Raw genomic sequence first — 204716 nt, 5'->3', positions numbered from 1 at the left:
TGACTCGACGGATTTAACGTGCATCAGTCACCATTTACTACACCAGGAGTCTTCGGCCGGCGCAGATCGAACCCACGAACTCTTAGTGCTCCAGTGCCCTACCAACCAGGCTATTCCAACCTCATAGTTAGACTTTGTAAAAGTTAAGCATTACATAATTATTGAGTAGCAATAAACTGTAACTCAATATTAACTATGCATTATTTAAATTATTATTAAATGCTGAACGAAGTGTTTAAAAATAGTTAGGTTTTTCTTTTCTCATTTAGTTAGTCTAAAAACTAGACATTGCAAGGTAGTTTTGTGTTAAACAACTAAGACAATGGCATTTAATCAAGCTGTAATTTCTGGAGTTTTCTTTTTTAAGATATATTTAAAAGAAATATCTGCTTTTACAAATGACTCAAAACTGTTATGAGATTTAAGGATAAGGTTATATGGGGTCTGTCTAGGTTTCTTTTAGAGGTACCTATTTTGTGAAAATTTAGACATAATTTGTGAAAATTAAAAGTTACATCAAAAAATCAACACAAAAATATGGTAAAATAAGAAATTATTTTCAAAAATTGTCATTACAAATAAAAATCATCTATGACTAGTAAATTTCTATATATTTTTGTCCATGTATTAAAAAATAATTTCGCCATTGTTAAATTTCGGGCTTAAAATTGTTTCCAAATTTAAAAATCCATTGTTCATAGCTAAATTTCAACTTGCATTTAACAGTACTAGAAATAAGTTATTTTCATTATGAGAAAATTTTCGACTAGGTCATACAGAAAAAAGTTTCACAGAGAAGAAAACTTTTCATACAAAAATAAAGATCTGTTAGAATAAATTTACAATAATGAAGATAATATTCAAATGTTTAGAATAATGTTTGAATTTTGTCTTCCTTTAAAGTTTATAGAGAGAGAATCTCATAGCTTCATTTTAAAAAACTCTAGAATTTATAGTTTCTTTATGGGGATACAAAAACAAAATTTTGAGAGGTGGAGAATCTTTGAACTTACTTATTTTAAAGTATTTTGTTAAACTACCGTTTTTTCAAAAGTTGGTTTTGTGAAGGTACCGCTAAACGGTAGTAAATTTACCCTGAACAGACTACTGGTTATTCTTTGAGTTTGTGCAATTCATTTTCTATATACTCGTGTATTTTAAAACTTATTTAAATAATCTTAAAATTTCAGGATTTCAATTGGTCTGTTAAGCAAATATTTTAAATTAAATGTGAGTGAAAATTATAGTTAGATATTAATTTATTTAGTTTTTAAAATTTTTTGAGTGCAATAAGCGTTTTTGATGTTTAATCTATGACAATTCTAATGCTCATTCATACTAGTTATTAAAGATTAAATTTTTTGTTATAAAATTGAATGCAACGTGTTCATTATTTTATTTTATAATATGTTTAATTGTTTAGATTAATAAGTGGCCATTATTTTAAACTTTATTTTAAATCAGTTTTACTTGTAAAACCAATTTGTACTCGTTATGAACATTGGTTAATATGTTAAGCATATGTATAGTTTGTCTATGATATGAACTCTGCCCACCACAAAGTCTGTGGCCGTCTGCTGCTATGGAACCAAGAATAGCGCATTTCAGGGAGGGTAGCTTCTCTTCATTATAGGGCGAAGAAAAGGATTCCCTTTCTTTCGTCGACTCGAGCCAAAACCTGTTCTAAGCAACGACCCCACTTGAAATAGTTATACTTCGTTACCCCATGTAGATGGCAGCACTTTTTTTAAATTTTTACTCATTTAATGTTTTTCTCTTTGATTTTTTCAGGATTTTCAAAAAAGGGTCAGCACTTGACTTATTTCTAAAGTTTTCTTAATGATTTGGCTATTTATATTTTTTTATATGTGGGAGTCTCTTTATTAGATCTTAGTCTGTGTGCTTTTAAATCATAGGATGTGAACTTTTAAATTGGGACTGTTTGTCATTAATTTTTCTTTGCATTTACATTTCAATTTTTTTAATTGTTTTTACTTATTTGATTTTCCATTAAGAGACCGCAGTCAGTTTTTGATTTCACCACTGACAACTGAAAGGCTCCTGTGTGTTGGCTGGCAGTGTGTCCCCTGATGAAGTACTGTCCTGCTAACACACATATCTTAAAATTTTTGTTGTTTTCTGCTAGAATTGTATTTCTGACTTTATAAATTAAAATAAAACAAATTTGGATTCAGCTGCTTTAAGCGCTTTTCGATTTTAATTTATTATTTTAAATATTACTTACTTATTTTGTCTTTTTCTGAATTTGTCAATTAGTTTTATTCTTTGATTAGACCTCATTACCATAGTCACCCCCACAAGCCCAGACAAATGGTTAGGGGAATTCTTACTTTAGACAAACTATATAAAGCAATGTTTTTGCGGTTAATATAAGATGGTGGCTTTTAAATGTCTAAGTGTTTAATGTTTTGGTGTGACGCATGATAGAGTCGCACTATCTTATTTAATTTATGAGCTGAGGCATTCATTGATGTCTTGTGGCCAAAATGAGGCAGTGAGTGATTCATTCAATAATGATAATTTTTTTTAATAAAATTTTCTAAAAATTTTAAATTTTTTGTTTATTTTTATTTAACATATATTTTTGGAATAATTTCTAACATGGATAGATGGTTGGATAGTTGAATAAAGACCTATGTGGTTTAAACCAAACAGATTTTTTTTAAAACTATTTTATATAGTTAAATTTTATATTATTCATATAAATTCATTCAGTTTAATTGTAACAAAATAATTTAAGTAATATAAAATAAAGTTGTCCATAAACTATTGAAAACATAACCTAATTTTTTTATATAAAATATTAATAAATATCACTTATTTTAATTTTTTAAGAAATTCATAATTTTTTTCTTCTTGTTTTCACTTATTTGAGAATGACATTAAATAGTTCTAAAATTAATGTTATTATTTAAACTAGATTGCTATTTTAAACTGTTTAGATATCTGATATGTCTTTTTGAAAAAGGGTTTATTCCCCTTGGATTGAAAATTTAAGAAATTGGAATTGGATTATTTAAATTTAGCTTATATTGATTGAGTTGATATTTATTTAACCAATTTTTTAATTACAGGCTTTAAAAAATTTCACAACAAAAGATGTTGGGACTTTTTGGAAATCTTTAGTCAACAACAAAGCTGTCCCTTATTGATTTTTTTTTTTTTAATGATTGAAATTTTTAATTCTTTTCCTCTCAAGTAAAATACGTAACAAACATCTCATATTTTAACATTTATAACTCAGTTTGCATATTCAGGTTGCTCAGTTAATTAATCTTAAGATTTATTTTTTGAAATCTATTAACATTTGTTCGTTAACCTTATTTATTTCTATAGTTTGGAAATTTTTAATTATTTTCATAAATAAACTGAAGTCAGTCTTGAAAGAAAAATCAGTAAATAAAGTTAAATTTATATCTCTTTTCAATTTGTTTTTAATATTAAAATTTATGTATTTCCTTAAAAATGTAACAAATTTTTGCTGTTAAAGAAAAAAAATATGTTAATTTTAATGTAAACATTGAAAATTTTTAAAATTTCTGTGAAATGATCAAGTAATGATGTAGCTCATTAATGAAAGAATGAGATGGAACTTCAACACTTACTTGCTTAAACAAAATTTGTAATATTAGTGTATCTAAAGCGTTTTTTAATGCTGGCCCAAGTTAAATTGAGATTATTATTTAAAAAAAAAAAAATATGGAGATAGGACAAAAAATAAATAATGATGAAGTGAAAAAATAAATAGAGATATGTATAACTTAGAAAAAAATTTTTGTTTATTATTCAGTGGTTGATGTGAAAAGATGTACAAGGTTAGCTGTAATTTTTATCTTGTTTGCTGTAAAAAATAAATTAATACAATGAATATAAAAAAATCTTGATAATTAATTTAATATATAAGTCCTTATTATAGAAAGGTACATTCTGAAGTCGGTGAACTATAAATGTCTGAAAATTCTAGTAAATAATTCTAGATTGTGTTCATTTATCAAAAAAATATGTTCAGTCTTGAAATATTTTTAGAGTGGGCACCTATGGTGACCACTTATTCCTCAAACCTAGTGTGTCGACGACCAATAGCGATTGGTCACCGACTCGCGTGGAATTAACTTTTTATATCTTTTCATTTAATACTCAATTTTTGTAAGCGTTTTTTTGCTTGGATTAAGCTATATATATATATATATTTAAAAATCCTTAAATTCGAAGAATAACAAAATGTTCATGATTTTAGGTTAGAAGGGCCACTTAGACCTACTACAAAGATTTCAAGTCGTGCTTTGTCCAAATTTGAACCTCATTCAACGAGTCATCCTGTTGAGTCTGTGGAAAAAGAGCCATCTATCTCAAGTAATTCCTTCTTATTGTTGATGTTTTCTTCTGAGCTTTTTCAACCCAATTCTTTGGTTCCATCTTTATTTGATTCATTTCTTTTTAAAATAGAAAATTTAGGCATATTGAATCTTTAAAAGTTTTTCTTCTGTTCTTAAAAACTTTGTAAGTGGTTAAATATGATTTAATTTCAATTAATTACATATTATTGTATAATACAGTCAAACCTCGTTATAGTGAACCTTCAAGGAACCGAAATTTCAGTTCACTATAACTGGGAGTTCATTCTATCCATACTGCAAACAATTTTAATTAATTTTTCCAAACTGCTCCCTTTTATTACACGTTATTTAAATAAATGACCAATGAAAAGAAGTACAAAAATGATTAAAAGACAATATGTAGTAACAAAAAATGTGTTCACTTTTATTTTTTATTACTCATCGTCTTGCGTGCAAAAAATTTAGGGATGAAAAACTGAGATAAAAGAAGCAAATAAGAAAAAATGCTTCTGGCTACATTTCACTCAATAAGAGGTCTTAAAAATTGGTATATGTATTTTATGTTGGAATTTCAAAATTACCGAAAAATGAAGGAAAAAATCACTCAAGGACAGAAAAAAGTTCAGAATATCCAATTTCCTTTCATCTTTTGGTTCACTATATCCACAAAAAATGATATATGTGTATGGCAAGGCACGTGAGCGAGCATTTCGTTCACAATGTCCGGGACTTCAGCAGAGTTTAACTGTATTTTATTAATTTAGGGTGATGTATTTTTTTTAGTGGGACTTAGTTGTTAAAAAGTTTATCTTTTATTTTATTGATTAATAAGTTCCTCCTTTATTTTTCATTTTCCAGCAGCATTGTTTCTTATTTTAGGATAATTTACTTATTTATTTTTAATGAAATATTATATTTTTTTCATTTATTTATTTATTTTTAATGAAATATTATATTTTTTTCATTTATTTATGTATTTTGTTTAATTCAAAGCATTACTTTTTGGTTATTTATACTATTTGATTTAACTTAATAAATATGGAATAACTTTAGCTAGCTATGGAGCTAGCAGTTGTGTTCTTTTTAAATAAGTGTCACTTGAATAAGTTTAACATTTTTTTTATGTTTTATTTCACTCTTAAAAAAATACTTTCTACCAACCCAATAATAATAACATGGTGCATTTTTAAAAAATGCTTAAAGGTGCTTTTTTTCTTTTTTTAAAAGCCCTTAAAGGTGCTATTTTCATTGAGTGTTTTTTAAAAAGTGTGTAATTTTCCATTTTCAAAAATTAGATTTTTTTCTCTGCCATGTTGATTTTTGACACATAGTATGCAAAAGCGTGCTTTACACATTGTTCTATTCAGCATTTCCACAATTCATCCAACCACAGGATACTTCGGAGCATCGTTGGTCTATAGAGTATGAAAGCGCCAATCTTTTTGAATGTTTAGTGAAATACTTGTGAGTTTGCATACGCGTCCACTGAGCTGTGATAAGTGAGATTCTTGCACTCTCATTTGCAAATCATGATTTAAATCAAATTATTTTTTTTTTAAAATCATTGATTTAAATCAACAGATTTTTTTTTTATATATATTGATTTGAAAAGTTAAAAAACAGTATTTAAAATTATTGATACTTTTATTATTTTCTTTTCTTAGTTTTAAAATTGATTTTAAATGAAGTGTTGCATTAATTAATTTTAGTTAACGAAATTACTTTCATTCTTGGTGTGTGATAAATTCCAACACATTAGAAATTACATTTTTAAAAATCTTTTAATGCTTGAAATTGAAAGTGCAGATTAAAGAAAACATTCAGGGCTGTCTTAATATAAACTTGCATAGCTGTAGAAAGTAATTAATAAACATGAATTTTTTTCACAAAAAAAAATACAAATAATGCTAATTTAAATTCTACCTTTTGATTGAAAAAGCGTGGAGTTAAAATCTTCATTATATTTTATTGGTGGAAAATGTATATTTCGAAAGCTTGAGGTTATATTAAAAAAAAATTGCCCTAATTTGCCAAAAATAGAATAAAAATGCTGATAGATTCAGATATTTTTTCTGATACAGTGTCATTCTTCCCCTTTAAACCCTATTTAAAGCAGTAGGGTTATTAACTGGTAACAGTGTGCATGTTTACAGTGTACATCTTTGACATTATCAGAAAGAAATTTTCTGAGGAAAAAAAATTCCAATTTTTAGCTTAACTTACCTATTTTGATTTGGAATTAAGAATGAATATTTTGCTATAAAAATTTATAGATTAAATATTTGTTTATTTTTTGATGAATGACTACATTATAAACACAGACTGTTACATTTATTTTGTCATTTTAAAAATCAAGAGAAAGAAAATCACAATTTTAAATTAAAATTATGGTTTGCTGATTGAAACTTTGGTTTAATAGTTGAAGTATTCTTTAAATTCTCTATTTCATCTGGTCTTCAAATTTCAATCATGCATTTGTTTCGAAATAGTTGCTATGCATACAAAGCTATGTATTATAATGAAAAATTGTTTGAGGTAGTTAAATCTTCTAAAATATTGTTATAATATAGTTTAATATTAATTTCATATTGATTAAACATTTATAAAGTTTTTCTAATTATAAATCAAAGTTCTTACAGTGTATTTGAATGAAAATCAAAAAAATCCGATTTAAACCAGAAAAAAAAAAGGAAAGCAAGCTAAAGATTAATAACTTCAAAAGAAAAAAAGCTATCCATTAATAAGTAAGAAAATAATACAAACTAACAAAAAAAACATGCTAACATTTAGTAATTAGCTACAAAAAAAAGAAGGAAACAAGGAATCACAAAAAAAAATTAACAATTAATGCAAAAAAAAATTTTATAACTATAAAAAACGAGCTAACTTTAAATAACTAGTAAAAAACAACAAATTAACAATTAATGCAAAAAAAATTTATAACGATAAAAAAGGAGTTAACAATAACTAACCAGTAAAAAACAACAAATTAACAGTTAATAACTAATAAAAAAATAAAATAAAAAAAAAGAACAATTAAGCGATGCGAGTGAAAGAAAGCAAAAAAGGACTGCACAAGAGATAGGCAAGCAGAATGGAACTAGCTGACTGACCAGTGTAAAAACTTAGTCAACGTGCCAATTCCTTGGCCTTGAAAACTAATCCAGCGCCAAACTAAAACACCTTCTTCTTTGTACATTCTCTTTACTGAGAAGATATTTATAAGTTAAATACATTTAAACATGAAAAACTTCGAATGTATGTTTCACGATAAACTTTTCTTATTATACAACATTTATTTATATTTGAACGCGCATTTAAACTGCAATTAATTCCAAAATAGAGAAGAACTACTTTTCAAAGACGGAGTATTACATATCCTACCCTTCCCTGCAGTGCCAACTTAAGGTGGAATGAACTATAGTAAGATTAAGTAACCCGAACATGTCTATAGAAGAACTGCAAGATAAGATATACGATAAAGATGCTCAATAGTCCCAACTATTGGTAACCCAGAACAACTGGAAACCAATTAGAGAGCATAATGAACCAGTACTCATGAATCATGTGATACCAAGAGTAACTAAGGCAACATACTTAGGTCTACTCATTAACAACAGACGGACTTGGTCGGATCATGTGAAAAACGTCAAAAGCCAATTCTGCAACTTTAGAACTGCAATCAATAATGTACAGCGAAAAGCTGAGTTTAAAACTGAGGAAGTTACTTTTCACCTCCATGATTAGACCAATCCATGACCTATGCCTCACCAGCATGGTGTAACGTTTCAGAAAGTGAGCTTGGGAAACTCACAAGAAGGCAGAACAAGATTTTAAGAGAGATAACTGGCGCTCACTAGTATCAGAGAAAGGTAGACATAACACACGGACCTAGAGATTGACAGTTTTGATCACCACTTTAACAAACTGAATCGAAACTTTTTTAAGAAAGCGTTAGACTTCAGAGCCGCAAATTTCGACTCAATTTTTTAGTTCGAAAACTTAGCTGACGTTGCCTCCCTTAAGACAGTAGCTCACTTTTTCACAAGTGATTTAACACTGACCATCTGAGTATAAATCAATGGCACGAATATAGTGAATAATTATTTTGTGGCAATATCTCAAAATGGCCTTAATAAATATATATATATTAAACCATATATCATATATATATTACGAAAAATACAAAAAGAAAGACACTGACGTGTAATTGTAGGAAAGCGTTGACACAAATCAACTTGATTTGCAACAAACTTGACTATGCTTTAGTAAAAGTGAACTGTGAGAATGTTGAGAGAGAAAGTGAATTGTACCTGAGATGTACAATTAAATTTTTGACAAACTTCTCGCAAGAAGTATACTTTGTTTATTCTTTTTATCTACTTATTGTGAAAATGTATCACTTTATGATATCACTTGAGCAATGTGCTCAGTATTAATTCTCTTCTTTCACTTTTAGGATACAAGGACCTCAAGGATCCACCTTCACAAGATGAAGGGCTAAAGGGTCACTCCTGCCTCAAGCATCCCGACCAACAGAATTTTCAAATCTTGGGTAATTTTTACTTAATTCACTAATGTTATAATTGTGCGAAAAATAATTTATTGTTAAATAATCTTAGTTTTTTATTTCTCAGATAATTCCACCTGTCTAGTCCTAACCCTCTAAGACTAGACAGCTTTTCCTAAAAAAATTAAAAAAAAACACATTTTTTTTTAAGGAAAAAAGAATGTTATAACCTTTTTTATTCTGAGCAGTTAGAAACAAAGTATAAGATAATATCTAAATAACTTCTAAAGTTACAGCAAAAATTCTGAAACCCATTCATGAAAGCAATAAATATCAAACCAGTTTTCTAAATAGGAATCGTCTGCAAACTCACTTATATTTTTTTCAAAAGTATTTAAAGTTATGTCTTTAAATCGGGTTTTCACAATTCGAGATTTTTAATTTTGTGCACAAGGTTCAAAAACTTTGTACAGTAGAGAACCAATTAACCGGGATGCTTGGGACCATCGCTATCCCGGATGTCTGAATTTCCCGGTTTTCTGGATCGGCCAAAAGTGCCGTTAATCGATGTTATATCAAACCGAAATTACAAGGAAAAAGTTAAGCATATTTAAAAATAGGGAAAAAAAGAAAACATCTCCTAAATTAAAAAAAATTGTTGAAAAATAACATTTAAAAGGATAAAAACATTTGCAAATTTAGACAAGAAAAACAAGTTTAAAAAATACAAAATTTGCATATTTATTTTTTGATAATAATTAAAATCCCCAAATTAACTAATATAAAACAAAACCAATAATTAAAAAGTGCAATATATTTCATACCTAATTATACTGTGGGAGAGGATGAAAAGAAAGCTTATTAATCTAAATAAAAACAACACTTGAAAATTATGGAATGGAAACGATATTTAAAAAAGGCACTAACATAAGTATTAAAACCACCAAGAGACAGGATATTATAAAATAAACGGAATTTAAAAAAAAAAACTTAATGATAAAATTTATGAATAAAAAGAAATAATTTATTGAGTGAGACATTTATCCTAAAAGAAAAAAAAATGCAGTGGAATCAGAAAAAACAGAATCAAAATTTTAAAAAAAAGAGAAAAAAAAACTGTCTTCTTTATAAAATAATCACCTGCTTTTATTAACAAATAATTATATGCTCAAATTAATAAACAATCTTCTCCTTTTATTTTATTTTTTTATTTAAAGACTATTTTTAAGGAAAGCAGATGTGATTGCACATCAAGAAAAACTTGCTGAAACAATCCAAAATTTTGATCTTATAAGCGATAATGTAGTTTTGGCACCTGCATGAAAATAAAGAATATGAACATAATTAATCAGTAAAATTATGTTTGGTAGGCAGAACCATTGGATGTTTTTGAGATTCACTTAAGTCACTGTTTTGAAGTCTGACACCATCTTTAAGAATTTCATTTTGATCTAGAAAGGGACACAGATCTAAAAGTTTACTATTGTTAGGTATTGGTAAGCCTTTTTCCAAACACTGAATTTCAGTCACAAATGAAGTACGTTGAACGTATCTCACAACACACAATAAAGTTTGGGAAAGTTCACTTGTTGTCAATGTTCCACGGGTAAGATGCAATGGATTCAAAGAATTATGCAAGAATCTCTTGCACCAAGCCTCAATTCTTAAGATTTTCATGTAAGAAGAGCATTGATTAATGACACTTAGAGGCTCAAATGTGTTAATTAGGGCCCAAATTTCACTAATTACTGGTGGTTTTAATTCTCGAAGAAACAGTTCATCAGACTCTACAGATATATTATCTGTGCAATCATCTACTGACGATTGCCGTAGAAATAGGGGGCCACTCCACCACAAGTCACATGTTTTAAGTTTCAATGGATCGATACCTCCGGAAACAAGGTCGGCAGGGTTCTGTTTTGAAGCAACATGAAGTCTTTATGTCTCTACACTCTTTTCTCATCCACGCCAGAACGATGGTACTATCTGTCCAGTAACAAGTTTTAGAAACCTCTAGCTGCAGGGCACTTAATACTTTCCTCATTAGTTTCACTAATAGAACTGCTGCGCTGAACTCTAGTCTAGGTATTGAGACACACTTCAGAAGAGCTACTCTGGATTTACTGATAAGTAGCTTTGTTTCTGAGTCACTAAGAGGTTGATAGATTTAGAATAGATTATTGCACCATACGCCATTTCTAAGGCAACGGAAAATCCATGTAATTCTACGATGAGAAATTGTTCACTGAGAAACCATCTTGGGACACTGATTGAGTTCACTGCACTCAAGGAATTAAGAAAACTGTGCCATTCGGAGTTTTCTTTAACTGGAAGAGCATTACACCAATCATATTTTAATAACCACAGTTTTTGTAAAAACACTTTAGCTCTAGTTATGATTGGTCCCAACAAACCAAGAGGATCAAAAATTTGTGCGATTTGAGAAAGCACCGTTCGTTTAGTAAAAACCTCACTTTGGTCAATAATTACGTTAAATCCAAAACTGTCTTGTTGTGGTTTCCAAAGTACACCTAATGTTTTAGTTTCATTAGTAAATGAGTAACTCGATTCATTAGTTTCCTCACAGAGAAGGAATTTGTTATTAGCTGACCATTTATGAAGCTCCATTCCTCCCTTTTCTAACAACGATATAAGCTGTTGTTGAATGTCTCCTTGATTTAAACTCTCTGCACCGGAGACTATATCATCCATATATCCATATATAACATCATGTAACAGCACAGTTGATGCTAATGGAAAGTCTCTTCCTTCATCTCTGGCTAACTGCTGCACTGTCTTAGTTGCCAAAAAGGGAGCACTTCTTGTGCCATAGATAACAGTACACAGTTTATACACTTTCACTGGATCATTAATCTCTGTCTTAAATAAAATTCTCAATAAATCTCTTTGGCTATGATCCACAAGTATCATGCGATAAATCTTTTTGATGTCAGCAACAAAGGCAAATTGATGTTTTCTAAACCTAAGCATGATGCACAATAAGTCATCCTGAATTATACCTCTGTTGTACTGTAAACAATTTAATGATTTTCCAGTAGAAGTTAATGCACTTGCGTTAAACACAACTCCCAAAGGGGTACTTTTGGATTCATGTCTAAACACGCAATGATGAGGAATATAATACTGCACATCTGGTTCTTCAAACTCTTGTACTTCCTCCATATGACCCATATTTAAATACTCTAGCATAAATGCTTTGCAAAGTTCTCAAAATTGAGGTTCTCTAGCAAAGCGATTCCATAACGAATTCAAACACTTTACAGCTTTTTTCTTAGATTCACCCAGACACGACGGATCTTCTCTAAAGGGCATTCTCTAAAGGGCACTCTCAGTTCTTGAATAATTTTCAAGAAAATGCTCTTCACAAATTTCAGCTTCTCTCTCTACATTTTCTAGTTCCCAAGAAGTTTTTAATGTTTTTTCTAACTCAAAATTATCTGTAACGAGCCCATAATATATTTTATTTTCGTTTTTGGCCGGAAGACTCCTACTGACAATATACCCGAAAACACTATTTTGCAATCTTAAATTTATATCTTGAAGGAAAATTTGACCCCATTTTAAGATTTAATAAAAGTGTTCTGCTCCTTACAACAAATCAATAGGACTCGGAATAAAGAATTTTTCATCTGCTAGTTTAATATTATTTAGCGATAGAACATTTACATTAAGAGGATTAGCTGGAGTAAGTTCAGTAATTTTAGGAATTACAAAAAAATTTAAGTTTAAATCAAAACTCTTATCTCTATTTAAAATAGTAGGATTAACTTTCGATTTTATGCTCAGAGACATATTATTTATTCCCGATACAGTTATATTTGTACTTGACCTATTTAAATTATGAGAATCTGCTAACCTTTTACTCATAAAATTAGATTTCGCTCCCACGTCGTCTAATAATCCTGAGACTTCAAAACACTTATTTGATTCATCTTTAATCAAACAAACAAAAGTGCTGACTGTTATTAATTCCTTACCCATAGTAGTAGAAGAAAATATATTTTCTCCACCCTCACACACGACTGGCATCTGGAAAACTGGTGCCGAAGAATTGAATGTTCCTATTTTCATTACTCATTTGATTCGAAACTATTTCTTTATTTATTTTTTGCTCTCGCGGAAGAGAAATATGATGCTTTTTTTTGCAAATGCTACAAGAGATTTTGTTTTTACACTCACTCACTTTATGATTATTTAAACAGTTAAAGCATAAATATTTCGATTTAACGAACTCTATCACTTACGGACATATTTTTATAAATAGTACATTTATACAAAGGATGAATTTCATCACATAAAATACATTTAGTATTTTTTACATCCGTTAGAAACACTTTTGACATAGTTTTCGAATTATTTTTATAACTCATTTTAGCATTCTCAACTACGGGTTTCCCCCTAGAAGTATAGAATAAATCAATCTCCCTAGCTAATTCTACAGGTTTAAAACAAGAACTTGCTTGTCTTACATTTATTAAGCACGTAACCTCTCTATCAAGTGTTTGATTAATTTTATCAGATACTATTAATTGCTTCAAAGTTTCGAAGTCAGTTACATTTTTTAACTTTAAATAATATTCCTAACTCGTTATAAAACTAGACGCGAATTGCACGTACTTTTCACTAGTCATTTTTTGCGCTTTCCTAAAATTCTCTAAACAGATTTGGGGGGATGACTCGAATTCTCTCAAAACTATAGTTTTAAATTTAGAATCTCCTAATTCGTCATCCTTAATGTATGTAATTACATTTGTGGCTTTTTCCCCAAGCAGATTTAGGAGAATCTCGGCTTTACATTTCTCAGGTACACTTTTTGAAATAAAAGCTCTTTCTAATGACGAAAAGAAATATCCCCATCCTTCTGGTCTATTAGGAATTTTAAGAGTTATAGTCCTCACACTTTTAATGAGAGAGTCTAAAGATTCTACACTTTCGTTTTTCACACTATCAACAGGTAGTTCACTTCTAGATTCGATTCGCAATTTATCGAGCTCATGTTCCGATTTCTCTCTTTCAGTTTTTAATTTTTCAATTTCAATTAATCGGATTTCATCTCTTTTTCTTTCTTCAATTATGTTATTTGCTAACTCTTCAACTAACTCAATGTTATTTTTATACAACTCTGAATTGCTGTAATTAGATCAACAATAGTTTTCAGATTAGAAATGTCTACATTAAGCTCGACAGCAAGCCGAACATAGTCCTCTTTTTTAGCAATTTTAAACATATTGAATTTCACTAACTAAATAATAAATCACGTACCTTTTATTAGGTATATTATCCACTATTTTCACAACTGATAACTCCGATAGACAGACCAACAATGGGTCCGACGACAGCTCAGTTTCACACAAATTCTCGATACAAAAAAAAAGGTTCTCAGAAAATGGACTGTAATTATTAGTCACAATTCACATAACTCAATTCTCCCATCCGAGTTCTTCGGGTTCATTACACACACACTAAATTTTCATAGATGGCGCTTCTGACGTTAACAAGGACCATCAAAACGATTTGGGATTTTTTTATGTTGGACCATCATAAATCAGTCCAAATTCCTACATTGAAGTGATGTTTACTTATGTTGTCCAGCAATGGTAAACCATCAAAAATTTTGACTTGGGGGCATAATCTAAAATCATATTTATTCATTGAGAGGAAGTAGACAAGGGACTTAAATACCTTCATTTTAATTTACATTGAATTGAAAAAATTATTTTACTGTAATATACTACCGTAAATAGTATGTTATCCCGAATTCGAAAGTTCTCATTTCACTGAAATGATGTTAGTTGATCAGAAAAGCATTAATGGAAAAATGCTCCTGATATGTTACTTGCGTTCTGTTTGAAAAAGATTTACCGATGTTCTAGATTGCTTTGTCAAGCTCATCAGCTTTTTGCTTAGAGAAATTTTTGTTTCCTATTTGCTAATAGAAAAAAAAATATGTCCTACCTATGCAGTTATTTTGAGGGTACTGAATGAAAATCTAATAAATAATGGTCTAAAAATGTGTGCCCCGCTAGAGGGCGTATTCATGTGTTTCGATCACGAATAACATATATCAGAATCTTAGAGTTAAAAAATAAATAAAGGGGGATTTGACCGGACGAGAAAAAAAAACGATTTGGTAAACAAAGCTGCTTTAGTATGGAATGCGGCATATTAAGTACGTCAGAATATGTTTATAATTTAAAATTCTTGTGTCGTTATGTCACATAAAAGAATATTGTAATTTGTAAACCTATTGCGAAATGATGAGAAAAGCATTAAGATTGTACAGTTGCTAATTAAGCGTGTCTAAGAATGATTATGTTACTGTAAAAGCTCGAAATCTAGTAAATGTCAGGATTTATCGGTAAAACCTAATATTCGCCAAATTGGCTCATTAAAAGCCCAAAGTCTGCTTTAAAATAATTTTGACTTTTACCAAGGATTCTGATAAAATCGGTTTATCAGAATCCTTAAGATTATCCGGTTAAAGCTCAAAACCAGTTATACCTTAAGATAGGACTTTTCAGTCACAGATATATTGGGTTCTGTTGCGTTATAGGGTACTACTACATCGGGGTGAACGAATTCATGACCACAAACGTAACCAATCCTTCACCCCGATGGGCAGTATTGGGAACAGCAGGAGCAATGGCACTTTAAGTTTTAAAAAAATCAGTGTTAGGTATACCGGACAAACGTATACAGATCTGTGATTCTTAACTTCAAAAAATAATAAATCAATGAGGAAAAAATCAATCGAGAGGAAGGATGAAAACAGGTCTTAGGCAAGGGAAGAGGGCATCAAATATTTACTTAATAATTATTAAAAAAAGAACAATCATCCAAGTGACATAAAATCAAAGTACTCCTCAATTTAAAAGTTAGGGAAAGTCAATTTAAAAGTTAGGGAGAGGAAGGATGAAAACAGGTCTTAGGCAAGGGAAGAGGGCATCAAATATTTACTTAATAATTATTAAAAAAAGAACAATCATCCAAGTGACATAAAATCAAAGTACTCCTCAATTTAAAAGTTAGGGAAAGTCAATTTAAAAGTTAGGGAGAGGAAGGATGAAAACAGGTCTTAGGCAAGGGAAGAGGGCATCAAATATTTACTTAATAATTATTAAAAAAAGAACAATCATCCAAGTGACATAAAATCAAAGTACTCCTCAATTTAAAAGTTAGGGAAAGTCATGCAAAATAAATCTGTAAAAATTTTCGTTTTAGGGGACTATGGATGGGTGGCCTAATGTAAACAATGGATGGTGTTTTCTACTCTAGGGAACGCTGCAAGCTCGGGACTGCCTAAATTTCCGGGTTACTGTTTCAGTTGTATTTTAAAGGCATTTGGCATCATTGTGTTTTGAGATTCTTGCAAACAATGTATTTGATTACTTATGTTTACAATGCTAACAATACTTGTGTTTACAATACTAAAAGTGTTAACACCAACGTAAGATGATACACAGCTTGCAACAAGAACAAACAGTAATAAACTTATGGAAAGAGGCCAAATCGAGACTGCCAAAAAAGCGAGTTATTCAAAATCTAGCAACCTTGTCACCTTTTTTAACAACATATCTCTAAATAACTAAAGCAAATTTTCACTTCAAACTCACCAGAATTACATAATAACACTAATATCTTAGGAAATACGGCAGATTTGAGCTCAGAAATTATCTAATTTATTTCTTTTATTGAAAACGAAATTATCCGTTTGAAAACATCGCCAACAGAATAACATGTAGTAAGCAGCTGCAAACTTTATAACCGGAACTAGAGTAGGTGCCGAGCTCGAGATTGTTTACATTCCTATTGAAAATACCATCCATAACAAGCGTCCTTATAGCGGAAGAAATTTAGAAAATTACCGGTGTATCCCTCCGCTTATGTTATGACTACGAGGCGACGTGTGAACAAGCCTAATATTCTATGCAGTTTTGTTATTGTAATTTGGGTTCAAATCTAAACATAATTGTACCATTCATAAGAGATTTCAGAAATGTATTGATTCTCAGTAGTCGTAAGGCCAAAAAAAATTTAGGAAAGTTAATATCTCATTGTGAATAATTCTTAAGGTTTGCCATGTTTTGTGTTTTATCCCTTATTTGGCTACATTTGAATAAAATGTCGCCAAAAATATCTTTTTAAGTTAGCCTAATTAGAAAATATTCTAATAATTATAATATTAATATGATAATGCTGTAGTTTAAAGGCTGAGAGAAAGAACTCGGTACATGTGAAATACTGCAAAAGATATGATGCAATAATATGATGGCGCGTTTTTTCAATCTGCGGCGTAAAAATATATCGGAAGCAGTAACCCGGAAGATTTGCGAGAGCAATTTAACCACTAGCGGCACCACCCTTAGCTTTACACGATCTCCCATCCATAGGAAATGTTAAAAATTCTAATTGGTCTATTAAATAGGTCAAGGGATAAAAGTCTTTCTTACGAGTTAGCAAAAGGAAAAAATGATAAAATGCTAATCAATGCATGACTTGAAGCCAAAAATAAATTAAAGTGTGAGAAAGAGCGTTTTGTATAGAATACTAAATTAAGAAAAAGATTTAGGTAAAAGAATTACTAAGATCAGTTGAAGCTTTTTATGTTTATATATATATATATAATATACAGGGTGTCTCAGTTAAGGGTAAGGGGGGTAGGGGGCATCCTGACGACTCGAAATCATATAGCAATGTGGGGTCGGAAATGCTTTCGTGAAGCGGTGACGTTCACAGAAGCACCATAAAGAAAAGAGACCGTAAGTGAAAAATCGCTATAATAATACATTGAAAAAATTATATGGCCTCCTTGGTCACCCGACCTATCATGTCTTGTTTCGTGGAGTCATATGAAAACACTGGTTTATGACACCCCTGTTGATAATGCTGGTTGCCAGAATCGCAGTAGCTGCCTACGAAATATGCCTGGAGTATTGCAGAATGTTCGAATGTCCATGCGCTGGAGATGTGAGGTGTACATTGTAGCAGGTGGTAGAAACTTCGAACACTTATTTTGGCCCATGTACCATATAATTTTTTCAATATATTATATCTTTATATTATTATTATATATTATTATAGCGATTTTTCACTTACGGTCTATTTTCTTTATGGTGCTTCTGTGTACGTCACCGCTTCACGAAAGCATTTGCGACCCCACATTGCTATATGATTTCGAGTCGTCAGGATGCCCCCTACCCCTCTTAGAAGTTCTGAAACGCTTAACTGAGACACCCTGTATATATATATATATATATTTATATATATATATATATATTTATTTATATATATATATATATATATATATTATATATATATATATATATATATATATATATATATATATATATATATATATATGTGTGTGTGTGTGTGTGTAAAAATATATATTGATAGATACAGGGGCTAACCTAAGGACTTCAAATTATTAGCCAGTAAATGAATATCTTCAGTATTAGCCAAATTTTAAAATTCTTAGTCAAAGGCTAATCTTAACACTGTTTTATGATTGATTTTTCCCCATAGTAAACTTGAAGTCAAAATACAAATTTACTATAAATTGAAATATATTATAAAATGCAAATTCAAATCAAGAGTTGTTTTGCCGTTGGGGAGGACAAGTAAATGAGCAATGAATGGGCGAGAGAATAATATGTAAATTATCTTAATTGTAAAATATCAAATATAACTGCATTGAATATATGTATAAATGGAAATTTAACACATCCCGGTTTCGTTCACCAAATAAATCTCCTTAGTAGTTTGAGTCTAACTAATGCTAGATTTAAACTAGAGCAAATATAAAAATTTCTTTTAATTTTTCATTTAATTTATTTGTTAAATGCCCAGATCTGTTGCTATGACGTCATTAGTTATTTTCACCCTCTGCCCCCCACTATCCGTATTCTCTGCAGAAACGAGAAAACAGAGCGAGTGAAGATAGACAGCGTCTAAAACTTGTCTTAGTTCTGCAGAGAAGGATTGCTGTATTTGAGGTAGTACACATTTGCTGTTACACCGACACGTTTTTTAGAAAATCTTAAAATTTCCCCTACATAGTGTTTAGGGGAATCGGGGACACTCGAGGTATACAAACTGAGTTTATGCACCTTCAGTAAATCTTTTGTTTGAAAGTTCTTAAGGGGTGTAATTAAACTTTTCTCGTGTTGTTCTAGGCATCTCCACTCTGACGATGGATCTTCAGTTTTTTTTCTCTCCAAGAATACAGAAAAACACAGGCACTCAGTGATCAGTTTGAAAAATTGAAGTAGACTACTAAAAGTGAGAAGAAATTTTACAGAATGGTGAAGAAAGGTTGTTTACGAATCCCGTTGAGGAAAACTTGATACATCTCGTATGTTTGACACTATGGAAATATGAATACATGCTAAAATATGAAGAAAATAGTTATTATACTATGATTATATATTGTATACTATGATGATATATTGTGCATGCAAAACCAGTTGATGTAAGTAAAATGTATTTTGTGTGGGTGTCATCTTTCACAACGAGAACAGGAATTCTTAGCTAGATAGGGAAATAATTGACATATAGCTCTGAGCAGACGGGTCCGCTTAGGAGAAAGACTCCTAAAGCCAGAATTAACTTATACATATATGTTAAATAAAAGAAGTAGACGAGAGATAGATATATTTTAACTAATACGATTTGCGATAAGTCACAGTAGTTAATTATCATCAAAAATTAACTTCCATACTTATGTTGAAGAACTTAACTTTCATACGCCAGTTTCGCTGGCCGTACGACATAAAGATTGACGCCATAGGTTACAAGAGGGTAAGTTAGGTCTTTTTGTAGCGCAAGGACTCAATTAATAGTAGGCTCGAGCATATAATAGCAGATTAACTGTAAGTGGGTACGAGTTTAACACTAGAAAGTAGTATAAAGTTAACAGTTGCTAAATCGAGCAGTTTAAATAATGTTATAATATAATGACGTTGAATATATTCGCATTTAATAGGCTCGAATAATGATCAAGTAATATTGGATAATATTATTTACTAACAAAATGATAGTAGCATCGGCTACCGCTATATAGGTAATCTATTTAATGTAAGTAACAAAATAAGTATTTCAAATAACTAGTGGGCTGTGCCCCCTGCTCGCTAACGCTCGCCAACCCCCGAAAATTGCTACGCTATCTCATATGGTTTGCTTCGCAAACCAAGCTCGCTTCGCTCGCTACTAACTTGGGTACATTGCAAATGCACAATATTCTAAGAATTCAAAACAATCATTCAAATCCATATAACAACTTTTTAAAAAAAAAAAAATTACATCTTTTTAGTAAATACTAAGTCATTAAAATAAATTTGAATTCAAATAAATGGCATGTAATTCGTTAAACCTATTAGAAATGTGCTATAGTATAAAATCTTAAGATAAAATTTCTAAAACTGATATCTCTTTAAAAAGGTTAAAATTTTGACTATAATTAAGTCTATTAAAAATTTAAATAAGTGAATTGCAATGGAAAAACCCTGCATAAACAAAACATTGAATTTCGGAAGAAATGTCGTTTGGTGAGAATGCTCTCTCTTGTCAAAAAATACAAAATAAACTGACCTCAAATCAAACTCCAAGGACTTCGAATCAAATAATTAAGGAAACTACTATCACGTTTAATATAAAAGGAAGATTTATTAACTAAACAATAAAATTACAGCATCGCAGTTCCAAAAAACAAATCTCACACTCACTCAAAAAAAACAATTTACATTCTAATTAGTCACCATAGCAACCACAAAACTCTTCTCGTTACCATCTATAAACTGATATATAATAAATAAATTATTTAACAGAAAATACGATGCGCATAAGCACATAATATTTTACTCTCTGGTTATTTCCGTTTTTAGAAGCGCTATATGTTGAGCCACCAAATCTAGATTTGGCATGTGACATTTTTAGCGCCAATTATTGGTTGATTTTCTAGCGTTGCCATTCGGAGAGTTGTAATGAGGCTTTTTTTTTTATCGCCGTGTAAGAGAAATATATATATATAGATAGTGCGAACTTTGATATTAGGCATGAATAGAAGGCATTAGAAAACTGATCACATGATAACAAGAACGAATAATGTTCGATCGTTCACATGTGAGCGGGTTAGAGTACTGATAAATCGTTTATTGGTAGAGTTTAACAAATGAGATTGGTTAAAAAGTTGTTAAATTAATAGTTGGCACAAACAACGATGAAATTACAGAGTGTTCGGTTAATAATCAAATAATGGATGAGTGCAAATCAAATAATAGGATGTATGATAGAGAATGAGTGAAGCGAAAGATAAGTTAAAAACGTGCCAATTGTCAATAAAATCAAGTAACGTTCAATTAGTAGTTAGATCTGATATGATCATGTGATAGAGGGTTCGATTATTGATCATATGAAACCGGGTACGAGTAACGTTAAATACTTCAAGGATAGCAGTTTAAAAAAAAGTGTTCAAAATATAGTAGGTTCAAATGTTGTCCAAATGATAACGTTCGAATGCCGATAATTAATTTAGATTTTAAAAAATATTACAGCCGGTCGCATTATTGATTAAATGACAGAGGGTCAAGCTCTAATTTAATTATAAAAGGTACAAATACCATAAAATGAGTAGGGCGTTCTAGTATTGCGTTAAAATAAGTGACTAGAAACGTGTTCAAATTATAAGGTAATCGAGTAATATTCAAATAAGCGTGAGTACGATTATTGATCACATAGTAGCAACTTGGAATATTCTTATTGACTAGTGGGCCCCAGTTTCACAAAAGAGAGTATTATATAGATATATGTACTAACAGAGAGATCGAGTAGTTTACTAAAGATGATAAGCTCGTTTACAAATCGTATAATAATAGGACCGTGTACTGTTGAACTGGTAGCGAAATCGAACACCGATACATATACTGCATTAATTCGAATAATGAAGAAATAATTTTGACCACTATTGCATCAACTTTAATTTAATAAAATATCTCATCGAATTCACTATATTTAAATGAGTTCTTGTACTCACTTTCTCTCTCTTAATCACTACCATTGGATCAATAATAGGACCTACTATTTATTTTCGTTTCTGGTATCCAGAATAATTTGTACAGAAATCTACAATCAATTAAACAGTGCTCTATTTACCTTTATTTTAATCGTTAACCGAACCCGCTACTATTTGATTATCATTATGAGAGCTCACTATCATTTAAACATCACTGGATTTCACAATTAATTGAACACTTTCTAAACTCAATTAAGTACAGTAAAACCTGTTTTTTTGTGCGGTGGATAGGGACCGCATAAAAGAAATCGTACAAAAAAATATTCGAAAATTTTATAAATTCTTACATATAATAACTTTGTACGATATACGACCTAAAACCTTTTTTATGCGGTGGATAGGGGCTGCATAAAAAAAGTCGAACTCAGAATACATCAATGATTCATGAAATAGATGTGACAATGTTTTCAATTAAATTAAATTAGACCTAAAGAAATTGTAAAAATATTTAATACTTCATTGTACATGGAGAAGTTTTCAAATTATACATTAAATAGTTTGCTGCTACTCGATGTAGTTCAAAACGCGCATCTTGGAATGAATTGGTTGAAAGTCGCTTGAAGATAGGATTTCAATTGATTTGTTTTTTGGTACCCAGGGACTACAATAGGGGATAAGGACAGTTTTCTTTCCCCTCCGGAAGTCTGAAAAGCAGCTGGCCATTTGTAAACCGGTTTGTTGCTCAAAAAGTGGCGCTGATTACTTCTCAGGGATCAGAAAAAGTGCATTCCATACATTCTTTCCATGCGTTAGCGTTGAATAGTCGCTGGATACTAAATATTTTCTGTATTAATTGATTTTTTTTTTTTGAATTGTGAATTAAAATTCACAATTTTAAAATGCCAAGAGTGTGTTTTTCTACAGGATGCAATACCGGGTATGTGAAACAACGAAGAGAAGCAATAAAAGATGGGAAGAAGGTACCCAGCCTTTTTCAAGCATCAAAGGTATGTGCATGTGCTATTTAAATATGTATATAAGTTATGATTATACGTTATATATTGATATAGTACATACGTCATGAATTGATGATCATTAATCATTATGTAGTTTCGATTTCAAAACTGTTTATATTAGTTGTATCGCATTTGGAGATGAAACGAAGCTATTGTTTAAAATTTTGCAATGATTGTTTTGTGATAAATTTCTTTGAAAAATAAAATATATATATTGACGTTAAATACAATACGATATATATATAATATAATTTAAAATTGCAATATAACAAATATATTACGTATGATGATAAACTGATCAGAGATTCAAAATTAAAATAACGAAGAAGTGATTAATTAAGGAAAATACATACTATGCACATAAAATAAATATTATTTAAATTAAAACATTTGTATGTAAATGAATATTTTTGTATGTATAATAGCTTAAATTAATTAAAATTCAGTAATTATATTTAATTTACTATTAATTGTACTAACTTATATAATAAAACTTAATAACTTCACAGAATGATAGAAGTTAATAGCTCATTTAATATAATTTATTTCATTGCTAGGGCTTTCATTCTTTCTGTACAATATCAGATTTATCACTTGAATTGGTTAAGTATGAATTTGCTTTCTTTATATTGCCTTTTCTTAAGGGATAATATCAGGTAATGGCTGTTATGATTTTATCCTTGTAAACTTCTTTCGTTAAAATATTTATATTCTCTGGTTCTATGTTCTGCTGAGTGTTGAAAAATTTTTATTAACTTTTTTGTAAACATGTGTTGTTGAAAAATGTTGTTTTCATAAAAATTTTGTGATTACATCACAATTGAAATTGTTCTGACTGCATGAAACATTCTGTCCATTACCATTTAATATTTATTATACAATAATTTATGAAACTGTTTAAATTTTAATACCACTTTTCTAGAACAGTAAATCTTGTTAAATGTAATTTCATTTCATATTTTTTATATGTATTTTAAATTAACCTAATCCATTCATATTCAAAACACAGCATTTTTACCTCATTTATGTATTAATTTATTTAATGTAATTTTGATATTTGACAAATTTATTTGTTAAATATCAAAATTATAAATCTGTTCATTTGTTAATTCAATTGTTAAATTAATTAATTTGATTTTGACAAGTTTAAATTTATTACACCTTTTGACTTCAATCTTCTGTTAATTCAAGTTTCTTCATATTTGTTAAAATGAATTCACATTATATATTAAGTTAACCCTCTCTTAAAAATAAATACTTATTTTATGTATTTCAGTATTTTTTTTTTGTATTTTGAATCAGATAATAATCATAATAATAAATCAATCAATAGTGATTATAACCTTTAATATTAAAAATATTGTTCTAATTATCATGCCGTAATTGACAAATTGACGTAATTATTTCTATTATCTTTTCACTACTACTTGGAATATTCATCCACAGAACATTTAAAAGTTGACAGGTCTGATAATGTCTATGTTACTGAACCTGTGCAAGTATTTTATTTAACCTTGATAAATATATGTTTTACAATGTATATTATTTTTATGTGTATTCGTGTGTGTGTGATAATATTAATTTCTTTATGTGCAGAATGAAATGAATGTGATGTGCGTGCATTTAAATCTGACTGATGCCTGGAAATTTTTCTTTAAGTTTAAGATTTCTTTTTGATTTTTAAAATCTCTCTTGTTACATTGAGTTTTAGTGTCATCTTCAAGACTCTTTTTTTTTACTTTTAAAAGCTGTTATTAATTCATTGTTTCTGTGTTGCATGCACATTAATATCTGACTGTATTTAAAATATTTCCTAAGATTATTGTTTTTAGTATTTTCCTTTGTGATGCATGTTTTATTAATACCAGGCTGGTGCTAAGATTTTCATTGAAATTGCATGCATTGTTCTTTGTTACTTAATAGCTGTTTGTGTGTTGCATGTAATTTTAACATCTGGCTGATTCTGGAAACTATTTACACAGATTTATTCCTACATTTTTTTTTCTTTTATTTGTTTATTTATTTATTTTATTTGCCTTTTAAGAATTATTTTTATGATATTTTCTTTTTCAATATATGCTTTTATTAATGTTTGAAATTTTTCGTCAAGTTTCTATTATGCATAAATGTATTAATAATTAATTTTGTGTTGCATGTAATTTTAGCATCTGGCTGGAGCCTGGAAACTTTTTACAAAGATTTATATGTAATTTTTATATTTTATTATTCAATATATGCTTTTATTAATATTTGAAATTTTTCATCAAGATTTTATTTTGCATAAATTTAATAATAAGTAATTTTGTGTTGCATTTAATTTTAGCATCTGGCTTGAGCCTGGAAACTTTTTACTGATATCTACACGTACAGTTATTTTAAGTTATATATTTATTTCTTTTTTAAAAAAATTATAATATTTTCTTTTTTGATGCATGTGTGGGGAGAGGAGTTAACATGTCTTATATACTAGTGAATTGTAGTTGTAATTTTGTAGTGGTAGATACGCTACAGTACTCCCCCACCAGAATTATATCTGTGATAGAATTCGATGAATGGATGCCACTAGTTGATTCATTGCTGTTTTTGTGCGAAGCCGGGAGAGCTGTATTAAGATCACCGTATTTTTTTGAGTGGTGAATGTGAGAGGTGTATTAACTTCACGGTTGTAGTCGCTCCTGTGTTGCCTTTTTAGCAGTCGAGTGTATGTAGGCCGACGTTGTGTGCTCGAGACTGAGTAGCAACAGTGCGAGGAGGTGGATAATGTTGCAGTCACAAGTAGCAAGTCAACTATTCAATGTGGACCATCCAACGAAGTAGGCGTTACTGCCGATGTAGGCGTATCCAGATCAAAGTGGGCGTTTTTGCCAAGGTAGGCGTGTTCACATCACGTCCGAAGGTCACCAATGTGGGGGGAGGAGATATAGACCATGTCAACCGTCATCTATGAAAAGGTACCCCGACATAGAGTCGAGTTAACATGTCTTATATACTAGTGAATTGTAGTTGTAATTTTGTAGTGGTAGATACGCTACACATGCTTTTATTAATGTCTAGAACTTTAAAATTTTTCGTCTGGATTTTTTTTACATATAAATGTATTAATAATTAATTTTATGTTGCATGTGATTTTTGCATCAAGCTGAAGCTCGAAAAGTTACAGGTTTACATGCAGTTTTGTTATTTATTTTTAAGTATTTTGTAATATTTTTGTTGTCAATGCATGCTTGTATTAATGTCTGGAACTTTGATATTATTAATTAGTATGGTTGTTATTTGCTATAATTTCTAGAGTGTGATGAGAATTACTTTCCTCCTTTCCTGTTTGATGTTTCACTTTGGTATGTATTTAATAATATTTATAGTTTATTCTAAAATGAATTCTTTAGATATAATAAATTTAAATATTTCTTTAAAATATTTTTTTTTAAACTACTAGATTTTTTTAGTAATTTTGTCCCATATTTTATTATATTTTTACATAGTATTTTTTTCATGTAAATTTAATCTTTTTTTTTATTATTTATTTTTTAGTTTCTACTTAAGAATTATTTTTAAAATCTCAGTACGTTTAAGCTATATTTTCAGATTTTTAACAGATTCAAACGTAAACTAAATGTTGAACTATATTAGGGTTTAAGTGAAATGGCAAAGATCCAATACAGTTCAAACGTTTGGTTAGATTACTTCTTGGCCAAATGACGGACAGTGAAGCAAGAGTTATTGCCTAGTGTAATTGTGAATCCGAATATATTATATTCTAGCTGAATGAGAGTTCTTATTGAAAAGGTTGGTACAGAAGATTAGAAATTTTTGATACTTCCTGATCTTAAATATAGGTATGTATTCAATAATCATATAATATTTAATATAATTATTTAATTTTAGTTACTTTTTAGTAGAAAAATTATTTTATATCATTAATTTTGGATTTTTAACCCTGTATGCAGGGCCATGTAACCTTTTGGTATTATTCAAACTCATGTGATTAAGTCAAACAAATAGACAGAATTGAGTCAAATATTTATCATATGCAATTTTTTCTGCACTATTTCTGAGCTTATATGTTTTATTTCTCTATTGTAACAAACTAAGTAATGTTTTGTTGAAAGCTTAAATTTGCAATTGTTTGTTTTTTTCAATATTAATTTAATAGGATGTTTGTGGGTTTAAATATTTTTAATATTTTTCTTAACTTATAAGAACTGCTTGAAATTAGCCAATATAGTTTTCAATAGTCATACTATATTTTATGAAATTTTAAAAGATATAGTTATAGAAGTCAAATTTTTATAATTCTTTTTTTCAATTGAAATAGTTATTTAATTTAACACTGTATCAAGGAGACATGGAACAATTTTTTTTGTAGGTCACATAAATTAAAAATTATTTAATTATGAACTTAATTTGAAGGATATAAAGGTAGAAAAAAACATATAAAAGCTTTAACATTTAGCATTGATTCAATGCATTTATTTAAACTTCGATATTAAAATTTTTCTTAATTTTAAAACTTACCTACTTATTTTAATGTTAATTTTATTACATGTTTGGAAGTTTAAATTTTATTTTCAATTAGCTCTTTATTTTCTGAAGTTTTGAGAACTAAATGTTGAATTGCATTAGGGTTTCAGTATAATTGCTTAAAAACCCAATATAATTTAAACATTTGGTTGGATTATTTCTTTGGCAATTTGATAAATTTGAATTATTGATTAGCAAGACATCATAGCTCAATCTTTCGGCTGAGTTAGTTTTTATTGACAAAGCATGATGGAGGAATATTGAAATTCTCATGTCTCAAATAATTCTTAAGCATGAGTATGTATACATTATTATTATTTATAGTATGTGTAGAGTTTGAAATTTTATTAGTTGCACTAATACTTTATTACAATAAATATAAGTTTTCCTTTTATTGTAAGGTATGATACCTTGTTAAAAATGATTTTAATAGCTTTTTAAATGGATTTTATTATCAATTAAGCATTTATTTTTCTTGATATTAGGTCAAAATAAAGTTTTATCTTCAATTATTGAAACGAAAATAAAAGTTTAACTCTAATTTAGTTGTAATAAAAATAAATAGTTACAGTAAAGGAATTTACTAATAGTACCATTAAAACTGAAATAATAAAGCAGTGCAATTAATTCCAAATATGAGAATTGTGTAAATTTCATGCAAGAAAATAGCTTTTAATTATAGCTTTTTAATTTTCTTATAAATAAAATCAATAGGTATAATTACAAAAATGCCAACTCAAAATAATTTTTTTTAAAACTATTGTAGACTTATTTATTTTTCATACAAATGATTATTTAATCTAAAAACTTTTTATGTATCCCTTGATTTATGAATGTAATGATTTGACTTTACAATATTGGGACGTTTTTTTATTTTTGAACGAAAAGAATCGCAATTTATTTTCTTTGAAATCTACAAACAAGTAAAAAAAATTCAACAAAAAATACTATTATGATATTTGGTATTTTTATTCGAATGTTACTGTAGAAAATGTAAAAATACGAAATATTTAATAAAATAATATTTCACACAGTCGCTTCTTATAAATAAATATCTTTTTTAGCATTGCTATCGTTGAAGACTCAATTTTTAAATTTTATTTACATTATATCGTTATGTTTCAAACATGAGCTCTTTGATAATTCTTTAAAAATAATTGAGAGCAAAATGTTATATAAATGGTCACTAGATGGCGCGAACATAGAGCACGGACTACAATGTTCAAGTTCAACGTGACGCCCTGCAGGTGAAGTGATTCATCTTCCTCCTTTATATCTATGTTGGTACCATAAAGTCAGTGATCAGTTCTTGTGACGACGGTCGACTGGTCAATTGCTTGTAAACGTCACGATAGTGAGACACAGGATCTCAGCCCGTTTTGGAATTTTAAGCGTCTTTCCCCATTGGTATCTATTTTAACAAAATGCGTTTCCAAATTCTTTGAAATCTGGATCTCTGCATATATTTTATCTGCTGTAATAGATTCCGGTTCTTCCTGTCCATTTAAGGGAGTACTGATGATTAAAAAATTAAATAAGATTCAAAATAACTACATATAAATAGAAACAAAAGTAATTAATTTAATTACCTTTAATCTCACTATAAAATAAATCCTTAATCACATGGATCATGTATAATACGAAGCGTTCTATAATATTTGAGATACCCGCAGACGAGAATTTACAAAATGGAAATAACGGTTTACTTTTAAAATACTAAGTATTTTAACACAGCAGGCGATTTTTTACTGATTTACTTCAACTTGTTTAGCACGGAATAAATTTTAAGCACAAGAGAAAATGGAGTGGACAATAATAGATGAACTAATGGAAGTAAATAAACAGAACATCGCGAAGTCCAGATACATCGTTGTCAGGGAGACCATGTAATCAGAGTTTGTCCACAACATGTATATACACATTAATAGGAAACATTAAACTGGTGCTAACGCCGCTAAGATTCATAGACCGCACAAAAAACAGGTTTCACTGTACTCGAACCACTTATCATTAAATGAATAATCAAACCCTCTGATTTCCTATCAATCATTATATAATTAACTATAATCTGAATTTATCGGTACTCGAACCCACTGTCATTAAATCCATAATGAAGCCCTCCTTTTGCTACTATCATTTGGTCAATATACGAATAAACTATTGTTCAGAATTCAAGCCCATTAGATGTTTTATCGCTGCCGTTTTTCGATATTTGAGCGAGAAACGGCGCTAGAATGAAATGGGTTAGAATTATGATCCAATCATCGTGAGATCAATTATTTGTCAAATAACAAGAGGTTTCGTGGTCGATAAGGACATTGGGGGTTCAATAATTGATTAAATGACCGGGGATTTCAGAATTGATAAAAAAAATTCGGTTCAAATGAGTAAAGAAAAAATGGTGCGTTCCGAGGGGGTATAGAGAACAGAGTGAAACAGCAAATTTCAATGCAATTTCTTATTTGAAAATACAACTGAAGACAAGTATATCAGACCAATCTATTGCAGTGATATTCTCGACATCATTAGCACATACATAACCTCATTTTCATCATATCTGCTTAGCTGCTAAGGTTCATACTTTTACAATATAATCTTATCACCCTACTGCATATAATTACACAGTCAGTACCTCAATGATCCACATGAATACTCCTTCACTTCATCGAAGCACCACACAGATCAAGCTCAATAGAAAAAGGGCCGCAAGCGGTCTAGGTGTCCAGACATTTTATACAAATAGATTTGGATACCGATCAAATAACAGCGAGTTTGAAAAATAGTGGTTCGAGTGCGGAAAGATATAGGGTGCATATAATAATTAAACAGTATGGGAAAATACTGATCAATTGATAGTGGGGTCGACAACCAATAAAAATGGCGACTTAATTAATCAAATGACATTGGGTTCCAGCGTTAAAAGAAGGTCCACGATGTGAACAAAGACAGTATGTTCAATATTGTACAAAAGATCGTTAAAATGGTAATAGAAGCAGGTTCCAATTAAAAAATTGTGCATTCGATTATTGATCAAATGATAATGGATTAGAGAGTCAATTTAAGGAAAGTCTGTTCGAGAACTGATGAAAAGAGAATGTGTTCGAAGACCATTTAAAAGTTAATGGATTGAGTACCGGTCCAATAATAGCGAGTTCTATAACCCATTAAAAGTTATTAGACCGAATATCTATCAAATGATAATGTGTTCGAGTCTTAATAAAAAATGAGTGGATCTAAGAATTGAATAAATGACAGCATGCATATATGCATCCGAACCAAGAATCTCTTTATCGAATCTCGGACCCATCCCATAAATGTTTAATTGTACTCCAGCCAGTTTACAAGTGTGATCAGCTTTCGAAACTTAAATCATTAGATTAAAATTCGAACCCACTATCATTTTATAAGATTTTAGCCAGCTCAATATTGTTCAAACCTACATACTCTTATCTGTATTCAAATCGACCCTATGTATCGATTCGCTACATAGTTGTTCGAACCCGCTGTCTTTTCAACAGGAATCGAACCCACTATCTTTTACTCCTCGAACTTACTGTAATTTGATCCGCAATCGAGCTTACCATCTTGCGAATTGTGCTCGATCTCACTAAAAAAAGCGTTTATTTTAGAAAAGTGTGCTAATAATTAACTCAAACCCACGAATTATTAATGAGTATTCTAACTTGCTATCATATGAATATTATTCGATCCTACTTCGAGTGTTGATTAATTGACTAGTGAGCAACAGCGGCTCGATATTTGATCATGAAATAGGACGTTCGAGAACTGACACGAAGAAAATTTGTTAGAGTAAGGATCAAATCTTAGTGAGATCATTTGCTGATCAAGTTAGGGAGGTTCCAGAATCAAAAAGAGAAATGTGTGTTCAATAATTGATCAATGATAATGGGTTCCAGCATTGACAAAGCAGAGTCGGCTGTATTAAAGGTGCATTTTAGTATGAATTTTTTTTAAAAAAAGAGTGGGTTATAGGGTTGCCACAGGAAAGAATGAACAAAATAGTTGTTTTTAGTAGCCTAAAGCATGAAAATAGTTGCCTAAATATGAACGAAATTTATTCAATCATATTAGTAAAATATCATTAAATGACTTAGATGTCATAAAACATTCCATTTTGTCAGGTTGGTTTCAAATATGATAATTTTTCTATAAGGGTTAGTGTTCCAGCAATAAATTTTTATATAAGAAATTTTGTATATTTAAAGAAAATTAATTACTAGAATTCCATCAAAATATACTTTATTAAAAATAGAAAAACATATTTTTTCTAAATAATTTTCCCTTTTATAAATAATTGATTTAGCAAATATATATACATGTGTGGAAAGTGATTATTCAAATTCAGAAATCACACATTCTACTCCAACTATTGCGTTAAAAATTTGGTTTTTAAAAATCCTGCAGAATTTCGTAGCAATAACCGTTGAAAAGTCGATCGAGATACTAAATATACTTATAATGGAATCTGTGCAAATTGAGCACATCAAAAAGTGATAACTGAAGTTTGCAATTCAAAATTTTTAACATATTTTATCTTTTTAAGAAAAAAAAATCTTGTGTTCAGGGTTATCAACCTAATTAATGCTAAAAAAACATCACTAGAAGTACAGAAAAGTCTCCTAATAGTCTATTTTTCCTGAAAATAGTGACTTAATTAACTTTTCCTGGCAAAAAAAGTTGCCTTAGGTTGAAAATAGTTGCATATAGTCGAATTATAGTCACCTGTGGCAACCCTGCGGTTAGAGAACAGATTGATAGGTAATCGATTTGAGTACCGATCAAATGATAGCGTGTTCGAAAAATAGCGGTTACAGGTATTGATAAAAATATATAGGTTTTGAGAGGGGATATAATAAAGTGTGTTGGTTCGAGAGCCAATAAAAATACAGCGGGTTCAAATAATGATTAAATGACCGTAGATGAAAATACTGATCAAATGATAGCATCTAAAATATAATGATTCAAACGAGTTTAAATAAGAATGGGTCTTAGTATTAGCCGAAAATAGAATGGGACTAATTGATGGTTCAAGTAATGATGAAATAATGCTTTGTTTTCGATCATTGAAATGATAGTTGGTTTGAGAATCAAAATAAATAAATGTGGAGGCACAAGCTTTCATTATTATTTATTTCGAAACCTGCATAAAATGTAGTAAACCAAACCTGATATAACTATTTATCAGTACCATAATCCTGGAAGGTTTATTATTATTAAATAGAAGAGAGCGAGAAAGCCATTAGCTTGCCAAAGAAGATGACGCTTCACCAACGATGAAATTAACAAGAGAAATAATATTTTCTTTCGCAAGGCAAAATTTAAAAAAAAAAGATTTTTTTAATGTTCCCTGTGATCAACAGAAATTCGAGAGATTTCTCGGTTACATTTCAGAGGATAGGAAATGAAATTGAATAAAACTAAACTAAAAGTAGCGGAGTTGTACATGAGAGTACAAGAATCCTTCCCACCGCATCCAGCTCAGTATACGCAACTATATCATCAAACATGAAAAAATGATTGGCGCTTTCATTCCCTACGGACTGACGGAAGGCCGAAAAGGATTGTGGTTGAATGAATTTAATTTTATAACCGTCGTTGAACAACCGACCCAATTGTTGGGTTTACGACTAATAATGTTCAAAACTCCATAGCCTTGTAATTTTGAACCCAATCCAAAACAAGGGAGCTCCTGGATCAAGTACTAGGAAGAAATCTGCATTCAAGGACTTTTTTGATAGACCAAACCCGCACTTGCGCTACATGGTGAGGAAAACCACGAAAATCTCCCTCGGTTAGCTCGACTGCAAGGGGACTCTAACCCATGATCCGTCTACCACTGTGGATATTTCACATCAGCACTGCGGTCGGTGCGAGCCAGATGCGGAATACATATCGACCAGCCACAGATGGGATTCGAACCCGGTTCACCTTATTGGAAGGCGAACGCTCTATCCGGTGAATCCCCACGGCTCTGGCTGAATGAATTGTGAAAAAGTTGAATAGAACAATGTTAAAATCACGCTTTTGCATCATTTGTGACAAAAATCGACAAGGTAAGGAAAAAATATCCTCAGTGGTAGACGGATCATAGGTCAGAGTCCCCTTGCTGTTAGGCTGACCGTGGGAAGTTTTCCTCACCATGTAGCTCAAATGCCGGTTAGTTCCATCAAAAAGTCCTCCACGAAGACATATTTCTCCCGATACATACTTCATCGGGATTTCATATTTCTCCCGATATTGAGCATCTAGGAGTTCCCCTGTCCTTTGGATTGGGTTTAAACATACAAGGTCACGGTGTTGAACATTAGTAGCCGTAAAACCTACATTGGGTCGACTGTTAAACGACGGTATGTTTTTTATCGTTAATAGATGCATTTCATTGCGATGGATCAGGGATAGAGTGTTCGGCTTCCAATGAGATGAACCAAGTTCTAGTCCCAGCGATGGCTGGTCGAGACGAATCCGGCTTACATCGACCACAGTGCTGACCAGAAATATCCTCAGTGGTAGACGGATCATGGATTAGAGTCACTTTGTCGTCAGGCTGACCGTGGGAAGTTTTCGAGGTTTCCCTCTCCATGTTACATAAATGCGTGTTAGTTTCATCAAAAAATCCTCAACAAAGGCAAATTTCTCCCGATAATTAATCGAAGAGTTCCTTTGTCTTCTGGATTGAGTTCAAAATGACAAGGCTACGGAGTTGAACATTAGTCGTAAACCCAAATAATTGGGTCGGCTGTTCAACAACGGTTATAAAAAAATATGAATTGCCTATTCGAATGCGATTTTATTTACAGTTTGTTTCCTTCTTTTTTTTGTTTATTATAGTAGTTTTACAATTAAGTAAATAGAATCTAAGCTCTCTAATGTTAATTATAAAGCAAAGTTTAACTTCATATTTTCAATGTAAAAATTAGATCTAAACTTTTACACATATTAATCTATAAAATATTGCATGCGAGATTTTCCATACGTAGAAAAATAAATTATAATTCTCAGGATATTGGAATAAACTGAAAACAAAATAGAAAAAAAAAGTAGATTAAACGTAAAATAGACAACGCAAAGTGAACTAGCACCTATAAAATAAAATTAATCGTCAGAATAATTTGTATTAAATTTCATAGGAGGTCGCGCTTTCAAAATAACATATTCAATTTCATTCATTTTGCAATAGATTTTTCTTATAAAATTTATTTAAGTTTAAAGTTATTTTTGTTTCAGATATTACTAATTAAAATCTTTCTTTCATAGTTGTTTTAGCATTTTTTACTATTGTTTCTAAAATCTGTTTGAAGTAATTGATATAATAACGTCTTCATCTGAAGGTATTTGTGGCATTAGAGCTATTTTTTTGCAAAAAAAAGGTCTCTTTCTTTATAACACAAATTAAACTTATGATTAAAATAACATTTATGATACACGCACAAATGTTTTCGAATTGTATGTGATTGCTGGTATGAAATCTTGAATTTATTATTATGAAATATAGAATTATATGAAATCTTTTCTTAAAGTACTTCATTCCTTTTCTTCTTCTTTTGTCAATAGAAGAGAAAAAGACTAATTTTTATGCACGAAAGTAACAATTATGGTATTTAAAAGAAAAACGATTATTTAATAAAATTTTTCTCATCAAAGCGTAAAAGAATATATACATTGAAAAAAATTACACATTTCTTCTTTTTCTCACTTTGCGAGTCGTCATGGCATACGAAAACTAATAAAATAAAATAAAAAAACATGGAATCTATGACAACAACTAAAAAAAGATTTTTGATAAAACCGCGTGTATTTATGACAAAATCGGAAGCGTCAAAAAGGGGTTCATTAACTGTACGTTTCGAGATTCTCGTTTGTGATAAATATTTTTAGAATATCGAGATTTAAAAAAAAAATAAGGGAAAATCAGTAATGATAACCGTCGAAAAATGAATTGAAATAAACATAGAAGTATTGCGTCAAATAGTGAACCAGATCGGAATTTTAAAAAATAAACCGATCTTTGATCGGTTTATTCAAAGCGTGGATTTATCTCAAATTGAGTGCGTCAAAAAGTGATTACTAGTTATTATCTAGATTACTCAGTAGTTCATTATTTTCTAGCAAAGTTAATTTTTAGGAATTTTTTTCCCCCCAGTTCTCGAAGTTTATCCAAAGTTGCGTTTTTCTCTAACAAATCTGCATAAAAAAAGTCGTTATTGCGCTTTAATGAGAACCTTGGAAGAAACACAAAAGGGCGGAACAATAGGAACATCAACTTAGGAAAATAAAGCAAAAGACAGAAGAACTTGCAAGTAAAATATGTTTTGCAACTAAAAACCATTTTTTTCGTTTTAGAGAAAAAATAACGTTCTTTCTTTACAACTAATCACAGCGTATTATTAAAACCTATAATTTTAAGCATTTATTTTCAAAATATCCATTCTTCCACTAAGTATGCCCGGTGGCTGAGTGGTTGCGCCTCATGCTCCCGTGCCACAGGTCCTGGGTTCGATTCTCGGGCAGGGCAAGGTTCACTCAGTTTTTCATCCCTTCAGTGGGTAGATAAATGAGTACCCAGGGCCGTAACTACGCCGGGGCCCCGACGGTCAAGGGGGCCCCATATGAAGAGACTACATCATGTTTTTTTTCAAAATACAGTACTCTAATTATATATATGCAGGAAAGAAATAGTGTTAAGATAGAGTTGCTGAAAATTTTCTTTTTTGTAATTACGTACCTACTATAACATAAAGGAAAGGGTAAAAAACGGTATAACAGCTTTTCGCGAATTATTTCCCTTTCTCATAAGGACAAACACGCTTTGCAGAGAAGGGGAAAGGTCACAGCTGCATGTAGTTGATTGTTAATACTTTCTGTACATTGCACTCCTGGTTTACATTGTTTCCTCTACTATCTAGCGTCAGACCCAGTGGCGTGCCAACCAGGGGTTAGTTAGAGGGTCCCTCTAAAATTCTCACAAAAATAAAGTAAAATCGGTAATTTTTAAAAAAAAAAGTTCAATTTTGAAGCTATTTTTGAAATAAGAAAACTCTATATTCCACTAACATTTATGTGCTTTGCCTCTCTCTGATATTTAGTTATTCGCCAAGACGAAGTCCATTAAAATAGTTAATTTTAGAGAAGAAAAAAAAAAGCTATTCTTTCTCAGCTTTGAAGTTATACATCAAGTAGGAAACTTTATTTTGTTATGAGCGATTAATGTGTTTTTTGACTTTTGGAAAAGTAAAGTGAAAGTGGAAAAAATATTTTAATTCCAATTTTCACTCTATGTTCTTCAGAAATAGTAATGAGGGGGCGAACATAGTGTTTCGCCCCTTTTGAAATTTCAAAGTGCTAAAAGATAATAGAAATTGGTAACTAAAAAAAATTTCATCTTTGAATCTAAGAATATACTTCGCCCCTTCTGAAATTCAGACATTCGCAGGAATAAAGTCAAGTAAAATTTATATTTAACTCTTATTTTCGACTTTAAAGCTATTTTCCAAATCAAAAACTTTATTTTCCTCTGAAATTTAATTGAGATGGAAGATAATGTGCGCCACCCCTTCTGAAAATTTGACATTCGCTACAATAAAGTAAAGTAGAACTGAGAATTTTAGAAAAAGAAACTACTTTTTTTCCAATTTACTACCTATTTTGCAAATTGAAGAAGAAATTGGTATTTTATGATTAGCATTATATTTAGAGGAAAAGGAGGCTACTGTGGGCATGGGGGACAGGAGTAGACAGCATGAATATTTTCCCCCTAGTCATATTTCCTCAGTGAGATGTCGTAAATTGGTAACATTTACGTACAGTGAACCAAAAAAGTACCACCCTGAATAACTTTTGATTTAATGATCGGATCTTCACGTTCTAGGACTCCATCTTAATAAGTCGAGGGTGTGACATCAAATATGCAAATTAATTAGTGCATGATATTTTATTTTAAGTTCGCAATCAGACGCAAAAACATACTTTTGTTCAACAGATTCGATTTTCTAACCCCCCGTAATATAGGAGGTAGCTGTAATCTGGGGAATATGGTCCCAATAGTTGGGTCGGGTGAGCTATCCAAAGTTTGGACCCCCAAATGTTAATTTTATTTTTTTGTATTTCACTACAAATCGGGAGCTTTTTAAGGGAAGTGAAAAAATTTTGCACACGATTATAAAATTCTGTTACCTAAAGATAATTCCACGCAAGAAATAACTTTTAGTAAATATTTTTTATTTTATAATAGTCTGATGTTGATCATTTACGTCGCACTAGTGCTGCACAATAGGCTATTGGCGACGGTCTGGGAAACACCCTTGAGGATGATCCGAAGACATGCCATCACAATTTTGATCCTCTGCAGAGGGGATGCCCCCCCCCGCTTCGGTAGCCCGGTGACCTGCACCCGAAGTCGAGCACTTTATCGTAGATCAGTTTAACGAAGACCAATAACGCACACCCTCGGTCCCTACGCAGACTGACCCAAGTGGTCACCCATCTGCACACTGACTGCAGCCAGTGATGCTTGACTTCGGTGATCTGCTGGGAACCGTGTCTTAACGATCCGTCCCCTTTGGGACAATAATATTCTGAAAACTTTTGAATCGTAAGGCATACAGTTTTTTTTTTTTTTGTATCATTTTAAAGTATCTAATTCCACATGGAAAATACAAATTTGAGCGAAATTGGTTGAATAGTGCATTAGTTTATGAGAAATCGAGTTTTATAAGTACGACTTCTTCAAAATTTAATTTCTCAGGATTAATCGGTTTCGCTGAAATTTTGTCATGAACTGAAAGTTTTTGAAAATGTTTGCCCCAGGGCCCCGAGGAGTGAAGTTACGGCTCTGTGAGTACCAAGCATGCTTGGGAACTAAACACCGGGCTTTCCACGTTCGACTGACCACCTAAAGCGGAACATCTGCTCCTGCAACCCAGAGTCCTAGGTCAAGAAAACTGAGATGGGCACAGTAGGCCTTGGCCCTCTATGGGCTGTCGTGCCACTGAGTTCAGTTTTTTTTGCTTCATATTAAGTTATTAAAGAATGTAACAAGTGTAGTTAAAATTTTATTTGTCCTTGAATAACATCAACAGCATTGCCACTAATAAAGACTATGTCATCAACCAGCTTCACATTTAAGTCAACACCCCAAGCAGAACATTGTCGAGTTATAGAAAAAAATAACATTTGAGTGAATCCTAGACATTCATTCTATATACCGTATACTTTCGATAACCTCGTTATGTCAACAAAAAAAATTCTTTCTTAGTATTATCATAGCTGCCTACATGAGTAGGAAAAAATCCAGCAGATTTTACGACACAATATAAATTTCATGGTAATTGTTGCATAAAGTACTAAATATTTTACACTTAGAAAATTTTATAGTCATCAACGTAGTAAAACTGCAAAATTTTCCAGATATGATTTACATTAAATGAACTTGAAATATTATGTTTACTCAGAATTTCAAATAGTAAAGTGCATTTAATTCATTAAAGATAGTTAAAAGATTTTATATTTAATGTAAAAGCTTTGAAATGATTTCTTTAAATGAGATTCGCTTCATTATGTATTAGGAATACTTATTTAAGTATTCAAGCAATAGTCTGTACAAAAATTCAATAGGGATTTTTTTAGGAAACTTTCTCAATTTTATGTATTTTTCTAAAATGTACAAAAAGAAGAACAATTTTAATGAAACTAGTAGAGCAGGAGAAACTGGCAAAATCCAGTAGAGTTGGCAGATACGCATCACATATCCACCTAATGTTAATTTGAATTCTTATGTCGAAGAGTTCATTATAAAACCTTGTTATGTGTTTTTGAAATAAAAAATGAATCACAAGGTAAGTTTATTGTAAGCCCATTATTTTCTATCTAGTGCATAATTATTTTTGTCTTACATTTAAAAATAAAATTGTCATTGTATTAAGACTTTTAGTCAACTATCATAACATCAAAATGTATTAGTAGTTATTCTGATGGTTCGTGATTCTACTTTTTAAAGTCATATTTCAGAATATATTTTTCTACTTTTTAGAACATTTCCTAACTTGTTATCGCGAAAACTCGCTATCTCGAAAATTCTTAAGTGTTCCTTCAACTTTGAGACATCGAGAGTGTACTGTATATAAATGTTAAGCTACTATTTCTTATGAGAAAACATTCTGACTTAAAATTAAAAAAATATTGTAACTGCTTGTGAACAACAACTGCTAACATTTACTAACTCTACAAGGTGTTCACCAGGTCCGAGGAAAAAAAATTCATGACATCAAAACAAATTTTCGTGACTTCTTATTCACAAAAATTTGCTTACATTTTTTATAGAAATGATTCAATATGTGTAAATGCTATTGAAAGTATTTAACATTCATGTTATTATTAAAATATAAAAAACAGTAGACATTTTTCGATGGATCATCAATCGGTTTTATTGAGTGAAATGCTTCTGGTATGCTTTTTTGAAGCATTATACAATATTCAAGTAGACATATGGAATAATACTGTGTTCCCTTAACAAATCAATACCTCTGTGGGTACTGATCTAGGAGTTTCCTTGTCTTCTGGATTGGTTTAAAATTACAAGGCTATGGAGTTGAACATTAGTAGTCGTAAACAGAAACTTGGGTTGGCTGTTAAACGACGGATATAAAATAAAATATGTAAAATAGAGTTATAATGATGACTATAACTCTTAAGAAAATGTTACATTAATTCAAGATTAAGATGAATAATGAAATGATTAAATAATGTGTACATTGAAATAGTGAAGAAGCTTCACCTGATTATAGAAATCGTAGCGGTAGAGAGAGAGTTTGGATACAAATTTTAAATGAGTATTCCTCATAATTTCAAGAACATCTAAACCCTAAAATAACGATTTAAGCATAAAAAATGTTGAAATTTTAAAACAAACCTGTTCTAAATTTTGACTAGAAAGGTGGGCAATGACAGCTTCTAAGCGATACTTATATAAAGCTAAGCTCCTCATTTCACCATAAGTTTTCCAATCGTGAAGGGCAACTGTTGTTAAATTATGAACTATTTTGTCAAGATAATGTTCACATATATATATAATAGATAATGTTTACATATATAAGCTGGAAAACAATACTTACATTTAAAAAAAAAGAATTACATACAACACACTTTTTCAAAAAATATATTTTATAATTAAAATTTATAAATGCATTCCCCTATTGAAGACTTAAATTAAAGCAAACAAGTTCACACATATTCTCACATTATATAAGATATTCCAGTGTTTTAATTCTATTAGTTTTTCTTTCCTAACATAAAAAGAGGCATACAAATAGCTGTAAAAACAATTGTTAGAATTATTTAAGAAAAACAAACTCCAGCCATTCAATCGAAACAGAATCATTTTTAAAAATTGGTGTCACTCGAAAACTGGAAAAAGTGTTGCCATCCATAAATTCCCATTGTGTTGCTTAAAAAAAAGTAAATGAGTGCTGACAAATATGACATCAATTTAAGGACAGCGGTACTAAGTTACAAAAAAAAAAAAGTTTACATTTTTATTAGTTTATTTTTACAATCTTTATAGAATCTTTTAAGAGTATTTAACACTTAAGTTTAAAATATGACAGAGCAGAAGAGAAACATTTTAGGGTTTATTTCAGGAACCACTATTCTTTAAGTTTCCTCAAACTTATAACTTTAAATACTATTTTTCTAAAATACTATCAAAACTTATTAATAAATAGTATTCGGAATGCTATTTTTTTTCTTTCTTCTTATGATTTTATATTTTTGAACTTAAAAAGTATCTACCTAAAGTTCATTTAATACACAAAAATTATGTTAATTTTGACATATTCAAGAAAAATATATTTTTCAGACAGGCACCAAATTATGAAAACAACTAAAAAAATAGACAAACAGTAGAACGAATTTAGTGAATGATAATAAAACTATAAGCCACAAGTGTAAGATTTCTTTCTCTCTTCTTGGAGACTTACATATTTGAAATAAAAGGTGAAGTTATTTTTGTCTTATGTATTACAAATTATACAAACATTTACTGTATAGCAATTTGGAATTCAAAGATTAAAACCTAATCTTCATTCATAAAAACGAAATATATGAACTGATTGAGATACTTACACTTAACACTAACAAAGTGGTTAAACAAGTGAAGTGATGGAAGTCTGAAAAGACAATTAAATTCTTTTCCGCCAAATTTGAATGGATTTCTGTCATCTAATTGCAAATGATAATGGCAGTGTGTAAATGGAGCTCAGTTTCTACATCACTACAAGCAATTGTTAGAAAAATAATATTGATCAAATTAGCTTCAGATACCTCATTATATTAAAATAGAAAAGCTATAGATTTTCATTTCAATGTTTTCACTGCTAACATAGAACACTGACAAAAATGAACCAAATAAGGGTGAAAGTCGCAAAGCGTTTTTATATAAGCATGATATTTGCATATGATCTAGTGAAAAAATCGCTCAGTTAAAATCAACAGTGTGCTGTTTTTAAATATATTTCATGAAATTATCAAATTTCAAAAGTTAATAGAAAGTAAAGAAAGGTAGAGGAAATAATTGTAACTAGTTTTTTGAGTTAATTATATCAAAATTACTAAAGTTATTCTAGAAGAAAAAAAATTCAATTTTTAAAATAAACTCTTATTCTCATATACAGAAGCGATAACGTAAATTTAATTTTTTTAAATAAAAAAAGAGAATGCTTATTTTTTTTCAAAAAATATACAAATTGAATAACTATTCCTTTAATAAAAACTAGAGATATTGTTAAATCGAAGATTTTAAGAGGAGATAGTTGAAACTAAATCTATTCTGTACATAATACAAGATAAGTCAGCTCCTAAGTTTTACTGCACCATACACAAACTAAAAAAAACACCTAAATTATTTTTAATGTAATCATCATATTATCATCTAACATTTATTCCTAATGATTTAAAGGAACAACCTTAAATATGCTAATTAGAGCAGATAATATTTAAAGTAGCTAAATCAGACATAAAAACTTTTTGTCTGTTAAAACTTAATTTCTCTGAATCTCTCTGCATTCTTTTTCCCTCGCAGATTCAAATTCTTAATCTTCAAAGTGGACATCTGTAAAATATGGCCACAGTAATTTAGTCTGAACAGCCATTGAAAGTTAATGTGTTAATTTTAATTTTTGCATATTTCATCATAGGTTTGGAACTATTTAAGCAAATAAAAATTTTTTTTTGAAAAGGTATGAAACTCATTCAATTATTGTAAGATAATATTATACTCATAATTTATTGTAAGATAATTTATTATATGTAATTTAATATTATGTTTTTAACAAAATATTTTAATAATGAGCAAAACATTTTCAATTCTGAGCTACAAAATTTTTTTCATCATTTTAAACTAAGTAATTTTAAAAAAGAAAAATCCAAAGATCAATTAGAGTCAGTAAAAAAGTATGAAATTTCGAAAAAAGTCTTATTTTATATATTTTTTCCTATATTAGTGATTAATCCTGAATTTCGCATTTCATTATTAAAAATTATACAGTTTTAAACAATGTCAAAATTTATATACCTTACAATTCACACATTATACTAAGAAAATGATTCTGTTTTATAATACAGAAAGTTATGAACCTCGTTACGAATTCGTTATTCAAAAGTTAAAAATTTTTTCTTTACATAAGTTTTAAGAGTGACAAAATTTTTCTTTTGATTTGCTTGAATGGTTCTATAAATACAAACAAATAAAATGACAATTAAGGGGACCAAACTTATGCCTACTCTCCTGGTTTAGTTAATTTCTAGATAGCAATTCCCACTATTTTAAGATACAATAATCCAAATCCATTCTGAAAAGATACCTTTATTCAGACAAAAAAAAAAATAGTTTACTGGCTTTAATTAATTGTCATTATTAACATTCACCTTTTCAAACATTAAGATTGCACGTAAATAAGTGAAGTTTGAATCACCAGGTAACAAAGTATTAAATTGTTTTATGCATAATGTACAGGTATATTGGTATTGCAATTAAATACATACGAGTCATTTCTAGTAACAATTATAAACTGAGCAAATTTATTAAAACATAATTTAATGTTTCAAATATCCTTCTAAACTCTGATTAGTCACTATTAATTGTTCATAATAAGAATATTTTTTTGCAATTTCATAGGAAAAAGAATACATTAATGATCCGAAAGTAAAAATATATACATGCAATCAATCATTTGGAAATATTTGTCACAGCACAAGTTGGGAAAATTGTCAGATAAATAACAACAAATAATATATAGCTAAATGTAAATTGTAGAATAGTCCAAACTCACTTTAATAATTTTAATTTTTATCTAATGATTTAGGTACTAGCAATAGGATTATGAAATAATAGCAATAGTCTATATCATCAGTCTTCAAAAGCAATTTTTATATTTGTCATAAATCTTTATATACATATTTGCTTTGCTTTTTATTGCTATGTTTCTGTCTTATCTTTACTCAATCTTTCCCATCACTATATATTTTCATATTAGGAGTCTATTTACGAAAGTATAGATGTAATAACATTTTTCAGTAGTTCAAAATTATTTTAAAATTGTAAAAAGTAAACTTGCTTAAAAAGTATTTGTTTTGCAGTATATTGATTATAATTATAGATGTAACTTCAAAAACATATCTTCAGCCAATTTTGAAGAAATTGTAGCTCTTATAACAAAAAAAAAACATGAAACAGTAATAGTTCTACCTCATATTACGATCAGTGGCATAGTGATAAATAAGTTTTAGGAGAAATCAATTTCATAGAAGCAAGTTCCAACAGTGTCTGCCTAAAAAATAATTTATTTTAAAAAATATAACAGGGTTTACATACGAAAATTTATTTGTTTTCTTAAGATTTCAGTTTAATCATTTTATATTTAAAAATATTAAGCACTAGAGTGAGGAATTCAATGTTCCCCAAAAGCACCTTGGATTAATCTTTCCTATTCATTCGAATGCCCTTTAAAACTTCCTAATATATAAATTGCAATTCTTTCTAAAATAATTGTTGAAAAATATATATTTATTGAAGTTCTTTTTAAAATAATCAATGATGTTCATAAAATAGAACACAAGTGATTTCGTAATTTATAACATATGACACAAATAAAATTAACTTGAGCTAATCTTTATAACATTGTATTTAAGCAATGAAACTTTTTACAAAAATGGTTTTAAATTATTTTTTTTAATAAAATTTTTGAAGGCACGTATTAATGAATTTCCTTAAATCAGTAACCAAATCGAATTTTTAAAAAAATGCGAAATTTACATACACCACATCACTGCCAAATTTAAAGAACTTTCTTATAAGTTTTCAAAAGAAATTTTAAAAACATCTATATTTTAATGAATGAGATATTTACTTTCTCAATCAATCAGTTTTTTTTTTTAACTTTTAGTAAATCTCTTTAAAGAAAATTTTTTATTACCTAATTTTTTATTTTAAATTATCATTTTTAAGCTATTAACTACTCAGACATTATTGCTACTAATTAAAAAATATAGGTAGGATACAGGAAGATGAACTATATGTTTCCTGAAAAAACAAAATAATAACCAATTTTTTTTATTTTTTAAAAGTGATATTAAGACAAGCACATATTATATTTTCTAGCAAGAAAGTGGTTTGGAAAGCAAAGGAAATGAAAAGTGAACAATTAATTCATTAATAAAAATATTTGAATTTTGAACATTCTTCTAGTTTAAAAGAAAAAAAAACTTTCAAATACTAACTTTCTTTATAGTAAGGTAAACTTTCTTCTGAAATGCTAACAGCCGAGCTTCAGGAGTAGATTCATGATGATATGATAATAACGACCAGACACTGTCATGCAATGCTGATACCATATACTGGAAAAAAAAATTTACAAGTGAAAGAAAACTACATCAATATTTATAAGATTTTAAATCTAATATACAAAGCAAGACAGATATAATATAAATTACTAAATAATAAAAAAAATTGCCGTCAGTTTTGTTTGTTTGTTTGTTCTGTTTTGCACTATTTACATTTACATCACATATACCAAACAGATTCTACAACAATGTTACATATTTCAAGTTCAAGCACTCCTTAAACCTAATCTTAGAAGATAATCAAAATGTACCATTTGTCCAGTTATGATCATAAACTACTTACGGGTGTAATTTATGCTCAAAACTTGAGCGGTAACCTTCATTGGTGGAAGTTCATGAAAAGAAAAAACCAGGCGTGGAAATTATTTTTAAGGATTTTACTTACATATTATTGCTTATTGATATATTTTTGGAATTTAAATTATGTCAGCATATTTATAATCATTAATGAAATATCTCGGCACACCACTAAATACAGAATTTAATTGTGCGGAAGGGAGGATGCAACTGTAGTGTACCTACCACTACAAAAATACAATTCCATTTCACTAGTATATAAAACATGTTAATTTGATTCTATGGTGGGGTGACTTTTCATAGACGGAGGTTGACATCTGCGATAACTTCTCCCCCACATTGGTGACCGGGTAGTTGTTCTGTTGTAGTGGTAGATACACTATACAACAAATAGGCGTGAATTGAAATACTTTTCAGGTAAAAATTACTATAAAAATTGTATAATAATCATTGAGGTTTTATTAACTAAGGAAGAAAAGAAAACTAGAAATAAATTGTTACATTTTATTCATTATATTTTGATATAGAATGCTCGACATACTTTTAAAAAAACTGAAGAGATAAGAACAATTAATAAATAAACTTGTAGATCTGTATCCAGATCTGGACAGAACTCTATAGATCTTATTCCCAATCAGAATTTATAGATGAATTTGTCTTACAAAAATTTTAGCTATTATTTCTCTTAACGAATTCATCAGTAAAAGTGGATTGGGCTATGAGCTATGCTAAAATTATTTTTAATACCATAAAATTAAATTTGTTGGGATCAGTTAACTAGTTGCTACTGATTATTTTTTATACACTTTTACACTACTCAGTTTCAAAAAGACACGATATGAGTAGACTTGTGCATTAGCAAAATATAATTTTTCTTTTGGCATGCAGATGATCACTACACAACAGATTCCCGAGCAATGCTTCCAACTTACAAGATGACAACACTGCAGCCTCATCACATTCTAGTTCTATAAATCTTTTCCCTGATAAAAAAAACATTTCAAGATTCCTATAGACTGTAATGGTGACAAAAAGAATAGTGGCATATGAGCACTTAGGATCATTTCAGGAATAGAATAAATAATAAACCTTCTTAAATCCATAAAAAATATTATTTTCAATTTTAATTTATAAGTTTTTTTTTTTTTTTTTTTTTTTTTTTTTTAAAGTTCAAAATGTACAGAAAACATGGAAAAAATTATAGAACAATGAAAAATGGGAAAAAGAAAAATAATAATAATGAAAATAATAAAAATCCAGGAGAAAAAAAATCTGAAAAAAGGGGGAAAATTAATAAAAAGCTGTAAATAATCTTTTCATCAGCTCACGCGATTATATCCACAGAAAGGAGTACTTTCTAATATTGTATCAATATAGCCAAAGAAAATCTATCAATACAATAGTGTGAGAAGCAATTAAAAGAAAAATTTACAAAAAATTACAACAAATGAAATAGAACACATTAAGTAAAAATATCACGCAAAATCAGAAAATAAAATAAAAAACAGAATAAAACATAAAACAAAATCTATAAAGCAAATAGCGAATTCAATTGAACTTACATGAATGGGAATTTTTTCAAGAATGATTTAAAATATTTTTACAACAAGATTGCCAGATTACAAAATATGAAAACAGAAGCTCAAATTGAGGTAAAAGCATAAATAGAGGGGGTTTTTTTATCGTGGATTCTTACTGCAGTACTGAAGTGCGTTTGATTTGTTAGTTATTAAGGATGGGCCCGAAAATAGATATGCACAAGGTAATATTATACTGGATAATTTAAAGAAGTTAACAATTAATAATTTGAGAAAATTAACTTCTATTTAAGAAAAAAATAAAATAGGAAAGAGAAAAAAACATGAATTGCCATTTTTGCAAATAATTTTTGTCGTGGATTTGCCCGAAAAGGATTTGCACATGGTAAAAATTATATAAACTAACAAAGAAGTCTTTTAGTAAATTTATTTACAATAATATACAATTAACTAAATGATTTAACATAGAATTTAATTACTTTAGTTGTTGTCCATTGTTTTTTTAATCAGTTTTGAAAGAGTTTTTCTATTTGTTTTTTGGATAAACAAACATTACTACATATTCATTCAATTCTATTCATTTGATTAAAAATGGTATTTAAATAGATGTTCTAAGAATTCTAAGTAATTAATTTATTTACATTAAAGTTAAAATCATTTCTTTTATCTTACAAATCCACAAAGAAGATATTTTCTTCCTTTATAATACCAAAATCCAAAAAATTGAAATTAATATTATCATCATTATTACAAAGCAAAATTAATTCCTCGGGGTAAATGTTGTTTAATAAAATAGAATTATCTTGAAAATTATAGATAATTAAATCATCAATAAATCTAAAAACAAATTTAATATTAAGAGCATAATTTTTTTACTAATAGTGCAAAAATAAGTTAGATAAGAGAGATGAAAAATTAGATCCTTGTGGTATTCCATCAATTTAAAGAAAAATATCTTTTTTATTGTAAAGATAATTATTAAAAATACGAAAATTAATTAGAATTTCCCAATAAACAAAATCATGACTAAGGATATTTTTAAAATCATAGTAAAAATTCAAAAGTACATCTTTTAGTTTAGAAAGGGGAATGCTATTCAAAAGATCCTGGAAATCAAAAGTCACAATAGAATTAATTTTAATATGTTTAATAAATTCTAAAATCGGTTGATTATTAGCGATAATCCAAGAAAAACCTTCTTTAATAATATTGTTAATAATTTTATTTAAGTAGTTAGAGAAAATGGTGCCAGATTTAGTTAGGTAAGTATTAGTGACATGTGATTGTTCTAAGTTTTATAGGAATTTTATGAAATTTAGGACTGATAATTAAGTAAGGAAATTGTATATAGCTAATTTTAATTTTTAATCTCTTATCTAAAGCCAAAAATTTTTACTATTTTTTAACTCCATATTTAAAAGTGCAATAAAGAATTTTTTACAGAAGATTGGATAGTTATTGTTAGCTTTGTCTATGGGGAAACTATAAAATGTTTTTGTAGTTGCTTTATTTATTGAACAATTTTAGAAAAATTTGTTGAATTGTTACAGTTATTTAAATTATCCTTATTATTAAAACAAAGTTTTTAAAGTAATAATAAACACCCTATTTCCATTCTGTTAACATACTTAAAGGTAATGAGAATCTATTTGATATCTTTCAACAAAAACTATTGAGATCATTAAGAAAGTATTTTAGAAATTTATTAATTGATATTTGGTAAATGGATCTAAATTTTGTGCCTTTTATCATTAAATTCCTAAGTTCTCTATAATATTAAAATTACCAGTAATAATATGTTTATGTTTATCAATAAAATTTTAATTTTTCATCTTCACAATGACATTCATAATCGGATATATAACTTTTCCCAAAATTTTTGATAACATCATTATAATTAATATAGTTCTACCAAGAGATTCATTATATTTAAAGCTTTTAATTATGTGAAATTCTTTTAATGGAAATAAATTTTCAAAAATATTATGAAATTTGATCTTATTGAAAACAGGATTTTGAAAGCTAACAAAATATTATTTATCTAAATTTTTTTTTTATTTGGGGAAATTTTACTCATTTTAGCTTTTACAAGTTCGAAACAAAGTAATGTAAATTAATAAAAGAAAAGTTAATAATAAGATCTTGAAGCTTATATAAATCATTATTCTTAAGGGGGAAAATAAAATCTTCAATTGGTTTAATATTATAATGTTTATTAAAATCTTTTTCCATTTTAGAAATGAAATTTATATTTAATTGGTCACTATTAAGAGAGTTTCTATTACTTTTTGATCCCCGTTTACCTCGATTTGTATGCTTATCTTTTATATAAAAAAGTGAGTTGGTGAATTGGTTTAATAAAGTGAATTGGTTTAATATTATAATGTTTATTAAAATCTTCCATTTAAGAAATGAAATTTATATTTAATTTGTCACTATTAAGAGAGTTTCCATTACTTCTTGATCCCCGTTTACCTCGATTTGTACGCTTATCTTTTATATAAAAAAGTGAATAAGTTGAGGAGTTATTAAAGTTAATCTGTGTATCTTGGAAGGTATCGTTTAGCCCATATGGCAAAATTGTTTTGTATAAAAGTCTGTAGTAATTTTCTTTTTGTAGTCTTAAATCTAAATCTTCTACTATATCTTAAATATTAATTTTGACACTGCTAAAATTATGTTCTCTATAATGATTCAATTCCAGATTATTGATAATTTTATTACTGTTTACTGTTATCAAAACGGTGTTGATTAATTCAAATATTAATAGAGTTATTGGTTTGTCCAACATATTTCATATTATAAAAACCACAGGTTTACATATAAATAAAATTTTTACTTTTACAAAAAGAATTGGAGCTATCATTATTAAGAATGGTATGTTTATGGTCAATATTAGGGCAAGTTTTGCACCTTTTAACACCACACGCTTTATAAGACAGTAAAATTTCAGACATTGAATGTCATACCTGCCAACATTGGAGAAATAAAATAACAGAGATTTTACTAGCGACATATTTTAGGCTACAAATAAAGTTTTGATACATCACACATAATCAAGTAACTCAAAAAGAGAAAGATATAAAATTGGAAATATTAAAAGAAGTTACTGTTAGTTGAAGTAAAAAATGTGTATATAATTAGTAATCTCAAAATAAGTTTTTTTTAAAGCAATATTTATAATTACTTAAAATATAAACACTCGGCATACTGCCTGGCAATAGCACCATATGTTGAGGAATAAGAGAAGTATTTTTGCCATCATCAATTATTTTATCGGCAAAAAGTTACTTTAAAAATTTCTTCAACAAATACGGAGAAATTTGAGAATATACAGGTAAACAGGAGATAGTTATAAAATACAGGATTCCTCATTAAAAAACAGGAGACTTGGCAGGCATGGAATGTAATTCAAAAAATCTTTAGCTTCCAGAGTAGCAAGATGTCTATCCGAATTTCCCCTCTGAATTAGGCTCTTTGTATCGGGTACTACATGAAGAATAATTTAAATAGTGAAAAAAAAATTTTAAACATAAAATATATTTTTAACCAGGCACAAAATTGTTATAACTGTTTAAATACATAAAAATAGGCTCATAGAATAACGCCCTAAACACACACAACGTCTCAAGCACACGAAATTAGAAAAAAGAATTAATAAACAGAAGCAGAAGGAAAATGAAAGTAAGTTGATAGTAGATAACATTAAGAGCTAAGCTGCATTAAATATGATCACTAAAACATAGCATAATAAATAAATACAAAAAAAACTTATTAAAAAATAAAACTTATTGTTTTTCTTAATTTTCTTTGTTCTTTTTTTGTCCTTTTTGTATTTATTTATTATGCTATATTACATAGACATATATACACATGCAGAGCATTAATGAAATAAGAACAAAATCTACATGCCTGTATCAGGTTTGATCATGTGTCAGTGCCATTGTCATACAAATCAGCAACATAAGTAGGGAAAACTGCACAGTGCTAGTATAAGAAACTGTAGTCAGAAGCATCCCCTTTAACCTGAAATAAAATAAGTTAAATTTAGTAGAAATATTTTTAATTAGCAAAAATAAGTTTTAAAAAGCTGACAAAAAATAACTTGAAAAGCATGAGCTACAAAAAATGATTATGACTTCCACTAATACTAATTACTTATAAAAGCGAGAAGAGTTTTAAAACTTATTAATTTTTGCTAATAAAACTTATGCGCTCAAGATACATGGTAGCTAAGCCCTTCAATTAAGTCATTTATAAAATTTAACAAATAATTTTAAACATAATTTACTCTTAAAACATAAGATTTTCACGTAGTTAAACAAAAAGATACTTTTTCTAAATGCATAAAAAAAAACTTGGATAGACATACCGTAATTTTGCAGAGCATACCATGGCATTTATGATTTATAAACATTAAACTTTGGTATGCACTGCGTACTTAATGATGCAGCCTGTACAGTAATTGTTTTTTTTTTAAACTACTTGAGCTAGAAAATTTAATTTTGTTCAATTGATTCTCCAAAATTTCATTATTTTTCTTCATCTCTTTATCTTTTGCAGCAATCTATTTTTATATTTTATGATCAATAATAATTTAAAGAATTAACAATGGAGGTGTAAAACAGTTTGCAAGAATGTATCAATAGTGCAACATACGTTCTACCCTTCACACAAAAAAGTCGTCGGTGAATTCCCCTCTCGTAATCACTCTGCTAATAGTCTCTTATAAAGCTCAACGGAAGTATGATTTCACCTTTTTTCTGCTGCAGGTGTGAAGAAAAAAAGTGAAAGAAAAATATCCAATCAAATGAGTTGGGTGAAATGGTTAAATTTTAAAGGTCAAGTTTTTTTCCCACTTTCAGCTGAAGATCAACTTTATTATTAAAAGAAATAACACATTCACGATCATTTAATGCTTTAATTTTGTGCAATTATTCATCTATTTTTAAAACTATTTTTTTAAAAGTTTTTAACTGTTATCATTTGATAGGTTAAAATTTTAGAAATTTAAAATTAGTAGTAAAAAAAAGGGATGCTTTCATGATTGTTTTATAGTACAATTTAAGTCAAACAAGACTTATTTTACTTTATCGAATCATTTGATTTAATAATATTTAGGTATTTCAAACCAGATTATTACATTAATTGCGATAAAGCGACGTGAGCAGCAATTTATTGTATTTTGATAACTCATTTTAATTATATTTGGGTTCTTAATCACTTGGCTTACATAAAATTAGAGTATTTTAAATTGACATTTATTAACGTAATACATTTGTGATTGGGATCAATTTAAATTGTAAACAATTGTACCTGGTACAATTTTGCATACATTTGAAAAGTTGTGATGAAAATTATCAAATTACATAATTTCCAGTCTTAAGTAAGAATGCATATATTAATTTATTGTAGATTTAGTAATTATTTTAATGATTTTTAAAAGTCTAATAATTTATTTTGCTTATAACTTTTTATTTGAAACAATTGCGTTAATTTAACGATCAATTGTAATACAATTTTGTGTGGCGTATCAGACGGTCTGGCCTTTCTGATGAAAAAACGGTTCCTTTATAGTCAAATTTTACACATATACCAGGTGCAGGGTATATACCAGGGCAGTGTATCTCCGCAAAATACTGGTATTTTTATTTTATAAAATACTAATCATATACCGAATATACATTACAAATCATAAAATATACAAGGGGTGAATAAATAAGTTTTACATTAAATACATGCATATAAAAACATTCCAATCATGTCTAAATGCAATAAGAATTATTATAGTATGCAGCATAAAAAATTTATATTAACTTTTCTTTTAAATCACACAACAAATCAAGTTTTTTTCACCACATTGAAAAAATTGGCCATTTCATCATCTTTAAATAAGCTTAAAATAAATGTATACAAAACAATAAGTAAATTCATTTGTAGCATGATACTAGGCAAACATTAATGAAATTTAAAATAAGTATTAAATAACTTTCTTTATGTTACAATGTTAATTCGGATAGAAAAATATAAATAAAGATGCTAACTACCTAGCAAGATTTAGCTCTATAATTTGTGCAATTTAAATTCTTGTTCAACATACTATTAAAAATATTTTTTGATAAGTTTAATTTCAAGTAAAAGGTTAAATTTATTATTTATTTTAGCAATCAATATTTTAATAAGGAGAAAAAATTATAATACGTTAACCAATGTACCTTTTATGCTAAAATTAAATTTTTAAAAGTCAAAAATATGGTAGCATACAACTACATTTTTAAAAAATAAAATATAGTAGCACACTATTTTTCACTTTAAAACAAATAGCTTTTAAAAACAGACATTCTATTTTCCAAACCAAAATTTGAAAAAAAGTTATTAAATCTCTATAGAATAATAAAGATATAGAATAGCCAATTGAAAAAATATCAACTGCCATTTATTTTGTCTTAAATATAGATACATATTCTGTTTCAACTTTTTTAGAAATAATCTATTTCGTAAATTACATTGCATAGGAACAGTAATCATTAAAATAAATTGTATTGATTTTATTGTATCATTAAATTAAACTTATTTTACCATGAGAATTTTTATGAGAATACTTTTTTTTTCCAATGAGCTGCACAATCAGTCTTGCCGATGAGCAGACCTAGTGCGTTCTCCAGAAGTGGTTTCCACTCTTTCAAGATCACCACAATTGGTGAGATACCGTTTTCCATGTTAATTTGGACGTCTAGTTTCTGCCACACTAGATGGCAGCACCAAGACTCTATTTGGATGCTAAAGTGCAGTAGGAATTTAATTTTGCCGGGAATTTTATGAGAATACTATTCTGAATATTAGTGTACACATTCCCATCATTACAAAATTTTCATTTCAAAATATAAAAAGATTTCTTTTTTATTTCACATATTTTGCCAATATAACTTTTGAATTTATAAAGTAGGAAGACAATTAATCAATATATTAACAATATATAGCATTACTTATCAAAAGTAATGTAATTTTATTAGCCAGAAAGAGTATATATGCAATAATATATTAAAACATACTGATGGTAATGCAACATTTGAACTATGTTCAAAATACTTTTAGAGGAATGGGTGTCACAAGATATATTCTTTTTTTTTCTTCTGTGTGTTAACATTGTGTTCAAAAACTATTAATATCAGAAATGCATGCTCTTTGAAACTTTTGACCATATAAAAACATTTTAATTTTAAAAAAATGCAATTTTCAACTAGACTCTTAGTGCACCAACTACTAATTTTGTGAAAGATATCAGTGTTTTAATTCAAATAATATGTTAATTAAAGTCATTTGTATATTAAAATCCTGTAACTGAAAAATGCAGTTGTTATGGAATTATTCATCATTTTATGTAATTCAAATAAAATAAAACATAATAGCATGCTTTTCTTTTGACTGAAATGTGAAATAATTCTACGATTTGCACTCCTACAGACATAAGCAACCAGTCTTCTTTCTTTTGCACATTTAAACTCACACTTTATAATCAAATAAAAATAATATAAAACTTAGCAAAAGTTTTTTTTAATTCATTCTTATGCAAAGCTCTTTGCAATATTTTTTTCTTCTTTCCAATAGGCATTGTAATATTTAACACTAAACAGGGCATTGTAATATTTAATACTAAATTATTTTTAAAAGTTTTTGAATGAGTTTAAAACAATCAATTCAAAGGGATTGAAAGGGGAAGAGAACTTATTCAGCAAGATGGAACTGGACTTTACAAATGTTTTTTTTAATTATATGAAATAATTCCACTGCATAAAATGCAATCTATCATACATCGGAATAATTTTAACAAAATACATATAATATATAAACAAATATATTTATTGTCAAAAAAATACCCTTGAAAAAATTGTGAAATATTTTTAAATATTATGATCAAATTCAACAAATTACTGAATTTATAAAGGAACTCAAAACATAAATATTCATACAATTTGATACATATTTTAAGGAATTACATACCTGGACCATTAAGAGCAGATAAAACAAATGTATATAGTTGACACTCACTATACTTTTTGAAAGATACTAATCTTTTCTGTAAAAAAAATAAGTACATTAAAAGATATCATAATTTCTAAATCCTAAATAAAAAAGTAACTTTTAATCAGAAAATAAACATTCATGATATTTTAATGTAATTGGTTTAGCAATTTTGTGATTGACAAATATAATTAAAATAGCAAAGATACAGTAGAGTAAAACAATAACATTTTTATCATAAAAGCTAAACTAAACTCAGAAGTGCAACAGCTCAAGGAGAACAAAGACCTACTGTACCCATCCTGGTTTTCTTGACATCTGGGCTCTGGGTTACAGCAGCAGATTTTACAATTGAGTTGTCAACCAAATGTGGAATCCTCAGAGTTTAATCCTCAAGCATGCTTGGCACTCATTTTATCAAGCAACTGAAGCAATGAAAGGCTTAGTTAACCTTACCTGGACTGAAAATAGAACCCAGGACTTTTGACGTGCTACCACTAAGCCATTGGGCATGGGCATCTACTATAAAAGCCACATTATTATAATTTAGTTTTTTTTAAGACTATAATTGAAAGAAAAACCAGAACGACAATTTAAAGCTGAGCTCCTCAAAATGTTGAATTGAGTGAATATAATATAAAATACTATAATACTAAATATTGAAAAGTCATTTTTTTTAGTAGATATAGCCCCAGAAGCAGAAAGTGCCTAAAACTGTGACCTACGCCACAGAACAAACGAAGTCCTGCAGAACAATTTTAATCTTGAATACTTTTGTAACCATTTTTATCAAGAAAGCTTCTAAAGCAAGTCATAAAAGAGTTAAATTCCGAGATTTCAAATTTCATAAAGTTTATTAATTTTTATATTTTCTATTCCCATTTCAGAAGCAATTTGTGAATCGTGGGTATCCACAATTGACAGAATTGTTTCTAAAAGATCAAATGCTTTCGATGGAGATGAAGAAGTTGTTGGAACAACAGACCAGCGAATGTTTGTGTTTGCAAATGGTGCACCATCTGGGCACTTGTCTCTTCGAAAGATTTTTAAGGCAGACCTTATTTTAATGTTCGGACCTTCATATCATAGGCATTTTATTAATAATTCATCATCATCATTAACAAAATTTTTGACTTCAAAAGGGACTGAAAAAGTAACAAATCAAGAATGTTTGCCTTGGTTTAAAAATTGATTCAGTGTATCTGTGTATGATCCCTTATTTTAATAATTGAAAATATAGTATTTTAACGTAAAGTTGACTTTTTTTCGCTGTGAAATGCTTGCAGAACATTTGTATAAATTAATAAATTCTGTTGCAGAACATTTGAAAATATTCTGCTTTTGGAGATATAGCTGCATTGAGAAATACAAATGGCAAAACATTCTGAATTGAAGTACATTTATCAAACTTACTAATAAATGAACAAACTTGATTTAATGATAAAAACTTTAAAATGCTTATTTCATTTTTATCACTATAATTTTGATAAAGTTGATAATTAAAAATTTCAAGCATAAAAAAATCCTAAAAAATTTATATTCATTTTGAAGATCTAATAAATTTAAAAGAATTAAAACAATTTAAACTGATACAGCATTGAAACCCTCTTTTTGAAAATAAACGATTAAATTACGCATTATTAAGAATTAGACTGCATTATTAAGAATTCGAGTACAACAGCTGATGGCGAATTGAAGCCTACCCAGTTTCAGATTGATAGATACCAGCTTGTCTGGGATGTAAAGACGACTGGTATAGTAATGCTGACCACATTGCTGCTATCATGCTATTGGTTACAAAATTGTGAAGTCTTAATCTCCACGACCCCTTTGGCCCATAATGGGCTGTTGTGAAAATGTTTTACTTTGTAGTCATGGAGAGTAAATTAGGTTGCTTCTACATCAGTGTGTTGGAAGTAAAAATATATTCTATTTTTATTATAGGTTATTCAGGTATGAATACTAGCAAATTTAGATTAGTTGACTCAGTTATTTTTGAAAATATATGAATAGATATATTCTACAAACATGTGTCACTTAAAAATAATCTAATTATATTATAATGAAAATTTTAGATAATTATTAGATGAAAATATTATACAAGTTTTGCGTAAATTAATTTAATTTTTACTTGAAACTATCAAGATAATATCACATCATGGTTTTCATTTAGCTATATATAAAATATAAAAACCAAATTTTCAGTAGAGTTAGTTTTTTTTAATTAAGATTTACAAAACTTAAAATAGTTCATACCTTCCCCATGATAATCAAAGTAAGGTGTTCTAAATGTTTTACTCCCCTCCCAATATGAGTAATTGATTCATTAATAACAACTGAATGACAGTGGAATATTTTTTCAATTCCTTATAATTGAAAAAAATATTTGTTTTCATTGGAAATTTTTTTAAAAAAGCAGCTTTAATGGCAATTAATAAACAGAAAATAAAAAATGGATTTCTTAATATTGAGTAGAATTAACAACTTAAAATAGACATATAATTAAAAATCCATATGGAGCTTGCTTGAGTATGCAAATTATACAAATTTATGCCTACATGCTATATATCATACAACTAGATTACACAACAAAAAACAGACTATGTGAACTGATCAGCTCTTTCACAGCAAAACAAAGAACGTGAATATATATAACTATAAATTATTAGATATAATATAAACAAGTGGTTTTGCAGTAATATGGCTTCCTTCAAATTGACTAGAAAAATTTACGGTTTCCAAACTTTTTTTAAAAAAGAAATGTTAAAAACGTTAAATATGCAACACTTATTAATTAATGCTTATGCATACTGCTCTGTTTTTTACAGGACAAATCAAAAAAGAAACTTTGTAATTTTTTCAAAAGCAATTTATAAACCACAGCTGTCATTATTGTCTCTGAAAAGGACAAGACATTTAACCATGTCAGTTGTACTCTATTATAGGTGGTTTTAAAAATTAGAGAAATTAACAATTCCAGGAAAAGTCATAATAATGAATAGCGTCTAAAAATATAAACAATCAATTGAAAAAATCATAGAATATTGAACTGATAGCCAACTTATTAAACATTGGCCCAAAGTTGACACCAGAATTGACTGATATACAAGTTTTATAGATGTAATGTTATAAAATTAGTTTTCTTAAAATACATGCAAAATTTATCTATTTTGTTTCTTTTATCAAATAGGACCATTCTTTGTCCACATTTTATGATTTTTTACTGAATTAAAATGAGCATCACCTATTGCAAATTTCATTTGGTGTGATTAAGATGGAGAGTGAGAGTTTTTAATAATAAGAAGAGTATTAAAATATTAAGTATATAAGTGAAGTAAATATTGCACAGATTTCACACTAGCTTAAAACTTACTTAATAATTAAGATATTTTTGTTTAAAATCAAGACCTTAATAATTTGACTTAGATGATCTTGTCATACTACTGAGTCTTAATGTATTATATTAGTCAGAATCTTGACACTATACAGAATCTGATAAAGTATTAATAAAGTAAATTCACAATGAAAACCAAATTTTCTATAGAAAATATATTTTTTAATTTAGCCATTTGGAATAAAATTCCATAGGACTAAAATTAAACAAAGGTATTGCTAAAATCATATAAAACAAAGGGAAAAAAATAGATTCAGAAATGATGAAAAAACTCTTTACAAACATAATTTGCATAATCAATATCTAAATCATAATATTTAATTACAGTCCCAGGAATAATTAATTAATAGTCATTTCAATAAGAAATAAATTACCAAACAAAACTTTTGGTAAGATCAACTAAAGAACCAGATAATAATGCCATCAGTGAATTGTTAAAAGATTAAAAACTAATCTTCAGTTTTCTGTTAACTATTGGGCTGATTATAACCATCGCTATGATAATGGAAGAAAATCTGAAGAAAATATTATACCCACAGCAAAACCACACACACACATCATCCGTTTAAAAGCAGCTCCAACTTTACTTTTCCTTGAAAGCTTTTCTTTACTGGATATAGATTCCACAGCGAAATTGTCTGGAAAAAATTAGTACATTAATATGGCTTCAATCTTTCAAAGAATTTTGTTTTAAGTTAGCAAAAAAATACAATATAAAAAGAAATTATTACCAGAGAGGAGGTACAATGACAAAAAAATTTCTCATATGCCCATTTTTTGGGACCTCATAAAGCAGGACCAAATGTCCAAAAGCTATATATGCAGGGTTCGCCAAGTGGGCCCACTTTGAAAAAACCCGCCCGGGTTTTATTGGGTGGGCCCACCTTGAAAAAACCCACTTGGAACGATAAGTGGGTTTTTTCAAAAAAAAATTTTTTTTTTTTTTACTAGAACTTATTGTTTCACATTTATTTTTATATAATTTATTGTACAGCATAAATTTGTCAAATAGAGTTGCATGATTTATATGATTAAGTTTTTTAATATTACTAAAGTAAAAGAAACTCAAATATTCATATAATTTTTATAGTGGGTGCTATTGAAAACTTCAAGTGGGTTTTTTCAAAAAAGTAATATTTTAATGATATTAAATCAAATAAAAATTTAAATAATATAGTCTGAAAAGATCAATTTTTCAACTATAGTTGCATGCTTTATATATTAATAAACAGGTAATATAATACATACAGGTAATATAATAATATAATATATTAAAAAAAATTGAAAAGAAACAATTTTTTTCTTTTTTTACCAAGTGATACATTAACAAATTTAAACAGTTTTATTTTCTAGCTTAAGAAAAAAAAAGCTAAAACTTTTTATAGGAGAACTTTTTAAAATTATTTATCTAAAAATGAAATCCTTTTCTAGGGTTAATTATTTGAAAACAAATGGGACAAGTAATTGATACTCTTTATAATTATACGTAGTTTTAATTTCACTTTCTATTAATCTTATTATAGAAACATGTAAGACCATTAAATATTTATTTCAGTTTTTTATTTAACTCAAGTAAGATGAAATTTTTGTTTTTACTGATTATAAATATTTACAGATTATAATTTTATAATGGGTAATATCCATATGTTTAATAAAAATAGTAAATAAATGTGTGTGAAAACAAAAAGATTAATAAACTTGTTCCTTTTATATTACTGCATTTATATTTTATAATTCTTGAGTTAAAAAATTATGAAACGTAATGTACTTAAAAATAAAGAAGATTCAAATATGTATTAGTGATAATGCGCCATTTAAACTTAATATAAAATACATATAACCAGGGTTCCCCAAGTGGGCCCACTTTGAAAAAACCCACTTGGTGGTTTTTTTCACAAATTGTTTTCTTTTTTAAATTTAGTTCAAAAAGAAGTATCTCCTAATACTATCATTGGACATATCGTTGAAGTTAACAAATATTTTAGAAATGTGCATCAAGCACATGGATGGGCAAATGAAAAAAACTGCTTGATGACCAATGATACTAGGTGGAATTCATATTGTGAGCGCGTAAAAACTTTTGCCAATAATTACCATAAATATGAAGAGATTGTTCTTGAACAATTTTATATGTCAAAAAAATTAAATAATGTTGGGCTTTACCAATAAACTATCAATTGGGAAAAACAGATATCAATTGTTTCTGAAGCTTTAAAAAAGCTTCAACCAGAAAACATTTCAATTTCAGAACCTGTTGAAATATGAATTAACTTACTATCGTGTTATGAATTAGAATCCCATAAACATTTTGTTAAAAGATCAGGCTGTTCAGCCACATCATTTATCAGCATATGCATCCTGGATCCCGAAACAAGGGGACAATTTTTAAATGATAAACAAGACCAATTAGCAGAAAGCTGTCTTTCTAAGCATCATCCAGAATTTCTGCCACGTGTTATGGCATCCAAAATTTCCGATCCTGAATACTTTCCAAAATCAATGATGCTTGACACTGTTACTGAACAGTTTTCATCAAAAAATAGTGGAAAATTATGGCAAAAAAATAAATAAATAAGTAAATAAATAAAATTCCTAGCTTCCACAAAATTTCTGTCAATTCTTTTTTCTTTGCACTCAGCACCAGCATTTTCTGTCTCTATCGAAAGACACTTTTCAACTTTCGGTTTGGTGCAGAGTAAACTTCGAAATAGATTAGGAATAGATAAAGCTACAAAACTCGTAAAAGTGTATTGCCATCTAAGAGAGAAATGTAGACACTTTGAATCTGTTGTATGATAATAATAATAAAGGAAAAAATTGACCTTTTTTTTAAGTTAACTCTTAACATCTGCTGACAATTTTTAACTATTTGGAGAAAGTTTATCACAATTAAAAAACAGTTAAAAATTAAAATATTACTTTTAAGATTTTTTAAATATTTTTAAGATTTCATTTGAATACAATTTATTTTGTTTCTTTTAATCATGTTTAAAAATATTGAAATCAAACAAACAAAAATTTATTAAGTGATACATTAAACAACAATAAACAAATTTAAAGTTTTATTATCTGATTTTAAAAAAATGAGCTATAACTTTTTATATATGCTTTTTAATAATTTTAAGATTAATTTGTTTTTTGAAACTATAAAGTTAAAATGCATATATTTATCTAAATATTTGAAAAAAGGGACAAGTAACTGATACTCGTTATAATTATACATAATTTTAATTTCACTTTCTATTAATCGTATTATAAAAACATTGAACACCATTAAATATTTATTCCAGTTTAATTTTATTACAGGTAAAAGTCAGATGAAATTTTAGTGTTTACTTATACAATACTATTTAATAAATAAAAATATTTTCACAGTAAAATTTATGAGCACTAAATGAAAAAACCCAATTTTCCCCGGGTTTTTTCAAATAAAACCCAATTTTCCCCGGGTTTTTTCAATAAAACCCAGGCGGGTTGGGTTTTTTCAAAAATCCCCGGGTTTTTTCAAACCCTGTATATATGAGAAAATATACAGAAATTATTATGTAGTAACATAATTTATAAAAATGCCTTATTAAAGTTGAGTTTATTCAATGAAACTTAAACGCTAACCTTGAAATACTAAGTACCTTCTGAGAAGTTTTTTGAGAGGTTGTTAATGACTGAATCAAATTTTGATACAGCTGATATTGCATATTCAGAAAAATTTTCTTCTTTACACAAGTCAAAAAATTCAACTAACTCATCTCATCAAGATTAAATGAAGCAATTTTATGAGGAATACATTTTCATACATACTACAAAAATTATTATTAATAGTTATTGAATTTATTTGCAAATATCAGAAAACCATTTTAACTAAATTGAAAAGAAAGATTATTACTTATTGAACAAAATATTGTCAACATACTGTTAAAAAAAGAAATTTATAAATGAATTGGTGGACAACATAGATTACCTCCTGTATCAGCTTGTTGAACCACAGGAAATGCAGCACTAAAAGGTACTTCAGTGACAAAATTTGGAGCCATTGCTTGAGGCTGAACTGCTGAAAGATCTGAATTGTTAAAAAAAAAAAAAAAATAGATTAAGATAGATTACAGATTAAAATAGATATTAGTATGTGTATATAGCTAATTTTAAAATACCAGTTTATAAAATGGACAGAATCAACCTTTTCTGATTCGGTCAACCATTAACAAAAGTTCGAGAACAGTTTTGACCCCTGTGGCAGACTTTTTCCGAGCTATCTGCGACAATTCTCTCTAATACTAATACCTTTCTGAAAGATATTTTTAATAGTAGCAAATACATACGAAATTAATTTAAAGTAATAGAAGTTCTTTCTGTTAACAAAAATAAAAAAATATAAAAAAAAATCCTTCATATATAGCATAGAACAGTATATATAGTTTTTTAATTATAAATCTAAGAATTTTTGTTTTAAATTATAAAAGAATACATGTTTAATATTTTTGGCTATATTCTCCTGTTCTACAAAATACTTGCGAAGTTAATCTTTTTAAAATTTTTGCTATTAGGAAATTACTTCTTTATAATATCCATCTGAAATTCTAGCTAAAGCCAGTCATTGCAGAATTTTTTTATTCTCAAAAAAAAGTAGAAAAAAATCACGAGCCACTTTTTTCTCCTCCGATCTGCGATAAAGACATTTTTTTAATACAATTCTGCAGAAAGGAAAAAAAGTTTTCCTTTTCTGCGACTTTTAAGTTATTTTAGTTAAAATCCTAGACATTTCTCGAATTTTTCCAGATTGATAAAATTCTCTGACTTTTTCCTGCTCTTTGGCTGCTCTATATACACAAATGGTAATTTTTGACATAATCACAATAAAGATGAAAGTATTTGAAGAAAAATCTAGGCGGCTTAAAAACAATCGTTGCCAATGCAACGTTTTCTGACGTTGGAGTTTGTTATTTGGGTTTCAAATATTGGATGTAGAGATTATGGTACTGGAAACTACAATCAAGTTTGTTAGTAAGAATGGGCAATAACATATACACCTCTGCTTATACTTGGTAGTCTATACGGAGCAATATTTTTGACAAGAGATAAAATTAAATTATTCAAACTTATTTCAGAGCTTCCAACATAAAAGTGAAAAAATCCAGTAAATTTCAGAACTCAACCGAAATTTTACACAAAAAAAGCACACTATTTCCATACCATAGAATATGACAGAAATGTTAGGAATTCTTTAAAAATTTATAAAACAAAAATAAATACAATACTGAAAAAAAAAAGAAATTAAAATTTGGATTATTTGATAAACTCTGCACTTGCAAACAATTAATTCCTTCAACTGATAAACCAGATATTAAAAAAAATCCATAATTGCAGTGTTAGGTAGGCAGTTTATTTACGTCACACTAGAGCTGCACAATGGGCTATTGGCGACGGCTTGGGAAATACCCCTAATGATGATTCAAAGACATGCCATCGCAATTTCGATCCTCTGCAGAAGGGATGGCTCCCCAGTTTTCATTGCCCGACGACCTGCGGGAGAAATAAAGAACTTAGGGGTAGAACAGTTTATGAAGACTGATACCGTACATACTCGACACAATGGGCTATTGGCGACGGCCTGGGAAACATCCCTAATGATGATTCAAAGACATGTCATTGCAATTTCGATCCTCTACAGAAGGGATGGCTCCCCTATTTTTGTAGTCCAACGACCTGCGCATGAAATAAAGAACTTAGGAGTAGAACAGTTTATGAGTACTGATAACGCACACCCTTGGTCCCTACGCAGGCCAATCAAAGTGGTCACCTGAAAGTAGTCAGTTATTCTAGAATTTAGTGTTCTAATGAGAACCACGTTTTATGATCAATCCACTACGTGGACAAGACAAAACTTAAAGAATGTACAATGGAATCATAATTATAGTCGTTATTTTGCAACACAGATATGTTAAATGTATATGTAGACAAAGTTAGGATATTTGAATAGGAGAAAAAGACTTTGTTCAAATACATTTCAACGGATGAATTAAAAGCACATAAGAAAAATAACATTATACCTTCTTGTGGGTAAGGGACAGCCTGTATGAAACCTCCACCTAAAACTGGTTGATTCAGAGACATCAAATCAGATGAGGGCTTTTCTGAGTTCATTATTTCTTTTGGCTTTGCAGAGGGACTCACATATACAGGAAGTGGTATGAGGCTGGGAACTTTGGGGATAGCATCGGGAGTCTGTTTGGCTAGTTCTTTCAACCTCTGCTCCTGGGGAATAGGTTTTTCAAAATTAATACATTCCAACATCAACGTATGAATCTATTCAATTTCATCATAGTACAGTCAAACCCCGATAGTGAACCTTCAAGGAACCAAAATTTCCGTTCACTATAACCGGGACTTCACTATATCCGTTCCACAATTTTAACTCATGGTTCCTAACTCCCTCCTTTTATAACGCATTATTCAAATAAATGACCCATAAAATGAAATACAAAAATGACTGAAAAATAAAACGTAGTATCAAAAAATGTATTAACTTATATTTTTTTATTACCTTTCGACTTGCGTACAAAATAAATTAGTAATCTTTAGCTGATGAGCAATCTTCAACATCAGATATGGAAACACTTCTCAACTCTCCAATAATTTTTCCTGAATTTATTATAATCCGCTAATTTATTATAATCCGCTTTTTAAACCTGTATCATAAAAGTAGTCTCACCAACTTTCTTAGCAAATTCATAGACTTTGCCTTGAAGCATTTGTCCAGATACTGTAAGCTTGTGGCTTCTTTGAATGCTGAACCAATTCAATAATGGTATTCAATAATAAAGCAAATAAGACAAAATACTTATTGCTACATTCTATGCTATAAATGGTTTTAAAAATCGGTATATGAATTCATTCTTAAGTAGAAATTTCAAAATTATTACAAAAAAATGAAAATAAATCAGACGACAACTTCCTCTCTTTTTTTGGTTCATTATATCCACAAAGAGTAACATTATACATGTGTAGCATGAAATTTAATTCTTTCCCGTCTACATCTTTTACTTAACTTAGATTTAATATTTGTTTATGTATTTTATTGTAACCATGATATATTTTTGTTTTGTGTACCTGGCAACTTCGATTAGTTTGTTCATGTTCCACGCGGCTCCGTGCCTGTCTTTGTGTTAAGTAAGAAATATAAAGTGAGAGAATTGAAATTTTTGTGAAAGTATATAGTCTGTGTCACCAGGACCCGACTTAGCCTAATTGGGGCCCAGGGCAAAAATCTCTTTGGGGGCCCCCCTAGCGCCATATGTGCTTAGCTTTAGATGGTCGGTCAAACGTCCATTACTATGTAAAAAAAACTGAAAATAATAACATTTATATTGACCTTGAATGATAATGTTTATTTTTAAATCAACAAAATTTTAACATGTTTATTACTTACTCAGTTTTAACCAATATTTACAGAGGGATGTAACAGAGGGAGATTTTTAATCCTGTGTTTAGCAAACATGAAAATCTATTTTGTAATTTTTCATATGGAATTTTGCAATTTGTTAAGTTTGTAATTAATGTGTCACATAACTTGTAGTGACAGTTAATAATGTATTCATCGCGTGGCTCAAGGTTAACTTCATGTGCATTTCCATCATCTAACAGTCTACTTCGAGGTGTAATTTTTTTTCTTTTTGCCTCATACATACTGTTTTCTGACAAAATTTGCAACGCTTCATCTTCATATTTGTCAAATTCATTTCGAACTGACTGCACGAAATTTATTAAAGAGTCAAATAATGGCGATACTATCTCTAATTGAGCATTAGAATTTTGCAGAATTTTACTTGCTTGATGTAATCTTTGTAAAATGCTATCCCACACAACTGTATTTAGTGCATTTTCAATCTTAAGTAATTTTTTATAAAGAGCTTCATTTCTAGTGGAAGGAGTTTGGTCTTGGTCGTCTGCCAAATAACTCAAAGATTTTAAAACCGAAGCGTAGTTTTGACGCAATGCCTTAGTAGCATTTGCATCAGCACACCATCGTGTACATGAACAATTTTTTAAGGTCAGTTTTTGCTTACTTCCTTTAAAATTATCAATCACAATCTGCCATCGGTATGTTGAAACAGAAAAAAAGTTATATAATTCTTGCAGTAAAGAAAAAAAATTCACAACTCTAATACAGGATTCTACAGCATTTATTCCAACCAAATTCAAAGAATGAGCAGAACATGGTACGCATTACGCAGTAGAATTAATATTTTTAATTCTTGCTTGAACAACTGAATATTTCCCTGCCATGTTGGAGGCATTATCATAACTTTGGCCCCTGCAATTTTGTATGTCAAGACCTAAATCTTCCAAAACTTGCAATATAACATTGGTTAAACTTTCTGCATTGTGACCAAAAATTTTTATAAATTTTATAAACCTTTTAACAGGTTCATAATCAGGACCAAGATATTGCAAAATTAAAGTTAATTGGTCCATATGGGTAACATCTGGAGTAGAATCCACAATAATTGAAAAATACTTGGCATCTATAACTTCTTTAATAACAACATTCAAGACTTTTTCACCCATTAATTCAACAAATTCATTCACAATTGTTGATGATAAATAATTAACATTGCCAGTTCCTTGATTACCAGCTTTTTCGATATGCTTCGCAAGAAATGGATCAAACTGGGCTATCAATTCAAGGCAACCCAAAAAGTTCCCATTATGAGTTGAACCGAACGTTTCATTTTCCCCAAAAAAAGCCATACCTCTTGATGATAAAAATTTAACTGTTTCAACAATTCTTTGTAATACTGACCGCCAGTAATGTACTTCACTTTGATATTGCTTGATTATTGCAGAATCAATTCTTTTTTCAGTTTTAAGTCTCTGGGTAAACTTTAAAATTGATTCCCTGTGCATAAAAGAATTTTCATGCTCTGTAAGTCGAATGACAACATGCTTCCAATCATTGAAGTCAGATGTTGAAAGGCTAGTTGTTGTATTTCCAAATAATTTGCAAACCCAGCAAAATAATTTCTTTTCTGATAATACCAGCCATTCTCTTGCCAATTTTTCACCATTTTTTTTAATTTAGAAAAAAATTATTTTGGTTAAAAGACGTTTGCCTCCATTGAATATTTTCACAGTGTTTTTTACCAGATCCATATTTTGTGGAGGTGGCTTTCTAAGAAAATGATCGATCATATCATCAGTGATAGTGTGCCATTTAGCCGGATCATCAATCGGCACTTTTCGCTGAATGTCCTTTTCAGGTGATAAAACATTTGCGGTAAAACATTCTTGTTCTTGGTGCACTTCATAATCGGCAGCCGGATCATTGATTGGTACTTCCTGTTTGTTATTTTTGGGCATCTTATCTGCAGAAGCACACTCCTGTTCTTCGCGTTCATGGGGCTTTTTATCACCAACATCTTGCAAATTGGGTAACGGTTGCATTTGTAATGCAGGAGAGATTTCCGATTCTTCTATACGTGCAGGAAAGAATTTTAAGATGCTCCCTTTAGCCTTTTTAGCTTGAAGTTCTCGAGCCTTTTTATGTTTCCTTTCCTGGCTCCCAGACATGTAAGACCACTCCATTTTTTATTGTAGCTTTAATACAGTATAATTAAGAATTTAAGCAAAATAAATTATTCCCTATAAACTATACCATAATAATTAAGCAACTATGTGCATACGTAAGAAATAAACAACCACTTCTAATTTCCAAAACAAACACTATTTTTAAGGAAAAAGCACACCCACCCACAGAACACAAATACTATCATCAAAACCTAATTAAAATATTTTAATAAGCTTGGAGAGATACACATAAAAATGAATTAATTCTGCTTTAAATAGATATAAGAATTAAAAAAATAACAACGTGTATACCTAAAAAATGTCAGCAAAATGTTTAAGGTTCAGCTCTGCTACCCTGAAGTTATTAATCAAAAAACAAAGCAATTTTATCACCTTGTAACAAAAAATATTTAAACTATTCTGACCTATTTATAAATCTGGCATCACAGTCAATCTAATTTATTATGGGCTAAGCAAAAAAATCAAAAATTATGTATAGTATGTATCATAATAAATAAACAATATCTGTAAACAGAAACAGAACTTACTCACCACCTATAAGAATCTAAAGTTTTTTCAAATAAAGAATGACATAGTTTAGCCGAAATTTACCATAAAATTAATAGAAGCTCAACACGAAAATCGACCATTAGTACTTAAAGAAATTAAGAAAATGTAAAATGTGTTTCAAAAAGGCATCAAAATCCGATAGACTTACATTTGAAAGCGCGCTACCCGATTGATTGTAAACAAAGATCGTGAAGTCATGTGATCAGTTAAGATACGGTTGCAGTCATCACTGTGCGGTATCATTCGATATTTGGGAAGGGATCCGGAAGATTTTTATAGTCTTGCAAATGAAATTAATTAATGAGAAGAATATTTCACATTTTTTGAGAAAATACAACTGATAATTTATTGCTTTGATTTCTCAGTGCTGCATATCACATTTTGCGATATGTAAAAATACAGGCTGGAATAGCTGAATTATGTCCTAGGAAGCCATGGATTTACGAAATTTAGATTTTCTGTGCTCATACGATAGATTAATGAAGAAGCTAATTTTACACTGAACTGATATTCGGTTTAAAAAAAAAATATTAATGAAAGTAACGTAAAATAAACTTTCTAGTTGATTTTGGGGCCCCCTGATGTCGGGGCCCGGGGTGACTGCCCCGCATGCCCCTGCCTTTCTCAGGCTCTGTGTGTCACTTAAGACATTTGATACTTGACGGGATTGGCTTACTCGAAATAGAATGGAAAGAATAGTTGCTACCGTAAGCAAATGCCACGTTTCAACAATCGATCAGGATAAGGCTACTAGGCTCTAGATCAGGATAGATTAATAGACACTACGTCACTTGCAGGTATCCCATTTCTTCACAAGTACCAACGGGAAAACAGAGTTATATGTGAGAACCAATCCTTAAATAAAGCTTCCAATGAACTTAAATAAAAATTTAAATCCACGAAGAACAGTTCGAAAGTTGATTTGAAGTTACAAAGAATTATTTAAACTTTTAACTAGATCGAGTACGACAAGGTTTTTTTTTTTTCGTTTAGAAGAATGCATTTTTTTATATTTTTATTAGTTTTCGCCGGGACTTTCAGAAACATTCAATCTGAATATAATTTAACCATTGTTCACATAAGTGATTTCCATTCTCATTGGTTTGAATTTAACGAACACGAAAATATTTGCTCACATCAAGAATCTAAGGAAGGAAATTGTTTTGGTGGATTTGCACGTCTTCTTACAAAGGTAAAAATGTTCCACTTTAATGCCTAGCATATTCCACTTTTAATACATTCTTATATTAATTGTAATCTGGGTAATACAAATTGGAAGATTGTTAATTTTATAACCGTCGTTGAATAGATGACCCAATTTTCGGGTTTATGACTACCAATGTTTATCTCCGCAGCTTTGTAATTTTGAACCATATCTAGAAGATAAGGAAACTCCTTGATCAAGTACTGGGAGAAATTTGAATTTGTGAAGGACTTTTCGATGGAACTTATCCGCACATTTGCGTTACATAGAGGAAACCCACGAAAATCTCACAGAGTTGACCTGACGGCAAAGGGACTCTAACCCATGATCCGTCTACCACTGAGGATATTTTACATCAGCACTGTGGTTGGTGCGAAATTCGCATCGATCAGCTATCGCTGGGATTCAAACCAGGTTGGCCTCATTGGAAGGAGAACGCTCTATCCATGGCTCTGCTAGATAGTTCATCTTATAATGCTCGTTGAACAGCCGCCTCAATTTTGGCCTTACGACTTTTAATGTTCAACTCTGTAGCCTTGTAATTTTGAACCAAATCCAGAAGACAAGGAAACTCCTGGATCAGCAGACTATTCATTTACAAAAATCTTGAATAAAATATATTTGAAAGGCGAAACCTTGGCGAAAGATAACTTTTTCTTAGGGTTAATTGAGCTTACTTGAAAAGCACTGTTAAATAAGATAGTACTGAGGTTAAAGTGCCCCCTGATTTGGCGACAAATTTCAATAGTAAAATGTTTGCTGAAACTGCTTTTTGGTTATCATGATATTCCTTTCTTACTGTTTCAGTTTTTTATCGTTACTGCCACAATTTTTTATCGTTATGTGATTGATTCTTGGCTTATTTTCATATGTATATACATAGGCATGTTTTCAAATCATCAAATATCAGAGGCCTCCCAATTTTACACCTTCACCGGTTCTGATAATAATAAAAAAATTAAACGTAAAAATTAAAACATAAAAAACTTACAATCTGAATAAAAAGCTCGGGTTTAGAGTAGATTTGGGGGCCCCTTGTTTTGATTATAATTCTTCTTCAGTTTTGCAAAACATTAAAAACTAAAGTCGTCAAAAAATTAAGACGTTCGCCAAATATTTATTTTTTTATTTTATATATTTTTTAAGCACAAAAACTACATAAAATGAAAATAATTGGTAATTTGGGAATGTGCCGTCGACCTGTCAGCGCTCGCGAAAATGCGCAACTCCTTTGGCGCCATCATTACCTAAAAGAAACATTCGAAACACATTTCATTTATCAAATAATAACAATAATATAATAATAATAATGAAATAATAATAATAAAAAATGTAAGTGTAAAAATACGTCATAAAAAAGTGTAATAAAAAGAGTGAAAACAAAGTAAAAACTTCTATTTCTTTATAATTACACATTGAATTATTCTTCAATCTAACCATATATATATTATTATAAATCATTTCGGCGGCCAAAAATCCTTGATAGCTTTTAAAGAGCAAACAAACAAGTCAGTATATTTCAACACGCTAAAGAAAACTAACTCGCGTATTTAAGGATTACACAGTAAATAAAATAAAATTCGCGGTTATTGGCGCGGGAACTACCTTTCTGCGATAATATCGGGTTTGGCGAAAATAGTCGACGGAATAATACCAAATAATTAAATTAAATAAAATAAAAATTATAACATTTAAATAAAATAAAATCAATAAATAAAAAAGTTAAGTTTCCTTGCACCGGGCTAATCGAAAAGTGCCGTTGACGGAGCTGAATTTTGCATACAATTGAAATTTGAAGACTGTTTTACACTTTTAAACAATTTTTTTTAAGAGTTTGTTACAGTTAATTATGACTGTCGGGTCGGGCTAAGTATTGCCTTTCAGCGCCCTCTTTGAAACTAGCCCAAAACATTAATAAATAAAAAAAGACATGGAGTTCAGTGAGAATGAAACTCGTTTATGATGCAATATTTTAATATCTGAAACGTTGAAAAGTTTCGTCAACGCTGCTTATCTGATGGGCTCATAAAAGCCAACTAATTATTAACCGATTTAAATCTACTCATCAAATATTCTATTTTTAAAAAATTTTACTAATTTTGAAAATGCTTAAGTTTGTCCGTTCTTTATGGCAATATAGTATACATAGTTTTTTTAAAATTATTTATTTATTATTTACCTCGGCAAAAAATTCACTCTAAGACATGCTGATAAACAAAAAAACTTCGAAATAAATCCATTTAATTTGCAGTTTTTCACTACCACGGAAACCTCATCTTTTGTAATAAGAACGTTTATTTTTATAAAATAAAAAATAAATATTCAAGTAAATTCTTAAAAAAGAAGGTGCCGAAAATTTATAAAAGATATCGTCGCCATAGCACAAACCTGCAATGCTCCGGACGAATGACTAGGAGAGTTCTTTATATAGACAAACTATAAGTTCTCTCAATTATTCCACGGTACGTAAAAATGCGTTCGGTTTTGCCTCTCTCGGTTAATGAGGTTTTTCAATTTTTTTTATCCCCTATATTTATTTTCCATTTCTCGAAGACAACTTTAAGTTTTCTGTATCAAATCTGGTCAAATTTTATGACTATCTTGATAAATGTTTGTGAAGAAAATGAATATCATAAATATTTTTTTAACGGATGTTCTAGGTACGAGAGTTGCGTGAGAAAGAGAAGAACATTTTAGTTTTGTCGTCAGGAGAGTTCTTCTACGGTTCTTCTCATCACACTTTGCACGGATGGAAAATAGCCAGTCTTCTTCTTTCCAAATTAAAACTAGATGCAATGGTAAATATGTTTTACTAATAAGTATTTTAAGTAAGGGACGTTCGTTGTTGTTGTTGATTTACGTCGCACTAGAGCTGCACAATGAGCTATTGGCGACGGTCTGGGAAACATCCCTGAGGATGATCCGAAGACATGCCATCACAATTTTGATCCTCTGCAGAGGGGATGGCACCCCCGCTTCGGTAGCCCAACGACCTGCACGCGAAGTCGAGCACTTTACGGTAGCACAGTATAACGAGGACCCATACCGCACACCCTCGGTCCCTACACAGACTGATCCAAGTGGGTCACCCACCCGCACACTGACCGCAGCCAGTGATGCTTGACTTCGGTGATCTGATGAGAACCGTGTCTTAACGATCAGTCCACTGCGGGACGTAAGGGACGTTCGAAAATAGAAAAAAAACAAGTGAAAGGAAATTTTCAAGAAAGAAATTTATTTTCAGATTCTACATACTTTTCTTTCAATTAGTTGCCAGAGCCGTAATGGCTCAAGGGACAGAGCGTTCGTCTTCCAAGGAGGTAAACCGGGTTCGAATTCCAGCGATGGCTGGTCGAAGTGAATTCCGCACCCAGCTCGCACCATCCACGGTGCTGACGTAAAATATCCTCAGTGGTAGACGAATCATGGGTTAGAGCCCCCTTGACGTCAGGCTATAACCACGGGAGGTTCTCGTATTTTTCCTCTTCGTGTAAAGCAAATATGGGTTAGCTCCATTAAAAAGTCCTGAAGGAAGGCAAGTTTATCCCAATACTTGATCCAGGAGTTCCCTTGTCTTCTGGATTGGGTTCAAAATGACATGGCTACGGAGCTGAATATTAGTAGCCGTAAACCCAAAATGGGATCGGTTGTTCAACGAAGGTTACAAAATATAAAATGAAATAGTTGGCAAGTTTGTTTTTAAACACTTATCATACCTTACCATTAGATTTAGAATACTTTCTTCATACAAACTTGCCGCCTGCTCCGTTAACCAAGACGTCAAATAAAGCTGAGTCACAAATGATGAGTCACAAATGTGCCAGTGAATGCATGCAGGCTGACTAAAAACGCATCACTGATCGTATCTTGAACAGTTTAAAGACACACCGTACAGTTTACCTACATAGTATAAGCTGTTCCTAAGAAATGCTTCTAAGGGTGACGGCATTTTATTTTTGGAGGAGGAATAAATTACTAATATCCCTGTATGTATATAAAAATTCGAACTAAATGGTTATTTCATGTTTTATTTTTTAGAGCTTGTCTAACCACGATTTTGGAAGAGGAATTCTGGAATTATCAGCATTTTTGTACAAGTTGGATTTTCCTGTACTCTGTGCTAATATGCAGGCAACGAAATCGTCCTTTCTTCACAGCCGAATCAATAAGAGCATAGTTTTAAATGTAAATGATGAAAAAATTGGCATTATTGGCTATTTGCACCCGCATGCTATCAAAAAGTCGAGACCAGGTAAAAATGTTATGATAACTTTAAAAAATTTGATTGAACGATTTTATTTTAGAGTAATGATTAAAAAAAAAAAATAAGAAGAAGCTATACAACATTCGAATACGCCACCTTGGGGAGAACACCGTTTCCATTTTCCCGCTCCCAGATAGCAAAGTAAGGTATAGTTTAACTCAGCAAAAACCTTTCAATGTAAACCTAAAAAGGTTTGTTATGCGGTTTAAGTGTAAACCTTCTAACCTTAAAACGAGATCTGTGACTATCTGCTCTATTCTACGCACCCTAATCCAGTGTTTCCCTAAGTGTGGTACGCGTACCCCCAGTGGTACGGGAACAGTTTAGCCGGGGTACGCGTTCTTATGTGAAATATCTTGCAACAAACGAAAATTTTAAAAACAAGGCTAGCGATTTACGATTTCGTATTTTTCTATTGGCTATTTTTTGCAGAATAAATAATTATTGGTGTCAACAGCCAGTTGCGATTTGTAACTTTTGTGCATTTTTTTTAGTAAAATATACATTCTTTTTTCTATTAGTGGTACACAGCGTTACGAAAATTTTAGAAAGGGTACACAAAAGTCGTAAGTTTGGGAAACACTGCCCTAATCCAAAACCTTGGAAAACAAGCTTCTATATAAAAACCTTAAATCGAGGTTGACTTAGGATTTTCAAGCGTAAAAAAAAATCCTTTAACAAAGCTATAGTCTCCAGGTGAAAATCTAGGTTATTATAAGGTTTCTTTTCGCAAAGTCTTGCATGCTCAGCTAAAATCCAAATTGTCTTGAAATTTTATGAACCTATTGATAGTAAGACGTCGGCTAAAACGTCATTATGGACAATACTTTTTTAAAAAATTAATTTTTAATCCTTTTAGGATGAAAGGTTTGAATTTTTTGCTCTAGTGAAAAAAGGTTTCAAATGTGTTCTCAACTTCAATGAAGGCTCAAATGTGTTTCATAATACTTTCTGCAATGTCTAAAATATATTGCGTAATGCTTACTTTAAGCATGATGCTGTTTTGAGTTACACGTAGTTCTCAAGCTTAAAAAATTTCAATATGATTAAAAGCAACATTCTTTCAACAGCTTGCGGAAGCTTAGGTAATGCAATACCAAGACGCCCGTTGGCAGAGTGGTAGCTCTCGTGTCACAGAACCTGGGTTCGATCCTCGGGGCCGGGCAAAGGTTAACTCAGCCTTTCATCTCTTTAGTGGGTCGATAAAATGAATACCGAGCATTCTTGGAGACTAAACACTGGGGGTTGACCATCAGGCCGGAACATCTGCACTCCAGAGGTCAAGAAAACTTATATAGGCACAAGTTGTCCCTTTATGGGTTGTAGCGCCACTGAGTCAATATCAACCTACCCATTGAATTTCAATGAAGATTAAACTTCCAGGAACATCCATTGAAAAACAATATGTAAAAGTACAGCCGGTATAGTTAACTTGAGACCATAAATTTCTCCAGAGGTTTCCTTGGAACTCTATTTTCTATATCGACTTGCCTTCGTAATTTTATTAGGCATTCATTTGAAATTTGTGATACACCCATCAAACATTTATATCATGTACTCTTTCCTGTAGCCGTGAGTGTAGAAATTCTTCCTGAATTACCCATCATTGAAGAGGAAGTAGAAAAACTCCAAAACAAAGGAGTCAACAAGATAATAGCACTTGGACATTCAGGGTATTACACAGACTTAAAAATTGCCAAACAGGTCACGGGAGTGGACATTGTCGTCGGTGGAAATTCGGACATTGTTATGGAAAAACCATCAGGTAACAATACTATATTATACTATACTGTATTATAATAGACTATACTGTAGTATATTATACTATACTAAACTGAACTGTATTTTATTTTTATTTTATATCCGTCGCTGAACAGTCGACAAAATTTTTAGTTTAAAACTACTAATGTTCAAAGCCGTAGCCTTGTAATTTCGAACCCAATCTAGAAGACAAGGAAACTCCTGGATCAGTACCCCCATAGGTATGATTTGTTATGGGAAAATGTTATGAGAAAACGTGCATCAGTCACCATTTACAACTTCGGCCGGCGGGGATAGAACCCACGACCTCTCGGACTTGGGCCCAGTACCCTACCAGTCAAGCTATCCCGGCCGCTATACTGCATTATATATTATATTATGTAATGTTACATTATATTATGACACTCGATGGCTGAGTGGTAGCGCTTCGCGCTCTCGTGCCACAGGTCCTGGGTTCGATCTCGGGCTGTCCAAGATTGACTTCAGCCTTTCATCCCTTTAGTGGGTCGATAAAGTGAGTATCAAGCATGCTTGGGGACTAAGCACAGGTTTAACGCGTTTCGCTGACCACTCAACCGGAACATCTGCTCCTACACCCGAGAGCGCCCAAGGTCAAGAAAACTGAGATGGGCACAAGTAGGCCTTGGAGATCTATGGGCTGTCTCGCCACTGAGTTCAGTAGTTTAGTTTCATTATATTACAAAACACTTATTTCAAAATTTTTGAAAAAACTTAATTTAATTTTCGGATTTTATTAAAAAATATTCTATTTTCAGAGTTACAAAAAGAGTATCCGAGAGTTACTCTGAATGAGGTGAATCAGAAGACATTAGTACTTCATGTACCTCAACACGGTAAATATATTGGAGTCCTGAGAATCACTTTCGATGAAATGGGGAATGTCATAGCAGAAGATGGACAACAAGTTTTGTTAGACAGTCATGTACCACAAGGTAAACAAGCTCTTTACAAATTTGCTTTGTTACCTCATTTGAGCATGACAAAATGTGAGGTGAGAAGCTGCAAACAATACCAGCCTTCATCTATGAAACCCAACGAGTGTCTTATATTGGGTGTACAAATTAGTTCGGTCCGTTTTTAAAAAATGGCTCTGCTGTTATTAATGTTATATAGTGACAGCTGGTTTCGGTGGTTTCAGAGGGATTAAGCATCTGTCAATAATATTCAGTTTACATCACTTTGAGTTTCATACAAAAACCCTGTTTTTTACTTTGTTGAATGTGTCAAATTTTGCGGTAACAAAGCAGCATTTGCGGGAGGTTTTATGTTTCTACTTTAATTGGAAGAAATGTGCAGCTGAAGAGCATCGAATGCTTGTAGAAGTTTATGTTGACAATGCTCCAACTGATAAATCATGTAGGGAATGGTTTCGACGTTTTAAGAATGGTTAATGGTGAATAAAGAAAGGCGAATGATAAATGGTGAATAATGTTGAATACTATAAGCTGCTACAAACTGGTGATTCCATTACGGGTGATTGGTATAGGCTACAATTGAGTCATTTGAGCCGTGCATTACGAGAAAAAAGGGCGGAATACGAGCAAAGACATGACAAAGTTATTCTTCTGCATAATAGCGGTCGGACTGATGTCTCAAAAGTCCTAAAAAACTACTTGGAAACGCTCAAGTGGGATATTTCATCACACCCGCTGTATTCACTGGACATTGCTCCTTCTGATTACTGGTTGTTCCGAAGGATGCAGCATGATTTTGCAGGTCACCAGTTCACTTATTTCGCAGAAATCGAAAATTGGCTCCTAACTTGGATCGCCTCAAAAGACGAGACATTTTTTTGAGATGGAATTCGAAAATTACCTGAGAGGTGGGAAAAATTAGTAGCCAGCAATAGACAATCTGTCAATTAATCTGTTCATTCTTTTCAATTAATCAATTTCAATCAATTAATCTGTTCATTCATTTTGTTCTAAAATAAATGCATTTTTGACCACAAGAAAAGGGACGGAACTAATTTGTACTTCCAATATATTAGTGAATTGGAATTATATTTTTGTAGTGGTGGATACACTACGCAAAACAAAGTCAATTTTTTCCCTTTATACTTTGAATATTAATGTTCTCTAAAACAAAATAATAATGACCCAACAATTATCATTTCAGATGAAGAGACATTGATTTTCTTGAGGAACGCCAGCCAGTTGTTGGATGAACTTGCTGAAGATTATCGGATACCTGACAGAGATGAGGTTTTGGCCACTGTAAAAGTAACTTTGGATGGAAAACCACGCAGTTGCCGAATGAATGAATGCACTTTAGGGAATTTTGTTGCAGATGCCATATTGCATAGGGTCAACAGAAATGATAACATCGACGCTGTTGTCATCAATTCGGGCATGATACGATATTCCATTCAAGCTGGTAAGAATTAATTATTAACTTTAGTGGTCGAAACTGTATAAGGAAATTTTGTTACCTATTCTTCTCAACTATTGATTGATATATTGAAAGTAATTCTCAAAACAAAATAAGATAAACACAACTGAGTTCAGTTCTAAATTGAAACTCACCTCTCCAACTAAGTTTTATGCGGAAATTTAATTACTGTCACCGTGAATGTCAACAATCACATTGTCGCTTTGGTGAATTATATTTGTTACATCCAATTTGATATTAATTTATTCCTTAATATTTTTTTGATATCTGGTGAGGGAAAAGAAACATCAGTGTCCGGCATGCGACTATGTGATTGTCAGCATTCACCGGTGGAAATCAACTACCATCCATCTTGATCATTCACAGTAACATCTATATCAGCATTTGAAACGTCATGGCTTACAACACAAACGGTTTTTTTTTCCTTCTCTTAATTGAAAATAATTGCTAAGAGAGCAAGTGCAAATAAAATTCACTATGTTTTTTTTAATTTTTAAATCAGGTAATGTGACTGCGAAAGATTTAACGCATGCATTGTTTCTGGGCGATCTCCTGGACACTGTCCAAATGAACGGTTCAGAACTGAGAGAAATGATGGAACATTCAGTCGAAGAATACGACATCACAGGAATCACAGCCTCTGGAGCCTTTCTGCAAATATCTGGTAATTATTTGACGTATCTGTGAATAACCGGAATGGGTGGTCAATGTTCGAAATATATACTAGAAGTGCCAATGTCCGGTATACCCTGCATCCATGTTTTTTTTTAAGGTCAAGTGCCTTGACCTTAAGCGGTTCTCCTAATCTATTCTTACCAGATATTAAAATATCGAATAAATATAATAATATTCAACGAATAAATGAATATTAAATAGAATATTTCAGATATTCACCAAAGCGACAACGTGATTGTTGACATTCACCGGTGAAAGTGGACAATCTCTTGAATTTGGTCGTTCAGGTTAACATATCGACACAATTTTTCTCTAGACTCTCTCAGTTTATTTTTGGATAGCTCATTCATTGGGTATTTTTCTATTTTAGTCGAGCTTTGTATGAAGGGTAGTTAGGGAAAAAATTTCAAAAACACATGCGGAAATACCTACATACTATGCAACATTTGATACATTATGGTTATAATTTGATTTATTTACATTTTAATGATACTTCAACTTGAAACAAATAACTCAACGAACTTCAACTATATTAATTTCAATGTTTGGAGTCACAACAGTATTTTACTTTAACATAAACTCGGTAAATGCATTAAAAACTAAAGAAAAGAAGCATACTTGGCCGATCTTTGTTGATCATCTCTCCTCTATGTTATTTCTGAAGCACCATTCGAACTAAAATAAAGCTCTCAATTATTATGCTACCTGCTAAATTAATTAGAATAATTAAAAGAAAAATGCAGAACAGTTGGTTTTTGAACTTTTCTATCAGTTTATTTTAGTTTTTCGTTGTCCACGCGAGAAACAAATTTTCATTCAAAACTTTGTAAACGTCTGCGTTTAAGCATTCGCGCTTATGATTACTCACTCCCTTGACATTTCAGTTTTTTTGTTGCAGACACAAAAAAAAAAATATTAAAAAATTTTCATCCGTTTTTTGATATTTTATATGAATTAACATCAGTGTTTCAGATAACACTCGGACGTTCACCTCCTGCCCGCTGCTCTCGGTACCTCCCATAACTGCTTTCGTAGTTCCTTTAGGATTGCTTCGCTCACTACCTCCCATAACTGCTTTCGTAGTTCCTTTAGGATTGCTTCGCTCACTACCTCCCATAACTGCTTTCGTAGTTCCTTTAGGATTGCTTCGCTCACTGCCTCCCATAACTGCTTTCGTAGTTCCCTTAGGATTGCTTCGCTCACTACCTCCCATAACTGCTTTCGTAGTTCCCTTAGGATTGCTTCGCTCACTACCTCCCATAACTGCTTTCGTAGTTCCTTTAAGATTGCTTCGCGCACTATCAGCCAGAACTACTTTCGTAGTTCCTTAAGGATTGCTTCGCTAGGATTGAAGTGCTTTCGTAGTTCCTTAAGGATTGCTTCGATCGCCGTCTACCAGAACTTCTTTCGCAGTTCCTTTAAGATTGCTTCGAGCACTACCAGCCAGAACTACTTTCGTAGTTCCTTAAGGATTGCTTCGCTAGGATTGAACTGCTCTCGTAGTTCCTTTAGGATTGCTTCGCTCACTATCTCGCTAATTGGAAATACAACATTTTCATACTTTCATAAACTCATAAAACTTTTATTCTAACATAGACTCCAAAAATAAATTAAGAAAAGATATGGCAAGGAAATAAAAAAAAAAAGCTGGTCGATCTTTATTAATTAAACGCACTTTCCAAATTTTTGTTATGAATTTAGGTTGTACTAAACGTATTGCACTAGCGTTTTATAGTACGGTAGTATTTTATTACTTTATCTGATGTTAAATAATATCGTTTTGCTATCTAGCCTTTTCAAAACAAAACTTATTTCAAATTTGAAATCGAATTTGGCAAGGATCAAGTATTTGTATACATACAACAGGAAATTTGTTCCCGAGCGGTATCAAATTTGGCAAAATAGTCGACGTGGCAGGACGAAACACTTCTTTATGGTGATTAAAGACGAAAATTTCGTTTTACACCAATCGTAGGAAAAAGTAAAAGTTTATACTTGTTTCAAAAATCGTTTGAAACTCTTTTACGACTCCTAGCCAAAAATATTCTACAAACTTTCGTCTTTATCTATTTAGACACATTGCATGAAAATATTTCGTTACTGTAAAACCGTTTTAATATGTAAAAGATAAGTTCGGTTTGCGCGTGACTCACAGTTTACAAAACTAAAGAAGAATTCAACAAAAATATTTATTTCGAAAATCAATGCCACTTATCGTGGCGCCCTCTCTAATCAAAGATTGATACTAAAACAAGCTACTAAGAAAAAAATTAAGTTCCATGTTAAATTAAAAATAACAAAATAAAAGTAATTAAATAATTAACAAAATGTTTGTAGTATTTTAACAGTACAACAAAATTGGTCGAACAGTAACTGAGAAATCGAAATAAATATATACGACTTTCTTAAAATCTGATCATTAGATCAAAAGTTATTCCGTTCATTGTACATGAAATAAATAAATAAATACATATATATATACAGTCGAGCCACGCTATATCCGGTTTCTGTGGACAGGTGAAAACTTGGCAATTCGTTTATAGCGAAGTCTAATTTTGTTTCTTCAGCATATTTCCTTTTCTCTTTCATTTTTTCTAACTTCAAATTTGCTGGAGTTGCAATAAAAAATGACGGCATTTCTTTACATCGTGTCAAATCTTACTCTTTTATGCTCTTCGCTTTTAAACTAGGGCTAAAAAATTGTTAAGCAGTACATACCATTTCTATGTTGATGGAAGGCTATAGGAAATACCGAATTCTTTACTAAATAATGATGAGAGGGTAGCTCAATGGCTAGAGAGTAGGACTCCGATTGAAAAGGGTTTCGGAGTTAATCCACCCACCGATTACATGCGATATACGTGCTCATAAAATCTGCGGAATCGAGGCCGGTCGCTGAGTAGTATAGGAGGAAAATTTCCTTCCCTTCAGAGATCTATGTCAAAATTGAGGAAATCGTCGCACAACTTGTGATGGCATGTCTTCGAATCATCCTCAGGAATGTTTCTCAGACCATCGCCAATAGCCCATTGTTCAGCCTTAGGGCGACTTACATAAAGTACCTACCTATTGATGTGAAAATTGGAATATAGTCGTTAGGAGATCACTATAATTCCTTCCATAGAATATAAAAATTAGTTTTTTCTTTTTAACATTCCCTCCATTTAATCTGTTAATAATTTACAAAGGCATTCTCTTTATTCGCAACAATACTGTGGATGATTGAGCTATTGTAAACAATCACAAGTTTCCTATACCCGGGAGAAATTTAAAAAAACTTCCTGTGTATTCCTCCGCTTATGTTACGTGTGAACAGGCTTAATATTCCTGGAAGTTTTATTACTGTGATTTGAGTTTAAATTGACGCGTAATTTTACCATTCGTAAGAGTTTTCCGTAAACATAGATTCTAGCGGGTAATGAGCCTAAAACAAAATTTAAGAAAATTAATATCACAGCATAAAGTGTAAGGTTTGCCCTGTTTTGAGTGTTATACCTTATTTGGTATATTTGTGTGCACTAATTGTTATTTTTTTGGGTAACATCATAGCTAGCTTGCGGAGTCTTCCGAATTCATTTGTTGAAAGAACGCATTATATTGTTGTTCCTTATCCTCCAATAGACCTTCAAAAAGGAGATGAAGAGAAGTGGAGTAGCGTATAAGTCCTCCTTGAAAAGGCCCAAGCAGTCAAGGATATGTTCGGCTGAGGCTTTCACATTTGGAGCAGATTGCATAAGTCTTTCTTCCCTCTAAGTAAGAGAGACTATTCGCGTGTCCACTTGCCAACCTGGAAATAGCTGTTTGAGACGCTCTATCACTTTTATGACAGAGCGTTATATTGTAAACACTACGAGTATAGTAATATTGGATAGAACTTTTTTTCAAGCTTAGGCGAAAAAAAAAATCAATCGGAAGCAGTAACCCGGAAGTCTTACTACGAATTTCAACCTCTAGCGTCATCCATAAGGTCAACCATTCATTGTGATATGCTAAAAAAGATCAATTTTCAAAGAATTTGAGAACCACTGTACTTACCCAAATCAAAAATCTTGATGGTCCCACCAAAATATCTTGATGGTTTATGTTGGCTTCAGTGCGATTTATGATGGTTCAACATCATTTGATGGTTATAATCATCCAACATTTTCCATAATGCTTTCAGGGTTTTTGTTAAGCCAGCCTTCATCTCATGATGCTACTTTAATACTATGATGTTGAATCATCAAGAGATTCTTATGGACCAACAATCCATGATGGTTTAACAAGAATTCTTGTTTGTCAGAATATACCATCAAAACAATTTTATTTTTTTTTGTTGTCCCATCATAAATCAGTCCGAATTACTACATTGTCCATGATCGTTCCCACATTTCATTTCTAAGAAAGTTTGAAGGAAATTTCTGATGGTTTAACATGAACAAACCATCAAAACAAGTTGCTATTCTTATATTGGACCCTCATAAATCAGTCCGAATTCCTACTTTGGGGTGATGGTTAATTATGTTAGTTACCATCAAGATTATGCTGATCCATCAAAATTTTTGACTTGCCGGATCCATGCGGTGCTCTACTACTTCAAACAAACAAAAGGTTGTTTTTGTTTTTCAGGACTTAGAGTGGTTTATGATTTAAATAAACCTCCAAATCACCGTGTAAAGTCTCTGATGATTCGAAGTGACCCATCGTACACCGAAGTTAAGTCAAGCAACCATTACCGTGTAGTAATGCCAAGTTTCTTGAGAAAAGGAAATGATGGTTTCAAAAGTTATTTAAAAGCCGACAATAATACATTCGGTATGTATTTCTCACCCATTCACTTTAAATAATCAGGCATGCTTTTAAGAATAAATTTTTTCTTGCAATTTTATTTCATATGAATTTATATTAAAATCGTAGTTATAATTATAAATACTAGAACAATTTACATTGTTTACATGATTATTCATCCGAGTAAAATAACTTAACGCGAAATATTTGCATCAACTTATACTTTAAGCATTGGAAATGAAATATTTCGAGCTATAAATAAAAATCTGATGATCGTGTAGCAGTTTTCCTTTGTTTTCTGTGTATTTTTATTAGCCGGAAAATCACATGATAGGATCCAGTTTACGCGCATTAATTTTCTTATTGGTTTGGCTGTCATCAGCATAAAATTGATAGAAGTCATAAAGGTATTGTTTTTCCTAGAAATATTTTTGTATTCCTATAATTTAAAGGTTGTACTGTTATTATTACGTTTCTGATTGTTATTTTCTAAATTAAGAGCGTAGGAGGAATGTTTTTATTATTATTATTGTTAGAATAACATAATTCTACATTTTAAGATAAAGTTCGGTGTAAGATCTCATTAACCGTTTTACAATTATTTTTTTTATGTACATTACAATACTATACTAATATGAATTACAGAAACCTTTTTAAGATTATTTTCACCTGGAGACTAGCTTTAATAAAGGATTTTTTCAAGCTTTAAATTTCTAAAACAACCTCGATTTAAGGTTTTTATATGGAAGAATGTTTTTCAAGGTTTTGGATTAGGGTAATGGAGCAGATCTCGTTTTAAGGTTTGAAGGTTTACACGTAAACCGCATAACAAACCTTTTTAGGTTTACATGAAAAAGTTTTTGCTGAGTTAAAATAAACCTTAATTTGCTATCTGGGTTGTAATATTTTATTTTAATTTCAGGAGAGGACGATGTCACTCTTTTGATTCAACACATGAAGGAGTTTGAAATCATAAAACCGAAGATCGATAAAAGAATATCCTTTTACAACCAAGAACCAGATCATCCCACCGATGAGAACGAAGGAACTAGAAAATACCCTCACAATGAATTTAAGCTTTCTACAATTTTTGGAATTATAAGTCCCTTACTGTCTGATTTAGAGAGATCGTTTTTGGAATCGGTCATCATAGAGACGGAAAAAGAAGAAACCATTCCATCGATTGATGCTTTGGAAGCCTACTTAAAGGTTAGGGTAAAACACTTCCTAAAGGTAGAAACCATATCCGTAGGTAGCCACGATGACATAATGACAAATTATAGAGATGGACGCGCTGCAGGAACCAGAGATACGATTTCAGAATCAGTCATTAATGGAACTAATGAAAAGCAAACCTTCTTGACTGATCCAGATCATGCCGATTCCATGTCTAAAAATACTTATGCAACAGCTGAAACATCCAGTATTCGTCCTTCTACGGAAGATGTAAAGGACGCCCAATCCATACACGAGCTACTTTTACACTCTTTAGTCCAGTCAATTATAGAGAAGGTAAAAGAAAAAGTGCAACTCGTGTGAAAATTTGGTGGTTACATTAAAAAAAAATTTTTTTTAAACAAATCTTTAGTAAAAGCCACGACTATCCAGAATTCAGTTGACCAGAAAGTTCAAATAATCGGAATTGTCTAAAATTTACTGATACACTCGAATTTCCATGGTAAAATGACCAATCGCTGCCCTTTAATTTCATTTTATTAACAAACATTTAGTTCAGAAAAAGTGCCACCCACCTGATTTATGTATATACGGTCGGACTTCTATGTAGCGAAGTCGGAACGTTTTAGAGAGAAAAGTGTGTGCGGGGGCAAGGGGAAGGAACAGTGCAGGCCTGACTTTTCATTAACATATTCTGCATTTTGCCTAGAATAATACTCTATGTGGAGAGTGAAGCATTCTAATAGAAAAGAATACAGTGTGAAGAAAGGGGACTCATGGAAGAGCAGTTCTAGAACTGACCTTCAAAAACTACAGAATTATAGAAATTCAGTTCAACTGGTAACGCCTCTGCTTATAGGAACGAAGTTAAGGCCTGAGAAAAGAAGCAACTGATTTTTTTTTTTTTTTTAAACTAGAGTCGATATCAAAAACTATTTCCAAAACTTTTGCAGAATTAAATAAATTTGCATAGATTTTCAATGTGTGATAGGTAACTGTAAATTTATAGAAAGCAGTAAAATTTTTTAAAATTCATGATTTTATTAAAAATTAAACTGATCTGTGATAAACAGCGTTTGAAAAATCCCAACCCACCTAGGTCTTCCATCCTAAACCTGGAGTTTATTGGGTTTTTGATAAAAATACTGTTTTTTCAGAAATACTTTAAATTTTTATTCCTGAGTACTAAATAAGAATACATGTTTTGCTTCTAACAAAAAAACTAAATATTTGGTAACTATTTATAATTTGTTTTGTTGCAATGTAAATTTTTTTTCGAAGTTTTAGATTGTTATGCTATTATTTTTTATTTCTTAAGGATAAGCAGATTGTTACATAAAAATTTAAATCTACACAATTAACTTTTTCTATTAATGTCTATTAGAATAAAATTCAAGCCTAGATTTTAATAATCATTTTATTCAGTTAACATTGCAACTTAATATGTTGTTTTTTCTTACTTAAATTTTTAATTAACTTTTGGTTGCTTTAAAATTTGTTCATATTTTTTGCCAAATTTTTTAGTAATATTATGTAAAATTAATTCTGAATAACAGTTTTGGATGGAAATAATTTTATGTAAGGCTTATCATAAAAGTAAATACAGAACATTTTCTGTTCAAAATGGTTAAGTTACATATGTTTTTCAATAGTTTTTTACAAAACTTTACCTGATAAGGTGATATTACAGGTTTACTTTATAATAAAAGTATACCGCTTTCAGTTTTAAACTGTAAATTTGCGATAAAATAAAATATCAAATCATAGTAGAGAATAATATTAAGAATGATAGAGGATGATAAAGATATGTTACTAGTAAATACCTATAAATGATCAAAAAATAAATAACTTATCAGTTTTTGTTAGTTAAGGAACCTTACCAATTTTCTGGCCATAGGAATGCATTGATACCTTTGAAAAATCGTTCTAGACACTTTCATTCATGTGTTTCACTGAGAACTAATGAAACACATTGAAAATTAAAATTTTTCTGAAACATAATTATATTTTTATTTCATAAAAATATTTATTTAAATGAATTTTTTTTTAAATATTAAATTGAGCCTAATGAACAAAAGTGGAATCATTTAAGGTGCTTGGATGTTAGTATGGCCAGTTTTTACTTGAAATACGACATAATTTAACATGACATAGTTAAGAAAACTACTCTCATGCATAACTCTAATTCAACTTTCTTTGGGCATAACTGAATATTTAGCAATTTCGGCCCACAACTGAATATGTGATGCACGTCTAGTAGTAAAATATTGTTGTAATTATATTTTCATTGTTTCTCTTAAATTTTTTTAGTTACTTTTTTCATTTAATACATGAAAAAAATTGGTATATGTATATTCGATACTGGTGGTATATGTATATTCGATAACAAACAATACTATTAAGGTTCTTAATTTTTCAGAAAAGTCCCTAATTTTTAAAAAAAAGTCCTTAATTTTTGCTTTGTTAAAAAAAGAGTGGGAAGCCTGATGTTTCTGTGGTTGCAACTTCAGAATCAATAAGAAGAAAATCATTAATCAATTCATCATCATTAATTTCGTGGTTCTCTCTTAACTGTACCCATATTTTTTTGAGTTCTTCCAAAGGAATGTCATCTTCTTCCTCCGCACTTTCAAATGTAATATCATAGTTCCATGATTTAGAAATTTCTGCTATGCTTCTTGTGAATTGATTTTTGACATATATTCCTGTATGAAATGCAAATAAAAAAAAGGAAACTGATTTTACCTCTTTCTCTAAAAGGCTCTATATGGCTGCGAAAATCAATTCTAAGTCATTTCCTCCATAAAATGCGTTAACAAGTTGGAAATGTTCGACATATTTTGAGAAATAAGGAAAGTGGATCCCAAACAAAAGTTTGTTAAATAGAAAATTCCCTTCGTTATTTGGAAGTTATTTCATGCAGAAATTTCCAAAAGTGTTCTTGTTTCCTCGAAAAAAATTGAGAAATTCACTAAATGGAAGTCTAACTGTATATATAATTTTTAGGAACAACCATTACAGTTTTTTCTTTATTGTCATTTTTTATACGCGTCTACCTCCCCCCCCCCTCCTTTTTCTGAAAATAAAGTAATATTTGAAATTGTGATTTTTGGTACTCATATATGTCTAGAATTTGTAATCATTTCAGAAACTTTTTCTGTTAAAAAAAAAACAGCTTCAGTCGTAGCAAGTTGGAAGCAATTGAAATGTAGAATAGCTCTTATTGGATTTGGAAGAAAATCCTTTGCTTCTTTGAAAATATCTCTTATTGAAGAGTTCTGACAAGACCCAAGTGGATCAATATTAAATGAAATTCAATATTGTTAATTAATATTGAATTTATTTAATATCTGAATTCATATAACAATATCATAGGAGAAGAGCAGTGTTGAATCAATAGATTTTTCTTGTAATTCATGATAAGTCAACAATTTAAACAAAAAAGAAAATTCAATTGCTCAATATATTTTTTAATAATGTTTTTTTCTTGGAAAAAAATATGCAAAAATTAATTTGAACTTCCATGTGAAGTTCCTTCTTGATAATACCATTACTGCAAAAGTTTTTATTTAAATACCTCATGAAAATTCAATATTATTTAAAATATAAAAAGTTTTACACGCAATAAACATTTTATGATAAAAGGACTCATTTAAGTTTGGTTGGAGTTTTCAATAAACAACTGTGCAAAATTGTTACAAATGTATTGTCATTATTGCTTCTATTTTATCATTGTTTTATTGATTTTTCCTTCAGCTGTTTATTTACATTACACTCTGGAACCTCGATGATATCATGAACAAAATTTGAGTTCTTTAAACATTTGTTATAGCTTAATTCATTTCACCTTTAATTTCATCAAAACAGTTATCGAATTTCAGAGGCATTAAAAATTCTATCTTGAACTCTGATTCTTAAGAGGAGGCTATACCTGAAGAAAAAATTTTCATGGCGAAATCACCTGCCTGCATCTATATTTTAAAATTTCAAAGTTTAGAGAAAAGGGTGTTCAAGTAAACCAAATGTCAATCATAAAATTTCCAATTCTGTAAAAAAATAACAATAAATAAATAAAATTTAAAAAAAATCAAAATGCAAACAAATAATCGCATCTGTTAAATTTGTGTACATTTCAACAATTTGAATTTTTTTCTCCATTAGAAACTTCGTGGTATACTCTAGGTTTATCTGAATTCAAGTTCACCTGAACTCAGTTAACCTAAACCTTGTGTACCTGAAGAGTACACTAGATTTCTTTAAACTATAAAAATTCGTTGAAGGTTTATCTTGAAGAAATTTTCCTACGGTATAGCGTCATCTTATTGAACTATTTCTTGCAGCCTGAATTATCCATTCCTTAAAAGTGTGTATAGATAAGAATGTCCATACTGATAATTACTGAGTTAGCCCTTTAACAGGAAGTTTACATTAACAGCAATATATTAAAATATATTTTGGATTGAACTTGAGTAAAGGAAAAAAAAAATCATATGGTTTATTTGGTCAAATTACTTTGAATTTTAATATGTTTTTTTATGGGAGGGGGGGGGAGGTGATAGGCATACCATTATTCATTAGAGGCTAATAACTTACTGATTTATATTTCGTTTGAAATATAAAATAAATTTTCGTGAAATTTTGGAAAAAATATGGAGGAATCCATAAGGAGATATCAAAAGCAGTGCACATGCCGTGTTCTCTTTTGATATCTTTTAGTAAAATGGCAACTCCCTGTAAATATTCCTTAAAATTAACGTTCGGCTACAAAATTTGTTCCAAGGTTTTTCATCTAAGATGAAGTTATTAACATCTAGCACAGCACAAATTGAAAGTGGTAAAGTAAGTTCACCATGGATATTTAAAAATTGGTGGTGAGTATACTTACCACGGCCTCAGAAAGGGCTAATGGATGTGATGATTGAAAATAATCACAAATATAAAACAGCATCAGTAGACATATCAAAGGAGAAAACAAAAGAATTTCTGAAAAAGAAGTAAAGACTAGTGAACACGGGGCAAGAATATTCTCGGAGAACGAGAATATTCTAAAAATATTAAATTACCACACACTATAAAATATTCTGAGAATATTATCCTGAAGTCAAAATTTGGAAAATTATTGAGAATTTTGTATATATATATAAAAGTTCTCAATTATTTTCCTTGAACTGAACTTGAAGAACCTTGCAACCCACATTGATTTAGCGTACACCAGTCACAATTTTGAACACTTCGGCCAGCATGGATCGAATTCACAACCCTTCAGACATGGGCCCAACGAGTCAGGCCTGCAAAATCAGATATAAAAACAAATTTCCTCTGAATGGATGGTTGGCTGAATGTAAACAATTACCAGCTTCCCAAACCCGGAAGAAATTTTAAAAACTTCTGGTGTATCCCTTTGCCTATGTTATGTTTATGAGGTGATGTGTGAACAGGAAGTTTTGTTATTACGATTTGAGTTTAAATTTACCATTCATAAGAGTTTTCTGTAATTTATAAATTTTAACAGGTCGTGAGCCTGAAACAAATTTAAGAAAATTAATATCAGAGCATAAAGTGTCAGGTTAACCATCTTTTGAGTGTGATTTGACTATTATTTGTGTTATATAGCGCTGTTTGTTATTTTTTGGGTAGCAAGCTTGCGGAGTCTTCATTTTATTTGTTTCGTTAGATCGAAAGAATGCTTTATATTGAAAACACTACAAGTATAGACGGTACATTTTTTCAAGCTTAAGTGCTGATGACACTAGGCAACCAAGTGGAGGCAACTAGTTACGAAACCGGTTTTTGGTTTCTCGTTTGTGATCACACGTTACAACCTTCGCTTGTTCAACCAACTCTGAATAGGACGGCACTGGTATTGGACTATTATAGTATATAGCAGTCCAGTACCAGAACTTATATTTTTCAATAAAGTTTATTGCTAAAAGCTCTTTTAATTATCACAGAAGCGATTATTGACGATGTACTTGAAGTAGGCGTTGAGCTGATAGCTGAGTTTCCGAAAGAAGAACTAGAACAGAAAAAAGGTGATTGAAAAGCAAAATAATTTCTTTCGTTTGCTTTCAAAATTTCATTAGTACTCGGAAATATCTATCAAAATCAGTCAAAATGAGTTTAAAAAGCTTAGCGTTCAAGCTATATAATTTTGAATTTTCAAATATTTAAACATTTGTAATTAGTAATATGATAGTTTTTTTTTCCATTCACTTTTGAAATTCAATAATAATTTGTAACTTTTAATATCTCCACAGAGGAAATTAGTTTATTCGCATAATCTTTGTTATTTATGTCCCAAAAACAAGGATACGTTTGAAAAATCTCAAAAAAAAAAAAAAAAAAAATACATATATCACTAGAATTCCATTTAAAATAGTCATAGTTAGAAGATTAAACGAAGTTTAAATTTAAAAGATAAAAATTCAGGATGCGTCAGAATCAGCACATGTGTATTTTGTTTACTAAACGGTTGCTAGTTAAGGTTGAAAGTATTTGGAAACTACTATATGACACGTTTCAACTAATCTGGTTGCTCCACTAAAGTTGAAAGGTTTTAACTTCAGTTGCTAGTTGAAAGCAACCATCATGACACGTTTCAACTTCACCGAAACCGCTAGTTGCTTTCAACTAGGTTGCCTCGTGTCATATAGCCTTTTAGGCGCAAAAATCAGTTGGAAATCTTACGACGAATTTATACCCTCGGCACCATCTGCAGCTTTACAAGGTGAACTAGCCATAATCATAGTTTTTGATTCACTCAAAACGATCTCGATTTTGGGTAAAAAGAAAAATTAACATTAAGGGGTTCAAACTTTCGACCGCTTTTTTGACCAAACTATAGGGATCATATTTGCCAGATTGCGAGTACCTTCTATATTTTAAGGGTTAAAAATCCAAATCTATCGAAAGAAACTTTTGTTTATTCAAAGCATGTTTATGTGACTCATTTTGTAACATAAAATATCGTCTATTCTAAGTAATTGCATATTTGAGGTGTCCCCCTCGAGGCAATAAGATCCAGTTTTTAATACGTGAAAAACCGATCGCTAGATCAAAAGTTATTTAAAGTGGTTTGTCTTGCGAACAAGGAAAAATTAACAAAGTACATTAACTAAGGAGATTCATTAACAAAGCTAAGTGTAAATTTATGCGCTTTTTTCCCCGCTGCATAAGTTTTTATCTGGTATAATAACTAGACGGAAAAACTTTCCTCTAATTTTGTGAAAGTTTTTTTTTTATGGTTTTGTAAAAAAATAACTAAAACCTGTGGTATGTCTTGACTTATTGTGAAAGGTCGTGATTTTGTAAGAAAATCTAGTCGTAGTTTTCTGGATCTTAAATTACTGTACCGAAGCCAGGTTTTTTGTTTTAGTAAGTAAGTGAAGTAAAACGTGCTTCTTTGAAAAAACTTCCAACGAGTTAAAATCATACAGACATCACAGATTCAGTATTTTCAAAAGTTAAAAAGAAATTCTTTGAAATGCCCTTTTAGCGATTTAAAAAAAAAAAAAAGAGTTATGAATGATTCGTTTTCAGCCTCTTATTTTTGCAAAACTGACCCCTATTCATACAGCAGTTTAAGAATTGCGATTTATGAATCAATAACGATCGATGTTGCCGATCATGAAGAATCATGCATGACGAATGGATGTAGAACAAGACATTAACCCTTTGCTTATGGTACAATAAGTAGACCAGAATGAATTATATTGCCTCAAATTCCATGAGTGATATGGAGCAGTACTTAATTAACTTCACGTTAATTAACATTTTAACTTATGAGGAGAAATTTAGCTCAACTTTAGCAAACCATTTTGCTTATAAACATATATGGCAGTACTTTTACTTTCGTTACTTGTACCGCCGGTACAAGTAAAAAGTGCGTACTTTTACTTGTACTTCGTTACTTTTTAAATTTAGTACTTTTACTTGTACTTTCGTTACTTTTTCAGGGAAAAAGTACAAGTATTTGTAACAGAAATGTCGAATGAAATCGTTACTTTTTTCGAAAACTCGGTAAGCTTTCTAAAAAAAAAAAAAAAAAAAAAAATTTAATTAAGAAAAAATACTTATGCTTTTTTAAATTTATAAAATTAATGCGCAATATATATGCATTCACAGCTGACTTCGTGTTTAAATACTTTCTGCTTCAACTTATACTGCATATTCAATTATTTTTTACTAGCTCAAAGATCACAAAGCTATCTGAAACTCCGTGTTTGCTTTGTTTATGTTTGTGCTTTTGAAACACGTTTCCAAAGAGTAAAACAATTTTAAGTCAATGGTAATTTAAATAAATAAAAATAATAAACTAAAAATTAAAATCAATAGATAAAATTTCTTTTTCGTGCAAATCCATAAAAAGTTTGATATTAAAATTATATTTGATTTTAAAATTATATTATACGATTATATTATAATATTCTTCCGAATTTAAAAATAAATTAATATCCATAACTTTCAAAATTAAAAATAATTAAACAAATAACAACAATTTTGCAAAAACATTAAAGAACAGAAGAATATTATTCAATAAAATTTTAGGTTACTTTGAATTTTCGATTTCCTAGAAATTTACTTTTAAATCGTTACTTTTTTTGTTCAGTACTTTTACTCGTTACTTTTTAAAAGTAACGTTGCCATATATGTTTATAAATGATCAGCTAGGACTGACTTCATAGGTCACATGTGTGGGTATCTGTGATCTTCTTCTTGGATTGCAGTGCCCGCGCCGCTAATAAAATCGGCAAGAACCGAATCGTTACAATATTAATACATCCTTTAATTAAATCAATGCCGCTGCTTTTTAAAATCAAAATTTTTACTACATAATAAATCAAAAGTGCAATATTTCAGCTTTTTTTTGTTCTTATTTATAAAATTTTATTTTTTCGAAGTTTGAAGATTTTTTTAAAAGAAGCGACAGTTACTCACAAACCTGTGAAACAGGTGTTGTTAGCACTTTCCTGTGATATACATAGTGTAAGAGTTAAGGGAAAATGTGGGTGGAGAAACCTATCTCACTCAACAGGGGGTCGAATTCTTATCTTATTTTTTATTGAATGAACCATAGAAGGGAGTTTCTTTTGTTATCTATCTTAACAGAGAACATGAATAGATTTCCAAAAACTTTCTGTGCTCATGTTCCATATTATTTAAGCCGTTTGAGTAAATTATAGTGAGAGCACATATCATTTTTAAGTTCGTTTGGTTTGGTGTTAAATTTTATCAGCATGCCGAAAAGGAAGGATTTGAGTCTTAATAAGACAAATTCGAAGTGTTGCAAAACTATGATAAGCTTCCTAAATGTAGTCAACATGAAGCTTCAATTAAATTAGGGATTTCCCAAACTGCTCTTTTCAACATTCTGAAACAAAGGATAAATATTTCCGAGGAAATAAAAAAGAATGGAAATCTGTCAAGAAAGCGTAAGCGTGAGGGAAAATCGGAGGAAATTGAAATGACTCTGTTAGAATGGTTCAAAAATGCACGTGAACGAAGATTTCCAATTTCCCGTGGAATTTTATTTCACAAAGCACAGGACTTCGCGAACTTATTTGGTGATTCTGATTTTAAAGCTAAACGATGGATGGAAACAAGGGTGGCTAAAACGATGAAAAGATCGCAACAACATTGTCTGTCGTAAATTGCATGGTGAAAAGCAAGATGCAGATTTTAGCTCTGCCGCCGATAGGGTAAACGACGTGTGGCCAACACTCATTAAAAACTATAAACCAGAGCAAATTTTCAACACGGATGAAACAGGATTATTTTTCTGAGCACTTTCTGAACACACACTGCTGTTTAAAAACGAATTGACTGGTGGATGTAAAAAAATTAAGGAAAGACTAACCGTGCTGCTTACATGACAGGAACTGAGGAAAAAAAAAACTGTTAGTGATAGTGAAGAGTTTAAAACCTTGATGTTTTAAAGGAGTAAAACACCTGCCCACCAGTTATGCCAACAGCTATAACGCATGGATGACATCCAGCATCTTCACAAAATTTCTTCTTGAATGGGACAAGGAGCTGAAAAAGGAACAGGTCGTCTTACTTTTAGACAATTGTTCTGCGCACCCTGCTGATGAGGACTTGCGTTTGAAAAACATTAAATTTGTGTCTTTGCTACCCAACACTACAGCTATTATTCAACCCCTTGATCAGGGAATCATAAGATCATTCAAGTTTCATTACAGAAAAATGGTTGTTCGAAAAATCATTTGTGACATAAACTGTGACAACTCTTCGGAACTCTTAACTGCAAACAAACTATCGAAATCCCTTACTATTTTGGAATCAATGCATTTGATTCGTGACTCATGGGACATTGTTTCGACCCAAAAAATATCAGATTGCTTTAAAAAGTGTGGATAAAGCACTGGCGATAGAGCTGAGAACTGTTTCAAAGAAATGCTCAGCAATGAAATGGACGAGAATTTTTCACGTTACGTAGCTATTGACGATAACCTGCAAACATCAGGAGAAAAATCTGATTCTGAAAGAGTTACAGACATCAAAAATTGCCAAGTCACTTCCAATCAAGAAATAGAGGAATCAGAAGATGAAGTAAACTCATCAGTGCCATCTTCAACGGAAGTCAGAAAAGCACTTAATGTATTGCGGCAAGCTTTAGAACAAAGAGGAGGAAATATCGAAAATTACAAAAACTTCTATGAACTCTCAAATGATGTTGAAAAGTTAATTTTAAATACTGCAACTCAAGCAACCATTGATCGGTTTTTTTTTGCAAAATTTTTGTAAATTTAATCTTATGTAGGGTTTTACTTAATTAAAATAATTAAATTAGTTAAAATAAAGCATTAATGTTGTCGTTATTTCAGCTTTTAAAGTGTGTGCATTTAGAATAAATATATCGTAAAAATTTGATCTTTTTTTTTCAAATGTTGAATCGCCTCTTAATAAAATCAGCCGCTAAATAAAATCAAAAGAGCATAAAACGAAAGTGATTTTAATAAACGGCGGGCACTACCTAATTAAAAACAATAATTTAATATGAACATCTCGTGCCATACAGCGGCACACGTCATAGATTCGGCATATCTGGAGTGAAAAAAAAAAGAATGAAATATAAAAACATAGGGCAACAGGGTACCTGTTATATACACAGTTTGTTTTTACCAAAAATAAAGGGTGCACAGAAAATTCATTTTGATTTAAGGATCATGTTATTAACATGTTATGTTTGAAGGAGAGAATTTCAATTTTTTAAGTAATTTTAAGTTACAAAATTATCAGTTGATTTTGTTTTTGACTTTTTTATGATTAGTTAATGAAAAAAAAATTATTCAATACGCTTATTATTAATTTTAGGTAGTTATTTATGATTCGCATAGCTTATTGAACATCGACATATGATTTTCTGGAATAGCAATTATAGAAATAAAATAATAATTGGCTTACAGTATATTTTGAGACATTATGCAACTCCACCAATCTTGACAATTACAATCCTCTGAAAGAAAAAAAAATTACAAAATTTCCACAGCAAAATTAGAAAACTTGCAGTTTTTCATGACTTGAACACAATTTTAATGATAGTTTAATAAGGTTCATATATATTTGCCTGTATTAAGAATTTATATCAAAACAGAGAAAAAAAATTAAAATAAAATTTTTAAACTAATATAGTTCCTTATTTTATGTATAAAATATTCATATTAAAAACCTTTTTCATAATTTATATTAATTTTATAACGAGCTGTAAATATGGATTTGTTTTTCAAAATGTGTATTGTTCTGTTATAAGACATTAAGAAAGAGACAAAACTATTAATCAAAAGTTGAATTATTTATTAAGATAACACTGATTACAAGAAAATAAATGTGGCTCTGAAAAAGAAATAATTGACTGCATAAAAGTACTAAAATAACAAAACTATTGAGTGAATGTCTCATTTACTGGAATAAAAATGACAAACAATATTGCTAAACAATGAAATCTAAAAAAAAAAAAAAAAAAAAAAAAAAAAAAAAAAAAAAAAAAAAACTTCCAGTGGCATTTTAGAATTCTATGGAAAATTCAGGTCTTCCTTAAGTTGTCACCATAACCATGCAACGTAAAATTTAGAACACTATAATTTGGAACAATATTTAAATAAATTAGAATCAAATTAGTACAGTATAAAGATCTTAAACATAAATTTCAACGAAAGGTACCTTTATGAAAACAATATAGATTTATATACATGTGTGTGTATATATATATACACACACACATACCTTAATTTAATTCAGCACTTTACGAAAAGGATCGACTTGGGAAATTCATTTTGGGATTAAACTTGGTATACTAAGTACAAATCCAGTAGATTTTACAAAATAATATAAATTTCATGATAATTGTTGCATAATGTACTAAATTTTTACACATAGTGACTTTTATAGTCATTAAAATAGAAAAACTGCAATATTTTCCAGTTATGATTAAACATACTTGAAATGCTATGTATTATGTTTACTCTTAATTTCGAATCTTAATAGGCATTCAATTCATCAGATAGTTATAATTAATTGAAAAAGAGATTTCTGAATTTAAAAAAAACTTAACATTTTAGAATAAAAAGAAAGTTTTGAACTAATTTCTATAAATGAGGTTCACTTCATTGTGTAATAGTAATACTTATTTAAATCAAGCCTGTATAATCTGTACAAAAATTCTATTTCAATAGGGAATTTTTTAGGAAACTTACTCAATTTTAGGGGATTTTCTTTTAAGTACAAAAACTAGGAGAATTTTAATTGAACCAGGAGAAGCTGGCAAAATCCAATAGAGTTGGCTGCCATGTAAGATGTATATCTTAAGGGTATGAAAGAAATTACTAGCCAGTCAATCACAAGAAAAACACTTTTAAATATTTAACAAAACCACCTCTGTGTAACCTCAAGTTATGACCACTTTTGGGAGGTAAGTCTTAATTTTAGTCTTAGAGTTAAAAATTAAATTAGAAAAAAAAAATAATCATCTCAAACAAATCTCTCATTTTTTAAAGTAAGCCCATTTTTAAGACATAAAATTATACGCAAACTTAAACAAAAACATAATTGTTTAAAATAGGTATCATTCATAATTGGAAAATTTGTATTAACCCATAACTATATCACTAGAAGTCATCTTTATTGATGGCCAATTTTATTCATCGCTTTCATGATGTCTACACAAGTGGCATTTTCGCAACAAGAGAATGACAAAGAATAAAATTAAAATCGCTTGTGAAAAAAAATCATGTACATTCGATAACATTTTGAAGTTAATGGGAATAACCCTAAGAATTACCAACCATCTAAGAATTACCAAATCATTTTACTGTGAAACATAGAGCTCCCTAAAGGTTTCACTGTATAATACTTAAATCTTTACTATGTTAACAGGGCAGTGGCCTACTGATAGCGTAGAAGACACGTGTGGTCCAATTCATGCATAGGATAACTTTAGTTCCCTTTTCCTTATTTTTATATTCAAAAAAATTTTTTTTTTTTTACTAATAGCGTTAATTTAAATATATTTTTATTATACTTTTTATTCATTTAATATTACTCGACACTTTAATTACAGTATATTTTTTTCTTCATTCATTTTTAATAAAAATCTTTTCCGTTAATAAGTTATTTAGCATATTTTTTTAAAAAAAAATTTGTTGTTAATTTGCATTTAAAACTACATTTAACTATTCAATAAAATAATGATTAAAATCATCAACAATAAGAAATCATTGTTTTTAATAGTATTTATAAACACTGATTAAAATAATTAAAAAGGTTATTTCTTCGAAAATGTACCAGTCTCATCCTTTTGATGTTCATTTATTTAAATATTTTACACATGGGTAAAAAAAGATGAATGAAGCTTTTACAGAATATTGCATATTTTATCAAGCAAAATCAAAAAACTACATAATTTATATATATGATTTAGATGAAAAGACCTATTTTTAATAAAATTATAAAATATTATCTTATAATATATTTATTTTTTATTTTACTTTTTAATGATAAGTACAAATATTTGACAGATTATTGTTCATAAAAATAATAAAATAAATTAATAAAAATTTTACTTTTTAACTATGATAAGTACTTAGTAATTTTTTTTCCCATTTCTATTAAATTATTGAAAGATTTATTCATTACTGTAATTTGAATGACAAATAAGATTAAATAATTAAAAAATACAAGATAAAAAAAAATGCTTAAATCACAATAAACAAATCATTTTTAAAAAAAGTGGTCCACTGTGCATATTAAACCCTAAGACTCTCACATTTTTTTTAAAAAATCATTTGATTTAAATCAAGCTGATTTAAATCAACGAACCCTACTAATGCACTTTATTATTTTAAGGAGTAAACATCTAATAGCTTTACTAATCATCCCAAAGTGAATTTCCCAAGACATGCATTCCCTTTGTTATTGACACATCTGCCAACATGGATAGGAAAAAATCCAGTAGATTTTACGAATTTCATGATAATTGATGCGTAATGTACTAAATATTTTACACATAGGGATTTTTATCGTCATCAAAATAGAAAAACTGCAACATGTTCCAGTTATGAATGACATTAAACATACTTGAAATGCTATGTATTATGTTTACTCAAATATTAATTGGCATTTAATTCCTAAAAGATAATTAAAATATTTTTTTTAAAATTAATTTAAAAAGAAAGTTCTGAATAAAAATAAACTAAACATTTTACAACAAAAAAAGAAGGTTTTGAACTGAGTTCTATAAATGAGGTTCACTTTATTATGTATTAGTAATACTTATTTAAATCAAGCAATAACCTGTACAAAAATGCTATTTCAATTGTGATTCTTTTAAGAAACTTACTCAATTTTATGGAATTTTCGAAAATTTACCATAATGAAAATTTTAATTAAACCAGTAAAACAGGAGAAACTGGCAAAATCCAGTAGAGTTGGCAGCTATGCAATGATATGCCTTCATTTTTTAAATATAACTGACATTTAGGCTAGAGTGTGTAGTATGCTAATGCTTGTTGTGCAGCTATAAGATAAAGTTTAAAAATAAATTTATATAAATTTTTTAAATGTTGAAAAACAAAAAATAAAACCATTCAGCTTCAAATTTTTTTTAAACATCAATTTTCTTGAACAGGGCTGCCCCTCAAATCTGCAGAAAAAAAATTTCCAGTACACATTATACAAAATATATTAAGAGGAAACAACAATTACTGTGCTCTTGTGTGAGCTAGATTGGGCTTACTGTATTTATTCATTTGTTTTAATTGCTGGAAAAAAAGAAACAGCTGAACATAAACTTAAATATCCCGTAGATTAAGCTTTGAGTAGTCACCTTTTATTAAAAGACAAAAATAAGGAACAAAATTCCCTGTAGTTTCCCAGTTTAAAAAAAAAAAAAAAAAAAACTCAAATTCTCTGTAATTTTAGGTGGTTTTTTAATTCCCTGTATTTTCCAGGTTTTCCTTGTGAAGTGGCAACCCTGCTTGAACATAACTATTCTTTGCCCTTTAAATTACCCATTAATTTGTTTCCTAATGTGATGTGAATAACTTATGTACAAATGGTAAAAAGTTTAAAGTTTTCCAAAGCACATAAAACTCAGAATTTGAATTCCTTGTATTTCTTGGGAGGTTTTGCACTATCAAGTTGTTGTTTCTTGCGCTTGCTTTTCTGACGTGCAGCGTGCTCAGCCACCATGTCACTCAAGTCTTCTTTTTCCAACTGTGACTGTTGCTCTCTCATAGTCTGCTCATATCTCGCAGCCATAGCAGCGGTATCCATTTCCAATTCACTTGGATCTAAAGCAACTTCAATACCTTGAGGTGGAACAGACGCAGTACCAGATGCTTTCAGTTTACTACCCGGAATCGCAGCGGCTATGTCATAAATATGGGTGGATCCCATCATAGCCGCGCCAACACGCTCCGTCTTCTTCTCTGGTAATATGGTATAAAGAGTAGGCGTTTCACCACCCTCCAATTCAGCTTCTATTTTCCTCTTACGAAGTTCAATCATATCAGGTGTTTCCATTCCAGCTGGAATAGAGCTGAATCCGCTAGGCGTGATAAGCCCTTCAGCTGGAGTGACTAATCCAGTTTCGTCTTCAGCCTTATCTTCCTCGTCCTCTTCTTCCTCCTCCTCTTCGTCTTCTTCTTCTTCTGAAGACTCTGACTCGAGTTCGCCCCATAGAGTGTGATCAATTTCTTCCTCCTGAATGTGAGGCTGGTTGTCTAATATCTGTGTACCAAACACGTCACCGTAAAGAGGCCGGCCAGTCTCATCGACGGGAGGCTTACCCCAACCGCCTGCATGGTAACCGAAGGAGCAACTGTCTGGAATAGGTGCATTGAGTCCAGGAATTTTCAAGTTAGGGTAAGAAGGAGGCGGTCCATAACGCTGCATAGCAATTAACCAGGGTGGTGGGCATTTGTTCGCATTGGGCCCAGTGGGCATTCCTAAGGCAGTCCTCAAATCTTCACTTAAATCGCCAGGTTTTTTCTCTTTCAATCTAGTTTCAAACTCTTTTCCCTCGTAGTACAAGTCACCGTGAATAGTCATTTTGGGTTTTGTCTGCCATTTAAAAAAGGCATCATGAAGCTTTTGATAATCGATGTCAATTTTGCCTAATTTCGGTCGCACTCTTTCCCTCATCTTAGCTTTCATAGTTTTTTGATCTTCTTTTTCCTGCAGGGCTTGTCTCATCTCCATGATGCCAGTTCGCTTAATAAAGTCTGGTAATTCAAATGCAGGTTTTTCGATACCACGCTTTCCCTGTAAATATTTACGTTTGAAGCACCAATGGCGAGGAACTGGCACTGTATTACGAGATGCTTTTAAATGTAGCAAAAGAACAGGGTCCTTAGCTGTGACGTCATGCATCTCGACTAATTCTGGACGATTCACTTTTTGCTTAAGCTCAGCTACAGACATCCGGCTTAACTTTTTAAGTTTTCTCTTAGAAAGCTTTGGCTTTTCCTCTTCAAGCTTGTCATCATCTTTCTCATCATCATCATCTAAGTCCACTGGCTTCTTTCTTATAGCCATAGGATTAAACATTTCTTCTTTTAATGCATTTTTCCCAGCGTCTGTGACCATTTCTTCGTTTTCTTTTTCGCTTTCTGTTAGTTTGAACTTCTCAAATATTTTCATAAACTGATGATACAATGGATCAGAAGTATCTATTACCTCTTGAACATACTCTATATCAACATCAACACCAGAATCTCTCTGCGAATGCTTATCTTGAAATTTTAACATTGGATTTTCTTGACTTTTAACTTGTCTCTTCTTTTTCTTTTTCCTGCGTCGTTTGTTCTTAGAATCCTTCTGCTTTTGAGAAGCATCCTCCTCCTCCACATAATCCTCGTCGTCTACTGATACCAAATTTACCACAGGTGTTTTAGAAACTTGAGTTCTTTCATCGTTTGGAGATAGAACAGTGTCAGGATCGATTCCTAATTCTTGTGCTCTAACAGTTTTGAGAGCGAGCACTTTTTCTAAAGCTTGCGGCAATTTAATTTCAGCAGCATTTTCACTTGTGTCCATTGATTCTGAAATTTCAATGCCTTCTGTTTCAGATTGATTGTCAATGTTACTATGAATCTGATTTTCCAATGACGCCATCATGTTAATGGTAGGTAGAGGAGGTGGAAAAAGGGAAGACGGAACAGAAACATTTGGATGATGAGAATTAGGTGGCATGGATGTTCCAGGGGGTAAAAGAGGAGGAATGTTTGACATTAAAACAGTAGGAGGAGGTGGCAAAATATTCATAGATGGCAGAGAGAATGGCGGCATAGGTGGCATTTGCAAAGTCGACGTAAGATTAACAGTCATGTCATTGTTTGCTGACATCTGCTGTTGCTCAAATTCTTTCTTTCTCCATTCTTCTTCTTCTGCTTTACGTCTCTGCTCCTCTTCTGCTATGCGTTTTTGATTCATTACACGCAATTCTTCTTCTTCTTTTCTCCTTCGTTCTTCCATGAATCTTTTTCTCTCCTCTTCAGCTTTTCTTCTAGTTTCTTCTTCCGCTTTCAATCTAGCTTCTCTTATGGCAGCTTCTTTTGCCCTTTGCTTAGCCTCTTCTTCTGCTTTCAATCTAGCTTCTTCTTCAGCTTTTAGCCTTGCAGCTTCTTTTGCCCTTATTCGAGCATCTTCTTCAGATTTTAGCTTAGCTTCTTCAAGCTCCCTGAGTCTAGCTGCTTCCTGTGCTTGGCATTTAGCTTCTTCTTCAGCCTTTAACTTGGCCTGCATTTTTGCTTTTTGTCGAGCTCTCTCTTCCGCTTTTAGCCTAGCTTCCTCTTCAAGACGAGCCTCCTCTTCTGCTTTAAGGCGAGCATCCTCTGCAGCTCTTTGCCGAGCTTCCTCTGCAGCTCTCTGTCGATCTTCCTCCTCAGCTCTCAGGCGATCTTCCTCCTCAGCTCTCAGGCGATCTTCCTCCTCAGCTCTCAGGCGATCTTCCTCCTCAGCTCTCAGGCGAGCTTCCTCCTCAGCTCTCAGGCGAGCTTCCTCCTCAGCTCTCAGGCGAGCTTCCTCCTCAGCTCTCAGGCGAGCTTCCTCCTCAGCTCTAAGACGAGCTTCCTCCTCAGCTCTCAGGCGATCTTCCTCCTCAGCTCTGAGACGATCTTCCTCCTCAGCTCTGAGACGAGCTTCCTCCTCAGCTCTGAGACGAGCTTCCTCCTCAGCTCTGAGACGAGCTTCTTCCTCAGCTCTGAGACGAGCTTCTTCCTCAGCTCTCAGGCGATCTTCCTCCTCAGCTCTCTGACGAGCTTCCTCATCATCATCAGGCAAACTTTCACTACTTCCTGAAAGTAACAAGAAATTAGAAAACAGAGAAGAAACAAATATTACACATTAAAGATTCATTCAAATGAGGAAACGTTAAAAAAAGTTATATTGAATTATATTTGTTTTGCATAATATTGAATTTGGCATAATATTTGTCAAATATTGAATTAGATTTGTTTGGCAATTAGCAGGGAAAGACAAATGCCAAGGTCCAGGTCACTCAGTCGACTAGAAAAATTCCCCTAGCAACAAACTGTTTCAACACATTATTTCTCTACTCAGCTGAAGGATTTCTTAAGGAAAAAAAAAAATTGTTATCTTCTTCTTTGTAGGAGAATTTTATCGATTTATACAAAGTATTTTAAAGCTAAAACTTAAAGGCAGGGTTTAATGTATATAGCAAATTTAGTGTTTGCAGTAAAGGAAACAACATTAAATTACCTGCCATTGTTGAGTTTACTTCAAGTGTTTGTTTTATTAAATTATAAGATTTATTTCCCTTAAATTGTAATGAACTTGATTTACTCTAATACTTAACTAAACTACTTTACTGCAAAAAGACACAGATACGACCCAAATCATCCAAACATTATGAGAAGCTAGTTTTTTATTTTTTGGTAAATGCAATAAAGTAGCAATAATTTTAGAAGCTGGCTCCAAAGAATTTCCTCTGGATGCCAAAATTTTATAACTTAGCAATTAGTATTCAAGAAAAAATTTAAAAAATAAAATCAAAAAAATTTATCGAGCAATTTCATTATGTTTTTATTCATTTATGTTTATTCTTACATTGATATTTAAATAAACCTGTAAGTAACTTCTACCATTTCTTACTTATACTTTACAGCATTTTTTACTCCACATTTTTCACTTTATAAATGAAACCTTCGATAAGGTTCCGTGGTTGTGTTCTGTTGTTCGAAAAGGTTTTGAACAATACTGGTAAACAGGGCAGCTAGATAATGGGGCAGATGTCAAAAATAATGAAAGATCCAGGAAGAAAAGTGAAACGGATTTTATTCTAAATGGCGTAATTCGAAGCTTTTTCCGAAATTCGCGAATTTAAAAATTGATTTATAGGATGCGTGAATTTCTCGCGGTAATAATTTTGTAATGCGAGAAAAGAAAAAAATATGCGAGATTCTCGGGTTCTCGCGCTGTAGTGAAAACACTGCCAGTAGTCTACTCGAAAATCCAGTAGAGTTGGCAGCTATGTATTTATCTATTATTATTTATTCTAGAATGCTCGAAGTGACATTCTCAACTAGGGGTGCACAACCTGCAATACGCCAACTACTGTAGTGTGGCCCGTGAGACCTTCTAATCACAAAAAAAAAAAATAATAAATAAAAAAATTTTAATCGCACTTTTGAATTATCACATTTTGACTTGATCAATTTTAACAGATCCTATAATAAATGAATGTTTAACGAGCTTTCTTTAAGTCGATTTTATAAATGATTTTTTTAAACAGTTATTTCAGCTTTTCAATGTGTTTTCAAAAATTGTTTCGGTCCAGTTTTATTGAAAATCTTAGTTATTTTTCCTTTGTTTTTTTTCGGCAACGAATATTATTTGGTCGAATGTGGTCATAAATTGTGATTTGGACAAAAACCGAATATTCGGGAGAAAAAAATTGACCGAATACTGTATATTTGGGGATAAATAGCAACACTGAAACAAGAAAAATAATTTCTGGAAAAACGGATTCATTAATCAATGCAAACAAAATAAGGCCTATCAAGAACGCGTTTGAAAATCCTGTGCTACCATGAAAACTAAAGATTACATAAAAAAGCGAAACAGAGAAAATAAAAATCTATCTTAATTTCTTAAAGAAAAATTTAAAGCTGAAAGAAAATTTAAAGCTGAGTTACAAGAAAAATGAATTAAGTCAAATGCCCTTCTCGCTCCCGTGAAAATGACGGGGTGAGATTTCGTCCGCTATTTCTCGCTCCCGTGATATTGTTGGGCTGGAGTGTTCAATAGTAACGTGCCAATAAGAATAAAACTAACTCATTTCTTTTGCCCGGAAAACATTTTATTTCTCATTTTTCACACCTGAATGCAGTACCAGGATATTTTTAAGGTAATTGTAGATAGTTTATTTTAAACTAGTTGCAGCACTAATCAAATACGTAATACAAATACAAAAGCCAAAAAAATGGGCACTTTTATGACCGTTTTCTTGAAAATTAACCAATCGTTAAGGGGTTAAAAAGTGCCCCGTTACAATAAAGAAAAGTTTATTTAGTTTTTTTTTAAAGAAAAAAAAACGTTCTTAATTTTTTAGATGAAAATCTTATGCCGAAAATCTCAATTTAAACTTTTCCCATTGACATACTTTTAGAAGAAGAAAAATTGCTATAAAATAAAGTTTATTAGTAACGCTCATTAAAAAAAAAAATGCTGTAGCATAATAAAAATACCTATAAAAGGAAAAGTAAGTCAGAAGAAAAACGGAAAAAAAAATTGTTCCTGAAACAAAGCTTTAACACTAAAAATCACAGTTGGGTCATTCCACAGAATTTTAACAAATATATGCATTTTTTTTGTTGCAGCACCATTTTTGATTTTTTCATACGTATATGGAAACATAATTACCAAAGAAGTTAAAATCCATTTGCAGAAAAATTCTATCTTCTTAATTTTTTTAATTAGGGGGGCTTGAAAATGGCGACCTTGCTCATTTTTATAAAATTCAGGGGTGTCTTAAATCTTACATATTTTCTAAACTAATAGAGATAAACAAAAAATTCAAAAAGATATTTAATCTGTGTAGTTTTTTAAATTAAATCATGTAAAATTTGTGGTTTTATCTGTACTTTAAAAAAAATTGTGAGCACTGTTAAAAAAAAAATGAAACATTACTCAAAATGCCAGTTTTTGAAAATAAATATCTCATGAAGGGGAAGAGATAACAGTTTGGATTTTTTATATGTGTTATTGCTACATATAACATATTCCTGGAAAAAAAATCAGGCTGTTATTTCCTTTCACTTCTGAATTATAACAATCACAATTTTGAAAATTTTCAAAAATTTACATTTTTGACACCCTGTAACTCAAAAGGGGGAGGTGGTATTCACACTAAATTTGACAAGGTAGGACCTCTACATACAACATCTATAACCTGTAAATTTTATTCTGTTATTCCAATTGGTCTGTGAGATACAGAGATTTGAAATTGAAGAAAAGACAGTCAGCTATGAAGGACTTTGTTAGGTCTAATCTGCCATTGAACAACTATTGAAAAACAAAAAAAAATTTAATTTTTCTTTTTAAAGTTTACATTTTATTTATTTAATGCTTTAATTTTTTTTTTAAAAAAGCTCTGAAATTGTAGCACTCAGTTCTGGCTTAATGTTGTGCACTCGTCCTGTTGGTGTTGATAAATCCAAAGGAGATAAAATCATCAGAATATTTTTTTGTTCAACCCATACACTATCATTCTTTGAAATCTTAAAGCTAGTACCTGATCCAGAAGGATGGAAAAAAATGAATTTTGAAATCTTTTTCAACATTAGATACATCTTTTACTATTCCAAATATCTCTGTTGTATTTTCTTTTGTGATTTTTGTGTCAGTATAGTGTTCAAAAAATGAGATTTCTCGAACTCTTAAAGTATGAACACTTATTGGGATATAACTGTGGTAACCTCGTGTATTTAATATTCTAATGCAGGAGGCAAACCTGTTGGCAAAAAAATTGTCCTGCCTGTTGAACCTTTAATTGTGATACAAAAATATACTGAATTCCAGGAATATTTTCTTCACAAAATTTGAACACATCTTTTGGAGTTATGATTTGATTCTCAGTCAGTTATTCCTTGTAGACTGGCTTTTGAGACAAGTCTTTTTGTGGTGTCTCCAATGCCATCACAAGGCCCTTTGCCATGTGAAGTGGTAAAGAAATGCCACTCGGCATTCAATCCAAAATCATGTTGATGGTGACTGAGATTCACAAAGTTTTTTCGATTTTTGTATAGCCCTGATGCACCATCAGAAAAATACACAACTTTTTCTACATATGGAGCAGAGGCTTTCAATACTTTCTGTTAAAGATAACAATTTACAACGATCTGTCCACTGTTCATAATTTATAGCATGAATAATTTCATTGTCAGTTTCCATTATTTCGCATATGTACTGGCGCAAAAGTGATAGTCCATGACATTGTGGACAACCATGCAGCATGCAAGTTTCATTTTCAACATTGCAAGCAACTTTTGACAGCAAATCCTTATATGTTATTGAAAGTTTAGCAGCACTAATCATTAATTTTACATTTTGATGCTTCATGCATACATGAGCTTCATGTACCATGAGCTCCAGCCAATATGCACCATTTAGGGCGCAATTCAGCAAATTTAGAAAAGGAAATTTTGATACCTGGGAAAGTTTCATAAAATTTAATATGTAACTTCTTTAAGTTACAGAGTATAAGTCTTTTCTGTTCATGTTTCTTTTCTCCATTTGAATTTCTTATTGTTACATAATCTTTCATGCCTGGACACATTCTTGAGACTTCATCAGAATTATATAACTGGTAAACTTCTCCAAGATCAGCATCACTTAATGTCTTACCACTTCCAGGTTTCCTATTTTCGAGATCAGGCAAAATACCATAATTTGAAACAAGTTTCCGAGTTTGGCAAATTAAATATTGACTGACACCAAATTCACCCGAGGTGCGTTCGACAGACCATGCTGTAGGTACCAGACTTAAAATCTTTACCTTTTCAGATACACATGTTACCTTTTGAATTTTTTTCTTTAAGTTTTTCCATCAAATCAAAATGAAAATTTTCTTCATTGTTGCTATCTGTATCTGAATTAATGGCATTGATATCAAAACTAGTTTCAAGTTTTATTTTTACATTATGCTGAATGTTAAGTAATTTTTTCTTTGCAGCACCTGGTCTTTTCTCTTTTCTTAATTTCTGAATTTTCAAAGGTGAGACACCAATGACTTCACAGACCTTGTTTAAGTCACTCATTGCTGAAGATGAAGGTTTATATTATTCTGGATCCTCATCATCATCCAAATTTTCACATGCAAAGAGCTCATTATTCAATGATTGGATTTTCGTATAGCATGCAGAACATAAAGATTTTCCGGGGGTAAATGGCAATTTTCCCAAAAAATTCTTAGATAATTCAACAGTAATTTCACAAAGAGATTTTTTAATATATTTCGTATGTACTGACATAGGATCACAGCAAGTTTGACCAAAAAGATGGTGATATTTGTGCAAATACTTTTTTTCATGGTAAGTGCAAATAGTATGGAATTTTCCAGGAATTCTTAAGCTAAGAATTTCCTTATCAGTTAGGCTTAAGTCATTAATAGTTTTGATTTCTGCAATTGAACTATAAGAACTGTTTTCACAGCTTTCCTTAGTAATTTCACCAATAGAGCATTTCATGTTTTCATTCTATAAAAACTAACAAACAAAAAATGCTATAAAATTATTCCCTTCAAAAGTTACTATTTCAACAATATACCACAAAGTAGAAGTAGAAATAACCAGTCAGGGTTGGGTTTTTGACATGACAAGGGTATAATACTGGTTTAAACTGTCAAAAACTGAAGTTTGCCAAGAAAATATATAAACTTCAAAACTACCAACAGTTGCCATGCATTATATTGAAATTTAATTATACTATAGGTAATCAGCAGGTTTTAAAATATTTTTTAATTAAAATTAAGGTAAAATAACAGATTTAAAATCTCAGAAATTTATATTCAAATGCATGTGCAGAAAAATTTTGCACAAAAATTGTTTAAATATTTTGAAAGAAAAAATTTTTTTTTTTGATATTTAAGAAAATTAAAAGTTTATTACTATGCATTTTTGACATATAAGGAACATATAACTAATATTTATAAGGAACTTACAAGTTATGTTGTATAAATACAAACTTGATACAAATGTATAAAAAAATTTTTTTTAATGTTAAACCGAATATCTTTATTATCCAGTATGTTAATTTGAATTTAAAAGTAGTTATATTAATGAATAATGATAAATATAATTCATATTGTTTATTATATTTATTTATAATTATTACACTTATCATTTTAAAATAATTTTTATCTCTTAATTTTTTTTTTCTCCACTTGTATTAAGAATACAAATAATGTATATCTTGAAAGCAAGAAGTAATTATTCAACAGCTGAATATTTAGATATTCAACAAAACTATATAGTATTCAGCAAAATGAAATTCACAACTATTTGGATAAACTAAATTTTCAGCATAGTAAATGAATAGGCTGAATATACTGTAAATCGACACTAACTACTCTGTGTATTTAACAGAAAGCACTTAAATTTGTATTGTCTTATGTTAACTATGAATTAAAAAAAATTGAAGATTTAAAATTCAGAATTACTGATTTTTCTGAAAAACTAACAACCAATCACTAAAGTAAAACTAAACAGAAGAACATTACAGTTACTGATCCATGAAATATTTAAAAAAATTATTATGGAAATTTTTTAATTCTCCTAATTAAATACATAATTTTAAAAATTAGAACATGCATCACACTACATAATCCAAATGAAAATGATGGAAGTAGAAATTTAATTCAAAATTAAATATCTATCTTTAATTCAAAATTAATAAAAGGTCTTTCTTTAAAAGATGTCAAATGTACAAAACTGCTAATGTTTATCTTTAAAAATGTCTAATTTTTAGTATAATCTATACTATACACTAAATTTGGTTATAAATAAATTTCTTAATAATATCACTGCAGATTTTCAATAACACATGAAAATGAATACATAATATTACAAAAGATGTGAGCTTTCAAAAGTACAAGATTTTGGTTACTATTCAAAATATAAGTGTTTCTTCAAAATTTAAAATTTATTTTTTCTAGAACATATTTAGAAACACTATCCTTTATAAAAAATATATCAATTTTATGTATTAATTAAATTTCACATATAAATATAGGTTTTTGACATTTCTGACAGTGAGGTTTTTGACGTGACAGTTTAAACCATGGTTTAAACCGTCAAAAACTGTCACGTGTCAAAAACCTGCCAACCCTGTAACCAGTTGACTTGCTTATGCTCTAATATAAGTTGTAACACAAACCTAAAGTAAGGGAAAGTGCAACTTGTCTGTTATTGGCTATTTAATAAAATGAAACTTAAACCAAAAGCTGATAGGCTGTTCAGACAGAGAACTAAAACCCAAACTTCTACCTGATTGGTTGTAACACAATTGAAACCAAAACAAAATACTATGTTGCAATAACTTGATAAACAGTATTTATTGTTTATTGAAAGAAAGTAGGGATTGGTTGGGGGAAGGGAGAATATACTAGCTGGGGTATTCTCCCCCACTTCTGCTGCCATAATTCTTTTTTTAAATTGCAGATGGGGTTTTCTCTTTGGGGGGGGGGGGGTATTAAAAAATAAAAAGGAAGCATTAAAATAAAAATAAAGCTGTTTCTTTTGTTTTTTAATACTTGTCTTGGGGTATATTAGGCCTAACAAAGTCCTTCACAGCTGATTGTCATTTCTTCAATTTCAAGACCCTGTATCTCATAGATTGATTGGAATAACATAATAAAACTTGGTTATAGATGTTGTATGTAGAGGTCCTCCCTTGTCAAATTTAATGTGAATACCACCTCCCCCTTTTGAGTTACAGGGTGTCAAAAATGTAAATTTTTGAAAATTTTCAAAATTGTGATTGTTATAATTCAGAAGGGAAAGGAAATAACAGCCTGATTTTTTTTCCAGGAATATGTTATATGTAGCAATAACACATATAAAAAATCCAAACTGTTATCTCTTCATTAGATATTTATTTTGAAAAACTGGCATTTTGAGTAATGTTTCGTTTTTTTTTTTTTTACAGTGCTCACAATTTTTTTAAAGTACAAATAAAACCACAAATTTTACATGATTTAATTTAAAAAACTACACAGATTTAATATCTTTTTGAATTTTTCGTTTATCTCTATTAGTTTAGAAAATATGTAATATTTAAGACACCCCTGAATTTCATAAAAACGAGCAAGGTCGCCATTTTCAAGCCCCCCTAATTAAAAAAAATTAAGAAGATAGAATTTTTCTGCAAATGGATTTTAACTTCTTTGGTACATATGCTTCCACATACAAAGTATGAAAAAATCAAAAATGGTCTGGCAACTCATGCTTGTTGAAATTCTGTGGAATGACCCAGTTTTTCTAAGTTGCTGGTTATTTTAACAGTATAGGGAAAAGTGATTTTAAATTAATAGCATGAGATGTTCTGTTAAAATGCTGCTTTATAATAAAAACAGCAAAAATGAAAAAAAAAAATCCTTCTAAATTCTTAGATTTAAAAGAATCAAAAAATAATTTCATTGTCTTGTGTGATTATGTACATACATATATATACAGTCAGGGTTGGCAAAAAACTAAAAACCCGGTTTTTCGGTTTAAACCAGGTTGATGTTTTAATAATTCACATTTTTATATCTCTGTGTTTAAATTGTTTTCTTACTTTCGTATATTAACTCATGTGATTGTTTAAAAGTGAAGCTTTTTTACATCCAAATACACCACACTAAAATGTCATATTTTAAGATTTTTTTCAATAAATTTCCCACATCTTTTCTTTCATTAAAATAATGGAGAAATGAAAGGTAAAAAAATTTCCCTTGAATCACTCACCAATCACTTGGTTTTATTTTTCGAATAAGAATCAACCATATCTCTCTGACTACCTACATTGCAGCTTCATAATATTTTTTCAAATATGATATTTTAAATGTATTTTTAATTTTGAAAAAAGTTCATGATGTTGATAATCCTATACTGAAATTTCTTAAATAAAATTTTATAAAACGAACTGGAGTTCTACAGAAGAAGACAAAACATCCTAGAAAGGTTGTGGTATTTTTTAGTTATATTTGTTATCTTATGCTGCCTATTCAAATATGTATTGACCATATAGCAATTATTACTATTAATTTTCTATTATCAAAATTTCCAAAGCTAGGATAATTGTCATCAGATAGACCCATGATGACGTTACATTTTTTACATCCTTTCCTTTTATTATTTCATCAAAATATAATCAGATTAAATCTGTTCTTCTACGACCAGAGTTGGAATTTTTTGTTTTTAAATATTAACATTAATCAATTCTACATCTACACAAAACAAAAGTAGGTATGCTGCTGAAATGAGTTGAGTTGTTTGGTTGAAAGTTGAAGTTATTTACAACATCAAACAATTTGAAAAATATAATTATAAATAAATAAATAAAAATGCAATTTTAAATTATTCTTAGGGAAAAAACCAAATGGTTCTTTTGAGGAAAAAACCATTAGGTTTTAACCATGGTTTAAACCATGCCAATCCTGTATACAGTACAGCGCCAAGTATCCAAACTGCTCGGGACCGAACGTGTTTCGGATAATGAAAAGTTCGGATAATTGGAAAGTTGTTTAAAATCTAGTTTAAATGATTATTATTATACTTCCCTTCACCCTTTTTCCAGGCTTAAGACTGGCAGTACTATCTAAAATAGCTCTGGTGTGTTTAAAATTTTTTTTAAAAAATATTTTTTTATATATACAGTCAGACCTCGATATAAGGTCACCCTAAGGGACCTCATAAGCGGGATGACCTTTTAACCGATTCATTAGTAGTTCGTAACTAAGCATGCAAATAGTACACATTATGATTTTTTAAAAATGGTAATACAAACGAAAACGATCGGCCATAAATGAAATATTTAAGTCAATAAATTTTAACAGAATTAGTAAAGAATTAAAGAAAGTTAGATTTAAAAAAAAAATTATTAATTTAAAATAAAGCAGTTTACAAATTGTACATACATACATACGTACATACATGCATTACATCTTACCTTATTTAAAATAATCATTTATGCAGGTCTGTCTCGTTTTTGGTTTCATTTTTCAAGCAATGTTTTCTAGATTTCGTAACTTCTTAAAGGGTTCCTCAGCTCCCTCATGGTTTATAAAAAAATTTCTTAGGGCATTCGTTGCATTGAAGGATTCCGCTTGTGTTACAGCTACAGTCTCAGGATCACTGGCATTGTCCTCACTGTCCACAACTAGTGAAACAATTACAGAAATTATTGCTTCAGAAGTGGTGGCAATTTCCTCATCAATCAAACCATATTTAGCCTCCCCTTCAATGGCATGGCCACGATTTTTCAGGTCTTCCATCAGAACAGATGGAGGAATATCGTCTTCTTCTTCGGTTTCGTCATCCACGATATTCAGAGAACTCACAAAACCAAGATGATGAAAACAATGGGAGCTGGGGAGTGGAAACTCTCCCCGGTTCCAGTTGTGTTCGTTGGCTGCAACATTTTTGTAGAACTCGAGAGGGGTCATTGCCCTGTAAGGAAGTTAAATAGGCTTTTGTTAGAAAAGAGCTTCCCTCGCCTCAGATAAAAATGACCTTATAAGCGATAACGATTTTTAAGACTTGACCATATATCCGATAATCTGTAACAAAGAATTCCTATTCAGTGAGGGACTTTGGAAAAGTGACCTTATATCGAGGTCTCACTGTATTCTTTACTTTTTTTTTTCATTTTGATTTTTTTAATCATATTTCAGCTATTTATAATTTTTTTGTAAATTACTGATTTTACCACATTCTTCTTTATTTTCCACTGCAAAAGAAATCCAGCAAAGACTTTTGTTTCAAAGAAGATGTTCTTTTTTGAGCAGCCATATCCCTTATTCTTTTCAAATAAATCAACTGAACTGGATCAACATCATTTTGACGTTCTAGCCAATTCATTGCAATATCTAATGAATTGCATGCTTCTATATGAGAAGGTCCACTATCTTGAACTTGATCACATACTTCCTCCTTTTCGTCAGTGGAGTTCCGATTTTCATTCAAAATTTCAGCAACAATTTCATCATCATTTAAAATTTGAAATTATTTCAGTGTCTCAACACCAGTCTTTCTTACCAGTCTACTGATTCAGAAACTTCAGTTTCGTTTGTTTTTCTGTTAAGAATTTTATTCCAAGATTTTCTAAGCGTCAATGTTTTCAATAAATACCAGGCATCAGCTATCATCATGCAGCATTCTTTTAAATCAAGAGCTTTCATTGAGTCTCGAAAATCCCCCTCATTTTCTTCTTTCGATAATAAAATCTTCCTTATAAGTTGCTTTCCATAAAGTCGCTTTAAGGTTTCAATGACACTTTGATCCATCGACTGAATCAAAGGTGCCACATTGGGCGGCAGGTAAACAACACGAAAAATTGCATTCTTCCGATCTAAGAGATCAGGATTTGGATGCGACGGAGCATTGACCAAGTAACACTTTTCCTGTAACAGACCCCTGTACAGGAGTAACACTTTTCCTGTTTTTCCCAAATTTTTTAGATGTTTATTCACAATTGGAATGAAAGTCTTATCGTGCCACTCAATAAAAATTTTGGTGTTCATCCACACTTTGTTTTGAGAAGCATAAATGACAGGCAGTGTTTTAACATTTTTGAAGGCTCTTGGATTTTTTGATTTTCTAATCATCATTAAAGGCATTTGATGGTTTCCAGTTGCATATGTTAATTGCGACTCTTTCTTTCTTTATCTTGTCCCCTGAAACATGTTTTTCATCCCCAGGAGCCAAAGTTTTTCGTGGTAGAGATTTCCAAATCAGTCCACTTTCCAATAAATTCTCCTTCAGTTTCAATAATGCTTTCTAATTCTTTTACTACCTTTTCCAAGTTTCTCATGAAAAAATAAAGCCCTTTTGCATAATAGATGGCCAGATATTGGTTGGCCTAATGATCGTTTTTGCAGGAAACACAAATAAGGTGCTTTGTCCAATTCATCGTTGCTTGACTTCTTCATGCATTTTCTATCCAAATGTCCATTGCTTTTGTTAATTACTGAAAATTAATACCTAACTGATTATTAACTTTTTTCAATTCCGATACTGTCAATTTTCCCACGCTACATTTTGACGTTAATTTACGCCCACTTTCTCAATTTTTCAATCTTTTTAAAATTTGCGTTTTATCACATATGGAAAGAACGATTCTCTTACGTTTGAATGACATCTCTCTATATTCTTATGAAAAGCACTTTACTCAGGTAACTCTTATTTTCAACTGAATGTAATCCTCACAACAGAAAACCTGTTGTCCAAAAGTGGATTTTGTAAGTGACGTCATAAAAGCATGGTCATTTTCTAGTTTACATGATGAAACTGTTTTCTGTTAATTTCCTTGAAAAGTAAACAGCTGTGAGAAATCCACCATAAGTGACAACTACCCACTCCCCAATTGTAGAACTTAAGCATTTATCTATTCATAAACTCCTTCTGCATTCCAACCATTGTAGACTGTTATCTTACTGTCCATTGTAGAATATTGCATATACAACCATTGTAGACTGTGACCGCATTCTTGGAAGATAATTTTTAGTTGAAGAGGGCTAAAGGGGTAAGTAAGTTCAACTGTATAACAATACATGCGCGTATCGCTACTATAAGAAAACTGCTAAAAAAAGGATGTAAATTAAATATGGATTATTTATTCTTCTAAATTTAGAAAAATTGTCGATAAAAAAAAGGAATTCGGACATAGTTTGGATAATCGGCGCTCTACAGTATATAGACTGTATGTGTATATATATATATATTTAAAAAAAGCAGATCAATTCCCCAAAATTTGTTTTGTCCTATAGAAGATAAATTTGCAAGCCAAATACAAAAACATGGATTTTAAAATTTAAGAAATTTGTGTAAAAACTATATCTTAAAATAAGCAATACTATAAAGTAGTTAAAATACGATTTTACATTATTCTTTATCATATATATACAAATTTAAAAGCAAAAAACTTAGAAAAATACACTTCTAAAAAATATTTAGCCGAATATTTGGCCGATCATTCAACCAACTGAATTTTTGACAAAAGAGCCAAATACTCTTCACATTCCTAATGAATTATATTACAGTCTTGTTTTTATTTTAGGCTTTTGTTTAAAACTCATAAATTTTCTTCAATTAACATATTTAATTTGAATAAATATTACTTAATTTTGTACTAAAGTTTGTCTACTTTCATTACAGCATTGCAGTTTGTTTGTTTTTTCTTAGTAAAATATTTTTAAAATGAATTTTTGTATTATGTGATATAAAGAAACATTTCTTTTCTCTAATGTTTGATAAATCTATTGTTGATATGATGAAAATGGAAATTTTTTTTTTAAAGTATTAGTTCTTTATTTTCGAATGAATTTCAATAATTGAACGCCTAATTTTCTACAAATATATTATTCTACAAATACTAAATTTATTAATAAAAAAATTAGAACACGAATGTTTAAATAAATATTACTACATTTGCCGTTAACATGTCTAAATACACGTGCGGCCCTTCGTTAGTCAACCTGCTGTGCAAGTGGCCCTTCACTCAAACAGGTTGTGAATCCCTAAATTAAACTAACGACTTTCTTTTTCAACTTTGAATGAGATGTTATTTATCTTGTTCACATGATGTTTCTTAAACCAACATTTAGGGTTGATATAGATTTTATAATTTTCTGGTAGAAATATTGTAATTTGAAAAATAAAAAGCAATTTTCTATACCATTGTGACTACACCAGCGAGACAAATCAAGGGGAAAGAAGTATACTTCCTTTTAAGAAATAATGATATGGGGACTGTTTATTACAGTCTAAAATAAATTAAGTGGTTACAAATAGTGTCACTAATTTAAGCTCCCTGACAATCATAAAAAATAACAACATACAGGGCCGGCAAAAGGGGTGTGCACAGAGCACCAGGTAATGCAAACCCCAAACGAGGCCCAGATTTAATGTTCTGTAAATTTCTTTCTTTCTTTTTTAAAGAATTGTTTGCTTAAAAAAATACATACAGATTATTTTACATTCTTAGGTTAATTTTTTTTTACGGTTAAAGTTCTCTAAGTAAAAGTATTACTAAAGACGGAAGTGAGTGCAGCAGAAAAACCACTTGTTTGACATTGAATAGAATGAGTCTTTCTCGGGGATTTTCTAAAGAGATTTATGGCTCAGGGTGCTACCTAATAAAATAGTTATCTTAGAAAATGAGCTCAAATTTTGTATCCATTGAACCTGGGTGTCAAATGTACTCTTAATATAATGTGAATTCGCCTATACAAATCTGAATATTTATGTAGAAAATACTCCTTATTGTCTCAAAATAGAATTTAAACTTAAGTTTTTTGTCAATTCATGGTGGATTTTATTAATTTTTTTTAAAGAAATTGGGACTATCCATAAACAAGACCAAAAGGTTCATTTTTTAAGATAATTATCAAGATCTTAGTGAATTTTTAGATAACAGGGGTCTGTCCAGACATTTCATAAAAGGTCCTGTTTTTGAAAAATTGTGAAAAAACTATTCATTATTTGTGAATATAAAATAAGCATTAAGCCACATTCTTTCAACCAGGGTTTTGCTTTTGTGAATTTGTGCAAATAGGATCCTGTTATTGCAAAAATTGCTAAGAACCTTTTCAAGTTTTTAAATTGTTAATATATACAAGATTCTGCTCAACAATTGCTGCTACTAAATTAGAGATGCAACATACAAATATTTGGCATTTAGCCTATACTGCTCAATGCAGAATATTCATTTTCGACAAATAATGGAAATCACTCATTAATATTTTCAATTGACATATTTTAAATAACACAACTTACTACTAGTTATGCATCACTTTTAATGCATTATGCATTAAGTAAACTTAAAGAATTCTTAAATTTATAGTATTTTATTTAAAAAAAATTGTCAGAAATTTTTATTTCAATAATATTTTATTAAATAATTTTATGAATAAATACAAATTGATCAATTATTTATTTACAAAAAAATATTATGATTTAATATTGATAAGAATGTGCACACAATGTTTATAAAAGTATAAATATTTTCCCAGAATACTACATTTGGAACTTAGGGAAACTTAGTTTGTCTGGAACCGTCTTTCTCCCCCTCCCTGGGAAGTGTTTATTCAATTAACAAAACAATAATGAAGATAAACAAATTTGTGAAGGGTCTGATTAAAAGATAAATTATTTTGTGAAGGGTCCATTTTTATGAAAAGATATTTTGTGCAGGGTCCGTTAACGGACCTAAATTTCTTCTACACAGACCCCTGGATAATGTCAAAAAACATATATAAATATTTACAATATTTGTCATACTTTTTTTCTTTGAAATATATTTAAAATAATTATTAAAAGAATTTTCTGGGAAACTAAAGTATGACTTTTTTCCCTCTAAAAATATTTGCTAATAAGCAGGCTTGACAACTTCTTTATTCATCTTATTTGTCTTATTATTGTTGTATTTAGCACGGCATGTAAATTTTTATCTAGAGTTTTGGATATAAATCAGGGGTCTGTCCAGGCCAAATTTACCATCATTTAGCGGTACCTTCACAAATTTAACTTTGGGAAAAATGGTAGTTTCACAAAGTACTTTTTCTTAAAATTTCATTTTTGTATCCTGTAAGAAACGATAAATCTATATTTTTTCGTTGATTTTTCAATTTTCAGAAATTATGTCCAAATTTTAACAAAATAGGTACCTGTCAGAAAAACTTAGACCCCTGTCAATATTAATCTGAGTAGAGAAGATATCTAATCTTTCCCAAAAGTTGATTGATAGGAATAATCATGTAATATCTTAATACTAACGTCTGTCCATTCTTTTAATAATATGTTTTATACGACATTTTTAATTTATTTTTAAAATATATTTAATAAACAATTGTTGCTTCATCATGAAAGCTGTTATCATGAACAAGTTTAGATACAGCGAGAGAATAAAGAATGAGGAAAGAAAAGAAACCATTAAATTTATCAGTGAATACATCGGTGAATCAATACAAGTCAGCAAAAAATAACAGTGAACTTGTTTACGGACAAATCACTGAAAGATATTTCAGTGTCAGATGAATGAAAGATTTAATGAGAGAATAAAGTAAGAAAGAAAAAAAAAGAAAGGGTACCAATGAATTTATTAGTGAATGCGAAGGTGAACAAGTCAGCAATAAATAAAAGTGAATTTGTTTTTGGTTGAATCATTGAAAGACATTTTATTGAGTAGTGGGATGAATGAAGGAAAAATATTTATGTTGCTTTACAGCAGTCATCAAATTTTTCATTTTTAACAAAATGACAATTAAATACAAATAACAATGTCTTTTGAAACTGCAACAACTGGTTTGAAAGAATGTATAAAATTTTTAACTGCTTAAGCATAATAATAATAAAAAGATTTATATGTTTATTCTTATATATTTGTGTTGTAAAAGATTATGCTCATTAAAAATATCACCTATAATAAAAATTAATTCAAGAATACTTGAAGCATAACTATCATTTTAATTAAACTAACGGTTTTCTTTATTAACCTTATTGCATTAATCATATCTTGTTCATTCATTCATTTGTTACCTTGTTTAAAATATCAACAAATAGGATTGATATAGATTTTATGATCCTCAGATGGAAATATTGTAATTTAAAATAAAATAAAAAACATTTTTCTACAGCATAATGATTACACCAAGGATAACAAAACAAAACAAAAAATATAAAAGTGAGTAAAGAGCTGATAGCACATTATATTCCAGCAAATTAATCAAACATGCTCTTTAGTTTTTGATGTCTGAACGGGTTTGTCTCTTCTAAAGTCTTTAACTTAAGATTCAATAAATTGAACTTTAGAATGGTCAGATCATTATTATTTAAAATAAAAATTGGGAAGATTTCTGTATCCTCTCCATACTAACTGCCAAGTCTTGGCAACTTCAGGGCAGCGGCCTGCGAGAAACTAAGCAAAACATCACAGAAAGGGACCAACTTGAAGGGTTATAACTCATTTTCACATTTTCCAGTTTAAAATTAATTTGGCGCTTTGGCGATCGTAGTTGGCGCGGCAGATCACGATTCGGAAATATCTCTGAAAAGATTTAACTATTTTCCTAATAAGTGCTCGATTTTTTTTTCTTTTCTTAAAGGTTATATTTTGACAAAACGTTGCACGGATTTTTTTAAGTCAATCGAGTCCTCATCGAGTTGACGGAATTAAGAGATTTCTTAAGTAAGCTGTGTTTTAAACACAAACTAATCAGTAAAGCAAAACATTTCTCCTTTTTAAAAGTACCAATACCAACCAATAGAACCAAAGAACTAATGAATAATTCTTCAGTGGACAAGGTGCCTTAACATCGATGATTGAAGTTTCATTACAAGTTATAAGTTAATTAGTATACGTTATAACACAAACTAATAATTCAAAACGGTAAAAATGTAACTTTTATTTAACTTACTACTGTTGTTTTCTTCATCTAAAAGTGCCGTTCGCAATCGCTTCACTAGCTCAGCTTTAAGACCAGCAGTTGGTAATCCACGCTGGGATAAATGTTCCCGCAAATCTACTACTTTCAATTTATTTAATGAATCTGGGTCTAACTCTGACATTGTAACAGAATATTTGTGTTTAATGTTAGTAATTAAGCAATATTATACAAACAAACATGCCGCAATAAGTTGTTTGGGCAATGGGATACGTATGGTCGAAGAGTGTGATGAGATCTTTTCTTTAGCTTATAGCTTTCTATTTTCATTAACGTAGTGAGGCTTTCAGTAACGTATTGAGGCTTGATAGATAGCATAAAGATGAGGCCTTGTGGCTTTCAAGAATTTGCAGAGGGATTGGACGTCCTAAATTTCCGGGTTAAATTACTGTTTACGTTGTATTTTAAAACCTTTGGCATCATTGTGTTTTGAGATTCTTGCAAACAATGTATTTGATTACGTATTACTTGTATTTACAATGCTAACAATACTTGTGTTTACAATGCTAAAAGTGTTAAGACTAACGTAAGATGATGCACAGCTTGCAACAAGAACAAACAGTAATAAACTTATGGAAAGAGGCCAAATCGAGACTGCCAAAAAAGCGAGTTATTCAAAATCTAGCACCCATGTCACCTTTTTTAACAACATATCTCTAAATAACTAAAGCAAATTTTCACTTCAAACTCACCAGAATTACATAATAACACTAATATCTTAGGAAATACGGCAGATTTGAGCTCAGAAATTATCTAATTTATTTCTTTTATAGAAAACAAAATTGTCCGTTTGAAAATATCGCCTCGCAGAAGTACATGTAGTAGGCAGCTGCAAACTTTCTAACCGGAACTGGTACTGGCATGCAGCTCGAGATTGTTATTGTTTACATTTCTACTGAAAACACCATTCATTATGCATCTAAAGTAATCAGTCTCGCAGTGGACTGATCGTGGAGACAAGGTCCCCAGCAGATCACCGTAGTAAATCATCACTGGCTGCGGTTAGTAAGAGGGAGGGTGAACACTTGGATTAGTCTGCGTTGTGACCGAGGTTGTGTGGTATTGGTCCTCGTTAAACTGTTCTACCGCAAAGTGCTCGACTTCACGTGCAGGTCGTCGGGCTATCGAAGCGGAGGTGAAAGGATCAAGGGACCTTTGCAGAGGATCAAAATTGTGATGGCATGTCTTCAGATTATCCTCAGAGATGTTTTCCAGACCGTCGCAATAGCCCATTGTGCAGCTCTACCCAAGTAGCACAATTCACAAAAACGATATCGTAAAAACTTAGCTTTGAACATTGTACAATATCGTAGCGAAACATTGTACTACATAAAAATGGACCCCTTTTATAACGCATATTCAATATCGCGAAACAATATTGTTCGATATTGTAAAAACGTTGGGGAACGTCGATCGATATCTCTCAGCATTTACTAACACTGTGTTAGCCCTGGTGTTAGCCAAAGGGCTCACTCAGTGTTTTGAAAGCCTCTCAGCGGTTACAAACGCCATCTTGGGTAATTTTATAGATATAGAATTTCAAAATTTGTAATAACTTTTTCATTAGTCATTATCTTGCACTAAAATGGATCAGTTATTCCTTAAATTAATTACCCTGGTCCTTCCTGTTTTATTTTGCTTAGTTTGTATTCTAAACTCTAATACTTTTCCAGCATTGTATGTTTCAAAGTTAAATCAAAAGTATGGATCAAAGTTCAAAAGTTAGCCACTCTTAAAGTTTTGTAATGTTTTTCATGGCGTGTTTTCTCAACTACTAGCTATGAGGTTTTGTTGATTTAAATCAGCTTGATTTAAATCCTGATTTAATACATGAATTAAATCAAATGATTTTTCTTTTAAAAAAATCATTGATTTTGAAAGTTAAAAAACAGTGTTTTAAATTATTGATAGTTTTATTATTTTCTTTTCTTAGTTTTAAATTTTAATTTAAATAAATTGCTGCATTAATTAATTTTAGTTATTGAAATTACTTACTTTCTTGGTGTGTGTTAAATTCCAACACATTTGAAATTACATTTTTAAAAATATTTTTGATTCTTGAGATTGATTGATGACATTAAATATGTACAGATTGGAGTGCACATTTAATGCTGTCTTAATATAGACTTGCATAGCTGTAGAAAATAATTAATAAACAGGAACTTTTTCAAAAAAAAAAATACAAATAATGTTAATTCAAATTCTACCTTTTGATTGAAAAAGCATGGAATTAAAATCTTCATTATATTTTATTAGTGGAAAATGTATATTTCTAAAGTTTGAGGTTATATTAGAAAGAAAGTACCCTAATATGTCAGAAATAGAAGGGAAAAAAAGGGGGCTGGTGAATTCAGATGTTTTTTTCCTGATATAATGTCTTCCCTTTCAAAGTCTATTTGAAGCAGTAGAGTTATTAACTGGTTACTGGTATTTTTTTCTCGTAATATGTTTATAGTATCTTTGACATTATCAGATTTTCTATAAAGAAATTTTGTGAAAGAAAATTCCAATGAGTACATAGATTTTTTAAAAAAAATTTTCAGCTCAACTTATCTATTTTGATATATAATTAAAAATGAATATTTTAATATAAAAATATATAGATTAAATATTTATTTATTTATTAATGAATGACTATATTTATAAACACAATCTGTTGCATTTATTTTGTCATATTAAAAATCAAGAGAAAAAAAATCTCACTTCTTAATTAAAATTATGGTTTGCTAATTGAAACTTTGTTTTAATAGTTAAAGAACAGGGGTCTGTGTCCAAGCCAAATTTATTACCACTTAGCGGTACCTTTACTAAATACTTCACTATATCTGAATCAGCACTGTGGTAAGCGCATATTAGATGTGGAATTTGTATTGACTATCCCGGATCACATCATCAGAAGGTGACCAAATAATTTTTAAAAATTATTCAAAGAAAAACACTTTTTTCCATCTATTATATTACAAAATATAATATTTTCTATACGTTATAAACTTACTCATAAAGGGGCCCCATATAAAAACGCTGTTAGTAGCACTTGCGTTATGCTTATGTCTACTTTAGTTCATGTAATGTTTTCAATATAGCTATTTGTCTTTTAATTTAAAAATATTAAAATTAACCACAGTTCATGTCTTTTTTTTTTCAGCTGCTACCTTCAGACTGTTTAAAGAAACTAGCTGACTAGAAAAAGCTGAAAAATATGGTGAAGCTCTTGCCACCGCCAACGACCGGGGAGGCAGGCAGGCAGGAAGACTAAGTTCACCTCAACTGACACAGTTTTGTTTTAGAAACAATTGATTGTATTAAAGAGTACAATAAATTATAGAAATTAGCATATTATTCTTTATTGTTCAATAAAAATCATATTTCATTTACACATTTGACAACCGTTCAACACTTTAATGGACAAAGGCCATAAGTAAATTAAATCGCAGCTTATTCTACCATGTTTACCCTTTTTTTAAATCAGAAATCTGAGAAAGTGACTCCGGTTATTTTATTAAGACAATATCAGTGTAAATATTGCTTTTTTTTCCTTTTTAATCAGTTTTCTTAAAATCGAACCTAATGCTGTGAAGAGAAGGAATTTTGTTTTCCATACATACTATTTTAGCAAAATACAGATTATATAATACTAAAACGTCACAGCAAAAAAATTATCGTTTTAGATTAAACATATTGTAATTTTTATCTACATAGTAAAATATAGATGCTGTAAAAATTATTGCACAAATCACTTAAAATCTAAAATTATTTCACAGTATAAATGGCTGCTTGTACCCTGAAAAAGAGAAGAAATATCTTAACAAAACTACACTCCTCAAAAGTAAATTTGCCACACCAAGAAATAATGCACGTAGCGACGCTACGTGCATTATTTCTTGGTGTTGCAATTTCACTTTTGAGCAGTGTATTTACTTTCTAGCTTATTTTCTAGAATAGTAGTAAAATATACCTGCCTACCCAAACTTATTAAATATTAATAACTAAGCTGTAGACTTTAAAATTCTATAAGTTTTGGTCATAACAAATAATTTAATTTTAAACAAGCTAGAACGGTTCTGTTATCAGCTTTTTCTAGGTTTTAAACAGGCAGGAATATTTTCAAATACTAATTTTTATTTTCTCAAGTAACGTAATTTTGGCGATTATCGGCATTCCACAGTATTCGTTTTTTGACTATCGTGTTGATAATGTCGGTCGACATTTTACAGTGTTTGCAAATGCTGAGAGATATCGATCAACGTTCCCCAACGTTTTTACAATATCGAACAATATTGTTTCGCGATATTGAATATACGTTATAAAAGGGGTCCATTTTTATATAGTACGATGTTTCGCTACGATATAGTACAATGTTCAAAGCTAAGTTTTTACGATATCGTTTTTGTGAATTGTGCTACTTGGGTAGAGCTGCACAATGGGCTATTGGCGACGGTCTGGAAAACATCTCTGAGGATAATCCGAAGACATGCCATCACAATTTTGATCCTCCGCAAAGGTCCCTTGATCCTTTCATCTCCGCTTCGGTAGCCCGACGACCTGCACGTGAAGACGAGCACTTTACGGTAGAACAGTTTAACGAGGACCAATACCGCACAACCTCGGTCCCAACGCAGACTAATCCAAGTATTCACCCTCCCTCTTACTGACAGCAACCAGTGATGCTTGACTTCGGTGATCTGCTGGGGACCGTGTCTCTACGATCAGTTCACTGAGGGACTGATTACTTTAGATGCATAATTTATCTCCCTCAAATTTTTTACTTTCAAATTTTTTAAATATATTTTTCGATATTTTAACGTCAATAAAGTGTTCTGTATGTAAAAATAACTATTCTTTTTAGGAAATAGCGAATAATAGCTAATAAACGGATAAATTTGGGATAATTTTAATTTTTTTATTTATTTTACTTTATGTTATTTTTTTAACTACTTTTTCAATATTTTTAAATGAATAAAGAGTTCTAGATAAGAAAAGAATTATTTTTCTTTGTTAAAGAGCGAATAATGGCTGATAAAAGGGACTAAAGTCGAATCAGGGTGCACGCACACATCACACCCCGTAACTCCCTATAATATTAACCTATAAATTTCAAAATCGGCACGATATTAGAGGTTAATGTATCAAACAATTGTAGCACAGGGATTTTTTATAGACCAGTTTGTGGGCCCACAGTGGGCCAAAATAAATTTTGTTGACAAACTGGGAGGAAGTGTTTTAAGCTAAATATTTCCGGGGCAGGTATGTGATGCGTGGCGCAGTTGGTAGCGCTGTGGGCAAGTTTTATATGTAATCCCGGAGGTCCTGGGTTCGAAACATTGCGAAGAGTGACTTTTAATTTATTTTATATTATGTTTTTAAATATATTTTTCGACATTTTAACGTGAATCAAGTCTTTCGTATACAGAAATAATTATTTCTGCTTTGGGAAATAGCGAATAATAGCTAAGAACGGAATAAATTTTGAATAATTTTTATTTATTTATTTATTTTATTTTATGTTATTTTTTTAACTTCTTTTTCAATATTTTAAAGTGAACAAAGTGCTCTAGATATGAAAAGAATTATTTTTCTTTGTTAAAGAGCGAATGACGGCTGAAAAAAGGGACTAAAAGAGTATCAGGGGGCACTCACACGTCTCACCCCGTAACTTCCTATAATATTAACCTATAAATTTCAAACTCGGCACGATATTAGAGGTTAATGTAACAAACAATTGTAGCACAGGGATTTTTTATAGACCTGTTATTGAGGCCTCAATGGGCCAAAATAAGTTTTGTTGACTAACTGGAAGGAGGTGTTTTAAGCTAAATATTTTCGGGGTAGATATGTGAAGCTTGGCGCAGTTGGTAGCACAGTGGGCAAATTTTATATGAAGTCCCGGAGGTCCTGGGCTCGAAACCTTGCGGAGTGTGTCTTTTAATTTTTTTAATTTATTTTATATTATGTTTTTAAATATATTTTTCGACATTTTAACGTGAATCAAGTGTTTTGTATACAGAAATAATTATTTTTGCTTTGGGAAATAGCGAATAATAGCTAAGGATTACGGGATTTTCGGGGTAGATATGTGAAGCTTGGCGCAGTTGGTAGCACAGTGGGCAAATTTTATATGAAGTCCCGGAGGTCCTGGGCTCGAAACCTTGCGGAGTGTGTCTTTTAATTTTTTTAATTTATTTTATGTTATGTTTTTAAATATATTTTTCGACATTTTAACGTGAATCAAGTGTTTTGTATACAGAAATAATTATTTTTCCTTTAGGAAATAGCGAATAATAGCTAAGAACGGAATAAATTGAATAATTTTTATTTATTTATTTATTTTATTTTATGTTATTTTTTAACTTCTTTTTCAATATTTTAAAGTGAACAAAGTGCTCTATATATGAAAAGAATTATTTTTCTTTGTTAAAGAGCGAATGATGGCTGAAAAAAGGGACTAAAGTCGTATCAGGGGGCACGCACACATCACATCCCGTAACTCCCTATAATATTAACCTATAAATTTCAAACTCGGCACGACATTAGAGGTTAATGTAACAAAGAATTGTAGCACAGGGATTTTTTATAGACCTGTTAATGAGCCCACAATGGGCCAAAATAAGTTTTGTTGACTAACTGGAAGGAGGTGTTTTAAGCTAAATATTTTCGGGGTAGATATGTGAAGCTTGGCGCAGTTGGTAGCACAGTGGGCAAATTTTATATGAAGTCCCGGAGGTCCTGGGCTCGAAACCTTGCGGAGTGTGTCTTTTAATTTTTTTAATTTATTTTATATTATGTTTTTAAATATATTTTTCGACATTTTAACGTGAATCAAGTGTTTTGTATACAGAAATAATTATTTTTCCTTTAGGAAATAGCGAATAATAGCTAAGAACGGAATAAATTGAATAATTTTTATTTATTTATTTATTTTATTTTATGTTATTTTTGAACTTCTTTTTCAATATTTTAAAGTGAACAAAGTGCTCTATATATGAAAAGAATTATTTTTCTTTGTTAAAGAGCGAATGATGGCTGAAAAAAGGGACTAAAGTCGTATCAGGGGGCACGCACACATCACATCCCGTAACTCCCTATAATATTAACCTATAATTTTCAAACTCGGCACGACATTAGAGGTTAATGTAACAAAGAATTGTAGCACAGGGATTTTTTATAGACCTGTTAGTGAGCCCACAATGGGCCAAAATATGTTTTGTTGACTAACTGGGAAGAGGTGTTTTAAGCTAAATTTTCGCGGGGTAGACATGTGAAGCGTAGCGCAGTTGGTAGCTCTGTGGGCAAGTTTTATATTTAGTCCCGGAGGTCCTGGGTTCTAAACCTTGTGAAGTGAGACTTTTAATTTTTTTAATTTATTTTATATTATGCTTTTAAATATATTTTTCGACATTTTAACGCGAATCACGTGTTTTGTATACAGAAATAATTATTTTTCCTTTGGGAAATAGCGAATAATAGCTAAGAAAGGAATAGATTTTGAATAATTTTTATTTATTTATTTATTTTATTTTATGTTACTTTTTTAACTTCTTTTTCAATATTTTAAAGTGAATAAAGTGTTCTAGATATGAAAAGAATTATTTTTCTTTGTTAAAGAGCGAATAATGGCTGAAAAAAGGGACAAAAGTTGTATCAGGCGGCACGCACACATCACATCCCTTAACTCCCTATAATATTAAAATATAATTTTCAAACTCGGCACGACATTAGAGGTTAATGTAACAAAGAATTGTAGCACAGGGATTTTTTATAGACCTGTTAGTGAGCCCACAATGGGCCAAAATAAGTTTTGTTGACTAACTGGGAGGAGGTGTTTTAAGCTAAATTTTCGCGGGGTAGATATGTGAAGCGTGGCGCAGTTGGTAGCGCTGTGGGGAAGTTTTATATGTAGTCCCGAAAATCCTGGGTTCTAAACCTTGTGAAGTGAGACTTTTAATTTTTTTAATTTATTTTATATTATGCTTTTAAATATATTTTTCGACATTTTAACGCGAATCACGTGTTTTGTATACAGAAATAATTATTTTTCCTTTGGGAAATAGCGAATAATAGCTAAGAAAGGAATAGATTTTGAATAATTTTTATTTATTTATTTATTTTATTTTATGTTACTTTTTTAACTTCTTTTTCAATATTTTAAAGTGAATAAAGTGTTCTAGATATGAAAAGAATTATTTTTCTTTGTTAAAGAGCGAATAATGGCTGAAAAAAAGGGACAAAAGTTGTATCAGGCGGCACGCACACATCACATCCCTTAACTCCCTATAATATTAAAATATAATTTTCAAACTCGGCACGACATTAGAGGTTAATGTAACAAAGAATTGTAGCACAGGGATTTTTTATAGACCTGTTAGTGAGCCCACAATGGGCCAAAATAAGTTTTGTTGACTAACTGGGAGGAGGTGTTTTAAGCTAAATTTTCGCGGGGTAGATATGTGAAGCGTGGCGCAGTTGGTAGCGCTGTGGGGAAGTTTTATATGTAGTCCCGGAGGTCCTGGGTTCGAAACCTTGCGAAGTGAGACTTTTAATTTTTTTAATTTATTTTATATTATGTTTATAAATATATTTTTCGACATTTTAACGTGAGTCATGTGTTTTGTATACAGAAATAATTATTTTTCCTTTGGGAAATAGCGAATAATAGCTAAGAAGGGAATAAATTTTGAATAATTTTTATTTATTTATTTATTTTATTTTATGTTACTTTTTTAAATTCTTTTTCAATATTTTAAAGTGAATAAAGTGTTCTAGATATGAAAAGAATTATTTTTCTTTGTTAAAGAGCGAATGATGGCTGAAAAAAGGAACTAAAGTCGTATCAGGGGGCACGCACACATCACACCCCGTAACTCCCTATAATATTAACCTATAAATTTCAAACTCGGCACGATATTAGAGGTTAATGTAAAAAACAATTGCAGCACAGGGATTTTTTATAGACCTGTTAATGAGCCCACAATGGGCCAAAATCAGATTTGTTGACTAACTGGGAGGCGGTGTTTTAAGCAAAATATTAGCGGGGTAGATATGTGAAGCGTGGCGCAGTTGGTAGCGCTGTGGGCAAGTTGTATATTTAGTCCCGGAGGTCCTGGGTTCGAAACCTTGCTAAGTACGACTTTTAATTTTTTCTAATTTATTTTATATTATGTTTTTAAATATATTTTTCGACATTTCAACATGAATCATGTGTTTTGTATACGGAAATAATTATTTTTCCTTTGGGAAATAGCAAATAATAGCTAAGAACGGAATAAATTTTGAATAATTTTTATTTATTTATTTATTTTATTTTATGTTATTTTTTTTAACTTCTTTTTCAATATTTTAAAGTGAACAAAGTGCTCTAGATATGAAAAGAATTATTTTTCTTTGTTAAAGAGCTAATGATGGCTGAAAAAAGGGACAAAAGTTGTATCAGGCGGCACGCACACATCACACCCCTTAACTCCCTATAATATTAACCTATAATTTTCAAACTCGGCACGATATTAGAGGTTAATGTAACAAACAATTGTAGCACAGGGATTTTTTAAAAACCTGTTAGTGAGCCCACAATGGGCCAAAATAAGTTTTGTTGACTTACTGGGAGGTGGTGTTTTAAGCTAAATATTCGCGAGGCAGATATGTGAAGTTTGGCGCAGTTGGTAGCGCTGTGGGGAAGTTTTATATGTAGTCCCGGAGGTCCTGGGTTCGAAACCTTGCGAAGTGAGACTTTTAATTTTTTTAATTTATTTTATATTATGTTTTTAAATATATTTTATCGACATTTTAACGTGAATCATGTGTTTTGTATACAGAAATAATTATTTTTCCTTTTGGAAATAGCGAACAATAGCTAAGAAAGGAATACATTTTGAATAATTTTTATTTATTTATTTATTTTTTTTTATGTTACTTTTTTAACTTCTTTTTTAAAGTGAATAAAGTGTTCCAGATATGAAAAGAATTATTTTTCTTTGTTAAAGAGCGAATAATGGCTGTAAAAAAGGAAAAAGTCGTATCAGGGGGCACGTAGACATCACACCCCGTAACTCCCCATAATATTTACCTATAATTTTCAAACTCGGTACGATATTAGAGGTTAATGTATCAAACAATTGTAGCACAGGGATTTTTTATAGACCTGTTAGTGAGCCCACAATGGGCCAAAATAAGTTTTGTTGACTTACTGGGAGGTGGTGTTTTAAGCTAAATATTCGCGAGGTAGATATGTGAAGCGTGGCGCAGTTGGTAGCGCTGTGGGGAAGTTTTATATGTAGTCCCGGAGGTCCTGGGTTCGAAACCTTGCGTAGTGTGACTTTTAATTTATTTTATATTATGTTTTTAAATATATTTTATCGACATTTTAAAGTGAATCATGTGTTTTGTATACAGAAATAATTATTTTTCCTTTGGGAAATAGCGAATAATAGCTAAGAAAGGAATAGATTTTGAATAATTTTTATTTATTTATTTATTTTATTTTATGTTACTTTTTTAACTTCTTTTTCAATATTTTAAAGTGAATAAAGTGTTCTAGATATGAAAAGAATTATTTTTCTTTGTTAAAGAGCGAATAATGGCTGAAAAAAGGGACAAAAGTTGTATCAGGCGGCACGCACACATCACATCCCTTAACTCCCTATAATATTAAAATATAATTTTCAAACTCGGCACGACATTAGAGGTTAATGTAACAAAGAATTGTAGCACAGGGATTTTTTATAGACCTGTTAGTGAGCCCACAATGGGCCAAAATAAGTTTTGTTGACTAACTGGGAGGAGGTGTTTTAAGCTAAATTTTCGCGGGGTAGATATGTGAAGCGTGGCGCAGTTGGTAGCGCTGTGGGGAAGTTTTATATGTAGTCCCGGAGGTCCTGGGTTCGAAACCTTGCGAAGTGAGACTTTTAATTTTTTTAATTTATTTTATATTATGTTTATAAGTATATTTTTCGACATTTTAACGTGAGTCATGTGTTTTGTATACAGAAATAATTATTTTTCCTTTGTTAAATAGCGAATAATAGCTAAGAAGGGAATAAATTTTGAATAATTTTTATTTATTTATTTATTTTATTTTATGTTACTTTTTTAAATTCTTTTTCAATATTTTAAAGTGAATAAAGTGTTCTAGATATGAAAAGAATTATTTTTCTTTGTTAAAGAGCGAATAATGGCTGAAAAAAGGGACTAAAGTCGTATCAGGGGGCACGCACACGTCATACCCCGTAACTCCCTATAATATTAACCTATAAATTTCAAACTCGTCACGATATTGGAGGTTAATGTAACAAACAATTGCAGCACAGGGATTTTTTATAGACCTGTTAATGAGCCCACAATGGGCCAAAATCAGATTTGTTGACTAACTGGGAGGTGGTGTTTTAAGCTAAATATTAGCGGGGTAGATATGTGAAGTGTGGCGCAGTTGGTAGCGCTGTGGGGAAGTTTTATATGTAGTCCCGGAGGTCCTGGGTTCTAAACCTTGTGAAGTGAGACTTTTAATTTTTTTAATTTATTTTATATTATGCTTTTAAATATATTTTTCGACATTTTAACGCGAATCACGTGTTTTGTATACAGAAATAATTATTTTTGCTTTGGGAAATAGCGAATAATAGCTAAGAAAGGAATAGATTTTGAATAATTTTTATTTATTTATTTATTTTATTTTATGTTACTTTTTTAACTTCTTTTTCAATATTTTAAAGTGAATAAAGTATTCTAGATATGAAAAGAATTATTTTTCTTTGTTAAAGAGCGAATAATGGCTGAAAAAAGGGACAAAAGTTGTATCAGGCGGCACGCACACATCACATCCCTTAACTCCCTATAATATTAAAATATAATTTTCAAACTCGGCACGACATTAGAGGTTAATGTGACAAAGAATTGTAGCACAGGGATTTTTTATAGACCTGTTAGTGAGCCCACAATGGGCCAAAATATGTTTTGTTGACTAACTGGGAAGAGGTGTTTTAAGCTAAATTTTCGCGGGGTAGACATGTGAAGCGTGGCGCAGTTGGTAGCGCTGTGGGCAAGTTTTATATTTAGTCCCGGAGGTCCTGGGTTCGAAACCTTGCTAGGTGCGACTTTTAATTTTCTCTAATTTATTTTGTATTATGTTTTTAAATATATTTTTCGACATTTTAACGTGAATCATGTGTTTTGTATACAGAAATAATTATTTTTCCTTTGGGAAATAGCGAATAATAGCTAAGAAAGGAATAAATTTTGAATAATTTTTAGTTATTTATTTATTTTATTTTATGTTACTTTTTTAACTTCTTTTTCAATATTTTAAAGTGAATAAAGTGTTCTAGATATGAAAAGAAATATTTTTCTTTGTTAAAGAGCGAATGATGGCTGAAAAAAGGAACTAAAGTCGTATCAGGGGGCACGCACACATCACACCCCGTAACTCCCTATAATATTAACCTATAAATTTCAAACTCGGCACGATATTAGAGGTTAATGTAACAAACAATTGCAGCACAGGGATTTTTTATAGACCTGTTAATGAGCCCACAATGGGCCAAAATCAGATTTGTTGACTAACTGGGAGGCGGTGTTTTAAGCTAAATATTAGCGGGGTAGATATGTGAAGCGTGGCGCAGTTGGTAGCGCTGTGGGGAAGTTTTATATATAGTCCCGGAGGTCCTGGGTTCTAAACCTTGTGAAGTGAGACTTTTAATTTTTTTAATTTATTTTATATTATGCTTTTAAATATATTTTTCGACATTTTAACGCGAATCACGTGTTTTGTATACAGAAATAATTATTTTTCCTTTGGGAAATAGCGAATAATAGCTAAGAAAGGAATAGATTTTAAATAATTTTTATTTATTTATTATTTTATTTTATGTTACTTTTTTAACTTCTTTTTCAATATTTTAAAGTGAACAAAGTGCTCTATATATGAAAAGAATTATTTTTCTTTGTTAAAGAGCGAATGATGGCTGAAAAAAGGGACTAAAGTCGTATCAGGGGGCACGCACACATCACACCCCGTAACTCCCTATAATATTAACCTATAATTTTCAAACTCGGCACGACATTAGAGGTTAATGTAACAAAGAATTGTAGCACAGGGATTTTTTATAGACCTGTTAGTGAGCCCACAATGGGCCAAAATAAGTTTTGTTGACTAACTGGGAGGAGGTGTTTTGAGCTAAATATTCGCGAGGTAGATATGTGAAGCGTGGCGCAGTTGGTAGCGCTGTGGGCAAGTTGTATATTTAGTCCCGGAGGTCCTGGGTTCGAAACCTTGCTAAGTGCGACTTTTAATTTTTTCTAATTTATTTTATATTATGTTTTTAAATATATTTTTCGACATTTCAACATGAATCATGTGTTTTGTATACGGAAATAATTATTTTTCCTTTGGGAAATAGCAAATAATAGCTAAGAACGGAATAAATTTTGAATAATTTTTATTTATTTATTTATTTTATTTTATGTTATTTTTTTTAACTTCTTTTTCAATATTTTAAAGTGAACAAAGTGCTCTAGATATGAAAAGAATTATTTTTCTTTGTTAAAGAGCGAATGATGGCTGAAAAAAGGGACAAAAGTTGTATCAGGCGGCACGCACACATCACACCCCTTAACTCCCTATAATATTAACCTATAATTTTCAAACTCGGCACGATATTAGAGGTTAATGTAACAAACAATTGTAGCACAGGGATTTTTATAGACCTGTTAGTGAGCCCACAATGGGCCAAAATAAGTTTTGTTGACTTACTGGGAGGTGGTGTTTTAAGCTAAATATTCGCGAGGCAGATATGTGAAGTTTGGCGCAGTTGGTAGCGCTGTGGGGAAGTTTTATATGTAGTCCCGGAGGTCCTGGGTTCGAAACCTTGCGAAGTGAGACTTTTAATTTTTTTAATTTATTTTATATTATGTTTTTAAATATATTTTATCGACATTTTAACGTGAATCATGTGTTTTGTATACAGAAATAATTATTTTTCCTTTTGGAAATAGCGAACAATAGCTAAGAAAGGAATACATTTTGAATAATTTTTATTTATTTATTTTTTTTTTTTTATGTTACTTTTTTAACTTCTTTTTTAAAGTGAATAAAGTGTTCCAGATATGAAAAGAATTATTTTTCTTTGTTAAAGAGCGAATAATGGCTGTAAAAAAGGAAAAAGTCGTATCAGGGGGCACGCAGACATCACACCCCGTAACTCCCCATAATATTTACCTATAATTTTCAAACTCGGTACGATATTAGAGGTTAATGTATCAAACAATTGTAGCACAGGGATTTTTTATAGACCTGTTAGTGAGCCCACAATGGGCCAAAATAAGTTTTGTTGACTTACTGGGAGGTGGTGTTTTAAGCTAAATATTCGCGAGGTAGATATGTGAAGTGTGGCGCAGTTGGTAGCGCTGTGGGGAAGTTTTATATGTAGTCCCGGAGGTCCTGGGTTCGAAACCTTGCGTAGTGAGACTTTTAATTTATTTTATATTATGTTTTTAAATATATTTTATCGACATTTTAACGTGAATCATGTGTTTTGTATACAGAAATAATTATTTTTCCTTTGGGAAATAGCGAATAATAGCTAAGAAAGGAATAGATTTTGAATAATTTTTATTTATTTATTTATTTTATTTTATGTTACTTTTTTAACTTCTTTTTCAATATTTTAAAGTGAATAAAGTGTTCTAGATATGAAAAGAATTATTTTTCTTTGTTAAAGAGCGAATAATGGCTGAAAAAAGGGACAAAAGTTGTCTCAGGCGGCACGCACACATCACATCCCTTAACTCCCTATAATATTAAAATATAATTTTCAAACTCGGCACGACATTAGAGGTTAATGTAACAAAGAATTGTAGCACAGGGATTTTTTATAGACCTGTTAGTGAGCCCACAATGGGCCAAAATAAGTTTTGTTGACTAACTGGGAGGAAGTGTTTTAAGCTAAATTTTCGCGGGGTAGATATGTGAAGCGTGGCGCAGTTGGTAGCGCTGTGGGGAAGTTTTATATGTAGTCCCGGAGGTCCTGGGTTCGAAACCTTGCGAAGTGAGACTTTTAATTTTTTTAATTTATTTTATATTATGTTTATAAGTATATTTTTCGACATTTTAACGTGAGTCATGTGTTTTGTATACAGAAATAATTATTTTTCCTTTGGGAAATAGCGAATAATAGCGAAGAAGGGAATAAATTTTGAATAATTTTTATTTATTTATTTATTTTATTTTATGTTACTTTTTTAAATTCTTTTTCAATATTTTAAAGTGAATAAAGTGTTCTAGATATGAAAAGAATTATTTTTCTTTGTTAAAGAGCGAATAATGGCTGAAAAAAGGGACAAAAGTTGTATCAGGCGGCACGCACACATCACATTCCTTAACTCCCTATAATATTAAAATATAATTTTCAAACTCGGCACGACATTAGAGGTTAATGTAACAAAGAATTGTAGCACAGGGATTTTTTATAGACCTGTTAGTGAGCCCACAATGGGCCAAAATATGTTTTGTTGACTAACTGGGAAGAGGTGTTTTAAGCTAAATTTTCGCGGGGTAGACATGTGAAGCGTGGCGCAGTTGGTAGCGCTGTGGGCAAGTTTTATATTTAGTCCCGGAGGTCCTGGGTTCGAAACCTTGCTAGGTGCGACTTTTAATTTTCTCTAATTTATTTTGTATTATGTTTTTAAATATATTTTTCGACATTTTAACGTGAATCATGTGTTTTGTATACAGAAATAATTTTTCCTTTGGGAAATAGCGAATAATAGCTAAGAAAGGAATAAATTTTGAATAATTTTTAGTTATTTATTTATTTTATTTTATGTTACTTTTTTAACTTCTTTTTCAATATTTTAAAGTGAATAAAGTGTTCTAGATATGAAAAGAATTATTTTTCTTTGTTAAAGAGCGAATGATGGCTGAAAAAAGGAACTAAAGTCGTATCAGGGGGCACGCACACATCACACCCCGTAACTCCCTATAATATTAACCTATAAATTTCAAACTCGGCACGATATTAGAGGTTAATGTAACAAACAATTGCAGCACAGGGATTTTTTATAGACCTGTTAATGAGCCCACAATGGGCCAAAATCAGATTTGTTGACTAACTGGGAGGCGGTGTTTTAAGCTAAATATTAGCGGGGTAGATATGTGAAGCGTGGCGCAGTTGGTAGCGCTGTGGGGAAGTTTTATATGTAGTCCCGGAGGTCCTGGGTTCTAAACCTTGTGAAGTGAGACTTTTAATTTTTTTAATTTATTTTATATTATGCTTTTAAATATATTTTTCGACATTTTAACGCGAATCACGTGTTTTGTATACAGAAATAATTATTTTTCCTTTGGGAAATAGCGAATAATAGCTAAGAAAGGAATAGATTTTAAATAATTTTTATTTATTTATTATTTTATTTTATGTTACTTTTTTAACTTCTTTTTCAATATTTTAAAGTGAACAAAGTGCTCTATATATGAAAAGAATTATTTTTCTTTGTTAAAGAGCGAATGATGGCTGAAAAAAGGGACAAAAGTTGTATCAGGCGGCACGCACACATCACACCCCTTAACTCCCTATAATATTAACCTATAATTTTCAAACTCGGCACGATATTAGAGGTTAATGTAACAAACAATTGTAGCACAGGGATTTTTATAGACCTGTTAGTGAGCCCACAATGGGCCAAAATAAGTTTTGTTGACTTACTGGGAGGTGGTGTTTTAAGCTAAATATTCGCGAGGCAGATATGTGAAGTTTGGCGCAGTTGGTAGCGCTGTGGGGAAGTTTTATATGTAGTCCCGGAGGTCCTGGGTTCGAAACCTTGCGAAGTGAGACTTTTAATTTTTTTAATTTATTTTATATTATGTTTTTAAATATATTTTATCGACATTTTAACGTGAATCATGTGTTTTGTATACAGAAATAATTATTTTTCCTTTTGGAAATAGCGAACAATAGCTAAGAAAGGAATACATTTTGAATAATTTTTATTTATTTATTTATTTTTTTTTATGTTACTTTTTTAACTTCTTTTTTAAAGTGAATAAAGTGTTCCAGATATGAAAAGAATTATTTTTCTTTGTTAAAGAGCGAATAATGGCTGTAAAAAAGGAAAAAGTCGTATCAGGGGGCACGCAGACATCACACCCCGTAACTCCCCATAATATTTACCTATAATTTTCAAACTCGGTACGATATTAGAGGTTAATGTATCAAACAATTGTAGCACAGGGATTTTTTATAGACCTGTTAGTGAGCCCACAATGGGCCAAAATAAGTTTTGTTGACTTACTGGGAGGTGGTGTTTTAAGCTAAATATTCGCGAGGTAGATATGTGAAGCGTGGCGCAGTTGGTAGCGCTGTGGGGAAGTTTTATATGTAGTCCCGGAGGTCCTGGGTTCGAAACCTTGCGTAGTGAGACTTTTAATTTTTTTAATTTATTTTATATTATGTTTTTAAATATATTTTATCGACATTTTAACGTGAATCATGTGTTTTGTATACAGAAATAATTATTTTTCCTTTTGGAAATAGCGAACAATAGCTAAGAAAGGAATACATTTTGAATAATTTTTATTTATTTATTTATTTTATTTTATGTTACTTTTTTAACTTCTTTTTCAATATTTTAAAGTGAATAAAGTGTTCTAGATATGAAAAGAATTATTTTTCTTTGTTAAAGAGCGAATAATGGCTGAAAAAAGGGACTAAAGTCGTATCAGGGGGCACATACACATCACACCCCGTACCTCCCTATAATATTAACCTATCAATTTTAAACTCGGCACGATATTAGAGGTTAATGTAACAAACAATTGTAGCACAGGGATTTTTTGTAAACCAGTTTGTGGGCCCTCAACGGGCCAAAATAAGTTTTGTTGACTAACTGGGAGGAGGTGTTTTAAGCTAAATATTCGCGGGGCTGGTATGAGAAGTGTGGCGAAGTTGGTAGCGCTTTGGCAAGTTAGTTACGAAGTCCCTGAGTTCCTGGGTACGAAACCCTGTGATGGTCGAATTTCAAATTTTTTTATATAATTTTTTTTATATATTTTTCGATATTTTAACGTAAATAAAGTGTTTTGTATATAAAAATAACTATTTTTTTTGGGGAAATAGCGAATAATACCTAATAAACGGATAAATTTTGTATAATTTTTATTTATATATTTATTTTATTTTATGTTATTTTTTAAACTTCTTTTTCAATATTTTTAAGTGAATAAAGTGTTCTAGATAGGTTTGGTTCCACTAGACAAGCAAGTTCGTTGCTGGAGGGAGGGGACCTGGGTTCAAATTCCAAGGACGGACGAATTTTCAAAATTTTTTTTGTTGTTTTTTGTTTTAAATCATATATTTTTTTAATGTGTTTTTCGATATTCTGGAATGGCCTGCATGAGGAAATAATTTTTTTTCATTGGGAAATTCGGAAAAAACTAGAAAAACAGTTTATTTGCTCTTTTTCGACTTCTTTTGTAACATTTTGAATATTATAGTATGCATGGGGTATTTTCTGAGTGTGAAAACCAGCAAAGAAAGCATAATGGAATAATAAAAAAAAAAAGAATAAAAAAATAAAATTGCGCGAGTAATGTTCAAATTTCGAGACCCCCTAGCTCCCTTTAATATCAAGGTATAATTTTCAAACTCGGACCCTAAGTAGGGATCTATGGTCCATACATGGCTGCCGAAGAAAATTTTTAAAGGCTAATTAAAAGTTATTTTTCGCATGGAATTATCTTTGATTGATAAAATGAATTTTACATTGTTGTGCAAAAAATTTGTCAGTTAGTTTAAAAATTTTTTTGATTTTTTTAAACTAATTAGAGAAATTAATTAATTTTAAAACAAAATTTTCTTGACCAGTCTTAAATAAAATAATAAAAAATATAGAATAAAAGTTATTCTTCGCATGGAATTATCTTTGATTGATAAAATGAATTTTACATTTGTGTGCAAAAAATTTGTCAGTTTAAAAAAAATTTGAATTATGGCGAAATACCCAGAAAATAAAATTAACATTAAGGGGTCCAATCTTTGAATAGCTGTCCTGACCAAACTATTGACAGAATTTGTACGAGATTGTCGCTACCGCCGTGTATTTTGTCTGAAATCCGAATCTGAAGAAAAAAGAGATTGAGTAAAAATACGTTTTTGCATCTGATTTCGCATCTTAAAATATTGTGTGCACTAATTAATTAGCAAATTTAAATTCACCTCCTCGAACCATTGAGTCCTAGAGCGTGAAAATCCGATTCTTATATCAAAAGTTATTTGGGTTTTTTATTTTGGGCACTGTACATTTATTAATTCAAAATAGTTTCTATTGCTGAACCGTTTCCAGCTTTCTCAGAGATCCTTTAGTATAAGTTACTTTATAACCGTCGTTGAACAGTTAACCCAATTTTGGGTTTACGGCTACTAAAGTTCAACTCCGTAGACTTGTAACTTTGAACCCAAACCAGAAGACAAGGAAAAACCCTAGATGAACTATTGCGAGAAATTTGCCTTCATGGAGGACCTTTTGATGGAACTTACATTGCTTCATTTTTATATTCTATCTACATTACAAAAGTGGCTCATTATCATTCACAGATATTTTTTTAAAAAAATTCTTATATATACATTATAATTTGACAATTTTGATAAAAAAAAATTTTCTCAGTTCAAGCGGATTTTTGATGCAAGATTCAATAGTAAAAAAGCTGAAAAAAAGTGATGAAAAGCAAAAAAAATTAAAATGCAAGATGTATTTAAAAATTTCATCCTTTATTTGGGCACAAAATGTTTTACAAAATTGAAAAAAAAAAATAATCAGTGAATAAACAGAATAGCAACACAATCAGATAAACAAATTGAAAAAGAAATCATATATTCTAATCACATTAGCACCTTTGCAAATAAAAATAGATAGCATCGAAAAAAAAAACAGTTCCAACATAAAATGTGCATGGATTTCAATCGCTCTACCAAGTGGCTTGAATTATTTACTCTTGAATTAAATAATTCATTGAATAATTAATTATAAAAATAACAATTCATGTAATTAATTAATGAAAATTAATACAAATAATAATTGAAATATTTCATATAATAATCCATATAAATTGGTGAGGAAAAATTACTAATTTTTGATACAGTAAATTTATTTGAAATATAAATAAAAAGCAGAACCTTTTCGCTGTATAATTTGTTTGTTTTTTTATTTGTAAAGATAGATTCGAAAATTGTGTATTTTTTAATGACATATTTCAGATCTACTCATGCTTCTAAGTTAAAATATATATAAAAAAAAATTTTCATATAATGTTTTTCCTCTAATAGAAGTAGATCATAAAAAAAGGTGTCAGAAACTTAAAATTGAAAAACAATCATATAAAAGAAAAATTTTGAAAATTAATCTTTGTTAATTAAGACTTATTTTGCAAAAGGCAAATCGTATATATTAATAAAAATATGCAAAATACTAAGGAATCTGAGATCATTAGTTTCGATATATAGTCAAACCCCGCTATAGTGAACACGGTTTATAGTGAACTCCCGAATATAGTGAACAAAATGTTCGCTCCCGTGCCTTGCTACACACATATAATGTTATTTTTTGTAGATATAGTGAAACAAAAAAAGAGAGATAGTTGGATATTATAAACTTTTTTCTGTCTTCGACTGATTTATTTTCTTCATATTTTGAAATTTCTACTTTAAAATAAATACATATACCGATTTTTAAAACTATTTACAGCATGAAATGTAGCGATAAGCATTTTTTTTTGTTTGCTTCATTATTGAATTCGTTCAGCATTCAATGAAGCCGCCATCTTCTAGTACAAAGGCTTCAAGTTAAAGCCGATGAATTCGCTAAGTGATTTTGTGAGACTACTTTTATGTGTTTGAATGGCTGGATAGACAGGTTTAAAAAAAGCGGAATAACATAAATTCAGGAAAAATTATCGGAGAGTCAGGAAGTGTTTCCCTTTTTGATGCTGAGGATTGCTCATCAGCTAGAAATTATTAAAAAAAAATTTGCACGTAAGACGAAGAGTAATAAGAAATAAAAGTTAACACATTTTTGTTACTACGTATTATTTTTCAGTCATTTTTGTATTTCATTTTATTGATCATTTATTTAAATGATGTGTCATAAAAGGGAGGATTTTGGAACCATTAGTTAAAACTGTTTGCGGAACAGATATAGTGAAGTCCTGGTTAGCGAAAAATCCAGATGTTTTCTGGAGCACAATCATCTCTGACTATAGTGCAGGGGTGCCACTCTAAAAAATTTCAAGACTGAACTCATTTTTTGACCAAATAATACTGTCTAGCATTGTTTACCAAACTTTTAGAAATTTATAGCACACTGACACCAAAATTTACCTTTCCTTGTTATTAGCCTATTAAATCAATAATTTGATTATTTTTTCTAATTTTTTATTTTATGTTTTTTTAACAAACAAAACGAAAATAACAGCCAACCTTGCATATTTCTTAACAACCTGAAACCATTCATATCCCTGTTTTTCACTTCACCATTACTTATTTTTTGCTCTAGCACTATAATTTCTTTCTTCTTAAAAAAAAATAATCTTGATTTAACTTTGACCAGCATGACGATAGGTTATGGTGGAGGAAGCAAATTAGAGCAGACTTAGATTCATTAATAGTACAAAATTTAATTATACAAGTAGATAAAGTTCAGGCAATCCTATTTGTCAAGACTTTAAAGAATGAGATTTAGTGAAGCTGACAAAAAGAAGATAAATTAAAGTCCTGACATCAATACCATATCATATGTTATCATTAAGATACAATATTTTTTTATTTCGACAAAAAAAAAATTACAAAATTTCTAATGAAAAAAAAAAGAAAATTTTTTTTAATTGATAGAATTTGATTTTTATTGATTTTTCTCAAGACTGATTTCAGTCCCTGGGACTGAAAAGTGGCACCCATGTATAGTGATACTGAAAAATTAAGGACTTTTAAAAGCCTTGCACCAAAATTAAGTACATTTAAAGACCCTCATTTTAAAAAAAAAATTTAGTTTTTGAGGACCGTGGGAACCCTGTTGAATTTCAACCAATGATAAATGTTGCTTTGATGAAATAGTCAATTGAAAATGAAATATGAGCCTATAAAAATAACAATTAATTTTGAACAGATTTCATTTTGCAACTTGGGTTAGAGACAACACATTATTGAAAAGAAAGCATTGCAATCTGTTTTAAAAAGTTCAATTATTAATAAAAATTGAGATTCAGATTTATTGAAAATGTGAACAACCACCACAACTACAAAAATATAACACATTTATGAAGAAAAACATTTTTTTTAATAGAAATTACAATTTTATAGATTCTGGGCATCTGAGACTACTAACTAAACAAAAAACAGAAGCATTTTAAACAACTAAAACCAACTCATATTTTGATACTAAAGAATATAATTTTGCATGATATAGTTTAACAATATATCATACCTAGCCAAATTATTAGACACACTGTATAGAGTATCACCTGATAATTAAGATTTTACATAGAATCTAATAGTGTGTCTAATAATTTGTCCAGGGGCTGTAGATATAATTCATTTTGTTATTTAAAAAAAATAGTCAAAAATTTCATCGTTATTTGACATTAAAATAAATTTCCCTTCCATCATTTCATACTATGCTCAGTTGTTAATATTTTAAGTTCATCCAAAATATCTGTGTTCTGCATATAAAATCCCACACCTTAAATAATCAGAAAAAACAAACAAATAAGTAATGTAAGAACAAATGGCTTATAGTCTAAGCATTGGGTGACAGAGAATACAGTGAATGAAAACAATCTGCAATTATTACAACTCTCGATTAAAAAAGAAAAAAACATAGACATAAGAGTGTATCATGAAAAACAATTTTTTTTCGATATTCAAAATTTTGAGACCATAAAAAATTTTTGCTGTAGTTACATACTCTCCAAAAATATTTAGGTCTTTTAGAATGAGCCTAAAGTTTAGTTCTTTTTTAAGCTCACAAACATACATTAAAAAATTTTTCCCCTTCAAATCATAATACAAATTTTAGTTTTTAAGTTAACAAATGTACACAGGGGTGATTGTGATCCCAACTGAAAAATCCTCAACATTTCTTGAGTAAAATCATTAATGACACGTTTCAAAAAATTATCGTCTTTTTTTAAATTTAAACCATTGATATTTTCACAACATGAAATTCTAAATAAATTACATGCAGCATAATTTAAATTAATAATTACGCACAAGTTTATTTTTATTTCTAATCACATTTATTATTCTACCAGAAAAAAAAGTTTCAAATGAAAGAGATGTCAAACATAAATTCTAGTTCTAATATTTTTACATATAAATGTGATCAATAATTTCTTGAAACTTCTGGACTTTGGATTTTCGGTAATTCCTGGATCGCGGTCAGCGAAAAATCCAGATTTTTTCTGGAGCACAATCATCTCTGCGTACAGTAACAGTCGGGCATGAGATTAGAAAATACATGAAGAAAAAAAATAAAAAAGCAGGTGAAACTATTTTGCTCAAAATGTAACCATTTAAATTATTTACATATTTATTTAAAGTTTTTTTTTTAACTGCATATGTATCCATTTACCAGGAATTAGCATTTGGTTCCCTCTTTGTCACCTGACTTTATTACGCCACTTTTGGGAGAAGGATGGAAACAATGCCGAGAAAGGTTGCCAATTGGCGATCATATGACGAAAATATCGATATTAAACATTTAAAAAATTTGATAGAGGCAAGTTTTACTTAATATATTTTAAACTTATTATTCTGAGTATTTATGGTAATAATTAGGCTATGTAACAACGTTATGCATAATGATTCTTTTTATATGACCATATACACCTGCTATTGAAGAACTTCTTCCCAGTTTCATTACAAATTCACTATTCCAAATAGAGGGAAGCGGTTAAGAAAAATAAATACTCAATACAGCATTTTCTTTCATTACATTAAAGTTTAGGAAGTTAGGAAATAAGTAAGAAGAGTCCCATGTGAAAATATTATACTTAAACTTTCTGTAATATATACTTAAATATCTGGAATCTGCATAGTAATCTAACCTATAGATGGAAAATACCTATAGTTGAAAATTGAAAATACAGTTAAACCTGAAAAACAATTATTTCTAATTCAGATTCCAGGTGACCTGAATAATAAATTTCATACATAACTTTTCAAAAAAAGTAATTTTCTTTCTAAATATTAAATTTTTTAACTTAAAAACTAAAATTTGTAACATGCTTTTGCTTTGAAAAAAAAATTAAAATTTTAAACTAGGGGTGCACAAGCTTTTTAAGTGAAGGGCCACTTGCACAGCAGGTAGATAAACAAAGGGCCGCACACATATTTAGTCATGTCCGCGGCAAATATGATCATTTTTATAAAAACATTAATGTTCTAAGCATTAAATATTTTTGTCAGAAAACTTAATAACATACTTCAGAAAATTAAATACTTTTAATTATTTGAATTTATTTAAAACTAAAACAACCAATACTTTTTTTTAAAAAAACTTTTTCGATTTTTCTCAATAATTAGTTTATTTACTAATATATATAGGAGAGATATAAATTCTTACAGAATGAAAGTGCTAAAAATATACATATTTTATAGAGTAATATAAATTTGAATGAAATATTTTAACTAAATAAAATTTAAAAAAAAAACTAAATTAAAAGGAAATTTTTTATACATTCAGCTCCTGCGGGCTGCACAACAACAGTTGGCGGACCGCATGTTGTGCGTTCCTATTTTAACCAAGCTTTTTCACCTAAATAAAAAATTAAAAAAACTTTTTCACCTAATAATAAATAAAATTTTAGGCCCATTGTACAAAATCAAGATACTTTTTTCAATAAGGCTAATTTTTTTTTTCAAATAGTGACAACTATTACATTGTCAATGAAAACTTTTTACAGCCTTGAAATTTTTATATGATTACATATGTTTTCCATTTTTGTACACAAATGATGAGCTGATACATATATGATATCTGATGAAAAATATACATATTTCATGCAACAGATGAGAATGTCTGTTCCGTATCACAAAAAGATATTTCATATCTAACAGGAACATCAACAGTACACAAGTGGTTTCCGTTACTTACACCCAAATTAGGATGTAATGTTAGAATTCAATGTATTTTGGACTCAATTTCAGACCAAGGTAAGGAGGATTCAGTTCAAGTTCAGGCCAGGTATAGCCCAGTTTCAGATTATGGACAGGACTGGACTTGATATCTGTGGAAATAAACCAGAACAATTAATTTAAAATCTTATTCAGGGTGTATAGTCAAATCTTTCAACAAAAAATAAGTACTTTTTAAGCAATTAAAAATATTTTTAAGCACTATATACATTAACAAAATGCAAAATAATTTTCAAAGACTTTACATGATCATGATAAAATAACAAGTTTCTGACAAAGAACTCTTTTCTTGATTATATCAGCCATTATAAAATACTGGAGAGATTTTTCAGCTCGATATCAGAGGGTGGAAAATGAAGCTTGAAATTGAGAATATCTTGCAAAATGCAGCAGAGTTGCACACGAGCAAGGTTTGTAATTTTTTTGATTTTTTTTTAAAAGAACAAAAGAAAAAAAAAAAAAAAAAAATCAGATTTTTTTTTCCTTTAATCGGATTTTTTTTGATTTTTATTCAAATATACTGTAAGAACTTGGATTTATAATTAAAAATTTTTTTATAAAAGTTTAATCAATATGAAATTAATATTAAACTATATTATAACAATATTTTAGAAGATTTAACTACCTAAAACAATTTTTGATTATAATACATAGCTTTGAATGCATAGTAACCATTTCAAAACAAATGCATGATTGAAATTTAAAGACTAGATGAAATAGAGAATTTAAAGTTTCAATTAGCAAACCATAATTTTAATTTAAAATTGTGATTTTCTTTCTCTTGATTTTTAAAATGACAAAAGGAATGCAACAGACTGTGTTTATAAATGTAGTCATTCATCAAAAAATAAACAAATATTTAATCTATAAATTTTATAGCAAAATATTCATTCTTAATTTCAAATCAAAATAGATAAGTTAAGCTAAAAAAAAAAATAAAAATAAAAAATATATCTATGTACTCATTGGAATTTTTTTTCCTCAGAAAATTTCTTTCTGATAATGTCAAAGATGTACACTGTAAACATGCACACAGTTACCAGTTAATGACCCTACTGCTTTAAATAGAGTTTAAAGGGAAAGAATGACACTATATCGGAAAAAAATATCAGAATCAATCAGCATTTTTATTCTATTTTTGGCAAATTAGGGCAATTTTTTTTAATATAACCTCAAGCTTTAGAAATATACATTTTCCACCAATAAAATATAATGAAGATTTTAACTCCATGCTTTTTTAATCAAAAGGTAGAATTTAAATTAACATTATTTGTATTTTTTTTTTTGTGAAAAAAATTCATGTTTATTAATTACTTTCTACAGCTATGCAAGTCTATATTAAGACAGCCCTGAATGTTTTCTTTAATCTGTACTTTCAATTTCAAGCATTAAAAGATTTTTAAAAATGGAATTTTTAATGTGTTGGAATTTATTACACACCAAGAATGAAAGTAATTTCGTTAACTAAAATTAATTAATGCAGCACTTCATTTAAAATAAATTTTAAAACTAAGAAATGAAAATAATAAAAGTATCAATAATTTTAAACACTGTTTTTTAACTTTTCAAATCTATATAAAAAAAAATACGTTGATTTAAATCAATGATTTTTAAAAAAAAAAAATCATTTGATTTAAATCATGATTTGCACATGTGAGTGCCAGAATCTCACTTATCCCAGCTCAGTGGACGCGCATGTTAACTCACAAGTATTTCACTAAACATGCAAAAAGATTGGCGCTTTCATACTCTATAGACCAACGATGCGCCGAAGTAGCCTGTGATTGGATGAATTGCGGAAATGCTGAATAGAACAATGTGTAAAGCACGCTTTTGCATACTATGTGTACTCAACATGGTAGAGAAAAAAAATCTAATTTTCGAAAATGGAAAATTACACAATTTTTAAAAACACTCAATGAAAATAGCACCTTTCAGGGCTTTAAAAAAAGAAAAGAAGCACCTTTAAGCACTTTTCAAAAATGCACCATACTTTTATTAATGGGCTATTAGAAAGTATTTTTTTAAGAGTGAAATAAAACATAAAAAAAAATTTTAAACTTATTCAAGTGATACTTATTTAAAAAGAACATAACTGAAGACAAAAAACATATTTTTAACAACAAATATCAAACCATCCTAAAAAGAAACTAACAAACATATATATAATCCATAGCTGGCTAAAGTTATTCCACATTTATTAAGTTAAATCAAATAGTATAAATAACCAAAAAGTAATGCTTTGAATTAAACAAAATAAATAAATAAATGAAAAAAATATAATATTTCATTAAAAATAAATAAATAAATGAAAAAAATATAATATTTCATTAAAAATAAATAAGTAAATTATCTTAAAATAATAAGCAATGCTGTTGGAAAAATAAAAATAAAGGATTAACTTTTTAACAACTAAGTCACACTAAAAAAATACATCACCCTAAATTAATAAAATGCAGTTAAACTTTGCTGAACTCCCGGACATTGTGAACGAAATGCTTGCTCACGTGCCTTGCCATACACATATAATATCATTTTTTGTGGATATAGTGAACCAAAAGATGAAAGGAAATTGGATATTCTGAACTTTTTTCTGTCCTTGAGTGATTTTTTCCTTCATTATTTGGTAATTTTGAAATTCCTACATAAAATACATATACCAATTTTAAAGACCTCTTATTGAGTGAAATGTAGCCAGAAGCATTTCTTCTTATTTGCTTCTTTTATCTCAGTTTCTCATCCCTAAATTTTTTGCACGCAAGACGATGAGTAATAAAAAATAAAAGTGAACACATTTTTTGTTACTACATATTGTTTTTTAATCATTTTTGTATTTCTTTTCATTGGTCATTTATTTAAATAACGTGTAATAAAAGGGAGCAGTTTGGAAAAATTAATTAAAATTGTTTGCAGTACGGATAGAATGAACTCCCAGTTATAGTGAACTGAAATTTCGGACCCTTGAAGGTTCACTATAGCGAGGTTTGACTGTATTATACAATAATATGTAATTAATTGAAATTAAATAATATTTAACCACTTACAAAGTTTTTAACAACAGAAGAAAAACTTTTAAAGATTCAATATGCTTAAATTTTCTATTTTAAAAAGAAATGAATCAAATAAAGATGGAATCAAAGAATTGGGTTGAAAAAGCTCAGAAGAAAACATCAACAATAAGAAGGAATTACTTGAGATAGATGGCTCTTTTTCCACAGACTCAACAGGATGACTTGTTGAATGAGGTTCAAATTTGGACAAAGCACGACTTGAATTTTTTGTAGTAGGTCTAAGTGGTCCTTCTAACCTAAAATCATAAACATTTTGTTATTCTTCGAGCATTTAAGGATTTTTTAAAAAAAATATATATATAGCTTAATCCAAGCAAAAAAACGCTTACAAAAATTGAGTATTAAATGAAAAGATATAAAAAGTTAATTCCACGCGAGTCGGTGACCAATCGCTATTGGTCGTCGACACACTAGGTTTGAGGAATAAGTGGTCACCATGGGTGCCTACTCTAAAAATATTTCAAGACTGAACTTATTTTCTTGATAAATGAACACAATCTAGAATTATTTACTAGAATTTTCAGACATTTATAGTTCACCGACTTCAGAATGTACCTTTCTATAATAAGGACTTATATATTAAATTAATTATCAAGATTTTTTTATATTCATTGTATTAATTTATTTTTTATAGCAAACAAGATAAAAATAACATCTAACCTTGTACATCTTTTCACATCAACCACTGAATAATAAATAAAAAATTTTTTCTAAGTTATACATATCTCTATTTATTTTTTCACTTCATCATTATTTATTTTCTGTCCTATCTCCATAATTTTTTTTTAAATAATAATCTCAATTTAACTTGGGCCAGCATTAAAAAACGCTTTAGATACACTAATAGTACAAATTTTGTTTAAGCAAGTAAGTGTTGAAGTTCCATCTCATTCTTTCATTAATGAGCTACATCATTACTTGATCATTTCACAGTAATTATAAAAATTACCAATGTTTACATTAAAATGTAACTTTTATTTTTCTTTAACAGCAAAAATTTGTTACATTTTTAAGGAAATACATAAATTTTAATATTAAAAACAAATTGAAAAGAGATATTAATTTAATTTTATCTACTGATTTGATTTCCTTTCAAGACTGACTTCAGTTTATTTATGAAAATCATTAAAAATTTCCAAACTAAAGTCATAAATAAGGTTAACGAACAAATATTAATAGATTTCAAAAAATAAATCTTAAGATTAATAAACTGAGCAACCTGAATATGCAAACTGAGTTATAAATGTTAAAATATGAGATGTTTGTTACGCATTTTACTTGAGAGGAAAAGAATTAAAAATTTCAATCATTTAAAAAAAAAATCAATAAGGGACAGTTTTGTTGTTGACTAAAGATTTCCAAAAAGTCCCAACATCTTTTGTTGGGAAATTTTTTAAAGCCTGTAATTAAAAAATTGGTTAAATAAATATCAACTCAATCAACATAAGCTAAATTTAAATAATCCGATTCCAATTTCTTACAAATTAAATTTAAATTTCCAATTTCTTAAATTTTCAACCCAAGTGGAATAAACCCTTTTTCAAAAAGAAATATCAGATATCTAAACAGTTTAAAATAGCAATCCAGTTTAAATAATAACATTAATTTTAGAGCTATTAAATGTCATTCTCAAATAAGTGAAAATAAGAAGAAAAAAATTATGAATTTCTTAAAAAAATTAAAATAAGTGATATTTATTAATATTTTATATAAAAGAATTTATGTTATGTTTTCAATAGTTCATGCACAACTTTATTTTAGATTACTTAAAAGAACATAATCAATATACAAATACCACTAAATAAACAAATCACATATTAAACATAGATACCACTAAAATCATATATTGAATTCACACAATTACAAATAGCATAATAATTTTCATTATCAAATAATGTTAAGTATGATTACCCAAACCAACTCCTGAATAATATGATAAATAGATTTTAAAATTCTCTTTAAAACTAACAAATATTTCTTCTTTTTCTTTTAAGTTAATGTGACAAACTTTAAATTTTTTGTAACTATACTGAATTTAATTTGCTTACATATGAGTTATATAATACCTATTTTTAAACAATTGTATTTGTCATTTTTAATTCTTTTCCAGTTTCCCTCTTTTTCTTTGTTTTATTCAGTTTCTTTCACTGTTCTGGAAGAAATATGTTTAGCGTATCTGATACATTTTAGATTTTCAAATCCATAACTAATTCCAAGAATTTTTCATGACTTAATGAAGTTACAATTTTCTTTGATAAAAGCAACCAGAAATTTAAAAAAGCATTGTAATAACATTAATTGAAATGATGCCTATAACCAAAACTGTTATACTCTGCATCTTCATATTTACAGATTTTAAATTTAAAAAACAGAGTAAAGAAAGAATTGAAGCAATAAAATAGTTGAAAAAAATAAAAATAAAATAATTTTTTTCCCTTTCTCTTGCAGAATTATATTCTAAAGATACTTTTCTTGTTCATCTGAAAGGAAAGAAATATTCCTGATTTTTCTGTTCTCATTTCAGAATAGAAAAATTTGCCACTGACTGGCTTGCTTCAGCTAGAATTTTAAATTTATAAAATAAATAAAAACAAATTTTCTGAAATCACAGAAGTTTAAAAGATAATTCGCTCTAGAAATGATGTTCTTTCATTTTTTGAGAGAAATTTGGAACACCATGAAATTGGGAGAGGGGGAGGAATTCAATTTCAAAAATTAGATTTTTCAGCAAACTAAATCCATGACTTTTTTTGATTTTGATTTTTCCCATGATTTTTTTGAAAAAACAATTAAAATCATGACAAATTTGATTCAATACCGAAATTCATGAATTTTCATGATTTTCCAGGTGAGCAGATACCCTGTATGTTTCTTCTGGGATGAAATGCCAACAATGTTTAGATAGATATTTTTGTTTAAAACTTTTTTATGTTTATTTGAAGTAATACAGATTCCCATTAGAAATTAAGTTCAAAATTGGAAGAAAATATCCTTTTTTTTTATTTTGTTACAATTAAACTGAATGAATTTATATGAATAATATAAAATTTAACTATATAAAATAGTTTAAAAAAAACAAACTGTTTGGTTTAAACCACATAGGTCTTTATTCAACTATCCAACCGTCTATCCATGTTAGAAATTATTCCAAAAATATATGTTAAATAAAAATAAATAAAAAATTAAAAATTTTGAGAAAATTTTATTAAAAAAATTATCATTAATGAATGACTCACTCACTGCCTCATTTTGGCCACAAGACATCAATGAATGCCTCAGCTGATAAATTAAATAAGATAGTGCGACTCTATCATGCGTCACACCAAAATATTAAACACTTAGACATTTAAAAGCCACCATCTTATATTAACCGCAAAAACATTGCTTTATATAGTTTGTCTAAAGTAAGAATTCCCCTAACCGTTTGTCTGGGCTTGTGGATGTGAGTATGGTAATGAGGTCTAATCAAAGAATAAAACTAATTGACAAATTCAGAAAAAGACAAAATAAGTAAGTAATATTTAAAATAATAAATTAAAATCGAAAAGCGCTTAAAGCAGCTGAATCCAAATTTGTTTTATTTTAATTTATAAAGTCAGAAATACAACTCTAGCAGAAAACAACAAAAATTTTAAGATATGTGTGTTAGCAGGACAGTACTTCATCAGGGGACACACTGCCAGCCAACACACAGGAGCCTTTCAGTTGACAGTGGTGAAATCAAAAACTGACTGCGTCCCCAAGGCCTCATAATGGAAAATCAAATAAGTAAAAGCAATTAAAAAAATTGAAATGTAAATGCAAAGAAAAAGTAATGACAAACAGTCCCAATTTAAAAGTTCACAGCGTATGATTTAAAAGTACACAGACTAAGATCTAATAAAGAGACGCCCACATATAAGAAAAATATAAATTGCCAAATCATTAAAACTTTAGAAATAAGTCAGGTGCTGACACTTTTTCAAAATCCTGAAAAAATAAAACAGAAAAACATTCAATGAGTAAAAATTTAAAAAAAGTGCTGCCACCTATATGGGGTAACGAAGTAAAACTGTTTCAAGTGGGGTCGCTGTTTAGAACAGGTTTTGGCTCGAGTCGACGAAAGAAAGGGAATCCTTTTCTTTGCCCTATAATGAAGAGAAGCTACCCTCCCTGAAATGCACTATTCTAGGTTCCATAACAGCAGACGGCCAAAGACTTTGTGGTGGGCAGAGTTCATATCATAGACAAACTATACCTATGCTTAACATATTAACCAATGTTCATACTATAAATTCTAGAGTTTTTTAAAATGAAGCAATGAGATTCTCTCTCTATAAACTTTAAAGGAAGACAAAATTCAAACATTATTCTAAACATTTGAATATTATCTTCAACATTATTGTAAAACTGGTTTTACAAGTAAAACTGATTTAAAATAAAGTTTAAAATAATGGCCACTTATTAATCTAAACAATTAAACATATTATAAAATAAAATAATGAACATGTTGCATTCAATTTTATAACAAAAAATTTAATCTTTAACAACTAGTATGAATGAGCATTAGAATTGTCATAGATTAAACATCAAAAACACTTATTGCACTCAAAAAATTTTAAAAACTAAATAAATTAATATCTAACTATAATTTTCACTCACATTTAATTTAAAATATTTGCTTAACAGACCAATTAAAATCCTGAAATTTTAAGATTATTTAAATAAGTTTTATAATGCATGAGTATATAGAAAATGAATTGCACAAACTCAAAGAATAACCAGTAGTCTGTTCAGGGTAAATTTACTACCGTTTAGCGGTACCTTCACAAAACCAACTTTTGAAAAAACGGTAGTTTAACAAAATACTTTAAAATAAGTAAGTTCAAAGATTCTCCACCTCTTAAAATTTTGTTTTTGTAACCCCATAAAGAAACTATAAATTCCAGAGTTTTTTAAAAATGAAGCAATGAGATTCGCTCTATATAAACTTTAAAGGAAGACAAAATTCAAACATTATTCTAAACATTTGAATATTATCTTCAACATTATTGCAAATTTATTCTAGCAGATCTTTATTTTTGTATGAAACGTTTTCTTCTCTGTGAAACTTTTTTCTGTATGACCTAGTCGAAAATTTTCTCATAATGAAAATAACTTATTTCTAGTACTGTTAAATGCAAGTTGAAATTTAACTATGAACAATGGATTTTTAAATTTGGAAACAATTTTAAGCCCGAAATTTAACAATAGCGAAATTATTTTTTAATACATGGACAAAAATATATAGAAATTTACTAGTCATAGATGATTTTTATTTGTAGTGACAATTTTTGAAAATAATTTCGTATTTTACCATATTTTTGTGATGATTTTTTGATGTAACTTTTAATTTTCACAAATTATGTCAAAATTTTCACAAAATAGGTACCTCTCAAAAAAACCTAGACAGACCCCTAATAACTTTATCCTTAAATCTCATAACAGTTTTGAGTCATTTGTAAAAGCAGATATTTCTTATAAATATACCTTAAAAAAGAAAACTCCAGAAATTACAGCTTGATTAAATGCCATTGTCTTAGTTGTTTAACACAAAACTACCTTGCAATGTCTAGTTTTCAGGCTAACTAAATGAGAAAGGAAAAACCTAACTATTTTTAAACACTTCGATCAGCATTTAATAATAATTTAAATAATGCATAGTTAATTTTGAGTTACAGTTTATTGCTACTCAATAATCATGTAATGCTTAACTTTTACAAAGTCTAACTATGAGGCTGGGATAGCCTGGTTGGTAGGGCACTGGAGCACTAAGAGTTCGTGGGTTCGATCTGCGTCGGCCGAAGACTCCTGGTGTAGTAAATGGTGACTGGTGCACGTTAAATCCGTCGAGTCACAAAGTCCTCCATGTTCCAATAACAAATCATACCTCTGGGAGTACTGATACAGGAGTTTCATTGTATTCTGGATTATTTCAACATTACAAGGCTACGGAATTGAACATTAGCAGTAACCATTAACCCAAAATTGGGTAGATTGTTCAACGACGAATATATATATAAAAAAAGTCTAACTACGAACAAAAATTTTTTTAGATAGTTTTGATGTCTTTAAATATTCTAAATGTACTAAATGTACAAAATGTACTAAATATTTTACACATAAGGAATTTTAGGGATTTTTATAGTAATAAAAATAGAAATTTTTTTTAATATTTTCCAGTTAGGTTTCCAATCTAATAATGATACTGATGACTACCATAGAAATCACACATTTAAACATGGCAGTGAAAAAAGAAAAGAAAATCAGTTCAGAGAAACAAAAAGAGAGAAAAACTAGAGGTTTCATTTCCACATTTGATTATCATGAACACAATGCCACATTTATATTAAAATCACACAAGCAGGGCAGGAGCAATGCTTTGAATGATCTTAAATAAAATTTGACTAGGTAACACTGGACATATTAGAGACATTGAAGATGTAAATATTGTTGACCTTTTTTTAATTGTTCGTACATAGCTATGAAAAGTATTTTACTCTATCTTATCAAATAATAGATATATAATAACATAGTTTATTTTTAAAATAATAGTATTTAAATTATTTAAGAGTGAAATTTTTAAAAAAAATCCTGCTATTATATCTTTATTAAATTTCCTTTTCTTAGAGTCATTAATTTTTAGATATAATTAGTGAGATATGCACAATTCTGAAAATGGCACAAAAATTAAAGAATTTCTCAAAAAATAAGGAGAACTAGTACACACAGAGAACATTTCAAACAATATTTTTCAAATGGTATCCAAATGTAAAAATTTTTTTAAACAAAAATGAGTCATTTATTTAAAATTAAAGAAAACATGTTTCAGGATAAAGGAAAAAAACAAGACATATTTAAGTAATAAAAAAAAGCATTTACTACCTCTTAGCTCTGTGGCTAAAATATTATGGGCTGCTACAAGCAATTCTTTGTGCAAGTGGGCCACTTCTTGCGGACATAGACACAACAATCCTATCATTCTTTTAGCAAACTGTGAGGAATATTCATTCACAGCATTCTACAAAAAAAAATCAAATTAAAGACACAGCTGGGTTAAATTATTATCTTAATTTAAATTAAAATAAATTTGAAATTAATCTAGGATAATATTACTCAGATAAACATAAATACAGTGCATGCTGCCTAGTAAAATCACATCCATTTTTAGAACACTTGATTTTAAAAAGCAGCAAATTTTGAAAACCAAAATGTAGGAAAAAGTCATTTCAAAATTGAATTTTAAACTAAATTCAATTGATTAAAAACTAAATTGATTACTACATTTATGTTTTATTTTTGCAAAACCTACATTTGACATTAACATGAGCAACATTTTTTAACTTGCAGGAGGATTTTAAAATATTATATTTGATAAGCAAAATAAATTAAAGATTCACCATAGTTTGAAAACATATCAGAGTTTCTAAAACATTAAATATCCTTTTCTTTTCAGTAAAGTCTATTTTAAGAAATCAAGAGTTCTTCTTAAATCCATTGAAGTTAGATTCACTTTATTGAATGATTGAGGATCCATGACATTGAATGATAGGCATTTTACAATTTTTCTTAGCACATAAACAGTTTTCTTTTGGACTCCTTTAGACTCCCTTTTGCCCTTCAACTTCAACACAAAATACAATCAACACCAGTAGCTTTGTTCATAGACAACAGACAACAATTCATTATTTATATTTATTCAAAACTTGAGAATATAGAAAATTCTAATCATTCAAACAAAAAAAGCAAAGTTTTTCATTGTTTTAAACAAAAGTCATACAAAATTTTGTCTTTACATAACGATAATAAATTTATTAGAAGATGGTTTTTACATAGTTTGATATTAAAATGCTCCGTTTTAGCTGAAATAATAGTAAAAAGCAGCCAATTTTACAATTCAGTGATTTTATAATTAGAGGTTCCTGTATTAATGATACAGTTAAATCACAGTAGTAAAAAATAAAATAAAATGCTCAGAAATTATTTTCTATTCACAACATAATAAAATGAATTTAATAATCAGAAAAAATTCCGGCAGTCAAAATAGTTCTAAAAAAATTAATTTCCTCCTTCATTGTGAACTAATAAACAAGTAAGCAAGGAAATACGGGAGGAGGGATTAACCAAATATATCATCATATCAAGCCTTTCTTTTACCTGGCTTCAAATATGAATATACCTCATTTTTGTTTTCATTAGCTTAACTTTATAAAAAATATTTATTAAAAAAAAGTAGAGAATGATTCTTAATATATTAGTCATTGACCTACTCACTTGATATATTCTAACTAGGTAAGCCAGAAAAGATAATGTTTTTATCTGTGCATGCATAAACTTCTTTGTTGAAAGATGGATTGCTCCTAAAATAAAACAAAACAAAAAATAAAATTTCTGTATACATTCTGCATTTTGTCTGCTTTTTTTCCCAAAGAACAAATTAAATGTATACAATTTAATGTTTAACTTTGTCCCACAGAATCATTGAACATAAAATTCCTTCACAGAATTCAATTGAATAAGTAAAAAACAATACTGAAGAGTTTTACTGTATAAAACCAATCTGACCTGATCATTTGGTATAAAACATAAAATAAGTAAAAAAGAAAGACATTAAGGTATATCCTGCATGCAAGTAGTTAATTTAAAAAGTTTCTCTCGATATTTTCCGCAATATTTTCACTGTAAACATTATAAACATTATGAAATTAAAATGACAAGTCAGTCAAGGATAAAACAACAATCAAAATCAATAAAATAGACTTTGCATCAAAAATCATGCAAGTTGACAATTTGTAATGTACCAATTTGATGGCCTAGTTTGAGAAGTGGTCAGTATTTTAAGATGCATGAGTAGTGGTAATTATAGTCTTGGTATACCTAGTAGGCTGATCAACTTAATAGGTTACATTGTACTCCAAAGTAAAATATTCCTACAGCCATTTTTCTGCGCCCGTGGAGGTGACTATGGTAACGAGATCTAACTATTTCAAGAAGGGGTGTCGGGTTGTTGTGTGGAACAGGTTTTGGATTGAAAGAAAGGCAATCTTTTTCTTTGCCCAAGAATGAAGAGAAGCTACCCTACCTAAAATGCACTATTCTTGGTTCCATAGCTGTAGATGGCCACCGAATTTGTGGCAGGGGGAGTTCTTACCATAGACAAACTATACCTATGTTTAACGTGTTAACCAATAATCATAACAAATACAAACTGATTTTACAAGTCCTCCACGAAGGAAAATTTCTTCTAATACTCGATCCAGGAGTTTTCTTGCCTTCTGGATTGTGTTCAAAATTACAAGGCTACGGAGTTGAACATTAGTAGTCATAAATCCAAAAATTGGGTCGGCTGTTCAACGACGGTCATAATTTTTTTTTTTTTAAAAACTGGTTTAAAATAATGGCCACTTATTTATCCAAACAGTAAAACATATTATAAAATAAAATAATGAACATGTTGCATTAAATTTTATAACAAAATATTAAATCTTTATCAACTAGTGTGAATAAGAATTAGAATTGTGATAGGATACACTAAACATCAAAAACACTTATTGCACTCAAAACATTTAAAAGCTAAATAAATAAATATCTAACTATACTTTTCCTCACATTTAATTTAAAATATTTGCTCAATACCAATTGAAATCTTGAAATTTTAAGATTATTTTAATAAGTTTTAAAATGCATGAGTAAATAGAAAATGAATTGCATATAAACTCAAAGAATAACTTTATCCTTAAATCTCATAACAGTTTTGAGTCATTTGTAAAAAGCAGCTATTTCTTTTAAATATATCGTAAAAAAGAAAATTACAGAAATTACAGCTTGATTAACTGCCATTGTCTTAGTTGTTTAACACTGTTTCCGCAAAACTACCTTGCAATGTCTGGTTTTAGACTAACTAAAACAGAAAGGATAAAACCAACCATTTTTAAACACTTTGATCAGCATTTAATAATAATTTAAATAATTCATGGTTAATTTTGAGTTACAGTTTATTGCTACTCAATAATTATGTAATGCTTAACTTTTACAAAGTCTTACTATGAGGCTGAGATAGCCTGGTTGGTAGGGCACCGGGCCCATTCCCAAGACTTCGTGGGTTCGATTCCCGGTGGCCGAAGACTCTCTGTGTAGTAGATGGTGATTGATGCATGTTAAATCTGTTGAGTCGAAAAGTCCTCCATGTTCCCATAATAAATCAATACATCTGGAGGTACTGGATTGGAGATTATTATATGTATTATTATTAAGAATATTAATATGTTTCATTAGAGCTTTGTTGTAAATAAATAAAAATATATGATTTAAATTTTAAAAATATCTGACTTAAAAAATATATATACTGTGATTTGTGCCATTTAGTTTTATTCTGAAATGATTTATGTAGCATGCATATTAGACGAAAAACCAACCAATAATACTGATATATTTTTGAAAAAATGCATGCAATTTTTACAAAAATCTTAAAATAATAGAACTTTTAAGAGGCCTCTTTTACATACCATATGAGAAAAGACGAGGTTCTAAAGTGATGCAAAAGTATTCCGGTCTAACAATGCTATTTGAGATAGCACAGGCTGGTGTCGTAGATTGTGTTTTCGCAATGAAACACAATCAATGAGCAGTTTTCTACTTGGCCCAATAATATTATTGATGCTTGTATTTCTAACTTCTGCAATTACTATCAATGGATTCATAGCCTATAAATATTCAAACTGAATTAACTCATGTAAATATGTATAGAAATTTAAACAAAACAGTTTAGAGCCTAACAATGTTATCCAGATAATAAAAGCTAAGAATATATTTGAAATAAAAATTACAAGTTACAATCTAACAATCATCTCACACAGTTTCTCAATGTTCTAAGTTAAAATTTCCCAAATTGTTGTAAAATTTTATTTTTTTATTTCAGTAGTCATCAAAAATAAAAAAAACTGAGAATATATTTCACAATTAAAAATTAATTAATTTTATAACGAAAAAACGTAAATATTTCTATGATTTTTTTCTCCATAAATGCAACAGCTCACTTTTTAATTTCATGCAAATAAACTAAATACAATTCAATTCTATCCCAACTGTGTACCGAAATCAATTTATAATCTTTTATTTTTTCGCCAATCCCATAGAACATCAGTATAAACATTAATAGGCTTACTTTGATTTTTAACGAACTTCCTGGAATTAAATCTCCAGCCAGCTTAATTAAATGTTAACATTAGATATTGTGAGATTAGCACAATCGGCTTGAATTTTGGCTTTGTTCATTTTTAATGGATCTCATTCTGTATTCCAAACCAACAATTAAATATGCACTTCTTAACTGGCATTTAATCAGACAGGTCATAGTGAGTTTATCTCCCATGGCTTATTCTTATTTATATCTTTATTCAAAATATATTATTTTTTCTCAAAATGTTAAATGTAAACTAAGTAACAAGAGCTCTGCATTATTTTATGAAATAAAAGTTTCGTACAGTCATCCTGTTCCTGTTTTTCATCACTTACGATTTATTTTATTTTCAACATATACCATCTGCTATTATTATCGAAGCAACATCCACCTATCCCAACTGGAATTGTAAGGTTTAAGTATACTTTTTCACTAAGTTTGTTTTCTGTTAAAAATTAACAAAATCATCAAAGTAAATTTTTTACTTACATCAACTTCAAAATAATTGCCACATGCAGAATTTGACCAATTAGGTGATCAGCTAGCTAAGCTAAGAATGAGTAGTTTCGAATTCCAAGATTAAAGTCAATTTTTTTCAGTAAATAAGACAAGTTTAAAAGTTATGAATATGTTCCACAACACCTGCATTTCAAGTTTGAATACAGATTTCAATGAAATTCACTTATAATTGGATATTCAAAGGAAACTGAAAAGCAATGACTACAGCAATTATCAGCAGCTTGTAAAGCAATAGTAATTGTTCTGCAATTAAATCAGGTATGAGATAATTACCGCTCACATGCCAGTCTGAAAATATTCTTTTATGACTTGACATAAATAAAAACTTGAAATAATTGAGCTACAAGTTACCAACTAATAATAGCCTCAAACAGTTTCTCAATGTTCTGAAATTAAAATTTCCCATATTCTTGTCAAAGCCTCAAAACATAATAAATACTAAGATTATATTTTCCAATAAAAAATTAAACATAATAAATACTAAGATTACATTTTCAAATCAAAAATTAAACATGAAAGGATTTTCATCAATTAAACCAAGTATGGGCAAATAACCACTCACAAGCCAGCTCTTTCCTGTCTGAAAAAACTTTTTACAACTTGCCACAAATAAAAAATATATTTACATAATATTTACGATAATTATATACATATCAAATTATTGTCTGAGTCCCAAATATATAATGCAAAACATCTAGAAAATTAGAGATTTCTGGAAAATTATCATCCAGAAAATTAGAAAATTATGATTACACCATTTTATCTTCTACGAATAAACATGCATTTTCATCCAGGCACCTTGTAAAGAATTTTATTAAAAATGGAGGCTAAGGGATGAACATTTAGCATTACTTTTTGAAATTTGAGCAATGCAGTTCAAATTTTTTTTTTTTTTTAAAGAACCTTTGAAATCACAATTGCAGTTTAATGCAACATATTGCTATTTTTGCTATAATATTTTTAAGCTTTTTGAAATTTTAAATTACTATCTTCCAATTTTCAAAGAAATTTGCTTAACACTGTATAAAGATAAACTAAACTATATTATGATAAACTAATTTATTTATGTTTTTAATGTTAAAAATTTCCGGTCTTATGAACATTTTAGGGAAAAACAATTATGGTCCCTAAAATTTAAGTTGTAATTTTCTATGCTCAGTTAAGCTGTAAGTTAAAAAATTAAGTTTCTATATTCAGGGTTGTTTGTCTCCTAACAACTCTAATGACAAATTTCTTTCATGTCTCGAAGATTTTCAACTAATTCTTAGACTGATAAAAAAATTATTCTTTTTTTATGAATGATATTTTTACAAATAATATTTATGAGGAAATCATTCACGATAATTTATATATTTGTTCAAAATATTTGATTTTTTACATAATTAAAACAAAAGAAATAAATCTGTTTGTTATTAAAGTTATTGAAAAAGACTATAAAAATAGTTACTTGATCTCTAACACATGTATGTGGTTGCGTCAGCTGTCATACAAGTTCTTGAACAACTTCAATTATAGTTTTGTTTTGATCTGCAACCATGTCTGCATCATCACCAGGATAATGTTTACAGCAAGTAGTGAGCATCGTTAGTAAATTATTTCTAAACAAATAAAAATGTAGGAAAAAATTAATGAAGTAAAATCATTTAGTTTCTTTTTAAATTGTTTGCAAATCAGTAGAGAACTAATAAAAAAAGCATATAACAAGTAGTATTTTTGACATATTGGTTAACTTTTTCAACCTATCAATTACAATGAAAAATAGGAAATATTGATGTGTCATGATATCCATTGAGTAAGGCAGTTGTCATTTTTTTTTTAGCTAATGCTAAGTCTTATATTTTGAAAAGCCTGGGATTGATACTTGACACATTAAACAGTTTATTTGTAACTTAAGAAAGTAAAAGCATTAGATTAAAAAAAATATTCACAATTTCTTTTTTTTTTCACGTTTATTTAACTCAAGGCAAGACATAGATATGATAAAGAGAAATATTTGGCTGTTCTTGTAATCATTGTTTTAGACTGAAAAATTTGAAAAACTAGGTTGAAAGTACAATTTAAAAACATGTAAGCTTGATGTGAGTATGCTGCACAGAAGTCAAAGTAAAAATAACATTATGATCATTCATGCTCAAATTAAAAAGTACTGTAACAATGGTATAAACTATACTAATAAAAAAACTATAGGGGCAAATATATACAAAAACAATATTGATTGGAGGATCAGGATAAATCTAAACAAAGTATTAATAAGGAAACTAATACAGTGAAACCTCTGTTAAGCGGACATTCATGGGACCAAAAAATTTGTCCGTTTACGGGAAGGGTACCCTAATAACGAAATTTAACACCGTAAATTGTTCTTAGAATATTCTCAAAGATGTAGAAATAATTAAATAATATCTACAAGGATACTGTAAATATCTACAAGAATATTTATTTAAACAATAAGAAAGGTAAAAAAGAATATATAAAGAAGTTTGATATAAATACATAATTCTGGATGTAGCTACAGATAAATAAATATAATTTTCCTATTAGCATAGATACTCAAGTTAGACATATGATACCAAATAGGAGCGTACTGTCCTCAGTCCGTTTCAATTATTAGGTTCACATCCCCTTACACCTACTTATCATTTGATAGGGAACATGGTTAATACCTTCTTGGAAAATAAACCTCCCACGATTCACAGAAAAAAAAGTAATGCATACCTGTAAGTCATGAGGACCTATGGAGATGATTATTCACAATTGATCAGCTATCAAGTGTCTGAATAAATGTTTCATTTATATAAACACCTCAAAGCTTATACTTCTGTTCTCTTTTTTTATCCCAGTTGTGTTAAATACAGTCTTCAAATTGATAAGAAAATTAAAGAAATTTTCAATGGGGAAGAAGCATTGAGAGAAGTCATTTCAACTTGAGGGGTCTCATAACCTGTGTGGTCCAGATGAAAAGATCAAAAGATGCCGATGTCAGAATTATTTCAGGAGTGCAGTACCATTTTCTCTCCTTTCTTTACAAAGATAAGGCAAGGTGACAGGAGAAAGATTGATTTTTCGGTTTTGAAATAGCTTAACAATATTTTTAGTTATGGATCAGGCAAAAAGTTTTATTTACATGCTTTAAAAATGGTGAAAAGTTGATTTTTTTAGCTTGCAATTTATTTAGAAAAAGTAGTGTCCGGTTTGTAGAGATAAAAAACAACATTTCAGGACCAAAATGACTGTCCACGTCCGGTTACGGGAGTGTCTGCTTTGCGGAGAATGTACGTAATGGTTTATTCATAGAAGATTCCCGGGGAATTAAAAATATGTCCGTATTGAGAGGCGTCCGTTTTGCAGGAGTGTCCATAACAGGAGGTTTCACTGCATATCAGATATTACTTGATAAACTAAATAACTTTGATATACATTACAAAATTATCTTAAACTCATAAATAAAATTTTTATTTTTATATCTCAAAAAATAAATTTGTCTATTTTACTTAGCAAGATCAACAGCACCACTTGAAACTTCACCAGTTAAATCCATCATTACAAAAAGTAATGCTTTGAGAAAACTATACATAAACCCATATCTTATGACATTTTTCAAACAAGGTCTTTAATGCTATGCATCAGTAAAATACTTTGGAGAAATATTAAGAAAATGACAGTATATTTCTCCCAAAACAACAATTCATATTTAAGTCCTAAACAGCATTAATAAAGGTTAAATTTGTATTTATTAAATTATGGAAGAAAAGTAGCTAAAGAAAGAACTATTAAAAAAAAAAACAGAGATCATAATATCAGGGATGATATTCAAAATTGTGGAAAAAAAACTGAATCTGTTCCATAATGAAAAACTTATCAACTATACTTTATGTATGATTATTCTCTTCAAAAATGTATTTGGAAGAAACAGAGTCCCATTTCAACAAGAAGGAAATTAATCTTTAAAAAAGAAACAGAATTTGGACGAAATAGAGTGGTTGGAGAATGGAAAGTGTCGTAAATTTTTAAAAAAACAATATTCTTAGCTTACAGCTTAAATATTTTTATTCTAAGCATTTAAAAATATGGTCTTTTATTCTTTAAATTTTTTTTAACTGAATTTTCTTTTGGTGATGGGTAGCATTGTAATCAAACATAATCTCTCTGATCTCAACGCTTCCAAAGAGTTTTTGAGAACGAATGCAAGAATACAGAAACTTCTGAACATTTTTTCAAAATAAAACTATTAATTTTTTCTAAATTAAATATTAGTAAACTAAGTATTAGTAAACATTGTTTACCCTTTAAAAAAATATTTCTAGAAGCGTTATTTTTTTAAATTAAATTTTTTAGTTTTGTAAAGGAAAGAAACAAGGAACAACTGCAATAGATAACTTGAATAATACAAATCTACAAACTATGGAAACTAATATGCTCTTGAAAACGGGCAATAAATACAATTTACTTGATGATCTGAAATAAATTTCTAGATTCGATTTCATATTTTGAGTCAGTGAAACAATCATTGTAAATTATTAAACCGTAACCAAAATTAACAATTGAGAATCAAAGGAAGCCATTATTACAGTGATAAACATCTCATATTATTTTTAAGTTTATTTAATTTAGTTCAAATGATCAAAATTTAATTTAATGCAGAATATATGCTTATCAATGAAGATTAGAAACCCTTTGTTGTCAGGTCAACTGTGGAAAGTTTTTGCATTTTTTTCCTTCTGAATTAGTTTTAAAATTATATGGCTAAAAAGTTGAACATTGATAGCCGCTTATCCAAATATGGATAGGCTATTTAATGAAGGTAAGATTAAATAAAACATATAATTGGGTAAAATTATACTGTATTTTTTAATATAACAGGCTTTCCCCATATACAATAGCCTTTAAAAAATTTCTATGTCAAAACTTCCAGCATACTTCATAAGCAAAGCTTTCCAAAGTGGCGATTAGTATTTATTGAAATTGTGTCCCAACTGTGATAAATGGAGAAGTTTAGAAATGGGTTCTTTTCTGAATAACAAATAATTATATGCAAATAAGCATTTTTTAAGGTCAATATACATATTTTTCTGATAACTAGAATTATAATCGAATGCTAGCTTTTAGAGAAAATAAAATATTTTCAAAACCGTTGTTATTAAGAAAGGAACCAGATAATAAACTATTTCCTTTTACAATATAAAAAGTTGGAAATATTTTAATGGAACCATTTCCTACAGCTTTTAATTTTTATTATGAAACTTTATATTATGCAACCAGTTTGTTCACAAATATTTTCCAGAGTTGTTCTAGATAGAAATTCAATTATCATAAATTCAGTACTGATTCCAAAACATTTTACAAAAATGTACTTTTTATATTATTGTCCAATTAAAAGAATTGAGTACAGCAAATATAATATAATTAAAAGAGAAAAAATAAACTATTTTGTTTTCAAATTTATTTTTTATCAATATTCTAATTTAAAATTAAGAATTGCAAATTTAAGCTAGAAGAAAGAAGATTAAGAAAGTTTGTCTAAATTTATTCCTAAACAAGGTCTTTAACAAGGTTTAAGAAATGAAATCTGTGTAACACTATAAATGTAAAAATTTGTCCAGAATTTAAAGATTGATACGCATAAAATTCATTTCTAGAACGAAAAAAAAAGCTTGGTGAGTAGGTGTTTAACATTGAAATTGCTCGTTATGTTTGCACTTTGTTTGCTGTCAATAATATAGATAGAAATTTATTTGCATTTAAAAAAAAAGTGGATGCCTCTTAATAAAATAAAAGTTTCATTCCTTGTGTTTTAATTATAAATATGCGTGACAAGAATGATTTCTAAAATGCATTTGCAGTTATCAGTACTGAACAGATACAAATTCTTTCAGACAATATTTATATAATATATATTAGACAACATATATTATATAGACAATATTAAAATTAGTATTCTTTAAGACAATATTAGACAGTTGAAAATATCCTTCAAGTTTTTTTTTCTACTCTAAATGACTAATACTAATCAATAGATGTTAAAAACAGTGGATACTATTTTTCTTTCTTTTTTCAAGGAGATTCTACATTTTTAAATTTTATTGTGAATATAAGCACTATAAGCAACTATATAAAGTTAACAGAAAGTAAATATATGCTTATGCTTTTTTCTGCAGGACAGGCACCTGCAGTTTTGTAATAATTTCAAATTTTAAAACCAAAACTTCAAGCATCCTCATTAACAAGTCACGGCCCTAAATAAAGCATTTTTTTTTTCAAAATTAAATAAACATCATAGATGACTTTTTACTACTTCATACATATCATACCAGAGCTAATGTTGCTACAAATATTATTCTCATGGAAAAAACTAATTTTCAAAAAAATATTCTTGAAAATTTTTACAATAGACTTAGCACAGTTTTATTAGCAGACTAGCTATAATACCATGAATTATAAACTAGTTTTAATACCATGAAATAATCTGAACTGAAATACACTTTAAGAATAGTTAAGGTGTAAAAATAGTTGAAATTCATAGCTAGAAGAATATAATGTGAAAATAAATGGCTGAAAGTATAAGGCTTTGATATGATGCCAGATCCTCATGGTTATTGACATCATATTTTTATAGACATAAGAAGTGTAAAAAAATAAATTTAACTGCACAAGCAACTCTCATGATTTCATTAAAATGCAACTATTATTCATACAATAAAAATTCTTCACAATTTAGAAGTATTATTGTCTTGCATTACAATAAATTTAATTAGTGGCCTAAAATTTATATTTTAATTAATAAGAAAAAAAGAACTTACATTGTCATTTTCTCAATCAGATCTTATTTTAATGCATTCAACTAAATTCAGAATAAGCTTGCAAAACATTGTTTGAATTGTAGTTACTAAAGATTCGTCATAAACATTTTTTAAGAACACATTTACAGCCTTAGCCAGAACCTTCAACTATAAATATTGTCTCATATGATGCACAAGATCAGTTGAAGTACTATGAGCAAAAGGCCTAAAAATATACAAGATTCTAACATTAAAATAAGTAATACCACAGTCAGTAAAGGCAATTAAAGAGCTGTGAAACATAATACATTTAACAAGAAATTTTAATTTAGAATATATTTTCCAAGTCTCATAATGAAACAAAGAAAAACTCAATTTTCAACCAAAAAAAAATAAATCAAGATATTTTTTGGAACAGTATAATTTTAAAAAATACAAAAGACAAAGTAAAAAGGTTTATTTTGCTCTACTAAAACAAAGTTCAGTAAATGTTACTAAATGTTGGTTGTGAAAAATTCATATAAAGTTAGAGTAGAATCAATTAATGCATAGGCAAAATTACTATGATACTTAGATACTAAATACACTATTTTGCAAAAAGAAAGGGAAAAAAACTTACATTACAATAAAAAAATTGTCATTATATAAACTTTTTCTCTTTCCAAGCAGTTTATTATTATTTTAAACAAAATTAGATAATTCAAAGAGCAACTAAAATCTAGGTGCTACTATTAGCCCACAGACCACACAATAAATATCTTTAATATATGTAGTTGATAGACGGTCTCTGAGCTGAAACTACTAAATTTTGAAATTTTAATAGCATTATCAATTGATATTAAAATAATAAATAAAATAAGAAATTTGAAAAGCAAAATCTTTTTATTCTACAAATCAAATCTTTTAAAGTTCATGCTTGTAGAAAATGGGAGGATCAGAAAATATACAAAAAAAATTGGGAATATTAGATCAAAAAGAGTTAAAAACAAGAACAAATTTTTTTTCATCCCATCAATCTGGAATATTAGGACAACTGTGAACTCTTAAGGTTTTTCAGCACAAGAAACAGATGATGTTTTTGTGTCTCACTGAATTATCTCATTCAGTTTAAAACAATTTGATAGGAAAATAAAAAAGTTTGTTCAAAGAAAATTATTTCAGATAACTTGCAATACAACATTTGAAGCAGAGGCTTAGAAAATTATAAAATTAGATGCCAAGTAAACATAATAGAACACTTAATTAAAAATAACATATTTGACAAATTAGCATTTAGAGAATACTTTGAGAATTGCAATAAAACACAATTCATTAAATATTGGCATGTTAAGTAAAGCAAAAACAGAATAAAAAAGTCACATAATCTTTTTAATTAAACTTTTTTGTAATTTTTTCATGCTGTTATATTGTAGATATTTTTAGCATCTCTGTATATTATGATTTATCCATTTCAAACAGCAGTAAAATAGATAAAAAATAAACTGATTATACCTTAATTTTATCTAAATTTTTAACAAAACACCAATATGTTAAAATTAGAAACTTAGGAACCTACATTAAAATTAATTATCTCCCTCTTGCTATTGAATCTCTAAGTATATTATATAATCTAATAGATTTTGGGTAACAAAGAAAATTGAATTTATTGATTTATATATTACAAGTGGGTAGCCAAATCTTTCAACCAAAAATAAGCATCTTTCAAATACTTTTTAAGCACTCAAGATATATTTTTTAGCACTATATACATTAACAAAATGCAAAATAATTTTCAAACAATTCACATGATCATGATAAAATAACTAGTTTCTGACAAAGAACTATTTTTATGATTATATTAGCCACCATAAAAATATTCGAGATTCTTTTAATTTCAATATAATTTTCTTATTTTACTCTTCCGAATAGTTAGAGAATAGAATGGTGTAAAAAATTAAATTTAATACCACAAAAATCAAAACTATCACCTTAATGACTCATAAGATGCCCATCCAGTTCCAATTAATATATTTTCATCAAAAAGCTCTTCAAGGGATGGCACTAATTCTGAAAATAGAAAACTGTTAACTTTACTTGAAAATAGGGTTAAAATAAATTTTTAAAAAAATTTTGTAATCCCCTCCCCCAACATTTAAAATATAGATACTGCACTTTGTTTTATTAAAACAAAACCTACATTTGACATTAACATGAACTACATTTTTTAACTTAGGAGGGTTTTAAAATACAGTAGAGAACCAATTATCCGGGATGCTCGGGACCATCGCTATCCCGGATATCTGAATTTCCCGGTTTTCTGGATCGACCAAAAAGTGACGTTAATCGATGTTTTATCGAACCCGAAGTACAAGGAAAAAGTGTAATGCATAAAGAAAGAGAAAAAAGAAAGTAACTCCTAACTTTAAAAAGAAAAAAAAAAATGGTAGAAATATAACATTTAAAAGAATAAAAAAAATTGCAAGTTTAGACAAGAAAATCAAGTTTAAAAAATACAAAATTCTCATATTTATTTTCTAAAAATAATTACAATTCCTAAATTAAATAATATAAACAAAACCAATGATTAAATAACGCAATATATTTCATACCTAATTATACGGGGAGAAACGATAAAATAAAAGGAAAACTTATTAATCTAAATAAAAACAGTTGAAAATTATCGAACCGAAACGATAGTTAAAAAAGGCACTAGCATAAATATTAAAACCCGGAACAAGGCAAGATCAACAGAATTCAAAAAAAAAAAAACCTAATGATAAAATTTATGAATAAAAAGAATTAATTTATTGAGTGCGAAATTTATCGCGAAAAGAAAAAAAATCAAACGTAGTGGAATCAGAAAAACAAAACTGTAATCTGCTTCATAAAATAATCATATGTTTAAATTAATAAACAATTCTCCTTTTATTTCATTTTTTTGTTGATAAAAACAAGATTTTTAATTACAGCAGATGTGATTCCACACCAAGAAAAACCTGCAATTGATACCGCACTTCCAAAGAATGAGAATTTATTAAAAAGAAAAAGATTTTATTTCTATTATTCGATGTCAAATAAATATTTTTTTCTTTTTTTTTTCTGTTCACTGATATGCATGCAATGCATTTTCCCCACCCTCCTCGTAAATCAAGAAGAAAACGAAATCAGCATGCCACACCCTTGAGTTTAATTGACGGCCTAAAGAAAAAAATAAAACATTCCTCCCTTCCCTGCCTTCAAGGTCACGGAGGAAATGACGTTTCTCTGGGTAAACGGGGAAAAGGATTTTCCCCTTCCTTACATTTTCCTCTACTCAACTTCAAAGATGAGTCCAATTTCCGCTTTTTTCGTTCTAGTTTAAAATAACGGGAAAATCGAGCAAAATTTTTCCCGGTTTTCTGGTTTCCCGGTTATCTGGATACCGGATAAATGGTTCTCTACTGTATTATACTTGATAAGTGAAATTTCAAATTAAAGATTCACCATAGTTTGAAAGCATGTAAGAGTTTCTAAAACATTAAATATCCTTTTCTTTTTTGAAAAGTTTATTTTAAGAAATCAAGAGTTCTTCTTAAATCCATTGAAGTTAGATTCACTTTATTGAATGATTGAGGATCCATGACATTGAATGATAGGCATTTTAAAATTTTTCTTAGCACATAAACAGTTTTCTTTTTGACTCCTTTAGACTCCCTTTTTCCTAATTTTTTTAACTTTTGCCCTTCAATTTCAACACAAAATGCAATCAACACCAATAACTTTGTTCATAGAGAACAGATAAAAATTTATTATTTATATGTACTCAAAACTTGAGAATATAGAAAATTCTAATCATTCAAACAAGAAAAAGCAACGTTTTTCATTGTTTTAAAGCCTTACAAAATTTTGTCACATTTTTCTGTATTTGAAATTTGTTAGTAGTGTGCTCAACATTGTTATACCACATTATAGTACTTCTAAGCAGCAAAGGGATTTCCTTAAAAATACAGGATAAAAAATATTTATTAAAAAAAATAAAGAATGATTCTTAATATATTAGTCACCCACTCACTTGATATATTCTAACTAGGTAAGCCCGAAAAGATAATACTTTTATCTGTGCAGGCATAAAGTCAACATAAACTTCTTTGTTGAGAGATGGATTGCTCCTAAAATAAAACAAAACAAAAAATAAAATTTTAGTAAACATTCTGCATTTTGTCTGCATATTTCCCAAAGAACAAATTAAATGTATAAAATTTAATGTTTAACTTCGTCCCACAGAGTCACTAAACATAAAATTCCTTCACAGAATACAATTGAATAAGTAAAAAACAATACTGAAGAGTTTTATTGCATAAAACCACTCTGACTTGATCATCTGGTATGAAATATAAAATAAGTAAAAAAGAAAGACATTTAAGGTATATCCTACGTGCAAGTAGTTAATTTAAAAAGTTTCTCTCTATATTTTCTGCTATATTTTGACTGTAAACATTATAAAAATAAAACTAAAATGACAAGGGTGTCAAGGATAAAACAACAATCAAGATCAAAATCAATAAAATAGATTTTACAGCAAAAATCATGCAAGTTGACCATTTGTAATGTACCAATTTGATGGCCTAGTTTGAGAAGTGGTCAGTATATTAAAAGGTGATACAAGAGTGGTGTTAATTATAGTCTTGGTATACCTAGTGGGCTGATCAACTTAATAAGTTTGTTTCAATTAAGAAAGCTTTATTTTTAATAAGTGTAACAAAGTAATAAAATATGTCATACACGATATCATCAATATTCCTTAGACTATTTTTCTAGTTGAATATATGACATCGTTTTAAGATATTTAGAAAAAAACTTACTCACACTTTGCAATATTTTTGTTGCAAAACTTTTCAAAGAAAAAGAAAAGACATTCCAGCTTCAATCAAGGATAAGAATAAAAACTGAGACCAATAAAATAAATCTGATTTCATTTGGATACAACATTTGTTTTAATTAAAAAAAAATTAACAAGCTTTTATTTTTGAAAAAGATTACAAAATGTCAAATTTTTAGTGATATTGACAAATATTTCTCAGGCTAACTATTTTGTAACTAAGTTATGAGCTGGTTGCAAGATATTTAAGAAAAAATTATATTCTAAGTTTAGACGATTTGATCCAAACAGAATAAGAATTAGAATATCCACATTGAGATGCATTTTATCAAAGAGAATACTTTATCGTTGCGAATTAATTGAAACTTTATTGGATGTATGAGTTTTTCTATAAAATTATAAATTATTTTTTCATGACTGTTCTGAAATTAATCAAAATTATATATTTTAGTGATATTTCACATTGTTAAATTTAAATTAGTTTTCATTTAGATACTAGAAAATTTGAATAAAACAATTACTATTATAGCAAATATGAGAATCAATGCTAGATAAATTAAAAGTTATGTAAATACTGACAATGATCATTATCAACTGAAAACTGCCTCCAACTTCTGGAATCTAAAGTGCAACATTTTTAATACTTCTAGAGAGAGATTTCTTAGTTATCTTATATAGATATATTATCATCTAAGAGTAATTTGGCAAACAAAGAGACAATATTAAAACATTTATCACTTCATAGACTATTTCAACGTTGAAGTATAGTCACTAATATTAAACTTTCTATGGTAAAAAAATATTTGAGTAATGTTAAAATTAAGTTACCTCTGTTGAGCTGTGGGTTGTAAAGTATTAGTTGTTATCAATGGCACAAATTCTTCGACATCTTTATGAACACTCATTTTATATAGCTGGTACATCAAGACAACAATTATAGGTAGCTCTGTCAGTGCCTTTAGGGACATAGTAGCTATTGGGATTAAATAAACCTGTAAAAGAAATCAAATATATAAACAATATAAAAAAAAGAAAATCACAAAGTAACAATTTTTAATGCTAGAAAGTATAGAAGAAAGTAATTTTGTAATTTTTAGTATAACATTTTTCTTTAAACACACATAAAACTGGAGAACCATGCTAATAATTTGGTTAAGAGAACTACAAGTTTAACTTTATAGATACAATAAATTGTTATGCCTTCATTATGTATTATAAGCAACAAAGTATGACATTTTTAAAAGGATGGGTGAGTTCAGGGACAGGGAGCTTTTGGAGCTTGCTCAAAGTCCCTTCGGTTTCTGAAAAGTAAACAATAATTTGAAAGTTGAGTTTTTGAATGATCCAGTACATATTTTTCACATGACGTCATTTTTCTTAATCTAATAATTTTTTTAACAATATTTTAAACAATTCTATCAAGTAAAACAGTCAAAATTTTAAAAAAATAATGAAATACAAATCACGATTTTTGGAAAAATAAGAAACATTCATACTGATTGATCTTTCTGTTTAAAATGCATCAATCAAATTTTCAATTTCTAAGTTTCATATGAATTTTAATTTTCTTGAAAAGGATTAAATAAAAAACTGTCTGTGTACCATTGGAAATACTTGCATAAAAAATTAAAGTTTATTTTTAAAATATTTTAATTCAATACAAAATTGTTTGTTAATAAAAAAAATGTAATAACTCTACTCTTTATCTCAAAATTAAAGCAAATAAAAAAAAATCTGTTTTTGAATTATATAGCTAGAATACCTAAGAGCAAGTTCCAAAATTTCCAAGGCAGAGAACTAACCCAATGTAAAAGGACACAGGTAATGCTGTAAGTTAAATAAATATTACACTAATACAGTATCTTTTCAATGACTTAACAAGGTTATTTTTCAATTTTTGTAAGTCTTTCAAATTGAAACATAATAAAAACTTAGCTTGAAAAGTAAATTTCCAAATTCTAAATTTAACTTCTTTTTTTTTTTTTTAGCTTGAATATGTAATTAAAGATAGTTAAGTCAGCTGCATGTTTTAAAAAAAAAATTTATAATATATCATAAATGTAAAAACCACACAATGTATGTTTTTATGCAATCTGTAGTCAAAAGAAATTGTATGTTTTTATGCAATCTGTAGTCAAAAGAAATTGTATGTTTTTATGCAATCTGTAGTCAAAAGAAATTGTATGCAAATCTTTCACGTTTATTTAATTTATTATTTATACTGTGAAAGATTAACAATGCCTGACTTTCTAAAAAAATTTTTAATTTTCATAAAAATTAAAATATTATTGTAATATTGCTATCATTAAAATTAAAATATCTTCAGCTTAATTTAGAAAAAGTTTACTCTTAAAAACTTTGTATTAAAAATGCAACAAAAAAAGCTAAATAAGTATATGTAATTCAAAACTGTGGGATAGGACATTGAACAAAGGATTAAAACTCTTAAATAAAAATTTTAAAAAGTTTAATTTCTAAGGTTTGTACTGTATCTAATTATTCTAAAGTAGTATAATTACAAGTTAGTATAATTACAATCATAGGTAGCTCTGTAAGTTCATGTAATTAAGTTGATAAATCCATAGATTAAATTGATACTAATTAATAATAATTAAAAAATAGATTCTTAAGATCAAAATTAATGTTTTCTTTTTCTTTTCTCTTCCAGCCTCTTTTCTTGTAATTTATTTAAAATTAATGTTTCAAAGTTGGAGTATATTCCCTACTAAATGCTGAATCTTATTTTGCACTGAAAGGGTTTTGTTTTAATTTTAATCATTTTTAATCCTACAAACTCTCTATAAACAAAAGAATTTAACCTGCATTTGTTTTATTAACTAGAATATTTATTTATTTATTTTTAATTTAATTCTATGAACGTTAAAATTTTAATGTTTAAATGGACTTTTGCATTATGCAATGTGATAAAAAAAATATGAATTTTCCCATTTTTTTAAAAATTTATTTCTATTTATCTGCTCTTTTCTCATAAATGGATTCTGATTTTCTGATTGTTTTTTTTAATGGGTAATCAGTTTTTAATTTTAAACATTTAAAAGTATTTAATTTTACACAAATATATTATAAGGTTACCCAATAAAAAGAATTTAGTGCCAAGAGCAATGATGTTTTTAAAACAATTACTATCTATAATTGCTGTTAACATGCCTGTCTAAATTCTTAGGCATGCAACCCTTCATAGGTCAATTTGCTGTGCATGTAGCCCTTCACTTCAAAAGGTAGTGCACCTCTAATATAATAATAGTAAAATTTTTCCTTAACTTTGAAGGCTTATACAGATTGAAAGCATGCATACATGATTTTTTTTTCAAGAGATGTTAAAGTTAATACAACTAAAAATTGATTAAAAGCATGCATACATGAATTCTCATTTCAAGAGATGGTTAAAGTAAATACCACCAAAAATTGACCTGAAGTTCGAATAAATTAAGCAAGAAAAAAGATTCCAAGCACGTTTTAGAATTAAATTATGAAAAAAATGCTCCTCACATTAAATTTTTAAACGAAGTTACTTCATAGCTTTTTTAATTTTACTTGAATATCATTTTTAAATTCAATAGCATCAAAAATAATAATGAAAACAATTATAAAAGGCAATTGAAGTCTTCAAAATTAAAATATGAATGAGCTTTAAGAAGGTTTAGAAAGAAAAACATACCTTTTAATGGGCTCCTAAAACCATACTTAAATTTAAGGCTTTTTTAGGAATAGAAACCCTTTCATACTTGTGAATAAGCTAATTTTTAAATATTACCAAGGCTACAACAAATAGTCTGAATTTTATAATGGTTTAGCCAAATAACTATTTTCATTGCTTACTCAAAAAATACAATAATCTTATTAACATACATTTAAAAAGCATACCTGCCAACCTTCAATCCTTTCAAGGATGACTTTCCCCAGTGGTAGTAAAATGGAATGTAAATTACAATTATCGGCAGAATCATGCGCTATAATTTGAAAATGCTTATGCAGACTACCATAACAGTATTGCATATTATTATAAATGCTCAATTTTTTAAAAAATAGTGGTGGCCAAAAAGATTATAAATTAAGTTTATAAATGCAAGGAATATATAGAAAGCATTCATTTTACTACCACTTTAAATATAGAAATAAAATTTTACGCCAAATGCGTAAAAGTTGGCAGGTATGAAAAAGGCTTTTAAACACAAGACTTGAAATTTTCAAATTATATGAACTAATAATTAATTTAATAACTAATAATAACAGATTCACAGACGCTAAAATTATTTTTACTCACCATCTGAGTAGTTGAATTTGGATCCCTTTTTTAACTTTTCTCAATTTGAATCGGTGGGATGGTAAATGTTTCTTTCAATAACGGTTTCAACGTAGCTGCTGATAAATTTTTTACTTTTGGAGTAGGCCGTGCTTCAAACATAAGATGCAAGTAATTAGGCAGATCTTTGTAAATATTCTTTACATAAAGCAGAAACATCTGTATCTAAAATAAATTGGAAAATTACAAAAGATTAATTATTTTTTCTAATTTAGAATATATTTTCTTCTTTCAATCGGTATGTAACATGATAGTGTAACCAACCGATTTCAGGATGCTATTAAGAATCATATTAATAATAATCATACATTATATTAATGCTCTTCCAAATATTTTGCCTTTTTTAATATAATCATAATTAATATCATGATGTTATATGATATGATAATTATACAATATGGTAAATAAATCATATGATTATTATAATTTCATATGTTATCACAATAAAGGTGGAGCTTGTTTACATATCACAAAACTGTATTCATATTGAATAATGCAGAGTATTAAATATTTATACACCATATTTTTTCTTCTTCAATAAAAAGTTTGTCATAAACCAATTCTGATTAAATAAACACACGACAAAAGAAAGCATCGGCAGTCAATCATTTTCAATTAAAATTTTAAAAGGAAAAAAAAACACATAAATGTTTCATAAAATTTCAACAAATTAAAAAGAATAAAGTTTTTTTTTTAAAAAAAAAATACTACAGAAAATTGTATTGAGTTAAAATATTAACAAGTGATAAAATTTATGATGAAATCTCCTTTATTTTAATACATAGATTTAAATTTGCTGAACCCTATTTTTAAGCAACACAACCATTCATAATTAATATTTCACATGTTTTCTCTTTGCTTTGAAGTCACATGTTGATTATACTATTCTTCATGATTTTTTTTTATTTGTTGTAAGTTGAAGAGGTGTTAGTAATAGCTAAATTTTTTTAAATATATCATTATTTTCACATCACTGCATGCAACCTTTAGCTTTCCCAATCACTTAAGTTTTATTTTAAGATTTGGTATATTGTGGTTTAACAGGCCATGCAGGTGAAGAGTACCAAAAGGAACAATATAAAATAAGTGAATAAAAAAAAGTATTTACACCATGGAAATAAAAAAATTAAAAAAAGAGGTTTTAATAACATTAAAAAGATTTATTAAGAACAAATTACCAATGAATGGAGAAACTTATAAACACTGAATGGAGAGAATTTCTATATTTCTCCATAATTCTTTTTTTAATTTATTTTTCTCTACTTAATAAATCATGAAAATTTTAAAGGTTCCTTTCACATTGGACTTTAAAATAGTCAAAAAAGTTTAAATAATTCAAAGTATTAATAAAATCGTCCTGTTGTGTTGTGGGGGAATCATTGATATTTCACACTCCCTAATATTTTGAGTTATTCACACCAAAATTAAAAAGAGCCCACAATAATTTTTTTTTTCATTATGACTTTCATTTAAATTTAGTGCAAAAATAGCATTTTATAATATTTAAAAAATAAATTTATGATTAAGACTCGTTATAATTCAAAAAATATATGTACCGTAAACCGGGGCGAGTCTACCCATCCAGGGGCGAGTCTACCCATTTTAGTTTTATTTAATTCTCACTACTTTAAATTGCAAATAAAATTTTTTTACCGACTGAGGACTTAGTTCAGACTCTAAGGAAGATGGCGCTGTAGTAGTTTGATCCGTTTTTATTTATTTGGTGTCTTTTTAACCGACCTGTTCAAACGTCTTTTGAGAGATTCGTATTGAAAATCAGCAAACTTTTAGCTGGTGCTCCGTAAGTATATTATTATTATTACTATTTTCACTTTGGTTAAGTGATAAACTTATCTAAGACTAAGATTACATTAATTTTATATGAAAAAAAACAAAAAGAATGTAAGTTTTGCTGTTGTAAACAAAAAGCCAGAATTCGCGGGGCGAGTCTATCCATTCGTAATTAGCTTTAATAAAGCATAATAATATAATTTAGAACTTTGTTTATATTAAAATTAAGTCATTTTAAATGAATTTGAGTATATTATTTTAATTCTGCATTGATAAATTTATCATTAATAATAAAATTTATAGGTTAAATATAAATGTAAATATAAGTTCATTTTACCTAATTTTTCAATTTTTATATTACAAAATTAACTTTTTTTATTTAATGCAAGTTAAATAAATTATTATTTATAAATTATTATTACCTCCCAAAAGAATGGGAAAAGGATTTTTCATGATTCCCAATGTTTGAATTTCGATTTTGTTAATAATCCTTAATTATTATTATTTATTAATTATTTAATTGTAAATTTATATTAATTTAAATTTATTTTTATCAACAATAATCAGAAAAAAATTTTATTTTATAATGTTAATGATTATAAAAACAAAACTTTGATCAAAATGCGATAATCGATCAAATACTCAATTTGTGTTATTTTATGAATAAAAAAATGGAATATATAATTAAGTTATGAATTTTTACTTCATAAATATCCTATATAGTAACTAAAATAACAATTTAATAGTAAAATTTGATTATTTACAATGTTAACATTCATTTTAGTAGAATGGGTAGACTCGCCCCATACGAGAGATTTGTCAGCAGTTCTATAAAAATATACAGTAACAGCGTAACTGTTAATATTTTCTAAAATCGATTTCACAGCTTTAAAGAGGAATAAATAGCAATTCTGAAACACCTATTAAAAGCCTTTTTTCTTTAATATTTACAAAAGTTTGACCACTTGAAAGTTGACAAACTTAAAAAATGGGTAGACTCGCCCCGGTTTACGGTATATTAAAGGATCAGAGCAATTTGGATTGAAAAAACAATACTCATTGATATTCCTCAGAATTTTTCATTTAGTAAAAGCTAAAAAATATGGAATTCTTTTAAGCAATGTCTATTAAAAATCTTGAGAAATTAAAACAAAAAAATTTTAGGAACAATTTGCCAAGAAATTTCTGTACAGAGAATTTAAAATGAGTTCACTCCTTGTGATCATTAACATTTATATTGCAAATTATAGGCCAATAAAATTTATTTATAAATTGAATCATTGCAGAATTATCTTCCTCTCTTTCCTCTATTTTCTCCTTTTTTTACTCCCTCATTTTATCAAGAATTATTCATAGAAGCATTTGTCATTATAATGGAAGTCTATATTAATATCTTTTTAAACTTTTAAGTGCAAAATAACTAATTAATCAAACAAGTGAAAAATCTAAAATCTCTTATAAGATACATTAAATGACATCCACTCAAGTCGATATTCTTTTCCCCATGAAAATGCGAGTTTAAAAATCTATAGAAACACATTCCACTCAATGTAATGCAAAAATTTACAAAAATTGATTATTAATAAAATAGTTTTCAATGAAACTGTACATGTGTGAAATATATTAATACAAAAACAAATTCATTGAAAAAGATAAATCATATAAATAACACATTCTTACTTTAAAGCTGCTTGGTAGCCTGAAGGTCTTATGAAATTCTATGATTATTCTTAAAACTACTAATATGTTTTCCTCATTTTCCACCTAAAATATGAATATTTGAATAAAAATAAAACATCAATAAAATCAGTATAGGAGAAGTCATAAAATTCCAACATTAAACATATAGAGGAATTATATGTTGAGAAAAATATCTGCATAATTTCTCTAAGTTTTTATGAAAGCAACAGAATTCCAAGCTAATAAATAGCAACATTTTATTAGCTAATCTGTTCAGATGTAAACATCAATCTAATGTAGTTAAGTAATTTCTGAAAAAATAAAAAATTTAAAAATTAATCAAGTTATTAAAAATAAAAATTCGGTTTTGAGATGAAGCGCAGTAAGTCAAATTTCATTTTCACTTTAAATTCTGTAACAAAAAGCACCACTCTTTTCCCACAATTTGAAGGGAAAACAAACTCTTAATCTTCTATTTATTATTATAAAATGTAGAGAAGTAAATTAATAATGCTAGAGAAGAAAATTTTTAGTTTTCAAAAAATATTTTCAGCTATTCAAAATTTTGACCAAATAAACTTTACTTTGCACAATTTTTGTGCTAGTATTTCTTGTGGGGAGCTTGTACCCAATATTTCAGTAAAATTTAGCACTTTTTTTAATCACACAGTATGGCTTATAAAAATGAATTCCTAGAAGCTTAAACTTTTCTAGATCCATGCTCTTTATTTTCATGTATTTCAATTATGCTCAACAAATAACAACGCATGCAGAACAAAAATATACTGTAAGTTCTTGTTCTGCCTATATTGTTAGGGAAATTAAATTGATCGATAATTGTTACTATTTGAAATTATACATAACTGCTGGCTGATTTACAAACGACTTATTAATAAAAGAAGTTTTATATATATATATATATATATATATATATATAATTCAGTCACTTATTCACAAGATAGTGGTCACTTACTTCCAATAATTTGAACATTAAAGACAAGGTTGGTTTGCTATGAGGTAGCAAATGATTATTCGTAGGGAGCCAGTGAATTATTTAAAAAATTGTCTCACAAAGTTGTTGAAAAAAACAATATAATTCAGTGGAAATATTAAATATTGTTTAAATTTTTTTATTATTTTTTAAGGAAATATTTTTTAAGGAAATTGTAATAAAAAAGCAATTTAAAATATATAATTAAATAATAATTTTTAAAAAATATTTTCAAAACAACAAGAATCATATTAGTTGAGCAACAAAACATTCATTCTTAACCATTGTGATAACAATATTTGATCTATATTGAGTAAATTTGAATACATATTGAGTATATGATAATTTTCAACAATGATAGTTTTATATTTTGTTTGGTTAACAAAAACTTGACCAAAGTCAATTATTAAATTTGAAAAATATTGTAATACACAGCAAAATATGTATGTTTCATGACAATTTATCATAATATTAAAATTCTAATTAGGTCTAATATGGTATATTTTTAAAAAAATTTTCAATAAAATATTGGACAACAGACAAATTTTCATGCTTAAAATATTACATAACAAGAAGTAGAGTTCTCAAATTTAATTTTGAAATTATATGATGAAAATATGGAATATCCTATTTGCTAGTAAATTTAAAAACATTTAATAAATCTCTAAAAACTTGAATAGACGAAAAACTGCAATACCTTTAAATTTAAAAAAAAGCCTTTATGCATTATTATTAACTAAAACACAAACATTGCCCAAGCTGAAGACATTAAGCAGCCTTTGTAGCAGGCCAAAGAAAAAATCAGGACAGCAATAAAAACAGGACAAAATTGGAACGGCAAAGCATTTTCCGGAACAGTTAATTAAAAAGTATAATTTACTCTACTTAATAGTAACAAAATAAAATTTCACAGCAAAAAAATTACTTGTTCATAGCAAAGTTTTAACAGTTTCCAGAATAATTTTATCAATACAGAACAACAAATAATAGTTCCAAATTAAAACATAGAAAATTTGATGGGACTGTTGCATTAAAAAAAAAATGAACAGCATTAATTCGTCAATATTTTACTCATACCAATATATAGGAAATTCAAATGCGTAATTGAGTTGAAGATTTCTTTAATCTAATTAAAGTAGGGTTTCAATAATCTCAAAACTAAAATGCAATGAATATGTTGCTTAACATTTATGTACAACACTAATTTTAGTGAGCAATCCTCCAACTCATCATTTAAAAGTTTTATGACTGCTTGTTAACTGAAATCACATGAAAGAAAACAATCAAAATTTAGACAAAACTGGGAAATCTTACAAGATTTTCTAATGTATTTGGTGAAAATAATAAGTAAGAATATCACCCTTGAAATCGACATCATAAAAATTTGATGTTGCAAAATTGATTATCAATTTTCCTTTCCATTGAATGACTTAATTCCCAAAGAGGTTGAAACAATGAATCCTCTGGGTAAGGCCTAAATATCTAAGCCTTGTAAATAATCAATAGACAGTCCCTATATTGGAACTATCAAATATTGCGACTTTGACAAGCATTAAAAAAATATATATATATATTGGATCAAAATTTTTCAATTCTTTAAATCTACTTTTTCAAAAATCTGCATTTTTATTCCTGGAAAATCGAATATTCTATACATACATAAAATTCAGGACAAATACAGATAAAATACTTTTTATCGGAAACATCAAGATTATCAGGACAATTACAAACCTTATTTAATCTAATTTTTAAAAACAGCAGTCTTGAGTATAAAAACAAACTGAGATCAAGCGTAAATAGAGAAAACCTGATTGTTCTGCCAAGATATTAAAATGAGTTTGATTTCATACACACATAACGTAACCAACAAACATTTGCAACGAAGGGATTATTTTTTTAAATACTGTTCAAATTTTGGTATCTTAAACCCATATCAATGACTATTAATTGTATTCAATAAGCTTATTAGTTATGTTAACTAATAATTGACAATGTATGGATAAAAAAATGTAAAAGAGTAAAGGAAAAAAATTTAGATTGGCTAAGTTCATAAAAAATAATACAGGATATATATATATATATATATATATATATATATATATATATATATATATATATATATATATATATATATATATATATATATATATATATACATCAAAATATGCAAAAAGATCCATTGGTATGACATAAAAATACATACATGTGTAGTTTTTTCTGCAATGAATTGTGATTCTCCATCTCCTAAATTCAGATGAAAATTTTTATAGCATGATCAAAAAATGAAGGATATTGTGGATTGCTAACAATAGTCTGAAAAAATATAAGGATACATTAATTACAAAATTATAACATAAATAATTTATTTAAATATTATTCTTTTTATTATTGTTAGTCAAACATCTATTCAAATTCTTTTATTTTTATTTGTTATTTAAAAAATATATATATATATATTTATAAACATAGTATGCTTGATTTCAATGGTGTGCCTCTAGTCTTTAACTATCAAATTCAAACTGTGATGTATCAAAATAAATATTTTTTTTCCTTCATTAGAGTAATAAAACTAATAACATGTTTACCATTAATAGTCTATTAATATTAACATAGGAGGGAAGATAAATAGTGATTTTATGTCTCAGCTTGCTGAAACAGTTTTTAAAAAGCTTTTGAGCTAAACATATCACTTGAATGCTTCTTAATTCTTAAAATGTAAATTCTTATTTGCCATTCAAGTAAATTCAACGACCTTGATACAATTGGTGCTAAAACGTTAATTTTTTAATAAATAAGTTTATCAGTATATGGTAAACTAAACTGCCAATTACATTTAATGTAAAAGAAAAAAAAATTGGCAAAAAAGTGAAAAATTAAACCAAAAAATATGAGGCCAATTTCAATAACTAGAAAATGGAGTGGGAGTTAAAAGGTTCCCGTAATTCCATAGTCAAAATTGAATTGAATGCTGGGCTTAACGGCACAATTACTTCAATAGTGGCATATATAACCTGCGAAATTACGAAAAATAAACTGTCATCTCTGAAACTGAAAAAATAAATTTAGAATTCCCGATAAAATGACATTATGAATAATTTTACTATATTAAATTAAAACCTTACTTCAACCTCTCCACTTAATTCTTGCAAAGCTTTCAATTTACTTTCATCCTCTATAAAAGAAAAGAAAAAGAGAAAATTAAAGTTTTGCAATATAAAAATCAATAGGAAAAGTGAATTAATGACAGATAAATAAATAAAAACTAAGCTATAATTGCAGGTTACTACAATAAATACATAAAATATATTTGATCAAGGTTTTGCTTTAAAAAGAAATGTGGAGATGATTAAATTAAAAATGAGAAGTAAGAATATTTAAGTATGGTTTTTGATCAAATGCAGATAAATACAATGATTTATTTATTGGTATATGGTTATGTTTAAAATGAGACAAAAAAATATTGAAGAATGATTTTGTATTTGATGCAGATAAGTAAGATTTACTTATAAGTATATTACTTTGGTTATTTTATTTTTATGAATATCAATGAAAGAGAATTATAAACGTTATCAAAATAAAAAAAAACATGAGCCATAAGTATATAGTTATTCATTAAGTACATCTTCAGTGCTAAATATATCTAGGTAATCTCTATTACTAAATTGCAATGAGAAATTTTTAAGTGAAAATAAATTCTGATTTTTCAATTCTCAATGACTAATTAGGTATTAAACTTACTTGCAACAGGATCTTGGAGCATTGATACATATGAGCTGTAAGCATTCATAACGGCAACAAGATCATTAATGGGTGCTGATTCACTCATTACGGGTATCCCTGCCATGCTTAAGGACTCCAGAAAAAGCTATTCAATGATAAAACTCACCTCCAATTTTAACAATTCTAAAAAATAATAATAATAAATAAATATTTTTAAGAATTTGCATACATTGTAAGGACTGCAATTATTCACAGACAAAATCAGTGACCATGTATTAGAAATTTAAAAAAAAACAGACATTATTCTGTTTTATAAGAACAAGAAATTTTATATTAGAGTTTTCACTTAACACCACTTAAAGCTTCAGTCTTCAGTCTCTAGCCGAGTTATATGGTATAAAATATTATAAATACAGTTAACGCTCAATATAATGACCCCTCTGGTCCAAACAAAAGCGAATGATAAAACATGAGTTTGCTATATCGTGATGATATATATGTAGTGCACATATTTACTTAGATTTTTTACTAGATATCTTTTTAAAGAAGTAGAGTTTCAAGTATTTTGAGATTTATAATCCAAAATCAAGACAATACATAACCACAAACTCATATTATGGAACTATGAATTTAATTTTTGCCCCTTACATGCTCACACTTTCAGATCTGGTCATTTTAAGATAATTTGACAAAAATAGGTATCGTGGTGAGTTTGTTCTTAAAATGCTAAGTACAACATAGGCTAACACTTTAGCGTAGGTACTGATAGAGATAGTACTCATATTCTTAAAATCTTTTTAATAATGGATATTTATTAGGTCTGTAGTACATATTCACACAAACACATAATAACAACTAAGAAAAGCACATGTATACATTTTTAGTGACTTTTTGCTTGTGCCCAGTAAAGCAAGAAGTGTCAGTAGTTATACTCCAACAGCCATGAATTTGGTGACCCTTGATAAGTTTACCCTCACATAAGGTTTATCAATTGTGTAATATTTTCAGATAGATTAACTAAGAAAACAGAATTTTATTTGCAATTATTAGTTAATTTTTATCTAGTACTAATGAGGGGAATATTTCCGTAGCATGATCTGTCATGTCGACTATAATCATTAAAGTTATAAATTTATTTCAAATTTGCAAACTAAAAAAAATAAATAAAACAAGTAGAAGTTTGTCTGAGGATGGCTATGAGTAATATCCTTTAAGTAGGCCCCCTTTTATGATATTTTTTTCAGTTTCTCGGGGACCACTGCCTAAAAACTGCCCAAGTTTGGCATTTATTTAGCTATAGATCAGGATACAGAAATCTTCCCATAATGAGCTACTTGATACAGTAAGGTATAATAAACTTACTGCAATAAGTGATTAAAGTAATAAAAGTTTAATAGGGTTGCAAAAAACCACGGTTAACCAATTTTAAAAAGGGAGGGGGGAAAAGGGTATTAAAAAGATCGGTCATTACAGCAACTTAGGCTCATTGTACTTGTATAATTACGAAGATAAAGTAACTGCTTTTATACCGGCACTGGGTTTATGTTACACAAAATTAATTTCTTAGTAAAATTTTATTTGTATTTAAAAGTGCAATACAAAATTGCTGAGCTTTTAAATAAATAATTCTGAACATGATTATGTTGAAAAATTAAAAAAAACTCTATAGCGATTATTACTATGAGAAATAAAACAAAAGAACTGGCAGAAATCTTAATTGACATTGACTAATTCTGATGCACATACTGGAATATTTCAAACTACCTATTTCATTAAATAATTAAGGGTATGCTTAGTGAAATGTTCATCACAGTCTATTGTTTGTTTGCGAACTGATTTCATAATTATGTAAAGATTCCGGTTGCCTATTTCTGCAAATGTTGCTAACCAGTTCAAATGGAAATGCTAAATTTGTAAAAAGCCATTTGTTACTGCATGCAAAAGTGAATCTCAAAGGCGAGTTCTTCGCTAGTGAATATTCGCTCATAATTTTCACCAATATGAGAAAGAAAGTCTGATTCGGCGAACAACTGGACCACCTACACCAGTGTTTCCCAAAATGTGGTACGCGTACCCCCAGGACTACGGGAACAGTTTAGCTGGGGCACGCGTTCTTATGCGAAATATCTTGCAACAAACGAAAATTTGAAAAAAAAATTATTTAAAAATAAAACTAGCCATGAAAATTTACAATTACGTATCGTTACGAAAAATTTAGAAAGGGTACACAAAAGTCATAAGTTTGGAAAACACTGACCTACCTACACGAACTCCGAGCTTCACGGTTCCACACTGTTCCTCACCCTTTATCTGCAGGAACTCACCGCTTCTTGACTCCTTGTTGGTTCGGATTGCTTTCGGCAGCATTCCTGCAAAAGATTATTCACACTAAATACGAAAAATTCGAATATGTGAATGGTCCAAATTTTAGAGCCATCTGCTGTTGTTGTTGTTAGTTGTTGTTAATTTACGTCGCACTAGAGCTGCACAATGGGCTATTGGCGACGGTCTGGGAAACATCCCGGAGGATGATCCGAAGACATGCCATCACAATTTTGATCCTCTGCGGAGGGAATGGCACCCTCGCTTCGGTAGCCCGACGACCTGCGCGCGAAGTCGAGCACTTTACGGTAGCACAGTTTAACGAGGACCAATACCGCACACCCTCGGTCCCTACGCAGACTGATCCAAGTGGTCACCCACCCGCGCACTGACTGCAGCCAGTGATACTTGACTTCGGTGATCTGCTGGGAACCGTGTCTTAACGATCAGTCCACTGCGGGACTAGAGCCATCTGCGGTGACCAGCTTTGCATCATAGTTCAACGCTTCCTTTGAATTCTCAGCATTAGAATTTTAAATTCAAGTCGAAGGGTTAAAATTTTTTTCAGACATGCTTGCGATGGCGAGTTCATCTGTCTAAAGAAACTCGTCGATTCTACATAGTCGTCCACTACCATGAATCACCTCTTTATGGTTTAATGGAATAAAAGCCGGAAATGGCTATGCTGCGCTAAGTACAAGGGTATAATTTGAAGAAACATGTTATCTAGCATAACTGTTGAACAGTTTAATTACCCTGATGGTTATAAAATATCAAAATCGTTCCTTTTTTATTTTTGTTCCTTTGTCTCATAAGAAGCACATAATCTATATCTATCTTGGTAAAAACGTGTACACGTTATTTAGCATTAATGGGGCAATTGGGATAGTTATAAAAACCTGAACGTAACCTTCTTTTAGCTTTTCTTATTCTCCCAAAAGAACACGTGGTTCAAATTTGAGTATCTATTTCGCATTAGTTATAATTTTAATAACTCATAAAAATAATAATTAATACCAATTACCAACTTGTGTATATTATATTTTTATCTCTGTCTCATAATCACCCCTATAAATACAAAATATCGAATTTAAACTTTTAAAATTTTTCTGTTTACCACAAATTTTAACTTTCTAACTTCCCGCGATGTGAGAAAATTAAGGATGAAAGAGGAAGAGTATTTTATTATATACCGATATTATAACATTCGGTATTACATATCATCCATTATACATCATGTATATGGATTTTCACATCATTATAAAATGTTATTTCGGAAAAGAAAATACAAAATTTGATTGAAATGTATATGCGATGTTTAAATAATACCACGATTGCAATTTGATTTATTCAAAGCATTTGCTTTTTCTGCGCTATGTACAAACACGCTATACATACACATGTACATTATATGTACATTGCGGTAAAAAAGAAAAGAAAAAACGGAACACCAAGAATAACTTCTGATTCAATGATTGAATTTTCACATGGTAAGACTTGATTTTAGTTGTTATACTATACCGTAGTATATATACTATATGCTACTATACGGTATAGTTAAACTATACCGTATAGTAGCAATCTGGAAAATATGCCAGGAGAGCGACCGAAAGCTTGGATTAATGTTAACTTTGCTTTTTGCGTATTTCTCCCTATCAGAAAAACTTTTTTTTTAACGAATCAAAATTTTTTCGCATACAATCGTAAAATTCGCTTTTGCTGAGATAATTCCACGAAAAAAAAAATAATTTTTAATAATTATTGGTTGCTAATTTACGTGTCAGGGTCGTTTTACCGAATCCCTTTGATTCCCCCTTCTTATGGACGTCACCATACCATACCATACCATCAACCATAGACTCCAAACCATAGACTAGATTGGCAGTTCAGTATGAGCCATGATAATCGCCAAGTGAGGGAAGGTTAATGGAAATGAATGGCTCTTTCGTAAAGAATGACCAGTATTCGTTTGTAGTCGTCTGTCGTAGAAGTACTAACAAGGTCAAGCCCCCCTCCCTCCGAAAGGCTGCCTCAAACAAATTAATTCAAAATATTTAAATTAAAACGAATTTTATACTTTACATTTTTTTCTCACATATTTTACAAATGTGTTTCTAAGAATCTAAAATCACTAATATTGATACCATAATGCGCAGATTCATTTTAATGTCAATTTAAATCGCATTTTTTTCTGTCATCGATGTATTTTGTAATGTATGGTACAATTTACCACACATTATAATCTTAAAAATTACTTCTGCAATAAAGAAAAATAATTGTAGCAGTCACCGCCATTTCAAACAATTTCCACGCTTTTGACTCTCATAAAGTAAAAATTATTCAATAATAAAAAATTGAATTTTCATGCACATTTAACAAAGCATTTAAGGAACATTTTGATATGAAAATGTTATTTTTATATGCATCGATTGGGTTTTGAATCATTTAAATGTTTTGAAAATAAAGTTATAAGTACATTTTTTGCATCCACGTATTTTATCTAAGGATATGATGCCCCGCTTTGCGAGAACTTCGAAATGGTTATGCCCGTTAAATTGTAAAATTATAATTTTTTTAAATTGTTACAGAATATAATTTTAGGAACAAAAAAAGGACTATTCTAATCAGGAGACTTTATGTTAATATATATTGCAAATAAATACAAAGAAAGTTTTAAAATTTATCCTTATGATTCCCATTTCGTTTCGAAGATGCTTTCAAAGTGAACATCTATGTTTGGTAAAATGCTAATTTCTCCATTTTAGAGAAAGAGTGAGTTCCATCAGCTTAAAATATAAAATTCAAACAAATATAGTTAAAATTTGGAATGATTTTTCAATTCACAAATTTTAAATTTGAGTCCGAGAAACGAATATTAACTAACTTACATTTTAAAAATAAATGCCACATATGGCTGCTGTTTGCCTATGTTTTCGTTTCTCTTCAGAGCTGAAAGCAGACTTTTCAGCAAAAATTTCCGTTTCGCCCTGTAGAAGCTCATTACATATTGGCATACGCCTGCACCGAATAACCTTTCACACAGTTAATTAATTATTGTTTACCACATATCAATGAGAAACACCTTTTTCTTCTACCATTTAAATTTGCTTTTGCTTTTATAGTTAAGAATTTTAAGTCGCAAAAATAGACGAAAAAAATAATAATAATAATTAACGAGTTAGGAGACCAAATTTCGAAAAGTATGAGTTTTTATTTTATTTCTCAGGATTTATTTGACCGATTTTGCTTAAATTTTGTACTTTGACATTTAAAACTGCATTCTTTCAAATGATGAATAAATTTTATACCTTGCATTTCTAAAGTTTTTCGACTTTCATTAAATAAAATAATAATAAACGTTTACTAAAAGTTATATTTTACATGAAATTAACTTTAGAAAAACGAATTGGAATTGATGTGATTGGAATTTAATGCAAAACTTTTTCAATTCGCTTAAAAAACAATTGGGGATATAATTAACTACGAAAAAACTAAAGTTAACATTAGAAGGTCCAAACTTTCAAACGCGCTCCTGAAAAAACTGTTAAAACAATATTTCCTGATTGAAGCTACTATATTTTAGGGGCCAGAAATCCTAATTTGTCGAAAAAAGGTATGTTTAATCAGAGAAAGTACAAGTACGTCCTTATGCCTAATTTCCTAGCTTAAAATATCGTTTGCACAAATTAATTAGTATATTTGACGTCACCCTCTCGAACCATTAAGAACCAGTCCTAGAACATGAAGATCCGAACTTTAGATCAAAAGTTATTCCAGTGGGTTCATTTAATTTTTGCGCACTGTAGATTTATTTGAAGTATATGTCAATATTGCTGATGAAGTATATGTCAATATTGCGGATCAAAATTGTGATGGCATGTCTTCGGATCATCCTCCGGGATGCTTCCCAGACCGTCGCCAATAGCCCATTGTGCAGCTCTAGTGCGACGTAAATTAACAACAACAGCAAAAACATTAAAGAACATAAGAATATTATTCAATAAAATTTTAGGTTACTTTGAATTTTCGATTTCCCAGAAATGTACTTTTAAATCGTTACTTTTTTTGTTTAGTACTTGTACTTTTTACTCGCTACTTTTTAAAATAAGAACTTTTTACTCGAAACTTTTTTTAAAAATACTTGTACTTTTACTCGTTACTTTTCCGAGAGTTCGTGGGTTCGAACCCAGCCGTTGCAATCTGTTGCCGATGCACGTTAAATCTGTCGAGTTGCAAAAGTCCTCCGTGTTCCCATGACAAATTAATACCTCTGGGGGTACTGGATTGGAGATCGATCCTTCTCTAATTCAGGTCAAAATTACGATCAATGGATGAATGAATGGATGTATGAATGGGTCAGCCCTATAAACGAGTGTGACGTATGGTGTGGCAGAAATCGAATTCTTGGCCATAGATGGCGCCACTGGAAAACAAGAACACTCGCACCCCCTCTGCCTAAACAGGCATATGTCAACAACAACAATCAGAATGGATTACTAATTGGATGGAATTGAACTAGATTTTGTACTTGGGACGGGATGGTTCAGGGGATAGAGCGCTCTCCTCTGCAAATGACGGATCAATTCTTGCGTTGCAAGAATACAAAACAACAAGGCTCAGGGATGAGATTGGCCAAAAGGCAAAAAAAGCTGAATTTTAACGCGGGTAAATCTTATGCGATTTATAGCAAAAATATTAGTAACATATTCTCTGATGTTGTACTGTCTATATATACCAATAATCGTCGATAGAAAAACTGCCACCTTTATAGTAACTAATTCAAGAAAAAAACTCACTTCTTACAAGAATCGCGATAAAGGATTGAATTTTGAAATCACGTGAATATGAAAACTCGATATTGGATTTCAAAAATGTAAAAATACAAATCATGATGCGTAATTTTCAGATCGCGTAAATATGAATCAAGATGCATAATTTTTAAATCACGTGAAGACGAATCCAAAACCTAATTTTTAAATCTAATTTGTAAATACGAAAATCGATGTTTGATGTTGCAACCGCAAAAGAGAATCACGACTTGTGATTTTAAACTAGCGTGAATACGAATAGCTACATAGATTTTAAAAATGCGTAAATACAATTAATACAATTTTAAATCTCGTAAATAAGAATTGCAATGTATGATATTAAAATCGCGTGAATAACAATCACAAAGCTCAACTTTTAAATCAGGTAAATACGAAAATCGATATTTGATATTAAAATGCAGATAAGAAAATACGAGCTATTTAGCGGACGAGTAAAAATGCGGAAAATCTTATTGTCCGTGCTTAAAAAAGCGGAGAAAATCGCTAAAATAAGTAAAAATGCGGAAAGGTTAGCAGCTACGTAGTTTGAATTTTCTGTTTATCTTTGAAAATTGAAAATAAATAATTATTTTATTTCACGGACGGAATTTTCAGAAAAAGCGGAATATTTGTTTAAAAAAAAAACCCGAAAATTTTAGAGAATCGGAGTTTTTGATAAATGGGCTGAAATTCGAGAGACAAAAGCGAAAAAAGCAGAAATCTGCTAAAAAGCGGAAAAATCTCATCCCTGTAGCCCAGTGTTTCCCAAACTTATGAATTTTATGTACCCTTTCTAAATTTTTCGTAACGCTGTGTACCCCTAATAAAAAAAATGAATGTATTTTTTACTATAAAATATGCACAAAAGTTAAAAATCACAACTGGCTGTCGACACCACTAATTATTAACTGTTAACTCTGCAAAAAATAGCCAATAGAAATATATGTAATCGTTAATTTTCATGGCTGGTTTTGTTTAGAAATAAAAATTTTCGAAATTTTCATATGTTGCAAGATATTTCGCATAAGAACGCGTACCCTCACTAAACTGTTTCCGTACCCCTGGGGGTACGCGTACCACACTTTGGGAAACCCTGCTGTAGCCCATTAGGCTACAGCAGGGTTTCTTAACCTGTGGTTCATGGACCCCTTAGGGGTCCATGAGTCATATTTTGGACGGATGCACGTTAAATCAGTCGGGTCATAAAGTCCTCCATGTTCCTACAACAAATCATCTCTCTGGGGGGTACTGATCCAGGAGTTTCCTTGTCTTCTGGATTGGGTTCAAAATGAGAAGGCTACGGAGTTGAACATTAGTAGTCGTGAACTCATAAAATTGGGTTGGCTGTTCAACGACGGATATGAAATAAAAATAATCATTCGATTGAATTTCGTTTAAATGTTTTATTTCGTCAGTTATACATTACTTATATCCTTTTATAAAGAAATGCAGACCCCGGTTTGAAATGGAGCAAAATTTGATGCAAAATGGAATTAAAAATAGTCGCCAAGGATGAGAATGTCGTTTCACCAGAAAAGGGAGAAAGAAAACTAATCAGCAAAAATTTTTTTTTCTTTGTCAAGATAAGATTTTTTCCCCAACCCCTTTTGAAACATAATATTAAAATTTGATGAGTAAACACATCTGCCTGCAAAAGAGGCATATCGTATTACCCTTTTATAAAGAAATGAAGACCCCCGTTTTGAAATGGAACAAAGCTTGATGCTTAAATAAAAATAGTCTCCGAGAGTGCGAAAGTGGTTTCTGAAAGAAAGAAAGGAAACTAAATTAGCAAATAATATTTTTTTCTTTCTCAAAATACTATTTTACCCACGGAATTTAGTAAAACTTCTTAAAATGTGCTTCGGTTGTGCCACAAATAATGCTCTGAATTCGATTTAAAATAATTTTGGCCGTCATGATGTATGAATTCTTTTTTGCAATAAGCTTCTATCACCTCCAGCAATTCATCGTCGTTTTTCTTTCTTTTTAAATGTGATACACTTACCGTTTTTTTATTTAAAGTGTTATAAAAATATAAAAGTTTTACCTTTTTAGTCTACCTAAATAAAGTAGTTTTAAAAAACATTTATTTTATTATTAGTATTTGTTAACAGGAACTGATTTACAGGAGGGTATTCGTTCCCAGCACCCCAACTCGAGCTTGTAAGGGCTTCCAAATTTTTCCTTATAACTAGTGGGCTGCGCCCCCTGCTCGCTAACGCTCGCCAATCCCCGAAAATTGCTACGCAATCTTATATGGTTTGCTTCGCAAACCAAGCTCGCTGATAACTTATGTATATTGCAAATGCACAAAATTCTAAGAATTCAAAGCAATCAGTCAAATCCACATAACAACTTTAAAAAAAAAAAAAAAAATACATCGTTTTAGTAAATACTAAGTCATTAAAATAAATTTGAATTCAAATAAATGACATGTAATTCGTTAAACCTATTAGAAATGTGCTATAGTATAAAATCTTAAGATAAAATTTCTAAAACTGATATCTCCTTAAAAAGTTTAAAATTTTGGCTATAAATAAGTCTATTAAAAATAACTAATTAAAAATAAATATTAAATGTAAGTGAATTGCAATGGAAAAACCTGCATAAACAAATAAATTCGTGATATAAATCAAAAATCGTCAAATAAATTCGTAATATATAAATTCGTGAAAAAAAGCTTTCAACAAAATACTAAAATAGAGATCTATCGACAAAGACTACTCACTTCTGCCTAGCTTATGCTCTCTCTGGTTATTTCAGTTTCCGTTTTTAAAAGCCCTAGATGTTGAGCCATCTCAGCTAAATTTGGCATGTGACATTTTTAGCGGCAATCATTGATCGATTTTCTAGCGCTGCCATTCGGGGAGTTGTAATGAGGCTTTTTTTTGTCGCCGTGTAAGAGAAATATATATATATAGATAACAATTTAAAAAAAAAAATTCTCTTTAAGTTAAATCGGTTTGTGATTATGTTATTTTAAGCATTAAAGTTAACTTTCAAGCAATTTACATTATATAGTCAATTTTATTTTAAAATGTTTAATACATGTAAGAAATATACTTATTAAATAGAAATGAAATTTTTAAAAAATTAAATATATTTCCAATAACGATATGTTGAACAAATTATGAAAAAAACAAGCATTTATAAATTGTTGCGTTAACATGTCATATCGCGCTTTTCAAATCAAATTAAAATAACTAAATTCTTTTATTAAAAAAAAATGCTTTTCAAATTACTATTTTTAACGCTTATAAAAGTTCGTTTCGAAATAAACCATATAATTTAACTTATTTTATTAATTTTCAGCTTATTTATATACACACATTTAAAACTAGATTGGATACAGCACAAGGACTGAAAATTTAACTTTTGGATATAAAACCGAATTTAAGATTAGCTCTAATTAAATTTTTTAACCGAAAGTAGGTTGATTATTTAGGGTTCCGTCGGGAAATTATTGTTAGTTAATTGACACAAAATAATTATTATGAATAACTTTTATTGTAGAATGAAATGTTTTAAAAGATCTGCTTATGTTTAATACTTAATCAATGAAAAAACATAACCTATATTAAAATCTAACGAATCAGAAATAGCCCTAAAATCTTTGACAGATGGCCCTGTCAAAGAGTGAAATGATAAGTGGCAAATCATTGAAATAACTGAACAAAAAAAATCATAAAATATGTTATAAAACTAAATAAAAAGAAGGATTTACAATACCTATAAGTAATAACAATAACATTTGCATATTACAATGAATTTTGATATTAACTTCCATGTATTTTATGCATATTCAAAGTCTTACACTAAGCTTCAATTTAAACTCAATAAAAATGTTATGTTTTGGTTGTAGAAGGAAATTTGTCGATATTATGCTAAAAGAAAACACTTTTAAACATGCAAATTAAAAAATTAGAAAGGCAAAAAGTGTGAATCGAAAGTTTCTAATTGCTTCAAATTTCGCAGATTTCTTTAAGTAAATTAGAAGGACACAAAATCCAAGGAATTGAATTTTGAAGAAATTTTTATCAAAAGTAATTGCAAAACGATAGCTCAATGACTTAATGCAATATGCATTTTGAAAGAAAAAAATCTTTCAATTTGAGGATAAAACTCAACTCAAACGTATGTTTTTTAATGTATATACAATTTCAGAAATTCATCTCTGAAACAGACCCGTCAACAAAATAAATACTGCAGATTCGCAGCGAATAATCATTTCTCATCATCGAATAATCATTTTAAGTTATTTGCGTGATGTTTTATGTTTTGTCACATTATGAACTGTTCAATACGCTCAAAATTTACGCAACAAATTTAATCTTTTGATAGTTAAAATTAGTATACAGTATTGTGGTTAAGGAATCTATATTTTGGTTAAACATTGCACCAACTGATTGAGGCACACACGAGTGCAAAAGAGGCTTATCGCTCCATCTCAATTGAACTACTTTCCTAGGCTTTCGTGGATTTCATTCTTTTAAAGTAAGGTATTTTAGTTTCTCTCAATTAAAAAAGTTGCAATATTTAATACAAACTTGACAATTCCAGGTTACTGCCATATTTCTTAAGTTCCGGTCACCATGACGTCAGAATCTCTTTTTTTTTAAAACAAAGCTTAAAACTGAATATTTAATTCTATAACGGACTTGTTAATTTAACGGATGACGCATTGCTGACATGAAATATTCTTAGTGGTAGACTCATCCTGGGTCCCCTTGCCGTCGGGCTAACCATGGGAGATTCGGTTTTTCTCGCCGAATTCGTAAACTGAATTGGATCGGTTGTTCATCTCCGCTATTAAAATGAAACATTCAACTTACACGATTTAAAAATTGAGGAAATCTAACCTTTAATGAATCTAAAAAAATGAACTTCGCATATTCCGTTAAGTACGAGGTCAAATCTGAACAAAATATCGCTTGTAAAATACTCTGTTTAAAGAAAACATGGAGAGAGCCTTTGTAGAGCACGCCGAATGGATGTTAAGCTCCCGAAAGAATATAAACCAACTCTTTTATAAGGCTATGATAAAAGATATGCAAAGCAGTTCGCAATTAAAATTTTAGATATCTGTCACAAGAATTGGACTAAAACATTTGTCATAAAATTATCCTTTTTAATCATTATTCTTTATTTTTAAAACCCCTAAGTCAATTCAATTTAAAGCTTTTATTTACTATTTTTAAGTTGTCCTTATAAGGCAAATTTTATCATTCTTTTTATTTGTATAAATTATATGCAGTTTAATAATCACAATGTAGTCTTAAGAGATTTTTTAAAACTTCTTACTCCCAGCTTATGTTATGCAATTGAAATCTTATTACTCCCGAGACAATAAGAGAAAGTTTTATTAAAATGTTATTATAGATTAGAAATTAGTAAGAAACTGTTCAAGTAGCGAAATTCCTTAATGAAGCATCAACTTACTAAAACTTGCCCCCGATATTTAAACAATTATGAAGCGCCGTATGTAACTATTGATTAAGTCTACTAAATCATATTTCTAACATAGGTTTATGATTATAACTAAAATATATCTAATTATAACTATATCTATATCTAATAAAATTATATCTAATAGTTTTATATCATAAATCTAGATATATCTAAAACTTTATTTTCATGTTATACTAATTTTCTCTATTTTAGCCATGGCTTTTCAAAAATCCGCGTATGCAATGGTGGTTTTTGTTCACAGGAATTTCGCTACAAAAAGAAATTATTGTGCTCAGAGTATAAGATTAAACTATTTATTTTCTAGCAACTCCAAACACAAATTTAGAATGTGGTAAAAATTTCAACAAAATTATATCAGTAAGATTATATTTGTGATTATTGTAAAACCACTCAAATTAAATATTCCCTTTTGGTCTTTATATTAAAATTTTTTAATTTATATATTTTATTTAAACCGTTTACTAGACACAATCAATTGATGTTAAGCTGAACTGTTTTGGGGATAAAGATTACATTTTATCTTATTTAATTCTAAAACATTGCTAACAATAAAGAACTCCAAAGTTTAAAATACCATCGTTTATAAAGTCTATTTATAACTACAAACTATTAGAAATGATCAAATGAAGGAATGCATAACATACAAAGGAACTCAAGTGTTTACATTTTTTTTTGTCCCCACGAAAACTTTACAGTTACAAGCAATTTAACCAGAAACCAGAGTTTGCTTTTGAAGTCCGAACAATTTTAACTATTAATGACTGAAAAACACCTAGGATGGTACATAGTATTAAAAATTTAATAAATTTAGTAGGAGGTACACTTCCCTAGCCCTCACTAAGTGCAATTTATTGAAACTTTTTACTGCTCTTAAACCAATACTATATTTAATACGATGTTTTATTACTCATGACAAAAAGATACCCAATAGCTATATCTCTATTGAATGTAGAGAAAACTGACGCCGATATATAAAGATTGTTCCATCGAAACGAAAATTAGGTAAAATTACTGTTGCTTTTACTTTTTAAATTTAAACTGAAAGTTTTTGGCAACTACAAGATCTGGTTTGAAATGGTGTAGAAAATAGTTAATTACAAATTTAAAAATAGTTAAACACGATTAAAAACCTAGTTTAGTTTTGCAATTTTAGGGTAATACATTTAAAAGAACTTTGCAAGAAAATTAATAATTGAATTGACTGCCAAAATTATTTTGATAACATTCGGAGCAGTTCTAAATTGACAATAGTATTGAAACCAGGAAGTCTTTAAGCAAAGACTAAAATTACTGGGAAACAAAAATTTGATGAACATAACCTTTTCTGAATGAAAGGATGGTGACGTCACAATCGTCATCTTCAGGGGACTTGACAGGAGATTGCGGGCTCCGACACAGGAGATTGCGGCCTCTGACACAAGAGATCGCGGGCTCTGACACAAGAGATCGCTGGCTCTGACACAGGAGATTATTGAAATACTTGCTGAGACTCGAAATAAAAAAAAAGACATTAGAAAGAAATAGCCTATGTTAAATGCAATACATTATTTCAGTTAATTGAATAAAATTATCACGCGCACCTTTTGGAAACATCCCTCTTCATGATGATCACTTTTCGATAACCTCACGATCATGCCTTTTAATAAGAGCAGGGTTAGTTTCAACAATTACAGTAAGGGGAAGTTATATCCCATACTAGGGAACATCTGCCAGTTGTACTTACGCTTCTTCAGGCAATCATGTGTAACGCCGCTATATGTCAAATAAATCCTTTTTTTGTTCCATACACTACTTTAAGCTTTATATTCATTTCTGCGCCATTATTCTTTTACCATCGTTTAAGTACAAAATAATGTACATCATATTGAAATTTCATGTCAATCGGATGATTTCTTGTAGAGTTATGACAAAAAACGCACTTGTTGCTTAAGTTTTGCACACCAGTGGATTTTAAAATAATGAGATATCATGCTTTAAGTGGTGAAAAATTTGAATTATCTGGATTGAGATAAACGAAACTCTTAAAATCATTAGTCTATCCACTATTATCACATTGCATAAAAACTGCTATAACTTTGTAAATTAGAATACTAACAAAAGTTTAGTATTTAGAAAACTAGGAGTTACAGAGATTCTAAATTTATAAATAACGCATTTTCGAAAATTTTGCCCAATATTACGTTTTTTGCACTAGTCAGACACTGAGATAAAAGTAGAAAAATTTAAATTAAAGTAAAACTGAAACATAATGCAATAAAATAACATACTTCGGTTTATTCAAATACATTGTTTAAAAATTTATTAAAACAATTGAGGACAAAAAATTGAGGCACTTCATCTCTTAAGGTAGAGGCTAAGGAAAACTCATAGGGCGGTATAAGATGGAGTTGCAGACATCTACACTTTCTATCATAGTGAGTAGCGTTTTTAAAAACTGCTTAATGGTGCTTTTTTCGAGTTTTAAAAGCCCTTTAAATGTGCTTATTTTACTGGTTGTTTTTAAAAAATGCTTAATTTTCCCTTTTTGAAAATTAGATTTTTCTTTTCTTTAACATGTCGATTTTCGTCACGTATTATGCAAAAGCGAGGTTTTCATTATGTTCTATTCATTGTTCATTCAAACATAATACATTTCGACTTACCGTCGGTTCATAGCATATGACAGCACTAATAATTTTAAATGTTTGATGAAATACTTGCGGGGCTCTGATGCGAGCACATACTGAGCTGGATGTGTTTTGATAGATTCTTGCACTCTCATGTGCAACTCGGTTGCATTTTGCAAGATATTCCTCACTAACCTCAACTTATACTTTAAACAATTAAAATAACCAAAAAGTATTTTTAATACTAAAGTATCATTAAAAAATTGAATAAAATGTTATTATTATCAGTAATAAAAAACGCTTTAAATAGAAAAAAAAACAACAACATACTTTTAAGATTGTGATAGTTTGCTTCCGTAACATCTGGAGAAGGGAATAGTGTTGAGCAAAATTTATCTAGTTTTTTTTAAAATCAAAATCATATAGGATAATCAAAGTAATTGTGCTAATTAACTTTTTGAAAACTTCTTTTATGTATTATTTTTAAAAAAGTTTAAAGTATGAATTTTTGTTTAAGGTATGTATTTCTGAAACTTTTAATGCTGAAACTTTGATGACTGCTGAGGGAGGAAAAGAATTTATCTGACCATCAGAATTATAATTTGTCCTTTCTTCAAAATTTGAATATTTCTGTTTATCAATTAAATAACTTTATTTTACATTTCAAACACGGCAATGTCGATTTAAAACTAGAAGAATTAAACCGGAACAAGAACACATTTCACTTAAGATTGCTTTAATTTTATTTAACTTTCATTTTCTGCTATTTTTTCATATTAACAGGGAAAAAAAAGTCATACCCAGGCAATTTTGATCATAAGTACTCTCTTGCTTCTGCTTCATTAACTCTTTGCCAAATATCACTGACTCCAAAGAGTTGCATAGTTTTACTAACATCAACTTCAATGGAGTCAATTATTTAGCTTTTCTGATGACTCAAAGGATGATATTTCACACACTAATCATAAGAAAAATACGCTCTAGGACCCAAAACATTTACAGTAATTTGAAATAAGCATAATTATGTGTTTTAACTAAGTCAAAGAGATCTTAAAATAAATAACCATCAGAACTAATTATAATAAAAATCCTTGCCAAAAAAATATGTAGAAATGCAATTGCAAGAAGAAATATTAAAAGAGCAAGAAAAAAGGTGCAGAGACATTTGCAAAATTACAGGTTTGCAAGGAGAGAATAATTTAGTAATTGGATTCATATTATAAAGAAATCTTATATTATAAGAAACTTTATTTTTAAGAACTAAATTGGTTTATGTAAAGTTTTTTATGTAGCCTTTTCTAATGGAAACGGATATTTAGCAACACATACACATAATAAATCATTTAGGAATAATAATTCTATCCAACACAGGGATGGAAAATAGTACTTTCATGCTTAGAACATTAAAAGTAATCTGGAAAAAAACTTCATCATGTTTAACAACTCACATTATTATGAAATTGAATTTCAAGATTAACTGTACTTAACTGAACTTTGAGAACAGAAATTTAAATATAGTCACTTAAATAAATAATTTATAAAAAAAATTAATGCCGAAATGAATAAAAAAGTATAACATATCCAAAAGAAAATAGTTCATGACAATAATCCTATAGCAAGAAAACATTAAAGTCAAAAATCTAATCTTTGTAGGTTTTCACAATGTTTCTTTTTTTTTTTTCAAATCAACAGAAAAAAAGTAAAATAAAAAGTATACCCTTCAAAGCTTTCAATATCTGAACATTCTGGCTTCTTTTTCATTAACTAATGACTAAATATCACCAACTCCAAGGAGTTGCACAGTTTACTAATATCAATTTCAACGGAGTTAGTTATTTATCCATATATATATATGGCTAAATGATACTTCATACACTTATCCCAAGAAATGATACCACATGAAACATTTAAAATAATCTGAAATAAAAATGTGATTATGCACATTAACTAAACCCAAGAGATAGATGGAAAAATATATACATATGTATTAGTATATATATATTTATGAACTTAAAAGGTATATATTTTAATAAGCTGAAAAGGTAATAGCTGTGTGAGCAAACCAATAATAAATAAAATGAAATAACAAAAAAAAGTACTGCTCGGTACTTTTAGGTATAGTATAGTAAAAGTACTAAATGAAGAAATGTTTCTACGCAAAAATTAGAGAAAATATTCCAGGAAAAGAAAACTAAGAATAAAACCAAGTCTGTAGGCTAAATTTGAAAGAAGAGATCAAGAACGCTAGATTAAGTTCTTAGTAAAATATCTCATGGATTATAGCGCAAATAAAAACAAAGAATAGATACAACCACACATGCACCAGTAAATTAAGATAGCTACAAATCCAAATGACAATCTTGTATTACAAACATAAACACATTAGTTTCAAAATAGCAACTCAACAACTACAGGTTCAAAAGAAAACTTTCAGTAGCAAGGAAAACAGCAGGTTAATCATATTATGATTCTTTAAAGATCATTTTAATTAAATTAAGGAACAAGTGAATTATGGAAACCATTAATGAAAGTCAGAAAAGTACAATTTGAAAATTCTAGTACAAGGAAATATAATTTAAGGAAATTTTTTTAAAAATAAATCCTTACAAGAAGCTAGGAAAATTGTAGGTCAAAAGACTATATTGCAATTTTATCTCAAAGCCACAAGCTATAAATTGAAATCAACTAATACCTTAACCATGGAATTTATAATAGGCAGAAATATATGAAATATAAAAATTCCAGGCAAATGCTAGAAAGAAATTATAAAAGCAAAGAGAACTTCCAGTCAACAGATCATACTACAATTTTGTGTAGAGAATACCAGCTGTAAATTAAAATCAATAAGTACTTCAAACATGAAATTTATGAATGGCAATAATATATATATATATATATATATATATATATATATATATATATATATATATATATATATATATATATATATATATATATATACATGTTAAAGTTCCAGGCAAATTTATAAAAAATTATGCTATATTTACAATATTTTCCCTATGTTAGAAGCACAATGAACATGAAAAGAATACAATTTTTAATCTTAATATACAATCAATATATAAAAATAAGAATTATAAAAAACACACTTTTGTAAAAATGACAAAAAATTAATACACAATTAGCTGCAAATAAATCTTTGTACGCCTACTTTTCAATCAAATGAATTTTTTAAAAAAATATTTCAATAGTTTATATTTACTCTCTGTCAGTTCAAAGTCATTTGTTTATTTTTCTTGATAATAGTCTTTTACCAATGAATATCATTCTTAATCTATACAACTTTCAATTTTTTCACTTAAAATTATAAATTTCCCCTTGGATTTAAAAATGCAAACATTCCAAAACATGAAATATAAAAATAGAGAAAAAAAATCAATCTAAAATTTAGAGACTATAAAAAAGAGAGAACAGGTTGCATAACAAGTAAGCTGTAGCAACACTACAGTAGTTTGCAAAACCAAGGCCAAATATTAAATAATATATTCCCAAAACATTTACAATAAGTTGAAAAGCTTTAGATCTCAGAGTAGATTTTTCGGAAAAATACTGGATAAAGTAAATAAAAAACTAATAAATCCCAGTAAATTTTAGTAAAATCTTTTAGATTTAGAACTAATAATAATATAAAACTACAATCAATATTAAATAAAATATCTTTATCGTTCCAAATTTTTTCATAGTAAAAAATGCCTTTACAATTTAGGAAATTTTCTGCAAAATTTATGACATATGAGCATTTTTAGGGAAATGACATAAATATTATTAAAATATCTAAAGCAGAATAGTTATATATATGCAAAAAGCAAACTGGTATTGTAAATAGGAAATGAAGAAGATGAAAAATAAGGTTAAATAAACAATAATAATAACAATAAGACCCAGTTTAAAATCAGGAAAATACCATAGAATGGATTAAATTGAAATCAAACAAAACCTTACATGACAAAAATTTACATTATATACAATTAGATTTACATCAACCAACACTGAGCAAGGTGGTAACTTAAGTCCAGTTTCAAATTTCCCTGATTTTTTCTGGTTTTTCATGTAAATATATTAAAATTTCCAGGTCATCATGTTTTTTTCTCATAAAGTGTAGGATAGGTACAAGAAAAGTTTCCATATTATAAAATATTTTATTAAAAAAAAATTTTTTTTTTAATATATCACTAAGAAAAAATAATCAGACTAAATTAATTCTGATTATTTTTTCTTAGAAAAAATAATAAGACTAAATTAATTCATAAGTAA

General features: G+C 29.4%; 6 protein-coding genes across 17 annotated transcripts; 1 reads left to right on the top strand and 5 right to left on the bottom strand.

Annotated features, from left to right (window-relative positions):
* Nucleotides 1–10212: 10212 nt before the first annotated feature.
* LOC139427272 (uncharacterized) lies at nucleotides 10213–12060 on the bottom strand. The gene is made up of 2 exons (XM_071188331.2): nucleotides 10993–12060; nucleotides 10213–10782 (listed from the first exon to the last, which is right to left on the bottom strand). Exons 1-2 carry the CDS (start codon nucleotides 12058–12060, stop codon nucleotides 10213–10215), a joined length of 1638 nt encoding a protein of 545 aa, XP_071044432.2.
* Nucleotides 12061–39849: 27789 nt separating this feature from the next.
* On the bottom strand, nucleotides 39850–68992 carry LOC107451816 (uncharacterized). Of its 10 annotated transcripts, XM_087167269.1 has the most exons (9): nucleotides 68770–68924; nucleotides 64641–64845; nucleotides 62555–62653; nucleotides 59134–59234; nucleotides 55182–55257; nucleotides 51093–51206; nucleotides 45223–45339; nucleotides 44192–44273; nucleotides 39850–42556 (listed from the first exon to the last, which is right to left on the bottom strand). In XM_087167269.1, exons 1-6 carry the CDS (start codon nucleotides 68770–68772, stop codon nucleotides 51202–51204), a joined length of 489 nt encoding a protein of 162 aa, XP_087023395.1. In that variant the 5' UTR covers nucleotides 68773–68924; the 3' UTR covers nucleotides 39850–42556; nucleotides 44192–44273; nucleotides 45223–45339; nucleotides 51093–51201. The 10 variants fall into 10 exon arrangements, with proteins under 10 accessions (XP_087023395.1, XP_087023402.1, XP_087023403.1 ...); XM_087167276.1 differs by having other exon boundaries at nucleotides 39850–44273; nucleotides 68876–68992; XM_087167277.1 differs by having other exon boundaries at nucleotides 39850–44273; nucleotides 64641–64839; nucleotides 68876–68945.
* Nucleotides 68993–69607: 615 nt separating this feature from the next.
* Nucleotides 69608–86020, top strand: LOC107451812 (snake venom 5'-nucleotidase). Its single transcript, XM_016068040.4, has 9 exons — nucleotides 69608–69919; nucleotides 72592–72729; nucleotides 73970–74183; nucleotides 75766–75960; nucleotides 76733–76909; nucleotides 78096–78353; nucleotides 78871–79032; nucleotides 83652–83837; nucleotides 84733–86020. The coding sequence occupies exons 1-9, from the start codon at nucleotides 69725–69727 to the stop codon at nucleotides 85347–85349; spliced, it is 2142 nt and encodes a 713-aa protein (XP_015923526.3). The 5' UTR covers nucleotides 69608–69724; the 3' UTR covers nucleotides 85350–86020.
* A 10757-nt stretch (nucleotides 86021–96777) lies between these two features.
* LOC107451817 (uncharacterized) lies at nucleotides 96778–121722 on the bottom strand. The gene is made up of 2 exons (XM_087167265.1): nucleotides 121138–121722; nucleotides 96778–103798 (listed from the first exon to the last, which is right to left on the bottom strand). Exons 1-2 carry the CDS (start codon nucleotides 121286–121288, stop codon nucleotides 100593–100595), a joined length of 3357 nt encoding a protein of 1118 aa, XP_087023391.1. The 5' UTR covers nucleotides 121289–121722; the 3' UTR covers nucleotides 96778–100592.
* Nucleotides 121723–140892: 19170 nt separating this feature from the next.
* On the bottom strand, nucleotides 140893–173719 carry LOC147806830 (uncharacterized). 2 transcript variants are annotated; one of them, XR_015435271.1, is made up of 11 exons: nucleotides 173556–173719; nucleotides 171921–172017; nucleotides 169858–169936; nucleotides 167912–168116; nucleotides 162562–162712; nucleotides 159922–160119; nucleotides 159461–159635; nucleotides 157691–157776; nucleotides 156302–156437; nucleotides 149519–149634; nucleotides 140893–146419 (listed from the first exon to the last, which is right to left on the bottom strand). XR_015435271.1 is itself a non-coding variant. In XM_087167278.1 (10 exons), exons 7-10 carry the CDS (start codon nucleotides 159609–159611, stop codon nucleotides 146307–146309), a joined length of 486 nt encoding a protein of 161 aa, XP_087023404.1. In that variant the 5' UTR covers nucleotides 159612–159635; nucleotides 159922–160119; nucleotides 162562–162712; nucleotides 167912–168116; nucleotides 169858–169936; nucleotides 171921–172017; nucleotides 173556–173719; the 3' UTR covers nucleotides 140893–146306. The 2 variants fall into 2 exon arrangements, 1 of the variants encoding a protein (XP_087023404.1); XM_087167278.1 differs by lacking the exon at nucleotides 149519–149634.
* Nucleotides 173720–177066: 3347 nt separating this feature from the next.
* LOC147806829 (transcription-associated protein 1-like) lies at nucleotides 177067–187303 on the bottom strand. 2 transcript variants are annotated; one of them, XM_087167284.1, is made up of 6 exons: nucleotides 186705–187070; nucleotides 185252–185416; nucleotides 184636–184685; nucleotides 183717–183826; nucleotides 180523–180606; nucleotides 177067–177216 (listed from the first exon to the last, which is right to left on the bottom strand). In XM_087167284.1, the coding sequence occupies exons 2-4, from the start codon at nucleotides 185355–185357 to the stop codon at nucleotides 183764–183766; spliced, it is 219 nt and encodes a 72-aa protein (XP_087023410.1). In that variant the 5' UTR covers nucleotides 185358–185416; nucleotides 186705–187070; the 3' UTR covers nucleotides 177067–177216; nucleotides 180523–180606; nucleotides 183717–183763. The 2 variants fall into 2 exon arrangements, with proteins under 2 accessions (XP_087023410.1, XP_087023409.1); XM_087167283.1 differs by having other exon boundaries at nucleotides 177077–177216; nucleotides 183717–183757; nucleotides 186980–187303.
* Nucleotides 187304–204716: the final 17413 nt, after the last annotated feature.

The sequence above is a fragment of the Parasteatoda tepidariorum genome, chromosome 7 (assembly GCF_982258835.1).
Source record: "Parasteatoda tepidariorum strain Cologne lab strain chromosome 7, Ptep-v5.0, whole genome shotgun sequence".
Lineage (NCBI taxonomy): Eukaryota > Metazoa > Arthropoda > Arachnida > Araneae > Theridiidae > Parasteatoda > Parasteatoda tepidariorum.
This window is presented reverse-complemented; position numbering and strand designations above follow the sequence as displayed.

What these genes read in the sequence shown, in the direction of transcription:
- LOC147806830 (XM_087167278.1), bottom strand. Translation starts at nt 159,611, where the DNA reads ATGGGAACATGGAGGACTTTTCGACTCAACAGATTTAACATGCATCAA. An exon ending in CAGGCTATCTCAGCCTCATA is followed by an intron (nt 157,777 to 159,460) that starts GTAAGACTTTGT and finishes GTTTTATTTTAG; the next exon opens with GAGCAATCCATCTTTCAACA. An exon ending in TTTAGCCACAGAGCTAAGAG is followed by an intron (nt 146,420 to 156,301) that starts GTAGTAAATGCT and finishes TTATTTCCACAG; the next exon opens with ATATCAAGTCCAGTCCTGTC.
- LOC139427272 (XM_071188331.2), bottom strand. Translation starts at nt 12,060, where the DNA reads ATGGGTCATATGGAGGAAGTACAAGAGTTTGAAGAACCAGATGTGCAG. An exon ending in AGAAACAAAGCTACTTATCA is followed by an intron (nt 10,783 to 10,992) that starts GTAAATCCAGAG and finishes GCTTCAAAACAG; the next exon opens with AACCCTGCCGACCTTGTTTC.
- LOC147806829 (XM_087167283.1), bottom strand. Translation starts at nt 185,357, where the DNA reads ATGGCAGGGATACCCGTAATGAGTGAATCAGCACCCATTAATGATCTT. An exon ending in GCTCCAAGATCCTGTTGCAA is followed by an intron (nt 184,686 to 185,251) that starts GTAAGTTTAATA and finishes TTTCTTTTATAG; the next exon opens with AGGATGAAAGTAAATTGAAA. An exon ending in TTGCAGAAAAAACTACACAT is followed by an intron (nt 180,607 to 183,716) that starts GTATGTATTTTT and finishes TTCATATTTTAG; the next exon opens with GTGGAAAATGAGGAAAACAT.
- LOC107451817 (XM_087167265.1), bottom strand. Translation starts at nt 121,288, where the DNA reads ATGTCAGAGTTAGACCCAGATTCATTAAATAAATTGAAAGTAGTAGAT. An exon ending in AGATGAAGAAAACAACAGTA is followed by an intron (nt 103,799 to 121,137) that starts GTAAGTTAAATA and finishes TGTTACTTTCAG; the next exon opens with GAAGTAGTGAAAGTTTGCCT.
- LOC107451816 (XM_087167267.1), bottom strand. An exon ending in TGTCCCTTACCCACAAGAAG is followed by an intron (nt 62,654 to 64,640) that starts GTATAATGTTAT and finishes TTAACAATTCAG; the next exon opens with ATCTTTCAGCAGTTCAGCCT. An exon ending in TCAACAAGCTGATACAGGAG is followed by an intron (nt 59,235 to 62,554) that starts GTAATCTATGTT and finishes AATTTTTTCCAG; the next exon opens with ACAATTTCGCTGTGGAATCT.
- LOC107451812 (XM_016068040.4), top strand. Translation starts at nt 69,725, where the DNA reads ATGCATTTTTTTATATTTTTATTAGTTTTCGCCGGGACTTTCAGAAAC. An exon ending in TTGCACGTCTTCTTACAAAG is followed by an intron (nt 69,920 to 72,591) that starts GTAAAAATGTTC and finishes CGGATGTTCTAG; the next exon opens with GTACGAGAGTTGCGTGAGAA. An exon ending in AGACAGTCATGTACCACAAG is followed by an intron (nt 76,910 to 78,095) that starts GTAAACAAGCTC and finishes TTATCATTTCAG; the next exon opens with ATGAAGAGACATTGATTTTC.